At 40.1% G+C, this 229,653-nt stretch overlaps 3 protein-coding genes across 14 annotated transcripts; all 3 read left to right on the top strand.

Annotated features, from left to right (window-relative positions):
- Positions 1-18,968: 18,968 nt before the first annotated feature.
- On the top strand, positions 18,969-75,938 carry grap2.L (GRB2 related adaptor protein 2 L homeolog). The gene is made up of 8 exons (XM_018258842.2): positions 18,969-19,127; positions 48,078-48,158; positions 56,356-56,447; positions 56,974-57,093; positions 68,331-68,499; positions 74,720-74,851; positions 75,305-75,421; positions 75,509-75,938. Exons 2-8 carry the CDS (start codon positions 48,081-48,083, stop codon positions 75,704-75,706), a joined length of 906 nt encoding a protein of 301 aa, XP_018114331.1. The 5' UTR covers positions 18,969-19,127; positions 48,078-48,080; the 3' UTR covers positions 75,707-75,938.
- Positions 75,939-85,327: 9,389 nt separating this feature from the next.
- On the top strand, positions 85,328-106,516 carry fam83f.L (family with sequence similarity 83 member F L homeolog). Of its 2 annotated transcripts, XM_018258843.2 has the most exons (6): positions 85,328-85,597; positions 85,746-86,239; positions 99,323-99,490; positions 100,984-101,105; positions 101,738-102,339; positions 106,006-106,516. In XM_018258843.2, the coding sequence occupies exons 2-6, from the start codon at positions 85,763-85,765 to the stop codon at positions 106,065-106,067; spliced, it is 1,431 nt and encodes a 476-aa protein (XP_018114332.1). In that variant the 5' UTR covers positions 85,328-85,597; positions 85,746-85,762; the 3' UTR covers positions 106,068-106,516. The 2 variants fall into 2 exon arrangements, with proteins under 2 accessions (XP_018114332.1, XP_041446657.1); XM_041590723.1 differs by lacking the exon at positions 85,328-85,597 and having other exon boundaries at positions 85,618-86,239.
- A 7,195-nt stretch (positions 106,517-113,711) lies between these two features.
- tnrc6b.L (trinucleotide repeat containing 6B L homeolog) lies at positions 113,712-203,561 on the top strand. 11 transcript variants are annotated; one of them, XM_018258850.2, is made up of 25 exons: positions 113,712-113,830; positions 114,815-114,975; positions 121,088-121,182; positions 151,711-151,798; positions 155,508-155,529; positions 156,102-156,449; positions 160,548-162,950; positions 168,077-168,235; positions 168,898-169,076; positions 170,852-170,926; positions 172,918-172,960; positions 178,926-179,074; positions 181,717-181,887; positions 185,959-186,084; positions 187,449-187,580; positions 188,274-188,390; positions 188,862-189,045; positions 195,983-196,117; positions 196,553-196,729; positions 197,162-197,308; positions 197,391-197,474; positions 198,005-198,241; positions 198,475-198,545; positions 198,782-198,921; positions 199,397-203,561. In XM_018258850.2, exons 3-25 carry the CDS (start codon positions 121,148-121,150, stop codon positions 199,767-199,769), a joined length of 5,595 nt encoding a protein of 1,864 aa, XP_018114339.1. In that variant the 5' UTR covers positions 113,712-113,830; positions 114,815-114,975; positions 121,088-121,147; the 3' UTR covers positions 199,770-203,561. The 11 variants fall into 11 exon arrangements, with proteins under 11 accessions (XP_018114339.1, XP_018114338.1, XP_018114342.1 ...); XM_018258849.2 differs by having other exon boundaries at positions 114,815-114,971; XM_018258853.2 differs by lacking the exon at positions 121,088-121,182 and having other exon boundaries at positions 114,815-114,971.
- The last annotated feature ends 26,092 nt before the right edge of the window (positions 203,562-229,653 follow it).

The raw sequence follows: 229,653 nt of genomic DNA on the forward strand, positions 1-229,653 counted from the left end.
ACACTCCGAGATGCAGGTTGCACAATGTTTTAATTTTATATCATGTCCTTGGCTTGGATGCTTACAAATTTCTCCTTTGATGATCCCATTACAGTGGCCACAGTCATAGCATGGGAAAGTTCCCACCCTATTATACACTAGTTTTTGTATTGGTTTCCTTCTAAAATCCGTTTTTACTAGTCCATCTGCTATAGTCTTTCCTCTTCTATAGCTAAAGAGTGGTTTCTCTGTAAACAATTTGCCATAAATTTTATCTTTTTGTAAAATTGGCCAGTGTTGTGTTATTACTTTCCTAAGTAGGGTTGAATGGGGCCCATATGTCGTTACGCATACCACATTTTGCTTATTAGGGGTTTTATCCTTATCCCTTACTTTCAAGAGGTTGTCCCTATCCATATCTAGGACATCCTTTTTAACCCCTTGTAGATCGTGTTTATTATATCCCCGTTCATGAAATTTTCTCACCAGATCATCCGCTTGCTGTTCATATAGTTCATCTGAGGATGTAATACGTCGAGCCCTAATGAATTGGCTCTTGGGTAGTCCCCCAGTGACCCCCCTTGGGTGAAAACTGTTTTTATGCAATAAGTTATTCTTATCTGTGGGTTTTTTAAATAAATCAGTATGGAAACCCCCATCAGTCAACGTCACTTGTACATCCAAATAGTTTACTATCAACGGACCCTCACACATAGTGAATTTTATGGTAATGTGGACGGTATTCAGGTATGTGTAAAACTCGGACAGTAAAGCTGGTGAACCTGTCCATACCATGAAAATATCATCCACATACCTTTTCCACACTGCTATGTGGTGCTTGTAGACCGGATGACTCAGTACAAATAAATGCTCAAAGTTATGCATAAAAATATTTGCGTATGCCGGAGCCATATTAGCTCCCATACTGGTGCCCTGCACTTGTAAATAAAAATCTGAGTCAAACCGGAAGTAATTTCGCTTCAAAATAAAATCCAAGCACTCACAAAGAAAATTCACTTCATGTGATGGTACTTTATCCCTCAGAAGGTACTCCCTACAGCATTCTATTCCCTCATCATGTATTATTGAGGTGTACAAATCCTTCACATCAATTGTACACACAATAGGTGATGGTGGCAGTAACGGCGTTTCTCTAAGGGAGTTGAGAAATTGTGTGGTATCTTTCAGGCAAGTGTCCAATTTAGGTATAATCTCCTGCAGGAAGGTGTCTACATATATTGCCAATGGTTGTAAAAGGGAGTCTACCCCCGACACGATGGGTCTACCCGGTGGATTGATTAAGGTCTTGTGTACCTTGGGAAGGAGATAAAAGATCGGTACCCTAGGGTTTTCTTTCAATAACAGGGCTTCTATTTCTGGGGTAATGATCCCTGTCACACATGCATCATTTAAGAATATCTGTATATCTGTTTTCAACCTTGCAGTGGGATCATTACTTAGTTTAAGGTAGTGGTCCGAGTTTGAGAGCTGTCGTTCCACCTCCCCTAAGTAATCCTTAGTATTAAGGACCACTATCCCGCCCCCTTTATCCGCTTTTTTAACCGTAATCTCTTTATCCTCCTGTAGTCTGGATAGTGCCTCCCTTTCCTTTAATGATAAATTACTTATTTTAGGTGTCGAAAATTTCCTCAGGTTAGACTCTATGTCACTATAAACCAAGTTTGAAAATGTTTCTAGGGATGAATTAACCACCACTGGGTTATACGTACTGCGATTTTTCAATTTTCCATACAGTACTTCTTTTTTATTCTGGGACCGTATTCCCTTGTTTTTGTCCATAAAAAACATTTTCAATCTCAGTGACCTTAAAAATTTAAACATTTCAACCTGGACAATGAAAGGTTCACATTTAGTAGTGGGTACATATCCCAACCCCCTATTCAAGACAGTCACTTCCTCTTTAGTTAGAGTCTTTGAGGACAAGTTAATGACCAAGTTATTTACCTCTTCCTCCGTGTTGGATACTCCTTCTGCCCCTGATTCCTTATGGTGGTATTCTGGGGCTTTAATTGGCTGTCCCCTGGTGTTGGCGCCTGGCTTCCTTTTCCTTCCTCTCCTCGTGTGTCTGTGGCCATGCCTAAAAAAGAAGCCGACGGGGTAGAGGCAGGCGCGCTTTCTCCCCCCTCCTGGGAGTCGAATGTGCGCTCCTGTGAGCCTGAAGAGGAAGTGTCCCTCCGATCGCGATTCCTCCGTCGCTCAGATGACGTCATCCATCCACGCCGACCACGTGGTTGGTAGCGTCCCCGCTCCACACCGCGCCGTTCCTCTCCTCTTCCCTGCGCCCAGGTATAGACTTGTCCTTGTTGATAATCCTGTGTATCTCTCCTGAATTTCTTCAGTTTTTTCTGTAAAATGTGTTCTTTGAGACTCTCCAACTCTGTTTTCACACTGCTGACCACTTCAGTTAACCTCTCAGGGGTCATTAACCCCTTCAGCTCCATAGATAGTTTGTGCACCTCTTGTGCTGTCTCGCGTATCTCACCCTGTAGGGCTTGTATTGTCAACGTCATTAGATCCAGACTGCATCTGTCCAGAATCTGGTGCCATTTATTTCTAAACTCCAGGTTCTCTTTGCAGAGTATGGGTTCGAGGTGCACCCGCAATCCCCTTGGAATTCTAGACACCTTCACGTACTCAATGAGTGTGGAAAGATGTAAGTTGAGACTTAACTCTTTTTTACTTATAAATTCGTAATTTTTCAGCAGATTTTTTTCAGGCATTGAAGGGGTTAACACAGGTACATTATGTGCTGTGCCAAGGATTTCCTTCCTCTCCTCTTCAGTAAAGCCAAAAGGTGTCGCACATTTAGTGGTGATTTGATTAATGTCCTGGAACGACATTTCTAGGTGAGGTGCTGGTACTATACAGTTGCCAAAAATATATACAAAGTCCAGTGTTATATTTACCGCACCCTCTCCTTGTCCACTTTCCTGCACAAGTGGTGCTGGTTCACCGCAGGCCCGGCAAGGCCCCTCAACAAATTGCAGTATAATCACGGCTCCGCACACACTTCATAATCAGCAGGTTATTTATTATTATTATCACCACATCAACGTTTCGGCTTGTAACTGGGGCACCCGTGGTTGCTGGGCTTTCAACCTGATCACCCCTAGGCCTTTACTGTGAGATATAGGCATGACTTCATGTAGTTGAGCACAGGCAAACGTTTATTTGTAGCTTTTCACAGCTACAGGGGAATAACTACATAGGAAGCAGACCCTGCAGCTGTAGGGGGGCCCAGGAGGTATAGGGGCCCCATGAGGCCCTAATTCATATATAATTTCAATAAATATTGGTAAAACATGTCAACCTCTAGACAATTTGGGTGCCTGAAAAACAATTTGCTATTAGGCCCAGTAATATCTAGTTACGCCATCACATGGGCAGACTGGAGTCACAACTGACCAGTAACATATAGTTGACAAGTTACTCAAATACACTTCCAAGGAGATCCTCTCACCTCATCTCATCTATCTATGATCAGGTACCCACCTGGTCTGGCTCTGTAATGTATGCCTCTCCTGTGGATGTATTAGGCCAAACAGGAAGTTCTCCTGCAGCTCCTGTGAAGGAATTCCCCTGCAGGCCAACCTTATGGATTGGTGCCTTCTGCTGGCTGCTCTGCATATTGCCAAAACTATTTACATTTACAAAATAAAATCCATTTAATCTCCTTACAAGCTGGTAAAGTCACAGGGTAAAATTATTCCTTTAAAAACAGCTGCAGTCCTATGTTCCCAGTTGTTTTCTGGCGTCCAATCATTGTGTGGGGGCACAAGGAGGGGTATTGCAGATCTCAATGCTGCATTGGTTACAGCTTATTTTATGAACAATATGAGGACAGAGAGGTAAGAGGAAGATTTCATTGAATCTCTGGCACGGGCTTTTTAAACAGCAAGCAAGAGAAGTTTTGAAGGTGAAGTTCTAGGGTATGAAAGCCAGACTAATTTGCTAGATTGTAGAAATCTATTTTGTTGAAATTACTGCCTGCTTACTGATTAGCTGCGATCAGCTGGACATGGATAGGAACTCGTCAGGAGTGAGCATTTACATGAAGTGCTGATGGCACTGAGAGGAGGAACAGCGCTTTCTAAAAACACTTAGGAACTGTATAGATGAACAATGATTTCACATTAGAGCGCCTTACAAAACTCCATGCTTCCTTTGTAGCGAGGCTGAATTTAGGCTGGTCATTTAATGTTATTTCCAGCTGAATGCCTGTGGGCTGATCATGTAAAAAGTAATTGATTTAAAATCCTGACAAACTGGAGAAGGGGAGAAATCAATAAGTGCATTTGCCATCACCTATTTAAAAAACAAATTACTAATGGGTTGCCTATGTTTAAGGGGGTTATTTATTAGAGTTCAAATGCCAAAAACTCGAAAAATTCGATTTTTTTTTTTTTACTATAAAATCTGAATTATTTGTGAGAAAAAAAAACTAGTTTATTTTTTTTATTAATTTATTAAACCCTGAAGATGGAAAAAGTCAGAATCTGAAAATCTGGCATCTCAGACCTACGGACAAGTCAATAGGAGAGGTCCGTATCCTATTTGGAAGTTCCTGTGCTGGAATTAGCCCTAAAAGTTAACTATTTCTGACTTTGTGTGCAAAAATCCGAAAAATCGAGTTCGTCCCCAGTCCAATTAAATGGTGCTTTTTTTAAATTAATAAATAAGGTCCACTCATGGATTCTAGTTTGGTCAGACTTTTTTATTCGGATTTTGATAAATATGTCCCTAAATGTAAAATCCATTTCTTAAATTAGCACAAACAGACACAGAATATGTAGACTATAAAGAAAGACAGAAATCAAGATTTTCAATATTCTGCAATGGGTATCATGGATTTGGGCAAAAACATTTTCAAATTTAAAAACCTTTGTATAGTCCATTTTATGGCATACAGTAAGCTTCGGCAATTTCCATGACTTTCGCGCATGAAACAGAAAATTGCTCCAACTGCGCATGCGCTGATACTTACTTTCCGAAGATTCTGCTGGACAGAATCTGCACTGAGGGGTAGTAAAGAGTTAGGGGCATTTGCCCCAGGGTAGCAGCCAGGCTGGGGGGGGGAGGGAGGGGGGTCTATGTAGGGTATTGGGTGGGGTTTTTTTTTTTTTACTTTATGGTTGAATTCTCCTTTAAAGAGGTGAAATTACATCTGCTAAATAAAAAGCTAAATGACTCAAAAACCGTAAATAATAAAAAATAATTGCATATTATCTCAGAACATCACTCTCTAAATCATACTTAAAGTATCTTCAAAGGTGAACAGCCCCTTTAAGCAGGGATGGGCGAATTTGACCCGTTTCGCTTCGCCAAAAATTTCGCCGCCGGCGAAATGTCGCAGACGCCCATTAAAGTCTATGGGCGTCAAAAACTTTTTGTCGCGCGGCGAAACTGTTTTGACGCGCGTCTTTTTTTTTGACGCACGCTGCCATACGAGTCTATGGGCGTCATTTTTTCGGCGAAACGAGGCGAAAAAATTCGCCCATCCCTACCTTTAAGTACAGGTATGGGACTTGTTATCCAGAATGATTCTGTAGAGTTTGTAGGTCATGTATTCCACTTCCCCATAGCCCACCTACCACCACCACAAATACTCCAAAGTTTCTCAAATCTTTGGGGTGTCCGTCTGGCTAATAGTGTTAACTTAATGAGTGGGAGTGTCTGGTTCAATAATAATATCCATTGCTGTACAGTTGGAGGGGTAAGTCCCATCCAGGCTTTTCCAATGGCTTTGCTTGCATAAAACAATAGGGTCCCATAGGGTCGTGACTAGGTCATCAATTATACCAAATATACACACTTTGGATGTTGATACATTGTGAAGATCAAATTCTCCCATTAGTAGTGTGGTGACCCCTTTTAAGAGCTGTTCCACTGGTGAGCATTGCCAGGCCAAATGTAAGAAGCCCACTTTCTCTTTATTCAAATATTTTATTGGATTTTCACAATGGACAGCAAAAAAACAAAAAGACAGCTACTTTCCTGCAGTCTTGAAAACATATTTCAAGTAACACATAGGGTGCTAGTCCAAAATGAACAAGAACATAGCATAAGAAATATTCAGAAATATTCAGAAAATCAATACATTTTCAATCGGTTAACAACAAAAATTGCCACATCTGTGGCATCTAGTTTCAGGGTTGTGTCCAATGGATTTAAGTGTGATTTGTGTGATGTAGGATTGATGGAGCCACTTAAATTGGGTAAGTTTATATTTTAAACATATGATATAGAAATACACCCATGTAGTTGCCTCATCCTACTCCTTCTCAGACAGGTCTGGGAAGCATTGTTCCCATTTGTTGTATGCCTGCTGGAAAGGGAAAGCAGTTTGTACAGTGTTGACATTGGTTTGGTAAAAAGAGCCAACCATAGTGCTATCTCAAATCTGGGACGAGTCCATGTGTTCTCTAGTGAGCCAAATTGTGCCTTAGTTTTTTTCCTTTAAGATGTCATAGGTGTTGAACTTAGATTCAGTGAAAACATCCTCAAAATGTTTGCAGGGCCAATATAAAAAGTCTGCATAGTGATAAAAGTGAGTGAGCAAGGAATTTGCCCACAGGGACAAGTTGGGTGACATGCCTTGACTACACACAGGGCCACTGCTTGGGGCCAAGCTGCTAACAGGGTTAAGAATACAGGGTACGGAAGGTAGATCGGCTAATGCCCTATATGTTTAAGAGCCTCCAAAGATCCAACCAGCAAGGCTAATAGATGGGTCTGGTTTGAACCACCACCTGATGTAGTACAGTTGGGCAGCCAGGTAATACATATACTTGTCTGGGCGTCCTAAACCCCCCACTGCAGTGGGGGGAGTTAGTTTACACCAGGTCATTCTAGGTGCACGTCCTCTTCATTTAAATTGAATTAGCTGTTTGTGTAGTATTTGAAAGGGGCTTTAGGTATTTGTACTGGCGTATTATGATAGACGTACAAAAAAGTGGGGTAAATACATTGTCTTAAATATGTTGATTCTCCCCTACAATGTCAGAGAGTTTGAACCATATATGTAGGGTGGCATTTAGGAATCCATAATTGGGTCCAGATTTCTAGATAGTAATTGGGAGTCTAATGAGTGTTGCAAGGGGTTCTATAGCTAATGCGAATAGGCCCTAAGAAAGGGGAAAGGGGTTTGATAGCACTTTATTGGTCCTTACTCTTGCTCTTGGGACTAAATCCAACAATTTAATCCAGTTTAAAAAATTGGGTCTGAAGCCGAATTTGGACAGAACATTTCAAAGATATGAACATTCTACCAAGTCAAAAGCCCAAGCATAATCTAGGGAGACTATTATCCTAGAGCCAGCATTATCATGAGTAGTTTGTTAGTTAAGGAATAGTCTCCTCAGATTTACATCAGTCGTTTTTTTAGGCATGAATCCAGGTCTGGATGGATACGGTTTGGTAAGATTTGCATCATTCTGTTTGGGAACTTCACCGTTCTTGATTCTTCGCCAGCTTTAGGATGAGGACTATAATTGCCTCTAAGAAGGATGGGGGTAGAGAAAGGGTTTGGGTCGCTGTTTGTAAGGTGTTTAGTAATGGAGGCCAGGGGTCCTGGATCTTTCCCGAAGGGCTTATTTAATGTTTAAATTAATTGTAAGCAATGTATGGAGATCCAAATTACAGAAAATATATTTTATCTGGGGAATAGGTCCCATACCTCTAATATAAATATTTCCAGACACCTGAAATTATAAATAGCATATAAAGATTACATTATGTTACATGTAAAAAATGGTTTCTGGTGTCAGTATCTCTATAACAGTCCTTCCCCAGTGGAGCTTACAATCTAATGTACAATATGGTAAATCCCTCTTACGTCACATGCTGTAGGCTTGACTTCAGCATTTGTTTCCCAAAGGAAACATTTTTGAACTGTAATAGTTTCTTTGAGATTTGCTTGCCTGTAGGTTAATGCTGAACCATAACATATATAAAAGGAGTCGATATCTTGAAATGTATTGCTCGGTTTTTCTATTACAAGAATGTTTTTAAGCTGGAAGAGATCCACATATCCAGCAGGGAAACTGTTATATTTTGGACCTTTACCATTAGAATTGCTTTGCGGTTCTGTTACTCCATGTAATTTGTCAGTAATGGAAATGCCCCTTTATTATAACTTGCCCAGCTGTGCAGCCTTTTTAATGTGTTATTGGAGCTGAGTCTCATCCTCTTGAATAATGTGAGGCAGTGAGCTCTCTCAACCCCCCATGCATGGTTTAATATCTCCAAACCTCTAGCCTCCCTCTCCCCTAAAACAGCAGCACATCAGTAAGATATACTATAGCTTATCTCTCCAACACAGCCTGCAGCCAACATAAAGGGTCTGCCCAGTTCTCTATCATGGGACACAGTTAATAACTAATCTTGAAATCTATTCCTTAAACGCAGTTGATAATTCTTTTAAATCATTTCTTAGGATCTTACACTTTTTTTTTAATGATTCTTATTGCATTTTCCATAATATGACAAATATAAATTAACATACAGCTCAATTTTTGAATTGACATCATTATCACAATCTTCAAGTAAGCTCCAAATTATAATTACAAAAAAGGAAAATATCAATATCTGTACCATCCCTTAAGCATTGGATGTAGTTCCATCCAAGGGTGCCAAAACGTCACATTCATATTAACTGCCGCCAGTATTTTTTGGTAATGAAGATTTTATGACACTGATATTATTACTTTTGAAGAGATGGGAACTTATGGCATTTCCATTTTTGGGCTCTAGCTGCTGTCAATAAATGTATAATTGAGCAGTGAGCTTTACTTGATAACTTATCCATATATTTGGTACTAAATTCCCCTACCACCTATACAAAAGCTTCCTGGCACTTTCCAAATGGTTTATACATTTTGAGCATTTTTCTGTTACACACACGCACTTTGCCACTGTACAGTTGTATATATTACCCCAAAATCTCTCTTCCCATTTGTATAATTTTCTGAAATTCGCTCAGGTTAGTAAGCAAATTATACCATTTTTTGAAGCCCCTGGTGTAACCCAACATGCAACATCATGTACCATGATGGGTGCAGTTTCGCTGAAAAATTTGTGAATTTACAGCCAATTAACATCGAAATGCGAGAACGCCAAAAAATAATTTTGACGCATGGCAATTTTTATACGCGCAACTATTTGGTCCAAATGCATTTAAGTCAATGGGTGTCCAAATAATTTTGACCCTCAATAATTTTTATTTAATTTTTCGCGGGCGAATAGTCGCCGCAGTTTCGCGAATTAATGCACTTGCGGCGAAACATGGAAATTCACAGCAAATTTGTGTCTGGTGAATTTATTCGCCCATCACTACGGTGTACACTTATCCACACGACATGTCTTAAAGTAATGCATAATTCATACATATTTATAATGTTCATTCCTAGGGAGATTAAATTCACTTTGTAATTGAGAGGAGGACTTCAGTCCCCCTCACTTACACCTCCTTTAACTTGGCTTCAATAAGCCAAGTTACAAAGACAGTTGGGCCATTTATTGGACTCAATAATCAGCTTCATTGATATACCATGTGCCAAGCCCATCCAAGTAGAAAAAATATTCTTCTTCTTGTAGGTTTGGGACAACAGATAACCCTTTGCCTTTTCTGAGCTAACCCACTCTCTCCTGTATAAAAGCCTTTAGGGCTCATGTACATCCACAAGTGCAGTTAAGGTCTCCCTCACTTTCCTAGCAGTCAGTTGCATGTAACACTAATTTCATCAATTGTGCTCCTTGCACTTCTGTATAATTGCGCTAGGCACCAGTCAGTCCTTTCTGCCTTCTGTTCCAAAATGAGTGCTGCAGCACCTATTGATGCAGGGGGACCCTGGAGCTATACCACAAAAAGACCAGGCAGTAGCTCCAGGGTTCCCTCTGAACAATACCTCTGGCTTTGAAAATAAAACACATGTGCAGTTGCATATATTTTGGTGATTCAGTCACAATTGCAGTAGGCACAGAGCATCAAAAGCATCATGCCCAATGCAATTACCCCAGAATTCTGGGATAAAATGCTGAAAACATGCTGATTGCGCCCAAAATTACACTTTGCTCATTGCATTGCTGGTGTACATGTGCTCTTTTTTGTAGTAAGGCCATACATACACCCCTACATACTAGGCCATCAACACAGTCAATTAAAAGTCTTTTGGTTCAACTCCACTTTGAACTGTAATCCCCAGCCATGTTTCAACCAAGTTCATTTATAACTACTCTTTAATGAATACTACCACCATATAACTGCAGAGTGTTGAGGGTATATGGCAGCTTGAGTTCCGAGAGAGTCTTATAAGAAACAAAAACGTAACTGTATATTGGGTTCAGGTATAAAAGACAAAGGGTGGGATTTAGAAATTTAGTTATTGTGAATATATTTGTCTGGGATCCAATTCAGAGTTGCGAAAGGAAACCAGCGCTAATCCAGCACGAGGTGTAGACAACAAGAGAATGATTCTCATATAGTGTAGTATTTTTGTATAATTTAGTATTTTATAGTGTAGTATCATTCTCTTGTTGTCTACACCTCGTGCTGGATTAGCGCTGGTTTCCTTTCGCAACTCTGAATTGGATTCTATACAAGTCTGAGGGAGAACAGACCCCTTTGGGAACCGGCAGAGGGAGCGGACTACTAAAGCCTTTGATATCCTTTTACCACTGTGTGTATATATTTGTCTGGGATGCCTTGCCTGCCCTCATCTGTTTTTCTATCATGCAAAAATATTGCAATTATAGATCAGCCAAACCTGTATATGGCAAGGGTATATAGACTAGAAGAAAGGAACTTTCATTTGAAGCAACGTAGGTGGTTCTTCACAGTCAGGACAGTGAGGTTGTGGAATGCACTGCCGGGTGATGTTGTGATGCTGATTCTGTTAATGCCTTTAAGAATGGCTTGGATGATTTTTTGGACAGACATAATATCAAAGGCTATTGTGATACTAAACTCTATAGTTAGTATAGGTATGGGTATATAGAATTTAATTAAAAGTAGGGAAGGGTGTGTGTATGTTTGCTGGGTTTTGATTTGGAGGGGTTGAACTTGATGTACTTTGTCTTTTTTCAACCCAATTTAACTATGTAACCAGTGGCAGATTAAGTATATGTGAGGCCCCTAGGCTACACTTTCCCCAGGGCCCCCTTCTAGGGTAGGGTTTTATTTTGGTGCGGTACGCGCTACATTTTTTTTAAAAGCCGACCGCCGTGTAAATTATTTTACTGTCTGCAGAAATTATTTCACTGTCTGTAGAAATTATTTCACTTTCTGCAGGCTACAAAAATTATTTCACTGTCTGCAGAAATTATTTCACTGTTTACAGGCTACAAAAAATATTTTAATGTCTGCAGAAATTATTCTACAAAAATTATTTCACTGTCTGCAGAAATTATTTCACAGTCTATAGGCTACAAAAATTATTTTACTGTCTGTAGGCTACAATTATTTCACTGTCTGCAGAAATTATTGTACAAAAATGATTTCACTGTCTACAGGCTACAAAAAATATTTAACTGTCTGCAGAAATAATTCTACAAAAATTATTTCACTGTCTGCAGAAATTATTTTACAGTCCGCAGGCTACAAAAACTATTTTATGGTCTGCAGGGCTACAAAAAATATTTTACTGTCTGCAGGCTACAAATTTTCTCTGGCTGCACTGCAGGCTGTCAGCAAAAATTACAGACAGACGTAGGCTGGCTCTACAGCTGTTGCTGGGCCCGGAGGGTGGTGCCGCCTGCGCACTGCTGACTCCTGAGCCTGAGGTCTTTAATGAAAAAAAAAATTCTCTGCCCACTGACTGAAGGTGCTGCTACCAGTGGCTGGCCCTGTGGCCCCGCTCCCCTGTGGCCCAGTGGGGCTCACCTCCCTCCCCCCCTCGCCTTGCTTTCTAATTGGGACTGAGACAGACAGGCAGGATCGAATGAAGCTGCAGGCAAGATTAGTTAGCAGCTTAAACTTATTGGCAAGAAGAGTCACAACGTCGACGAAGAACAAGAAAGACAACTCAGACTGCGTGTCTGTGACTGTCACTGTGCAGTGTCGGACCGCGTATGTGCGAGAGCACACCGCGCTCAACTCTTTTAAAGCGTAGGTCAGTGACGTCACTGGTGTGCGCGACGGGCCAATGCCAATAGTCAGATCGGTTTAGAGAGATTAAGAGAGACGGCGCTGCTAGCCTATTCGTTAATCCGCCCCTATATGTAACTATGGGGTGGACATTTCCTGTGTTCCTTGCGTTATTTTTAAAAGTGTAAGTGGTTTGGGCCAAGCATTTCCTATCATCGTTGTGCCCCTGTAAACACTGAAGAGAAATGGTGTCACTTTTAAGAATCAATTATTAGTGCCGCCAATGTTCACTTATTTTAATATCATTTTTTTATTTTGGAGGAGCAAAGCTTTTCTAAGACTTTCTTCAGAAAGCTGTTGTGCTTTCTTTTTAGATGAAACCTTTAAGAGAGTGTCAATTCTTAATTTTCAGATATTTCTTTTGGAATCGCAGAATAGAAACTAGTGTATAATGGTAGCAGCTCAGTTTTATATGCATAGGAGCTCCGTTCAATTGCATAAATTAGGCGACAGATTACGGAGTTCATGGAGTGAACAGCAGGATTGCCTCACTGAAATAAATGGAATTTAGCATATTATTTTTGTGTATATGTTATTATCTGCTAATAATAGTTACACAAATAAACAGGAACACACTAAAGAGCTCATATTGTTGCAGATATAAATGCTCTGTACATACCTCCCAACTCTCCCTTTTTCGGAGGGACAGTCCCTCTTTTGACAGCTCAACCCGCAGTCCCTCATTTGTCCTGGAAAGTCCCTCTTTTCTCTGCACTGAACAGCCAGAAAAAGAAACAAAGTTTCTCACTTAATTGGCTTTTAGCAGAGAGCCCAGAACAGCTAACAGGTGCAAATAAGATACTTTGTAACAATTTTGAGACACAAAAACACAGTTTAGATAAGGAGAAATATTTTCAAACTTTTATAACCTGACAAATTTTGTAAAACAAACATGGTAATTAGTGGGTGTGGCCACAGAAAGGGGTGTGGTCCAAAAATTGCTGCGCTACATGCTGAAAAAATTTTTTTGTCCCTCTTTTTACTTCCAAAATGTTGGGAGGTATGTAAATACAGGGAATATATATATATATATATAAGCTTTGGTTCTCACAGCTGTATTTGTATTTTCTATGCAAAATCATCATATCTCGCCATTCTATTGGACATTTACATTTTTAGAGTTCTTTTCATCCCGAAAAGTTGGATAACATTAAAGGGCAGATTTATCCAAACTCAAGTTCGTGAAAACCCTGCAAAAAACTTGTGACTTTTTTTTTCATATGCCAGCTTACTTGAGAAGAAAACACTACAAAATATTCCTGCGTGCGATTTTGGTGCATTCAAGGGTGAAAATCTCTAAATTATCAATGAACAGGGAAATAAATATTAGGGACGCACCGAATCCACTATTTTGGATTCGGCCGAACCCCCTCCGGCCGAATGCAAATTAGGGGTGGGAAAGGGAAACATTTTTTACTTCCTTGTTTTGTGACAAAAAGTCACGTGATTTCCCTCTCCGCCCCTAATTTGCATATGCAAATTAGGATTTGGTTCAGCCGGGCAGAAGGATTCGGCCAAATCCGAATCCTGCTGAAAAAGGCTGAATCTCGAACCGAATCCTGGATTCGGTGCATCCCTAATATTGTTGTCAAAGAATACTCAAACTTGCTTCTATATAACCATTTTTTTCCTGGTGACTTTTTGTGTTTTTTATTTCTCTTGAATAAATTCCAACTATTTGTGGGGGGTTTTTAAGTCTGTGTTTTACTCCAATTAGGAAAAAAAGCCAACCCGATTTTTGATAAATCAGCCCCTAAATATGGAAAAACTACACTGCTTTGAATATTTTTGGAAACTGTCTGACATCTATAGGCAAGGAATGCATTGGAATGCATTTTAACGCATTAAGTACCTTTAATAAAAGTGGTTTTACACACAACTGACTGCAGGGAGATTGCAGGGACAGCAACTGCACTTGCGGGCATGCATGAGCACTAACATTCCATAACCTAGGACTAACATAAAAATAATAGGACAAAATAATGGAATTATGTTCCGGTTTGTCTTCATAAAAATAATTCTTGTTTGTAAGATTTTGCCTCGAAGAGTAACATCTTTCTTCCTGTGATTTTCTTTTGCTTATATACATTTTTTTAGTGCTATATTTATGCTATAACTCAATATTCTGTTTGTAGGTTTTGAAGAACGTCGGGTTGGAAATATTGATGTTCATTCGCCTTGGATATCTTGTGCCTAAAAAGAGGCATTGTCGTGAGGGGAGAGAGTGAGCCTGTGGGTGTATCCAATGACCTATGAGTGTTTTACAAAAGGACAAATTAAACTCCGTAAATATCAAGATGAATTCTTTGGATGTTTTAGAATGTCAGTTGGAACATTTGATGAGCTGCTGGAGCTGCAACCTCCTCATCTTCATAGGAGTGACACAACAGTCAATATCTCCTGAGCAGCATCTGTGTTCTTCCTTCATTATTAACAATTATTATTCAGTAAATTTATTTATAAATGACTTGACAATTTAGGTTATTATATTTTACATGCAGATTGTACAGAGCTATATACACAATGTAGACTGTTTATTAGGGATATGAGATCATTTACAAATCAGCTGTAAATATGAATGTATAAGCAATAATGACTTCATTGAACAGACACAGCATAAAGAGTTCCTCATTTTCTTCCTCTTTTCACTTGCTCTTCCCTCTAATACTTTCATTTCTGTTGTTCGATACTCAGCATTTAATCTACCGCATTCTCCTGACTTTCTCCTTCCTTTTTCAGCTGCTCTCTATTTCTTGGTTTTCTTCTGATTTTATATCTCACCATTTAGGCTCTTTCTTTCCTCTTTCTAGTAACTCAACCCAGCTTTATCTCTCTGCTTTTGATCAGGGCCTCTGTGTCCTTGGATCAGGGTCAAATTTCTAATGTGTGTGCCTATTGGCCAGCCACACCTGCCTGCCAAGCTGGCAACCCACGGCTTCCACCTGTAACATTCCGCCTGAAGTTGAGGTGTTTCCAGGCTGTCTGCATTATCTCTATTCTATGTGAGCAGACAGCTGAGGTCCTGGTTCACTGCTATTGCTTACCTTGTAATTGAAAGTAGGCATGACTTGTTTCACCTGTTGCTAATCTGGCCACAGATGATCAGTGTAAGCCATTAGTCTGGCTATAAAACCCCCTGCTTTGCACTGACTCATTGCCCAATGTAGGTCTATTCCTGATAGTTCCTGGGTGCGCTTCTTGTCTGTTCCAATGTTCCTTGAACCTTGAATGTCCTCAGGGTTGGACTGGGCTGGCGGGACACCGTGAAAAAACTCTTGCCCTGGCCCAGGCTGCCCAATAGACAACCACTTCTGTGCTACGGCAGTGATTGCAAATTCGCTCTGCATGTTGCTTGCATGTTTGTGCATGCTTGCGCTGCGCTAGGTTGGGAGGGGGCTCCCGGGGACTGCCAGGAGGGCCCTTCATTTTACAGCCATGGTGGGCCCCCAAGGATCCAGTTCGACCCTGCCTGTCCTATACCACTGCTGTATCTTCCTAGGGGGGAAGAAGGTTTGCAAGTTTAATAGTTTGCACCAGTGTGCAGTGAATGTAGTTGAAAAAGTTGCTATGTTTGCTCCAAAAGATTATGACACCTTCAAGCAATTCTTAAAAGTTAATATTCGCAATGAAATAACGGTCTGAGGAAGAATATTACATTATGAAATGCAATCTTTTATTCTAATTTGTGCAAATTGTTTTGCTCTTTGCGACTTTTATTAAATTCCCAACATGTGTGCTCTTGTGCTTGTTTTTCCTGCCAGAACACTGGGGACCGAAGCTTTAAATAATTAACATTTCATAGGCTAGGCGGAATACTTACCCCCAAAATTTTTACTGCCCTAGGTCCTGGCTTTTATGTCCTTCCTATCAACTTCCTCTCTGTAACTAGTAGTTACCTATCAACTTCCTCTCTGCAACCCTCTCTCCGCAACAGCTTCTGGATACCTATCAACTTCCTCTCTGTAACTAGTAGTTACCTATCAACTTCCTCTCTGTAACTAGTAGTTACCTATCAACTTCCTCTCTGCAACCCTCTCTCCGCAACAGCTTCTGGATACCTATCAACTTCCTCTCTGTAACTAGTAATTACCTATCAACTTCCTCTCTGCAACCCTCTCTCCGCAACAGCTTCTGGATAACTATCAACTTCCTCTCTGTAACTAGTAGTTACCGATCAACTTCCTCTCTGCAACCTTCTCTCCACAACAACTTCTGGATAACTATCAACTTCCTCTCTATAACTAGTAGTTACCTATCAACTTCCTCTCTGTAACTATTAGTTACCTATCAACTTCCTCTCTGTAACTAGTAGTTACCTATAAACTTCCTCTCTGCAACCTTCTCTCCACAACAACTTCTGGATAACTATCAACTTCCTCTCTATAACTAGTAGTTTATCAACTTGATAAATAATCCTTCCAGTGTTATGTTTAATTTATATTTCTCCCGGAGGGAATGCATGCAGAAATCATTGATAACAAAACATTTTATTTATTTTTTTTTAAAAAAAAAAAACCCTTATACAATTAAATACAAAAGCAGTCAGACAGAATAATGTTTATTTTATAACTTATCAATTATTTTCTACTGACTTAACCCTCCCCAGGAAACCTGCAGAACATATGAGGGAAGCTAAATGTGTAAGCATTGCCGTGAAGTCTGTGGCTTAGCCACTTAGGCAGAAAGCAAAAATGTATTACCATTTAAATGAAACATTAGCTAGTGTGATGGCTGATACTTAATTCTTGTTTATAAGGCTGCTAGCACCGATGCAGCTTTGATCTGTATTGTGTCAATGAACTCTGTTCTCTCAGCTATTTCTGCCTGTCTTATACACTATTTCTATACACAGTTTTACTATAAAAATGTAGTGAAACCTACTGCTAACATTTATTCTCCCAGGGAATTCATAAAAAAAATTCATAAAAATAAACATCACAACAATGCTGTAACGAAACAGGCGCCATCCGATGGAAAACTTGCTAAGTCCTACATTATATATATATATATATATATATATATATATATATATATATATATATATATATATATATATATAATAATCACATCTAAACAAGACATTAGATAAGAAGCAGAACTTAAAATAGCTTGCTTGTCCCTGAGTAGCTATTTAGCAATTAGTCTCATTTATTTAGTGGAAGGAAGATGCAGTCCAAAAAACCTGGCACAAAAATGTTGGTTTTATTTTGCAAGTCTGATGCAAGATACAAGTTGCCTCTGGTATTAAAAGGGGTGGTTCACCTTTAAGTTAACTTTTAGTATGTTCTAGAATGGCTAATTCTAAGCAACTTTTCAATTGGCCTTCATTTTTTCTTTGTTATGGTTTACGAATTATTTGCCTTCTTTTTCTAACTCTTTCAGCTTTCAAATGGGGGTCGCTGACCCTATCTAAAAAACAAATGTGCAAGTCTACAAATGTATTGTTATTAAAACTTTTTATTACTCATCTTTCTAATCAGGGCTTCTCGTATTCATATTCCAGTCTCTTTTTCAAATCAAAGCATGTTTATTAGGATAATTTGGACCCTAGCAACCAGATTGCTGAATTTGCAAACTGCTGAATAAAAAGGCACATAAGTCAAAAACCACAAATAATAAAAAATAAAAACCAGTTGCAAATTGTCTCAGAATATCACTCTCTACATCATAGTAAAAGTTAATTTAAAGGTGAACAACCCTTTTAAGGTCGTGCTTATGGGCTCCTATGCATCAATCATGACACTCGAGTAGGAGCACCTGAAGACACCTTTTCTGGACTCTACGACGGAGAGGGGAAGCCACATTGCTAGATCCAAATTTCCGGTTTTAGAAAATTGAATCAACTCTTAGGGCAGATTTATCAAGGGCCAAATTGAAAAATTGAATTCGAATTTTGAGTTTATTTAATGTAATTCGATTAGGGAATAGTCCAAATTTGATACGAGTTTTAAAAAAAAGCGAATTTTGAAATGTATGATGTGCATTCAAATTTGACTATTCATCATCTAAAACCTGCCTAATTGGTGTTTTAGCCTATGGGGGACCTCCTACAATCAATTTGAAGTTGTTTGGTGGACTTTTTGTAAATTATATTTAAAAAAAAAAAAAATCTCGACTCAAATTTGATCAAATTCGAATTTGATGTGAGTTTGCAGGTCTATCCTATTCACCCGAATTTAAAAAATTAGATTTTTTTATAAATGAATTTCGAGTTTATGGTACTTTATGGAAGTTTTTAGAAACTCCCACAAACTCGTAATTCCACCCTTGATAAATCTGCTCCTTAAAGTTACCAGTTACCTTTTAGACACCCTGTTCCGTGGCCTTTTCCAGTAACCACATCAGCCTATCAGTGATCCATATCTATTATAAAGATAAATAGTTTACACATTACCCCAGCACACCACTATATAGCTTTAATAGGAAACGATCATACAGATACATGAATGTATTTCATGGCAAGTGTGGCAGCAGGGCCCCAGGGTAAAATTCCTCTTTCTCATCCTCCAAAACCAGCCAATGTTTCCCCCAGCAATAAAAGATGCAGCGGGTAAAATCTAAAATCAGCATTGTTAGAGTGACTGCACACATCAACTCGTTTCCTATTAGCCCTGCAATGAAATTGAAACAGTTTAAAATAATAATTTTAGGACCAACTGCATTAACATTAAACATATTCTAAAAAAAATTGTTATCTTTTTTTTTAAGCTGAGGATTACAAAAGAGAAGAAAAAGTGCAAACTTTGATAATTCTTCCCCAGCCACCCAGTTCTATGTTCTGTATGAGACTTCCTGTGTGGTTTAACCGGCTTCTGATTGGGGCATCCAGGGCACAGATACTGAGAAGCTGCAACCAAGTAAGAGCGAGGGGTCCGTATTCTGTGCAGCCTCTCCCGTTCCCTGTTCCACTATGCCTCTGTGGCCCTAATTTGTATGGGAGTTTGGAAACGGTCCATGCAGAGGTTCTGAAGAGGCAACGTATGAGGTAGGCATAAGATTTCTCTCATTTATAGAAAGAGAAGTAAAAATATGATGTTACTTTGCAGAGGGATTGAGCCAAGCTAATGCAGGTTGCAACACTTTGCAGCAGAGCAGACACTGCCAAGCATAGTACAAGCAGTCACTGTATAAATCATAGTAGAAAACATATAACCATAATTTATTACTACGAACTGGTTAAATATCTTAAATATTAATGAACTTCTTATGTAGTTATTGCAGTTTAGCAATGTGGTGACCCCAAATGCACCCTGAATTGATTTTCTTCCCAGAGTCCGACTGATTTGCGCTACACCTCCCAGGCTTGGACTTTGGAGGGATGCTGAGAATTAATTAGGTCAAAATTTCTTTTTTTTTTCTATTTGTATTTTAATATCCCGCTGCTAAGTTTATACCATGCTGGAAATGTTAGGTCTTAGGAACAGGTGTTACTGTCCAAAAGAGCCGATATTTTGTGCTTAAAATGAACCTACAGCCTTGGAAAGTAAAGAAGGACTTGGTTGGTTAAGAGATATTAACGAATCCACAAGAGTAGAGAGAATTATTAGGAAGGTGCTACTTTGGTTTGCAAAATGTATTGTGTAACCCTAAGTAAAAGGAGTAGTGGGGCTCCTTGCAGGTTCGGTCTGGGAAAAAAATGCAGTGGGCCCCAGCCCAAACCTGCTCCCTGCCGCTGCTTCTGACCTCCCTACCTGGCCCCCATCATGGCTGCAAGAAGAATAAGGTACATGCAGGGGGCTGGAGGGGGGTTGCGGCTCAGGAAGGGAGCTAGATGGGGCAATTGCAGCTGTGGTGGGAGCCCCCCAGTCCGACACTTGCTCCTTGTATCTCTAGCACCCATAGTCAGAGATAGAGAGGCTGGTGCCAAAGTCAGTGATGGAAGGTTTGAGGCTTCAACTTGATTTTAAGAAATTTTTTAAATCAGGGGTGGTCAGCTGAAAACAATTCCCTGCACCCATGGCAGTGAGATGCTGAGATTTGTAGTTCACGACAGAAGGCCACAGTTTGGACAGACCTGACAAACATATTAAATAAAAATTGTACAGTGCAATAATGTTTCATTTGTCACTTTCAATCTGGTGCATTTTAATTTCAAATTAAAAAAAAAAACAACTTTCAAACATTAATCTTAGGCACATTAGGGAAAGCATCAATAGAGCTTGTGCTTTGAGCTTTTTTTTTTTTTTTTTAAACAATCGCTTGAGGTTTTTTACAAGTGTACGATATGAATTAACCATTTTTAACTGTATATGTATATATATATATATATATATATATATATATATATATATATATATATTTATATACATTTTATATATTTATAGCATGGAATATAACATTCAAACTGTTTATAAATATCAAGTTTACAAATATCAAATTAAAGTAGTATACTCCTGAAAAATTAAAATTATATTCATACATAAATATATGTTCCTAGAGCATGTTCTATTTTTGCTCAAATTAGAAAAAAATAACATGGCCCAGCAATAAAGTCTATATATTAAAGGGCTCCTATCGCATCAAAATTGATTTCCACACTGGAGGTGCAGGCTAACTAAGCTGCTGGAAAAACTGTATTGGGCAAAAAAAACAGCTCATCCTGAATATTATGTATTATATGCATTATATATATATATATATATATATATATATATATATAATGTACAGCATTCAGTATAGTATACCTATTTAAGAAATGTATTTAAATCTCTCAGGTGAGAGATGTTTTCCACTGTTTATTGTACATTTGGGGATCACTTAATGTTATTTTACCCCAAGAGTATACCCCCACCTATTCAGTTTTGGATTACTCCTATGAGAAAAGGTCTCTTCGTAGTGGGAGATGTTATTGCTTAATACTGGGAATAAGAGAACATATTGTTATGTGTTAGAATACAATGGAAATTCACATTGTCCTTTTCAGTGAGCAGGTTTATACCTTGCAGACAATGTTGCCTGGAGATAAAATTAACCAGTCAAAACTTTACTCAATATGTATAAATCACTCAATACCAAGGCCACCTCTCTCTCCTACACTGGAGCCAACACCAGGGGGCCGATTCACTAAGCTCGAGTGAAGGATTCGAATGAAAAAACTTCGAATTTCGAAGTATTTTTTGGGTACTTCGACCATCGAATTGGTTAAATTCGTTCGAATTCGAACGAAATCGAACGAATCGAACGAAAAATCGTTCGACTATTCGACCATTCGATAGTCGAAGTACTTCCCCTTTAAAAAAAACTTCGACCCCCTACTTCGGCAGCTAAAAGCTACCGAAGTCAATGTTAGCCTATGGGGAAAGTCCCCATAGGCTTGCCTGTGATTTTTTGATCGAAGGATTTTCCTTCGATCGTTGGATTAAAATCCTTCGAATCGTTCGATTCGAAGGATTTAATCGTTCGACCGAACGAAAAATCCTTCGATCGATCGATCGCAGGATTAGCGCTAAATCCTTCGACTTCGATATTCGAAGTCGAAGGATTTCAATTCGAGGGTCGAATTTCGAAGTAATTTTAACTTCGAAATTCGACCCTTAGTGAATCGGCCCCCAGGTGTCTAAATACCTATGACATCCCTAAAGGAGTTGCAAGTCTCAGGGTATAAGATTGGAGAGAATTCCAATCTTCCAGCTTACTTCAGAGTCTCCCATATATCTTGCTGCAACCTGCAGAATTGATGCCATGTTAGTTGTAGTTAACAGCGACTTTTTTGCCCACATCACAACTGTTGCCTCATTATTTCACCAGTTGCAACTTTATGGGAGAGTGACAAGATGCAGGGAACTATGGAAAGTGCCAAAACAGAGCACATTGTTGAATTTTTCATAAATGAGCTGAAACTCTTAGAGGCAGATTTATCAAGGGTCGAATTAAAAATCCCTCGAATTTCAACCCTTGAAGTAAAATCCTTAGAATATCAAATCAATCCTTAGAATCAATCGAACGATCGGATAAAAATCATTCGATCGAAAATCGTTCGGATGAAATCGATCGAAGGATTTTTATTCAGCCCAAAAAAACGTAGAAAAGTGCTGGGGAAGGTCCCCATAGGCTAACATTGGACTTCGGTAGGTTTAAAGTGGTGAAGTATGAAGTCGAAGTTTTTTTTAAAGAGACAGTACTTCGATTGTCGAATGATCGAACGTTTTTTATTTCGAATCATTCGATTCAATCGAATTTGACCAATTTGATGGTCGAAGTACCCAAAAAATTACTTCGAAATTAGAATATTTTTTTATTCGAATTATTCACTTGAGCTTAGTAAATCTGCCCCTTAATGTACAAGAAAAAGTATAAATGCACCAAAGTAAAAAGACACCAGATAATGACATAGCAATAAAACATCTTAGCTTTACAGAGTTATTAGGCCAATGGGCCCTTTTCATTCTTAGGATAAGTGTTTTCAACTGAAAATGGTTTCCACATTTTCCATTACTAATAATAATGCAGTTATATATGTCCATTTCCCAGCTATTCCATGCTATATGAGTATTGATCTTTATACCTGCTTGACACATTACTTGTGATATAAAGACTCTGGGGTAAATTTATCAAAGAGTGAAGTTCTGCCACTAGAGTGAAATTCCACAGCTCTCAATTCATTTCTATGGGATTCTGAAAGGCGTATTTATCAATGGGTGAAGTGAAAGTTCACTGTACAAACTCACGTGCACACTCAGGCCCTTTCTGCCACGATCCCGCTTGGTGCACAGCTCCTCAGGGAGACGGCCCTCCCAAAATTTACCGATAAAAAGCAATACAGGCTGGCACACAGACGAATGGGGAACGCCCCCGAAACGTTGTGACGCAATAAACTTACCAGGGGTTGCACTCCGGTTTGAATCGCTCTGTGTGCCAGCCTGTATTGCTTTTTGAAGTGAAAGTTCACCCTTTGATAAATACGCCTATAAAAATCCCATAGAAATGAATGGAGAGTGGCGGAATTTCACTATTAACTTCACTCTTTGATAAATATACCCCTCTGACTCTAGACACTAGTACAGTGTTTACACTGCCTCTCTGCTGTCTAGTCTTTAGTCCAAAAAGATAACAGCAGAGTAGCGATGTACTGATAAGAATAAATATATATAGTATAAACATAACATTCCTGCATGCCCTATAACCACAAAAAAATCCAATGAAATTGAAAACTGAAAAAGAAATAGGCCTATAGAAGGAAGAACCCTCCAAAAGATCAGGCTCAACAAAGCAGGAGTAAGCTTAAAATCACATTTTTACGATATGATCACATTAAACACACTAACTCAACTCATCAGAAAATGATATTGGTATCTGGGGATTTAATGCATTGGTTTACTCGTGACCTCAGACCACTGAGTGGTAATTCTCACAGAGAACCCAGAGCCTTTAGAGGAGAAGCTGACACTAGGAAGCAGCAGCCACTTCAAGATTCCATAATCCATTCTAGATGGTTCATTTCTGCCTTTACATTAAGGGACTCATAGGGGTGTTTTCAAGGTTTTTCTTATTACTTAACCACAGATTATATTGGTGGCTAGTCAAGAAGAAGTTTAGTAACCAAGAAGGCAAATCTGCAAATCTGCATGGTCTACTCACGTGTTTCCCAATTCATTTCTAAAAGTAATTTAACATATCTCCATAATGCAGTGGTTTTAACCTGTTTTTAGTATAATTGTTCTCCAAATTGCATCCAAATTGCCATTGTGCCTGAGGTGTCAGAATGGGACCAATTATGCTTGCAAGTTGCGTCAACATTCAAAACATTATTTGCACCCAATTCCCTGGGCAAAGGTCTTGGTACTTACTGATGCAACCCTTGAGCTACTGCGCAGTCCAGGGTAGGAGATCATATTCGCAGCATTCGTGTTCGTTCAGCAAGGTTCTGTAATAGCTTCATACCTCAAGCTGTGAGATTTTTAAATAAAAGATTGTTCTTTTAATTTTCAGGTCCCTATTAAAAATTCGAATTACAGTCCCTCTTATATTAGTTAAAGGAATGTGTAAGAAAGGAAAAAGTAAAGAAAAAGAGGGGAAAGAAAAGGTTAGGGGAAAAAAAAGAAAGACAACATGGAGATGGAAGGGAATTGTATATTGCACACATATTATGGGGCAAATTCACTAACCTGCAGAGTTGTGCTAGCGCAGGCTTCGGTGCATTTCGCCAGGGCGCCGCTAATTCACTAAAATCTGAAGTTGCGCTCAGGGAGGTGAACGGTAGCGAAGTTGCACTAGCGTTAATTCATCAAGCAAAGCGAAGTTACACTAGCGATGCCTAATTTGCATACGGCGCCAAGTTAAAAGTTGAATGGACGTATATGTAGCAGCAAATACATTACACTACACAAGGCTGGGAAAGCTTCATAAAATAAAATAGTTGTTATTTTGCCCTACACATGTGCCCACTGTATAGTTTAGGTGCCATATGTTAGGAAATGTAGGGGGGGGGAGGAGGGTGCCCCCAAAAAAATTTACGATCTTTTTCAGCCTATCACCCTTAAAAAAGGAAAAGACTCGTTTTTTTTTAAAACTTTTTTTGAAGCAATCCCTATCTACTCTATTGCACTTCACCAGGTCTGAGGTGGCAAAGGCAAGTCTGGCGCAAGAGGTAATGTTCAGTAAAATGCGCCAGTTAGTGAATTAGCGTAGTTACGTTGTCCCTTCGCCATAGCGCAACTTCGCCTGGCGTAAGGGTGCGAAGTAGCGCTAGTGTAGGTCCACTTCGCTAGCGAATTTACGCCAGCGCCTGTTAGTAAATTGTGGAAGTTGCGAAATGAGGTCACGCTGGCTACCATTAGGCGCTTTAGTGAATTTGCTCCTATGTTTTTTTGAGCACAGCACATGCACTTTATGATTGAGAGTTTAGGGATGGAGACTTGCACTATATATATATATATTTGTTTGTTTTTCCCTGAACACTTTTATTCTGGGCCGTATATATTATTGCAGTATATGCTTATATCCATGTCTGGGTTCAAAATATGTATTGATTGTTTGTATGGTTGGGGCATGTGGGGGAACTGTAACACTGTAATTTCGTCTCAATGTGTATGTTTTTGTATGCAGAAGAGATGAGAATAAATACATTGGAATTGGAATATTCATAACTGATCATATTCAAAGGTTTCAAAGAACAGAGGAGCATGTTTATTAACATTGGAGATAAATTTCATTGGTGATGTTTCCCATAGCAGATAGATCAGCAATGAGATTTAAACAGTCATCTACAAATTAGAAAACAAAAGCAAAAACCTGACTGGTGATATCTATCTCCAATATGCCCAATAATTTTTACAAGGATCACTTAAAGGAGAAAGAAACCCTTAATAAAAAAACCCTACCCTACATAGACCCCCCTCCCTCCTCCCCCCAGCCTAGCTTCCCCCCCGGGTAAATGCCCCTAAGTCTTTACATACCCCTCCGTGCAAATTCTGACCAACGGAGTTCACAGCTGCCATCTTCTTCTCTTCTGTAATCTTCGGAATGAGACCGGTAAAGCAGCGCATGCGCAGTTGGAGCATTTTTTTGTTTCGGGACAACTGCTCATGCGCTGAAACTCCCATGAACTCCACTGGACAGAATCTGCACTGAGGTGTAAGTAAAGAGCTAGGGGCATTTTGCCCCGGGGGGGGGGCAGCTAGGCTGGAGGGAGGGGGTCTATGTAGGGTAGGGGGGTAGGGTTTTTTTATTAAGGGTTTGTTTCTCCTTTAAAAAATAACAAAATCTTAACTAAAGAAATAGGCTAGAAATGTTGTACATTATATTTTGTGCTTCTGTACCAGCCCAAGGCAACCACAACCCTTAAGCAGTAAAGATCTGTGTCTCAAAAGATGCCCCAGTAGCTCCCCATCTTCTTTTCTGCTGATTCACTGCACATGCTCTGTGCTGCTTAGGGAACAACGCACAATATACTAAATATTCAGAATAGAAATGCCACACTATAAAGCTAATTAGTACTTAATACAAGTAAATACATCTTAGAAATCAGTGCAATTATCTTGAGAATTTAATAATCAGCCCTGCAGCATCAGCTTATATTACAGACCAACCTAATTTTCTGCATGTAAATTTGCAACGACCCCTAAGCATAGCTTCTCAACAGCTGCTCAGAGCCCACTGAGCATGTGAGTGTCACAGACACTTTCCAAGATGGTGACCCCCTGTGACAAGTTTGAAGTCCTGGATCATTGCTGCTATTTAGATGCTAAAACTTTGGCTGGTGCATTAAGTTCAGTATATAAAATATGGCATTTTAACCATATTCAGTTTTAGAGTTCAGTTCTCCTTTAAACATTATTGTTTAGATTAGCGCTGCAAAATATGTTTGCACTATATAAATATACATGTTAATAATTAAGGTCTTTTAGTTTTGTAAACACTAAGCGGCCAATTTACTAACATTCTGATTTCCTTTTTTTCACAAATCATATTTTTCTCTAAAGTTTTATTTCTCTAAAACTCGAAAAATTTGAAGTATAGAAACCACAAAAATCTCTTATACATAACTGTTCCAAGTAAATAGTAGTCAAGGTTCACAGAAGTCAATGGGAGCTCTGCTGATCTGATTTAAAGCCTACAGACTTTTAGGGGATTTCCAATTTATTTTTATTTTTCACTAGTAACTTTCCGAAAAACTTAAATTTTTAGAGGTTTTTGAGATATTCATTTGTTAGTGCAGTGTTCACAGCTTTTTTCTGTACTTTTTATATTCAGATCTTTTAATAACTTTCATAGGAATTTTTTTTTTAGTACTAAAAATCTTGACAAGATTGTTTTTAAAACACAAAATCCCCCAATTTATTAAGTGTAAAAACCCTAATGTAAAATCATACCATCTGAAAGTTGCCGAGGTCATGTAAAAGTAGATTGTTTTTTAAAATATTTAGTTCCTTCAAGGTTTTAGAATTTTTCAAAGTTTTTTTTTGTTTGTAAACACAAAAATTAAACAAGGAGTTTGAGGTTTTCATATTTTTGTTTGGATTCGTTCCATGTTTTTATTTCTTCATGCTGTTTATGTTCAGATCTTTTAATAAGTATATATTCGTGCTTTTTTTAATATGTGCGTTTAGGAGGAAAAAGACTACAAAAATGGACGTTTTGTAATAGGTCTCTAATTGTACGTCTATTGGAATAGTTGTTTTCTTTTAAAACTAGAGTTCATTCAATGATAGAGTCCATGTAAACAATTTTATATGGATTATATGGATTTTATTGTATGGCTTTCAGTAGGTTAAACTGCTGTTTGAAGGGAAGGAATTGTGCTTCTAAGAAAATTTTAGCAGAATACTCAATAAAAAGGACTCACATATGTGCAGAATTATGGACCCTATTTGTAAGGCATTCAAGTAGCAATGTTTCCAACGCATTTCGATTGCTTGTTTAGTAAGCTTCAAAAACTAATGTTTTCTTATTGTTATTACTATTTCCGTGAGAAGTTATTGGTGGGTTTGGAAGTTGACTTTTTCATATTCCAGTATTTTATTCAAATCAATGCATGGTTGCTTGGGTAATTTGAACCCTAGCAACCACATTGCTAAAAAATTACAAACTTGAAAGCTGCTGAATGAAAAATCATATAACTGAAAAACCACAAATAATAAAAAGAAAACCAATTGCAACTTCTCTCAGAATATCACTCTCTACATCATATTTAGGAGCAGATTTATCAAGGGTCGAATTTCGAAGTAAAAAATACTTTGAAATTCGACCATCGAATTGAAATACTTCGAATATCGGATTCAAACTTTTTTCATCGAATTTGGGTATTCTGCGGTCGAAGTAAAATCGTTCGATCGAACAATTAAATCCTTCGAATCGAACGATTTTATCGTACGATTTTACTTCAACTTCAAAAAACTGTAGAAGGTCCCCATAGGCTAACATAGCACTTCGGCAGGTTTATTGAAGTCGAAGTTTTTTTAAAGAGACAGTACTTCAATTATTGAATGGTCGAATATTCGAACTATTTTTACTTCAAATCGAAGTCGTTGTATCCTATTCGATGGTCGAAGTATACAAAAAATTACTTTGAATTTCACTTTTTTTTTTTTTACTTCAAAAATTCCCTCAAATTCACTTCGACCCTTGATAAATCTGCCCTGTAACATTAACTCAAAGGTGAACATCCCTTTTAATGTCCAATGTTAAAGTTCAGACTGAGTAAAAAAAATGTTTTACAATTTCTGTTGTCTATAAAAATGTTAGAAATAAACCTGGGACTGTACCATTATATCTTCAGGTTGCTTCGTGTCATATCCTGTCTGTGACGGGCGCAAAATAATTACTAGGTCTTTATGTTACTTTCATTCAGCATATGCCAGGAATTTATGCAAATGTTCCCTCTGTAATTTATATGCAAATTTGAAAGAGTTGAAGCTCGATTTCTAGTTTTAGAGATAAGGTTATAAGTGGCTTTCCAGAAAATTCACAGGAAATTAAAAATACTTATGAATTGCCAAAATATAAACATCCTGATTCTTTTCCAAAAGGAACACAGAATGAAATGAGGAACGAGGTTTGGTTATAATAATCATTTTAGAAATCACAACTGTTGGGAATTGTACAGATTTTAGATAAATTTTCAAGTGAATAAGATAAAAAGGGAATTTTTATCCAAAAGTGCAATAAGAGCTCACGACAGTCCTTCATAATAAAAAAAAACACCTTTCTATTGTGCATATTTCTGTTGAAGGTGAATGGGGGTTGCATCAAATGTTAGCAAACTGTTTTAGGTTCAGACGGTGGTTGAAGTTGTAATAATGGATATCAGTACCTGTATATAGTAACATAGTAAGTTAAGTTGAATACATGTCCATCAAGTTTAACCTTTTATGTATATATATATATAATCTGCCTAACTGCCAGTTGATCCAGAGGAAGGTGAAAAACCCTTCTAAAGCCTCTCCAATTTGCTCAGAGTGGAAAAATAATCCTTCCTGACTCCAAAATGGCAATCAGACCAGTCCCTGGATCAACTTGTACTATGAGCTATCTTCCATAACCCTGTATTCCCTCACTTGCTTAAAAGCCATCCAACCCCTTCTTAAAGCTATTTAATGTATCAGCCTGTACCACTGATTCAGGGAGAGAATTCCACATGTTCACAGCTCTCTGTAAAAAAAAAAAACCTTCCCGAATATTTAGGTGGAACCTCCTTTCTTCTAATCAGAATGGGTGTCAACTGGAAGAACCTACTGGTAAATAAAGCAATAGAGAGATTATTATATGATCCCCTTATATATTTATACATAGTTCTCATATCTCCCCTTAAGTGCCTCTTCTCTAGCGTCAACAACCCTAATTTGGCCAGTCTTTCCTCATAGCTGTGATTTTGTTCCCTACCTTTTACCAGCTTAGTTGCCCTTCTCTGTACCAATGATCTATGGACATATGGACCTATGATTTTAGCTAAGTAGGGAAAGACATACACTGGGACGTACGTATGTAAGAAGGGCACTGCAGGATTGTTTTTATGTTACATGAATCTAAATATTGTTAATGAAAGTTAATCTAAATCCCCTGGGAAGGTGCCATTCCCCACTTTTTATCTGGGGTTCCATGTGCCCCTCTCTCTCTCTCTCTCTCTCTCTCTCTGTTAGAACTGCGGATAAATCGTGGATACCTCCTGCCACTTATCCCTTCAATATATATGGAAGTTTTTATTTGTATGCTCTTGTAAATCAGTGTGAAAATCACTCAAGCACACAATTAACAGTGTGTCTATAAACAGCCTGTTTTCAGTTCGACTGTCAACTGCCTAGCCGGTAATTTAATGTTATTTCACAAGTCAACTTTTGGCTCTGCTGTAATCATCTTCTCTCTCCTCATCATTAATGTACTTAACACTGTCCACCATGCTGAAATGATATGCAGTGTTTAGGAATTATTGTATGAGCTGCTAGAACAGGTATGCTGTAGCCTTTACAATAATCCCTACACATCTTAAAAGAACCCTTTCCTTTTCCCTATGGTGGACACAGTGTAGGGGTGCCCAGTGTTAATAGTAAACTTACTCTAGGATTGGGGGGGATCAGCAAATCATTAATCTACTGAGATGTTTACAGCCTTTGTTTTCAAAATAGTTGGCACAGCCCCCCTATAGTGGGTTTACAGCGATATTCAATTTAAATATATATATATATATATTTCAGTACAGGTATAGGATCTGCTATCCAGAAACCTGTTATTCAGAAAGCTCCGAATTACGGGAAGGTCATCTCCCATAGACACCATTTTAATAAAATAATTCAGTACCATGTGCAAGATCCAAACTAAGATATAATCAATCCCTTATTTGAAACGAAATCAGCCTATTGGGTTTATTTAATTCTTATGTGATTCTCCAGTAGACGTAGGGGCAGATTTATCAAGGGTCGAATTTCGAAGTACAAAAAACTTTGAAATTTGACCATCGAATTAAAAAACTTCAAATTCGAATATCAAATTTGAAGTTTCTGCAAATTTGGCAATCCTTGCAACCGAATAAAAATTGTTCGATCAAAGGATTAAATCCTTCTAATCGAATGGTTTAATTTGGCGAAGTATTGAAGTCAACGTTTTTTTTAAAGAGACAGTGCTTTATGGAATGGTCGATATTCGAACGATTTTTACTTCGAATCAAAGTAAATTCGAATTCGTAGTATCCTATTCGATGGTCGAAGTATCCAAAAAAATATTTAGAATTTCAAATTTTTTTTACTTCGAAGATTCCCTCGAATTCACTTCGACCCTTGATAAATCTACCCCTTAAAGAATGAAGATCCAAATTACAGAAAAATCACTTATCCAGAAAACCCCAGGTCCTGCCCATTCTGGATAACAGGTCCCATACCTGTATTTTAATTGGACATTGGTTGATATACTAGGGAAGAGGCACGGATATTTAATTCAAGCAATATTTGATATTTTTATACACTTATGAGTAAATACTTATTTATATACATTCATGGGGTTAACGTTTGTATTTACTGCTTGTTGTTATTGGGCTATCCACATTTTATATAGTTACTTACATGGTAAAGTTAAGTGATTATATGTTATATGATTTCATGGTTTTATTTTTCAATTATTTCAAATCTTGTGCTATAAAAGTATTTACTATGTTTAATAGGGCTCACTGCTTTATAGGTCTTCCTTTTGGGTTATATGTTAGTGTTCCAGTGTAAAGAGTTGAATTTTACAAATGTGTTGTTAACACTTTTGTAAAATAATGAAATATTTTTCTAAACCGCTAAACGTTCACCCCTACACGCCATTCGCTTTGGAGATTATCAATTAAAATAGGTTTAAGTAAGCAATGCCACTGATTGAAAATGAATGAGTTTGGCAGCTAAAAGACATAGCAAAAAAGTTTATGTAAAATGACTCTACTTTTACAATTCACATTACACATTAATACTTTTTTTCTACTTTTCAAGGTTTAAGCAACTTTTACTCAGTAATAAATTCATTTCATCTGACTGGTTACCGTAGGAAGAAAATGAAAAAGCAAAATCTTGTGACGCTGCGCTGCTCAGAAAATTAAGTTGGTACAGAGCTGAAAAGAGTCATCAGATGTTGAATGAATGAGTTATATTACAGTCGGCCAAAATGACACCTGTCATTTCAGTCTGGAACTTCAAATTAGAAAATCTGCACAGAGTTTTACAATGAATGGTGTGTGTGTCAATCAGCCAATCTACAATTTCCATGTCATAACCCACTATATTCAGTCCCGCCCTCTGGCATCATCCACCCGCCCCCTGCCCAGTCTGCATCTTGACAGAAGGTGACAACCCTACGCCCTGGGCCATCTCTTACAGAGAAGGAAGGAAGCAAGTTATTTCCATTCACGAACTGAATTCTAACTAATGAGCACAGAGCTGTGTGCAGGGGCCTAACTACAGAGGAAGCAGACCCTACGGCTGCAGAGCCGCCCAGGAGGTATATGGGGCCCATGAGGCCCTAATTAATTCCTAATTTTAATATATATTGGTAAAACAGGACAACCTTTGGATATTTTAGGGGCCCAACAATTATTTTGTTGTTGGGCCCAGTGACATCTAGTACGTGCCATATATTATAGCTAATGTGATACTGTATGGGATCCATTATCCGGAAACCCATTATATAGAAGGCTCCGAATTATGGGAAGACTGTCTCCCATTGACTCTATTTTATCCAAATAATCTAAATTTTTAAAAATGATTTCCAAACTAAGATATAATTAATCCTTATTGGAGGCAAATCCAGCCTATTGGGGTTATTTAATGTTTACTTGATTTTCTAGTATACACAGGAGCCCATTTACTTAGTTCGAGTGAAGGAATAGAGGAAAAAAAGTTCGAATTTCGAATGGTCGAATATGGCTACTTCAACCATCGAATGGGCTACTTCGACTACGAACTTCGAATTGAATGATTCGAACTAAAAATAGTTTGACTATTCGACCATTCGATAGTCGAAGTACTGTCTCTTTAAAAAATTCTTCGACCCCCTAGTTCGCCACCTAAAATCTACTGATGCCAATGTTAGCCTATGGGGAAGGTCCCCATAGGCTTCCTAACAATTTCCTGATCGAAGGAATATCCTTCGATCGATGGATTAAAATCCTTCAAATCGTTCGATTTGAAGGATTTAATCGTTCGATCGAACGATTATTCCTTCGATCGTTCAATCGTAGGAATAGCGGTAAATCCTTCGACTTCGATATTTGAAGTCAAAGGATTTTACTTTGACGGTCGAATATCGAGGGTCAATTAACCCTCGATATTCGACCCTAGGTAAATGTGCCCCTTAAGGTTTGAAGATCCAAATTACGGAAAGATCCATTATTCCCAGGCCCTTAATCATTCAAATTAACAGGTCCCGTACCTCTATTGGCTACCTGATTAAACAGATTAACATCTACATCTAGGCAATATCATATCAGGCAATATAATAACTATAGCAGATGTAACATCAAATGCAAAGTATTTTAAGAATGAGACATGGCACTAATAAACCATTTGTACATATATTTGTACCTATATTAAACTTTAATTGATTTTTTTTTTTAATTCACTGTTTCTACCTCCAGCAACTACAGACTTACCCATGTGCCATCCTTAATATTTGGGACCATTCATTATTTAATAAGTGCAATCCTTAATAATGTGCAGCTAGTCAGAGAAAGCCAAAACACAGGACACTGGCCATACTCTCACAGGAAAATGGTATTTAAGAAATCCAAGCAACCTGAGTGACTGACAATTCTGCCAAATGTCTCTTTAATTTTCCACTTGCTGCACATGCACGGCTCCATTAGAGCATCTCGCTTCTAATCTGCAGAACAGGCTCTTTTTCTAGCGCCTGATACTCTCGGCTCTGTCACTACCCATCACCTTCTGTCACCATACACATTCAGCTTTGTCAGTGCAACACTTTAAAGCTGTACTTCTAAGTCAGCCAATGTACATAAACATACATCACAACTGTCAGGAATCCAGGACCCAGGAGATTTGATGGTTTAGAAATATAACAACAGCTTCTTTTATTTCCTCCTTGTGTCACTATCTTGAATACGATTGGGCCAATTATGGAGGGAATGAGCCAGGCTAAGAAAGGCTTATTACAGTATGAGGGAGACAGGACAAGCCAAAGCACATGCAGCTAAAACACAGCAACCTACACTTTCAGTTTAATAAAAAATTATTATTTTTTAATTTGATTGTTGAACAGTGTAGGACAGATTTATCAAAATTCAAAAATTCTTCTTGATTTTTCTCAGCATGTAAGAAATGGCATGGGGTCCATCTTGTATAAATATTTATTATATGTTGCTTGAATTTTCACCAGCATAGAAATGGGCATGAACAGTGTCGGACTGGGACACCAGGGGCCCACCTAAAAACCTTAGACCAGGGGCCCACCATAAAACCTTAGACCAGGGGCCCACTCTCAGTACTAATATTCTTCATCTCCTCAATCAACCTCTATTCTCCTAGTCTGTTTTTTTATACTATAATCAATTGTTCCATCTATCTAGCCTCTTTGTCCTCATAGAAATAGGGAATGGCCATAAAATAGATCAAAAGTTTAGCAGCATGAGAGCCCACTGACACCTGGGCCCACCGGGAGTTTTCCTGGTATCCCGGTGGGCCAGTCCGACACTGGGCATGAACATTTGCCTTGTGTTTTGCAATGTTCCCATAGACTGCAGCAGTAAAGCAATATAAGAATTCTCAGCAACTCGTTGGGAGTCCTTGAGTAATTGGAGCAATAGAAAGATTTCCATTCAAACACATGCTGATAGGCCTACTGGACCTTGCCATTTTTTCATGGCAAAAAAAGGGCAATGAGCAACAAAAATGTACAAAATTTTTATCTGCAGGAGAAATGATTTTTATTTTCATTTAGATTTATCTAATATGTAATCTCACCTGTCTATAAACTGACCCCTATCTGTTAATCTTTCTTTTAAACCTGTACAAAATAAATGTACTTTCTAAATGAAAACATAAGCCCTGTTATTTCTAGTAACTCCCTGGCCGGCAGACAGAATGGTGCAAAATTCTCTTGTGATGTGTTTTTCCCTCATCTGCTAATAAGTATTTTTTTAGGGTGATAGCCAGTAATTTGCTGTGGATTTTTGTTGATAACTCATGTATGTATATGTGTTTAGGATCAGTGTTGGACTGGGAGGTCTGGTCCCACCGGGGCTGCCTTATTAGGGGTAAAATATATCCGGGCAGATCTTCAGCATGTCCTTGGTGCCAATTTCCTTTAGCTGATTTGTTTCATATGTTGTGGACATGCCCAGAGATAGCTAAATTCTGGAAAAGAATTATGAAAACCTCGAATGACAATCTTGCACTCCCTTATATTGTTATACCAGAATTTGCCTGCTTGGCATCATGTAGGAAATTGTGCCTCAAAGTAATACTCATATATTGTGTAAAACATTATTATTATATGCTAAAAAGATTATTGTAATGAATTGGGTGGAATCTAACCCCCTACTGCTTCCCAATGGATGAATTTAGTAAAAAAGATATTACCAGTTATTAAATTTACTTATGAAGCCAGAGGAATACCACATACATTTGTTAGGATCTGGTGCACTTGGATGGATGCTAATCAGTAATATCAATATGTAAAGGGGGAGGGGAAAGGAAAAGTTAAATAACAGGCAGTACATCTTGGCTATTTTAACCTATCAAGGGTATCTGGTTGACATAATTTTGATATGTAAATTAGAGCTTGGCAACTCTATGTATTTGTTTTAATTGTTACTGTGATATGTTCTATATGTTTTTAAAAAAATAATAAGATAAATACAAAAAAAAAGAAAAAAACTTTTCACCAGTCATCCAACTGGCTTTCTCAAAAAAAGAATGACTGGTGAAATGTCTAAAAGGAAAAAAACACAGCAAGACCAGTTGGTTTATTGTTAATAATATGTAAACAGATAAAATTCATAATTGTAAAACGTTGATGAGGAGGGATGATTTATTACTTTTGGGGTTGACGTTTGTTTCATACTCGAAAAAATCTTGTTTAAATTTCGTAAATTTTTTTCTCACTAATTTTTTCCCCCCGATCACTACAATATTTTGAAAAAACTCATATTGGAAAAAATACCACAATGAAAATCACATTGTTCTATTACTTGTTAAAAATCTTTGTTTAATTTTCAATTTAAAAGTTTTTTCCACAACCATGATTTTTGTTCTCGATCACAAGCTTATATACAAAAAAACTCAAGTTGGCAAAAAAAAAGTTGCATTTTTACATAATTTTTTTTAAGAAAATCAACTGCTTAAAAAAAAAGTTGTAAAAGTTGCAATTGTAAGTTTTTTTACAGTACATTTTTTTCTCAATCAATTGCTAGCAAATTTACAAATTTTATATCTCTGAGTGCAATAATATATAGTAATATTGTTTGAATGCTGAAAAGACACCTCCTATTGACTTTTATGGAAGGTCGCCAGATTTTAGTTACCAGATTTTTAATTAGAATTTTTAAGATTTTTATTGGGGTTTTATACTATTATACTTTTTAGATTATGGCACTTCATGATTATTTTTCAGTTACCTATATTAATCCAGGTTTCTAGGAATGTTCCCATGAATTTCTTATGAGTGAGTGGAGGTGATTAGTTGAGCCACGTAATTAATATTCATTGCACTGTTGTTTCAAGACAGATGCCCTGCTGTAAAATCAATACTGACTGCCAACATGAGGTGGCGGTACATTAAGAGAAACCAATTTAAAAGGAAAGATCCGACAGATAATACTTAAACCATAAAAGAGAACTGTCGCGAATGCTACTATCTAAGAGGAGTTGGTGGTCAAAGGCTGCAAAGAGATCGAAAATAGATCTACAGAGCTCTAGAAGAAGGAAATAGTGCTATTTAGACTTTGCCAGCAGAAGATCATTGGCTATTTTTGTGAGTGCAGTTTCTGTTGAGGGTGTTGTGCATTATCTAGATTACAGGGAATAGAGCTGTGAGCAAAGTGCTGGGCCAGGCAGTTGTGCAGAAGCCTTTTCAACAGTTTGAAAATAAATAGAAGGAGGAAGTTAAATCTGGCTGTTGTGGTTTAGAGCTGTAATCCCAAACCAGTGGCTCGTGAGGGGCTACCAAATGGCCAATGACAGAATTTACCCAGGAACTATTTCATCCTTCATCCCTAACTCATTTCACATTTGCATGTGGCTCACGGGTATAAAATGTTGAGGATCCCAGGTTTAGAGGATAGCAAGAGGCATGAACTTGAAGTGGATGAAGTCATGATAAGTTTGTGACTCTCTCCACTGGCGTTCAGCTGGTCTACTACATCTTCTGAGGTACCTAGTTAAGTGTGCCACAGTTGTGGTTTAACACCCATGGGTGACTGTTATAGGTGGTAGACGGAGCAAGGGTGTCTAGAGTTGAAGAAAGTGCAACATTGTAGAGAGAAGCCACCATATTTGGACAGGAGAGGTTGTTCATATGAGAGATCGTATGTGCTGCTAGTGCCTCTCATTATTGAGGGTTAAATGCATTAAGATTTCTGTATGTGTTGGTGAAAAAAGACAGCATTGATAGAAAAAAAGAAAGAGTTATCTGAAAGGAAAGTAAGTGATTGCCAGATAGATGAAAAGGAGAGTTAGTGAAGTTAGAAGGGTTGCAGGAGTTGCAGAATACAAGATCAAGAGCAATGGAATGCCTGATCATGATCCATACTAATACATCTATGCCTTAAACAAGAGACATTGCAGGGGTCCCTAGCACCTTACCCTCCCACATTCCTGTCTTGCATGTTCTGCATGAAACTTGTCCTAGAAGCAGGGTAATGAATATAAAGCACTGGTATAATTACCCTTTAGCTGTATTCTTAAAGGTATCTTGAACCCCTGCTTCCATCCAAAGCGAAATCCAGTAATGCAGACAAGTTTGGGGAAAGAATACCAACAGGCGCAAAGCTGCTGCACAGGTGGCTTTATTCACACAATATGTTTCGAGCTAGCAGCTCTTTTTCAAGTGTCACTTGAAAAAGCACCTGTGCAGCAGCTTTGCGCCTGTTGGTATTCTTTCCCCAAACTTGTCTGCATTACTAGGAGCCCATGTTCCAGCACCTCTTGTGTGCAGTGGTAGCAAGCAAAGTCAGTGCCACATATAGAGCAAGTCACAGAGTTAATCATAGGTGCAACATGCATAAAACATGGTGCGTTTCCCCCATTCATAAATGAGCTCATATGTGTTAATTTTGGATATTTAAGGAGATCCTTGTACCCTAGTAATATGTCATGAATTGAGTGTATCTTTCCTTGTGTATTGGACAGATATTTTCCACTGCATTGGATCCTTGGTTCTTTAGCAAAAATGAATGAAGCTTGCAGACTTATTAAGCTGCTGAGCATTGATAAAATATAATGTCTCCAATAATAATTTCAGTTCAACAATAGCTTTAGGTTGTACATGGACCTCATTGTCTGTGTTAGCAGACAGTTCCATATCCAGGAGCAAAGGTTTTGTTCAGTGTTATACAAACCCGCCTCTTTTAATCATTTATTTTCAGCTTTCACACGCATTGAGGGATCGGTGAAGCATGAATACATCAGATTTTCTGTGCAAGCTGATCAGTGCTCGTTAAGGTGGGCTCATTAACTGTTCCTTTCTTAGCCTGTTCATCAAAGACAGGGGAAAGGATCTGGAGCCAAAATATATATCTGGAGAAGTCATGTTGTCAAATAAAGCAAGAAAGGTGAAAATAAAATACAGGAATTGGTAATAGTTGTTTAATCAAGTGGCAGACAGTGAGGTACATGACTGCTGGACCTCAAGGCTTGATTGAGATGCTCATGCTTTCATGAGAAAAGACAATGTGTGTTTAAATCATCTCTGGGCTAAAATGATACCTACTAATGAGCTGGAGAAAAACAAATTTGGTTTGAAGGGGTTGTTCACCTTCCAACACATTTTTCAGTTAAGTTGGTTTCGGTTTGTTCAGATTTATTCCAGTTATTTTCTATTTTCCCTGTGTGGCTGTTTTCTTATTATTAAAGTGTAAAGTTTCCTTTTTCACCTTTTTTTTTTTTTTTTTTAGCTCCGGAAGGGGTGTCTCTGACCCTGTAATTGTTCTAAATTGATACATTTAGTTGATAAATTTCTTATCTTTGTTCCTGCTGAGCAGAATCCCTGGGTGTCATTAAAAGCAGCTGTTAGACTTGATACAATAATATTCCACAGATGTTGCTGAGAAATGTCCCAACTAAGGGGCAGATTTATCAAAGGTCGAAGTTATGAGAATTTTTTTTACCTCTAATAAATTTGAAAGTACTCACAACTCGAATGGGAGGTTATTTATGAAAAAACTCAAACGTCTAATATTTAATCGAATATGAACAACCCGAAAATTCAAACTGAGTTTTCCTCAGGAAAATGTCAGCAAAAGCAATTAACAACTTCAAATGATGATTAAGTGTTTGTAACACGAAACGCGTAAGGCTGTGGCACAATAAACTTCTTTTTCACTTATTGCCTGGTGGAAGATTGCCTTTTTGAGTGCCTGCTCCAAAGAATTTTCGGTTTGTCTGCTCCCTATGCTGAGGGCTCAGGGCGGTGCACCTGGGCCACTTCCTCTGTATGGTGAGTAATCACTTACAAACTTGGAGACCCCTAGTCTTATATTTATTATAACATCTCAAATGGTTCAACGGACTTCTGCCGTTGACTTATACATGAACTCGGCAGGTTTAAGGTGGCGAATATTCAAATTAGAACTGTTGCCAGGGTCGAGCTGTGATAAATCTCACATTCTAATTCAAATTGTAGTTGGTGATTTAAAATTCTAATTTGTGAGTTTTGACCCCAAAAAATTTGAAAATTTGAATTCGAATTTACCATTCGAACCTTAATCAATCTGCCCCTAAATGTTGCAAAATTGTAACAGTTCCAATTCTGCACCTGGATTACTGAGTTGCCAGACTGAAACTCCAGAGACAGGAATGTTAAACTTTAAATTTAGATTTTGGAAAAACTGTAAAAAATAACAAATGGAAAGCAATTGAAGTCTTTATTTCTGGTGAAAGCAACTCAACTGAAAAAAGTGTTTGGAAAGTGAACAACCCCTTAAAATGACTTGATTACTGACAGTCCAGGCAAATAAAAATGAAAGCTTGTGGCCTATTGGAAACAATGACATGGTGATATAGGATACAGGAGATGTGCCCTGGCAGCTGAAGGTGGCCATACATGGATAGATCCGCTCGTTTGGCGATGTCGCCAAACGAGCGGATCTCCCTCCGATATGCCCACCTTGAGTTGGGCAATATCGGGCTGATCCGATCGTGGGCCCTAGGGCCCAACGATCGGATCCTAGCGTTCGCAAACGGGCGGTCGGATCGCGGGACCGCATCAACTAACAGATGCGGCCGCGATCCGACGGGATTTTTAATCCCATCCGATCGAGATCTGGCCGACTTTCGTGGGGCCCCCATACACGGGCCAATAAGCTGCCGACTCGGTCTGTCGGCAGCTTTTATCGGCCTGTGTATGGCCACCTATAGTCGGTTTCTGCATTACTGTCCAAGCATCTGTACATATATGGCAGCCTCAATGGGCATTTGTGCAAACCCACTGGTGTCTGTCTGAACTGAATGTTCTTTGTGTGATGCCCTTTTGCAGTGGGAGAAGCACCAAAGCATTGCAATCAAAATGTTGGGCAGCATTTAAAACCAATTGCATGGATGCAGAGAATGCTGGGAGTGAGGTAGAAGTAACACAAATTCATTATTTGGCTGATATGTCCTTGTGTGGGTTGCCTGGGTTATAAAGAATAACTGTCCCTTTCTTTTTTCCCTGTTTATTATGGTTAAATTGTTGGGATTAACACAATTCATTGATGGTGAGCTGCAATTTGTCTTGGCAGCTTGGAAAGCTTGATGCACTTTATTAAATTGGGCATTGCTGCACATCAATGCTGGGACAAACTTAAATGTTTCTGCCTTCCAGTTAAGGACACAGGAATAATAAGTCCTATTTTCACTGCAAGTTGAAACCTCAATAGATGTGTAACTGAACAGAGCAATAAGTGTTGCATTTTATGATGTGTTAGGAAGCGTTAGAAACCAAAAGGCGTTTTAAACAAAAAGGTGTTATACAAGGATGAAACTAAAACTTTTGTATTTCTGGTGCAACAGTAAGAAGCCAATATCTGGGAGAACATTAGTAGGCTTGTTGGTCCCCCTTACTGTATATCTTCTTGAATATATATATATATATATATATATATATATATATATATATATATATATATATATATATATATATATATATATATATATACAGTATATGCAGTCGTTAAATTGAGTTCTTTTTTGCATGAGATGGATGCGGCCCTTCATTTTGGAATCTGAGTTGCAGAGTATAAATGGGGAACATGCAGCACTGAGGGGGGAATGCAGACCTGGTGAAAAGAGTGCTCATTGATCGGCTGGTAGGGGCCAGTTGTGCTGGCAGTGGATAGGAAATAGGGTAATGGTGATGCAAAAAAGGAGCAAATATGGACCAGGTGGGCAGGGGAACTGCCAGTTTTCCTTTACAGATTTGTCATTTTGTGTGAAGATGTAGGGGAGAACAAGAATAAGTAATATCTGTTTATATAATAATAGCAATAAAATAAAAATATAACCGTATTAAAATATGCCCTCAAAATTTAGTTCCACAGCTTTCCTTCCCTTAAAGGGGAGAATCACCTTGAAGTTAATTTTCAGTATGTTATAGAGTGGCCAATTTCTAAGAAATTTATTTTAGAATTTTTTTTATAGTTTTTGACTTATTTGCCATCTTCTTCTGACTCTTTCCCGCTTTCAAATGGGGGTCACTGACCCCATCTAAAAAAAAATGTCCTGTAAGGCTACAAATTCATAATTATTGCTACTTTTTATAACTCATCTTTCTATTCAGGTTCCTCTCCTATTCATATTCCAGTCTCTTATTCAAATCAATGCATGGTTGCTAGGGTATTTTAAACCCTGACAACCAGGAAATAGCAAACTGGAGAGCTGCTGAATTAAAAGCTAAATAACTTAAAAACCACAAATTCAACAAAGAAAACAATTAAATCACTCTCTACTACAGCATGCTGTACCACAATCGAACTCCAAGGTGACCAACCTCTTTAAGTATAATGCCTTCCCAAGGCCATGGTATTTGAATGTATAAATGTTTAAGCTATATTTATCATTAAAGTTTTAACTAAAGCTGAGTGTCATGCACTTTTCACACAGTGCACCTTGCTATTGTTGAGCTGCACTTGCTGCTCATCTTACTGCATATCCTACCCAGACTTTCTCATTTAATGCAACATTTCAGTACTAACACTACAACCTTCATCAAGCTAAATTGTGGCACTGAATACAAGATAGGTAGCACTTGGGCAAATTCATGACTTGTAAATAATGAACCCCAAGAGGCACAAAGACCACTGTTATGGCAGACATTAAGCATTACGGGCGCCTTATACCCATTAGCACTCTGTGAGCGAATTAATTGAATCAGTTATTAGTACCTCTCTGTATTGGCTTTAAATGGAGACTGTCTGCCTATTGTAAATGAGCCCTTATATCTTAATTTAAAAGCAAAAGTCGTACAAGACAAAATGCTACATTCTGTACAGGTGAAAACTCCCAATTTGGCCCATCTGAACCAATTCAGCAGCTTATTGGCTTGTGTATCTGACGGGTGAAGATTGGGCAGATATCAATTGGAGAGGTTTGATTTTCCAGTCTGGGTAAGGACCCCATCAGCTTGTTGATTCAGTCCTGCATTTACCTTCACTATGATCTGATCGAAGGGATAGAGCTAAGAAAGCTCAGTTAAATGAAAAACAAATTGAAAAAAAATATATTCCTTAATTACATTTACATTTGATTGTAAAAGCATCCTCAGTAGTAATGGTATTCCTTTTTGCAAGTTCTACGTAATTATCAAATTGCAAAGATCACTGAGGATAAACTACAAACCAGAATGAATTCTACTAAACAAAAAAGCCAAGAGGCATAAATAGCTGATTCAAATTTACCATCATGACCAGGAGAACATGAGCCAAATCCAACTAACCAAAAACTGATTGTGTTGTATATCTAATAAATAATGCTTGAAAATAAACTGATAATTTAAATGATATTTTCAACAAAAGTTCTGCACTTATATACATGTAAATGCATATTGCACAAATTGTGGAGCTGAACTATACCCTATCCACCTCTATCTATCATGCTCCATCCATTAAACCAAATGCAACCATCAAGTGCTTGCTCTCTTCTTGTTCTACGCTTGTCTATACATCTTAGATAGGTCTAAATTTAGAAATGTATTTATTTGTTTTCACTTTTCTTATGTGTCTGAAATAGAATTGACATTTATGTAGTTAATATTGTGGAAATGTAGTATTTGTCTTAAACTATTTAATACAGCATTCACTTCATTATAGCAGTGAAAGTGAATTATTTGTATTTATATTGGTGGAAGTTAGATTAGATTTTATCTGCCATGTACATATTTAGCCTGTACAATTTACAAGAACGGAAATATTCTAGTTTTCTTTGTGCAAGCTAAAACAGCTTCACTGCAGAGGTGAAAAGACTAATTAAGGAAAACTGATTGATGTTATAATAAACTCTACATTGGTACAAACCTGAAATGTTTGATAACAATTAATAATAAATCAGGCAATTCCACACATGTTCATTTTATGAACTGAGATTATTTTAATAGCCTTTATGTAAATGTAACAAGTTACATAACACAGTCAATATATAGCAGGCAAAAATATCCTGATTTTAGCACTAGACTTGGGTTAAAGGGACAGTAACATCAAAAAATGGAAGTGTTTTAAAGTAATGAAAATATAATGCAGTGTTGCCCTGCACTGGTAAAACTGGTGCGTTTGCTTCAGAAACACTACTATAGTTTATATAAATAAGCTGCTGTTTAGCGATGGGGGCATCTTTTCAAAGGAGAAAAGCAGATAAGCTCTGTAGAACATAATGGTGTTATCTGTTATCCACTATTTATTCATATAGCCTTTTTTCAATTTCCACAATTGCTACACAGCAGCTTGTTTATATGAACTATAGTAGTGTTTCTGAAGCAACATCAGTTTAACCAGTGCAGGGCAACAATGCATTATATTTACACTTACATTTTTTGGTGTTTCTTTAATTGTGAAGTCTGCAAGCAGTTGCTAGGTAGGTGAGCTTATACATTTCCATCTCAAAGTTTACAATTGTAATCCCTTTAATGAATAGTAGTTTCAAAGGTTTAGTAGGGCCCATCCAGAGGTGAGCTACAAAAGCCATAGGGGCAAATTTACTTACCTCCGAATTTGCGCCAGCGTTACCTTCGCCTTCGATTTGCCAGGGCTGCGCAAATCCGAAATTGCGCACAAGTTACCGATCGTTTGCGAACTTGCGCTAGCGATGTTACAATCAGCAGTTCAAAGTTACGCTAGTAGAAATTTGCATACAGAGCAAAATAGAAGTTTGGATGGACTTGTATGCTGCAGCAAATAAATAACACTACACAAGCCCAGGGAAACTTAATGAGATGATATAGAGTTGTTCTAATGCCCTACACATGTGCCCACAGTATAGTTTAGGTGCCATATGTTATCAAATGTAGGGGGGAAGGTGGGCACCCTAAAAAAAAAAATTTTCAGCCTATCACCCGTAAAAAACGCCAGTGTGGGGATTAGAAAAATGTTCAACTTTTTTTTTCAAACTCCTATCTACTCTATTGCACTTTGCCTGGTCTGACCTGGCGAAGTAAACTCTGGTGAAAGAGGTAACGTTCAGGAAAAAAAACTTAGTCAATTTGCATAGTTTTGCCCCTTCGCCAGAGTGTAACTTTGCCAGGTATTAGGGTGCGAAGTTGCCCTAGTCTATCTACTTCGCTAGAGAATTTTTGGAAGGAACACTGTTAGTGAATTGGCGAAGTGGCAAAATGACATCACGCTGGTGAATTTTCGCTAGCGTTAGCCACTTCGCCCTTTAATAAATTTGCCCCTTTGACTCTTTTGGGCACCAGGTAATCAGCTGGGCCTAAAATGTGTGTCAGGGCTGCGGATCTGCTGAAACAATTTTGTTTGTCATAAACTGCACAACATGGGTTTACATATGGGAACTTCTAAAATGAAATGCAAATAAATTGCCCCTTCTTCTTGGACAATTGTAAGTTTTCCTTCTATCCATCTTAAACAGCCTCACAAGAGTGAAAAAGGTTTGATGTTGTCATGGAATTTCAGGGACTGGAGACCACTTGAGGTGAAAGACAAAGTTTGACAAGAGTTCCATGACATGAGAAATTACAGGAGTAAAAGGGAGTTAGATATATCTCTCACAGCACAGAAAAACAAAGAATTGCTCTTACAGCCAAGCAAGTGACTCTGTCCTCAAGACCAGGGTACTAGTGACCAAAGCTAGCTTGATAACACAATCCATCCAAGTCTGGGGGCTCCCAAAATTACTCTGAACTGTATTAGTTGTTTACCAGTAAACCCCCGATTCTCTAAAGAATCGTTAATGAAAGAATGGTAACAACAGTGAGGCAGCAAAATGCGATGGGTGCTGATTCACTCTGCATCCCCAGGCAGCAACTGGCGACGCTAATTTGTGGGGATGTAGAGTGAATCTGTGCCTATTGCTTGTTATTACCTATCTGCTATTAGAATTCTTAAATTTTGAGTTTATTGGTAGTAAAGTGTTACTGAAAAATTTCTTTATAAACAACATTTTTTGTGAAAATGTTCTCCTGTCCTTGAATGAGTTCTCCCTGGTGAGCTGTACTTAAAATCTTGACTTTAACATCAGATGAACGCTGCACTCTTGAAAATGCAACATAAAGTTGACCATGACCAAACACAGGCTCAGATAGGTAAATGCCGACTTTTCCAATGTTTGTCCTTGTGATTTGTTGATTGTCATGGCAAATGCAGCCTTAATGGGGAATTGTCGTCGTTTAAGTTTAAAAGGTAATTCCTGGTCAGAACTGGTAAGGTCAATTCTGGGAATCAAAACAGTATCACCGCTATGGGATCCTGTAAGCACTTCTGCCTTGATAACATTTTGTCTCATGCTCTTCACAACCAACCGTGTACCGTTACATAAACCTTGCTTAGTGTTAGGGTAGGGGCACACGGCGCGATTTCGCCGCGATTCTGCGCTGGGCGAGTTGTCGCTGCGTTTTTTAAGCCGAAATAGCTTTGCTAACTTTGGCGCTGGCGTCAATGCAAATCGCGGCGAAATCGCTGCGCTAATTCACACGCGGCGATTCTTTTTCTACTGTCGCCCGGAAACGCTCAGCGAGGCAACTTCGGACGACAATAGAAAACGAATCGCCGCGTGTGAATTAGCGCAGCGATTTCGCCGCGATTTGCATTGACGCCAGCGCCAAAGTTAGCAAAGCTATTTCGGCTTAAAAAACGCAGCGACAACTCGCTTAGCGCAGAATCGCGGCGAAATCGCGCCGTGTGCCCCTACCCTTAAGGTTTCTTAACAGCATGACTATTGTTCCTACTTTGAGTATAAGATTGTGTTGTGGTAATCCAGCATTGTTGATAGTGTTTAAATATTCTAATGGGAAGTTAAGTTTCTCACTTTCGTCTTCAGAATCAATACAGTCAGTACTCAGAAAGACACAGCTTTGTCCAGGAAGTAATGCAATCACTTGGTTGTTTATCATGTCAACATCAATATTTTTTGGAGATAATATAGCCCGTTTTGCTAAAAATGGCCACCCACGCAGGTACGCAACCGGTTCCCCTCCTAGAGTGACGCTAGCGCCGCCATTAGACAAACTTGCAAAGGAGTAGCAAGATGGCCGACGCTTATACAGACTTTAGTGGGCGGATGACAAACTCGCAGAGGAGTAGCAAGATGGCCGACGCTTATACAGACTTTAGTGGGCGGATTTGGCAGTGGGCGGATGACAAAGTCGCAGAGGAGTAGCAAGATGGCCGACGCTTATACAGACTTTCGTGCAGGTACGCAACCGGTTCCCCTCCTAGAGTGACGCTAGCGCCGCCATTAGACAAACTTGCAAAGGAGTAGCAAGATGGCCGATGCTTATACAGACTTTAGTGGGCGGATGACAAACTCGCAGAGGAGTAGCAAGATGGCCGACGCTTATACAGACTTTAGTGGGCGGATTTGGCAGTGGGCGGATGACAAAGTCGCAGAGGAGTAGCAAGATGGCCGACGCTTATACAGACTTTCGTGCAGGTACGCAACCGGTTCCCCTAGTGTGACGGTGAGCGCATCTGCCTCCCTAGATCCTAACCTTCCAGCGGTCGCCGCCTGAGTGAGCAGGAAAGGAGGCGGCGGGAGGCAGAAGGAGACGGTGAGCGCATCTGCCTCCCTAGATCCTAACCTTCCAGCGCATCTGCCTCCCCGATCCTAACCTGTTCTGATCCTAACCTTCCAGCACATCTGCTAATCGAAGGCCGCATCTATGTCTTTCGGCTGAAGTTGCGCGCGCATCTCATAGATCCTAACTGAAGTTGCGTGCGCATCTGCCTCCCCTCCACTCGGGACATAGATAGGCCTTCGGTTAGTATATAGGATACTAATATATGGGTATTATATGTTCTCTCCAAGTTCTTCCAAATCACTGGAGTCAGAAAGTACACCACCTTTAATTTACTTGCAAGGATCAGTCATCTGTCTAGAAAATTAGAAAACTGGAAACTTTGGATAGGAGTTTCCTATAAAGCTGTCCATAGACGCAAAGATCTGATTGTACAAATCGAGGATTTGTACGATTTTCAGACCGTGTGTGGAGAGTCCCGACATTTTTCATCCGGCGGAGATCGGGTTTTGGGCAGGTTAAAAGATTTCTGTCTGCTTCCGATAATATCTCTGCATGAATTGCTGATCGTACGATTTTCAGAGGGAGACTGTCACTAGCTTTGGTCAGACATAACTATCGTACGATTGCTGTCAGGGGCAGAACATCGGCTGATCTGTTCTTTTCTACTTTATTTGATCGGAATGGTTAGTGGCAGGTCGGGAGATGGGGAAGTCCGATCGTACGATGATTCGTACGATCGGATCTTTGCGTCTATGGCCAGCTTAAGTCCAGTTATACTCTCCAGTAGTGTGCAGAAACTGGAGAAATTGTGCAAAGTAATTGTGTGGGCTTGACTAGAGTAGCAGGTCAGATCAGTTTTCCTCCTGTCTACATTAATAAACCTAGCCCAAGCATCAAATCCATTGCAAGTTTTCTCAGGGTTTATTTCACCATGAGGACTGAGGGTCAATGTTTATTAAGTCGGTACTTAATCCACCATACAGTGGTTCTGACAATTTAAATTTTACCCTGAAATGTTCCCTACACTGCTAATTTTCCTGTATTCTCTGGATAATATCAGAACTTCACCTAGTTGGAAATGATGGGTATGTCAGTACAAATTGTGTAACTCTTGACAATCACCCCCTTATCTTTGTTGTTGCAGAGGATGGAAGCCCTGGGAATGTACGAGTTTAATGCTTCTGGGGAAGATGAGCTGAGCTTCAAAAAAGGGGACATACTAAAGGTATCTTTGTTTTTAATAAATTAATATTCAGATAAAAACAGGGGGGACCTGAAATGTAGGAGTTTTTAATTGCTCTATCCACACTATATCAAATAAAATAAAAACAGTATTTACAAATCTTTGTCGTCAAATTCTGGCCTTTCATGCACTGTAGCCTTGGGTCACAGAGTCACAGGCAGCTAATTGATTTGCATGATTTTTTGGCACTTTTGTTTGCTTGGTTGTACAGGGTTTGCTTTTTGTCTTTTGTATCTCTGTTGTGAGTATATTTTACACCAGCGCCCTTACCACAGTTTCAGCTTGTGAATTTGTATATTTCGATAGCAATCTGTGATCTCAATTCCTGTTCACATATACACATCACTGTGGTTGAATTTCCTTTGACTTCCTATCCAGCATTTGGCGGTAATTTGCACTGCATTCCAGATAGCATAATACCTGTTATTATATACCTCCCCATGGATCCATATACAGCAGCTATAAGGGCTTGAATAGGCATGCAATTTGCTCCAGATCATACTAGTTAAGTCAATGTGTTTTGGAGATTCTTTACAACAGAGTGATATCAGATACTGCATTATTATTATTATTATTAGTGTTATTATTATTATTATTATTATTATTATTATTATTATTATAAAGGGCACTCATGCATAAACACGTGTAATGCTACAATTGAGCAATCTTAGACTAATCCTAAAATCATATATTCTGCTTGGACTATATAAAGTCTGGGCTGTTTAGATGCTGGCACTATGACACACTGGCCCAGGCTTTTTTTCAGCAAATGTATTTCTTGCAGGTCTAATCAGGGAACCATCTGCAGAGTATGGGAGGGATTGCGGTTTTGTATACAAGTGTGTGGCTTTATTTTGGTCTGTGAGTAATGCAGCAGCTGTAGAATGACTAAGGCTCTGCACAGGATCAAAGACCAGCTCTGCTTCACTTGCAGGAAGCTACACAGATGCATCACGTATTATAACCATTGCAGAGGTAGCAGAAGGAGGGTGCATGTGTTAAAAGAGACAGAGGGGATCATTGCTTTTTTAGTCATTGACCTTCTAGTCACATGGGTCATTCTTCATTACAGACAGAATAGCACTTCAAACAGACTAAAGCACATTCAAGGGATATAAGTGATGTTTACTGTTAAGTGCATTGTTGGAGTAAGAGCAAGGGTGTTTATATATGAAACAAGGAGGCAGACATTTTTTTTAAAGATGAAAACTCAAGGGAGAGTTTTCATTGTATGGTAATATACATGCACAAATGCACAGGGCATAAATTCAGGCTTTCGTCTTGATAATCTTGGGTCCCATGCTTTGGCCAAATTGGATGTGAGCAATGTATATGACACAGCAGAATGGAAATACTTGCAGTCCATAAAAGAGATTATAATCGTCTGTCTATATTTAATGAAAATTATTATACTCTTATTTGCTACTGCACAAACCATCCTCTATGTTTAACCACCACTGCAAATCCGCTTATCCCATTGTACAAGGCTGGCATGCCCACTATCTCCCATCCTAACTGTAACTGTTGTAATGATGTAGTCTGTTTTAGTTTGCACTACTTCAAAATGTAAGATGGAGATTGTGCAATGTAGGAGTAAGAGTCTAGATGGATGCAGGTAACTCCATGATTTATCTTACCATCTTACACAAAAATCGAAAACCAAAGCACCAGAGCGGAGATCTCTCAGTTGCTTTTGACATTGTTGATCACCCTCTTCCCCTTCAGTCCCTCAATTTTGACCTTAGTGACACTGCCTTGTCCTGGGTCTAATTCTACCTCTCAAATTGCTCTTTCAGTGTCTCCTACAATGGAGTATTACTTTCTCACTTACATCTCTCTGTTTTAGTCTGACACGGCTACATCCTAGCTCTCTTATTTTTTCTTATTGGGGTAGGCAGAAGAGGAAAACACCAAGGACACAATGGCACAAGGTTGCTATTCACGTACCTCTTCTGTCTGCCTACCGCTAGTCCAGGTCATGCCCCCCCACTGCTGCTCATCGAGGCATGTAATCCCTTCCAAGGCATGCAATCCCTTCCAGTCCGGCGCTCTCCTCACTCCCACCCCCGTGCAGTGTCATTGCAAACGGGTTGTCTATGGTGTCTTGGTCAGGCTCTGGCATGCACTATATACTGATAAATGCATACTCAGTTCCACATCTCTCACCTTGCTGATCTTGCCCATCCCTACAGCTTGTACCTCAATTTATTCTTCTTTTAGGTAGTATTCTTAGGCTGGGCCCTCTTTTTAATTGTTTTAAATTTTGGTGTTTTTTGTATGTTCCCTTTATGTTTATACACCCATTTATTGTACAATGCTGCAGAATATGCTGGCGTTTTATAAATATGTGCTAATAATAAGCATTTTTAACATTATAAATGGCCTTATTTTAAGCAACTTTTCAATTGACATGTATGGAAACCAGCACAAGTCTAGAAAGTATGCATAGAAACCAAGCCCGCATACATCAAATGACCCAAGTATCTCATTCACTAACCAAGGGTATTAATATGAATTTGTTCTTCCCTTTGTTGCTGTATCAGCCTCTACTCTTCTAGGAAGGCTGTCCACTAAATGTTGAAACATTAATGGTAGGGATTTACTCCCGTTCAGTCACAAGTGAGATTGATAACAAAAAAAAAGAAAAGACGCAATATTGTATAGTTAGAACTTTTATTTATTAATATAAAAATGGTCGCCAATAAAATCATTTAAAAGTCTAGAATCCGACCACCTAGCATAGTGTTTATTGTCATTCTCTTGGAGCAAGATATTGGAGGTTTCCATTTCTACATCCCCATTTTCTCCCACACTTCCCGGGAAAAGGACAAAGTACTATATATTCAGATATAATTTTTTTCTATTGGAATCTTCCCTAAATAAAAGTGTCACCCTCCTCCACTGTACCGTTTATTCAGTTAAATAAAATACAGTGTATGGGTGGCACAGGAAGACTGGTGCAGCCCCTAGAATGATGCATCTCCATACACTGTACCAACAATTTCACCAAGCTGGGAATTCCCCCTGCTGCAGACAACCATCCAACACCTGACTAGATTCTCCCACTACCAGTAATCAGGGATTTTTGGGTCCATGCAGCCATATTTACATAGCCAGAAGGATTGACCAGGCAGTGTTAAGTGATTGAAGTACAGTCAAACACTCCCTGTTGGACATGGTGTCTATAAATAACTACATGACACAATAAATATTGAGTGGAGCCATAAATGTTTAAATTTGTTTTGTATAACTTTATTAGTTTGATATTTTATCACACAGCAGAGAAGTTAAAAGCAGGCAAAGTCACCCTTTAGGAAATGAAGATGCAGGCATAACGAATCCCCCCCCCTGCATTGTAGGTAGTGCAGGTGATCAAAAAGAGTCTGCTACATATAGAGAAGTTTTTACTGTTAACAGTTAGGGGCCGATTCACTAACTTCGAGTGAAGGATTCGAAGTAAAAAAACTTCGAATTTCAAAGTGTTTTTTGGGCTACTTCGACATCAAATGGGCTACTACGACCTTCGACTACGACTACGAATCGAATGATTCGAACTAAAAATCATTCGACCATTCGATAATCAAAGTACTGTCTCTTTAAAAAAAACTTTGACCCCCTAGTTCGATATTCGAAGTTGAAGGATTTTAATTCCCAGTCGAATATCGAGGGTTAATTAACCCTCAATATTCGACCCTTAGTGAATCGGCCCCTTAGTTATTTTTGGGCAGGTGCAGGCTGTGCTATAAGACCTGCTGAATAACTGAACAGTAATATTATCAGAAATGCCCGCTGCCATAACTGCTGTGCAGTCTCAGTTTTATGTGCTTGCTGGTCCAATGTGGGTGGGTCATGGGCATCCCCTTAAATGCAAGCTACTTGACTCCTGTTAAACTACTATCCCTTTGTTTTGACTTGCTGGATATATGGCTGCTGTCTAAATAAATATAAGGCACTTGCAATTCTGAAAGTGCAGTGAGCAAAGTGCAATTTTGAGCACAATCGACACAGCATTCTAGCGTCATTGTCACAAAGGGGACACTCTTAATACAGTTGCACCTTCTGCAGTTGTGTCCGGTTCGCCAAAATTAATGCAACTGCATGTGCACTCAGGGCCAGGCCAAGACAACTGGGCACCCTAGGCAACCCGGCCGGCCATCTCGCTCCCCCCACCCCCCATGTGTACGTATACATGCGCCATGACATCACATGGGGCTGTAGTGCCCGGGGGGGAGAGAAGATCGTCAGATGGGGGGAAGAAGGGAGGGGAGAGTAAACACAGACTGGAAGGCATGAAGGACTAAGCAGCACCAAGCACAACTGTACAGAAGGAACCTATTTTGGTGCAAGTCACTTAATAAAAGTGATGTTATGCAACTGACTGCAGGGAAAGTGCAACTGCACTTGCAGACATACAAAAGCCCTATATAGTGATTACCAACACCACAAAAATAGTGAACATCAAGTGCATGGAATATACTTGAGTATACCTATTTTTCCTTCATTAATTAATACAGTTTTAATTGAAATTGCAATCTTTTTCACCCCTTCATTACTATCCTAGAGTGTTTATTCATTAATATAGCAGCAAAATTGCTTGTGCAGAGGATACAGAGATACTGGCGTCACTAGAATTTGGGGATTTTCTGCTACAGGAAGATGTCTTAATAGGTTTTGTTTGTTCTTTTTTTTTATTTTATCTTACTGTTCAGGTGTTCTCAGCCCAGGGAGAAAAAACCTAGGAACATGGATCCGATAATAAAGTTGTATTCTCAGCGTTCAGAAATTTTGCAATAGAATAGAGGCAAGCACGCTGACATTTCAAAGGGAGAATTACATCCTTTCCATTATAATATCTATCTAGTAAGTTATACAGTGAAAATAGTGTGTGTCATGCATAATGTTTCTATGGGCAAATAATCAAACAGATATGCCCAGCAATTAATGACAAAATTGTGAAAACTAAACTCATATCATACCACATGGCAGCGTTTTCACCCTGTCCACACATCTCATGTCAGCCACTCCCTCCTGATGCATTTCGCACCATTGGGCGCTTCATCAGAGGAAGTGTGGCTGTTACAGGTCACATCCCTTATATATCTGCACAATTATTTTACACATATTCCACTGTTAGTGGTTCAATATATAGTAATATATCCATACTACAGGGCAAACTCTATACCTAAAATCTTGCTGTCTGAGACCTGGATAAACAAATTAACCATTTCTTACATGGCTATGGAATTAAGAGTATTTCTTTTAAATTGGGGGTCTGGGTTGTTTTTAAGTCTAATTAGGTATTTTTTAGCTGCACTTTTGCACTTTGATAAATTTATTTTTGAAACTAAGAAGTTTGAGAATACTGGATTTTTAAGCTATTATATTGCACTTTTACACTTATATGAGCATAAGAATTTTATTATGATGGGTCTGCATAATACTATATCACATTAAAGCACATAGGTCTTTGGTACATTTCTGGTGGTTTTAGGATTATGTTTTATGTGTTATAACAGTTTTGATAATGAAGGTGAATTGCCCTTTAAGCTGCAAGTCTCAGTTCTCCCAAGAGACCTGCTTATTGTATTAGCTACAACTGTATCTTTGCTTATCGTAAATAGTTACAAATGTATCTAAGTGTAGGTGCTGAGTATTCTGGGTTCTCTACCAAAAAGCCTCTTATTTAATTTAGTTGTATCTTTTTCTGGCTGTTCAGTGCAGGAGATCACAGAGAAATTCGGGACATTTCAGTAAGAAACCGGAACTGCGGTTGAGCTGTCAATGCCTGCTGCTTTGAACAGGAGAAAAACAGAGGACCCAAAAAGAAAGATAATTAATAACAATTAACAGTAGTAATAAAATTTTACCTTCACAGAGCAATAGATTTTTGGCTGCCAGGGCCAGTGACCGACATTTGAAAACTAGAAAGAATCAGAAAAGGAAAGCAAATAATTCAAAAACAATACAAAATAAATAATAAAAATCAGTTGCCAAGTTTCTAGAAATAGGCCATTCTATAACATACTAAAAGTTAACTTTAAGGTTAACTTAAAGGAGAAAAAAAGGGGTACCTCTAAGTACTACAGATACAGGTGATTAGAATGTACAGCATCTTTTTGTCCTAAATTAGCACTTTACTAGAGGTAAACAGAAAAATATCATATACTTCTGCCACATTTCTCCTGCCAGTCTATTTCAGATTGATGCCTTAAATTATATTCTAATTGTGGTTCTCTAATGGTCACGAGAGTTGGCCTTTCCTGCAATGCTATCACATCAGTCTATAAATAATTCATTCCCGCCTAGGACGCATCACACATTTTTGTCTTTTGTGAAGTTTTTATAGAGATTTCTTTGTAGCAGCGCAAAGATAATTGTCCAGACATTGTAGGCTTGAAGCTAATTACACAGAGTGTGAAAGTAGAATTGGAAACTACATGGACACCATTAAATGCACAAGTTCAGTTCTCACCATTGTGCTGTAGGTGGGAGCTCAGTGAGGAGGATGGGAGCTTTAGTTCTGCCTCAACTTTACTTCTAAAAGATATTTTAAAATAGAACTAGAGCAATGTCACTGAGGCAGTTAAATATTTTGGCTTTGTTGCATACAAGATGGGTGAAGCTAGATGATATGCTGATTCATACTCTAGTAACTGTTGTCTTCAGAATCTCACCTCAATTTTTTTTACCCGTAATTTGTAACGTAGGCTAACTCAGAGGTTCTAGTCTTAATGCACTCTTTCGCCTATTCGAGTGGAGCCCTCCACTACTCAGATGCTGCCAGGTCTTATTGTGGGAAACCAGGGAGAAAGTTTTGGGTGAGAACGAGAACTGAATGTGTACGATAGGGACGCGGGGCAGGCAATGAAGACAAGATACAGGCCGGGTCAAACCAATTGGGCAATTCAGTACCATAAAAGATATCAGGTAGCAGAAGCAAACTCGGGGTCACAGGCCAAGGTCAAAACACAGAGAAGTAGCGCAGCACCAAATCAGGATCCGAAAAATGTGTCAAACACAGGCAGGAGTCAATTCAGACAGCAGGATGGCAAAGTCACGGACAGGCAAGGATCAAAACCAGGGATCACAACTCAGAAAACGCACCCAGGAACTTAGGAAAGGACTTTTACGTTGGGCAAAGTGAAAAGGTACATGGTGCCTTTAAATATTAGAATTTCACGCCAACCACGATGACGTCAGACGCGACACTCTCATCAAACCCGGAAGCGTCGCGAGCGTGCATCATTCGCGATTGGAGGTGCAGGGAAAAGGATGCAGTGGGCGTCCCCATCGTGGGTGCAATGGGCATCCCAATTGCACCCCTTCTGGACCATCAGTTACTCAAATTTTTTGAGGTTTTAGAGATATTTGTATTTTTTTGGTTCGCTCTGCGTTTTTATCATGCAGCTTTATATATTTGGATTTTTTTTAACTTTTATGGCATTTGTGAATGTAATATTGGTCACTACCACAAAAATCGTTTGCAATTTGTTCGCAATGCAAATAAATGTTCACAAGGTGAACAATTTTGCTTTCGTCAATGCTTTGCCCCTCACATGACTGTAGGATAATGATTGTAAATTTTATAGTTTGCGCCTGTGTGCAGTGTATGTAATAAAACTTCCTACGGAAAAAGTTTGCTCCAAAAGTTTACGCCACCTTCAAGCAGGTGTTAAAGGTTCGAAATGCAATAAAAGTCTAATGAAGAATATAACATTGGGACGTGCAAATTTTTATTCGCAAATGTGTTCTCTTCGTGAATTATATTACATTTCCCCCATACAATTTAATTTTGGTTTCAAAAAGCTCTAATACCACTAAAATTTGACCTTTAATAAATCGGCTATTTGTCTAAATTCGAATCCTGCTGGAAAAGGCTGAATCTTGCCCGAATCTCTAACCAAATCCTGGATTCAATGCATCCCTAGTGGTAACACTAGGTGGAGTGCAGTGACCTTACAAAGTCACACGGGGCAGCCCTGCAAAAAATTCCGGAGGGGCCCGTCACACTGCAGCTCAGGCCCGGCATTACTTTCCTACACCCACAGTCTGTGTTCCCAGTGGTGAAGGGATATATTTGTTTTTATACTATGTGTTAAGGAATGTTTACCATCTCCTTTATACCCATCACTAATCACTGTCCTTTACCCTTGTTTGCTAATTGTTCTTTTGCCCTTAGATCTTAAGTTCTGACGATAACTGGTATAAATCTGAACTCCATGGATCTGAGGGCTATGTTCCCAAAAACTATGTGGAAGTGCATTTTCCCAGGTCAGTACTTACCAACAGTCGTGTATATTTAAGGTATTATCTAAGCCAGTGATCCCCCACCAGTATCTCGTGAGCAACATGTTGCTCTCCAACCCCTTGGATGTTGCTCCCAGTGGCCTCAAAGCAGGGGCTTATTTTTGAATTCCAGGCTTGGAGGTAAGTTTTAGTTTCATAAAAACCAGGTGCAGTGCCAAACAGAGCCTCAATGTAGGTTGACAATTCACATAGGGGTTACCAAATAGCCAATCAAAGCACTTATTTGGCACCCCAAGAAAATTTTTCATGCTTCCGTTGCTCCCCAACTCTTTTTGTTGCTCACAGGTTCAAAAGGTTTGGGATCCCTGATCTAAGCTGTGACTAATAATCATGTGTAAAGTTAAACCCTCACCAGACACTAACCGGCCCCCATTTGGCTGTTGTCATAACCCAAATTTGACCCAGTGTTGTCATCAAGGGGCCTTTGTATGCAAGTATTTTTATATAAATGAAACAAGTTTGTGTGACTGCTGTTGATTTCTCATGACAGGTGGTACTGTGAGAACATTTCCCGTGGAGAGGCTGAGAGTATACTCATAGGCAGATATGTGGGAGCATTCATCATACGTGCCAGCCAAACTTCCAAAGGGGAATTCTCTTTGTCAGTCAGGTACTGTATAAAACATTTGAGTGTAACTTGCTATCATAGTCTTATGGGCAAACCTCTATAGTAGAATCGTCCCTTCCCAGACTTTGCTCAGAAACATCCCCACATCGTCTCCATACTGGAGGAGCTGAAGTTTGGGAGTCAATGCCATAACATCACACTCTGTGAGGCTGCATTTTGTAGGTGGGCATGATTTGTGATGAGATTCCCTACTCAGTGTGAAGGTCATTTAAGGCAACATTTAGGATGGACGCTTATTTGCTGTTCCGCAGTTATATATTCTTGACTGTGTAGCACTGTTTTCATATGTCTGTAATCTTGTTATATGTTAAGGTACAGCAGACTTCTAGTATAGGACACACAATCGCTCAAAGATGAAGTTTAAAAAGCCTTAATTCACAACATATGGCTTTCGATCTGTGACAATTGCAATGTTTCTAGCCTGCTCCTGGCCGTTTATCAAGGGACAGCAGACAAAATGTTGGATAACAAAGAAGGGCTTGAAACAAGAGTCCAAAAACTTCAGCTTAATATGTTTGAGTAAGTGGGGCTGGGGGTTGCTGTTGCGTCTCCATGTTTCTATTTCTTTAACTTTCTTTAACTCTTCAGGGATAGCTCACTTTCAGGTTAACTTTTAGTATGTTACAGAAAGAGTAGTTCTAAGCCACTTTTCAGTTGGTCTTCGTTATTTCTTTTTTTTATAGTTTTTTAATTATTTGCCTGACCATTTCCAGCTTTCAAATGGAGGGTCACTGACCCTAGCTTGCAATTAAATAAATATATTCAGTTACTTAAGAATGGGGCGTTACTATAAAAAGGTTGGTTCACCTTCAATATGTTATAGAATTTCTAATTCTAAGTACCTATTCAATTGGACTTCTTTTTTTCCTGTTTTAGTTTGTTAATTATTTTACTTCTTTAGACTCTTTCCAGCATTCAAATGGGGGTCACCCCATCTAAACACAAATGCTCTGTAAGACTACACATTAAGAGGCACATTTACTAAGGGTCGAAGTGAATTTTCGAATTAAAAAACCTCGAATTTCGAAGTATTTTTTGGGTATTTCGACCATCGAATAGGCCAAATTCGACTCCGATTCGAATTGAAAATACTTTGAATATTCGACCATTCGAAAATCGGAGTACTGTCTCCTTAAAAAACTTCAACTTTGACACTTCGCCACCTTAAACCTACCGAATTGATATACCTATGGGGACCTCCTAGAACCTATAGCCAAAATTTGACTAAGTTTTAAAAAGTCGAAGAATTCTTTGATTCTAACTATTTCTACAATCAATCAAGTGATTTTAATTCAACCAATAACAGGCAAAAAAATTCAAAAAGAATAGTTTGATTGATTTAACTTCGAAATTCGACCCTTGATAAATATGCCCCGTATTGTTATTGCTACTTTTTATTACTCATCTTTCTATTCAGGCCTCTCCTATTCATATCCCAGTCTCTTGTTTTAATCAATGCATGGTTGCTAGGGTAATTTGGACCCTAGCAAACAGTTTGCTGAAATTGCAAACTCAAGAGCTGCTGGTAAAAAGCTAAAAAAAACAAATAATAAAAAAATAAAACCAATTTCAATTTGTCTACACATCATATTAAATGTCTGTTTAAACGTGAACAACCCCTTTAAGCTTGCAGGCATCCAGGTATTTAGGCTATATTTCATTTGTTAGGCCACAGTCAGGCTGGCAGCCAAGGTAGCAATACACCAGTCTTGCATGACACAGCCCTAAACAGGCATTTTAAACATCACTAAAACGTGATGCCTGAATTGAATTGAAATGCCACTGATCACTGATCAAAGTAAACCGATTCAAATGAGCTCAACTCTATTATCTTATGACCTATGCATCTAATGTGATGAAATGGTGGAAATAATAAAGATAGGTCTGTTCTATTTCCTTTCTGAATGTGTGTTATCATGAACTGTTAATTGAAACAGGAACACAATTTTGTGTCCTTAATAACTGTGTTATTCTTTGAAACAATACACCAAAATTCTGAAATTGTATGCCTAAAAGCACCACTAGTTATTTATATCTAGTATTGGGCTTAGACGAGAGGGTCCCTAGCAATGCAGGTAGGCTGGGCCCCCTATCTAAAGTGTGTGTGTGTGGGGGGGGAAATTGAATACATTAGGGAAGCTGCAGTTCTCTAATAGGGTGGCAGACTAGACAACCCTACCATATGCACTACAATTATCTAACCATTGTCACTCAATATAACTGGTCCTTTGTACTTGTATCCTTGCCTCTCTCACTGATACTGGCAGTGGTGTAACTAGATATCACTGGACCCCACAGCAAATCATTTTTCAGGCCCCCAAAATGTTTAGTGGATGATTGTTTTGCCAATATTTATTGAAACTGTATATGAATTAGGGCCTCATGGGCCCCTATACCTCCTGGGCCCCCTGCATTCACAGGGTCTGCTTCCTCTATAGTTATACCCCTGGTTGCTGGGGGTTCATTGCAATGCTGTACCATAAAGCTGGCCCTGCATGTACCTCCAAAAAAAAAGATAATTAAATTACAGGTTCTATTTTAAAATAACTATTCAATTTAAAGGCCCTGATGATCAAGTCTTGGTGCATGTAGTTAAAGGGGTAGTTGACCTTTAATTGAACTGTTAGTATGATGTAGAGAGTGATATTCTAAGACAATTTTCAATTGGTTTTCATTTTTTATTAATTTTGGTTTTCTAGTTATTTAGCTTTTTATTCAGCAGCTCTTCAATTTGCAATGTCAGCAGTCTGGTTGTTAAGCTCCAAATTACCCTAGTAACCACACATTGATTTGAATAAGAGACTGGTATATGAATAGGAGAGGGCCTGAATAGAAAGTTAAGTAATAAAAAATAGCAATAACAATACATTTGTAGCCTTACAGAGCATTTGTTTTTTTAGATGGGGTCAGTGACCCCCATTTGAAAGCTGGAAAGAGTCAGAAGAGTCAGAAGGCGAATAATGAAAAAACTCATATATAATAATAGAATATCATAATAAAATATATGATGAAGACCAATTGAAAAGTTGCTTAGGATTGGCCATTCTATAACAAAAGTTAACTGAAAGCAGAACAACACAATGATGTAGGGGCTGTAATGAGCTTCCTTGTACTGAGACCTTTCCATAAAGTCAGCAGTTCTTTGTGTGTGTTGTACTCATTTTATAGTTTTCAATGTAACCAGGTTTTATGGGTACCAAAGCACACACATTACACAATGAACATTATAATTGCCTTCTGCAGTGCCAGAGGCATGATACAGTCCCTGCTGTGAGTCTCTAATCTGCTTTATAACATAGGTACTTTTAATGGAGAATATATTCAGCTCTGCTGGCAGCTGAATGGTTAATCTCTTACCTTCCCTTCCACTCCAGTGGCAGTTTCTCTTCTCATTACAGGGAGATCTCCTTGTGATCTTTGCATTTTGAAAAGCGTGGGCAACTGTCAGACATAAGCCCCAGTAACAAAGTCAGAGGCGCTAGTGTGGGCCTGGGAGTGAGAGCCAGGATAATCATTTAAATTCATCCATCCTGGTCTCTACTTAAATCTTGTGGCAGAAAGAGGTTATGAATTCTAGCAGCCTAGTTATTTTTCTAATTCTGAGCCGTGAGACATCAAGGGTCAGTTTCTGACCTCTCAGATTCATTATTGGCACCCAGGCCTCTGCCTACCAACAGATCTGACCTGACATTAAATACAGAACTACAATACATCTGCTCTTCTGGGGTTTATACCAACAGTACACCCAGCATCCCTCTCTGAACAAAAACTGTACCATCATGTAAGGTAGGAGCAGACAATGTTAGTTTATTCCCAGTCAGGAGTCTGATACTGAGAAGAACCAAGAAATAGCCACACGCAGGAGTTCTGCAGACTCACTGCAGCTTGATGGGCACAGATGAGCGTAGCATGGGCACAACATGGGAGAAGAGAATGGCAGATGTTACTGAACTTATTCCTTTCCAAACTATACGTTTTTAGTTACCGTTGGTACTGCATACACAGGGAAAAGATAACATTTTTCAACTATTGATTTATAGAAAAATGTTTATGAAAATTGATTTGGTGCCATGCAGATTGAAATGATGTTGTTGCTGCATATGGGCATTTGCTTTGCCCCACTTGTGCTTACCTAATTGCAGCCCTCTAGTGCCACAGCTGCATTCTCTTTGCCCCAATATAGTTAGTGCTAAAGGGGTTGTGCAACGTTAACAATAACAATACATTTGTAGCCTTACAGAGAATTTATTTTCCAACAGGGTCAGTAGGCCTCATTTGGAAGCTGAAAACAGAAGAAATAGGCAAATCATTTTTAAAAATGATTTAAAAAAAATATATAATGAAGACCAATTGAAAAGTTACTGAGAAGCGTGCATGCTAGAACATCATAAACGTTAACGTAAAGCCAATCGCCAACCCCACCCATGTACAAACCAACCTCATTCATATTAATATACAACATAGTGGGAGATTTATGATGCAAATCAAAGGTGGAAGGGGAAATGACGAGCCACACACCTTAATGATTTGCCCAAAGTCAGTAATATATTCTGGGACCTTGAGGTATTTGTTTTTGTGTCACTGTCCTTAAAACAAGATGTCTTAAGCAAGACATAGATGTAACAATTATGATCTTTCCTGGAAAAGATCTTTCCAAGAAAGATCTTTCATTTCAATAAACACGTGTAGGGAATTAGTGCAAAGCCATTGCACTTATCTCTGTAAGAAATCAGGCATAGAGCCTGTGTCTGTGTTCTGTAAGCTGTTACCTAGCAACCAGCTGTTCAGTGATCTCAGTGCAGCAGGAAGTGACACAGCAGCTAGTGAGTGGCTGGCAGGAAAAGGGAGTCACAGATACTGGCACAAGAGAAAAGCCTGGCGAAAAAATCCACCCATCCCTACTGAGAAGTTTTACCAAAAGCAGACATTTGGATCATGCTGGCACAGGGAAGCCAGATACTCACGAGTGGCATCTTTCTCCTTCTGAGTCTCTAGCATCTTGGCAGGGAACAGATGGGCTCTCTCTGTATTTCCACAGATTCAACAGCTTGGACAGTTTCACGCACTTTTTAAACTCTGTCAGAGACCCTGTACAAAAGGCTCCAAAGTCAGACACATCCTCTCTCCCAAGGATGCACTGGGGTGCCCAGCCAATTGGATGGCTCTCCAGCCTGTAACTGGGCTGGATGATGTCACAGACAGAAAAACAGGAGAAGGATTTTTCTGATCCCCTACATTTTATTACTGTATTCCTAGTGGGGCCACCCGTAGGTGCATTCCTGGATCCCACTAGGTGGAGGCACTGTGCTAGTAGGTACCAGGTACCCAGTCTCTCCCAATACCACTGCTGAATGGCCCAGGTTTGTCCCATGCCATCAGGTAAGCATCACACGTGGAGTGTAACACCGACAAAGGGGTGTTGAAAGGGTTACACGAGCTAAATCATCAGATATACAGGGAGAAACAATAGAATTTTACCTGTATCTGAACATTCAGCACTAACAATGGCCGATGTTCGGGTGCCTTCAAAGGTGCCTGATCTAAATTTTCCAGCCAGCCTGATTAACGAGCCGACCAATATCCAAGTCTTCTGCCAATATCAGTCGGCTCGTTTACCACCATACACATGGCAAATATTGTATGGAAAATAGTTTTGCATGATATTATCGATCCGTCTTGGCCACCTTTTCCCCTTAGTGAATGAGCCATACATTTTGTGATAAAACTATACATGTATGTTGCGTAACAATAGGAATACAATTGCACCAGTACATCTGAGAAACAAATTTGATGGAATAGACACGGCAGTTCAGGAAAGTGTCAGTATAGAACAAGATGTCTGAAAATAACCTAGCAGTAAAGTGGAGGCAGTGAAAGCGAATGTTTAGTGGTAGAGAGGTGAAACGCTAATAAACAAGCAGTAGACAGAAATAACAGGCAGGAAAAATTCTGAGCCATCAGCACAATAATGATTTTGAAGGCTGGATAATTCAGAGTGAATTTGTGTCAAATACACTACTTAATCCCCTTCTGCTTAATGGGAACTCTTTTGCATGCTGGCTGTTACTAAGGTTAACACTGGTAGTATCAGTGACCAATGAACTATCATAGATTTAGGAACCTATGTCTGTGATCAAAAGCTAACATTCAACTAAGAATTTGTTTGTGTATTCCATCAGGTCTATGGCAGAGTGAGTTCTGGCTAAATGTTTTAGCACTGTGTGGGGTTATGTAATATAAGGAGCAAAAATTACCATAACCACCTGTTAAAAAGCAAATATCTGCTTGGTTGCTATGGGTTACTGCACCCGGGCAAACATTGTGCCTTTTATTATATAGGGGAGTATGTCTTATGCGAGGACACGTTAATATGCCAGCATTAAGCCTCCTTACTACTACAGTGCAAGAATGTAGTCACTGGTTGCTCTAATGGACATAAACAGTACAGTTGTTTTACATAATAATATACAGTATTCCCATGTTTAAATAGACTCACAAATCTCATCATTTATATATTTTGTATACTGTGTTCCATATTTATACCTCATTATCACTAATCATTTGATGTCAATTTGTTTCTTTATTCACCTTCCTGGAGCAAAAAACTCTTTTTCGTTCTCTCTCTCTCTCTCTCTCTCTCTCTTTTTTTTGCCCACTTTCTGTCTCCTTCCATTTCTCTAACCTCTACTTAACTTTCTGCTCTTCTGTCTCTTGCCTTTTTCTTTTGACTCTTTCCAGCTTTTAAATGAAATGAGGGGGTCACTGACTCCATCTTCTAAACAAATGCTATTCCAATCATTGCATGGTTGCTAGGGTAATTTGGGCCCTAGCAACCAGATTGCTGAAAATGTAGACTGGAGAGCTACTGAATAAAAAGTTAAATAATTCAACACAAACAATAAAAAATAAAAAGCAATTACAAAATTGTCGCAGAGTATCACTCTATATCATACGACGTTAACTCAAAAGGTGAGTCTGTCACCTATGCTGAGTAGAGCAGAGTAGCATTAAATGACAATAAGAGACAGATTTATCAATGGTCGAAGTGAAAATTTTTATGGCCAGAATTGTCAAATTCAACTAGGGAATTGTTAAAATTTGATTAGAGTTTTTTTAAAAAATTCTAATTAGATTTTCGAAATTTATCATACACTGGCCTTTAAGAACTGGGATTCGACTATTCTCCACCTTAAACCTGCCGAATTGCTGTTGTAGCCTATGGGGGACGTCCTGGGATCAAGTTGTTTGCTGCTTTCCTGACATTCAAGTTTTTTCCGGAGTTTGCGGGTCGATATCATTCACCCAAATTTCAAAAATTAAAATTTATATAAAAAAATTGCAATTGGTCGAGTTCATGGGAGTTTTAAATAACTCCTATGAACTCGTAATTCAACCCTTGATAAATCTGCTCCTAACAGTTGTAAATGTTTTTATGAATGAAAATCAATTGAGCTAGGAGTCTATTAATGTATTACCATATTATGCATTATTAGGTTATCTGCTGGATTATAATAAATAGGTTAATCTTCTCTGTGATATTAACTTTTTTGCAGAAGATAAGGAAGCAGGGCTGACCGGCACTCAAACGGATCCACAAGACCAGAGATATTCAGTTAAAAAAGAAATTTATTATTAGGCGTTTCACACCCCTCAGGGTGCTTAGTCATGGGTGCCCATGACTAAGCACCCTGAGGCGTGTGAAACGCGTAGGGTGGATGGAGATGAAGCTACATTTTTAATTTTTCTACTAATAAATACATTTTTTAACTGAATATCTCTGGTCTTGTGGATCCGTTTGAGTGCCAGTCTGCCCTGCTTCCTTATCTTCTGCTGTATCGCTCCCTAAAGCTGGGGGTCTGGGGCTGGTGCACCCGGACTACTTTCACTGTTTGGTGAGTTACTTTACCACTAATTCTGGAGCACCTTGTCCTTCTCTAACCATTTGAATTAACTTACTAATTTTTCTGCAGATGCCCATGAGTGTGCCCCCAAGTGTTCTAACTAGTAAAAGGCTTGCTCACATAGGAAAAAATCAGCCAACAATAAAACCACATACTGTACTTAGTAAATTTTAGTTTGCCTAACCTCCAGCAGTAAGAAAAATCTTCAGCCAAGTGAAAAAAATCCAAAAAGTGTATATAGCCCAAAACGTGTATATAAAGTACATTCTGACTTTCAATCTGACATCATTATTGACATATTTGCAAGCCTGGATTTGTGGAAAGGCCACCAAGGCCCGGGCCTAGGGTGGCAGAATTTAGGGGGGGCATGAACAAATGAAGGGGAGGGGAAAGGGATGACGAGTGGCATGTAAATCCGTCCCTGGAAAAGGAGGTTCATCTGTGATAAAAGCTGATGCTCCGGGACGATTATTAAGTTCTATTGCAAAAAGGATTGGTTTCTTGCTGCCGCACAATGTGAATATGAATTACTAATTTGACTAAGACTGGGAGCAGCCCAGAGCATATGCAGTGAATCAGCAGAAAAGAAGATGGGGAGCTACTGGGGCATCTTCAGAGGCACAGATCATTAATAAAGTGCTATGGTGCCCTTGGCTGCTACAGGTGCCAAAACATAGCATTTCTGGCCTATGTTTTAGTTCTCCTTTAAATGCACTCTTTCACAGACCCGGATTTGTGGAAAGGCCAACGGCCCGGGCCTAGGGCAGCAGGATTTCAGGGGCAGCGTGCTGCCCAACCACACCTAGACTGGTTCAGAAACACTGGGGATGTGCAGGAGATACAATAGTTTTTTAAATTTCCCATGCACCCATCCCCATTGCTCCGGTCCAGATGATGAAAATTTGCACGAATAAAGGTGAAGGGACAGGGGAGCCCGCTTTGTAAATCCGGCCCTGCATATTTGACATAAAGTCTGATATCTGTTGTCTCCAGCACTTTGGTGTTTCTTGGGTCTTCAGATCTGTGCCATAACTGAATGTAGAAGGAGTCATAGTTGAAGCAAGCTAACCCACCTTTGGCACCTGGTAGCAGCAGCACTGCATGAAGAACACTGACACTGTAGACTGTGTGAATGCCGCCAGCCACCAAAAGACATTTAAAAAATCAATTTGAAATCAAAAAGGTCAATGAGACCAGTGACAGAGCATGAGGCTTAGCATAACATGCCCCAGGGTAGAGCTACATGCCCTAAGAAATTACTCAGTGCAGTGAGCCATGACAAGTTGAATAGCAAAGCAATAGTATCCTGGGGTGAGAGCATGAGAATCTTTAATGGATAATCTGGCCGGCACAATAATATACTCTGCCAGTGGGGCCAGAAACATGCTGCTCGGCCAGTGAAGGAGTTAAAACCTCCTGCTTGGTCAGTTGTAGGATTTGGTGGAGAATTGGAACACATCATGCTGTGAAAGCCCTGTGGGAGCTAATGAGACTCATTCCGAGTTCCTAAGCTAGTGACCTTGCCAGATCAATCTTGGCTCCAGGTTTACAGAATGAGACAGGGTTACGATGTTTCATAGAGCCAAGCTGCATATACTATTAATATTACAATAACATTGGTACAAGTGTTTCCAGTCGTGCAGACTTATTAAAGGGTAAGGGAGACATCTGCTGTTTGCTGATGGATAAACACATTTTCAAGTAGGGATAAATACGTTATTTTTGTATGTATAAAACTTCAACATACTGTACATATCTATGCAATAAGAGTAAAGTGTATATAACAATATATAACTACAGTATAATGAGTGGATTAGGAAAGGATAATTATAAAGAATAGGAAATAGATGGGAATACATGTATGGGACCTGTTATCCAGAATGCTTGGGACCTGGGGTTTTCCGGATAACAGATCTTTCTATAATTTCATACCTTAAATCTAGTAGAAAATAATGGAAACATTAAATAAACCCAATAGACTGGTTTTGCTTTAAATAAGGATTAGTTATTTCTTAGTTTGGATCAAGTACAAGGTAATTATTATTAAAGAGAAAAGGGAAATAATTTTTAAAAATGTGGATTATTTGAACAAATAGAGTCTATGGGAGACGGGCATTCCTTAATTTGGAGCTTTCTGGATAATGGGTTTCCGGATAATGTACCCCATACCGTACAATGGCCTGCTTACTGTTTAACATATGTATCAGTACATTTAGTTTTAGAGATCATTTGTTGTCATAAATATGTGGTACTTGTGCCTGCAGCCTACAAAAATTACTACTGGATTAAATTCCAGTAGTAGAGCAGGTAAATACCACTAGGCTAGGATGAAGGTTTTCATTTATACAGGCTATGGAATATCTAGTAGAAGTACCCAAAATTCTACCCATGATTCATGAATGTCAACCTATTCCTACTCCAGGAAATAATCCTCACCCCATACAGCATTTTCCACAGAATGACAACCCCTTCCTGTTTCCCAGATTGTCAATGCCATCCTACTCCAGGAAATGTCAACCCCTTCCTGCTCCATAGAATGACAACTTCTTCTTACTTTCCTGGATGTCAACCCCTTCCTACTCCATAGAATATCAATTCCTTCCTACTCCAGGAAATGCCAACCCTTACTACTCCATAGAATGACAACCTCTTCTTGCTTCCCTGAATATCAAACCCTTCCTACACTATGTTAAAAAATGTCAAACCCTTCCTACTCCACAGAATAACAACCACTTGATATTACCCTGAATGTCAACCCCTTCCTGTTCCACTGAATGTCAACTCCTTCCTGCTCTGTCAATCAAACCCTTTTGATTGCCCTGTATGATAATCCCTTTCAGCTCCAACAATAAAAAATCGATTCAACTCCCTGGGCTGGAAATTGCATAAAAGATGTAGTATAGCTATCCCCAACCAGTAGTTTGTGAGCAACATGTTGCTCACCAACCCCTTGGATGTTGCTCTTGGTGGCCACAAAGCAGATTATTATTTTTGAATTCCTGGATTGGAAGCAAGTTTTAATTGCATAAAAACCAAATGTACTACAAAACAGAGCCTCATGTAGGCTGCCAGTCCACATAGGGGCTATCAAATGGCCAATCACAGCCCTAATTTGGCATCCCAGAAACTTTTTCACGCTTGGTTGCTCACCAACTCTTTTTAAATCTAATAGGGGTTCACAGGTAAAAACTGTTGAAGACCCTCTGATGTAGAATTTTAGTTCTTGGATTTGCCCAGCTCTAATAGAATATTATGTATGTTCCTTGCCAGCTTGTTCTGAATGCCCTATATGCCTCTGACAGAAGTCTTTTTATCCAGGGATGAAGATGATGTTCAGCATTTCAAGGTAATGAGAGACAACCGTGGCAACTATTTCTTGTGGACAGAGAAGTTCAAGTCCCTTAATAAGTTAGTGGATTACTATAAAGCTGCATCAATTTCACGACAGAAAGAGATCTTCTTACGGGAGGAAGGCTCAGAAGCACAGGTAGGAATTATACACACCATTATCCATTGTATATTCAAAAACACATATATTCATCTGAATACAGCCTATAGCAGCCTGAGCTCTAGGTAGAAGTGTTAAGGTTACCATTCCCCCAGTGCACAAAATGTTTTACTTACTCCATCCTTTACCTACATAAAAGGAATACTCCATCTCAAAATCCAGAGGGTGCAATGCTGGTGGCTTGTTCACTAATATTAGAATCAATGAAACTTGTAACACAAAGGAAAAGCATGCCAAGCACAAGGAGATAGCATGCAGGGATGGGAGCAAAAACAGAGAAGGTGTGGGGAAAAGAGAAAGTCAGAATGTGAAGGTGGGAAAGAGAGAGAGAAGAAAAAGGAGTAAAAGGTGAAAGAAGCCTGCAGTAAAAGGAGCGGCACCGTTACTCTAATTATGATCTTTACCCTGTGTGGAGGCAGGGTGTTGTACAACTGTAACTGTATGAGTGCACAATAATTGGGTGCTAGTGGTTCTTGCAACTTAACTGTAGAACGGATTTATAATAACAATCCACATGGCAACAACAATACAGAGACTAGTCATTGAGCAGTCAATACTCACAATAGTGACCAATAGCAGGGTCTTCCCTCTGTTAGTGCTTGAGAGGGGAATATCAGTCCACCCAGAGTTTCTCCTGTTTCCTCGGGGGACACCTTATGTGGAACCCAGGTGGGATCTATCTAAGTCCCTATATCCTGTCACTGGTTCCCTGACTTGGCAACAGTGCCAATCTAATCCGTTCCATTACTATTTGATGGAGCCAAAGCTGCTAAATACAGGTAGCCCTGATCTGGCTTTCTCTCCTAGAGAGACATGTGACAGGATTTAACTACCCCTTACTAGTCCTGACCTAAGTATGACTCCACTAGAACTCCAATGTCTCTGCCAAAGGCCTCTGGCAAAAAGCCCTGAGACTGCATGGCACATTCATTATATATTATTACACAGGGCCACCTAGTAGCCAAACTTGGGATAGCTAAGGGTCATGTTGTGACCCAGGAAATGGGGAATTGTTCCCTTCCTTCGACTAAGGCCCCCCTTTGTGACCAATCCTTTGGAAAATGCAAAGTAAATGGGGAATACACTTATCAGTCTCCTACAGAAGTATGAAGTGGTATAAAGTGCATTAACGTCAATGTGTGCTTTTTTCTCAAGTTTTTTCTCACTACAAATGCATTGAAGTGAATGGGCGTTTTTTCCTGCATTTTCTTCTCAGCAAAAATCTGCAAATGGTGAAAAGCAGGATTTCATCCCGAATTTATTTTTTATTCGCTCATCACTAAGAATAGTGGATTCGGCACATCCTTAGTTTAAGCAAAACATTAAAGGAGTGCATAAAAATGGTGGCATGGGCATATGGTTGGGCCTACAGTGTCTATGTTTAAAGGGGTTGTTCACCTTTAAGTTAGCTTTTAGTATGTTGTAGAATGACTAATTCTAAACAACTTTTTTATTGGGCTTCATTTTTTCTTTTTCATAGTTTTTGAATTATTTGCTTTCTTCTGACTCTTTCCAGCTTTCAAATGGGGTCACTGACCCCATCTAAAAAACAAATGCTCTGTAAGGCTACAGATGTATTGTTATTGCTACTTTTTATTATTCGTCTTTCTATTCAGGCCCTCTCCTATTCATATTCCAGTATCAAATCAATGCATGGTTGCTAGGGTAATTTGGACCCTAACAACCATATTGCTTAAACTTGCAAACTGGATTGCTGCTAAATAAAAAGCTAAAAAAAACTCAAAAACCATAATGTCCAGATGGCAACCTTGGGCAAAACACACCTGGAATATACCATATTGTGTGCTCAAACTCTAGCTGTTAAGTTAAAATAATACCACTAGGGGACACCAAAGACCATTTTTTTTAAACAGCCAGATGCATAACCTGTTAAGAATTGAAAAATGATTTACTTGCACAGAGCCTCACTTCAAAACATTTATTTGTGCAAATTCACCAAAAACAAATCAGCATACTTAAATATGCTCAATCAATATACAAGTGTTCATGCAAAGGCCCGGATTTGTGGCAAGGCGATATTTTAGGGGCGGCATACTGCCCAGCCATATCTTTAGAAGCACTGGGCACTTAACGATCCCTAGTGCTTCTGTGCCGGAGAGCGCCGCAGCCGGCACTTTGACCCTGCGGCCAAGGGGGGTGGAGGCCGCGCAAGAGGAAGCTGTGGCGCAGGCACCATGTGGCCTCGGGGCTCCACTTCGGCAAATCCGGCCCTGTTCATGCATAACATACCATGGCAGTGTCTCCCCCCTTTCTTCATACTTCGTGTCAGCCACTCCCTCCTGACACGTTCCGCACCATTGGGCACTTCATCAGAGGAGGACCTCTGATTAATACTTGTTGCCTATTAACACCAAGACTCACTGCTCGTAAAATTGTTTACCAACATTGGAGATGACATATCTGGAGTAATTTCTGGAGATGTTGCCCATGGCAACCAATCAGCAAATAGATTTAAACAGCCACCTATAACTTAGAAAACAAAAGCAAAGATCTGATCTCCAGAAATCTCTCCAGATATTTATTTCCAATGTTAGTAATGTCCTTAAAAATACATATAATTAAAAACTGCATACGGTCGACCGGTGGAGTTTATATTAGATATTTATAAATATTGTACCAATGCCAATACTATTTTATTACTATATTTATTTACTATTGCTATTCAAAACGGAGTAGCTGACAGTTAATGCCCAAACCTACGTAGGGAACCAGTGGGAGCTACTCTCGCCACAGTCCACCTATGCCGCCCTACACGTTTCACGGACTGCTCAGCTTCATCAGGAGCATAAGTAATGGGCGCAATGCTGTTTAACGTTTAAATACGCTCTGACTACTGTCTAGGGTTGCTACCTTTTCCCAAATGTAAAAACCTTTCCTTCATACGAAGATATACCAGCGCTGTAAGCTTAGGGATAGACACCAAGAAAACACAAAAATAAAATATAGTGTAGTATTTTCGAATAAGATTTGTACCTCTTTGTGCAACTGCTATATGGTGTGGTTTGGTATCTTCCACCAAGGGATTCAAGTGCCCTTTACCCGTGACTTTTTAGTGATAAACGTGGCCAAGGTAATGGGTACTTACAAACGTTTCGTTTTGCCACTAGCATATAATATGATTCTTTGTCCCAATCCTGGTTATCTTTAGGTCTATATGTGTGCTTAGAATAAGCATAAATACAGTTCGTCTTGGGGTTCTCCGGTCCTGCGTTCCACTCTAGATGTTTAATTGCCTGGCGTTGTTGGTAGGACACGCGCTCCTGGTCTCCCCCTGATGACGTCACTGCTCAGCCGACGCGTTTCGTCTGTGCGACTTCCTCCAATGTTTTACCAGCCGGTAGGGGGCGGGAACAAAAAGGGCCGATAGTGACGTCAAAAGGGGCGGGACCGTGGCACAAAAAGGGGCGTGGCTACAGCTACATTTACAGGGGATTGGGGGCAGGCCTAGGGGTCTTTTTGAAGGGTATTACAAATTTACCGGCAGCTACATTGCCGGTAAATTTGTAATACCGGCTCCGGGATTGGCAGGTGTTTTACCGGCTAGGCCGGTAAAATACCGGCCGGGTGGCAACCCTACCACTGCCTCAATTGTTTTTTATAATGTTTAATTATATGTATTTTTAAGGACAAGGTCCTGCACTGCCTTGAATTTTAAGAGCAGTGACCAGTGTGTCTTTGTGTTAATGGGCAACATGTATTAATGCAACAGTTATTAAAGGTTAAGTTTTAGCTACAGTGTAACAATCGTTATCTGAACTGGTTTGCTGGTAACAATATGGGTAAATGTGTCCAGTATACATTTTACTTCAGTTTGTTGCAATTTTAAGATAAGCAGTAGGAATATCTTGGCCTATCGATTGCAATCACAATACTAAATAAGACCCTTAAGCGTTTTCCTTTCCTGCAAACCCCCACTTCAAAATAACAGTAATAGCACAAAAAAGTCTTATATAGAGTACTGTTATAAATAGTCATATAAATAGGGCTACAGAATGCTTTACTGAGTACAATTCACTCTGGAAGGAAGTAGATTTTTAGCCTCTATAGTCAGTCAGCTGAAATGACCAGAAGGTGGAGCTGTTGTTTCAAATTCATTATATTAGCGGGTTAAAACTTGCTAAGGTTTTTAGAAGTATAAAAAGATAATGAATGTGAACTGCAATGGTGCTTAGAAGAGAGATCTGAGCAAATGTGCATGAATTCGTTTTGAGGTTTTACAATTCCTTTCACATGTGCCACAGAACGAAAACCCTTGGAGAAGTTACAACAAGAATGGGACAGACATCAGATATTTCCAAAGGCTACTGACTTATGTATAACAAACATACAGGTAGAGGTTTATTCAAATAAAAAACCTGAGAAAATACTATACAGTGGGAGAACAAATTTCTTTCCTCGCTCTCCAGAAAGAAGCACAAAGGCCTATGCTTTCCACATCAATACTGTGCTGTCTGCGTTCAGCAGTCTTGTATTCTTCAATTCTTCAAGGGTGGGTGGTGGGAGTCAAGTAAAGCCCCTTTTTTTGCACCCCTTACAGCTCAAGCACTTGCATCCAGCAGCATCAGTCTAGCACACTGGGGCCCACCAGGCTCCCACATAAAGGGCCACGCCTCAGGCGCAAACCCCCTCTGATACACCCCCCCCCACACACGTGCCACATACTCTCCTACAGGGCTGCGGGGGAGATCAGTAGGCAAGCAGGTCTCAGGCAGATAGTGGGTCTGGGTTGTGGGCTTTTTCCTGGTGTCCCACAAGCCCATTTCAACCCTGGCTTCCAGGTTCATGGTAAAGTGTGTGTATATAGTGAATAAAGTACCCCTTATTGTAAATTATAAGGATATTATAAGTTACCGAAGAGTTTCATGACATCAGAACTCACTATTTATAAGGATATAATTAACAAGATATTCATGGCTTTTGTGTATTATATAGTGAATAAAGTACCCCCTCTTGTAAAATATAAGGATATTATAAGTTACCGAGGAGTTTCATGACCATATAAAAACACGAGGCCGAAGGCCGAGTGCTTTTATACAGGTCATGGAACTCCGAGGTAACTTATAATATCCTTATATTTTGCAACTGGGGGTACTTTATTTATTATAATACACAAGTTTCAGTGAGTCATGTGACAGAAATGACATCAGAACTCAACGTTTATAACTGATGACATCAGAACTCACTGTTTATAAGGATATAATTTACAGGATATTCATGGCTTTTGTGTATTATAAGTTGATAATGAACTGTATTATACACCCTATCATACCCCTATGTGTTGGAGGCATAACCTACGAAATCTGTAGCCATATATGATGTATCTTTGCTTACCTCAAATGCTCCAGAAACAAATATAAGATTGTACAAAATGAACAATTCCAGCAATTAACAAATACTGAATCATTTGAAAGACTCAAAATATAAGGAAACAATCAAATGAATAGACTGTAAACCCCTACTCTGTTTTGGTTATTATATTTTTATAGTGGTTTTCTGGTTACCTACCATATCCTTTAATGACACTGCCAAACCTTTTCTGTCTTCAATAAAAGGTGCCATATAGAGCTGGCAGTTTCCAGGCAGCTTTTTAATGGCTAGTGAATAAGGGCCGCTATGACGTACATTAGTAAATTGTAGAGAGAAGTCACATATTCTGGATAGAATGATCAGTATTGTACTCTTTTATACACCAAACAAGTGGCGAGGTTCTCCTCAGAGAATGTGGGATGCGTCTCAGTTCTCCACTTATGGTATTCACTGGGCGGTTACTCCTGGCATGGTGGATTAACCCTTGCTCTATGCCAAATAGCTTCTACCTGCACCTGGAAGTGTAGGAGTACTGCACAATATGTTGGCACTCTAAAAATACATGTTAGTAATATGTGTGTGCGTCTGTTCCTGCCACATCACCTTTATCTGTCTGAAGCTACAGCAGGGTCAGACTGGGGTGTCTGGGGCCCACCAGGTGCCATTTCAGGGGCCCCCACACCCCCTCAGGGCCCCTGCCAAAGTTGTGAGCACCAGGAGCGGGTCTGGGTCAGCAGGGACCACAAGGGTTTTTCCCGGTGTCCCACCAGCCCATTCCGACCCTGGGCTACACTAGTAAACGTTACAAGACAAAACACACCGTACAGCTTGGTTATTAGATAAAGTAATCTGTTTCCTACTATATTTTTAGGTGAAACAAGTGGAAAAACAAGGAAGGGATCCCAGACCATCAGGAGGAGCGAATGCAGGGAAATTAATGCCAATGGGCTCACAGATGAACTACCCGGAGCCAGAACCCATCAGAACTAACATTGTTTCCTCAGTAAGTGGTCACTGTGTTGTCACAGAGCATAGAGTGACATTTTTGGATAATATCATAAAGGGCAATGATGTTGGAAATACAAGGTTTGGATTAAAGATGCAAAGATTCTTATCAAGGTCATGTTAAAGCGATCCATTCGTAGATGGGAACACATTTTGAAATAAAAGGCACTGAGTTTGCCCAGGAGCAGTAACCCATAGCAACCAATAGGCTCCTTGCTTTTGAACAGTAATATCTACCTTCTGATTGGTTGCTATGGGTTACTGTTCCTGGGCAAATTAGTGCCTTTTATTACACAACCCCCAAAGGGGCAAAATTAATTTATTTAATATAAAGATATAGCATATTTGGAACATAAAATGTACCTGTACATATATAAATATTGAGCTGGAATATGAAATACAGTATTACATTTCATAACATATTAAATTCACGGTCAATACTTTGTTTTAGAAACCAGCTTGTGTTCCCCCAGAGGTGAGTCACCAGAATCCTGTGGCACAGGCAAGTGGAGAATGCAGCAAAATCCCTTCTTCACTCAAGAGGCCAAGCAACCCTCAGCGGGCACAGGTACAGACTTTGTCTCTCTTGTTTCTTTTGGTATAGTTCTATCACATGCTTGTTTTACTTACTAGATTACTTTTCTAAATCTCTCAGGCCTCTTCCACCCCACAGCGAATACAGATGGTAAAGGCTCTCTATGATTTCCAGGCCATGGAGCCTGATGAACTTGGCTTTAAATATAGTGACGTCATCGAAGTACTGGACTGCTCTGATAGATCTTGGTGGATGGGACGGTTGGGAGAAAGGGTGGGCCTCTTCCCAACCAACTACGTGACCATCATTGACCGATGACAGCATTTGGATACACAGGCACAGACCAGTAAGGCACATCTTTAGAATAACAAGAAAATGAATACAAGGGTGGAGCACAAATAGGATGAGGAGTCAAGCCACTTGGGTACCACCAGTAACGAACTGTGTACTTTTCCGAACAAACTGGCATCTGTACATTTCCACACATATTTATATTCCTTGTTGTTTTTATACATTGTCAAGGCTCAAAAAATTAAAACAATTTTGGTTACTGCTTTGTTGTCGTTATTTCTAAAGAGATGTTATGACCCTATTATGAAAGCATGGCGTCTTCTTTCTCAAATTGCTTAAAAGAAAACTAAAGTCAAAAAAGGTATATGGATAGAAAAGCTGTATTGTATACAGGTGTTGGACCTGTTATCCATTTTGCTTGGGACCTGGGTTTTCCAGATAAGGCATATTTCTGTAATTTGGATCTCCATACCTTAAGTCTACTAAAAAAAGTCATTTAAACATTATTTAAACCCAATATGATTGTTTTGCCTCCAATAAGAATTTATTATATCTTAGATGAGATCAAGTACAAGGTAAAGCTGGCCATAGATGTTAATATTTTTAAAAGATCCAATCCTCATCGTGAGACCACGATTTTCTCGGAACAATCGTACGAATTGACCATCAACTAAAAAGACCAATTTGCCAGGAGCAACAAAGGGGAGCTGCCTGCTTGGCCCTGCAAACATAGATAGATTGCACTGGGACCGACAAAGATTTTTTAACCTGGCCGATCAATTCCCTGACAGATGTCGGCCGAAAAATCGTAAATGTACAATTGTTCAAATCCCACTAACCGCGCGATAATTTCGAAGGATTGGTCGGACTTCCCTAAAATGGGTCGTTCGGCAAGAAGAATCGGCGCGTCTATGGGGAGCTTAACATTTCATTTCTACTTAGAAAAAGTCTATGGGAGGTTTCCTTTCTGTAATTTGGAGCTTTCTGGAATACAGATCCTATAGTTTATGAATTTACCAGCCGAGAGGTTTAGCAGCCCTATTACATTAATGATCTAGGCCTTCCAATTGTCCAAATCATCTCCCAGTCTTGGAACTTGTTAGGCCGTCTTTTTCCTGCCAGTGGCACTGCACATGCTCAGTGTGCTCTGGGCAGCTGTTGAGAAGCTAAGCTCAGGGGTCTGCAAAAATAGTGAAGTGGAAAAGGAGGTCCATCTGTCATAAAAGCTGATGCTACCGGGATGGTTATTAAGTTCTATTGCAAAAAGGATTGGTTTCTTAGCTGCCATTTAATGTGAATATTACTAATCAGACTAGTACAGAGCATATGCAGTGAATCAGCAGAAAAGAAGATGGGGAGCTACTGGGGCATCTTCAGAGGCCCAAATTATTACTAAAGTGCTATGGTGCCCTTGGCTGGTACAGAAGCCCAGAAGCAAATTTACTAAAGGGCGAAGTGACTAATGCTGGCGACAATTTGCCAGCGTTACCTCTTTCAGGCACTTTGATGAACGGGAGCAGGCGTAACTTCACTAGCAAAAGAGACAGACGCTGGCGCTCATACGCACTCTATCGCCAGGTGCATTTCCACTCTGGCGAACGGACGTTACTCCGCAAATTCACTAAGATGCGGATTTTACTAAACGTTACCTCTTTTGCCAGACTTGCCTTCGCCAGCTCAGACCACGCGAAGTGCATTGGAGTGCATAGATCTTCCTTATTCTTCTGTTACTTACATCATATTTTTAGTTGAAAAAGTTTCTAAGTCCCAAACAATGCTGGCATCTTTTACTTTTTTCAGAGTGATAGCCTGCAAAAGTCCTTAAATTTCTTTTTGGGTAACCGGGTTCCCCCATACATTTTCTAACATATGGAACATTAACTATACAGTGGGCTCATGTTTAGGGCATTATAACAACTCTATTTTCTTTATTAAGGTTCCCTGGACTTGTGTAATGTAATGTATTTGCTGCAACATATACATCCATTCAACTTTATAAGTTCCCACCGTATGCAAAGAGTGAAGACCTCTAATGAAGTTTCACTAGGCATAATTGAATGCTAGCACATCTTCGCTTTGATTGCCGAAGCAATGCTAGCGAAAAATTTTTGCCTGGCGGAGTGTATCGATGGGTGCGAAGCCGTCGCTGGTGAAATTTCGCAGGTTAGTAAATTTCCCCCATAGTGTATAGCATTGGCCTATGTCTTTTAATGGTTTAGTTCTCCTTTTAATGCACTCTTTCACTGGGTTAAAATAAAGGCCTGTCGTTTCTGGTATACTGGTATACATGTCATTTAAAAATTATTTCAGATGATATAACTAACAAGCAGAGTTGCAGTTGATTAACTGCATTTCACCGCATTTGAACAATGCCTGAGGAATTTTTTCGTAGGGCTGAAACACAAAATCGCCAGTATCTGAAATGTTCTGCAGTTGCACTAAAGCTGATGTTACGCTTGTCCATGAACTAAGGCTAATGTTACATTTTCAAGGGAATGCCATGTCTGTTATTGCTGATTAAACAGGGTGCAGAGCAGAGCATGGGTGTCCACAGAAAATTTTCCAGGGTTGGGCCAATAAACTAATATCACATAAGGCAGCATTCCACTGAAGATTAACCTATTCATGACAATGCAGTAGATAACCTAATAAGTAATATTGGTAATAAATGAATACACTCCTAGCTAAATTAATTTTCATTTATGAAAACATTTATAACTTATTGTACTACTCTACTCAGCATAGAAGGCAGACCCAGTTTTAATGAAAACCTGCTTTTCACATGTTATCAGGAACACACTTCCACCACCCTAGTCTCCCCACTAATATGTTAAGAGCCAATGAACACTCCTTACTGCCTGCATGTTCCTAGCTCGACCAATCCCATGCAAATGCTACAGGTAAGCTGCTGCCTACCAATTAAATGTATTGCTGGCACTGCAGGTTTCCGTTCAAATCCTCCTTACTATTTTCCAACATCACTGTGTGAGCAGTGTCGGACTGGGACACCAGGGGCCCACCTAAAAACCTTAGACCAGGGGCCCACTCTCAGTACTAATATTCTTCATCTCCTCAATCAACCTCTATTCTCCTAGTCTGTTTTTTTATACTATAATCAATTGTTCCATCTATCTAGCCTCTTTGTCCTCATAGAAATAGGGAATGGCCATAAAATAGATCAAAAGTTTAGCAGCATGAGAGCCCACTGACACCTGGGCCCACCGGGAGTTTTCCTGGTATCCCGGTGGGCCAGTCCAACACTGTGTGTGAGTAAAAGATGATTAAGACTTGCCTTGGGGAGGGAAGTATAAAAAAAAAGGTTGTGTTGTTGGGAATCAAATTTCCAACAATTTCTTGGAATCAGCGGAAGGAGCCTTGGTGGGCCAATTTCCCCCGACTGCGGACACCCATGGAGCAGAGGGCTAGGCATTTTCTCCACCAGCACTTTTCCACCACCACATGTGACATTAGCTTAAAGGGATACAGTCAAAATGCATCAGTTAGTGCTGCACTGTAATTAATTTCTCAAACGAGCAAACAGATTTTTTTTATGTTTAATCTTGAAATCTGACATGGGGCTAGACATATGGTCAATTTCCCAGCTGCCCCTAGTCATGTAACATGTGCTCTGATAAACTTCAGTCACTCTTTACTGCTGTACTGGAAGTTGGAGTGATCAACCCCTCCCCAGCAGCCGAACAACAGAACAATGGGAAGGTAACCAGATAGCAGCTCCCCAACACAAGATAACAGCTGCCTGGTAGATCTAAGAACAACACTCAATAGTAAAATCCAGGTCCCACTGCGACACCTTCAGTTACATTGAGTAGGAGAAAAAATAGAGAACAACTCACCTTTTACAGCTGTGATCCGGTTGAGGGAATGTGTCAAAAGAAGGAGAGAGAGAAAGAACTGCTTGTGATGTTCTTTAGGAAAGAGATCAGAAACCTCACCTAAATGTTCTCATGTCTTTACTGAGCAGAGCAACATTAGAACAGTTCTCTGTTTTTCTTCTGACGTTCCCCATCCCCCACAGTCAAAAAACTGACCAGCCGGTGACAATATGATCAAATTCATTATATTATCAATATACATTTGTCTTCATATCTTGGTATTCTCAAATGAGATGAAGATTGCAAAAGTGCTTAGAACAGCTTTCTGATCAAATTCTACATTCATTTATATGAAAGGGGATGAAAATCCTAAAATACAATTTTGCCTAATAAAGGAAAACGTTCTAAGCAACTGTGCAACATACATTCTTTACATATTTTCAATAGTTGTAAAGTTATTTGTAACGGTCAATACTACTGAAAGCAGCATGTGTCTGCCCCTCTCTGTGTTCTGCCCTGGTGGCTCTGACATTTGACCACAGCTGGTGTAGAGAACTGTATTTGCTGAGAGCTGACGTGTGTGTTGCATTGTTTAAAATCAGAGGTAGGAGGAAAGAGAGGAATAAGGAAATAGTTCTGTCAACCGCAATTACATTTACAAAGAACTTTAACACCACTAAGCTTTTGTAAAATGTAAAGTTGCTTATTATTACCATTATATTTTCTTTTGTTATACAAATTTTAGGTTTACATTCCCTTTAAGGCTAAAGTCAAATAAGACTTTTGTTTTTGGCTGGAGGTGAAAAAAAACTAAATCACCCAAGCCACCTCCCATTTATTTTACTTTTCATTTGCCCCTTCTAAAAAAGGTCAACATAAAAAAATAAAAAATGAGATGAGGAATTCTCAATCATTCCTACTTTATGATTATGGCTTCATTGGTGCTACATGGTCCTCAAAGCTTTCCAGATCCATCAAGATGTGGTCACATGGTTAGCCAAACATGTCAGCAAAGCAGGTTCCCATGTTTCCATGAGTTGCCCATGATTTATAATGGGTTGTGACTTTCTGAGTATTTGGGTTGGTTGACCTGGTAGACCTGGTAGACCTGGTAGACGTTTAGTAGACGTTTAGAGAGCACCCTCTCTTGTTTGTATTTTACCAAATATATTGTACAGCTCTTTGGATAATATTCAAGTTATGATGCTGTTCTAGAGATCAGCATATGGGTAACCAACAGTTCATGCCTGAATCACAGACATGAGAAGGAACATACCTGGAGGATGGATGTTCCCATGGGTAAAAATAGTGGAAGTGCTCAAGGCAGCAAGTGATCAGCGCGTTTGGGTTTATTTTATGAGTCATAGACAAAATAAAGAGAAGTAGAGCAAAGGATGGAGAGGAAAGAAGGTGAACAACCATTTGGATTTAGAATTTAAGGACAAATTGAGAAAGTGGTTGACAATAAAACTATATTTCATGTGCTCTCTCTTACTGCTTGAATTTGGTACCATTGTGGACAGATTGGAGCAGAAATCCCATTATTGAGGCTGATAATTTTACTTTAAGGCAGTGGTTCCCAAAATGTGGGACTGGCCCCTGTGGTGGAGTAGTTGCTTGGAGCCATGTGCTAGGGAGTGGGATCAACCTGAAGGCCGGTTAGGGTCAGAATTAGGGAGCATGGCCATTTGCACTCCTAGATATACCTGGAAGCCCAGCTTGAATGTCAATTAAGGTGAGATCTGGGGTAAATGTATATTAACTGTAATAGATATTATTAAACCTATGACTGATAGACCAATATATCTGTCAAAAATTCTGACACATTGCTTTAAAGCAACAGTTCATTGTTATCATAAAATTGGGTAAATAGATAGACTGGAGTGACCCAACTTACTCTCTTGGAGTAAATAGTGTTCTGGCTATTTTGGTGTTACATATTACATGTTTTGTTAACTAACTATATTGAAAATATTTTTTTGTTTTTCACAGCCTAATTACCGAGTTTCTTTTTTACACTGAACTGTAAAAGTAAACCTTTTCAATAATTGAATGTAAAATTAATGAGAATGCTATTCAAATCACTTAAGCAATTTAAATGAATTTTTTTTATACCAAGATATTAAGGGATACAGGTACTGTTCAAATAATTCATTTTGTTACAACAGCACCACCCGCTGACCATTTCCGACCATTCTGACCACCAATGAGGAAAAACAATAGAAAACTTAGGTAACTTTTCTTTTCTGTTCTAACCAGAACATGATCAAACCAGACAACTTTCTTGACTACTTGGTGGTCCAAAGGTCAGAATACTCGGAAATTGACTAGGAAAGGCCTATATCACATGAGATTATCTCAGCGCATTCTGACCAAAGCAACATTTCTAAAAGAAAAAGAAGTTTTGTTGTTACTATGACTTTTCTTGAAGGAGCGATGGTTGCCAATCTGGGGGCGCATCTTGTGATTGTGTCCTAAAAGGAAAATTAGGGGCTCTAGGAATTTAAATAAGTGATATCAGGATCAGGAGGAAATGCTTGATATCACAGCCTTGCCCTACTTTTACATCCAAGCTCTCCTAAAGCATGCAAGCATCTTATTATTCAGATTTGAGGTGCTTTCCATATGCAGCAGACATTAAGCTGGGCTGAAGCCAGGTGACCTGTAATAATGAAAGTAAAATACTCACTAATGTTACTTTATTTCTTACAAATAGCAATTAAATGTGATATAATTATTGGGCGTATCTATTGTATAAATTGCAGAAATCAAGTGCTGGCCAACCAGTTTATTACCTTGTTTCTTACAAGAGTTTAAGAGGATGGGGATATTTATCAAAGCCAAGAAAAATCTGCCTTGCTTTTTTCTGTAGCTATACCTGTTGTGCCAATAATTCAGAGAAACTTCCAGGCTTTTCAGGGCTGCTTCTCCCCTGTGTACCTTTCCTATGCTCAGTAGAATAATGTAACTTCTGCTAATAAAGCTACCAGGGGTGGATTTTATCACATGTCAGAGGTACCCCTACCAAAACTGAAATTGGAGAACTAGATATTACTTGGCCCCGCAGCAAATAATTTTTTAGGCCCCCTAAATGTCTAGAAGTTGACCTGTTTTACCAATATTTATTGAAATTGTATATGAATTAGTGCCTCATGCGGCCCCTATACCTCCTGTGCCCTCTGCAGCTGCAGGGTCTGCTTCCTCTATAGTTACACCCCTGATTGGAGATATGTTTTTCATGTCCCTGTATGGCATTTCACCCATATCAGTGTTGATACTGGCACCAGCTTGTCCATGAACTATGGAGATGCATCGGCCAGTTTTTTAAATGAAACACAAATGGAAATTATATCTTAATTAAATGCTATGTTGGCAAACCTGTTTGTACGCTGCTAGCTAATTAAAATACAAGAATAAGGGCATGGTGAAACAGAAAGAGATTAGAATTTGCTAAAATAGACAGATGCAAATTAGCTTCCAGTTGTTATTGCAGCTCCATTGTATTGCACTTTGGTTATATTTTTTATATGTAATTATTTTGCAATCAGCTTTGTGTCCTGGTATATTAGCAAAGGCTAAGGGTCGAACGATCAGATTACCCCCGATATAGCCATGCCCGTTAGTGGCATATCGAGGAAAGATCGGCTGGTTTGGCGATGCCGCCAAACGAGTGGATCTTTGCATCTCTGGCCACCTTAAGTTTATTCAATAAAAAGATTTGTTGCTTGTGGTAGGGAAGATTTAATCTCTGGTGACAAATCTCACTGTGTGCCATGGCCCTGAAGCAGAAGACCTTTTTTTGCGTCCCAGACTGCAGACACTGTTAGTTACCTCCTATTAAGGTGGGTTTATTTATTATTTAGCCATTAACTTTTACACCATGAACACAATTATACCGGTGAACCCCTTTACCCTTACAACACCTTGCTTACATTCTCTATACCACAGTTGTAGCCACAAATACCATCCTGCATTGCTATGCACATAGTTCCACAGTTACATCCCCTTAAACAGTAATATCTTAAAATTAGTGTAAAGGAATGACAATAAAATGTACTGTTGCCCTGAACTGATCCAAATTATTTGTGTTTGCTTCAAAAATACTACTATAGTTTATATAAACAGTGTAGCCATGGGGGCAGCCATTCAAGCACAGGATCCACAGTAGATAACAGATACATTCTGTAGAATCCCACAGTATACTACAGAGCTTGTCTGTTATCTAGTGTGTATCTTGTGTTTTTTTCTCCTTTTTAATCTTTGAATGGCTGCGCCCATGGCGACACAGCAGCTTGTTTATATAAACTATAGTAGTGTTTCTGGAGCAAACACACCAGTTGTACCAGTCAGGGCAAAATTATATTATATTTTCATAGGGATGCACCGAATCCAGGATTCGGTTCGGGATTCGGCCAGGATTTGGCCATTTTCAGCAGGATTCGGATTCGGCCAAATCCTTCTGCCTGGCCGAACCAAATCCAAATCCTAATTTGCATATGTAGGGGCGGGTAGGGGAATCACATGACTTTTCGTCACAAAAGAAGATTTTTTCCACTTTTTCCTTTCATGGCCCTAATTTGAATATGCAAATTAGGATTTCGTTCGGTATTCGGCCAAATCTTTCACCAAGGATTCAGGGATTCAGCCGAATCCCAAATAGTGGATTCGGTGCATCCCTATATTTTCATTACTTTACAACACTTTAATTTTTGGTATTACTGTTCCTTTAACTTTTAATTTGCCATGCTATGTTTTCCATCCAACAGTTATACCCCTGGCACCATATTGCCTTACTACAAAACCAATTTGCAAATACTACCATGAAGCACAGTAACCCATGGACTCAATGGTGAATTAGGGCAGGAGTCCTAACTGCTGTTTATTATTGAACTAAAACTCTCAGAATTTCCCTCCAGTCTTTAGAGGGTGCTGAGAGTTGCATTCCCACAACAGCTGGAGAGCACAGGATTATAAAAATAAAGGAATGCGTCTTTTCTGCACCACACCAGCATAGTATGTGAGTTACAATGCACTTTCTTTACTTTCCTTAGCATGTGATTGATTCTATGCACTTTTTAAAAAGAGCCATGGGGCGGTTTTGTTCTCCTTTGTGATTATAATTGGCAGGACACTTCCCTTTACAAAAGGGGTCATAAAGACTTGCCACAAACAGTACGAGGACCCAGTTTCCCCCAGGATCTAAAACCAAAGGTTATTTTTATCAGGAGGTTAAGAATTTTGGATGTATCACACCGAAGGTTTTTCTATGCTTCCCAATTCCTGGGCCAGGCTGTATGGTGTGTGAGAAACTCTGCGTCTGTGTCCAGTGTGTGGGCATGTGCCAGATATGTGTGTAACAACACCACAGTACAGTATTTAGCACTAAACAGAGAGGAAAACATCATCAGTTACCCTTTAAAGGAACAGTAACTTCAAAAAATTAAAGTGTTTTAAAGTAATGAAAATATCATGTAGTGTTGCCCTGCACTGGTAAAACTGATGTGTTTGCTTCAGAAACACTACTATAGTTCATATAAACAAACTGCTGTGTAGCAATGGTGGAAATTTAAAAAAGGCTATATGGCACAGGATAAATAGTGGATAACAAATAACACCATTATGTTCTACAGACCTTATCTTAGTTTATAAGGAGTTTTACCAGTGCAGGGCAACACTGCATTATATTTATATTACTTAAAAACACTTTAATTTATTGGTGTTACTGTTCCTTTAACCAAGCCGATTATTTAAAGCAGGGACTGCAGTTCCAGTGAAAAACTGGTGGATTCATTGAATGTGTTTCAGTTAATGTGGGAGGGGCAAAATCGTTAATGAAAACCAGTTTTACAGCAGATAAAATCAGGGAAGAGTAAACAGACTTGATCTTTTTTTCCTCTCCTTCCATACAAACACTACTCTGAGGAATCCCCCCCCCAAGGGTTGGAGTGGCCAGTTTCTCCCCCTGAGATAGTTCCACCGACAGTTGCAGTGAGTCAATTCAAGCAGCCCTTGGCAATGTTGTGAATGAGCAGTGGCTCAGTACTACGTGTAACATATAACAGGGATAGGGGCTGGGCTAAGTAAGGTAGGTAAGCCTTCAGGTACAGTTCCTTCCTTGTTCTCCCTCCCCCGTATAAACACTAGGACAGTCCCACCCGCTCCCATATAACCTGTAAGTATATGACTCTGGGACAGTAGCACTTGCTCCCATAGAAAGTTTGTTTGTGTCTCAGAGACAGGAGGAGAAGCCATGGCCGATTCCCAGTTGGAGTGCCTGCGAGACGACCATGTTAATAAGAAGGAGACAGAGGACATGTGCCAATTCTACTACAGCGAGGAGCACCGGCGCTGCCTGGAGGTGCTTTCCCAACATGGAATCCAGGGTTACAGGGAGTACATCAAGGAGCTGAATATTAGGGGATTCCTATCCACCCGGGAATTAATTGACTTGAAGAATTGTTGGAAAAAATATGACATTGAGTCAGAGACCCCAAAAAAGTCAAAGTCAAAATCCAACAAACTGGAACCGGAGTCCAAAGAGAAAAAAGTCTCTCTTCAATACTGGCCTGATAAGTCTGATACTGAAATCCCACCCCTGGACCTTGGCTGGCCTGAGAATGGTTTCTATAGAGGGGTCTCCCAGATGCTGATTTATACCCACCCACCCAAGGAGAATGCTCCCACCATCAAGGCTGTAATTAGGGACCTCATCCAGAAAGCCAAAAAGGTTAGTTTGGACAGTGCTCTCATAACCTTTGTATACTGGTAGTTGGGGGCAATTCTGCCATACCCCTCAGGGCAGGTACTGGAAGTTGTGTACTTGAATAAGGATATGAGTGGGGCAATTAGATCATACCCCACAGGGAACATACTGGAATTTTTGCACTAATAAAGGGTGTTGGGCAATTAAACCATATACCGTGGGGGTAATATTGGCAGATGGGCACTAAGTTATGGCAATTATACTTAAATTTATACTTATCATTAGCCTCACCAGTTTTTATGTATGTGTGCAGAATGGAGAAAGATCAAGTCCACTCACTCTTCTGAATCTGCCTAATCTTACCTGCTATAAAACTTGTACTTATTAACTATTTAGCCTGTCCCACATTAACTGAAAATCCTTTCAACATATCCACCGGCTTTTCCCTGAAACAGCAGTATCTGACAGGCACCTGTCCTGTTTTACATAAAGGGAAACTGATGGTTTAAATGTTTTGTTTTTGTCTCTATTCAGTACTTAATACTAGGGAAGCACTGAATCCACTATTTTGGGATTTGGCCGAATCCTGAATCCGTCTTGAAAGATTCAGCCAAATCCCAAACCAAATGCGAACCATAATTTGTATATGCAAATTAGAACCAGAAAGGTTTAAAGAGAACTGGGCAGTTAAGTGTTTTTTTACTTCCTTGTTTGTGTGATGAAGAGTCGCATGATTTTAAGGAATCGGATTCAGTTCGGTCAGGCACTTGGATTCAGCTGAATCTGAATCCTGCTGAAAAAGGCAGACTCCTGGATTTGGTGCATCCATTCTAAATACTGTTACATAATTGTATATATGATTATTTATACTTCTTCATATTCATTTTGATCTTTGCATCAGACTGACACACCTGGAAAAGCCAATAATAGAATGCCTTTTAGCATACCTCCCAACATTTTGGAAGTAAAAAGAGGGACAAAAATTTTTTTCCCGCACGTAGAGCAGCAATTTTTTGACCACACCCCTTTCTGTGGCCACACCCCCTAATTACCATGTTTGTTTTACAAAATTTGGCAGGTTATGAAAGTTTGAAAATATTTCTCCTTATCTAAACTGTGTTTTTGTGCCTCAAAATTGTTACAAAGTATCTTATTTGCACCTGTTAGCTGTTCTGGGCTCTCTGCTAAAAGCCAATTAAGTGAGAAACTTTGTTTCTTTTTCTGGCTGTTCAGTGCATAGAAAGAGGGACTTTCCAGTACAAATGAGGGACTGCAGGTTGAGCTGTCAAAAGAGGGACTGTCCCTCTGAAAAAGAGACAGTTGGGAGGTATGCTTTTAGCAGGGTTATGGCTCAAGAAATCTGGCTAAGATAGAACATTGCAGCACTACATCTTGTTGCCATACACATATTTAGCACGTGCTCACACACATTGGGCACACCAGGAGGGGACTGAGATTTATGACACACTAAACAGCTTTACAAATAAATTGGGAAGCATAGAGAAACTTTTTGGGGTGATAAATTTTAAAGCAGCAATTCTTCTTGTTTTCTCGGTTTCTTAGGGATGCACTGAATCCACTATTTTGGATTCGGCCGAGCCCCCGAATCCTTCGCGAAAGATTCAGCCGAATACCTAACTGAATCTGAACCCTAATTTGCATATGCAAATTAGGGGTGGGAAGGGGAAAACATTTTTTACTTCCTTGTTTTGTGACAGAAAGTCACACGATTTCCCTTCCCGCCAGTAATTTGCAAATGCAAATTAGGATTCCGATTCTGTTCTGGCAGGCAGAAGGATTCAGCCGAATCCGAATCCTGCTGAAAAACGGCCGAAACCTGGCCGAATTCCGAACCGAATCCTGGATTCGGTGCATCCCTACTCGGGATACAAAACTGGATTCTCGTGCAGTAATGGTGTGTCTCCATGACTGCTTTAGCAAAGTGAAATGTTCTGCTGCAACAGTCGATAATAATTAAATAGGTACAAAATTAATTCTAAACCAATTGTAATGACCCCAAACACAATCTGGGCCCCTGTCTGGCCAATCGACTTCCCTTACCTAGCAGTGGCATAAATAGATGTTATTAGGTCCCACAGCAAATTATTTTTCAGGCCCCCAAAATGTCTAGAGGTTGTCCTGTTTTACCAACATTCATTGAAACTGTAAATGAATTAGAGCAGGAGTGCCCATATTTTACTAATGCGAGGTCTACTTTTAGTGATGTTGTCCCATTATGATCTACATCCATAAAAGTATTGCTAGCATTCTGTTCCATGGAAAATATTACTTAAATATTAATTTATAAGAAAGTGTATATTGTTATATTTACAAAAACTATTTCTTCTGTAACCTTAACATAATAAATATCTGAAGAGCATGAAATAGGAGGGTGATTTAGACAAGCTGTTTGTGGACAGTGTCTTCAGATCTACTGATCATCAGCTAAAGGTCTACTGGTAGATCCTGCTCTACCTTTTGGGCACCCCTGAATTAGAGCCTCGTGGGCCCTATTCCTCCTGGGCCCCCCTGCAGCCCAAGGGTCTGCTTCCTCTAGAGTTCTCCCCTGGTCCCTAGTTATCTGCTGGCAGTGATCACTTTAACACTTTTTGTTAAAGCTGCACTTTAACAAAAAAAGCCAGCTCTTTTGCTCTACTGCACGTGTCGGACCCTGGATTCTGAAGATAGAAGATGAAAGGTAGAGGATCGCTCTCTAGTGCCCTGGCCCTAGCATTTGGCACCCCTTCATCAAATCGGGGTGCAGCGCAGAGGCCTGTAACCATTCTTCAAATGCTCCACCTTGTAATCAATGTAATTCAAAATCAACTAGAATGAAAGTGAAAGAAGGAAGTATGATTAATGATCTCAGGGTGCAGCAACTGTCAGTAAGCAGTCTGGCATTTGCATTACAAGTAGGCTTATACATAATTCATGGCTTTTGGCAGGCCCGGATTTGTGGAAAGTCCACAATACAAGTCAGAACACAATGGTGAAAATTTGCTCATGTGCACAATTGAAAAAAAATTTCTCTGCAAAACTCTGGGACCTTATAGAAACATTGTAGAAATTCTCATGAGTCTTAAAGGAGAAAGAAAGCCCCAATTGATGGTGGGGTGCCAAATGTTAGGGCACTAGCGAGTGAGCTTTCCTCTTCCTTCTTTCTTCACGCAGGTGTGCATGCCAAGTAGCATTAAAAGCTGCACTCTAATAAAAAAAATGCCAGCTTTTTTGCTCTACTGCACGTGTCGGCCCCTGGATTCTGAAGATAGAAGATGAAAGGTAGAGGATCGCTCGCTAGTGCCCTAGCATTTGGCACCCCGTCATCAAATCGGGGTGCAGCGCAGAGGCCTGTAACCATTCTTCCAATGCCCCACCTTGTAATCAATGTAATTTAAAATCAACTAGAATGAAAGTGTAAGAAAGAAGTGAGATAATGATCTCAGGGTGCAGCAACTGTCAGTAAGCAGTCTGGCATTTGCATTACAAGTAGGCTTATACATAATTCATGGCTATTGGCAGGCCTGGATTTGTGGAAATTCCACAAAGGCGTGGACCTAGGGCGGCAGATTTTTGGGGGGGACAGAATGCAGCTCAACCACACCCTCATTGGTTCAGAAGCACTGGAGAATTGCAGGAGATACAATAGTTTTTAAAATCTCCTGTGCACCAATCCCCAGTACTGGCCGGTAAAAATGATGGTTGATCCCAATGTTCAATAGGGAACAAAGATAAATATATAGAAAGGCCGGTATTTTTTTCTGGAAAAGGAGGCAACCCTACCAGTACTCCGAACACAATGCTGAAAATTTGCTCATGTGCACAAATGAAGGAGAGGGGACGGGGTCGGGGATAATGAACGGCAAGGGGCCTAGGGGCATCTGCTATGTAAATCGGACCAGGCTATTAGTTTCTCTTTCTGCTCCCTATCACGTGAGCTAAATGGATGTGCCCTTTTCTCAGGCCAGTAAGAAAGCAGGATAGTGACCTCATATAATTTACCTAATGTGACTGGAAAGCACAGGTGGGTATTTATACAGTAATAGGTTTAATCACTTAAATATAGTTCATTGTGAAGATATCACACACATCATTCACAACTAATTGTTAGTTTTTGGACATTAATATATTGTATTAACATTTATTGGGTAGGGCTGCTGTACCTATTCCCACTACCAGCAGCCCTTTAACTTTGAGCCCTTTATACTTCCCAATCTGATATTTGGTGTAGCTCTTTCCCTGTTTGCCCTGAGTGAAGCACCTATGAACAGCTATACACCTATGTCACAGCTGTGCACTTTAACATCTGCCTTTAATCAGTTGGTAAGAGCAATGCTAGTGACCGGATTACACAGAAACAGCAAACACTAGCCCAATAGCCACAAAACATCAGCATAATAAAAAAAAATCTACCTTACAGAAATTTAAGTTAAAAAAGAAAAAAAAAGAGACACATCCATCAAGTTAAACATTTTGCTCTAATAAAACCTGCCTAAATGCTTGATGATCCACAGGAAGGCAAAAAAAAACATCTAAAGCCTCAACAATTTGCCCCAGAAGGGGAAACAATGCAAGATGCCAAGATGGCAGAACAGAACAGTCCCTGGATCAACTTTTAAAGCAAATTTCAGTAACCTCAACCAGTCAACCAAACCCTTCTTCATTTATCAAATTAATCTGCTTCCTGGAGGGAATTCCAAAACTTCATAGCTTTCACTGTGGATGCCCATGTGTTTGTTGGAAGGACCTAATGGTTAATAAAGCATCAGAGCGTTTGTATGGTCCCCTTGTATATTTTTACATAGATATCATATCTCCCTTTAAGCAAATCTTCTCCATTGCTTCTTCCCAGCTTAGCCAGATGTTTTCCATACCATTAACTCTCTCTAATTCAATAATATCCTATGTGAGCCCTGGAGATCATGTACAAACAACATTACTAATAGCAAGGGACCATCATTTAGGAAGGAGTCTTTTAATGCGGCACTGTATCAAACGTTTTACAAAATCAAAATAAACCACAGAAATTAAATGGTTTTCAACTAATCAAAGTTTATGAACATTTCTAGATGAAAAAAAAACAGTTGCGGGAATTGGGTCATTGCTTATATAGTTATAAAAAGTTAACCTTTCTTAAATCTGCCCCAGGATATTTACACAAACCAGTTCTGCATGCTGGCTGAACTAGAAACTTTGGTGTTTGGTGAATTTGTGCATATTACAGCACTGTGTGAGCACATTACACGACCCCCTAAATAGTTAACAAAGAATTGTAACATTATCATTTTGTGCTTACAAAAAAAGAAACAGCAGGGAGAGCCCCAAAAGAGAAAGGTGCCAAACATACCTTATCTTGAATCCTGTAACTGCATATTTTCCAGAACAACTTCAGTACAGTATTTAGTGTAGAAACAAAGCAAATAGTGTTATAGTAACTTCTTTGTTTCTGGCCTGTTTTTTATATTTCTGAAGGCTTATCATTTATTACACACATTATAATATGAACCCTGTATGTACTTCCACTTATCCTGTTAACCAACTGTGTCCTCTTTATTTTTGGACTAACCCAAACTGTGCACCTTAATTGATTATTACCAGTTATTGTTTGCATCCAAAGTCCTAAACTGTCCCAAACACCCAGAGCAGAGAGCACAGAAAGCAATAATTGTGCCAGAAGTACAGTAGGTACCCGAGCCATGTGCCTGGGGCAGGGATGGGCTATTTTCTCTACTACAGCCTATTGACAAGTGTATTGAAGGCTGGTACTGTTTTAATGTGTCTGCACCTTTAATTCGCTTTTAGACCAATAGCATTTAACTGGATTTTGCTGCTAAATGGCACTGGCTGATAGGAAGGTTTCCCTGGACATGTATAAAGTGGCTCAGTGGATAGGGTCCTGAGTTTGATTCTGGCTTGGAGGCCATATGCAATAAGGTTGTATGTCCTCCCTGTGTCTGTATGTGTTTCCTCTGTCCATGTACTCTGTATTCCTCCACATTAGATGGAGAGGGTACTATAACCCATGCATTGGCAGGGTATCCTCTGTCCCCCAAATCAGGACATCAGTTCTGAACAGAAAATCATAATTTTTCAAATCTACATATATGTCCAGGGGATAGTGTGGAAAATAGATGAAGATATGAAGATTCATTTTGCACTTGATGTCCTAATAATCCAACCGTGAAATGTAGAAATGACTACTTCAGTCCCAAAACCCTTACAGTGTACCTGCCTTATTCACACACTCAGGCATTCTGAAAGTTGTAGTTCTGCATCTACCAGAGAGGCACAAGGCAGATACCTGGTACTGTTTTTAGATTTTTTATATTTGTTACTAGAGATTTAAAAGCACTTTTTGTGTAGTCACTGTGCTACTTCCTCCAAATGTGTAAATTACAGAGAAGAAATGTACAATAATCTTAATAAATAACTGAAGTTAGTTGTTGTCGCAAGATCCAGCAGTAAAAGATTCCAGGCCCGGACTGGCAATCTGTGGGTTATGGCAAATGCCAGATGGGCTGCTGTAAGTTGTCATAGAGAGTCACTATTTATTGGGCTGGTGGGTGACTCTGTGGGCCTCTATGTGGGCTGTTTGGGCTTCTGTGTACCTGAAATGTCAGAGCCAATTTTGATTCTTAGTCCAGACATGAAACATTTCGTTTGTCAGAAATATTCAACAGCTTTATCAGGCCCTGATGTGAAAATGTCCAATGTGCAGCCCCCCAGCTGCTGCTGAAACCTGTTAGTGCATCGTATAATACATCCAGTGTCATGCCATTGATTTCTGTTTGGCACTGGTGCATGATGTTCTACCAAAGACACAGAATGGCATTTCTTTTAATTGAAACTTGGAGCCCAGAGCTATTCACAATTTTACTGGTGCTTCATTTGCTCAAAATGCATAGTCAAACTAGACTGGTTTGTATCGAGGGAACGATGGCACAGAATCATTTATTTATGAATGAAGCACATCCAGCAGCAGATGCTTTCTCTGCCCCAACCTATACATAAAGGGAACTGAAATATAATAGGCCCATCTGATCCTGCACAAAGGTGGCAAAGTCACTGCCTGATCAATATGCAAGTTTGATATTTAGAGAGTTATGTCATAGGAAGTTAGTATTCAAGGTGAAAAATGTAGCCCAAACCTGTAAAAAACTGCAACTACATTAACCTGTCACTGCAAGCCCATGTCATACCCCACCCAGTCTGTTGCTGGAAGCCCACGTCACACTCCACCCAGTCTGTTGCTGGAAGTCCACTAGTGATGTGCGGGCTGGCCCAAAGACAAAAGACCCGTAGATCAGACAGGTTCGGAAGCCTATGTCACACTCCACCCAGTCTGACACTGGAAGTCCACTAGTGATGTGCGGGCTGGCCCAAAGAGTAAAGTGGACGCTGGCGACTTTTTGCTGGTTAGTAAATCTGCCCCTTAGTGTACTGAATTTGAATGTATTTGAAATTAATGAATGGAAATACTGGGACAGATTGAAGGTTGTTGCCATTTTTTCTATTCATTTTTTTTTTCAAGCAATACACATCTCCGTCCCTGAATACAAGAAGAAATACTGGGAAGGGTCATTTCCTTCTGCTCTTCAAGAAACTAGAAATACAACAGAATACAGCCATCTGCCTTTAGTACACATAGCCATTATCTACCAAAAAACAAATATGGATATTAGGGGGATATAAAGCATTTTCTTTGCTTCAAATAAGTTTAAAAAATATATAAAGAGAGCTTTCTTCAACCCTCAAAGCTAGTTCCAGTATTGGGAAACAGAAAGCTTTCTTTGTTTGCTTTGCTAGGCAACAGCTGTAATGTGATACTGAAGTGGTTTTAATGGCTTGACGGTCTTTGGCATGTTAAGATGGCCTTTCACATGCCAATAAAAGCTGTCTACGGACCATGTTGGCAACTTATTGGCTTGCGTATGGAGCCTTCCAATGGGTTTACCAGACAGATATCTGGCTGAAAATTGTCCATTCACTATTTAATGCCGTCCTGCCCCCATGGCCTGTATCCCCACCATAGTGATCAGGTTGATTCAATTGATCCCCATCAATTGAATCAACCTGATATCGCCCACCTCATAGTGGACATTTCAGGGAAAGATATGCTAGTTTGGCAATAAGGCCCATGTGTGAATGCAGTGCAAGTATGGTGGCATTGTAACATTATAGTTAGTGGCTTACGCTAAAGCCATACCTCCCAACTGTCCTGTTTTTCATGGGACATTCCTGATTTTGACCCACAGTCCCGGATTGTTATTGAAATGTCCCTACTTTCTCTTTGATCTCCTGCATTGAATAGCCAGAAAAAGATACAAAGTTTCTAAAACTCAGTTGGCTTTTGGCAGAGAGCCCAGAATACGTGCACTTAGATGCATTTGTTACAATTTAAGATTAGCAAAGAAACAATTGTAACTACATAAGATAAGCAGTACATGATATTTTCATTACTGTTTTTACTGTTTTTATTTGTTGGGGTGACTGTTCCTTTAAGATAACAGAAAGAGGTCCAAGTTCATATAAATATTGCAAAAATCCTTTTTTTCAAAAAATTCTCATTGGCATATCTTCTTGGCTAAAGAGCTCAGTTACTCTTGCTTATGCAAACTTATTTACCATGAGGCTTTCCATAGATGGCAAAGGAATAGCCAGTGTGACTTACTGCATTGGAATTAACTGAAATAAACCACTGCCTTTTGTTGGAGCAAATTATCCACAAAAAATGTGATGCCGGAAATACCTTTAAAATATCTGATTGATGTATTTAACCCAACCTTCATTGTTCTGGGTGTGAAGGTACAATAGGGTATTTGCTACCAGCAGGTATCTGAATTACTGGAGACATATTGTCCTTTAGTTAAAACCGGACAACAGGGTATATATTTACACACCTTCTAACAAATGGACAGTGTGCAGTAATAACAGGCTGTGTAGAATACAGTATTCTAGTGTATCTAGTGGTCAGTAAAGATACAAACATATGATACAAGGATACAAACATCAAATGTAAACATATATATAAAATACACAAAAGCCATGAATATCCTGTAAATTATATACTTAGAAATGCCTCTTAGTGATGTCATCATTTATAAATGGAGCTTAGTGATGTCATTTTTGACTCACTACAACTTGTGTATTACAATAAATAAAGTACCCATTGTTGGAAAATATGAGGATATTAGAAGTAACCTCATAGTTCCATGACCTGTATAAAAGCATGAGGCCAAAGGCCTGTTATTTTACAATAGGGGGTACTTTATTCACAATATTTTTTCACTTGAAGGCATTTCAGGTTCTATTTCAGGTTCTATTATAAGAGGGAAATACCAGTATATCATGTACAGTGTCTAGCTATATATACATTCTGCTGCTTACATAAAACAAAGCAATAAATATTGAATGGATAAGTATAAAATAACTAGAACAGGTACACCCAACTGACCATCATTTAGCTGTTGTTGATCTGGGGCAATTCTGGAAACTATGTCACACAGAAGCAGCTGGAGGGCAGTAGTCTGTGTTTTCTTTCTTGAAATGAGAACTCCAAAACTACAGATTTTCATCAGTACAACCCGCCTAAACATCTAGTTTTGCCTCACTAAGATGCAAAGTCACAGTAACCTGACTTCCTAAGCTTTCTTAATAAGTCAGCCATGAATTTGAGCATTTTGAAACAAAAACTAGAAATCTGTGTTATAGGGGTGACCAGGTCTGGACTGAGAATTAAAATAGGTCCTGGCATTTCAGGTACACAGAGGCCCAACCAGCCCACATAGAGGCCCAAACAGCCCCCACCAGCCCACTAAATACTGACTTTCTATGGCACCTTATAACAGCCCCTCTGGCATTTGCCAGAACCCACAGATTGCCAGTCCGGGCCTGGGAGTGACATAATTTTTAAAATAGTGTCCATTTAATGACATGGGTGGGTCATTGGAGTTCTTTAGATGATATTAAATAAATATACAACTCCCATGATAACTTCAACAGGACAAATCAATGCGCTGGTTCTTTGACATGACAGAATGAGCTAAAATTGTTGTTAAAGGAACATGCATTCACAAGTTGATAGAAGAAAAAGTATTTTCACAAAATATAACACCTGTTTTAGGGGCAGATTTTTATTTGGCCTTAAAGGTTTAACCTGAAAGGGGAACTATGGCGAAAATGAAAATTTAATATGAGTGTCCTCATACTGAAGTAAGAAACTTTCTAAATACAATCAATTAAATATTCTGCATTGTGTCTGAAATAATCAAGTTTATATTCAGTATTCCTCTCTCAGCATCTGTTTCTCTTCATTCTCTCGTCATGCAGCAGTTGGGTGTCAGATTAATGATCCAATATATCTTATAGGGGGGGCTTCCTTTCCTAGCAGATGAATTAGAGCTCACTCGAATAACTGATTCCAGTACAAACAAAATCTAACAAAATAACTGCCCATTGCACAAATTCTGCAAGTAGAGAGACAGAATTTCTGGTGATTTTAATAGAGTAAGCTCTAATACATCTTCCTCCCCTATAAGATATATTGGATCTTTCATCTGATACCCAACTCCTGAATGAAGATAGAATGAGGAGATGTTGAGAGAGGGATAGTCGGTGTCAGACTGGCCCACCAGGATACCAGGAAAACTCCCAGTGGGCCCAGGTGTCAGGGGGCCTCTTGCTTCAAATCATTTGGTCTATTTCATGGTCATTCCCTATTTCTTTATGGGAACAAAGAGGCTTAATAATAGAAGGATAGAGTATAGGATGTAGAGAAATGAGAATAGGAGAATAAAGAGGTTGAGTGAGAAGAGGAGGAATAATAGTTTGGAATGTGGGTCCTCAAACTAAGCTTTTCTGGTGGGCCCCTGGCTTCCCAGTCCGACACTAGGGGTAGTGAAGATATGGTACATAATCTTTAATTGATTGTATTTCGAAAAAAATGATTTCAGTATGCAGAAGCTTATATTAAATTTTCATTTTTGCAATAGTTCCCATTTAAAATTAAAGAGGACTTTTCAGTGTTTGGCAGTGAGGGATATTCAAGGATTTTTTCAACTGGTCTCTAACTGATCATGTGATGGTATGTCACTTTTTATTTGGCATCCTTTCAGCCTGGGATTTAAAATGTTATGTAGGATTGCCACTTGGTCAGTTTATATGTTCCTGTGCTTGTGTAGGATCCCCTGGTTGTTTGTGATAGGGACCCTAGATTGTAAGCTCTACTGGGGCAGGAACTGGTGGAAATGATGTATAATCTCAATAAAGCATCAATGACACGTGCTGATTAGGGATGTAGCGAACTGCCGATTTGGTGTTCGCGAACGCCGTTCGCGAACACCGGCAAAAAATGCGAACCTTCGCGGACAGTTCGCGAACTTCGAACACCCGCTGAAATCGTTCGAATCGAACGATCGAAGGATTTTAATCGTTCGATCGAAGGATTTTCATTCGAATCGAACGATCGAAGCCATTCGATCGAAGGATTTTCATTCGATCGAATGCTTACAATCGTTCGAACGAATGGAAATCGTTCGATTTTTAGCGGTCGAAGGAATTCGAATGGTCGAATGGTCGAACGACTTGTATTCGAATCGAACGCGAACTCAAAATGCGAACGTTCCCAAACGTTCGCGAACATTCGGCGGACGCGAACGGTCGAAGTTCGCGCAAACTAGTTCGCGGGCGAACAGTTCGCTACATCCCTAGTGCTGATGTAAGCCAATTTTACCATGTTGTAAAATAAACCAGGTCCGGGCTGAGAATTAAATTAGGCCCTGGCATTTCAGGTACACAGAGGCCCACTCAGCCCACATAGAGGCCCAAACAGCCCCACCAGCCCAATAAATACTGACATTCAATGGGACCTTATAGCAGCCCCTCTGGCATTTGCCAGAACCCACAGATTGCCAGTCCGGGCCTGAAATAAACTATTGCAAACGTGACTTAAATCTACATGATAACAAAAGCATCATTCTAGTGAAACATCCTATTTTATGTAGTTTTATAGCCTTTTAGAAATATGACTGTTCTCATAGACTTCTGTTTTAAATTGTTGTTCACTTATTGGATTCTTTCATATGTATTTATCTTCAGTTGCTGTTATGTAGTTCATAGTCTACCTATCTGTGTTAAAAAACATGAGTAGGCTTTTATCAGCGGCACATTGCTGCAAGTCACATCAGTGCCACATTTAAAATGAACCCAACAACCACAGTCCCAGCAGAAAAAAATGTTTAAAGTTAAAAAAATGGAAATGGAAGCCATGCACATTATGCCCTATCAGTTTTTTTAACAGTTTTTCCCATAGGTCTGTCAGTTTGGTCATAATATCTGGTCTCTTCAGGCATGTGCTCACAGTTGTGATAGAAACTGTTGTTAGTGGGCAACTGGGCAACCTGTGACCCTTTGGGTAGTTTTCATCCTTCAGCTGTCAGGGGATGCCTGGAGGGTTGATAGTTCAACCTGAGAGCATTCTCTGATACATGCAAAAACACATTTGTATTCCAGTTTTACTCTACTCCTTTGCTGAATGTCCTTTCTGTATTCTATTTTCTTTATCAGTTCATGTTTGCCTCCAGACCCATTCTTATCTTTGCTTTATGTACCTCTGACAGGGTTTCTGTTTCAGTTCATTTATATTAACCAACAACACCCATAATCTAGCAAAGAATTCAAAGGTCAGATAATTGTCTGCAACCAGCAGTATAATTCTACATAAACATGTATACAGTACAGTATATTTAAATGGAATATGCTTAATTTACAATTAAAGTTTACTTTTCTTTTTTAATGTACATGTCTAGTTTGCCTATAATAATAAAAATAATATTAATAATAAATAGAGACTATTCAGAAGTCATCCTTCAGCTCTACCTTTAACCAAACTGGCTGGTTTTATCACAGAGGGTAGGTGACCTCCATTTAAATCACTGAGGGCGAAAGGACAATAGGATAAATGCTGAGGAGTCAGGGCCCACTAGCCATCCAAACCCAAGTTAGTAATCCCCTTTTGACCTGAACTCACCAACACCAAAGATCCCCGGCATCACTAATTCCAACCCTGGGATTAAGAAAGCGGTATCACAGTGTTCCTATTTTCTATTTCAGGTTATAGCCATTGTCATGGACTACTTTACAGACCGGGAACTTTTTAGAGATGTACTGGATGCTGCTGACAAGCGGAGAGTCCCTGTTTACATGATTCTAGGAGAAGAAGGAGTGAAACATTTCTTGGAGATGTGTGAAATGATGCAGCTATCGAACTTCATGCTTCGGGTATGTCAGGTGCAGAAAGCAATTCCAAACCAGAACCCATGGGCTTTGTCTCATAAAGAATGAAATCTCCTGACTGGGCATCTGACCTAAAGCCTTATTGGCAGCTCACAACTGCCACACCTTTTCTGTGGCTTCTCTTTTGAGATAAACTAAATTTTATATAAAGTCAGGATTTTTACCACATAATTTTATTACATATCTATTGCTACAAAACTGTCTGATCAACAATTTTATGCAGCTCTTTATGCAAGAAAAGGTTATACAAAGGCATCTTATCTTTAACATATGTTGGAAAACAACATCCTAACCATAAAACTCCCTGAAAATACTTTGCCCTAAAGGGGTGATTCACCTTTAAGGGTAGGACAACACGGATGTTTTTGTTGCGATCCAATGCGTTTCGACAAAACACCGGCAACAAATCGCATGCGACAGAAATAAGGTAAGTGAATGCATTGTCAAATGAAGTCGCAGAATTGATCTGACACGACTGTCGGATGCAGACGATGCACGCATGCGATTTGTCTCTGGCATTTTGTCGCGCTGAAAACAGAACAGAAATTATTTGCCTTTCTTTTTAGGCCCTCCCCTATTCATATTCCAGACTCTTATTCAAGTCAGTGCATGGTTACTAATGTAATTGGACCCTAGCAACCAAATTGCTGAAATTGCAAACTGGAGAGCTGCTGAATAAAAAGGTAAATAACTACAAACACAAATAATAATAAAATGAAAACCAATTGCAAATTGTCTCAGAATATCCATCTGTACATCATACTAAAAGTTAACTCAGAGGTAAACGACTCCTTTAACAAGCCCTCTACACTTTTTGTTTTCTGTTTATTTTACACTTGAAATGCAGGTTTGTGCACCTATAAGCACGAGAGATTCCATTTTATTCTGTTTTGCTGTACTAGACTATTTTGAGTGCTCTTTCAAATTATTATAATTTTTTATTTTTATGGGTTTGACTTATGTTTAAAATATATTATTGTAGAGAAATGCATGTTGAGCAAACTTAACCACAATAGCTTTTTAAAAAAACATAGAAAAACATAGAAATACAACATATACTGTATGCTTTTTCCAGCATGCATTTCAGCAGTCTTACATTTGAACACCCTAAAGCAGCCAGATCAGCAAAACAGTGCATGTCAAATAGTATTTATGTAGCCCGAAATAGCAATGATGTCTACAGTAGCACACCTCTTGTCCTCACACAAAGCATCATTTAATTAGAAACAGGGGAAAAGTGCAAGGGCACTAATGGGCACATAACAAATCGGGCACGGAGTGGGGAGTGCAGTGTTGGCGGTAAAAGGCCAGTCACTGGCAAAAAAAAATGGCAGATTGCAGCAAATTTTAGCATTTTGCCAAAAAATGGAGCATGGAGTAAAAAGCAGCAGATGATGTCATAACATACAACCTAAAGTGACAATGATGTTCCAGCTAATTACTAATGTAGAATTTATTTTGTCTCATTTTAAATGTAGAACGTACGAGTCAGATACGTTACAGGGGTGGGATTTTACCTGCCATATGGGAAGATTAGTGGCTCCCTGACACACAAGTATCTCATGGTGGATGGAGACAAAGTGGCCTCTGGCTCTTTCAGGTAGTATGAACATCGTTGAGTTTTAAGCTATATTATGACATTGCTATCAAAATGTATTATCTGTTGGATTGTTTGTTTATGATTTAAAAAAAAAGACATTTCTTCTCACAAATGCTAAACACTTCACACTTTAAGGCAGAGACACAAGTGGAGATTCGAGGAAACTTTGAGTGACTTCGAAACATGAAGTGCTCTGAGTGCCACCCAACCGGCGATTTAGATTGTAGCCGGCGGGAAGGCTTTTCAGGGAGATTAGTCGCCTGAAGAAGAGGCAATTTGTCGTCTGGCGCTTCGTTTTCCGAAGTTGTCCGAAGTTGCCTCACAAGGAAACTTTGGGCGACTTCAAAAAACAAATTGCTCAGAGTGCCATACCGCCAGCAATTTAAATTCTAGCCGGCAGGAAGGCTTTTCGGTGAGATTAGTCGCACAAAGAAGAGGCGATTTGTCAATGGCGACTAAATCTCCCCGAATCTTTGCGTTTGTCTCGGCCCTAAGAGCTATTAACTGCAAAGAACATAGAGATAGTTCTGCCTAGGCAATCAGACAGTGTTCTGCTTTGTGATTGCGTTTGCTGTATGACTGAAGGCCTCTTTGTCATTAGTCTATTTTCGTCTGCTTCCCTTGCTTGCCAGGTTTACATGGAGTTCTTTAAGGTTGGACCGGAGCATTATGTCACTCCTGTCTGGGAATTACACAGAACCATTTGACATTGAGTTCCGTGAGCTTTATACCATCTCAGAGGAAGTCAACCTATACAAAGAGTTAAGCCTCCAAGAATATCTGCCCAGCCCTATAGGGACCAGAGCACGTTCCTCCACTGTTGCTCGCAAGCTCATCAATCCCAAGTACTCTTTGGTGGTGGGACGGAGCCCAGCTCCTGGGGAGATGCTACGATTTGGTTCTCCAAACCCTACAGAAGAAGGAGAAGATGGAAAAAGTGAAGGGCAAAAGAGAATGGACAGATTCTTGGATGACTTAGTTTCCATAGAGCAGGAGTCACCAGAGATTGTGAATTTGGATGACCTTCCACAATCATTACCAAAGAAAGAAACAGGAAAATTCTCAGAAAAAGCTCTCTCTCCCAAACCAAGCAAAAACAGATTTTTTACTTTTAAGAAACGCCAAAACCCTCTTTCGGACAGAGTGGTAGAAGGGGACTTTGTTGTTTTGAATAAACCAAAATCTGAATCAGGCTACAGTAGAAGCCATAGTAATACAGATCTGATGAGTACAGGTAAGTCAATGAGGATAAGCTGACTGCAACTGATATACTGGGGTACCGATTAGCGATTTTTTTTTTTTAGCTTCTTGCAGGTAGATATTGGTTACTGCCTAGGATTATATTCTCACAGTGAGTCCTGCATTATTACACAGTAGTTGAAAATATTAAAGGCATATGAAGCGTCAGACTGGGGGTTCTGGGGCTTCCTTAGGGCCTCCCCACACCCCCGGCCCCCAGCCTCAGCCATGAGATCCACCCTGTGTAGTAAGCCTTCTCTACAGACAGCAGAATGAAATACATTTACCATTCTGACCTTTATTGAATACCAGAGTCACTGAGAAACACAACAAGCCACCAATCTGAAGTTCACTATGGTGAGTCCCGAACTTTATTTACTAAATGTATACTTCTGGGCTTATGCAGGCTTGTCCACAGTACTCAGCACCATCATACTGGCTCAGATGTTCTTAATATAATCCCCTGCATGTTATATCATTATATTCAGTTTGGTGGTGCAACTACCTGAGTTTGGGTGAGTTCTAGGGATGGGCGAATTTGACCCGTCTTTTTATTTTGACGCACAACGCCATACAAGTCTTTGGGGGGCATTTTTTCGGCAAAAAATTTGCCCATCCCTAGTGAGTTCCAAGGGCCAGCCTGCGTATCGACAAAGTATACAGTAGGCTTATGTATGCTGGTGTGGAGAAGGAGATGAGGAAATCTCTGATAACCCTGTCACAGGGACTAATGCAAAAATAAACCAAAGAAATAGAAAACCACCAAATTATATTTTGTAAATCATCCTGTAGGCAGATATTTAAAGGCATGAGTTTGCTTCCCTGTTTGCTGCAAAGACAGGCTGTTATATAGAGTGCAAGAGTACTGGCTAGTTGCTGTAGGAAGTTGCGGTAGGATGTAATGTGCTGCTTTCGTGGTTGGCCTTTGCATTTGATTCAGAATAAATCCGCATGCCATCAGAGAAGTTACCAATGCAGCAACAAATTGGGCCTCGGGCTCACTGAACACTTTAAACAGATTTAAGTCAAACCTTATGGTGGGATGAGTAAAACTGTACTCTGTGAACAGCTTCGGGCAGCTAGAGTGTCAGCACATGGCAACCTCTCCTAAGTCTCATGGCATAGAATAGGGATCCCCAAACTTTGAACCCGTGAGCAACATTCAGAAGTAAAAGGAGTTGGGGAGCAACACATGCATAAAAAATTATCTTGGGTTGCCAAATAAGTGCTATGATTGGCCATTTGGTAGCCCCTATGTGGATTGTCAACCTACATTGAGACTCTGTTTGGCAGTACATCTGTTTTTATGCAACCAAAACTTGTTTCTAAGCCTGGAATTCAAAACTAAGCACCTGCTTTGAGGCCACTGGGAGCAACATCCAAGCGGTTGGAGAGCAACATGTTACTGAGATACTGGTTGGGGATCACTGGCATAGAGTGTGCAGATCTATTAGATTCTTTCTTAACCATCTAGCTGGGCAGGAGGAAATCTGAGCATGATCGAGCTCCTGTTGATTTTGTACCAAACAGATATTTCTCTTTCTGTCTCCCCTTTGAATGGATATTACTATTTCAATATGCCACCCAAATAGATCCTCAATATATGAGGTCAGGGCTGAGTAGGGGATCTTACTTGGGAACTACACTGATTCCACGTGTGCTTGATTTTCCCATTGCCTCTTGTGTGTATGGAGCAGTATCAGTTAGGAGCACATCTTCCACACTATATTTTGTCTTATACAACTGCATGTTATTATAAACCTGAGCAGGAATGTTAAAAGAGGTTGTTTCAGGGGCGTAACAAGAGCATGCCAGGCAACCCACACCAGAAAAAGTTTTGGAGGGGCTGGCGTGCACAGCCGCTCCAGCCTGCAACCCACACCTCTGTTCACAACCCCTGACACAAGCTTGCACAGGCGTGTTCTCGTCAAGTAGAAGAATTAGAAAGAGAGCGGCATGGAGGGGAATTCAAATGCTATAGAGGAAGCAGACCCTGTGGTCTGGACCCCCTTTTCCCCAGCCCCCCACGGGGTCTGCTTCCTCTATAGTTACCCTACTGGGTTGTTTACTTTTATTTTAACTTTTAGTATGATGTAGAGATAATATTCTGAGACAATTTGCACTTGGTTTTCATTTTCTATTATTTGTGATGTTTGAGTTATTTAGCTTTTTATTCAGTAGATCTCCAGGCTTTAAAGCAATCTGGTTGCTAGGATCCAAATTACCCTGCATTGATTTACATAATAGACTGGCATATGAAAAGGAGAGGAAGTGAATAGAAAGATGAGCAATACAAAGTAGTAATAACAATAAATGTGTAGCCTTACAGGACATTTGTTTTATAGATGGGATCAGTGACCCCCATTTGAATGCTGGGAAGAATTAGAAGAAGTCAAAAAATGAAGGCCAATTGAAAAGTTGCTTAGAATTAGCCATGCTGTAGCATACAAAAGTTAACTTGAAGGTGAATAACCCCTTTAATAGAATAACACCCCTTTCTTAAGTAACTGGATAGATTTCTTTTATTTCAAGTTTTCAGAACCATTGTTGTATTAAATAAAAGACCCCTTCATTGGGCATGGATTTTATATAAAAGAGAAATGGCACATCTTTGTATACACATAAATAGGAAGGGGTTATTGTTATAGCACTTATGAGATATACATCATTGAACATAAAATACTGATCAGTGGATTTGCCATGTACTGAGAAATAGGTTGGGGTGTATACAGGACCGCCATCAGAAATCACAGGGCCTCATACGACAAAATTTCCTGGGCTGCACCCACCGCAAGCCCCACCTACAGGTCCGCCCTCCCCATCCCACAGGTCCGCCCCCCACCAAACAGTAAAAAAACAAAAAAAATATTGGTGGCTAGGGTTCCCACATGTTAATAAAAAATAAAAAGATATTGGTGGTCAGGGCTCCCCATAAAAAAACATTTGTGGCCAGGGCCCCCCCATTAAAAAATATTGGTGGCTAGGACCTCACATGAGAAAAAAAAATTGGTGGCCAGCCCTCCCCCCCCATTATAAGAAAATTGGTGGCCAGGGCCCCTTAAATGTCCATGCCTTCCCAAAGTCAGCAGCTCTCAGAAAGATGGGGGGCCTGGCTAATCAAGTAAGTGTGGCATGGCCGGGTCCCTCTTACCCTCGGGGGCCCCCTACAATTCTCCCCCCTGCATCCCCGATGGCTGCCCTGGGTGTACATGCTGGAAAACACACAACTGTGTCTCATCTCTGCAAAAAAATATTTTGCAGGGTTTACAAAGTGCACACCATAACCACTAGGGGGCACCAAATGGAGATTTTTCTTATAAACCAAATCAGGATTCAGATCAGTAATGGTGGCTTTGCTAATTTGTCAAGGTAACATAATGCAACATAATAGTGGTACAATGCAGCCTATGTATGAACAGAAATGCAGAGTATTACATGCTGAACATGGAGAACAGGAAATGCCTTTCACACAGTTATGCATAACGGGGAAAAGTAACCTTGCAATGTTAGGAAATGAAAGCAAGCACCTGATGGTTGCTATTTAGCACCTATGTTTGTAAATGGGCCCCATACACTTACAGATAAAATACATACCGTACTATTTGTGATGATTTTGTGACTTGTTATCTCATGGGGCATTTATTTATTTTTTTCTCCCCAGGCAAAACCAGCCCCACTAAGAATGAGAAGGTGAAGGCCACAGAAAAGTGCATCATTTCTTGAAGAGGAGTCTTCTAATGTTCTATGAACTTTGTACATATATTTATTTAAAAACATGCAGAAAAAAATATAAAATTTCAGGAAAGAAGAATGTGCCAGGGTGTACTAGGCCAATACAAAAAGGAAAGTCAAATAGAACGTATGGTTTAAAAGAGAACCAGATCATTTATATTGATCATTTCTAATACATGTGGTGCTGGAACTTATAGTCTGTGGAAATACCAACCCTGGAAAGTACCTTGGAAAACCAGGGAAATGCCATACTCTCATTTAAAATGTTATTCAGGTCACTCACTTACTATGATGTGTGATATCCAACAACGAATCTATATATAGGTATGGGACCTGTTATCCAGAATGCTTGGGGCCTGGGGTTTTCCATAAAAGGGATCTTTTTGTAAATTGGATCTCCATATTGTTTGTCTACTAAAGAATAATTTAAACATTAAATAACGCCAATAGGCTGGTTTTGCTTTCACTAAAGATTAATTATAATGTAGTTTGGATCAAGTACAAAGTACTGTTTTATTATTACAGGGAAAAAGGAAATCATTTTTAAAAATTAGAATTATTGTGGGATCGAGCCCCTCTGGAAAGTGTAGCCTAGGGGCCTCAGGTATTATTAATCCAACACAATATGAGAGATGCCTTTCTGTAATCTGGAGCATTCTGGATAATGGGTTTCCAGATAATGGATCCCATACCTTTTCCTTGAAAGAAATTCCCTGGAGCTTGGCTGTGTGCCCTGTCGGTCTGCAAGTGCACAATGGACATATAAATTTCATCAGATGCAAATGTGAAGTTGATCACTCATGGATCATTTTATCTCATTCAAAGGGGAGGGGCAAGGGTGGTGTCAGGTATTTCTCCACCAGCTGAGAAAACACCCCATGTGCTGCCACCCTTAGACTGAAAGAGAAGAAGATTTTGCACTAATATCAAGGCAATAAACAATGCAACTTATTGTGAGAGACAACATGGTACAGGTATGGGATCCGTTATCCGGAAACCCGTTATCCAGAAAGTTCCAAATTACGGAAAGGCCATGTCCCATAGAGTCCATTATAATCAAATAATCCAAATTTTTAAAAATGATTTCCTTTTTCTCTGTAATAATAAAACAGTCCCTTGTACTTGATCCCAACTAAGATATAATTAATCCTTATTGGAAGCAAAACCAGCCTATTGGGTTTATTTAATGTTTACATGATTTTCTAGTAGTCTTAGGGTGTGAAGATCCAAATTACAGAAGGACCCGGTATCCGGAAAGCCTGGGGTCCCGAGCAATCTGGATAATAGGTCCCATACCTGTATTTACAATTACATTGTCCCTAATGCCAATACAAAAAATGGTACATACCCAATTATTCATCTGGCAAATTAATGTTCTTTGCATAACTCTACGATAACTCCACATTTTTAAAAGTAATACATTTATCACAATGTATAACTCACACAGTAGATGAGGATTCATAAAGGCAGAGCTGTCCAACTATTTCCAACCAAGTGATTATGAAGTGGCGTAACTATATGTCACTGGGCCTCACAGCAGATTCAATCTAGGGCCCCAAAATATTGATAAGTTGGCCTGTTCTACCCAGACATATTAAAATTGGCTATTAATTAGGTCCTCACTGGGCCCCCTATTCTACTGGGCCCCCCTGCAAGTGCAGGGTCTGCTTCCTCTGTAGTTACGCCCCTGTGATTATGTGATCCATGGCTAAGGGAAATGACACATGGGAAATTTGTCACCTGTGTTAAAAATTTGCTACTCCAGGCATCAAATGTCCTTGAAAAATTGCCACCCCCTTTGGTAACATTTAATCGCCATAAATAGATAACATTTACTTACTGCAATTCAGCTTCATCTGGGGAAAGTGCGAAAGAAAGCATTTCTAGAAAATGCAATGTGAATAACAGAACAAAACTTGTTTTGTTAGGTTAAGTACTTTGCTCACCATGGGTTTACCAGAATTGCTTATACTGTATAGAATGTAGTACGATATGGGTGCTGCTAAGATATTAAGGTGCACTACAGTAATGCTGATATTTTGCTGCTTAGCAGCACAGATAGTCATATTAACAGGGATGGAACTGTGTCACTGTATTGTTTCCTGGCTGTGATGGAATAAACCATTCTTGTGTCTAAATAGACTGTATATTCAGAATGGACATGATGGACCAGCTGAGCTGTTACTTAACTGCATTTCCCAGCATCTAAGCCATTGTGTGTGTTTTTTTTAATAAAATATATATATCAAAGATGGGCAGCCTGTTGCCCTTCAAACTACAAAACCTCAACTCCTAGCATCCCCCAGGCAGCCTTTGGTGTGGGTGGTTATGTGTGATAGTGCCAGTAAATAATGTGTTCGTGTGCATTGCTAATCCCAATTACTTATTACATTTTGCAAGAGGTAATCCAAATAGAAGTCGATGTTGCTGAAAACAATTCTATTGTGTTGGAAAACTCATTAAATTAAACTTTTTTTTTTTTATTAACTTACAGGACAATTAACTTTATGTTTTTCTTTTACTATACTTTTTATTGTTAATATAGGTAATTGGCTTTAAATTATGACCGGGACCTAATTGCTGTTTTCCAATAACTGTATGCTACAACATCTGCTAAGGGCCACATACCATAGTGCCACATAGGTTTGCATTGCTGCCTTGCAGGGCTGGGATATTGGGATTTATTTCCAACTACAAGAGTCCTCTGCTCTCAACCCATTATCAATATATTTAAGACAGAGACATTTTGTGCATACTGCTACTAAAAAATGCCTTACCCTCTAAACAACACAGGGATTGTTGAAAATGAAAATTAAGCGTAGGACTGGCCAGATATGGGATGACTTTGACGTAGTTGGCCAGCTTAAATATATTGCAATATATGGACAAACAATCCCTGTGTTGTTTAAAGGGTAAGGCATTTTTTAGTAGCAGTATGCACAAAATGTCTCTGTCTTAAATATATTGATAATGGGTTGAGTGCAGAGGACTCTTGTAGTTGACTATATGTATTTTGTGGTCACAGCCTCATTGCACCCCCGCCTAATGGTTTTAAAAAATAGTAATGAGCACAACTTTCCCTTGTTTGTTATGGGATTTATTTCCAGCCATAAACAAAGACAGTGAGAAGGCACACATGAATATCCCACGGAGTCAGACATAAAAAAAATCTGAAGTTTATTAACTCATACGTAAGTGCCATGAAATCACAAAACGCATACGACTTTACTTATGTGTCAGTACTTTATTTCAATACTTCAATAATTTTTTTCTGCCTGACTCTATGGGATTTTCATGTGTGCCTGCTCTCTTTGCTTTTGTTCCTGGTGCACTTGGACCCCACATTAACTTTGGTGAGCTACCACCTTTTTCCCTCTGCTTTATGTTGATTCCATCTATGCCAATCTATGCATATGCATATATCTATGCCAATATATGCAAAGAGTTTGTATGTTATTACCATGCTTACATTGTTTTCCTCCAGTTACTTTGATTTTCTTCCACACTCCAAAACCATACAGGCAGGTTAACTGACCAGTGTGTGAATATGTTAGGAAAATTAGACTGTAAGCTCCACTGGGTTAGGGACTTATGTGAATGATATACAGTATCATCTCTGTAAAACATAGCACTATGTAAATAAAGGACAATAATATTTATTTTGTTTTTATTTTTTCTTCATGGAGATTTCATTGTTACTCGGAAAAACATATTTCCAGTCCAATTTACAGTTTAGAAGCACAAAAGGTGCTACTGCAGTTATAAGAATGTACACGTATCTTGATGTCATCATGCTAAGGAGAAGCCTCCAAAAGAAAGGCTGATGTATACTGAACTGTATTTTTTTTTTACAATAGAACAGAACCAGCTGATACAAACCAGGCATCTGCCATTGTCAAAAGATGCTGCATTCTAAAGTTTTTGCAGCTGTATGATAGGATCAATAATTTTGTCACTTGCTGTTACTTGCAGTGCCATTTCTCACCACTTTTCATTGGATGCAGATCTTATGGATCGGTTGCAATGGAACTGGGGCAAGACACACATTCTGTTTAAAATGGAATAACTTTCAAGAAACCCATCATTTTAATCAGTTGGATGTGTTCTACAACATTTTTTAGTTATAAAGGGGAGAAAACTGTATGCTGCTTGTGTTTTTTTTTTTATGCAAAGCTTTGTGGCACAAAAACCTGCCAAAACTCTGCACTAATAAAGAGATTATTATTTATAGGTGTAATAGTGCCCTTTCCTTGGGTAAAAAGTACATTGATTTATGTATAATATATAGATTATGTGTAAAATGAATGAGACAAATTAAAGAGTGTTTTATTAAACTGCTGACATGCAGGTGCACATGCAACTAGTTCTCCAGTTCAAGGAATGACATATATTTCTAGGATTACTATGAGCAGGCCCGGATTTTTGGAAAGGCCACCTAGGCCCGGGCCTAGGATGGCAGGATTTTAGGGGGGCGGCATGCTGCCCAACCACACCCACATTGGTTCATAAACACTGGGGAGATACAATCATTTTTTTAATTTCCCATGCGCCAATCCCCATTGCTCTGGTTCAGATGATGAAAATTTGCATGAATAAATGGGAGGGGACAGGGGCGATGAATGACAGTGGGCCTAGGGGCACCCACTATGTAAATCCGGCCCTGACTATGAGTGTATTGTACACATTAGGAACTGGGAATAACTTAACATTTTTAGGAGATTTTTTTGTCTTTCACTACATTTTCCATTGTATTTGTGAAAGGGGCAATGCCCCCCTCTGCTGCACAGGGATTTGGTGAGTGTGTGTGTGTATGGGGGGGGGTGGGGGTCAGTTTCCTCTTACATTTATCAGGGTCATATCAACTGTTTGTCCATACCCTAAATGGAGAGATGCTGTATAATTACACATATTACAGGTATGTGATCTGTTATCCAGAATGCTAGGAACCTGGGGTTTTCCAGATAATGGATCTTTCTGTAGTTTGGATCTTTATACCTTAAGTCTACTAGAACATCATGTATACAATAAATAAACCCAATAGGCTAGTTTTGCTTCCAATAAGGATTTATTATATCTTGGTTTGGGTCAAGTACAAGGTACTGTTTTATTATTACAGAGAAAAGGGAAATAATTTTTAAAGGGGAACTCCAGCTTCCAAACCAAAATTTGATAAAGAGGCCCACATAACACAGAAACCCCTAATATACCCATCACAGTTACCTGATTCTTCAAAAGGTATTAATAAATGCCATTTTCTATGCTGAAATCCAGCTGTGTAACAGTTCTTCTCTTTCTGTGTCATTTGAAATCCTGGCAGGGAAGGAGGGACTTAATACTTATGTTACAAATTGTAACAACTTTTCCACCGCTTACAGACAGCATGCAGGAACTACATAACCCACAATGCATTGCACTTTGATGTGTGTGCAGGGAATTGTGGGGTTTGGAGGATGCAGGCTAAGGACAGCTGGCTGCTGATAAAAAGTAACAGTAGTCAGCCAGCTTAGCAAAGTAGTCAGACATATCAGCAGGAGAGCAGGGGGCTAACCATTAAATATCATGAAAAGTCTGCATATTTTTTAATTGATGTATATTGCAAAGTTGATTGAAATTAAAATTACTTTTCAAAAAGCTTAAGTTATGTGTGTGGAGAGCCCCTTTATAAAAATTGGTTTATTCAATTATAATGGAGTCTATGGAAGACAGCCTTTCCATAATTCTGAACTTTCCCAAAAGTCACACAGTTTTCCAGGAGTGTTCAACATTCTAGTAAATTGCACTTAAAATACATTTTCACCTTATAGTATATAGTAGTGTCACTTCTATAGAATGGACATGTTTTCTAACAGATTGCATTACCTTCAAAGACAGCACTTATCATATATTCTAATAGGCCCTCATTGCTTTAGGGCAGCATAACTGATTTGTAAAATTCTGAGTGGCCCTCCACCCTCTGTCAAGTGTTTTTCTCTTACTGCCACCTAGTGGCACTTTTAGAGATACTTATAAACCCAATGTGGCTTCTATCCTGTGAATGCACATATCTAGTCAATGGGATCCAACACCCATGTGGCAAAACATAGACAGGCAAAACTATACTTGCCAGAGATTGGATTTAGGAACATAAAAAAGCGCTGCAGACCAACCAGTTACACAGCACTTAATGAATATGGCACACTGTGAGTCAATTGTGATTTCAGATAATTGATTCACTTGTATTCCCATCCATCTGGATGCCCAAAAAAAGTATGGTGGCTGGCACACTCACAGATTCCATTCCATTACCCTACGAGGACTAAATAAGCAATGGAGGGGTAACCAAACATATCAAGAGGGCAGGATTAAGCATTTAGAGTCAACATTTTATGTCCAAATGGCACTTAATCATAGGCAGATATGGGTATGAAATGTGTATGGCTGTGGGTCAGTACATTTTAATTATATTATAATAAAGATTTCCCAGCACCGTAGAGTTGATTTTACAGCACATATTATCCCTCAGCTTTTTGTAGAAGTTTGTGGATTTTAGTTGCCACGATAGACCAGAGCTTCTAAAGGGCCAATATGGTATTATTATTATACTATATTATGCATATTATTAAGGGAGTATTATGTATCTACCTGTCCCTACATATCAATTTATGCAATAGCTTCTTAGGCTTTTTTGTCTTCTTATTTTACCAGCAAACAAAATAATCAGGGCTCCACATTTAGGTCAAGGCACACGCTCAGATTCGAGGAGATTAGTCGCCCGGCGACAAATCTCTTCTTCGGGGTGACTAATCTCCCTGAACTGCCTCCCGCCGGCTAGAGTGTAAATTGCTGCCGAGATGGCACTCAGAGCTGTTCGTTTTCCGAAGTTGCCTCACGAGGAAACTTCAGGTGCCTTCGGAAAACGAAGCGCTCCGAGTGCCATCCCACCGGCAGTTTACATCCCCGCCAACTGGCGGGATGGCACTCTGAGCGCTTCGTTTTTCCGAAGTAGTCCGAAGTTTCCTCGTAAGGCAACTTTGCAAAATGAAGTGCTCCGAGTGTCATCCCGCCGGCAACTAATCTCCCTGAATCTGCACGTGTGCCCTGACTCTAAGTGGCCAAAATACCAGCCTTATCTTTTCCCCTATTAATAACAATGAAAAAAGATTCTTCAAGGCTAAGTGGCACTGGCAAACCATAGCTACTAGTCAGCTTGCTTCATATTCTGCAGAATTCCTGCCACAGCAGAATACGGAAATATCAGCCAGTTATTTAGGGCAATGAAACAGAGTCCAGCATACAGAATATACACGCATAGAACACCATTCGCTTGCTATCATTTAGATTTATTATTCACGCTACAAAATGTGAAATAAATTATAGAGTACATCAACAAAATGGCTGCAAAATGAATTCACTGTCGAAAGCTCCAGAGGAGAAAAACACTTGTAATGACATCATTGCCCCAGTAACACTTTCGAACGAGGCGTGGAACGCAGGCTCTGGTACGTCGCTTCCGATAGTTTCCAGACGAGAAAACGAGAAGGCTGCTTCTAGCCACTCAGGGTTAAGGCCAGACTGGTAGGCGGTCCTTGTTGAATGACAGCAGTTGTTAGCCAATCCACGCCGGACGATTTGGAGCTGCTGTCCAATCGGCACATTACGAGGGCGTAATCGGTGCGAGTCATGTTGTGGTGTTGCTACCAGAAGGAGGAGCTTGTTGTGGTGCAGTCAGCCTGGAGAGCGCGGTGCTGGCCGAGGTGGGAGTAACGGGGTAACCGGTGAGGTGGGGCAAATGAGGGCACCGTGAGAGGAATGTGGGCTGGGGAGCTTTATAGTGTTGGCCCTTAGTGCAAAATTGGGAGGCGGGTTGTAAAGCTGCTTATTGTGCGGCCTTCTAGAGCTGCTGGGCTGGAGGGCCTGTGAGATAGTCATAGAAATGGCGAGGTAAATAGCATTAGAGTGCGGCTAGGGGGTCATGTACATTATGCAAGCTTTACCTTACAACCATTTATGGGAGCACAGCCTGCGCTTTGCACATAGCGTCTGTGTGTTGCTTCAGTGCTTGTAATATTGGAATAGGCTCATTGCGAGAGCTGCATATGCTTATGGCTACGAGAGACATTCAATATGGCAGCCCACCCCTACCAGTAGGAAACTGCAGAGCACACATGCCATCCCTGCAACAACAAGCAGCACATTCAGTTGTATTTTATATCGCAATCAACTACAACAATACTTTCTGCACTTTACATTCATTGAAACTGCTGGGGGGGGGGGGGGGGTTCAAGGTATATAAAAATGCAAATGCAGCTGAAAACATCTGTTTGTCCTTTTCTGCAGCGCTGGTTCAGAATGTTAGCAACACTGTAGCAGAAGTCGGCTCTCCTTTATCCAAGACAAGTCAGTTGATCAGCTGGCTTCTGCTACATTGTTTCAATAGTCAGACCCCCCAGTGCAGAGAACAGAAAGGCATCGACAGTGTTCAAAAGCAAATACGTTTTTAGCTGCCACTGACAGTTGAACTATAACCCTCTACTTATTAGGAAGTCATATTGTTATCCCTTAGAGAAAAAAAAGTAGATATTTCTGCTTGATCACAATGTCCTGTTTAGGCAAATGATTGTTTCCAGACTATCCATGGCATTTCCTATTATTCTAGGTGTATTTAGTCATGCATCAGCAGCACATTTAATCACATTTTGCTGTAATGGTCGTCAGGTGCAGAATTTGTATGACTTAGTTCTTCATTCTGTTTCCTCTAGGGCTTTTGTCTGTTGCTCTGTACTTTGACAGTGCCCAGGAGTCTCCACCTTGCTGGCTGTAATTACTCTCTGACCAGGTAAAGGGATCACAATTTTGATTTTGATCACTCGACAAGGAAGAACATCGGAGAATCCACTGATATCTACATATTCACAAGTAGGTAATTTAGTGTTTTAATTGGCTTTCATGTCTCCGTGTTGGTGCTTTTTTTATTCCACTTTGTACTGTCAACGTTATCATAGTGTAAATGAAAAAAAAACAACTGGAAATGTAGAAGTGATAGTGCTTGCACTATGCAAATGACACACTAGGCAGTTTTTCTGCTGGCAGATATCCACCCGATGCTTCTCTGTGTGTGTAGTCGCTGACATCATCTGCCTGTCACAGCACATACAGGTTTAATTTCAGCTAGAAAATGCTTGTGTGCACTTACTGTTTAAAAAAAACTCCCTATGTACTCAGTGATAGGCAGATACCAGTCCTGTTAGTGACTGCACATGCAAGATGGTATAGGGCGGAATTGACGGTATTTAGCTAGCAGAGAGACTTAGCCTATGGTCTGTTTACACCAGATGTATAGATTCTGTAGTTCATGGCACTGAAAGAGTAGTTCATCTTCGTAAAACTTCAAATACTACGCAACAAATAATGTTAGATTTTAAATGCTTTCTCCTTTCTTTTTACCATTTTTCTACCATTTACATTTTAAAGGACATGGAAATAAGAATTCACTGGGGGGTCACCCCCATTAAATTCGTTACTTCCCCCCCTACATTGTTAATTTTTTTTAAAGGAAAAAATGCACTGGCCCAGGGATAAAGCAGCATAGTTCCTCTAACTCCCAGTCATCCCTTGGCAGACTTAACATATTGGCACAGCCAGTGAATTCATCCTTTAAAATCTTTCTTTCATGATTCCAAGCAGAACATAAAACTAGGTATCCAGTTCTCTTGCTGGGTTTTGTTAGTAGCAACTGATGTAGGTGATCATCAGGTGAACAGCCGTTTGGCTTTCCCTGTGGTTTTATTTGTATAGCTTTTAAGACTGAACAGCTGCATGTTAATGGCAGTTTTCTCATTATTGGGAGGGTCTGGTCTTCTGTACCCAAACTTGCTTTGCTGTATGACACTATTAGTTCACAAACTCTTGACATTTAAATAAACAAAATAAAGTTCTGCTGCTCTGCCTGTTGCCTTTTTTATATGCTTACCTGCAGCAGAACATATAATCTATGGCTATGACTGTCAGGGTAATATGTTTGGGTGTCCCTTCATATTTTACATCTGAAATATGTTTCTTAAAAGCTTAACACAAAGGAGAAAGCAGTACGTGATATAGTGAATAAAGTACCCCCTCTTGTTACCAAGGAATGCCTGAACAAACTGCATCAGTTTCAATTTTACGCAGTATACTAATTTGCTTTTGCAAGTTAGTGTGTAAATTAATTTGGGGTTCTGCAGAATCTAAGTGAATTCATTATAACATTTTGAATTCAATGTATCTCTTGGTATAGGTAATATTCTTGGATTACTGCTGTTTTTACATAGATTGATAAACTAAAGGAGATAAGGGGAAATGTGTTGTACTTTTGCTAGACCAGCAAAATGGAGTGGAGTCACTGAAAATATTACTGGTACCTCTCTGGAGTGAAGCTTGGTGTCCTGTGCTATCTTTTCGGCCCTAGATTGCTACATATGGATTCTCTGTGTGATTCAGTCATTCACCGGAGAACTAAATTTTTGGATCAGCTTGCTTTCGCCCACCTTTTGGGTGGCTTAGTCAGACAAAGATCTGCTCGATCGAAGGAAGCAATACTGCAGCTCAAGTCTAATTGTGGAAATACATGTTTGCAAGGCATAGATGTCATTTGCACGCAATAAACATTTCTCTAATTACTGCTCTCTGTTTATGGGAAAATAAACATAGGGTTATAGTTTTTCTTGCTAAGATGTATAACATCATACATAAGCGTTATATTGGTCTAAAGTAATTCTAGCAGACATACATATGAGGTCATGTACTGATGCCACAGCTTAGAGTCCTGCAGCAGGTCGGGTACCCGCAAAAAAAGCGTCCACCATGCGAATGAGGGGAGGATTTTCAGGTACGGGTATAGATGCGGGTCTCATCTAAATTTCTTATCTTATGTAATATTGTCTATATTTTACTCCTTTTAAAGTTTTACAAAATTTGTTTCTGTCCCTGCCCACTTTTGATGACATCATTTCTGGGTTGGCAGCACCATCACTGATGGTGGTTATTGGGTTGCGGATAAGGCAGTTGCAAGTCTGGGTCGGGTAGTGGATCAAAGTGGGTAAATATGCGTATTACGGGTCGGGTCCGGGTCTTAGAAATTGGTTCCGCCCAGGACTCTACCACAGCTGCAAGGGGACTAATGGGAGACCAATGTATTGAAAACTCTCACACTTATGTCAGTGGCTGTTGCATGCAGTGCCCTGCACCTTGCAGAAGATTAAAAATCCAGCACATGTTGCAGGGATGTAAATGCAGTTCTCCCAAACCATTGTGTTCCTGCCACGTACACTGTGGGGGATTCCAGGGAATGCCCATGTGCCAATTATCTATTTCCCCTTCTGAATGGAGAAAACCGTAGCGCTGTATTATTATGAGAGACAACTTTGTTCAAGAGTTACGTCTCCGGGTGCAATCTGTGGGTTGCCGCACAAAGGATGAGGTGCTTTGTCTATGCTTTAAGAAATGAGGACAATAATGTTGTATTTGAAAGAAAGCTGCTTCTGAGTTCTAAATGCTGTACTTGGTGACAAGTGCATTTTTGCAGCTACTCGGTGCAATCTATAGGTGATTGAAAGATCCCAGTTGTGTTGCTGTAATAACTGCAAAAAGAAAATCGCTAGAACTCTTCCATACTGATATTAATATAGAGGGTTTTATTGCTTTGTGTAAGCCCATTTTTTTGCATTTCAGATTTGATCCTAGTGTGATTTGGGAAGACCAGTTGTAAGATTGTTGTGTATTTAGCAGAAAGTAAAAACCTGGGAGCTTATGCACAGAACAATTGCTTGCAGTCTGATAGCTGATAGTGAATCATATACACATATGTATGTTAAAATCCCTTGATGGTGACTAATGTTAAGACTGATATTCTGAGCCTAGACTTTGCAGAATAACATCCTGCTTTATTTTGGTCCTTTTACATATAGCATTTGATTAGTTGCAACGGTCGCACATGGTCCAGGTGTCCTTGTATCAGGTGTATAAAGAAAGTTTGAGCAAGGATCAGTTTGTGAGGGTTTATCTCACAACCTTGAGTGGAGCTGGTGACACAGTGGGACTGAGTTAGAGTGGTGCTGAAATTCTGCACCAGAATTTAGGGGGATCAACAATGCACTATTGAAAGTTATCACAGTCTTGAATAACAAATGTAAAGGTAACAAATACTTTTCAGTGAACTGTAGTGCAAGCTATCATCCTTCACATGTATTTTTCATTGATGGAGGGAATACCAGAATCTGATCTGGTTCAACTGTTTGTCGAATGTAGACCAGGTATGAGCAACTTTCATCACTCTAGCAAAAGCCTTATCAGACATTCCAAAATGTAATGCTGTTGTTTTGCATATTTATTGTCAACATTTCCTATTCGTAGGATAATGTAACACTGTATTGAAGCATATCCACCTGTAACTGCTTACATGGGGCATAATTTGTCCTTAAATAACCAATTGAGCATTCTCTGTCTGGAACTCATACTATGTGTAGTGTAGTGTAGTGTGTAGTGACAGGCAGATGCCATTCATGTCTTTTATTACACATGGGGTTGCATCAGGTACGGTCAGAATTTTTCTAAAATTGCGTATCGTAAGATCAGCCATAATGTAGACAGACATATTAATTTAAAGAATAAGTAAACCTTTAAAATAAGTGATTGTAAAATGGATGAGTGTGCTATTTTAAGCACTTTTGTAATTTACATTCATTATGTATTTGTTAATTCCAAGATATTTAAGTATACATGTACTGTTAATATGAATGAATTTTGTTACAACAGCTCCACCTGCTGGTCAGTTTCCAACCAGTCTGACCACCAAGTAGTCACGGAATTGTCAGGAGAAAGAAAGAGGCTGCTCTGATGTTCTTCTACTTAAAATTAGAAACCTTTCTCACATCTTTCCTAAGCAGAAGAACAGAGCAGCCTCTTTCTTTCTCCTGACAACTTCCTTGACTACTTGGTGGTCAGACTGGTTGGAAACTGACCAGCAGGTGGCGTTGTTATAGAAAATTCATTCATATTAACAGTACATGTATCCTTTAATATATTGAAATAAAAACAAAATTAATAATGAATGTATATTGCAAACTATCTCAGAATAGCACCCTCATCCAATTTACATTCACTTATTTTAAAGGTTTACTTATCCTTTAACGGCAGAGGGATTTTTTTTATGAAACCCACTATCCAGAAAACCCACAAGGCTGCGTTGCACAGGTAAAGTGTCTGTTCCTAAATCTAAGTCTCTTAAGTCACTAGCATGATGTTGGTATGGGAAGGCTTCCATTACCTGTATGCTGTTGGAGGCTATTTTGTGAAGTCTGAGGTTGGAGCAGGCCAGCATGTCTTGTGTTCTCTTAAAGGAGAAGGAAAGCCCCAGGGCGCAAAACCCCTCCCCTGTGTTGCCCCCCCTCCCTCCTCCCCCCTGGCCTACCTGTCCCCCTGGGCAAATGCCCCTAACTTGTTACTCACCCCTCTGCGCAGGTTCTGTCCACAGAGTTCACAGTCGCCATCTTCTCCCACGTGCGTCTTCTTCCTGCTCTGACCGGCGTCTTCTGGCGCATGCGCAGTAGGAACAGGTACCGGTACAGCTCTACTGCGCATGCGCCGAATGTCACGAAGTTTTCCGATTTCACTTCGTGACATTCGGCGCATGCGCAATAGAGCTGTACCGGTACCTGTTCCTACTGCGCATGCGCTAGAAGACGCCGGTCAGAGCAGGAAAAAGACACGCGTGGGAGAAGATGGCGACTGTGAACTCCGTGGACAGAACCTGCGCAGAGGGGTGAGTAACAAGTTAGGGGCATTTGCCCAGGGGGACAGGTAGGCCAGGGGGGAGGAGGGAGTGGGGCAACACAGGGGAGGGGGGGAGGGGTTTTGCGCCCTGGGGCTTTCCTTCTCCTTTAAGTAAACTGATTGCTGTGTCCTCAGAGGGTGATGATTTGAGACCATCATCTACATAATATATGAATGCCATATCCCATTAGGAGAGGCAAAGGTAAATAATAGGTATTATGCCTAAGCACAGACTTCATGGTGCTCAGTATTAACAGCTAGGTTTTTCCCCACAGATTGCTCACAAAGCTCTGTACCAGCACACAACTAGTTTCTTGCTAGGAATAGTTACTGATATCCATTTTGGATTATTGTGACACCACTTCCCCCCGGCTTTACTGTGCACATATTCAATGTTTTGGGTTTTTTTTTCATCCTAGATGTATCAAACACTAGGGAATTTGGCACAGGCACTGGGTACATAAAACACCTCATCTGCACATGTGCTGGTCCCTAACAGGAACTACAATGATGTTTACTAAGGCTAACATTAGGAAAGCAGTAAAGTTAAACAGGTGCCATTCACATTGCCCTTTACTAAACTAAGTAAGGATGTTTTTTTACCTTTTCTTCTCCTTTAAGCAAACAATACTTATTTTAATGATTTCATTTTAAAATCCCCTGTCTCGAACATTCCTAATCATGAATTCCATACCTGTATGTGGTATTATGTAATGATAATGCACGTAGCATGCTGTTTGAGCTTATGGCAGTTGGTATCCATTGATTTTAACATTCAAGATCTGCATTTTTAGGGAATTATTGCTCATGTGTGCCACAATACCAAAAAAAATCCAATTATATTGTTCATACATGTTATCTTGGTTCCAAGATAGATACTTAGAGCAATTGTGTGATTATACTGAGTTCTATATCTGGATTGTGTGGTAAGAATAACCCAGTAAATTATTGCTATTATTATCAGTCAAGGCCAATGGCATATAAAACTGGTGTATGTTTATCATTTACTTATGTGCCTTTCGCTTAAACATGGGGCTAATTGTACACAGGCTGAGAATCAGCTGATCTGCTAGCCTCTGCTTGTTTAAGCCTGCAGATCGTCTGGCTCTCCGTCTGCATTTATACTCGGGCAGAGAATCTGCCTTGAGGCACTAACATAAAGTACTGGCCTTATCATACATTTTCATGTTTAACACGTTTATGAACTGGGTCCTCTTATCTTACAGGCAGTACCTGCGTGTGATTTTTGCACGGTTTTGCACACTTTTTCTTTTCCATGCAGACGAATGAGGGAGAAACACCTGAAGAAAGCTGTTCCCAGGTCAGTAGAAGAAAAGTGTTGGTTCTCTGAATCCTTGAATTCTTATCGACCTGTTTGCATCGAAGAAAACCCGCTCTTATTGAAGCAATACATTTATATAGCAGCAGTTTCTTCTATAAATGAAAGTAGGGTGCTTGTGAACATATTTGCCTGATTTCTCTGTACAGAACCTTTACATTGTGTAGCTTATCTATATCTTGCCTAGACAGAGGCATTTCATTTGACACTTAGAGCAACAAGCGGGTTAGTGCTGCTCTTTAGAAGCATTTAGTCAATGCTTTAATACTTTAGCCAATCATTATGGCAGCCCTGGTCTATTTATACAAATGCATGTAGTGAAGAGACCTGTAGTTTCCAACATATAGCAGCCCAATTCAGTTTCCAGCTCTTCCCTTCTGGGCTTGGCTGTCTGAAGCCCATATTTCTCTTATGCCCTTGGATGCTTAGTGTAAATATTGTTGCTATATGTAAGATAAAGTAGTTGATTGTTGAATGCAATGCCTTGGCTACATAAAATGCATATATTGCTGCAATATCGCACGCGAAGAGCTGTATATTTTGTCACCCAACCTTTTTCAAAGCATCTTATGTTCTACAATGCTAATGCGGAGCAAATTCCTTAAGATTCCTTAATAATTATGGAAGTTGTTAACACATTCTTGTCTATACATCTGAAAATAATTTTTATGAGTACTTTTTCAATGGAGAAAAAAGTATGCCGAAACATACAATAGATGGCAGATGTTATTCTTAAAGTTGTGGCATTCAACACTTATTTCTTGCTACTTGCAGTGGGAGGCACAGCAGAGAGCCTGCTTTAGAAAATTGTTACCTAAAACATGTACCCCTTGCTTAACTGTGGTGAAATCCCAAGCATTTAGTTGCTCTGATATTACTTTGTTGTTTTACAGAATCACAAGTGGCAGCATATTTGGGTACAATGCTGTTTACTACTGTGCACTTAACTGCAAGCAGTCCTATTAAATAAACAGTCTCCTTGAGCTCTATGGCTCTGTATCCATGGTAGAAAAAAAATTGATTTTTTGTAACCTGTGTTCTCCCTATGAATTGCTATGCTTTACATCCACTACAAAGCTGGCACGTGCCTGGGTCCAGTTCAACAGAAACAGTAATCCAATCTTCACAATACACCAGACTTGAAAGGCTTCTGGATGCTAATATTGAGAGGTTCACTAAGGAAATAGGACATGGGATGGCTCCAAGTATTTTGAGTGATTAGCAATGAGCAGGGATAGAATTCTCAAAATCACACGCCCCCATTCACATGTATGCTGCCTTCAATCTGTGTGCACTCGCTTGAATTCAGAGTCATTGAATTGTTATTCCTTTCCAGTTGACAGTTGTTTGACATCAGATTGCCATGCAGGTAACGGGGGGATGATTTTTAGCACTTTGTCCCTGCTCACCAAGATACTAATCAATGTATGGACAAATGTACTCAGAGTCTGGACCTGTGTGCCCTTGCCTTTGATTTTAGGCTTTCATTTCTTTTCTAATTGTGGATAATATTTATTTGTAGGTGTTCTGTGGCAAGAAAAAAAAAGGCATTGCTCTCATTCATATTTTCTAGAGAAGGGATTTTCTTTGGGCAGGCATTAAAGGAATAATAAGATGATCAATATACAGTATGGGACCTGTTATCCAGAGTGCTCAGGAACTGAGGTTTTTTCGGATAAGGGGTCTTTCTGGCAAGACCCCTCCGTGGATCTCCATACCTACATAAGGGATCTATTTGTCATGCTGTGTAAAAAATGGAGTGAAACATTACAAGTGTTGTTGCTCATAACAACCATTCAGATCTTTGAGTTTGTTTTCTAACTAATTGCTGATTGGTTGCTCTGGGCAACATCAGCGATAATTATTTACTCCACTTTTTACACAGTTTGATCAATAGGCCTGTTAGTCTACTAAACAATCATTTAAACATTAAACAAACCCACTAGGATTGTTTTGCCTCCAATAAGGATTAATAATATCTTAGTTAGGGTCTAGTGCAATGTACAGTTTAATTATTGTAGAGAAAAAGGGAATAATTTTTAAAAAGGTGAATTAGTTTAATATAATGGAGTCTATGGGAGCTGGCACCCCTTTAATCTGGAGCTTTCTGGATAACTGGTTTCCATACAACTGACTCTATACCTGTACTCGTATGCTATTAAATAAATAGATTTTGATGAAAGACGGAAATGCATAAACCCTTGTCTGAGAGTTTCTGCATGAAAAAAATATTTAATGGATACATTTAAGATGACATTCTAACATTGCTTATGTCAAATTGTTAGACTTTTACTAGAGCCTATATGTCTGTTAAATGATAACTGAAGTAAATATAAATATGGCTAGAAATGCTTTATTTTATATACAGAAATTACTTTACCAACAGAGAGTTTCAGTAGCCCTATAACAGTAGTAGTGCAGGCCTTCAAAGTTCTACCCAGTGTTTAGTCTGTCTTTTGAATGTCAGTGACACTGCACATTTGCTCTGGGCAGCTGAAAGCTAAGCTAAGGGTTCATCAGAAATCATCTGTACCATAAGGTTCGTCTGTCAAAGAAACATGTGTAAATTGTATTTTAATTATAGGGCTCTGTTGCAGATATACAGGAAAATCCATTATAAAGCAGTAAGTGCCACTCACCACATTTATCCTCACTCACGTCAACAGCTGTGGAAAACAAGTATGACTAAGCAGGCCAGTCTCGGCTTTCGACTGACAGTTTGAATAGGAGTGTTTGCTGTGGTTATTCTTTGTACAAGTATGGGACCTGTTATTCAGAATGCTTGGGACCTAGGGGTTTCCGAATAAGGAATCTTTTCATGATTTGGAAACCTTAAATCCTTAAATCAAGGGCAAGGTACTGTTTTATTATTACAGAGAACATTTTGAATTATTTGATTAAAATGGAGCCTATGGGAGATAGTCTTCCCATAATTTGGAGCTTTCTGTTTAATAGGTTTCCAGGTAACGGATCCTATACCTTTAGTTAAAAGCAAACTATACCCTATTTGAAAGTACAGTTTTACATCCACTCATTTGTACTTAATTTATAGCTTATTCCATTAACAGAACATTTTTTTCTCTGTATTAAATTTGTCCATATAGAAGTGAAGTTGAACTTCAGTAATACAACGAATTCCGTTTATGGCTGCTAGTTTTATTTTTTTCTTCTAAACTTGTATAGATCTGTCTGCCATGGTATTGCTAGCCCCATACATGCAATTATGCAGAGAAGAAATGGCTCAGGCCATCTGACTACGGTATTTATGCACCTTCTGTCTTATTGTTGTAAGGAAATACGTGCAGTAGAAATCTTATTGATCCTGTAGAACATTCCTCATCATCTACTGCTTTGTATACATGAGTACCTATACTGACATTGTTTTATGGTCTGGCTGTACAGGCTCATGAGCAAGGGTTTGTTCCAGCTAAAGCCATGCCTATTTTTCCATTGCTGGCCATTTTTGGGTGGCCACCACCCTCATCACACAGAAAGAATGTTCTCTCTCCCCTCATAAGGGATCTTTCCCTTCATATCCCTTCACAGCTACAGGACTTAGAAAAGAAAGGAGCTACAAAGATATACTGAATCCACACAAGCAAGAACCTTGTTTATTTGTACTCCATCCTATCAGTACGGTATATAAAATATACAAAAAACATGTAAAAAAAATCTCAATCTCATTGCCCGTGAACAGAGTTACCGTAGTTTGTGTTGATATAATGTATATATACATACAGCTAGGCCCATAAATCTTTGGACAGACAACTTTTTTCTCATTTTGGTTCTATAATGAATTTCAAATTAAACTCAGAGGCAGTTGAACTGCATGAAATGCAGCCCCTGAAATTAAGTGATTGTGTTAAAAAAAGGCTTTAGTTCCATTTTTATGCAATCGTTTTTTGTTCATGCCACTGAATTAAAGCTGAAAGTCTGCAGTTCAATTGCATCTGAGTTGTTTCATTTAAAATTCATTGTGGTAATTGTACAGAACCAAAATTAGAAAAAAGTTGTCTCTGTCCAAAAATGTATGGGCCTTACTGTATGTATATATCTATATCTATATCTATATATATATATACACACTCATTTCCAGATAATGGCTCTTTTTGGAGCTAATTTGGATCTTCATACCTTAAGTCTACTAGAAGATCATGTAAACATTAAATAAACCCATTAGACTGTTTTTTCTTCCAGTAAGGATCAATTATATCCTCGTTGGGATCAAATACAAGGTACTGGGTTTTTTTTTTCTATTACAACGACAAATTTGGATTAAGTGGAGTCTATGCGAGATGGCCTTTTTCGAAATTCAGAACTTTGAGAATAATGGGTTTTCCGGATACATGATCCCATTCCTGTTTATAAAATGGCCAACTTCTTGATTAGGTCTTTATTATATGCATTATGTGCACACTGCACCTTTATACTTAACATTTTTCCTTTAAATGCTTAGATTGGCCACTGCTCCTGTAAAGGCTGATATCAAAAGTTAAAGTATATGTGCAAGTAAGCTTTAGTCAAACATAATACAGTTACAGTGAGGGAGTGTTTTGTGTATACGGTATTGTACATATCCCAAACCTCTCACTGTACTCATGAAGAGGAACAGTAATGTGATCATCACTTATTTATAAATACAGGTAAGGGACCTGTTATCCAGAATGCTCAGGACCTGGAGTTTTCCATAATTTGGATCTTCATACCTTAAGTCTACTAGATAATCATTTAAACATGAAATAAACCCAATAGGCTGGTTTTGCTTCCGATAAGGATTAATTATATCTTAGTTGGGATCAAGTGCAAGGGACTGCTTTATTATTACAGAGAAAAAGGAAATAATTTTTTAAAATTTGAATATTTGGATAAAATGGAGTCTATGGGAGACGGCCTTCCCATAATTAGGAGCTTTCTGGATACTGGGTTTCTGAATAATGTATCCTATACATGTACTCCTCACATTCACACACTATTGTCTGTGTTATCAGGAACCAGTTGACCTGTGTTTGGAGTGTGGTGATGTATAAAGATATAAAGAAATGGAATTGTGTATAAGCAAAATAAGATCTACCTTTATAATCGCTGTTTAGGGGTAAGGCAGCTCCTACCCAATTATATAAATGCAGAAACAGTGCAGAATGCTGTGCTTAAGTAATTGGTTTAATCCTTTCCCATTGAGCATATGAATATCTTTTATTAATATAACTAACAGGTTACTTTGGGCAATCAGCCACTTCATCTAGGTTACCTGGGTAAACATGCATTTATAGATACAATTACATATTTTCTACTGATGCTCAAACTCTTGTACTGTCTGCCCTGTTAGCATATACAGTGCCTGTTGGTTGGGAACAACATGTTGTACTGATTAGTACAAGCTTCTGCCTCTTCCTGCTACAGGCACAATTACAGCCAAATCAATCATAATTAATACAAAGGGAAACCTAGGCTTGCATTGGTTTTCTTGTTGGGATTCGGTTTGTAAGTTTAAATGGACATCATTATAGAAATTGCTTTTCTAAAAATCTATTTAACTCTTAAAGTGCAATCTTATAAAAAAAAAAAACCAAACATAAAAAAACACCCCACAATTCTGTAAGCTGCAGCATGTGCTGTCTGAATGATCGCACGTGTGGTGTAAGCTCCATGCATGCTGTTGAGTCCTCTCTTTGAAGGGGGTCTATCATTCTGTGTATCTGTTACAGCCTTTCAGTGGATTAAAGTAATGCTGCTATTTCTTATAAAAAAAATTTTGTACAAATTATATATATATATATATATATATATATATATATATATATATATATATATATATATATATATATACACACACACACAATTTCTGCATAAAATAGAATAATATGCAACTGTCTGCAATATACAAATGTTCCAGTCCAGATTAATCTATAGGATGTTTAGCCCCTGAGTGTTGCAACAAACGCACTGCAGCACAAAAGGCACAATTAGTCTGTAAGTGACTACGGTAATGTTACTTTTGTGTTTGATTTGTCCTGAGAGCTTTCTCACAAAAAGCAAAGAATTGCTGCAAATCCCAGTCCATAACTAGGAATTGCCAGTGATCATGGCAGGCAGGAGGGATTAGCACCTGATTAGGATAATCTCTCCCATGTGCCCTTCTTACAGATAAATGTCATTCATTATTACAGGAAGCAACAGACAAATTGCACTATTTGAAATAACTGTAGAGGATCAGCTGCTACAGTATTAACCCCCACATGTAATAAAAGGCACTAAGTTTGGCCAGGAGCAGTAACTAGTAGCAACCAATAAGATGTTTGCTTTTAAACATGTGACCAGGCAATTCTACCTGCTGATTGGTTGCTATAGGTTACTGCCCCCGGGCAAACTTAGTGCCTTTAATTACATAACCCCTATAATGTTTTTGTCTTAATGTGATATTCTTGATTGATCTTGTTTTGGTTAGGGTTTTAGTCCATAAAATGGTATTGTATAATGAAAGTATTACCTGCTAACATCATTAGTGAATGTAACATGGATATGAATGAATATTCTGTGTACTATAATCTGTGCACTCATTTCTCACAAAGCTTGTGTTCAGGTAATGCTTTGTGTAATCAAATTGTTTCAAATGAATAGTTTGTGGGTAGCCATCTGCCAACCTTATGCATTCACACACTCATTCACACACAACCCAAATTTACATCTATCCTGCAACATATGTACATGCTTGTTTTGGACTTTCATCCAGCTGGTTGTCTTCTTGAAAGTTCTTTTCTGAAACTTAATCACAATTGGAGGCCACAAACCTTAAGGTGGCCATACAGGGGCAGATTTAAGCTGCCAATTCGGGTCCTTTATACCAATTTGCCATCTTATCTGCACTTGTATGGGGCCCTCCAACAGGCTTTCCTGATTGATATCTGGCCAAAAAACTGGCAATCTTGATTGAGGAGGCTTGATTTTCTGTCAGATTGAGGACCTCATCTGCCCATTGATGCAGTCCTCAATCCAACTTTTTGTATCCCCTTCATTGTAGTGCGAAGGGCCTCTTAAGGGAGAATTCAACCCCCCTACCCTACATAGTCCCACCTCCCTGCTCACCCCCCCCCGCACAGGTGTTAACACCTGTAAATTACCCTAATCCTGTAATTACCCCTCGTTGCAGAGTCAGCAGAGCTCACAGGCGCCATCTTCTCTTCTTTGGTCTTCTTCGAGAAGTGAGGGATGTATCGGGCCATGCGCAGTTAGAGCAGTCTTCGTGACAACTGTGCATGCGCCAAAAGTGCTGAAAATTGCAGAAGGGAAGGAAGAAAATCCGAAGATTACCGAAGCACCAGAAGATGGCAACCATGAGCTCTGCTGCGCTGACTCTGCAACACTTTTTTTCCCAGTTCATTTGGTTTCATATAATTCACCAGAAATAAAGACTTTTTCCAATTACTTTTTCTGTGTGTGACCGTTTTTCTCATATTGAAGTTTGTCTAATTTTCAACCTTTTAAAGCAGATCAGGGGCGGAGGGGTCGCCACACTTTAAAGGGCAACTGCGACTTCCAAACCAAAATTTGATAAAGAGGCCCACATAACACAGAAACCCCTAATATACCCATCACAGTAACCTGTTTCTTTCAAAAGTATGAATGAATGCCATTTTCTAATCCAGCTGGTGAACAGTTCTCTTTCTGCATCATTTGAAATCCTGGCAGGGAAGGAGGGACTAAACACTGATGTTACAAAAAGGTAACAACTTCTGCACAGCTTACAGACAGCATGCATGAACTACATAACCCACAATGCATTGCGCTGTGATGTTCCTTTCCTTATTGAAATCACATGTGCAGGGAATTGTGGGGTTTGGAGGACGGAGGCTAAGGACAGATTGCTGTTGATACAAAATAACAGTAGTCAGCCAACTCAGCAAAGTAGTCAGACAGATCAGCAGAATAGCAGGGGGCTAATCTTAGAACTGTCAGAAACCATTAAAAATCATAAAAAGTCTGCAAAGTTGCTTGAAATTATGTTTACTTTTCAAAAAGCTTAAGTTATGTTTTTGTGGCGTTCCCCTTTAACTGTTCTAAATTAATACATTTAGCTGATACATTTCTTATTTGTCCTGCTGAGCAGAATCTCTGGGTTTCATTGCAGGCAGCTGTTAGAACTGATACAATAGTTGCTTATACTACAGAGATGCTGCTGAGAAATGGATCAACTAAATGTTGCAAAATTGTAACAGTTCAGAATTGCGCCTGAATTACTGAGCTGCCAGAAACTCCAGAGACAGGAAACTTAGATTTTGGAAAACCGGTGTAATTGAAAAAATGCTTTATTTATTGAGAACAATCTGAAACCAACTTAACTGAAAAAGTGTTTGGAAGGTGAGCAACCCCTTTAATACTTTGCTTCATTTCTCCCTGTGCATAAAGGTGGTGTAGAATAGAACAGTTTATACCACATTATCAAATAGAAAACCAGAAGTGTGTTCACTGCTTGAGCAGGCTTCTACAATGAGGCATGTTTCTGTGCTTTATTATCCTGTGTTGGCCTCCTTGAAGTGTTTAGTTAAAGCTTCCCCAGCTGCTACAGGAAGAGGTTGTCTACTACACATTGTTACATTGAAAAGTACACTTAGGGCCTAATGCACTAACTGAGATAATAAATTGCGCCAGTGGAACTGTCAGAAGCAACCAATACAACCTTTGTTTTAATTTTCGTACTTGAATAGTACATCATCATATTTCCATGTTTGTCACATTATTTTTCGATTGTTCTATGTACTACTAAGTGGTAGTTCTTATGGCCATTTATCATTTATAAAATTATAAGCCTCATTTACATCCACAGTGCATTGTGCTAAGTGCTCTCAGTGGCTTCACATTGCTAGTGGGGCATTTTGCTCCCTTTTGCATCAAAATTGCTTCCACTCAGTTGTGTTCTCTGCAGTTGCTTTCAATGCATCAAAACAGATACTGTTGCATGTGATACTTGTGCAGATCGTTTGAGATTTGCATAACTGCTGGCATGCATTCAAAATTAATATGGCTAAAAATGCCATATTTTAATATACTGCTCTTATTGCACCAGCCTAAAGTTTCAGCTTGTCAATAGCAGCAATGGACTACAAACTTGTCACAGGGGGTCACCATCTTGGAAAGTGTCTGCGACACTCACATGCTCAGTGGGCTCTGAGCAGCTGTTGAGAAGCTAAACTTAGGGGTTGTAACTAATTATCAAGCAGAAAATGAGGTTGGCCTGTAATATAAGCTGATGCTACAGGACTGATTATTAAATTCTGATGCTAATTGCACTGGTTTCTGTGCAAATCCCCAGAATACAAGGGCTTTAGAGCTTTATAGTGATAGTGTTTGTAATGCAGGCAGACATACCGCTGGCACTGTGCTCCATCTGATGGAATTAAGTGAACATTATTATTATAGTGTCATTATAAAGTTACAGCAGATAACATCACTTAACAAGAATGAGTGACACATCCATGAGAATTGTTGGTAGTGTATTCAGGAGCCAAGCTATTGTATCCACTCACAGATGAGGTGTTCTTTAAAGGAAAACTATACGCCCAAAACGAATACTTAAGCAACAGTTTATATTAAACGAAGTGTCATATTAAAGAATCTTACCAAACTGGAATATATATTTAAGTAAATATTGCCCTTTTACATCTCTTGCCTTGAACCACCATTTTGTGATGGTCTGTGTGCTGCCTCAGAGATCACCTGACCAGAAATACTGCAGCTCTAACTGTAACAGGAAGAAGTGTGGAAGCAAAAGACATAAATCTGTCTGTTAATTGGTTCAAGTGACCTAACATGTATGGTTTGTTTGTGTGCACCGTTATTATGAAAATAGTTTATTTACATGAAGCAGGGTTTTACATATGAGCTGTTTTATGCAATATCTTTTTATAGTGACCTACATTGTTCACGGGGTATAGTTTTCCTTTAATAGCTGCTAAATTACAACAGCAGCCAATCTGCATTTAACTTTGTTTAGTCTACTAAAAATTAGAAAACAAAAGCAGCAATCTCATTTGGTTGCTTTTGTCGATGGCGCTGGTGTAGTTTAGCAAAAAACTTCAGGTAAATTAGACCCAAGGTTTTTCCAAACAGTCGCCAATTGTACACTAATAATAATAATAAATAGAAATACACCCACTCTGTATGGGTTTTCTTGCAGTGGCACTCCGTGAAAGCCATGTCTCTGGTTTAGCAAAAGGCACGCTCACAGACAGTCTTAACTCTGAGGTTCTACAATACCCTTCATCAGGTGGAGGAGGCAAATAGGGATGGTTTTGTTGATAGCAATTCTAGCTGTTCTAGATGCTCTAGGGACATATTAAACTCTTTAGGTTGTATTGGAAGAGATTCCTGGTACACAGGAGCCTTTTTATCTAACTGGTTGAATCTAATTGTAATTTAGGGGGGGATCTCTATTTAAAGGGCAAGTAAAATCTAAACTACTGATGCATATTGTTCATGTTATGGTACAAGTCTGTTGCATTACTTGTGGTTATTGTCTCAATTTCCCTTAAACCAGGGCTGGTGTGCAGCCTCCATTTTTCAGGATCCCTAGTTATGGCCTTCCATCTGTTTTTCTGTTGTGTAGCACATGCTGTATTGAGTAGTCTGCTGAATGCTGAGGCTGCAACTCTCACTTGTTCGAGCTTGTCAGTCAAAACATCTTCAGGGGTCATTTTGTGATCCCCTGATAAGCTGAGAGGCTTTTGGAAAGTAACTTAAAACTAGATACTGGCTAATTTTGTGATGTTAATGAGCCCCACAGACTTATATTTGCTGTAAAAAGTTACAGCATTGGACAACCTGGTCACTCGGGGTACTGAAAGCTAGAAGTCCAGTCTTGCTTTATGGCAGGAAGGCCATATCACTCTTGCAGGATAAGTTACCCTTTATCTCAGAAATATGAGAGCACTTATTTGTCATAGCCCCCAACGTTTGGTAACCATTGCCTAATCTGGAAGGCATTCAATACAATTAAATGTTCTGCTGCCTGAAGCCTTTATTTTGCTACAGCCAGAGCTTGAATCATTTGCACATATGTAAACCCATGAACTTATGCACATATACATAAAATATATGCATTCAATCCATTTATTATATGTTTCTACTTGTTTCTGATACTTTTTTTGTGAACTACCACTCCCAGCATCCTCTGTCTAGCTCTCATGTTGATACATGCTGGTTTAGAGCTATATCTGTGACCGCATTCTGTACCTTTGGACTTGTAAAGCCATTGTACTCGTTTTCTTTCTGGATTTCCAGGTTTTATGTGAAATAATTAGAGGGACGTTTGATGCTTGTTCTGACTAAGTCATTATAGGAATAATAATATACATGCAGGACACTTGAGAACAGGTTGCTATTATGTAAGAGGGTGTGTTGTCCTGCTCTCAGATGTATATTGTAAAGCTTCCATTAGAGAAGGCTGGCTGTGTTACTCTGACTGCAGAGAGAATTGGCTCTCTGAGAATGATATCTTGTATATTGCAGTCTATGCAGCTTCCCCAACACTGGATATTTTGCTGGGGAAAAAAGTAACTTAACTTCCACTGCTAAAATATGTCAATAGACATCACTGGATAATTCGTAATATGACTTAAAGACTTACTGTCCCTTTAAAAAACAAAACAAACACTCAGAGTGAGTACTGTGTGTGTCTCCCCCCCAGCAGTGACAGCTCTGGGACTAGCTCTTTAACTGCCTGGGCCCGCCCCTCCCTCTGGCATTTCTGATTGACAGATTGGGTTGGTCACATGATCTGCCTCTATTTGAAGGTCACAAAAAAAGCAGCTTCCTTCAGAGAGGGAGAGAGAGAGCGAGAGGGAGGAGAGAGCAGAGAGAACGTTCAATGCAAAATGGCTGCCAGTCTCTCGTTTATGCACATTTCCCTTTAGAGAGGAAAAAACAGAAATCTATAAAAAAGCGTGTGTGGAATTTATTATTGTGTATTGCATTTTTGCCTATTTTTATTTTGTGTACTTGCGTTCATTTTTTTTGTACTGGATTTACCTTGTATGCCTCAAATCGCTGGATTATAGCACAGTTGCACTTTATAAGGTCAGTACTGTTTTATTATTTGTGTCCCTTGCATCCTCAGCCGTTCTGTCTGTTAGAATCTGTAGCATGTGTGTCTCCCTGCATACAAACACTCTGTGTACATCTGATCTCTCTCTTTCTCTGCATTTCTCTATAGTTCTCATTTCTGTTTGCTTTCCTATCTACTCTGCTGTGTACATTTGTCACGGGCAACATATTCCCTTTATATTTGCTGCCAGTACACCTTAATGCAAAGGGGCAGTTTGTTTTACTACAGGGAATTATTCTTGGCCTCGCTTGTGGGGATATCTGTGTGTATAAATACATTTTTATTTTTTAATATATAAAAATGTTTTTTTTCTGAGTTGAGTAGCATATGCGATGCATAATTTACAATTCAAACAAACCAGCATTTACTCAAGACTTTTTCTATGCTATGATCTGCCAAAATATGCAGTGCGCGTTTTATAGAGATGATTTGATTTTATATAAAATATATACATCTTTTTCACTGCATCCACTGACCTCATTCTATTTGTTTATTTTTTTTTGTGCCTCGTGGATTTCACATGCAGCCTTTTTTTTGTTTTTAATTTTATTCTGGTGATTTATTTATTTATTTTAGTCTAAAATCCGCACTGGCGATTTTTGGATTTGCATTTTTAAAGCCACTAAGGCCTAACAGGAGGGGAGACAGAGAGAGAGAGAGAAGGAAGGAAGGGAGGGGGAGGAGGAGAAGGGAGGGCGAGTAGTGGGGGCTGGGGGTATGTTTTTTTTTTTCCCAAGGCTGAATGCGTATAATCTACTGTATATGTGCAAACTGCAGCCATCTGCAGTATTTGCTTTTACTCTGAAGTTTTGGTATTATATTTTATATTAGTAGTAAGATATATATATATATATATATATATATATATATATATATATATATATATATATATATATATATATATATATATTAAAAAGAGAGAAATATGTTTGCAGTAAAGGCCCATATGCTTTCTAAGCACGTATACAGCTTAAAGCTGTGTGTATATGTATGTATATAGATATATAGATAATTTCTTTTTCTGTCTATTTCTAAACATCATAAATAATCTATGGGTTCATATAAAGTATAAGGAAATTTTTAAAATTTTTTGTTTAGATTCTGCTGGTGTGACTGTGTGGATTGTGCTGCAGTCTGGTGGATTTGCTGTGTGCTTGTTGTTCATTTTCATTTTGCGTGCCAACAATGTGGCTCTTACCCTTGGACATTTGGTTGCCCATCTGTTTGAAAGTGCAGGATAATCTGGTCATGGATAAAGGTTGTGATGAGTAAGAATGCTTCTAGAACCACCACACGTTGTATTGGCACAACAATGAGGCGGCCTCATCACACAGACTCTGAGGGCAACCTTGTGTTTTGTTGCCTGCAAGTTGCCACCTCTATTTTGTATTTGTATGCGACTAAAGATCCACCCCCTAATTACCCTTCTATACAATTAGAAGAGGGTTGTAGGGGGGAGGATCAGGCAATCCTGTCCCTACCCATGCTATATTTGCCCTGTTTGGCAAGCAGTGTAAAGGAATATTTTATTAGGGTAAGGTCACACTGGGAGATTCGGGGAGATTTAGTCGCCTGGTGACTAATCGCCTCTTCTCTGGGGCAACTAAATCGCCAGCAGCATGGCACTCGCAGCGCTTCGTTTTCCAAAGTCGTCCGAAGTTTCCTCATGAGGCAACTTCGGGTGACTTCAGAAAACGAAGCGCTGTGAGTGCCATGCCGCACTTCGAAAGACTTCGGAAAACGAAGCGCCGCGAGTGCCATGCTGCTGGCGATTTTTCATTCTAGCAGGCGGAAGGCAGGGGAAAGCAGTTCGGGGAGATTTATTCGCCGGGCGACTAAATCTCCCCGAATCTCCCAGTGTGACCTTACTAGATGAAAAATCGCCAGCAGCATGGCACTCGCGGCGCTTCGTTTTCCGAAGTCGTCCGAAGTTTCCTCATGAGGCAACTTCGGGTGACTTCAGAAAACTAAGCGCCGCGAGTGCCATGCTGCTGGCGATTTTTCATTCTAGCAGGCGGAAGGCAGGGGAAAGCAGTTCAGGGAGATTTAGTCGCCGGGCAATTAAATCTCCCCGAATCTCCCAGTGTGACCTTACCCTTAAGGTCCAGAACACAGTTACTTGTATGTTTTATGGCCTGTGCTGAAGTTCTAGGTGAGTTTGAACATACAGTATATGTTTTATTGATTTTGTGCTGTGCTTTTATTTTTCTGAGCTTAGTGATCTGTTGTAGGAAAGTCACTCATGGCCTTCCAACTTGTTTGGACTACAATTCCCAGCATCCTTACACTTGCAGCTCTCCAACATTGCTGGAAACCATATGCTTGCCATCCATAATATATGCTGAGGCTGCATTTGTTTTCTTCTTATAAACACGTGTCTGTGTAAAGTGGTTTACGAATGCAGTTTATTAAACAGGCTGCGGCATACATGCTGTGGTGATGGTAGTGCCATGCTATTTTCATGACTGTACTTCTCAGGTTAATATATTGCTATGTGCATTTAACGGGCAGTTGCTTCACAACCATAAGTATTTGTTTGCATTTAAATATTTTATATATTCTATACAGGTAATAAGTCCTGAAAATGTTTATTTTTTTTTTTTTTAAGTGACTGGGATCAATCACATGGGGAAATACAAAGAGCTAAAAAAGCTTCCATGCTAACATATCCATAATATAATTTGTTTGTTTATGTTAATAAACTACTCTATAGCCATGGGGGCAGCCATTGAGGTTCCAGTAGGTGCCTAGACGAATGCTTTTTCTATTGACTCAACTAGAGGACTAGCACTGTACTAGACATAGTCAGTTTGTTCTTAGATTACAATATGGGGGTGCAGTGAAAACAGTTCTGTTTTACAGCATGGAAAACGTAGGTGCTCTATCTTAAAAACTCCTTATGGCAGCTGGTTATTGAGGAAACCTTTGAGTAATGCCAGATGAAAGTCATACTGAATAAAGGGTTTTTTTTGGTTTTTTTTTTACAGCAATGAGTTTTCTAAATGAATAAAGCATTTCTCATCCATCCATGCTTAGGGCCATGTTAAAAATAGGTGAAAAAACTTCTCTTACACAATTCTTTATAATCATATTCCAGATCACATTGTCTTGTATAGGCTTTTGCAGAATTATGTGGAGAGCGGTCTTTTTCAGCCTGAGGGCAACGGGGCCATGTATAAAATAGCATGGCATGGCCAGAGGAAGAAGAGGGTCAGAGGAGGAGGTGGGACATTCACTAGGTATGATCAAGCCCAGTACGGGGTCAATATCCAGAAACCTGTTATCTAGGGAGCTCTGAATTACAGAAAGGCCATCTCCCACAGACTCCATTTTATCAAAATAATCCAATTTTTAAAAAATTATTTCTTTTTTTTTTCTGTAATAATTAAACAATACCTTGAACTTGATCAAAGCTAATATAAAATGAATCCATATTGGAAGCAATTGGGTTTATTTAATGTATGAAGTACGACAATTCAAATTATGGGAAGATCCGTTATCCTGAAAAACTCTGGTCCCGAGCATTCCGGATAACAGGTCCTATACATGTAATAACCTTAGAAAGCAACATAAATACAAGTACATACATAGGAATTGTGGCACATCTGTACATCTGCACCTTGGCAGTAAACCATAGCAACCAATAAGTGATTAGCATTACTTAGACAGCAACAGGTAGAAAACATTTTGATTGTTTGCTGTGGTTTCTGCCCAGGATCAGATATGGCCTATGTTGATAAATGAGCCCCATTAAATTAAATGAGTGCTCATCTTCACCCGTTGACAAATAATTTATTTCCTGATGGTAGTAGAATCTTCCCAATTTATGTCAGTTTGTTACTATTATATATTGCTTCTGTTGCATAAAACAAATATAATATAGTCAAGTTTAATTATTATTGCAGAAAAAGCCTAATAAGTAGTAGATGTTAATCAGAACTACTTCCACCAGTCTCTACTCTTAATGCAGTGGATCTAGAAATTTTAGATTTCACATGTATTTATTAAAGGAAAAATGCATGTAGTGGATATTAAAGTAGGTGGGCTGGCAATGGGTTTGCATTGCCTTCTTGGGGTTTGAATGTTTAGAATTCTGCATGAAATAGAACACAAATCTAAGCTTTAGGCATCTTGTGCTTTGGCAGTTGGGATTTAAGCATTGCTTTAAAGGTCAGTAGGATGACTAATTCTGTCAGGTCCTCCATTGAGGATATCCTGCAGACTACAGAGTGGATGGGAGGAGGTCTGGAACCTACAGACTAAACTAAGAAGAAAATCAATTGCAGGATGCCAATTAGAGATAAAGTTATAAGTTAAGAGAAAGTTTCACCATATGGATTTTATTTAAAAAAAGTAAGAATTTTTTTTGCAAGGTTTTCACTAACTGCTGCTCATATTTGAACATAGAGCAGCTTACCCCTTGTCTCGGATATACCTATACACTTAAGTAGGTATTCATAAAGACAAAGTGGTTCTATATTAATAAATTAGTGTTATGTGGTGGACAAGAAAGGCAAAGCTGGAGGGTCTTGTCCTTTTTAATTTGGTCACACGGTTGCTCAGGGACTTCACTGATTTTGTGTAATAATATTTAATCTTTGTATAATCTGATCTCGCTCCTCAGTGTGTGGTATGTTGAATTCTTTGTCCACCCTTGCAAAAACAGCCCTGCCATACTTCACTACTAAACTTAAAGCTATGCCACATTATGGTAATAAGGTGAAACCTCTTTGTGATGAAGGCACTTGCAGTTGTCTACATCACAAATTTTGTGTGGTTTTGAACTGCTTGACTTCCTTTCTCAAATTTTAAAACGCTGTTTGCTTATCTGGCAACCAAAGACAAAACAAAGCTGATTATTTATGTGCCAAGTATATAATCGTTATTGCTCATTTATTACCTTTTTTTTATTCATGCACACTCATTTTAAATTTTCAGTGCCATTCAAACCACTAAATGTTTGCTGCACTAAGTGGCATCCAGTTAACCATTTAAATTCCAAACTGCTCCTATCAGAAAAAAAATGGCACCGGCTCAGGAGTTTTACTAGTGAGCACCATGGAGCGATCCTCTTCCAGCGTCTTCTTTCTTCAAATTTCCCAGGGCAAACGCATGTGCAGTTGAACGAAATAGCCAACTTTTTAGTTAAAGTTCTGCTTTTCATTCTACTGCGCATGCGCAGCCGCACGAAGAAAAGAGGAAGACGGAAGAGGATCGCTTCATGGTACTCCGTGGTATAACACCGGGCCGGTGCAGTTTTCTGCTGATAGGAGCACCGGCCCAGGGTTTCTGGTAAGTCAATATAATCACTAGGGGGTGCCTAACATTTGGCACCCCCAAGTGTACAAAGCCTTTACTTCTCCTTTAAGATCTTTCTGTTTTTCGGCAAAGTGTAAAAAAAAACGCTTCATTTCCTTCTGCGTTGTTCTAGTGGAACATGTATGCATTTTAAAGCATATTCTTTCTTGTACTCTTCAATAAGCCGTATAACACTTGAATAGTATTTAATGTTAAGGAAAAAGAAACAAATCCCTCAGGATCAGCATTTGCTGATCCATTTCATGAAAAACATGTTTCTAACACATACCCACTACCGTGTCTACCAAATGGGTAGGGGGGATAGTTCACTTTGGAACACCCATTTACATTTATATACAATTGCCAGTTCATATGGATATTCCTTGAAAGTCATAACCATTCTATTAACTTCCATGTCAATTTGCTTTATGCTTCAAAGAAATTGTGTTTTAAAATCCACGCCTGTAACACTGTGTATGCTGCTTTATCATAGACAAACCTGTCACAAAACAAGAAGAGCTGAAAAATATATGCATGAATATGAAAATGTGTATAATGTCGCTGGATATACAATTTATATGGTGGGTACCTTCATATTTATAGAGGGATCGAGTATGTGTCAGGGTCTTAATTAGCTCAAATGTGTTATTGGGTGCAAAATCAGGAGTCTAAATTATCTTGTTGCTGAGAGAATGGGTTTTCTTAGCCACAGGTTGATCTTCAATTGTAGGGTGCCGCACCAAGACTATAGTCATTTACCCAGATCCATGAGAAATATTGTGCTCTAGAAGTTTCCCTCTTGCAGGCAGATGTCTTACTCTGCCTGCAAGAGAATTAAACATGGAATGGTAAGCAGCCCAGTATAGGCCTCTGAATCATATGGCATGAGAGGCCTTTCCATTTAAAGAAGATGCTCTGCATATTCCATTCATACTGTTAGAAATTTAAAGGAACATCAACACCAAAAACTGAAAGTGTTTTATAATAATTGCTTCATAATGTAGTGTTGCCCTGCACTGGTATTTGCTTCAGAAACTCTACAATAGTTTAAATAAACAAGCTGCTGTGTAGACATGGGGGCAGCCATTCAAATGTGAAAAAAGGCACACGATACACAGCAGATAACAGATGTACCAGCTCTGTATTGGTACAGTGGGATTCTTCAGAACTATCTACCATGTCACCTGTGCTTGAATGGCTGCCCCCATGGCCACACAGCAGCTTGTTTATATAAACTATAGTAGTGTTTTCGAAGCAAACACATCAGTTTTACCATTGCAGGACAACAGTACATTTTGTTGTCATTCCTTTTAAACACTTTAATTTTTTGATGTTACTGTTCTTTTAAGTATAGACTTGCCATCACTACTTATAAGTGGCATCTTTTGCTGTTGGAGGTAGATCTGGATGCCAGCATATGAAATCTGCTTTAGGCCATGATGTGTAAGGTTTTAACCTACTTAAGAAATATTCTCTTCTCGGAGCAGCTGCAGTTATTTAATTTTAATGTTCTATTACCCTGCAGTGCAAATACAGATCTGTACCTGCACCTACACACAAGGGTGCCCACTTCTTGGGCTTTAGTCAGATATGTTTTGGAGAAAGAGTAGCCTAGGCACATTTTTTCCGTTCAATTGTTTTCAGATTGTTCACCAGAAATAGACTTTTTTCAATTACTTTCCATTTTTTATTTTTTACCGTTTTTCAAAGATTTAAGTTTAAAGTTGAATGTCCCTGTCTCTGGTGTTTGTCTGGCAACTCACTAACTCAGGTGCAGATTCTGTTAAAATTTTGCAACATTTAGTTGATACATTTCAGCAGCATCTCTGGAGTATTAGCAAATATTGTATCAATTCTATCAGCGGCCTTTAATGAAACTCAGGAATTCTGTATCAACTAAATGTATCAATTTAGTACAGTTTGCAGGGTCGGTGACACCCCCTCAAGGTGCTATAGAAGGTGAAAAATGAAACTTTACTCTTCAATATTAGAAAAAAAGTCACACATAGTAAATGAAAAGCATTTGGAAAAAGGTTTTTTTTCTGGTCAGCTATCTGAAATCAACTGAGCTGAAAAAGTGTTGGAAGGTGAACAACCCCTTTAATGCTGATTTGTGCTTTCCTCCCCTTTGTATCTAAATCGACAGAATATTCTTTTGTAAATGTAAATGTTTCTTTAGCACTTTTGTGAATATTGTGCTTAGTGACCTGGTGCCAAGTGCAGTGTCAGCTGACCTTATTAGTTAGGGTGACAGGGCACAATATCCCTGTAGGTATCTCATTTCTGCTGCATAAGCTGCTTACTTGTGAATCTCCATCATGATGAGACCTATCCAGCGACACTGAGTGGGGCCAAAATGATGGCCTTCCCAACCTCATAGTTAGATAATGACATTGGAGGCCGTGGATGAGGTCTTCCCCTTAGGGGTCAGCAAGGGCCCCATGTATGATGCATTTGTTGGCTTACGGGTTGAATTCTTTGATCAGAGAGAATCTTTCCATGTATGGGCAACTTTTTGGTTTAAATTTGGAAGGTTTGTAAAAATATGTGTCGTGTGGAATCTAGAAATGCTAGTTATTATGTTGATGGTGATGGTTTAAATGGGTAACAACTGGGGTGCTGACAATGATAGGCAGGCAGCCCACTGCTCTGAGGCTTAAGGTGGCCATAGATATTATGATTACGATCTTTCCAGGAAATATCTTTTGTTTCAATACACACATGTAGAGCTGAATCGTCAGATATATAGGTAGAAACAGTAGAATTCTACTTGTATCTGATGATTCAGCACTAACAGCGCGATTTCAGCCAGCGCTGACCGTTATCAAAGTCTTCTACCAATATCAGTCGGCTCATCTCCCACCATACACGCACCGAATATCTTAAGAAAATTCGTTTGTACAATATCAGTGCGTCTATGGCCACCTTTACTGTGCATGATAAACCCTAGCATCAGTTGGATGAGGCTTGCACTAGGTTCTCAGGTTGGGCCTCAGCCTTTTGTTGGTTGCCAGAGGAACATTCTGGTGTGGGACCTGTAATCCAGGATGCTTAGGACCTGGGGCTTTCCCGATAATGGATCTTCATGCTTTGTCTACTAGAAAATCATATAAACATTAAATAAACCCAATAGGTTGGTTTTACTTCCAATAAGGACTATTTATATCTTAGTTTGATCAGGTACAAGGTACTGTTTTATTATGACCGAGAAAAAGGAAATATTTTTTTAAAAGGTGGATTATTTTATTGTAATGCAGTCTATAGGAGACAGCTTTTCTGTAATTTGGAGTTTTTTGGGAAACGGGTTTCCAGGTAACGGACCCCATAACTGTACTTGGAAGCCTGGAGTCCCACAAACTGTACATTATTATTATGTATTTATAAAACATATTACACTGCCTTGTACAAGAAATGGGTCTTTACGTATACAGGAAAATATATAAAAAAAACACCAATAACCAAGTGGTAAGGCGGGCCTGTCAAAAGAGCTTACAGTCTAGAAATCTGTATTTTGTTTTTGCTTGTTTGGAAAACTCCCAGGTTAAATCAAGCTTGAGTGGCAACTAAAGGATTAAAAACCAATAACCAAGTGGTAAGGCGGGTCTGTCAAAAGAGCTTACAGTCTAGAAATCTGTATTTTGTTTTTGCTTGTTTGGAAAACTCCCAGGTTAAATCAAGCTTGAGTGGCAACTAAAGGATTAAAAGCCAAGAACAATGTTTTCCAGATAGCAACGGGATCGGAACGAAATTACACAGCTCATTAATTAAGTTAAAGAAGTGCAGGGTCTGGAAGGAGCAGTCCATTTTGAAATAAAAAGAAACCCTATGAAAAGGTTAAGTGATGATCGCAAACAGAGTGATTATGGAATCAAATCAGCGTAATGGCTAAATGTATTATCAATAAGTGATGGGCATCCTGGGATCTTCCAGATGTTTTAATCTACAGTTCCCCCGGCTTTGTAGTTCAGTATTCCGGAGGGATGCCGGTTTCCCCGTTACCATGCCTGATCTAAAGGCTTATGGGTGTGATGTCCCTTCCATATACCACTAGACATAGCAGTTACACTAGGGCCTCAACATTGGAAAGTTGAATAAGTGCATAAAGTCTCATTTATCTATGTATTTATTTATACAAAGAGTGAGGTGCTGTCATGCTTGTTATTCTGATAAGCAAGTCCCATACATAGATTGTAATAAATGAGTACTCCTTTGGCTAAATTGTCAATGTTATTGCAGTTTAATATGTAGTAAATAAAGTACTCCCTATTGTAAAATAAAAGGATATTTTAAGTTCCATGTCCATATGATTATATATATATATATATATATATATATATATATATATATATATATATATATATATATATTCTTATATAGGTCATGGAGCTCGAAGGTGACTTCTAATAGCCTCATATTTTGCAAGGGTGTATTTTATTATAATACACAAGTTTCCATGAGTCATATGACAGACATTTCATCACTAACCTCCGATTATAACTGTTGACATCACCAAGCACCATTTATAAGGTTATAATTTACAGGATATTCATGGTTCTTGTGGATTTTATAGTGAATAAAGTACCCCCTCTTGTAAATTATAAGGATATTATAAGTTACCAAGGTTTTTCATGACCATATAAAAACACAAGGCCGATGGCCGAGTGTTTTTATACGGGTCATGTAACTCCGAGGTAACTTCTAATATCCTCATATTTTGCAACTGGGGGTACTTTATTTATTTTTATAAGTATTAATTAAATTATAAAGCAGAAAATGAGGTTTGTCTGTAATATAAGCTGATGCTACAGGGCTGATTACTAAATTCTGATGCTAGTTGCACTCCTTTCTGGGCTACCATGTAGTAATTTTCTGTATTAATTACTAATCAGCCTTTTATTGTGACATTTATAATTATGAGTACTGTATATTGTGAGTTGGTCCCTAAGCAGAAAAGAAGATGGGGAGCTACTGGGGCATCTTTGTAGACACAGATCTTTGCTGCTAAAGGGCTGTGGTTGCCTTGGGCTGGTACAGAAGCCCAAAACATAATTCTTTAGTTAAGCTTTATTTCTCCTTTAAACCAACATTTTTACTTATGACTGACATTTTATTTAGCTACACCGCTCAGCTAAGGGCAGCTAGGGAAGTTTCAGTAGCTCCTGTGTTGCTTCAGTTTGCCCGTACTTATGGGTGCTCTTTATTGTGCTCTTTTTTTTTTTTTTTCATACTGTGAGCTGTGAAATGGCTGTTGTGTTTGACCTAGATGCACTCATTCTGCATTCCCAGTGCAATGCTGGTGCATAACGCCCACTCCTGCCCCCACAAACAAATACACTTGGGCACCTTCCTGTTCTCAGCAACACAACAGGTGCCAAATGCATGGATTTATCTGGAATTCTGCTAATAAAACTGACCCTGGCTGTGTAACTCTGTGTATTGAAAGAAACTGCGGTAGAAATGTATACTGCTGGCTATTAATACATGTGGAAGAAATTAGGCAAAGCTTGGCTTGTGTGATATTCCTACTACAGTATGTGTGCAGACAGAGCTCCACTCTGTGCCAGTAGCCTGCCTCCTACATTCTTGCCTGTCTGCTTCCATCACGATTGGTTAGTGTAACAGTATGACTGCTCCTTCCTCCCTCCCCCCCCCAGCATTGGCAGGCGTACATGCAATAAAGCATTTCTAAGGAAACCGAAACACAGAAATGTTTGCTCAGAATGTGCTTCTGTGATTTGACTGCTTTGTTTGCAGCCTACCAAGAACTTTGAAGGCTGGTTTGAGTCCTTTCCCCACATCCTTTCCCCTCCTTCTGCTGCTGCCGCATCCTTCAATAGCTTCCAGTAGCACCAGTACAAGCAGGGGACCTGATTTTAGCGGCACTACTCTGTTTAATCACTGGCAATTAGTATGTTTTTTATATTTTAGACGCATCTCTATTGCATATTATCACATTCACTTAAAGGAGAAGGAAAGATTAAGGGGCACATTTACGTAGCTCGAGTGAAGGAATAGAATAAAAAATACTTCGAATTTCGAAGTATTTTTTTGGCTACTTCAAATCGAACGATTCGAACTAAAAATCGTTCCGACTATTCAACCATTCAAAGTACTGTCTCTTTAAAAAAAAAACTTCGACCACCTAAAACCTACCGAGAATCAATGTTGGCCTATGGGGAAGGTCCCCATAGGCTTTCCTAGCTTTTTTTGATCGAAGGAAAAACATTCGATCGATGGATTAAAATCCTTTGATTTGAAGGATTTAATCGTTCGATCGTACGAACAAAGGAAATGCGGTAAATCCTTCGACTTCGATATTCGAAGTCGAAGGATTTTACTTCGGTTGAATATCGAGGGTTAATTAACCCTCTATATTCGACCCTAAGTAAATGTGCCCCTAAAAATAAGTACAATTTATCAGAAAGGTCTATATAAATACACCAGTAAACCCTCAAAGTAATGCTGCTCTGAGTCCTCTGTCAAAAGAAACCCCACATTTCTTTCCTTCTATTGTGGACTTTTGTATCAGACTTCCTGTTTTCAGCTTAAACCTCCAGGGCTAGGCTTGAACATGCTCAGTTTGCTCCTCTCTCTTTTCCCCCCTCCCTCCTCCCCTCCCTGCTGTAATCTGAGCCCAGAGCTATAAGTGAGCAGGGAGAGACTCTGGCAGGAAGTGATGTCACACCAAGCTAATATGGCAGCTGCTATCCTAAACATCTGCTTCTAGAGTGGATTACTCAGGTATGGTAAAGTTTACTGCAGAATAAATATAGTTTTATAGCTTGCACTATTGTGGCTAATCTATTGGCAATAAACTGCTTTGGTAGCTTTCCTTCTCCTTCAAAGGGGTGGCTCACCTTTAAAAGAGGATTTAACCCATTTGTAAAAAAAAAAACCCGTGCCCCCCCCCCAGGAAATGCCCCATACTTCATAATTAACCCTTCGGTGCAGATTCTGACCGCGTAGTTCCACGCATCCATCTTCCAGGTCCTCAGTAAGCTGACTGGGAGATCGGCAATTTCCGTGTAATTCCGTGCATGTGCTTTTGTCACAAACTGATTCAACTGCGCATGCTCAGAAATACCTATCTCCCAGTCGGCTTACAGAGGACCCGGAAGATGGACGCATGGAACTCCGCTGGCAGAATCTGGAGGTCTACCTGGGGTGGGGGGTACGGGTTTTTTTTACAAATGGGTTGAATTCTCCTTTAAGATAACTTTTAGTATGTTATAGAATCACCAATTATAAACAACTTTTCAATTGGTCTTCATTATTTATTTATTTTTACATTTTTTAATTATTTGCATTCTGTTTCTGTTTTTTTCCAACTTTCAAATGGGGGTCACTGACCCCCATCTAAAAAGAAATGCTCTATAAAGCTACATATTGTTAACTGCTACTTTTGACCATTCCTCTTTCTATTTAGGCCCTCTCCTATTCATATTCCAGTCTCTTATTCAAATGAATGCATGGTTGCTATTGTGTGTGTATATATTTATTACCACATCTGGGAATCTCCTAGGATCAAGATATCCATATCTGCAGTCATGTTAAGCAGAAACAGCATGTTGTCAGTGTCAGTATGCATTTACTTTTAGTAGCCTGTTATTCCTAGCATTCATCAATTGTATTAAAATACAAATTAATGCATCAAATTGTCCAGGCTAAGCAAAGCTTTAATTCTACATTTTTAGGGCTCCGCTATACAATTATTAGAGAAGATGTGTGTGCCACGTGCTTGCCATTCTTTCTAGCAAGCAGTCCCTTGAATTTTATATGAGAAAAGAGGGAGATGTTCGAGCTATCTGCCAGATACATTCCCACCCTCAAGCCATGTAAGTGTGTATGTAGGTGTGCTTTGTGTTAATGTGTGTAACGCTGTTGGAATGAACTGAACAGTGATCATGTTTCGGCAGTTGCTGGAGACTGCAGCAGTAACCATAAAACAATTCTATATATTTTTTGTTTTTTTTTTTCTTTCAAGAGGTGACACCAAACCCTATTTTCAACCACTTAAAGGTCAGGGCACACAGGCAGATTTGGGGAGATTAGTCGCCCGGCAACAAATCTCCTTCTTCGGGGTGACTAATGTCCCTGAACTGCCTTCCCACCAGCTATAATGTAAATCGCCGGCGGGATGGCACTCTGAGCGATTCATTTTCCGAAGTTTCCTTGCTCCGAGTGCTGTCCCGCCAGTGATTTACATTTTAGCTGGCGGGGAGGCAGTTTGGGGACATTAGTCGCCCCGAAGATGATGAGATTTGTTGCCGGGCGACTAATCTCCCCGAATCTGCCTGTGTGCCCTGACCCTTATTCAGAATTAATGTCTGGGTAGTGTATTACAGTATATTGCATGTAATGCATATTTGGTCAGTACAAAGTAGGAACTGCAGCCACTTTTTGCCATGTATCAATGCGCTTCATGATTAGACACAGACATACATGTTGGCCACACAAATCCGGTCAGTCCTAAGGTTAGCTATACACTGACCAGTTTCCAATGGGCCTGCAAGCAGAATAGCTGAATGCTTTATTAGCAGCCACACATGTTGCCACCTTCAACACCTCCAACAGGATTGCATGGACAGCTTCACTAAATGGCCCCTTGACCTGGCCACATACATGCCCAGATGGCCAGCCAGAGTGCCCAAGCAAATGTATGGGCAGCTTAAAATGTCACATGCAGCAGTTTCTCTACAAGCATCTGAGAAACCGCTGATATGGACCCTACTGCCCTTTGTATGTGTGGCTGTCGTTACAGAAATGCAACACGCGGCACAAAAGCAGCAGATTACAACCCTGCAACTAATTGTGTGCATTTTTGGAGCAAAGTCTGTCCCATCTAACTGATTAAATGAGTGGTGCTTATACTGGTATGATATCCATTATCTGGAAACCCATTCCCAATGATTCTGCATGAAATGTTCTCTTTATCAGTCTCAGACAAGTATGCCAGTGTCTGTGCACTATCTTTGTAAGATCTGTTGCATACAGCTAGCTCTGCACACTGACAGATAACATAAATTGGCTTCTAGCCAACTCATCTGCAACTTAAGGGCTTTTAAATTAAAAATTTCTATTACTAGCTCTGTGTGTCTTCATCCTTACTTTTTTCTCTTTTACACGCGGTCAGATTCGGGGAGATTAGTCGCTGGGCGACAAGTGTTTTACAGTGTTGTACAATGGAGCAATGTAGTCTGTACTTTCTTGAATAGATATATAAATGTTTCCTAGCAAGCATGCCAGCAATGTTTGGTCTTAAACAAACCTTTACCCCCTTGGTAATCAGGCAGAGCTGGAATGCTATATTATAATCCGGCTTTCATGGCAATCACCAGGCAAGGTTTGTGGCTAAATAAGCAAGCCAGATTTGCCTGTTTAAAAAATAACATGATTTGGAAAAAGGGAATAGCTGTTGGAATTTGTATTTTATTAGACTGACCGATTATGCCTGGGAACTATAGACTCTGGAGCATAGCATCTGTAGTGGCAGAATAAAGTGAGATATGGATAAACTACATGTGTGTACTTGCAACCTAAATGCAAGGTGTTTACCTTGTTTATTAAACAGAAATTCTAATACAAATGCCAAAATATTAAAACAAGTTTGATAGATTGCGCTGCAGTTTCTCCTTGCTTAACCAGGGTCATTCAGGCTCCCTCTGCATTTTAATCTTAATCTGATAAAGTACATTTCTTTGCAGTGGAGTCTGAAGAAATAATTCTGTCTGCACTTAAATGCCTCGCCAGGCTTTTTCAGGCGACTGTTGAAAAGCGCATCGCCTCGTGTGGTTAGCACAGGCGTTTTTACATAGGCGCCCATACAAAACTGTCGCCTGCGCCGGTCCCCGTGTGGACTAGCCCTAAAGAAAAACTAAATCTTAACTAAAGAAGTAGCTAGAAATTTTGTACATTATGTTTTGGACTTCTGTACCAGCCCAAAGCAACCACAGCCCTAGCAGCAGTAAAGATCTGTGTCTCCAAAGATGCCCCAGTAGCTCCCCATCTTCGTTTCTGCTGATTCACTGCCATGCTCTGTGCTGCTGTCACTTACTGAGCTTAGGGACCCACAATATACAGCACACATAAAATAGTAATTAATACATAACTACATGGCAGCTCAGAAACAATTGCAATTAGCATCAGAATTTAATAATCAGCCCTGTAGTATCAGCTTATATTACAGGTCAACCTCATTTTCTGCTTGATAATTAGCGACGACCCCTAAGCTCAGCTTCTCAACAGCTGCTCAGAGCCCACTGAGCATGCGAGTGTCACAGACACTTTCCAAGATGGTGACCCCCTGTGGCAAGTATGAAGTCCTGGATCATTGCTGCTATTGAGAATCTCAATAGCAGCAATAAAGGAGAAATAAAGGAGAAATAAACCCTAAAAATTAATATGGTTTAAAATGCCATATTTTACTTACTGAACTTATTGCACCAACCTAAAGTTTTAGCATCTCAATTTGAGATGCTAAAACTTTAGGTTGGTGCAATAAGTTCAGTAAGTAAAATATGGCATTTTAAACCATATTAATTTTTAGGGTTTATTTCTCCTTTAAAGGGGTTGTTCTCCTTTCAAACACTTTTTCAGCTCGGTTTTTTTTTCAGATTGTTTGCCAGAAATAGACTTTTTCAACAGTTTTTTTTTATTTTTGACCATTTTTCCAAAGTTGAAATGTGATGTTGCTTTCTGTGATGTCCCAGTCTGGCAACTTAATAAAACAGATGGAGATTCGAAACGGTTACAATTCGCTACATTTAGTGGCATAGCATCTATGGAATATTAGCAACTTTAATTTGCCTTAAATGAAATTCTGGGATTCTGCTCAGCCGGCCCAAAATTGTATCAAGTAATCAATTTAGAAGAGTTACAGTGTTGGCGACCCCCACCCAGAGCTGCTTTAGAAAGCCATATGAAGGTAAAAAATTAAAACTTGAAATATTTAATTAAAAAAAACAAAAGTTTTGATTTCTGGTGAACTATATGAAAACAACTGAAATAAACAAAAGTGTTGGAAGCTGAATAACCACTTTAAATGTAATTATAAATACAGTAAAAGCATATTGGTAAAATTCTATCTATCTACCTTTGGAAAAAAGGATTCCACATTTGAATCCGGAGCATGTGTCTGTCTCTTTATATTATTCCAGTAGGTGGACTCCACTTCAGTATCTGGACACAATTTTAACTGAATCATGGCTATTTTTTTTCTAGCCTTGCATCAGGCTTGTGCAAGGCTAGATAAACAATAGCCATGATTCAGATAAAATTGTGCACTCGCAGGATTTAACCATACAGAAGGATTTATTAGAACAATGTTTCCATAGGAATCCTAATGAAGGTTTGAGGGGCCCTTCACAGAAAAAAAGCTGAGTGTGGCATAATAAAAGAAAATGTAAATCTGACTCCTTAAAGAATGTGGCACAAGCAACTGATCAATTGACTTGCCATCTGCTACATTGTTTCAAGAGTCAAAGCCACAGGACAGAAGGAGAAACACTGCTTTCCGTTGCAATTACATTCATAACCTTAACTATAATTACATTTATAACCGTTGAAAATTTCAGTGAATGAACATTGGAAAGTTGCTTAGCACTACCTTTTCTTTCATGATGCAAAAACAGCTATTGGGTGGAGTCTGCTTTTAAGCAAACTGAAGCTTGTGTGTTTTTAATTCTATGGAATCTGTGTGTTTGTGTGTTGCTCTGCTTTAAACATGATTTGACCAAGAGGCTGACCTGTGGTTTCATTTGCAACCTGTGTTCTACCCAAACAGTAGCAATCAAGACCATAATGTGTGGTTAGAATTCCTGCCAGCTTTTTCTCTATTCACAGTGCTCAGTGAGCCGGAGCCATCCTTGTCAGTGTTGCTGTGTTCCAGCCGATGACAAATTGAATAGCCATTGTTTTTCATCGCTATTTCTTTATTACTTGTTACCGTTCGTAAGGCTAATGTCACACAAGGCTGCGCTTCGGCTTCTCTCCACCTGCTTTTTCTTTGCAGACAGAGATAAGCTGATGCTCTCTTATCGCCATCGTGTCTCTGCAATGACAGAAATGGTGGCCATATTGGGCACAGATTCACTCCTTGCCAAGTTATTAGATATGGATGTGTTTGACCAGTTTTAGTGTTGTATGGAGAGTGCACACATCTGCAAATGAAGTCCTCTTTCTGCCTGTGTGATGAAATAATTTTTAGGGGCAGATTTACTACGGGTCGAAGTGAAAATTTGAATTTTTGATATTATTTTTTTTTTGGTCAGAACTTTCAAATTAAAATTGTGAATTATCCAAACTCGATTCGAGGTTTAATTTGAATTCAAATTTTGAGATTTATCATAGTGTGACCCTTCAAGAACTCGAATACGACTATTCGCCACCTTAAACCTGCCGAATGCTGTATAAGTCAATGGAAGAGGTCCAGGGATCAATTTGGTGATGTTTTAAGTATTTTTCGGATGAAAAAACGCAAATCAAGTTTTTCGAATTTGAATAGATTTTATCTATTTCGAATCGAATTTAAAACGATTTTTTTCTATCGCGAATCTAATTCAAATCGAGTTTTTCGAATTTGAATCAAATTCAAATCAAGTTTTTCGAATTGCGTTTTCGGGCCGATTCAGTTTGAGCTGAGAAAATTCTATTTTATTTATACATTTCGAAAACTCGCATGAATTAGAAATTCGACCCTTGATAAATGTGCCTCCAAATGTTAAGAACAGCTTTATACCTTTAAATAAGTATTTATAAATATAATGTGTATATGTGGACTTTGGGGAGCTAAGAGGTAGATTGATACAGTAGTTATACAATTTTTACTGCTAAGGGGGGAAACTATTTAAAATGTTTACTTATTTGAAGTGAGGGGGAATGGAACAAAGCAAGAATATATAGAAACCCTAGCATTTTTCCAGACAGGTTTTAATCTGGTTTGTGTTTCTGTGCAGACTGAAAACTTCACTGCTCTATAAAATAAATAGGAAGCCTATAAAAAGCAAGATTAATGCAGCTGGAAGGAAAGGCTATGAATTGTTGACCATGAGATTAATAGCCTTGCAAAAAATTTTCTTGTTACTTAAATGTTAACGTAGTACTTTTTGCCATCTTAGAGAGAAGGAGCAAGAAAGGGAAGAACAGTTAATGGAAGACAAGAAAAGGAAGAAAGAGGATAAAAAGAAGAAAGAAGCTGCTCAGAAGGTAGGTTCCTCTGTCATTGCCTTTGATTCTTTCATAAATGAGGTTTGTGTGCCTATGGTAGACATGGTTCAGATAAATATTGAAAATGTAGTTGGCCTAACTATATTAACGGAAAAGTTCTGATAGTGTTTATGATCCTTTCTTGCAATAACCTAACTGAGTTCAGGTGAAACAGTAGGTATATTTTTCATCTAAGGCTGATGCCAGACAAATTAAGCACCCGCACAGTGAATATTATCATTTACCTGAGACCCTGACACTGTGCTCCTGTTCAGGAAAAACTGCACTGGACCTGGATAGTTCTGTAAGAGACACATAGTATGGTCGTCTCCTGCTTCCTTTGTCTTCTCTTTGGCCCCAGTCTGGGTTAACGTATGCATTAGAGTGAGCCAAACTTAGAGGTAAAAAGCAAGCTTTTCACTTTGCTGGGCAGTGTCAGAAGAGAATAGAAGCAGAAGACTGGCACAATGTGGCACTCCTACAGAAGTAGCCCAGGCGGATACAGTTTTCAGCAAACAGTAGCGCTGGTCCTGGACAAGCGATTATAATCACTGACTTGTGCCTTTCGGCAGCCTCCATTGTTTATCTAACATAACTAATTCTAAAACAATTGGACTTGCTGAGTAATCATTGAAGACGTTTCACTACTCATCCGAGCAGCTTCTTCAGTTCAACAGTTGAACTGAAGAAGCTGCTCGAGAATGATTCCCCAGTTTCAAGATGACTGCTTTGCCTTCAGCACAAGGGTCCTCTTAAAGGAATTCTGTCATGGTATATATGATGTCGTTTTTATTTCTAAATTAAACTGTTTAGACTGCAGATAATTCACTCTATAATCTAAAATTTCATTCCTGAATCAGCAAGTATATTTTTTAAGCTGTAATATTGGTGTGTAGGCGCCATCACGGGTCATTTTGCCTGGTCATGTGCTGTTGTTTCTCCAGCTCAATGTAACTGAATGTGTTGCAATGGGAGCTGGATTTTTACTATTGAGTGCTGTTCTTAGTTCTTACAGGAAGCTGCTATCTGGTTACCTTCCCATTCTTCTGTTGTTAGGCTGCTGGGGGGAAAAGGAAGGGTGTGATATCACTCCAGCTTGCAGTACAGCAGTAAAGAGTGACTGAAGTTTATCAGAGCACAAGTCACATGATTGGGGGCAGCTGGGAAACTGACAATATGTCTAGCCCCATGTCCAATTTCAAAATTAAATATGAAGAAATATGTTTTGTCTTTTGAGAAACTGTTTTCAGTGTAGAATTCTACTGGAGCAGCACTATTAACGGATGCATTTTGTAAAAAGAAATTCCCATGGCAGTATCCATTTTAATAACTCCGAAATGGTTGCTTATAGATTGCTAATAGTTACTTTCTGAATTGCGGTATTGTCACAGCATTTTTTCCCAGCACAAGGGTTCTGGACACAAAAGAAGAAACTGATACTGCTCATGACGAGGGGCTCAAATTGGCCTGAGGATTTCAGTAGGCTGATTTCAAACACCTCTGGCCCTAGACTTAAGGCTCGGGCCACACGGGAAGATTCAGGGAGATTGGTCGCCTGGCGACTAATCGCCGCGTCTTTGAGGCGACTAATCTCCCTGAATGGCTTGCTGGTATCTCGCACCCGCTAGCGCTAAAGTCGTCTGCGCCTATTCACACGTGGCGATACGTTTTTCAAAGTCGGTCGAAATTGCCTCATTTAGCGCTAGCGGGTTCGAGATACCAGCAAAGCCATTCAGGGAGATTAGACGCTGGCGATTTGTCGCCAGGCGACGAATCTCCCTGAAATCTTCCCGTGTGGCCTTGCCCTTAGAGATCACCAAATGCCTTGATCAAGCATAAAGTAAGGGCTGCAGAAACCACTGACAGGTACTCCTATTCTTTTGACTTCTAACAAACTAACCTAATACTCTATGCCTTTTGCTAGGAAAAGGTCATCACCAACCTGGCAACACAGTGAGTGACATGAGGGAGATTTTGTGTGGGATTATGTACAGGGAGTTTCAAGCCCAGCAACCGAATTTTCTTTTCCAAACCCCCACCTTTAAATAAGAGCAGGTCAGAGAAATTGTGCCCGCAGTGGACATCTATTCAGTTGAGTTACTAGAACTGCCTATCCAGCACTCTGCACTTACAACATAGAAAGCATTCAGTAGTGTTCTCCCATACTCTGCATACCTTTTGTTTTGCTTTCTTATAATGTAAGGTTACCAGATCATGTGGAAATTCGGAATGTTTCCAGAAAATTCAGCTAGAAGAGTCCTGATTTAACAGTGGAGACAGATTTATTAATGGCAGGAGAATATAGCTGACAGAATAGTGGGGCTGCTGTTCATTAAATTTTAGTGTGTTAATTATCTAGTTGTCTAGCGTGTCTAAGTTGGTGTTGACAGTAATATGGCAATATGGCAATGTTTCAGGCTATACCAGCCCTTTATCAAGGCTTGATAAAGGGATGGTATAGCCGAAACGTTGCCGTATTAGTTGCATGAATAAAAGTTTATTCAAAGATTGGGGTGCTGCTGCAGTTGTTAATTTCTAGTAGACCAAATTACATGAAGATCCAAATTACAGAAAGATCCGTTATCTGCTGGTTGATCTAGTCCTTGCCCTGACAGCCTGCATTTACCAATGTTGTGATCTGATCTCATGGCCTGAGGGACACACAATGTGATCAGCCCATTATCATCGGCTTCACGGTGGATATATCAGGGGAAAAATCCACTAGTTTGGTAACGTAATCTAACAAGCAAATCTTAAGGGGCAGATTTATAATGGGTCGAATTGAAAATTCTAATTTTCGATCTTTTTTTATGGTCAAAACTGTCAAATTCGACTAGGGAATTATCTGAACTTGATTCGAGTTTTTTTTTTTTTTTTAAATGTAATTTGATTTTCGAGCTTAATCATACTCTGGCCCTTTAAGACTATTAGCCACCTAAAACCTGCCAAATTACTGTATAAGTCAATGGGAGAGGTCCAGTGACCAATTTGGAAATGTTTGCAGTCTTCCTGACATTTAAGTTTTTTCGCAGATCGAATTTTCTCGAATTCAAATCGGATTTGATTTGAGTTTTCGGGTGGGTAAATTTCGTCCGAGTTTTAGATACTTCATTTTTTTCTTAAATATTCCCCCAGCGGAACCTCTCATTAATTTCGACCCTTGATAAATGTGCCTCTCCATGTATGGACAGCCTCACTATGGAATGCCATTTTGGCAACATCATATTGACTTTGGGTCAATTAGTTAATAATAAAAGGTTAATTAGCTTGTGGGTGTTGACTCATCCCTCTCTACAATACAATGGTCACTTTATAGTCCTATAAGTCTTGTTACTCCTCTGTACTTTGTAGGATATAAATATGGCCACGGGCTTAATGTTAATAAGTGACATGGGCCTGTAGCTTTTTGGGCCTTGAGCACCCATCCCCAGTTTGGGTAAGTGAGATGTGTGTTACTTGGATTCTGTCCCCAGTACAGAGTTCAATCAAAGCTCTATGTAAGGGGATTGTAAAGTTTAGATTAATTCATATTCTTTACCGATTTTCCCGAAAAGTGAGTTTTTATAATTCTTTTAGGGATACACATTTTTCAGCTTTTTTCCTTCCTGATGTCTTAATTTGATAATTTCACTTATTGTTTTATTTGATCAAATTAGAGGGTACCATGTACTGCTAATAATTCTCTTCTTTGTCTTCTTTCTGTAAACAGGTCACAGAACAAAAAACCAAAGGTAAGTGCCGGAACAACATATGTGTGCTACCTAATTTCCACATGTAAATGAGCAAAGTAGGACACAATTCAGAAAAAAGAGCTGCAACCTTTATTGCTTGGTTATATAAGTGAACCTTATTTGTCAAGTACATTCGGGCAGCCAGTAGAAATAATGTTTTTTGTAGCTGCCTCCTGAGGTTGCATTATTCATGCACCAACTTACTGCCTAGCAACAGAACATGTTTTTAATGTGCATCCTGTATCCCTTCCTATTTTATTATTGTGTATTCTGGTTACAAGCAAGCCACAACAATAGTTGTAATGTAAAGAGTTCTCAATGCAGGAAGCTCATACTGAACCACAAATGGTTTTATTTATATACACTACATAGGTTGTAATTATCTCCCTGCCCCTTCTATTGAATACTGAGGACCTTGAAAGCCACTTACACCAATGTACCGATGTAATGGCTTAATGATGACGAATCCCATTGTAGACTAGCACTATAGGTGAGCAGACCATGTGGAGGAGCAATTGCTGTCTTATCCTTTTTGCTGGAGCCTCATTTAATCCTTGTATTTTTATCTTTAGTGCCCGAAGTGACGAAACCAAGTTCAAGCCAAGCGACGGCCGCCAGCCTACCTGGCAGCTCCCCCTCGCCACCAGTCAATGGTGGCAACAATGCCAAAAGGGTGGCAGTGCCGAACGGACAACCGCCCAGCACCGCCCGCTATATGCCTCGGGAGGTGCCGCCGCGATTCCGCTGCCAGCAGGACCATAAAGTGTTACTGAAGCGTGGACAGCCTCCTCCAGCGTCCTGTATGCTGCCGGGGGGAGGAGCAGGGGCTCCCCCCTCAACCACTGCTCCAGGGGCCTGCCCCGGCAACGCACAGCCAGGGGCGGGGGCACTGCTGCCAGGGGAGAGCGGGCCTACAACAGGTTGGTATAGCTGCTGCTTGTTGCAGCCCTCCCTTCTGTGTCTGTGCTTGTTACAGCCCGCCTAGGGCTGGATTTTAATGGCAGGCACCCCTAGCCCTGCTGTCGTTCATCGCCCCCATCCCCTCCCGTTTATTCTCTGAAATTTTCATCATTGGGACTGCAGCAATGGGAATTGGCGCACGGGAAATTGAAAAATAAAAAAACTGAAATTGAAAATAAAAACTGATCATGTTTCTGAACCAATGTGGGTGTGGTTGGGCAGCATGGCGCCCCCTAAAATCCTGCCGCCCTTGGCCCGGGTGGCCTCTCCACAAATCCGGACCTGTTTACCCCTTCCAAAAAATGTTGTAGTGTAGTGATATGCCACCTGCAATTGGAGAAATCATCTGGTGTGAGCAACCATGTTTACTGAAATACACGTGCATTAATGAGCAAGCTGGGGAACGCATTTATTATGTGCATGACCCAGTGCAGGTGGCTTTACACTTGTGAGAGGCAATTTTTTTAAAAAAGCAAACCTGCTTGATGCGCTAGCAGCTTTTGATGTTAGGTTTCCTTTTCCATTATATAAATCAGTTTTTGTGATCTACTTTATTCTGATATTGCCCCACTTCTTTAAGTCATGGACTACTAGTTATAAATGGTAACCTTTTAACAACCACATAACAAAGGGAGTCGAGTGTAATAAATAGGCAAAAACAGGATACGGGCATTCAAAAACGCAAAAACAATCGGAGCAAGTGAGCGTTTTCCTCAAAACCCTCCATTAGAAGGCAGAGTTTCTTGAAGAAAAAATGTTATTGGAAATGCCTAGGGGGCAGCGGTTTCTGACCTTTATGCTTACATATTCCGGAATCATTTATAAGGGAGACCAGTGTCGGACTGGGATGCCAGGGGCCCACCAGAAAACCTTAGACCATGGGCCCACTTTCCAAACTATTATTCATCCTCTCCTCACTTAACCTCTTTATTCTCCTTGTATTTTATGTCTACTTACTATAATCTTCCATTATTAAGCCTCTTTTTTCCCATAAAGAATGACCATGAAATGGGCCAAATGGTTAGAAGCAAAAGGGCCCACCGGGAGTTTTCCTGGTTTCCCAGTGGACCAGTCCGACACTGAGGGAGATTGGCAAAAGCAATAAGTGATTGGTGCAGGACTGTATAAGGGGCAGACTAATTGGAATTGACCATTTACAGGGAGAACCATGGCAAAATATACATCTGGTTAGTATTTTAAACCTCTTTATCACAAACAATAACATTCATAGAGGAACAAAAACAGTTTTTGCGTGCATCAGGACAACATTTTGATGTAAAATCCAGGAAATGCACCCATTGAAATTCATTATAAATTGGTGGGACCACAAAAAATTTAAAGTTGCTGGAAAACTTAAAATCAGGCTACTTAAAATCGAGGTTTCACTGTATGTGACAATTCTGCTAATGGAAATGTATACTTTTTTAGTTGTTGCTGCATTTGGTAATGTTTCTGCCATTTGAACGCCCAGGATGACTAAAAGACTCTATTGCAACCTGATCTGTATAAAGCTTTGCTGCTTCTGAAGCACAGTGATTCCTTTCTGTGGTGACTTAGCAGTGTAAATGTTGTTCTGGAGTTGCTCTTTAGACATTAATCTCATTCACATCTTGAGGCCTCTTCAGGGGCATCTTGTAATATACCACCCTTTTGAATAGACATCGGTTAAGTCACAGACCTACAACGGGATCATTCAGAGAACATTACCAACTAAGAAATATTGGCTGCCCACTTCTACTCCCCTCACATTCCTTATTTTTTGTTTTCTCATACCTGTTTTTAGCATTAGTCTATATAACTACTAACTAACTCTACACTTACACAGGAGTGCCCATACTTTACTTAGACGAAGTCTACTTTTAGTGATGTTGTCCCATTATGATCTACATCCATAAAAGTAATGCTAGCATTCTGTTCCATGGAAAATGTGACTTAAATACCGATTTATGGAAAAATGTATATTGCTATATTTAACAAACCACTATTTCTTGGGTAACCTCAACATAATAATTATCTGAATGAAAAGCATGAAACAGGAGGGTGATTTAGACAAGCCATTTGTTGACAGTATCTTGAGATCTACTGATCACCAGCTAAAGGTCAACTGGTAGATCCCGATCTACCTTTTGGGTGCTTGGTCTGGACCATATCTGGGAACAAGACTGATAACCGGGATGCTTTATCATTTTCTAGTATTTTTATTATCTAAGCTGGCAGGACCTTGTGGATCCCTGTTCTCTCTATGGGGATTTAGACTACAACAAAAAGAAGAGCCCTGTAAGGCTATGGGCACACAGGCTGAAGTCTCCAACTGCTCTGTCTGCATATTTTTGCAGGCTGAGAGAAGCCGATCTGCTCCCTGCCCCATTGATTTGAATCCAATCAGCCTGTGTGTGCACACAAACAGCAAAGAGAAGCAGAGGTCAGTCCAGAGATGCCTCCTTTTGCATATTTAGGCTGACTTCTGCTGTGTTTGCATACACAGGCTGCTTAGATTCAAACCAATGGGGCAGGGAACAGATCTGCTTCTCTGCAAAAATACATAGGCTGAATGCAGCTGGAGTCTTCGGTCTGTGTGCCCACAGCCTAATTGTTACTGAGCAGCAAAAGAATTGCAGATGTGAAGGGTTGAAGTCACATTAAGATTAGAAACATGGGGGCAAATTCACTAAAGGACGAAGCGCCTAATGCTAGCGTTAATTCGCTAGCGTAGCGCATTTTTGTTAATTCGTTGATTCACTAATGGACGCTGGCGTAAATTCGCTGGTGTTACTTCGCCTGGTGAATTTGCGCAACGGACGTAACTACGCAAATTCACTGACGTGCAAATTTTTCTGAACGCTACCTTTTACGCCAGACTTTCTTCGCCACCTCAGACCAGGCGAAGTGCAATAGAGTAGATAGGGATTGCTTCAAAAAAAGTTTAAAAAAAAAGTCCCAAAAAACGCTGGCGTTTTTTCTTTTTTATGGGTGATAGGCTGAAAAAGATCGAAATTTTATTTGGGGCTACCCTCCTTCCCCCCTACATTTCCTAACTCATGGCACCTTAACTATACAGTGGGCAAAATAAAGATTTTATTTGTTGTTTTGAAGGTTTCCCAGGCTTGTGTAGTGATGCTACATATACCTCCATTGTAACTTCGATTTGGCGCCGTATGCAAATTAAGCATCGCTAGCTTAACTTTGCTTTGCTTGGCGAATTAACGCTAGCGAAACTTCGCAACCTTACGCTTCCCCTGAGCGCAACTTCGGATTTTAGTGAATTTGCGTAGCGCTGGCAAAAATACGCCTGGCGAAGTGCGGCGAAGCGGACGCTGGAGCAAATACGAATCTTGGTGAATTTGCCCCATGGTGTCTTGAGAACAGTGCCTGACTCCACTAGGGCATCTCAAAGCAGCCAAGTGAGAGGTGTTGCAACCTGATCATTTTTGATCACATTTGATGATTAAGGAGAATTTCTATATGTACTCCTAGATAATCCTGGTATTCTTTAAATGTTAACTTTGGAGACATTTGGCGAACTTTTTTTTTAAAATCTATGGCTATTTATGAAAACAATTTTAATATATCCTCATTATGAGCAAAGAGTCCTCCAACCCCAAAAGTTTAACCTCGAAATACTGTTTGAACCAACAAAAACGTAAAAACCCCCTACCTTAGAAGTTTGCTCTCCAGTACACTCCAAAACTGTATCTTTTGTCTTGGGCTGTAAGCACTGGTAAAGGATTACAATATTTTATTAAGAAATTATACTCTTAGGACATTTTAATAATTGGGGCTTCTTTTCGTTAATATTTTCGTTCAATTTATTTTTGTAGACTTCATAATCAGAACAGATTCCTTCATCGTACAAATTGTTTAAGAGAAGAATTAATCCAGACGGGAAATGTGTGTTAATGTATCCGTAATACCAGACTCCGTATTCAAGTTTTGCTCGTTTACAACTCACAGTATCCTCATCCATTCATACCTAGCAACTACCTAGCTACTGATCTTTCTTACATTATTATTTTTAATACATTATTTTAAGACTAATGTTCTCTTTCTTCAAATTGCAGAATCATCATCGGGGGCAGCTGCTAATTCAAATTATGCAAATTCCACTTGGGGCTCAGGAGGCCCCACCAGCAGCGGCCCCACCGCAAACCCTCCCCATGCCTGGGACAAAGTGATTGTAGACGGGTCGGACATGGAAGAGTGGCCTTGCATAGCCAGCGTGGACGCAGAGCCCCCTTCCGACAACGCCACAGACAACAACAGTGCCTCGAACTCAGCCTCGGAGAAGGGACCCCCACAAGGAAGCACCACTAGCCACAAAGGGCGGGGGGGCCAGCAGCAGCAGCCTGGTAGTGAATGTATCCAGGGCGTCTGGAAATCTGACCCCAAGGCTAAGCCTGTCCCGTCTTCCAACCCTGCTGCAGAGGGTGTAAATAGACTGGGAAACTGGAGAAATGGGGGTGGGTCAGAGAGAACAGGTTCTGCCTCTGGTTTCAGCAACTTTAATCCAAATACCAACCCAACTGCTTGGCCTGCCCTTGTTCTGGAAGGCAACAGGAAAGGGAACCCAGAGTCAGACAGCAGCTTTTCTGGCACACAACTCGGCCCAGTGGGTTTGACCTCTCGGGAGCAGCAGTCAAAGATGGAAAACGTGGGTTCCAGCTTTGCAGGATCGGGCAGGGAACCTGCCACAACCCATCACACTGACGGACCAAAAAATGGAAACACTAACTCTACGAACTCAAATACTTCGAACCCCCCTGATAACAAGGGAACAGCTTTTGGGGTGGGCTCATTGGATTCCTGCCGGGGTTCAGACTCCCCTTCTCAAAGCACTGGAGAAAGAAAGAATGGGGGGGTGGTCTCTTGGGGAGCAGGAAGGGGTCAGTCTGCCACAGGAGATGCTAATTGTGGACACAGCAACTCCGGGAGCAATGGACGAGAGAGGGAGGACGCAAGGAAAGCGCCTTCATCTCATAGGCCCAATGGGTCAAGGGGGGAATCTTGGGAAAGCAAAAGTGGGAATGGTTCTTGGGGTTACAGCCAGCAGGCAGACCCCAATGAAGTGAAATGGGGTGAAGGGAACAAATTGGGGGCTGGAGGGGCGTCTCAGGGAGAATGGAAGCAGCCAGCCGGGCATGAGGACTTAAAGGTGGGAGAGTGGGGAGGCTTGAACCAAGGAAATTCTAGCACTGGAGCATGGGACAATCAGAAGGGCCACTCTCTATCGGATAACCAGGGCAACACGTCATCGGCAGCCTGCTGGGGGCGAGCCTCCAGCTCTGCAGGAAGTGAAGCAGGGGGGCAAAGCACTGGAAGCAACCCTAAGGCAGGTGGCAGTGGGGGAAGTGGAGACAGCCTGAACTCCAGCAATCGACGTTCAAATAGGCCTGCCCTCCCAGACAGCCAGGCTGCTCTTCAGACTTTACTGAGCCGCACTGACTTGGATCCCCGAGTGCTGTCCAACTCTGGCTGGGGCCAAACCCAGATCAAGCAAGATGCAGCATGGGAGGGTGAGCAAGTACCCGCTCGACCTGAAGGCAAATCAGACCGTGGGACTGATGGTTGGGAGAACGTGTCCCAAGCCAAAACCTCAGGGGGTTGGGGGGATGCTCCCAGCCAAAGCAATCAAAACAAGTCAGGCTGGGGGGAGCCCCCTGTCCCTACACCTTCAACCCAAGAATGGAAGGACACCAAAGCAACTGGCTGGAATGACTATAAAAACAGCCCAACTGGTTGGGTTGGTGGAGGAGGTGGGGGGATTGGAACACGACCAGAGGACAAGGCAGTTCCAGGATGGAACAATGAAAGTGCCGGGGCTACAGAGCCTGGGTGGGGTACGCGCCAGTCTAATCCTGGAGGTGGCTGGTCAGCAGGAAAAAATGGTTGGGGGGGAAGCAGCAGTGAGGACATAGAGACTCCTAAGGGCCCTGGGGGCTGGGAAGGCTCAGGAAGTAAATCCTCCTCTGGCTGGGGTGAAGTTGGACAAAATGATGTTGGTTCTTGGGGTAATGGGGCAAACTCAAATACAGCTCCACGAACTGGTTGGGAGGAGACTAAGAGGCCCCAGGGAGGAGGAAACTGGGGTGAGGCAGCTAGGCCCCAACTACCCTGGAACAAACAGCAGGAAGCAACGCCAGCTTCAGCAAATCCTGGCTCCTGGGGAGGCTCTCAGGCTCCCCCTCCACCTGGAAATGGGAGGTCACAGCCAAGTTCAGGGTGGAAGGGTGGCCCTCAGCCAACTGTTTCGAAGGAGGAAGAGTCAAGCGGCTGGGAGGAACCAGCACCACAATCCATTGCTCATAAAATGGACATTGACGATGGAACAGCAGCTTGGGGAGATCCTGGCAGTTACAACTACAAAAATGTCAGCCTGTGGGACAAGAATGCTCAAGCAGGCCCTGGGCAGATGACTCGGGAGCAAGGAATACCCGGGTCAATAACAAACAAGGCAGCTCCCTCAGGTATGTTCTACAGAGAAATTATATTCTTTATATTGAAACCGCCGATATTAAAATTTGTCCATTATACATTGTTTCCAAGTAAGGGTCAGTCTGTTTCAGTAAAATTCACATTATGCCTAAAAGGAACTGTTACAAGAAACTTGGAAATTCTGAACTGTATTTACAGTGTTTACTTCTGAGCAAGTTGTGCTCCATTCTTAACCATATGACCCAAAACTAATTGCTTACCTCCTTTAAAGGAGAACTAAAGCTTAACTAAAGAAGTAGGCTAGAAATGTTGTACATTGTGTTTTGAGCTTCTTTCCCAGCCCATGGCAACCACAGTCCTTTAGCAGTAAAGATCTGTGCCTCTAAAGATGCTCCAGTAACTCCCCATCTTCGTTTCTGCTGATTCACTGCACATACTCTGTGCTGTTGTGACATACTGAGCTTAGGGATCCACTTAAAATACACAGTACACATAAAATATAAATGTCACAATATAAAGCTGATTAGTAATTAATACAGATAGTTCCTACATGGCAGCCCAGAAACCAGTGCAATTAGCATCAGAATTTAATAATCGGCCCTGTAGCATCATCTTATGTTACATACAAACCTCATTTTCTGCTTGATAATGTCTGACGACCCCTAAGCTTAGCTTCTCAACAGCTGCTCAGACCCCACTGAGCATGTGAGTGTCGCAGACACTTTCCAAGATGGTGACCCCCTGTGACAAGTTCTGGATCATTGCTACTATTGAGAAGCTGAAACTTTAAGGTGGTGCAATAAGTTCTTTATATAAAATATGGCATTTTAGCCATATTCATTTTTAGGGTTTTAGTTCTCCTTTAATTACTGTGTTTTGCAGAATTTAACTTCACTGCACTAAAGGGGATCAAGTGGGCCCAGTTTTGTATATGGCATGAGTTGCACTGCTGAAGTTGGCAGCAGGTTTTATTAGGGTGTGAGCAGAAGCTTCGAGAAAGTTTATTGCACTTGATGTCTGAGCTGGATCATAGTGTTTGGTGCTGTCATGTGAATTACAAGAGGGCACTGTAAAATTGACCTGTGCACTATAGAGACAACGTTTGTGTGGCCAACAAGCATCTCACAGTCTTGACACATTGTCAGTCCCACTAAAAGGGGTGATCCCCTTTTGCATTGTGGAAAGAAACGTACAGCAACTTTCCAATTTGTGTTAATTGCAAAATGTCAATGTCTTTACAGTTATATGTAATTGCTGTTCAAAGCAGTATCTGTTTGATTGTTTACATGTGTTGTAAACTCTTGAAACTGTGTTGCAAGCCAGCTGATTAAAAGACCTAGACGAGACCTAACTCACATTAAATTATTTTAATCATCCGGCCCAAAGAACATTTTTTTCATTGATGTATATTGGAAAGTAGTTTAGAATTCAATTTTCTTTTACTATCGAAAACGGTAGTTCAATGTGTCAAGACGGTCACACTTGTGAGCCACTCAGAAGTTGCCTTAGCAGCCTCTATATAGCGAAGTTGCACTTACAGCACAACAGTGAATAGGGATATCAGTAAGGCATACTCCAGTTCCACACTTAAAGCGATACCGACACGTTCCTTTAAAAATCACAAGCACGTGTCCATATCTAGGAGCTGCTGCACGCCGAATATTTTCAACTAAAAGCCACCCCCAGCCCCGCGAACCTTCATTAGCCCAACCCTCCGACACTGCTAAATGATCTTCTGTGCTGTTTCAGTGACACTGGGCTGGGGGCAGCGCGATCCTTCCATAGGCTAATTACAAATGAAAACAGGACTGCAGCCTATGGAAGGATTGCTCCGCCCCCAGCCCAGCGTCACTGAAGCAATGCGGAAGATCCGTTTGCAGTGTCAGAGGGTCGGGTTAATGATGAAGGTTCGCGGGGCTAGGGGGGGCTTTTAGTGCAGCAGCTCCTAGTTATAGACATGTTCCCATGATTTTTATAGGAACATGTCGGTATCGCTTTAAAAACCAGGTGTTTGTCCCAACAAAGCACTTACTAAGTACTATCCACAAAGGTAATTTTGTCCATATGTGCCCCCTTGAACTGAAAACAATGGCGCACACTGATGCAAGGGAAGCCTTGAATTACTGTCAGCCTGGACCTGGCGCTAATTCCAAGCTTCACTTTTCAGGTTGCATCAATAGCTACAGATGAATTGCACCAAGCAAATCAGGAAGGTATGCTGTTGTTGATGCTGCACCAACACAAACATGCAGTAACTTGCTCCTCAGTTACTTACCGGTGTCCACTATTGCGCTGGAATTGCAGGGCATGGGGGTGGGGAAACTGCAGTTTGTGGCTAAGTTTTGCACTTTACGCATTCCACTGCATTTTTGCATGAACCCTCTTATGTGTTGGGAAAAACAATTGAAAAGGGAACCAAAAAATAAAAGAACTGCTGGATATTTTATTGATACAGCCTTGTCTTTTATAAGGCCCTGTACAGACAAAGGCGCATCCCCATGCCAAACGCAAAAAAAAAAATATATATTTTCTTTTGTTAGTTGTTGAGTTGATTAGAAATCATCATTCCCAATCATCATCTTCCATGTTCATCCATCAGCTTGCAATTTTACACCATTAATCTTTAAGTGGTAGTTACATGGTGGACTTTAAATATTATATTTCATTTTTTCACTCACTGCTGTTGTTTATATGCTACAAAGCATTGTACCCCTTGTACAGAGTTTATGTACAATGCAAAGTAAAAACTGCCTTACTGCTCCTCACTTGCTACCTTCTTTTAGCTGCATCTAAATCCTGCAAAAAGAACCTGCTAGTCCAAATCCAGTGCCCCATTATTGGTCAATAAGGCTAATAAAATACAGTTATGTACAAATAATTGAATGATGACAATCTTTTATCTGAACAATATGTATTTAATTACTGAAGACTTTGTATTTATAAAGCACCTACATATTCCACAACGCTGTACAATTGAAGGGTATATAAAATGTTCAACTGTATAAAATGCTATTAAATATTGTTTTATATATTATCCTAGTTTTCTACATTTAGCTCACCTTTCATACTGGATTGTAATTTGTTCCTAGTTTGTGACAAGTTCAGTTATATCTTGATGTTACTGAGCTCAGACAATGATCTTAAAATCATCTTTATTAAAACCCCAAGGGAACATTTGGGAAATGCAGTAATTAGTTGATCCTAAACATATAAGAAGCAGGGATAAGTTGCTCATGTTGCATGTGATAATGCTGGAAAAGAAGGCTTAATTTGTCTCAGGGGCAGGTTTGAGAAATGCTTCTTTCAGTTTACCTTGAAGAAAATCTTCCATTTTACAGGTGTTGTCACAAATTAATTGTTGATGTCTAGATTAAAGAAACCGTAACACCAAAAAAGTGGTTTAAAATAATGAAAATATAATTTATTGCTGATCTGCTCTGGTAAAACTAGAGAGTTTGCGTCAGTAACTCCACTGTAGTTTATATTATCAAGCTGCTGTGTAGCCATGGGGGCAGCCATTCAAAGATGAAAAAAAAGAGAAAAGGCACTGGGTACATAGCAGACAACCCTTAAAGTAGGGATGCACCGATTCCACTATTTTGGATTCGGCCGAACCCCCGAATCCTTTGCGAAAGATTTGGCTGAACCGAATCAGAACCCTAATTCGCATATGCAAATTAGGGGTGGGAAGGGGAAACATTTTTTACTTCCTTGTTTTCTGACAAAAAGTCACACAATTTCTCTCCCCACCCCTAATTTGCATATGCAAATTAGGATTCGGATTCGATTCGGACGAATCCGGCTGAAAAAGGCGGAATCCCAAACCGACTCCTGGATTCGGTGCATCCCTACCTTAAAGTGGACCTGTCACCCAAACATAAAAAGCTGTATAATAAGTTCTTTTCAAATTAAACATGAAATCCAATTACTATATTTTATTTAAGTATTCATAGCTGTTGTAAGCTCTTTTAAAAATCTCAGCTGTCAATCAAATATTGTCTGCCCCTCCTCTATGCCTTAGCCATAGAGGCGGGGCAGACAATTACTTTTGCTTTCCATTCAGCACTCCCTACATGACACTGCTCTCCCCACATTCCTCCGTTCTCTTCAGAATTTAATTGTGTAGCAAGGGCATGGGAATGGACATCAGGTCCCCCATTCTGGTGCACAAACAAGATTGTGAGATGATGCAAGGCTTGCCTTAAAGGAATTGTTCAGTATAAAAATAAAAACTGGGTAAATAGACAGGCTGTGCAAAATAAAAAATGTTTCGTATATAGTTAGTTAGCCAAAAATGTAATGTATAAAGACTGGAGTGATTCGATGTATAACAAGTCAGTCACAACTCTACTTCCTGCTTTTCAGCTCTCTTGGTTTACATTGACTGGTTACCCTGGCTACCAGGCAGTAACCAATCAGAGACTTGAGGGGGGGCCACATGGGTCATATCTGTTGCTTTTGAATCTGAGCTGAATGCTGAGGATCAATTACAAACTCACTGAACAGAAATGTACCATGTGGCCCCCCTTCAAGTCGCTGACTAACTCAGAGTTATAGAGCTGAAAAGCAGGAAGTTGGATTCTGGCTGTTTTATTAGACATCTGTTCACTCCAGTCTTTATACATTACATTTTTGGCTAACTAACTATATTAGAAACATTGTTTATTTTGCACAGCCTATCTATTTACACAGTTTTTAGTTTCACACTGAACTATTCCTTTAATAACAGTGATCACAAAATGGCTCCTGCCTGCTTGCTATATTATGAGTTCCCAGACTGAAGAAAACAAGATTCAAATAATGTATATAGTGTAATTAAAGTTAATTTTTCTTGACAAATGTGATAAAATAGGATTTATAATAATTATTTTTGGTGACAGGACCCCTTTGGTTCTGTAGTATGCAATGAAATTCTTCAGAACTTATCTGCTATCCAGTGTGTATCCTGTGCTTGAATGGCTGCCCCCATGGCTACCCATCAGCTTGTTTATATAAACTATAGTGGAGTTACCGAGCCAAACACACTACTTTTACCAGAGAGGTGCAGCAGTAAATTATATTTTCATTATTTTAAAACACTTTAAATTTTTTTGGGTGTTACTGTCCCTTAAAAGGTATTGATCTTTTTAAGAGTTTTTTAAAAAAAAAATCTTTTTAGTGTGGAGTAAAAACAAAGGACCGCCAGCTGACAATGGGACATCAGCCTGGGGTGAGCCAACTGAGCCTGCTTCAGGTTGGGGAGAAGGTGAGGAGTCAGGTCCACCAACTCCAGGATGGGGAAATGCACCCCAAGTAACTCCCAGTGCCATGAAATCTGGTAAGTTTGCTAGGCAACTGTAGCAAACATTATATCTATCATCCGAGTAAGCAAAATGTAGCTTCATCTCCATGGGTTGCATGCTATGTACTACTATAGAAAGTTTGCTGCCCATTACCTTATGGTGTTCCCTAACCAATGGCAGTCATGAAAATGTCTGGATAGAATATTGTTGCGTGTTAAAGGAGTAGTAACATTTCTGTTTTCTGAGAGATATGTCTTTGGTCCTGTTGAAAACTGTGCATGACCATGACGTCTGTTTATCCTCCTGTGTAAGAAAAAAAACCATTGTATTCTACTCTGCTTATGTTATATAAGCCTGTGCCTTTCCCTGGTTAGCTAGAATGGCTGCCCCCATGGCTACACGACGGCTTATTTGTATAAACTACAGCAGTGTTTGTAAAGGAAATACAACTTTTTTACCAGTGCATGGTAACCGCATATTATATGTAAATGCATATAAAACAATTGAATTTTTTCCCATTAACTGGTCCAGGGGAACAACTAGAGTGCATTACCTTACATTATTATACTGATATGATGTTTGGGTATGGAGAAGTACCATACCCAAACTGAAATAATGGTGTCTCACTTCAAAAGCAATTTTGATTGTGTAATTGTCATTCAGAGAACTATGTCTAGCTCTTCTTTGGCTATTGCAGGTACAAAATCTATGCAAGACGGCTGGGGTGAGAGTGATGGGCCAGTGACAGGAACACGTCACAGCAGCTGGGATGAAGAAGAGGAGGGTGGAGTCTGGAACAGTGCAGGATCTCAGGGAAGTGGCTCCTCCCACAACTCAGCAGGTTGGGGACAAGGAGGAAAGAAACCACAAATCAAGGTTGGTTCAGTTTTATTTATTTGCATTGTTTGATGTAATGCATTGAAAGGTCTGACGTGTTTGCTGTAAAATATGTCTAACATATTACTGGTTAAATTATTTTACATTCTCTGGGATTGCTTTTCAGAAGAGACTGCTGTGGGTATTTCTCAATGTTTATGCAATTGTGCTTTTATGTGCATATTTTACACCATAAGGCTCATTAACACAAAGGATTTCAAGTTTTTTTTATCCAATTTCTTTTCTTACTTTAAGCAGTTGCCGGTTGTGTTTGTTTTGCCAAATAAGGGGCAAATTACAGTACACAATGGGGCATGGGGCCTTGGAATTAACAATGTTATGTTCACGACTCCCTTTAAATGTTGTGCCTGCACATATCACTGACTTGCTCTGAATTAATCACGCACTAATGCCATTTCCAGTGCCAGAAGCATCACCGCTCTAACGTAATTCATTTCTTACCCCCACAAATCTTGGACCCAGCTTGTACATAATTTACCACCCTGAGTAAAAATTTACATTTGCGTTGGTAAATTCTTAGTAGATCCACTTTAAATTGACTTCTAGTATGTTGAAGCTAGTGACAATTTGCCATTGGTTGTCAATTTTTATTTGGTGGGTTTTTTTGTTTGTTAATCAGCTCTCCAGTGTAGCATTTTGGCAGCTATCTGGTCTCTGGGGTTCAATTTACCCTAGCAACCAAGCAGTAATTTCAACAAGAGACTGGAAGGTGAATAAGAAAAACTAGAAAGAGACAGAAGAGGAAGACAAATCATGTTTTATTGTTTTTGCGTTAAGACCAGTTACGAGTGGGATATGCTCTGAAATACAAAATGTTAACCTAAAGGTGAACCACCCTTAGCACATGCTACTTTCCAGGCATCCATAACTACATTGAAATACAGAGGGATTGGGATAGCGAAGTCCTTGTACTTCCTTGCCTAGTGGTTTGTAAAAATCTTTTCAGGTGATGCCCCATTCATGACATTTTTTCTTCTTTGGAAGAATTGCTCCCCAAACATTGCACTTGGTCATACTGCCTGTCCTCTCCTCTATTGCATTTTGAGGGGCTAAAGCTCTCCCACATCCATTTATTCTGTTAAAGGGAAACCATACCCCTGACTATTGCAGGTTTCTAAAAAAAGATTGCATAAAACTACCAAAATGTAATTTTATTTAAAAAAAAAAAAAAAATCTGGTAGTATGTGCCACTGGATAATCCTAAATAGAAATTTGCAGTTTTTACTAGTAAAGGACTTGCTTCGATGATTACATACATGCAAGGAGAAGCTAATACATGAACAGAGCTCTGCCTTATACTCATTCACTTCTTCCTGTTACAACTAGAGCTGCATTGATCTCCTAGTGGAGCCCACAGACCATCATAAAATGGTGGCTCAACACACAAGATATTAAAGGGAAATATTTACTGATCTATATGTGCCATTGTAAGATCCTTCCTTTAATTTGTCACTTACTGTATTATATACATTTTCTGGTTGTTATCTTTCTGAAAGTTTTTCTTTAAAGGTAAAAGACCCACAATACATTTAAAGAGGACAGTGTGGATGTCACTACAATATGGAAGTTGTGCAACAGAATCCAGGAGTATATCCTGTGTTTTAGTCACATATTACTAAAGTGGCCTTGCCAAAACATTGTATCAAATTTACAGATGCCATTTCAGTTGTTCTCATTGCTGCAGTCTTTAGCTCCTTTATGTCCTGAATCTGCCCTATTATTTATTGTCACAATATGAAACAATCTTATTTCAGGGTCCCTTAAAAGGAGGGAGCAATGATTCCTGGATGAACACCTTGCCCAAACAGTTCTCCAACATGGGATTGTTGGTGAGTTTTCTCTCTTAACTCTTTTCTAACTTTTAAGGTACTGACAGTCGGGACGATTTGTCGCCCCTCTCCATGAGAGGAAACTTCAAGTGACTTTGCAAAATGAAGTGCCACATATCATCATCATCATCATCATCATCATTTATTTATATAGCGCTGTCAAGATACGCAGTGCTTACATATGTTTTCCCACCTGCGAAGCATCTTGGGGAGACTAGTTGCGACAGTAGCACAGATTTACTGGGGTGTCAACTCTCACTTAGAAGAGAGATGCTGAATGACAAACTATAAAATAATTCTAATCCTGTTTATTATTCAGCTAAAGAGAGAAAATGCAACTTTTTTGAGCTTGAAAATAGCCTGTCTTCATCAGGAACATCCATGTTGGCCTAATGGAAGGTGGTTTGTGCCAAACCCATAATATTGTGTTTCTGTAAATCTCTGCATAACAAATGGGATGGATCCATTTTTAAGACAATTGAGTTGATTGGCTTTTTCTTCATGCTGAGTTGCTTTATAGATATTGCTGGGGCCCCCAGTCGAACTCCTGGGGAAGAGTATGGTGAGTGGCAGGTGTATAGACTTCTATTTCTGTTCCCCCTTTCACCAAATGCTCTCATTTGGTGGGTCTGACATAAGAAAGAGAATCATTATTAGATCACCATACATTCCCAGAATTTGTTGTTCTGAATTCAGCTGTACTGCCCAAACATTTGGACTTGAGTCCGTATACGACATAGTATATTTACATGCTAAAATAAGGCAATTGATTAACATATTTTGCTTGGTTAATCTGTGCCTAGTCACGGATTCTGCCATTTAAGTCTGTGCTCCAGCTGCCAAATTTGCTTCTAAGCTACTGCTAAAACAGCATAGTTTATTTGGGGTGGGGGGAGGGTAGAGGACTTTGCAAGGTACCATCTTGTAACTGCAGGCATGCAGAGCAAATGAAGCAGAAAACAAAGGGATTGTTAAAGACATTCTGTGAAATTAATTGGTTGTAGACTTTATTTCTGCACATCTAGGTAGTTACAAGGAAGAATGAAGTGCTAGAATAGAATGTCACTTGGGAGTGAAAGAGCAGATGGCAATTCTCTCCTGAAAAACGCCCATTAACTCAACCTGGGATTCCAGCTAAATCTGTTTCACTTCTGTTACTGGCAGATACCTGACCACATTCACCCACTGAAATATTTATGTCAATCTTCTTTTAGAGCATTATCATTTGTATTAATTACAAGTGTGCAAAGTAAATACTGCTTGATATACAAAGTCATTTGATATCACTCAACTTAAATGTATTCAATTCTAATTATACATTTTTTAAGCGCTGAGGTACTTTTACAATGTGTGGGTAGCAGCAAAAAATACCATCATCTTAAGGAGTATACATATGTATATATTTATATTATTCACGCTCACCCTGTTTTTCCGGTGACCTGGGTGTATATACCCCAGGTCTTGCACTTCTAGGTTTGTAGACTTTAATAATCACAGATCAAAAGGAAGGAGTCACACTCACTGAGTTAGACGAGTGGTCCGGGTGCGTCGCCCCAAACCCGTAGCTTAGGGGGAAATCCTTGAAGTGCAAAATGAAAGTCAGTAAGCACTCCGGACACTGCTCGTGAAGATAAAATGTTGAAGTTTATTTTAGTAAGTTAAAATCATCAGAATCCTGACTGTTTCGTATCACAGATACATAATCAAAGGCATGCCTATCTGTGATACGAAACGCGTCAGGATGCTGATAATTTTTACTTACTGAAATAAAATGCTGCTTGATCACTAGTTACTATGGTCTAAAATAACTGAAACTTGTATTGAATTAATAAATGATCCCATATAAAGGTCTTTATTATCTGTCTGTGTCTTTATTGTAATGAAAACCTTTGTCCATTTTGAAGCTCTTTGGAAATTTTATGACATTTATGTGCATTGTTCTGCTGTGAGATTAAATATGTTAAATACGTTGTTTTTTTCTCTGTGTGCAGAGCCAAGTTGATGATCCCTCTGCAATTAAGATGGACCATCCTGGTAAGTTTTTGCTGTATCCATCAGAGAGCCCAACCCCTATAAGGGGGTTTTGTACTCACCGGAAAACCCTTTTCTAGTAGGCCCGAACTGTCAGTGCAGACGTATGGGTTATGTCTTGATCATCTCTGGAGGCAGGACAAAGATTGATGACTCATGACCCCTCCTTCCTCATATATGTGCTGGCTCCACCTCACTTCCTCAGTTCGTTTGTAAAGCTCAGACAGTGGAGACAGAGAGGTTAGAAAGAAGCCAAGAGACAACAGATAGAAAGGAAAGGATAGCGACAAAGAGGTCCCTGTACCCATACTAAAATCAGCCTGGGTGGGACTTACTGCACTGACAGTTCGGGCCTACTAGAAAAGGGTTTTCCGGTGAGTACAAAACCCCCTTTTCTCTAGTCGGCCCTCCTGTCAGTGCAGACGTATGGGACGTCCAAAAGCTGTCCCTCAAATGGGTGGGTAGTGCTGAATTTGCCAGTCCATAGAGCAGAGATCACCATGGAGTCGTAGTTGCGACAGCTTGTAGAACTTTCCGGCCAAACGCGGCCGTCTGAGAAGCGAAAACATTTAACTTGTAAAACTGAACAAAAGTGTTTGGAGATGCCCATGTGGCAGCTGTGCATATCTGCTCTGGTGTTGCCATGTTCTGCAGAGCCCATGAGGTACTTTGAGCTCTGGTAGAGTGGGCCTTTACCGAAAACGGTCTGGTCTTCTGCTTGGAATCATAAGACGTATTGATGGTGTCCACCAGCCACCTAGCAATGGTCCTCTTAGAGACCGACTGTCCTTTAGTCTTCCCAGAATATGAAATAAGCAGGCTGTCAGAACGTCGAATTGACTGCGATCGTTTCAAGTAGATACGAATGGCTCTCACAACATCCAGACGGTGGAGACGACTCTCCTTATGGTTCGCTGGCCGTGGACAAAAGGATGGAAGTATGATGTCATTATTCAAATGAAATTGAGAGACCACCTTGGGCAAAAAGTCTGGTAAAGTCCGAAGGACAACCTTGTCTGCATGGAGAACCAACCAAGGCTCCTTACAAGATAGTGCTGCTATCTCAGACACCCTCTTAGCAGAGGTAATAGCTATGAGAAAGGCTACCTTGAGGGAGAGCCACTTGAGATCACACGTAGACAGCGGTTCAAATGGTGGATCTAGCAATGCAGATAACACCAGAGGGAGATCCCACGAAGGTGTTGGGTCTTTAATGGGAGGCCGAACCCTGATAACCCCCCTGAAGAATTGGATCACCGTGCTGTCATCAGCCCAGCGAGTATGAGTAAGTGCAGACAAAGCTGAAACTTGAGTTTTGAGTGTCCGGAGAGCGAGCCCCTTGTGGAACCCGTCAGTAAGAAAGTCAATGATCGCCCGTGTGGGCACTTGATCCCATTGAAGGTGACGTTGGTTGCACCAAGTCATGAAAATCTTCCAAACCCGGTGGTAGATTTTGGAGGTAGACGGTCGGCGTGCTCTGAGAAGTATGTCAATTGCCTCCCGTGAGAATCCATGTTGTGTCCACCATTGGGTTTCAACAGCCAAGCCGTTAAATGGAGCATTGCAACGTTGGGATGAGATATAGGCCCCTGCGTGAGCAAGTCTGGGAGTAGAGGCAGTCGCCATGGTCTTGCCGCTGACAATTGTACAAGATCTGAGTACCACACTCTGTTGGGCCAATCTGGAGCAATTAGGATCACTGTTGCCTTGCTGTGTTTGATCTTCCGTAAGATTCGTGGCAGCAGAGGAAGTGGGGGGAAGGCATAGATGAGTTTGAATCCCCAAGTCGTCACTAGAGCATCCACAAAGGTTGCCCCTGGGTCCCATGTTCTGGCACAGTACGTTGGGACTTTGTGATTGTGTTTTGAGGCTAACATGTCCACCTCTGGAGTTCCCCATCTTAGAGTGAGAGAGCGGAAGATCTCGTTGTTGAGAGACCACTCCCCCTGATCGATTGTTGTTCTGCTCAGGTAGTCTGCTTCCCAATTTTGAACTCCCGGAATGAAAACTGCCGAAATTGTTGGTACAGTGTTCTCTGCCCAAGTGAGAATGCGGGACACCTCCCTCATCGCTAACTTGCTGCGTGTGCCTCCCTGTTTGTTGACATACGCCACCGCCGTGGCGTTGTCGGATTGAATCCGGACTGGTAGGGAATGAAGGAGTGAAGTCCATCCTTCCAGTGCTAGCACGATAGCCCGCAGTTCGAGCACATTGATGGGGAGGCAACTCTCTTGAGGGGACCAAGTCCCTTGAAGGGTGTGTGACTTGTACACTGCTCCCCAACCCCTGAGACTCGCGTCGGTCGTTATGATCTCCCACTGGGGTAAGGACCAGTCCCGGCCCTTTGAGAGGTTCAGTGGATGGGTCCACCAGACCAAACTGTCCCTGGTTGCGACCTCCAGCGATATGGTTTGTTGAAGATCCCTGTGGTTCTTGTTCCAGTAGGAGAGGAAGTTGTGTTGTAGAGGTCTCATGTGAAACCTGGCAAAGGGGATGGCTTCCAAGGACGAAACCATAAGCCCTAGAAGGTGTAGGTATGCCCCTGCTGAGATTGTTGTCATTGTGAGAAATGACTGTGTCGCGGATATCAATTTGTTGATCTTCTCCTGGGGTAAATATACTTTCTTGGTGACTGAATTGAAAAGAAGTCCCAGGAACAGAATTGTCTGGCTGGGTATGAGACTGCTCTTGTGTGTGTTGATAATCCAACCATGCTGTTTCAGTACTTGTATGCAGGTGGTCGTGGCTTTGGTTGCCTGGCCCTCTGAGGGGGCGGTAATGAGTAGATCGTCTAAGTAGGGTATTACCCGGATTCCTAGAGACCTGAGGTAGGCCACTACTGGGGTGAGAACCTTGGTAAAAATGCGTGGCGCAGTACAAAGTCCAAAGGGCAATGCCACAAACTGGTAATGCTTGTCTTGAATTGCAAATCGAAGATAGCATTGGGACATTGGGTGTATGGGTATATGCAGGTAGGCATCCTGCAAGTCTATGGAAGTCATGTATGCATTGGGTTCCATGGCTGCTATGACAGATCTTACTGATTCCATCTTGAACCTTTTGTTGGGTACCATGAGATTCAATGGTTTTAGATTGAGAACGGGTCTGAATGTTCCTTCTTTCTTTTTGACCAGGAAAAGGTTCGAGTAAAAACCCTTGAACTTGTGGTAAGATGGAACTTCTACGATGACCTCCATGCTGAGTAATTGGTGAACTGCTTCTTGCAGATGTAGTTGTCTGTGTGGGGCTGGTGTGGTAGGTATGAACCTGTGAGAAGGTAGGCGGGAGGAAAAAGGTATTCTGTAACCTTGCTGAATGATGGTGAGCACCCAATCGTCCGTTACATGCGTCTCCCATTCGCCCAAATATCTTTGTAGCCTGCCCCCCACAGCTTGTATTGTCTGCCTGGAGTCAGGCAGAGCCAGGCTTGGATGTAGCTGGTTTCTTTGAGTTTCGGTTCTGCTGGTGCCAGATGGGCCTGCTGTGTTTGTTACTCTGGTCATTCGGGAATGACCTGTAGCTGGAGCGAAAGGGACGAAAAGGTCTGGATTGCTGGTTCCAACCTCTCTTGCCGGAGAATCTGTTGGGATTCTCAAATCTGTCTTTTTCCCGTTGGTAAGAAAGTACTCTTGCCCCCTGTCACTTCTGCTATGATTTGTTTTAAATCAGGGCCGAATAAGGACTCGCCTGTATATCTAAGAGACAATAGCCGAAGTTTTGAGGCTGTGTCACCGGTCCAGTGACGAAGCCATAGAGCACGTCGTGCAACTATAGCATTGGTAGTTGCCTTTGCCGCCAGTTTAACCATTTCAATAGAAGCTTCTGCTAGAAAACCTAATGCCATAGCCAATCTATCCACCTCTGACTGGAGCTGTTGTTGTGAGGAAGGTGGTTGGCGAGCCAATTCGAGGGCCCAATGTCTAGCCGTGCGGGCTAGTCCTGCTGATGCCACTGCTGGCCGTAATGCAGCTGCTGCCTGTACATACGCTCTCTTCAGTGTTGACTCCATGCGGCGGTCTAGTGGGTCCTTAAAAGCGGCCTCTTCCGCTGGTAAGGCTGTGTGTTTAGAAAGGCGAGCTACTGCGGAATCAACCTTAGGAGGTTTATCCCACTTCTTTTCATGTTCCTCTGGAACTGGGAAAGTTTTAAAAAATCTCTGAGTGAGTGCAATGCGTCTTTCCGGCTGGTTCCACTCTGCTTCAATCGCTTGAGTAGCTGATTTAAATACTGGAAAGGCTAACTTACTTTTCCTATGACCCCCTAGAAGCCTATCTGCCTTTGATAGAGGAATGGATTCATCCTTAATTTCTGTAACATTTGACGTAGCAACTTTTTAGACATGTCTGGGTCTAGCAAGGATTGCTTCTCTTCCTCAGAGTCAGTATCTGATTTGGCCTCTGAATGGTCAGATCTATCAGATGTGAACTCAGGGTGTTTTTCCTCATCCGAGTCAGAAACTAACCCTTCCTCAGATTCAGAAGAGTCTGAAATGTGTACTGGATTTTTGCGTCTTTTGCGGTCACTTGATGTGGTTGGTTGTGGTGGTTGCACTGAGTGCATAATCCATTGGAGAAATTCTCCAAATTGTTGTGGCGCTGGGGGTTGTGGTTGAGGTGCTGGGGTTTGAGCCCATGGCATAGACACCCCACCCTGTGTGGTGGCTGGCATTGCCTGCGATGTAGATGGGGTAGCTAATGTAATTGGGGTACCCATTATTGGTGGTACAGAGTCAGTGGAAATATGTCCAGTAGGAGAAGTATTTGGAATCAACAGTTCCTCCTCTGACTGTTGGTTTGGTCTGGGAGATAAGACTGGTGGCTCCAGTGAGTCTGTGGCCTTATAGGGTTTACAGTCAGTACAATAAGTCTTTTCCGTTTTTCTGAGGGAATGTTTGCATGTTCTACATTTAGGCAATCTTTCTGCCTTTTTGCCCTTCTTCACTGACTGTATCTCCGCTCTCAATTCTGTGAGTGAATCTGCCCTCTCCATTATTCGTATAATTACTGTGTACAATGATGTACCTGTGCTTTCCTTAGCTGTGGTAAAGCGTGTGAAGGAATCCGCTGGATGTAACCTGTATGCGCAGCTTGTGATGTGTACATGAAGCTGTTCGCGCTCTGCACCTGTGTCGCGCTAATGACGTCAGTGCGCACCCACGCTGTGCCTTTAGTACTGTGCGTGTCTAGTTTGGCGCGAAGTGTACAGTAGGCGTGCCGACCGCGCACACTGATGACGTCGGTCCGCCGCGCCCTGTGAGATACACGCGGCGTGGCCTGGTAATGGAGAGGAACTGGTAGCGTTAGCACTACCACTACTTGCCATGACATGCGTCTCCCGTTCCATCTATACACGGTACGCAGCAGCTCTATGTTCTCAGTAGAGTTAACAATTGAGCAGCTCTGTGTGTCCCATAGTGTTGTGCACCATTAGCTGTGTAATGAACAGCTCTATCTGTCCTATAGCTCTGCCCCATGAACAGCTCTGCGTGTTCGGCAGCGATATGTTTCTCAAGGTATATTCTGGATAGCTCAGCGTATCCATTAGCCTTTTAGTAGGTATAGCCCTGGACAGCTCCTCGTGCCCATTAGCAATGTATGCCAAGTATAGCCTAGACAGCTCAGCGTGCCTATTAGCTAGTTTGCAGCCTAGAGTGCTCTCCAGTAATCCGGGTAGCTCTGCGTACCCTCAGTGCTGCATTGAAAGAAATAATAATGATAAAAGAATAAAATAAATAAAAAAAAATAAAATGAAATAAATAATATCTGTCCTTCACCTCCGAGGCAGGACAAAAGAACTGAGGAAGTGAGGTGGAGCCAGCACATATATGAGGAAGGAGGGGTCATGAGTCATCAATCTTTGTCCTGCCTCCAGAGATGATCAAGACATAACCCATACGTCTGCACTGACAGGAGGGCCGACTAGAGAAATAAAAACTGTAGAAACTGATCCAATGTTTTTATCTATACAGGAGGGCTTCCAGATAAGAAGTTTGAGACAGACAAGCGAGGCGTGAATCTCGGGGATTTCAATGACATGATGCGGAAGGACCGGTCTGGCTTCCGTCTGAACAATTCCAAAGAGATGGGAGCTGCAGACAGTGGGCCTTATTTTGAGAAGGTAATTGTAAAGAACACTTCATCTGCAACCTCACATAGGACAACCTATTCAGTTATGTTGTGAGCAAAGCACCAAAATGAAACCATGTGTTATAGAATGCAGAGATGCAAATATGCAGATGAGAAATGTTCTGTGCATTAAATAACCTATTCTCTTAGCGGGAAACAAACTTAAAAATCCAATACAGCTTTTCTTCAGTGTGTTTAAAGGGGTGGTTCACCTTTAAGGTAACTTTTATTGTGTTATAGAATGGTCAGTTCTCAGCAACTTTTCAATTGGTTTTCTTTATTTATAGTTATTTGCCTTTGCAGCTTCCAAATGGGCGTCGCTGACTCCCTTCTAAAAATCAAATGCTCTGTAAGGCTACAAATGTATTGTTATTGTTACATTTTATTAGTGACCCTTCTATTCAGGCCTCTCCTATTCATATACAAATCAATGCATGGTTGCTAGGGTAATTTGGACCCCAGTTACCAGATTGCTTAAGATGCAAATTGAAGAGCTGCTGAATAAAAAGCTAAATAACTCAAAAACCTTCAATAATTAAAAATGAAAACCAATTGCAAATATCCCTCTCTACATCATACTAAAAGTTATTTTGAAGGTGAACAACCCCTTTAAGTAGGAAATTCTGGGAATTATTGTAGTTAGCGGATTTATGCTATCCGTGAAACCAGTCTGTCTTTTCCTAGGTAAAATTGTTATTGCTTTCATCTCCTCCGTTTGTGGTTCTTGTCTGACCCTAGAGAAGTTCAGTGTTTTAGATCTGACATTAGGACGGGACTGTTTGGCGATTACAGTGCAATCTGTTCTCTCCCATATATCAGGGTAGTGATATTTTGCATTTGCTGTGCTGGTCCATTTCCTACTTACTTACTTCAAAGTTGTTCTTCCAAAAGCGACGACTTGTTAGAAGAGTTGAATATAGGTAAAAAAATTAAACAACAGTAAATAAGCCGTCATTTGCAGTGCTTAAGGTATATAATATCCTCCCTGTAATAGAACAATAAAAGTATTTTTGGGTATGGTGAATATGCTTCTTTACTTAAAGGGATACTGTCATGGGAAAAAAAATTTTTTTCAAAACACACCAGTTAATAGTGCTACTCCAGCAGAATTCTGCACTGAAATCCATTTCTCAAAAGAGCAAACAGATTTTTTTATATTCAATTTTGAAATCTGACATGGGGCTAGACATTTGTCAATTTCCCAGCTGCCCCTGGTCATGTGACTTGTGCCTGCACTTTAGGAGAGAAATGCTTTCTGGCAGGCTGCTGTTTTGTCTTCTCAATGTAACTGAAGGATGGGTTTTTACTATTGAGTGTTGTTCTTATCTTGTGTTAGGGAGCTGTTATCTGGTTACCTTCCCATTGTTCTTTTGTTTGGCTGCTGGGGGGGGGAGGGACGGGGGTGATATCACTCCAACTTGCAGTACAGCAGTAAAGAGTGATTGAAGTTTATCAGAGCACAAGTCACAAGACTTGGGGCATCTGGGAAATTGACAATATGTCTAGCCCCATGTCAGATTTCACAATTGAATATAAAAAAATCTGTTTGCTCTTTTGAGAAATGGATTTCAGTGAAGAATTTTGCTGGATCAGCACTATTAACTGATTCATTTAGAAAAAAAAAAATTCCCATGACAGTGTCCCTTTAAAAAAGTTGTTGCTAAATTTAAACATGTTGGTTTTTCAAATAGTCTGCAAATAGTTACATTATCTGGGTGTAAGAAGGGCTACTCTTAAACCTTGTTCAATCCACCTAGAATGCAACACAAATCGAACATTTAATGCTATAGAAAAAAATGTTACCATGTAACAACATACATAGGTGGGCTATATTGTTTTATCTATGTTTACCTACAGGCTGCTATATTAAGAATAGGGAAACAGACTTCCTTTATGGCGATGTTCCATCAATGGAGATGTGCAGATGTGCAAATTCATATTTTACTTTGGTCTCATGAACATCAAACTTGACATCTGTAATACTTAGAAAGTAACTAAAGGAATTAAGTACTATATAAATAGTGCAATAAATAATGACATGGCAGTGTTGTTTTTTGCTTGTATGGCATTTGCGCTATACCTTCTGTGTAGGAGCATTATATAGTGAATAAAGTACCCCCTCTTGTAAAATATAAGGATATTATAAGTTACCGAGGCCGAAGGCCGAGTGTTTTTATACAGGTCATGGAACTCCGAGGTAACTTCTAATATCCTCATATTTTACAACTGGGGGTACTTTATTTATTATAATACACAAGTTTCAGTGAGTCATGTGACAGAAATGACATCAGAACTCACCGTTTATAAGGATATAATTTACAGGATATTCATGGCTTTTGTGTATTATATATATATATATATATATATATATATATATATATATATATATATGCGTGTGTGTGTGTGTGTATATATATATATATATATATATATATATATATATATATATATATATATATATATATATATATATATATATATATATATATATATATATATGTGTGTATTTCTGAGCCAGATGTAACAGAGATTATGCTACTTGCACTCAATAGAATTTCTCTCTTTCTGTCTGTTTCTCCTTTTCCCTCTTGCGTTTTGCTGTTTCACTAACAAACACCCGCTGGCTGGCTTTAGCTGACTTTGCCTTTCTCCAATCAAGACGGGTGCCTTGGGGATGAGGCTCCCTGTTCCCCCTTTTCTCCCTCCCCTAGCTACAAGCTATCTCCCTCCGGCTCCTCGCTCCCTTCCATGGGCCTGGGGGCTATCGGTTCTGGTCTCAACCCCCAAAACTTCGCTGCTAGACAAGTAAGATTCCTCTGGTCCTCCAATTTCTTGGTTAGGGAATTCATTGTGTATCTGGGGGTTAAATAGTGAATAAAGTACCCCCCTCTTCTAAATTATAAGGATATTATAAGTTACCGAGGAGTTTCATGACCATATTAAAACACGAGTCCGAAGGCCTGTTTTGCAACAGGGGGTACTTTATTTATTATAATACACAAGTTTCAGTGAGTCATGTGACAGAAATGACATCACTACTCACCGTTTATAACTGATGACATCAGTACTTACCGTTTATATAGTGAATAAGGTACCCCCTCTTGTAAAATATAAGGATATTATAAGTTACCGAGGAGTTTCATGACCATATAAAAACACAAGGCCGAGTGTTTTTATACAGGTCATAGAACTCCGAAAGGTAACTTCTAATATCCTCATATTTTGCAAGTGTTGGTACATTATTTATTATAATACACAAGTTTCAGTGAGTCATGTGACAGAAATGACATCAGAACTCACCGTTTATAACTGATGACATCAGAACTCACCGTTTATAAGGATATTTGTGTATTATAACAATATAATTTACAGGATATTCATGGCTTTTGTGTATTATATGGGCTTATTAGGGAACTACAAATGTTTAAGGCCTTGTATACTGTATTCGATTGTTGTCCGTTGAGCAGGATACAGTCATTCTCTCCTTTGTCTTCAAAATGTAATGGATATAACATGACAGCAATCGCTTGTCTATTCATAATGCCAACATTGTCTCATTTGTGCATGATATCGTTAGCCCTACATGTTTATTTATAGGATGTAATCAAATTGCATGATCCCTAGATTACTTTACTCCGCTGGTTTGAAACAAGATAGGAAGCTGGCTGCACACCTAGAGACGTGTTTGTGTCAGTCGTGGGTAATGCAAGTTGGCTACTTCAGCCAAACAAATACTTTTTCTAATCTTATTAATATCAATGGTGAAACTAAGATGATTCTGTTTCCTTTTGTTTTTTTGAATGCCCTCACTGTCAATGGGCTGCTAGGTTTTAGCCTAGTTGTGTAGGGAGCTAGTGAGCCATTTTATTTAAATTCAGGCTATTGTTATTCTTCATTAACCAGAACTGAAAATCCACTGTCTGCCTTTAACAAAAGCTAAAAATATTGAAACTTTTAGACTAATGCATCATTGCCAAACTCCACTCCATATGCCTTCACACAGACTGATGCAGTGGATCCAGGAGCACACACATGAGGGGTTGATTCTAAACCCTTAGTATGTTCTATATGAATCTATTTATAAGCATTTTTCAGTTGGTTGTCATTATTTATGTACTTTTTTAATTTGTTTTTTAAACGAATAGTTCAGTGTAAAAATAAAAACTGGGTAAATAAATAAAAAAATGTTTCTAATATTGTTAGTTAGCCAAAAATGTCATGTATAAAGGCTGGAGTGACTGGATGTCTAACAGAACACAACTTCCTGCTTTTCAGCTCTCTAACTCTGAGTTAGTCAGTGACTTGAAGGGGGACCACATGAGACATAACTGTTCAGTGAGTTTGCAATTGATCCTTAGCATGCAGCTCACATTCAAAAGACCCATGTGACCCCCCCTCCCCCGAAGTCACTGATTGGTTACCGTCTGAGAACAAATCAGTGGAAACCAAGAGAGCTGCAAAGCAGGAAGTAGTGTTCTGGCTATTATGTTAGACATCCAGTCACTCCAGCCTTTATACATTACATTTTTTGCTAACTAACTATATTAGAAACCTCTTTTATTTTGCACGGGCTATCTATTTACCCAGTTTTTTTTTCATACTGAGCAATTCACAATTAACTGTACTGGCCTCACTATTCTTTCTTTTTGCAGGCTGCAAATGCTATCTGGTTGTCAGAGTCAATCACCCAGACAACCTAATTACATATTAACTTTAAGGTTTCAGCTTTATTTCTACTTTTACTCCCTTTTTTTTTTTCATTCCTTCTAATGTTTGTTTTCCACTTGCTTTCAAAACTGTTCTGTGGTCACTAGGGGTGATTAATACATAGCATCTAGATAATAGTTTAAATTCCAGGCCTGTGAACAGTAGAACAAAAATATAAATAATTTTTAAAAAAAATAAGACCAATAGTAAATTGTATTAGATTTCTGTTGCCTCTACCATGCTAAGTTCGTTTTAAGGTGAACAAACCCTTTTAGAGGAACTACGCTTTTGAGTTCACTGGTAATTGTCATCTCTCCTGTCTAGTGAAGACATGCTTATATTTACCCTCCTCTGAGTATGTTAAATATGCTGGGAGAACTGTATTTAAAATGGTATTTAATTATCCGAGCAGTAATGAAAATCTTCTGCCTTCTGCTAGATAATAAACAAGTAAGCCTTCAGCTGTGCGAAATAAAATGTGCCTCACCCCTTTAACAGGCAATGATATACAGTCATATGAAAAAGTTTGTGAACCCCTCTCAGCCTGCATAATAATTTGCTCCACTTTCAACAAAAAAAAAGCAAAAAGCTCGTTAAGCCTTGAACTTCATAGGCAGGCAATCATGAGAAAAGTTGAATTCAAGAGAATTTAAAGTGGCCAATTGCAAGCTGTGCTTCTGTTTGACTCTCCTCTGAAGAGTGACAACATGGGATCCTCAAAGTAACTCTCAAAAGATCTGAAAACAAAAAGATTGTTCAGTATCATGGTTTAGGGGAAAGCTACAAAAAGCTATCTCAGAGGTTTAAACTGTAAGTTTCAACTGTAAGGAATGTAATCAGTAAATGGAAGGCCACAGGCACAGTTGCTGTAAAATCCAGGTCTGGCAGGCCAAGAAAAATACAGGAGTGGCATATGAGAAGGATTGTGAGAAGGGTTACAGACAACCCAAAGATCACCTCCAAAGACCTGCAAGAACATCTTGCTGCAGATGGTGTATCTGTACATTGTTCTACATTTCAGCACAATTTGCACAAAGAACATCTGTATGGCAGGCTGATGAGAAAGAAGCCTATTCTGCACTCACGCCACAAATAGAGTCGCTTGTTGTATGCAAAAGCTCATTTAGACAAGCCACGGTCATTTTGGAACAAAGTGCTTTGGACTGATGAGACAAAAATTGAGTTATTTGGTCATAACAAAAAGCACTTTGCATGGCGGAAGAAGAACACCACATTCCAAAAAACAAAAAAAAAACACCTGCTACCTACTGTCAAATTTGGTGCAGGTTCCATCATTCTGTGGGTCTGTGTGGCTAGTTCAGGGACTGGGGTCAGATGAATTCAACACAATATCAACAAATTCTTCAGGATAATGTTCAAGCATCGGTCACAAAGTTGAAGTTACGCAGGGGTTGGATATTCAAACAAGACAATGACCCTAAACACACATCGAAATCTACAAAGTCATTTATGCAGAGGGAGAAGTACAATATTCTGGAATGGCCGTCACAGTCCCCCGACTGGAATATCATGGAAAATCTATGGGATGATTTGAAGCAGGCTGTCCATGCTCGGCAGCCATCAAATTTAACTGAACTGGAGAGATTTTGTATGGACGCAAGGTCAAAAATACCATCATCCAAAATCCAGACACTCATCAAAAGCTATAGGAGGCATCTAGAGGCTGTTACATTTGCAAAAGGAGGCTCAACTAAGTATTGATGTAATATCTCTGTTGGGGTTCCCAAATTAATGCACCTGTCTAATTTTGTTATGATGCATATTTTCTGTTAATCCAATACACTTTGTCACTGCTGAAATACTACTGTTTCCATAAGGCATGTTGTATATTAAAAGGAAGTTGCTACTTTGAAAACTCAGCAAAACTTCAAAGAATTAAGAGGGGTTCCCAAACTTTTAAATATGACTGTATACCTTTATATCTAGCTAGTTGTTAAGGTTTTTGATTCCTTTCACTCCAACAAGAGTCTTGGTGCTTATTTAGTGTACTTGTTTGTAGTATAATTCCAATGAAAGGATTCAGTTTTTCTTAACGTATTGTATATAATACTGTATCCATATGGCACAAAAAAATTCAGATTTTATCTATAACTGTGTCACATTTGTTACTGTTTTACTCCGTTCTCATGTTTAAATTTGGTTTTCTAGGGTGGCAATCACGGACTATTTGGAAACAGCGGTGCACAATCGCGAGGCATGCACAACCCTGTGCCATCGCTCAATTCCTCTCCCAACCTCCGGGCACAAGTGCCTCCCCAGTTCCTCTCTCCCCAGGTAATCATTTTTTTTTTCAGCTTTAGGCATTTGCATTTCCACTGTACTAAAAAAGTACACACTATAGCATCAAATGTTTAATTATACGTAGTTCAGGAGAATATCATAGCTTACATAGTTTTATGGCAGTCCTTAGGGATCAGGAACCTTGGCTCTCCAGCTGTTAAGGAACTACAAGTCCCACAATGCATTTGTCTGCTCTGGATACTTACATTTATAACTAGCCAAATGATCACAGGTCCTGCACCCCTTGGCTACATCATCTACAATGTTCATAATTCAGTATTAGGGCTAAGAGTAGTGAGACTGATAGTGGTGAGATTGTAGCCAAAAAAGTACTGGCCCAGGGTACTTTTGTGCCGGGTGTAAAGTCACCATCTTCTTCTATTCTCACAGGTATCCGTACACTTCCCGAGTGAGTGCATGTACACTTAATGAGCACTTGCTCATTAATGCACATACGTGTGCCCCAATATGACGGGTCATAGCAGTTGCAAGGTGGTGGGGGTGTTCTTGAAATAGTATTGTTTCCCCTAACTGAAGTGCATGTGTTGTTAGCACTCCAGTTGGAGAAAGAGAGACACAAGGAAAACCCACAAGCATGTTTCTCTTTATGTTTGTGTTTTTTTCCTTATCATCTTAGTTAAAGGACCAGTAACATCAATTTTTTTTTAAAAAAAAATTTTGTTTGTATAGAATAAAAACAAACAAACCACCAAGCCATATATAACTTTAAAATCACAAAGTCTTTATTAAAAAAAATAACTTACCGAAACTCTGCTTGCGCTCCTCTTCAGAAAAGGCGACACAGCGATGATCCATCATACGGGGCTCAATTTCTCCTCCCAGCCTTCTATAGGAGATAGCCAGGAGGAGAAATCGAGCGTCGTATGATGGATCATCGCCCTGTCTGCTTTTCTGAAGAGTAGCACAAGCGGAGTTTCAGTAAGTTATTTTTTAATTAAAACTTTGCGATTTTAAAGTTACATATTTTAACTTTTTTAAATTTATGTTATTGGTCCTTTAACTCATGCAGTATAGCCTTTACACCACTTTTGATATGCTTTATATCAAATTTTTACCCTAGTAACCCTTAGCTACCAGGCAGATGTTTGCTTTCAAACAGACGATCATTGTTTATATAGATTGAAATCCAGGTTTTTGAGCATAGTAAATAGATGTATAATATCAATTTAGGAGGTAAATCTCAAACACCGATTAAATCATTAAAATAAATCTAAGTTTAGAGAATTTGGATATACACTGAGCACCACCCCAATTATACAAAATAATGCACAGTTTCTGAAGATAAAAAACGTGTCCATATTTTCTGTTGCTAACATCATTACGTTTTCTTCCTTAAGGTCTCGGCCTCCATGCTGAAACAGTTCCCTAACAGTAACATGAATCCAGGACTCTTCAATATGGGGCCGCAGCTATCCCCTCAGCAGATTGCAATGCTGAGCCAGCTTCCTCAAATTCAGCAGTTCCAGCTGGTAAGTATAGTGTATGCAGTGTCACCTTAAAGCAGAGGTCCCCAACCTTTTTTACCCGTATACCACATTCAAAAATAAAAAGAATTGGAGAGCAACACAGGCACGTAAAAAATTCCTGGGGTGCCAAATAAGGGCTGTGATTGGCTATTTGGTGGCCCCTATGTGGACTGGCAGACTACAGGAGACTCTATATAGCAGTGCACCTGGTTTTCATGCAAGCAAAACTTGCCTTCAAGCCTGGAATTCCAAACTAGGCAGCTGCTTTGAGGACACTGAGAGCAACATCCAAGGCGTTGGAGAGCAACATGTTGCTCGCGAGCTACTGGTTGGGGATCACTGCCTTAAAGTATTCTCCTGTAAACTGTCATTGCATTATTGTGTCTGCCTCACTCTGACATTCAGGGTGTCTGAAGTCATTCCTTTAAGACCTTTATACCAACCTGAACCTAGCGTCAATTCAGTTAGGGCCGTTCTATTTACAAACATTACATTACAAATATTGTTATGGCATTATTTTTTTAAGCAGGTTAGTCTTTGCTACCTTATTCTATTTGCTCTATGAGAGAAAACTGGTAATTTGATTAGAACCTCTTGCTTTATACAGCGTGAGTTGTTACAGATGTTACATGTTGTATTGCATATCTTTAATGCTGTAAGATTGTGCCCTTGTAATCTTATGTTTAATGTTTGTAGGCATGTCAGCTCCTCTTGCAGCAACAACAACAACAACAGCAACAGCAACAGCAGCAGCAGCTTCTTCAGAATCAGAGGAAAATCTCACAAGCAGTCAGACAGCAGCAGGAACAGCAGGTATGAGGCAGCACTACATTTACACCTACCATTCCCCAATATTTGATAGCATTTGGCCCATCATGTCAGCCTATAATTCTGACAATTCTTAAAGCTTAATATGTTTTATGTGTTAGTATTCCGTGTGTAAATTATTTTGTTCCCAACACGTCTTGTGGAAGGCTATTATTATATGTATTTATCACCATCGTTCTTTTTATATTCTGCTACCAGTTCTCTCCTGAACTAGTTGGTTCCTTTTTACTCATTTCCACCTTACTTCCTTTTAGCGGTATATTTTTTGCTTTTAATTTATGTTGTCATAGCACTTTTTTGGAATTCAGCTTTTAAGGAAGATTGAAATGTACAATCTAGGTTCTATAAAATTCTTTAGATGCCTAAGTCTTAAAAAATGTAATATTTTATTCCTGAAATTTGCTTGGCATGTTAAGCAGTACTGGTGATTTACCGGTTATGTGTTCTATTCCTCAGCAGATAGCACGTATGGTGAGTGCCCTCCAACAGCAGCAGCAGCAGCAACAACAACAACAGCAGCAGCAACAGAGGCAGCCAGGAATGAAGCACTCTCCCTCTCATCCTGCTGGACCCAAAGCTCATTTAGACACTGTTGGCCTCTCAGACATGCAAGCTAAAGGGCACATGCCGTATGGCTCTGGTAAGCTCTTGATCATGTGATTAGTCTGTTGCATTCAGAGATATATCGAATTTGAAAACTGCTAATCATATTTTGATCTTGGTAATATAAAATGAAGGGTTATCTGTTTAACATCATTTATTACTTTGTTTTAGTCTCAGGTATCTGCAGTCACATAACAGTAATGAAGCCATCCCTCAGAAATCTCCTTACAAACAGTATCTCTGTGTATTAGCCTAGGGTGGTTCTTTTATTATGAAGGTGCCTTGCAACTGTGGAGAGTGCTCTGTACAGCACTTCTACCAGCTTGGCGCTCACCAAAAAAAATACTTGGCTGCCAACAAAGGTGAGGGTTCTGGCTACAGCAGATGAGTAAATGGTACACAGTTGAAGGCACAGGATGCAGCAGCCCTCTGACTTGGGTTAAAAGTCTGGATACATTTTAGTTTACAGTTTTATTTGTACTTTACTGTTAAAATAAAGACCACAGGCAGGGTTTCGTCTCTAATATAGTCTCTAATAGTATATTATAAGTGCACATCTTACTGTATGCACAGGACAGTAATTCTCTGTATGTTCATACCTAAGTCAAGTTGCTAGTTTGCTTGTCTCAACAGAGGCATTTTTCAGAACCGATTACTGTAATCTAGTGGTCAGATATGGATTGTGCTAGTGATAGATAGTTTAGTGGTAGATATTATAGAAGCTTTCACACTGTTATAAATGCAAATATGCAGAAAGGGAATGTTTTGAGCACACTAGAGCTGTGCGCTCACATTTGTCAATTTAAATTATGTAAGAAGAATAACATTTGTTAATGTCATTGAATTCTGGTAAGGCATTTGATTAATGTCCTGTGAACAGTATGTCAGTGATATACTTACTTTTTTTATACATGGTTTTTTTTTTTTGTTAAATTCGGGTATACAAAAAAATATACAAAAGAACTGTCAGAAAAACATGTTACGTTTCACATGGTCAGTAACAGTAAGGCATTTTATATACGTTTATTAAAGCATAGGGGTATGTCCTGCTACAATAGTATACCTTAGTAAGCCTGGGGTGTCCCACCTAACTTTTTTTCTCTAGGTTTGCTTGGGGGACACAGGGACAGTGGGGTATAGCTGGAACCACTAGGAGGCAGGACACAATAAAAAAAAATAGAAACTTGTTCCCTCCTCCTCCTGCTATACCCCTCCTCTGTAGGCAGAGACACCCAGTTTCGTTGTGTCCTCAGGAGGTTAGGACCGCCTCCTGCATTCAGGAGTATTTTACTATTTATTTTGCTCTTTTTTTTTTATTTCATTACAATTCCTTCACATTATATGGAACTGGACAGCTACACTGAGTAGTCTGATCCATTACTTCAGGATGTCACCGAGGTCTCTTGTGCTCGGCAATGACCATCCAGCATTGATTCCCTCCCTCTGTCGTCCAGAGTGAGGATGCACTGGCCGGGACACAGGGCTGAGGTATAGCCAGGTTCATCCTGTTGCTCAATCCTCCTTATATGCCTCCAGGATCCCTACACTACAGTCTGGGAACTCCTGCCGTGGCTCATTTAAGGTAAGCATATATCCTTAATAGCCAGCCTATTCACTCTCTGGGTACCCTCCCCCTCTTCACAATCCATCTGCCTTTATAGCACAGCAGTATAGGAGACTTTGTTGCAACCTGCAAATCACTAGTTCAGAACCAGGCAGTATGTTAAACAGCCTCCACCAAACACACAGGCAGCAATGGGAATGACACTTATGTTTCCTACTGTCCTCACTGTCAGCAGCGCAAGAGAGTTATTGTGGGCGTAGCACCGGTTGCATACCACTATTTTACGAGCAACTTCACCGGGGCTGTCTTTCACTCTACCTGGGGAGGCAACGGCTAGGCCAGATTTTGCGCTTACTGTACGCGCACCCAGAGCGCGCTGGGGCCTTAGGTGCCATTTTTCTAAGGCGCGCTTCGGCACCATACGTCACTGCTAGGGGAGGGGCCATTCTTCGCGCTCTTCATTGTGCACCCAGGCAGCTACTCCCCAATGGTTCTGGAGGAGGTTCCTCTTACGGCGACGCTCCAGTCTCCATTACTAGCAGACTCACCACGCTGGGCAGAGCTCTTCCCCCAGCTTCTCTGCAGCGCAGCCCCCACTCCCCGTGTTTTTTCTTAGAACACAACAGGGCAGTACTTCTGACACAGTGTTTTGTTTTTTTTAGCTATTGCCACAGGGCAGCAGTCTTTGTTATTACTGCCTTATCAGGCGTCTACTCTCCTCCAAGGCTTTGCACTCAGCAGTACCCTGGAGAGGCATCTTCAGTTTACTACATTATATATATTGTTAACTTAATTCCTCTCTTACAGGAACAGCTTGTGTACACCATGTCTGAAGGTACACGTGATAACCTTTTTTCCAGGCCAGCAACTATTTCATCGGTTAAGTATTTAACTTGTGCCAAATGCCGCAAACGCCTGCCATCTGGTCACCAGGACCCTCTGTGTTCCACGTGTAAGCCACCTGAGGCAATTTCGGAAACTTCAGAACTCAGGTAAGCCAAGCCTCCCATGGGGACCCATCCGGCCAGCTCCGGGACTCCACCCCCCTGGACCCCCAGCCTCCCCCAGAATGGGCATCTCAGCTTGCCGCCAGCATTCCTAAATTGGCTCTTTCCCTCTGCTAGCGTGGAGTCCATTACTTCTTCTCCCCTGCTGCCCTGTCTGATGGTGAACTATCTCACAGTTCCGACCAAGAGGAAAAGGACTCCCCCAAACTCTCCTCCGAGGCCATTGATTCCCTCATCTCCTCAGTATTAGAGGCCCTTCACTTGCAGGAGCCTGAACCTAGTTCCAGTACTTCCACCTCCTTGTTTAAGCGCCGCAGCAGGTCCTCACCTTCCTTTCCCTCTCATGCTCAACTCGAGCAAATTATCCAACAGGAATGGGACAAGCCAGAGAGACGTTTCTAGGCTAACCGCTGCTTTCTCAAACTATATCCTTTTCCACAGGATCTAAAGGAAAAGTGGACCTCCCCACCTTCAGTGGATGCGCCTGTCTCTCGACTATCCAAGGACACTGCCTTACCAGTTCCTGATGCAGCCTCCTTCAAGGACTCCATGGACAAGAAGCTTGAGGGCATTCTAAGTTCCCACTTCTCTGCTTTAGGTACCTTCCTCCGGCCGGTTCTAGACTCGGCTTGGGTAAGTAGAGCCATCCAATCTTGGTCAGACTCCTTATGCCGAGCGATTGCTACAGGAGTCCCCTGTGACGAACTCGGCTCATTTGGCCTCGCAAATCAAGGAGGCTAATGACTACCTATGTGAAGCCTCCCTCAATGCGCTACAGGTGATTAGCAGAACTTTAGCTGACTTCACTTGTCGGTAGCAGCTCACAGATCTCTCTGGATGAAGCTGTGGACGGCGGACTTGTCTTCAAAAAAGTCTCTCGCCTCAATTCCATTCAAGGGAAAACTCCTCTTCGGTCCCGACCTGGACAAAATCATCAACCAGGCCACCAGGGGTAAGAGTACTCTACTCCCACAACCAAAATCTCGGCCCTCCTTTCATCTGAACCGTTTTTTTTGCGGCTCCCAGCACAAGGGCGTGAGATTGTCTCCTCCCCGACACTCCACCACCGGCAAAGGATGCTTCAGTGGAAAGTCCAGGCCATCCTGGCAGTCCCGCAAGCCCACGTCTCCATGACTCACCCCGTCTTCCCTCCGGTGACTCAGCCTTAGGGGGAAACTTCGCAGGTTTGCAGACTTCTGGAAGAATCTGACTCAAGACGCCTGGTTACACGAGGTCGTGAGTCAGGGCGACCACCTAGAATTCACTTCTCTCCCGCCCCGCCGGTTCTTCATGTCAGATATCCTCAGTGGCATCAAAAGGCTCAGGCACTGCACGACGCGATTGACAAGCTTATCCGTTCAGAGGTCATCATCCCTGTTCCGACCGAGGAGAGATTCTGAGGCTATTACCCGAACTTGTTTATAGTTCCCAAGAAGGATGGATCTGTTCGGCCAATACTGGACCTCAAGGAACTCAATACATTCATTCGACCGCGAAGGTTCAAGATGGAATCCCTCAGGTCTGTCATCGCAGCCATGTCCCCAGGCCAATTCCTGGTTTCTGTGGACGTAAAGGACACCTACCTTCATGTCCCAATTTTACATCCCCACCAGAGATTCTTGTGATTTTCCTTCCAAAATCACCACTTCCAATTCATGGCCCTTCCCATTGGCCTGACTTCTGCCCCTCGCGTCTTTACCAAGATCATGTCGGTTTCCACTGCTCTAATCCGCACCAGGGGGATCTCCATAACTCCTTATGTGGACAATCTCCTGATCAAGGCACCTTCCTTCGCAGAGTCCCAGCAGGCGTTGCACTTCACCATGGTTCGGTTACAAGAGTTGGGTTGGTTCATCAACCTGGACAAGTCCTTGCTAACCCTGAGCCAATCCATGGTCTTCCTCGGGATGCAGTTCAACACCCAGACATAAACTGTGCCAGTGACAAGGTCCAGCATTAACGGATCCTTGTGCGGTCTCTCCTCTCGAAGTCCCACACCGCGAGATTCTACATGAAGGTGTTGGGAGTCATAGAAGCAGTTCCCTTCGCCCAGCATCACCTCAGGGAGCTTCAGTGGAATATTCTTGCGGCCTGGAGGCACAAATCCCTTCTCCTGGAATTTCGTCTTTCCCGCAGGATTCGAGTCTCCTCTGGTGGATGCAGACCAGTTACCTGACCAGGGGCAGACCCCTAGGGGATCAACAATGGCGACTGTTCACCACAGATGCAAGCCTCTCCGGTTGGGGAGCAGTGCTGGAGGGTCGGTCAGTGCAGGGTCGCTGGTATCTATCGAAACAACGTCTTCACATCAACCTTCTTGAGATACGGGCAATCCAACTCGCCTGTCAGCCATCTTCATTCCAGGTCTCTTAAACTGGGAAGCAGATTATCTCAGCAGACAATCCCTATATCCCGACGAGTGGTCTCTAAAGGACAACATCTTCCACAAGATCACTCAAAGATGGGTGACGCCAGAGGTCAATCATGTCACAATTGAAAAGTTCCTCTCTTCTTTGCAAGGTCCAGGGACCCTCTGGCGCTGGCAGCAGACGCCCTCACCTCTGCCTGGGACTTCCATCTCGCGTTCATTCCAAGAACAATCAAGAAGCTTCAGAGAGAGCACACTACTATCCTCCTCATAGGTCCAAGATGGCCCGGTCGATCCTGGGTCTCGGATCTAGTACATCTCTAAGGAGAGGAACCTTGGACTCTGCCTCTCATCCCGGACCTTCTCTCTCAGGGTCCAATCCTTCACCCTTGTCCTGCCAACCTCAATTTGGTGGCGTGGCTACTGAAACCGCGATCCGGAGACAGAAGGGGTTCTCTGATGCTGTTATTCTACCATGCGTGCAGCCCACAAACCGTTCTCCACCAAGACATACCATCAGGTCTGGTCCACTTACCATTGGCGGTGCCAACTTAATGGTTTCAATTCACTGAAGTTTTCCACTCCACACCTTCTGGCCTTTATACAGGAGGGACTGTCCCTGGACATGTCCCTCGTGTCGCTGAAATCTCAGTTTTCAGCACTTTCCATCCTGTTCCAAAGACGTCTCGCCTTGCTCTCCGATAAGATTTTTCTTCAGGAAGTGGCCCACATAAAGCCCCCGGTACGTTCACCGGTGCCCATTTGGGACTTAACCCTAGTCCTACGTGCCCTGCAATGCGCTCCCTCTGAGCCCATTGATTCTATTCCACTTCAGTAGCTCACATGGAAAACCAGTTTTCTGCTGGCTATTGCCTCAGCACGGAGAGTATCTGAGATCTCTGCCCTCTCCTGTAGGTCTCCTCTGTTGACCTTCCACAACGACAGGTCAGTACTTCATACTTCACCCTCTTTTCTTCCCAAGGGGGTTTCCACTTTCCACCTCAACCAGGAAATTACGATTCCTACCTTCTGCACATCCCTTTCCAATGCGAAGGAAGCGGTACTGCACACCCTCGACCCTGTTAGGGCCCTCAAGTTTTACCTGCACCGGGTCGAGGACCGCCGTCAATCGGACTCCTTGTTCATCCTTCCCTCAGGCCCTCTCAGGGGCACACCAGCTACTAAGTCTACCATATCCCGCTGGATAAAACAAGCCATCCAGAGATCCTATTCATCACAGGGTCAGGTTCCCCCAGACTCAATCAGGGCACATTCCACCAAAGGAATGCGTGTGTCCTGGGCTTTTCGAGACCAAGCCTCAGCGGAACAATTGTGCAAGGCTGCAACGTGGACTTCAATCCATACTTTTGCCAAATTTTACCAGTTTGGCACCTTTGCAGCATCTGACACCCGCTGCGACAGGAAGGTACTTCAGGCTGCAGTGGCTGGTTCCACGTAGGCCTCTACTTCCTGCCCTTGATTCAGGGGACAGCTTTGGTACGTCCCCACTGTCCCTGTGTCCTCCAAGCAGACCTAGAGAAAAGGTGATTTTGTGTACTCACCGTTAAATCTCTTTCTCTTCAGTTGCTTGGGGGACACAGGGCTTCCCTCCCTGGATAGAGGCCTTCTCTTGGCTTCAGACTTGGTTGACTCAACCATCTGTTCTTGTAATTAGTTATCCGTTTTTCTGTTGATTATTAATAACCTCCTGTTTCTCCTTTAGTATGAACTGAGTGTCTCTTCCTACAGAGGAGGGGTATAGCAGGAGGAGGAGGAGGGATCAAGTTTCTATTTTTTTTATTGTGTCCCTGTGTCCCCCAAGCGACTGAAGAGAAAGAGATTTAACGGCGAGTACACAACATCTCCTTTTCCCTTCTATACACTCTTGTCTGGATCTGCTGTGGGTTGTTATGGGTGGAGGGGGTAAATATCCATCCAGGAGCCCGGCAAGCATGTTTTTAACTACAAAATATTGTTGGGATACAATAGAAATGGTGTAATCTGGTAGATACTATGTGTTTCTTCTGGGTTATAGGTTTTGGCTCAAGTGGAATGGAATATGGTACAGTAGGTAAGGAGACTGGAGCAGAGTCTCGATTTAAACAGTGGACATCCATGATGGAGGGGCTACCGTCCACTGTTTCTCAAGATGCCAGCCTACATAAGAATGGTGAGTGACCAAACAACTGTGCACTTGTCTCTTACCAACCTATAATAAACATACTCTTTGAAAATGCTAATAATAATGAAGTGGATGGGCACCACAGCACCCAGTAGTTCTCGATGTCTGTACCTGGTTAACAAAAAAAACTCTCTCTTATTAAACTTCTTATAAAAGCAGGGGTTGTCTTTCTGAATTTGGCAAAATATGACACTCCTGGCTGAAATGTAATCCAGAAGTGGAGGTTTAACTGTTAGCCGATAACTGCATTTTGTTTTGTTATATTCCTGTAATAGTGACTTGTGTTATAGGATGCACAATAATATTTAATACTTGTATTGCTTGATAACTCAATGTACCTCACAGAAATTGGGTAATATTTAAAGCAATAAATAAAACCTTCGCACTTTCTCTGTTTCACACGTTATTTTGTCTTGTTGCCAGGCTCCATTGCACCCCCATTAAAAAATCGTGGAGGTTCCCCCTACCACCAATTTGACATGATGTCTACAGATGTTTTGGGAGGGCATGGGGGGCCAACAGCTGAGAGCTGGTTACCTGCCAAATCACCCCCTTCAAACAAAATTGGAAACAAGTCAATCAATGCCAGCTGGCCCCCAGGTGAGTCATGAACTCACATGTACATTTATTATGTTTTTCTTTCCATATTATGACTGCTACATACCATACATTCCATACATATAAAAAACTCTACTGGTTTTCTTAGTTTACATTTTAATGGAGTGTTTTCCTTACTTTAGTATGTTTGTATGTAGCCTTGCTGCCTTTGAGTACACATGTAGAGCAAATACAATGACAAATTAAGCTCCTGTTTTGAATAAAATTGTTGGGTCCAAATGTACAAACCAGTGAAGGGTTCCACTCTAGACACAGGGCCACAGTGCCAAGCACAATAAAAACAAGAATTTGATATTTAGCAACTATATGAACTGACTCTTATGTAAAAGTGATCATTTTAGTGGTTTTTGGTGATTTGAGCCAAAGATGCCTGTCGTGGCTTCAGTTTTGACAATGTGTCTCTTTTCCTATTAGAGTTTCAGCCAGGAGTGCCATGGAAAGGGATCCAAAATATTGATCCAGAATCCGATCCTTATGTTACCCCTGGAAGTGTGCTGGGGGGTCCAGCCCCATCTCCCATTGTAGATACTGACCACCAGCTACTGCAGGACACCCCCACAGGTAAAATGATATATTTGGTATTTCACTTCCTGCAATATTTGTGTAAATCTGTGCACATTCACATTCTAATGCTGTCTTTTAGGGTCCAATTCTTCCCTCAACACCTCGCTGCCTTCACCTGGTGCCTGGCCCTTCAGTGCCTCTGAGAATATCCATAGCACTTCAGGTAAAAGGCTGTATGAATAAAAAAAAAAAAAAACAGATAAGCAATCTTCACTAGTGACAGGCAGCCTGTTACCCATCAGTTGTTTAACAACTCCTATTGCCTCCTAATCATCTATAGCTGTCAGTGGAGTGCTGTGAGTTTTAGTTGAATAAGATGTGGAGGGCTAAAGGTTGGACTTCTGTGCTCTACATACTAGTTTATAACCCTGTATAGTTCTTTAGTATTACAAAAAAAAGTGGGAGAATACTAAATGAATATGCCCTCTTGGGAAACAGTGCTTTACTGCTTTTATGAATTTATATTAAAATTCCTTTTAGCTATTGATACCTAGGTTCAGACACTTATGAGTGCAGGCACATCATTGGTAAAATGTTTTGTTGTGATGTAACTTTAGTAAAATATACCAGCTTCTCATAGCCTTACAACTATGATGATGCTTTGGGCTGTTTGACAAAATTATTTGGTCAAGTTAAGGCAACCAAAGAGTTCATCTATAATATATATATGTCCTACGTTTTGCCCTCTCTTAGCACTCTCTGCAAAGTTTGGGGACTACAAATCAACCTGGTCACCAGACCCCATAGGACATAACCCATCACATCACTCGAACAAGATGTGGAAAAACCAGATGTCCAGGAACAGCCCTGGACTGCCTCGCCCACCTCCAGGGCTCACAAACAACCCCAAATCCACCAACTCTCCCTGGAATAGCACAGCACCTCGCTCTGTTAGGGGCTGGGGAGGACAGGACTCCAGAATGGCTTCCGGTAATAAAGTCCTAAAGACAATTTATGAAAAGACATAAGAATTGTATTTTCTTTTGTTGCTCTTTGAGGTCAGGTGTTTATATGATGGTTAATGTAAAAACTAATGTAAAAAACTGGTTGGGAAAGAATGAGCAGAAATATATAGATACTGAGTAAAGGGCTCTCAGATAAAGAACTGGCCTTGTATATGTATTTAGTCTTCTTCACCAGAACATGTCTTTCTCTGTTTGCAGCATCAGCTTGGAGTGATGGTGGATCTGTGCGCCCCAGCTACTGGCTGATCCTTCTCAATCTCACACCACAGGTAACTTCAGATATTCCCTTTCTTGGGTTAGGCAATTGATTTTCCATCAAATAACTGAAAATTGCAAGTTTGTGCTACCTTGAATTTAATTAATTGACTCTGTAGATTTTTTTGTAATGGGCAAAGAACAGTTTCTCAGGAAAAGGATTTTTGAATCACTCCACAGAACATTTGTTCCTGTGTTTTTAACATTCTTGTTTTTGGTTTTCCCTTCTAAACTATCTTTATTTTAATAGATCGATGGTTCCACCCTGCGAACAATCTGCATGCAGCATGGCCCCCTGCTGACATTCCATCTCAACCTTACCCAGGGCACAGCTCTAATCCGATACAGCACCAAACAGGAGGCAGCCAAGGCCCAAAGTGCCCTCCATATGTAAGTTGCTGTACTGGTGTTAATAAATACCAGTGTCTAAATCCATGTCTTTATCTCGGGTGAACTTCCCACACCCCAATCATACATTTCTCTGTATTGCAAGTTCTTATGAGTAGCTTCCCACTACAGTGAAAAATTATTCTACTTTTCCAAAGAGAAATTCTAGTTACAGTTCATGTTGCTCTTTTTCTGGGCCTAGGTTTAAATAAAAATTATGCACATTATTGAAATACTGTAGCAACAAAAGCAGTAGTTTATGCTGAAGGAATTCACAACGGAATGCCTGACATTGCTTGGCCCCTTGACTTTGACTTTGTTTTGAATGTTTAATTTTTCATTACTCATAAGGGGGGTTCTGTTTCTCACCAGTTTTAATCCATTTTTGTAACTTGCCAACATTTGTCTTCATAGCATTATCAATGTCAATGTGCCAACTAGCTATTGATAGTTGCTTTTTATCTCTGCCACAACCTAGGTGTGTTCTGGGTAATACAACTATCCTGGCGGAGTTTGCAACGGATGAGGAGGTGAGCCGGTATCTTGCACAAGCTCAGCCACCAGCTCCCTCTGCTCCAGGAGCAGGCTGGCAGCCTTTGGAAGTGGGACCGAACCACCCAGCTGAACCAGTAGGACCAGCCCTGAACCTTTTTGGAGGAGCCACAGGGCTAGGGCAATGGAGCAGTGGAGGTGGTGGTAGTGACCTGTCAGGAGTTTCCCTCTGGGGTACACCTAGCAGCTACACATCCAGTCTGTGGGGTGTACCGAGCACAGAGGACGCCCACAGGATGGGCAGCCCTGCCCCATTACTACCCGGTGACCTTCTGGGAGGAGGGACTGACTCGATATGAACTTTGAACTTTCAACTCTGACCTCGTGACCTTTCAGAGCAGCAGCACTAACTTGACCTTTTTGTGTTTTTTTTTTTTTTTTTTCAAACTTGCAATAAAAACTTTTTTTTTTTAACAAAAAAATTGGGGGAAAAAAAGAAACCGGATACAGATAGAGATATCAGGTGGGTGCAAACTAAGACTCCTGATCGCCAACGTTGCAAAAACTTGCGGTCACTTTTATAAGTGGTTGGTTTAACTTTTTTGTGCTTGCGAATTACTTCCTCCCCCACTGGATATCTGAAGAAAGTGGGAGGAGGAATAAAGAAAAAAAAAAAGTCTGAAACAGATGGGGGGGGAAATGTAGAAAATGGAAAAAAGGACAAAAAAAACATATCTGTCTCGAAATACTTGAATACCGAAAGCCAATGTTGAAAGACAATGTGAATTCATAAAATCTACCCTATTAGTACCTTGTGTGCCGGATAGGTCTATAATATGTCATAAGGACCTTTCTGACATCCACGGAGTTAAATCCTGTTCTGGGGAGGGTGGGCAGAGCTGAGTGTTTATCTAGAACTATTACATGGCATTTTCTGAAAGCTGGATGAAAAGAAGGCAACAATGCAGACAAAAAGGTAATTTAAATAATAAACCCTTTTGTGCCAGAGGGGTGCATTATGCTGCAAAAGAACATGCTGATATTTCCAGGGCCTGAGCTAGTGAAGGGTGCAAAAAGGGCAATGCAGAAAAGCTTATACATGAGAACTGCTTATATCAGGGATTTCCATCCTCTAGGCCTCCCCCTGCTGTTGGCTGCTTGGAGGTTTCTTGGGAGTCATGGTTAAACAGTAGCAAAAGCAACACAAGGCTGATATTCTGTTCTTACACAATATGTTAACTTAGAGTTTTAGCAAGAGGCACCAAATGTTCCTGGGAGCCTAGCAAAATCTACACTTTTAATGCCCGCCCTGTGCTAAACTGGCCCTGGATATGAATTCTTCTGCCTTTTACTAATAAAGGTTAATGGAAGTAGATTCATCTCCACCATACTATTACCAAACATTTCATAGTAAGGCAGAAGGAAAGCTGGCAATTACCTTTATTTATTTGTGTTACGCAGGGATGTACAGATAGGTTTAGCCCAACTTCCTCAGACTAATCCTGTAGCCATGTTACAGCGTCAGTCCCTACACTTTATTTTAGTTGGCTGAATTAATCATCAGTGTGTTTTTAACCATCCACAGACAATGCTGCAGAAAACCTACGTCAGGGTAAAGATGTGGTCTGGGCAGCCTTGTATGAAAGCGAAGCCCACCTTCTGGGCCCTACTTACAGAATTCAACTGTTCCTTCACAATTTCTTTCCGTCACAGGATAAAGATAACCTTGTGCACTATATCAGTGGGGAGAAGATTCTCCTTTAAACCTTTTTATTATCAGCAAGACTTACATCCTTGCATTAAGCTCATCTGGCTATAAAATGAATTAGTTGCTTTTTTTTTTTTTTTTTTTTTTTTTTTTATTATAAATGGAAAAAAAAAAAAACCCAAGCTTTCACTCCATCTCTGTTGTGGCACTTTAAAGATGAGAACCTCATTCTTGCAAAAGACTTTGTATTACCTGTAAAAGATGAACATGTTGACAGCAGTTGGCTTATTTGGAAAATGCATCCCCAACTCGGGGGGGGGGGGGGTTTACAGCATTTGATAAGGAATTCCTATTTCAGTGTTTTCATTGCCGTAGCATTCTATCAGCAGAAGGCTTTCCTTGATTATTCATTAACGCAGCTCTTAATACTAATGAAGGGACATCTCTTTATCCATGTAACCACCAACTAGAAGTTTTCCAATCTGTGTTCTATATTTTACAAACAAGCTAAATTTAAAGGCACATTTGTGGATCTTGAAAGGTATCATTGCCATGAAACTGCTTATTAACCAAAAGCAAACTACCCTGCAGTTGTACAAAGCCTGATAATGGGGGACAAAGGAGTCTTAAAGCCCTATATTTTTATATGTAACCATTTTTTGCACCAAGACTGTCTGAGTTAACGCTTTACTTTTGGCTGCTTAAGACCCAGAGTTGGTGGATACATTAGCACTTCTGAGCAGAGGGAATCATTTTTGTGAGGTTAGCGAGTGAAGTTGTTAGAATTACTGATGCCACTTTAAAAAGGAAAAAAAAAAAAAGAAGCAAATGACAAGCTAAACCATTTCATTGGCATAGGCCAAAGACTAATAGTACACACGCTTCCACTCTGCATCTTAAGAATGATTGGGAAAGTTCAGCAGAGAGATCACTGATATTGCTAGGACAGAGCAAGATAACAACTGAATAATGAGAGCACGCATTTCAAGGGTTGTGCATTTTATTATATAAATGTTTGGGTGTTAATGTTAAAAACAAATACAATGCAAAGTGCATACATGTCAATCAATGGCATGCACTCACATTTGTATTTTGATTAGCATAGCAAGGGCTCCTTCAATCCCAAATCATTGGTTTGCAGCTAAATATGTGGTTTATTATGCTCACGGTGGTTAATCACAAGGTCCTAACGTGAATTACTACACTAAGAATAATAAGGCCTATTTCTAGCTGCTACAATGTGTGATCAAGCCCTTAAGCTTGGGAGAAGCCAACTTATTTGTTAAGGAAGAGTAATAAAGTTGAATATGTCTTGCAAGAAGTGCTGATGACCTTAATTTAGTGTATTTAGTTTTGGGTGCAAATGAATTTGATGCCGAGGTACTTTACTTGTTGCAATTCCTTCCTTTGGTCTCTGTTCCCCCTCTGAGATTGCTGCCTTTCCTGTGTTGCTGCCTGTAACGCATAACTCATTTATAACACAAATGATAGGGTACAATCCCTAATCTTATTTCCTGATGTCCTCACTAGATAATACCTGGAGCAGATACCTATGAACTGTAGGTTTGTTAGTGCTACCTCCACCAAGTAGGCAATCCTGCTTATTCTTGTTTAATCTTCTCCCTGAACTGAGTTACTGATGCATAAATGCCTTTTCCCTCTCTTCTGTGCCTACCGAATGCTTGATCAAGCCAGATAATTGTCCTTTGATATCACAATCATTCAGGTGGCTTTTTATGTAGGCTCAGTTAGAAAATAAATGTAGGGAACACTCCAGGTTTATCATTTATGGTGAAACGAAGGGCAGTTTTTAAACTGGCATCAAAGAAGTGGCAAAAGGTGCTTTATGACTGAAACTGGAAAATTCCTCTACCTTCGTTGTTTACCAAAGCCTATGCTTATTGGACAAAGAACAGGGATTTCTTCTGGCCATTCATAAATGAATGGAATGCTTATGGTGATCACGCGGTCACCCCCTCGCCGCCCATTCATTCACATTGTTGACTCGTCCATCCCATATCTCACTGCTTTTTTAACATGATATTTACCACCTTCAGCACTGAAGGGGAAATAGACTGGGGCCTGCTATCTACTCAACTAAACAGTCTTCTTCCATGAGACAAATTTTGTTTCTGTTAGGCACCTTATAGCCAAATATATAGAAGGTACTTGATAACATGGCGGGAAACTGCTTAGTTAGTATAGGCCTATAACTATGCATTATTGTGGGCTGCTTAGAAATCTGCAGTGGTCGCTATGGAGCAGCGGCTCGGCGTACAGTGACCATTTTAATAACTAAACTGTGAGACAGTGTCTGTGTGTTTGTGTGCGTGTGTATGTTTGACATGGGTTAATGTATTTTGAAAGTTGTCCCAATTTCTGGATTCTTATCTTGTTACCGCATTGCGTTTTATTTTTTTTTTATTAAACTGCCTTTATCATGGGTGAACTCTGAAATGACCTCTTCCATTTTCCTAAATATGTCTTCTTTATGCTCTTCGACGTGTAGCTATTTGTGGCTATCCCTTCCCAAATCCATAACTTATTTTGAAGGACAGTGGACTGGATAAGTGTTTTTTCAGGTGCAGCTTTCTGTCTTAAATAGATTTGGTCACCATAATGATATATTTGATTCCATTGTAGAATAGAGTTGCTTAAGGGATACAGAGTTGGACGTGATTGGGACTTGTGTGCTTTACTGTACAGGCAGTGGCAAAAGAGCGTTTTCTCATTGAGTGCACCCTGGCCCAAGGTGGTGTCTATAATGGGATTCTACAAGCCATTATGTCATTAAAGGTTAATACAAATGTTCCGTAAAGTTGGTAGACTCTTGCTCTGGCTAATCATGCGTTTGTAGCCCAAATGACAAGACACCCAACTGGGTTAAGGTGGCCATAGACGCACAGTTAATATCGTACGATATTCGGTGCGTGTATGGTGGGAAAAGAGCCGACCGATATCGGCAGAAGACTTGAATATCGGTTGGCTCGTTGATCGGGCTGGACAGAAAATTTTGATTGGGTGCCTTTGAAGTCCCCCAAACATCAGCCATTGTTAGTGCTAAATCGTCAGTTACAGCTAGAATTCTATTGTTTCTACCTGTATATCTGACAATTCAGCTATACACGTGTGTATTGAAACGAACAATCATTTTTGGAAATTGTTGCGTCTATGGCCACCTTTACATCCATCAATAGAAATAGATAAAATCTGATAGACAAGGGCCACTTGCTATCATAGCTATCCTGTTCCCACCTGCACAGGGCTTTACATGATTTGAATTTTATCCATGGAGCCAATGATCAACCATATTTGGCTACATCATCATCAAATGTGTCAGTCTTCCTATTTACGGCCAGTTTTATATTATTATGCAAAGGAAAGTATAGGAGTGTCACATCAGCGTCAGGTATCAGGTAAAAAAGTAATTTAGTGTTGGTTTTGGTGATATATCAGTCTGGGACCCTGGCCAGCCAAACATAAGTGCCCTGCATTAAAAATCTATCCAATAAAGTAGCTAAAATGATTTCATATACATAGAATTACTTACTTTACCACTTCAGCTTCAATAACGTAATTGGCACTGACTGCAGTCCCTGTATTTACACTGAATTCCACTTATATGGTAAAATATATTGCAGGGCAGGAATGGGCAGCCTATGAGCAGATGCTTCAATTTCCAGCATCTAACTGGGAGTTCTGTTTGAAAACATCTTTGTATTAATTCAACTTATTCTTTATTTTCCGTAAAGTACCTTGTTTCCTGGCTGTATTTAAGAATATCAAACCACATCATCACATCATGGGAATAGACAACTGGCTCTCCACCTATTGTGGGATGCCGGGACTTGGTCAGCCACAGTCTACAGACATATTTCTAGAGAAAACCTTTCATTCCAAGCACAATTCTAAGACTTCTAAGTAGTATTCCAGTCTGACTTAAACACAAATATTTCTTCTGTTGCTGATTGCAGGTCCTACGGTTTATAAAGAGGTTTTTTTTTCTTACTGTTTTATCCAAGAGCTAGCTGGATGTTACTTTCAATGCAGAGTGGAAACTACACTAGATTCCCTAGTCTACATTTAATGACCGGGTAAATTATGGGTAAGTGATATGGACTCTTCCAAACTACTGGCAGTGTGGCCGCACTCATGTCTGTTTAAACCCATTAGTGTCTCCTGTTTGCTGGCCTTGAGCACTGATCCCCTGATCACACATCAGAGGGCCTCACCCTGGGGTGTCAATGCGCCAAAAAAACCTGATGCTTGCACTTTATAACTGCCATTATTTAAGAAGAGTCCATATCATTTTAAAAACGGAATGGGCAGTAACAGTATGCTGGTACAAGTAGGTTAGTGAGTGGAACTAATGCAGGTTCATACATGCAAATGTCATCATTTCAGTCATTCTTTAAACAATCATTTTGAGAGCAGTTTTAATGGCAATAGCAGTTCACAAAGAACCTATTTTTTGCCTCTTATTCTAGTACCACAACTCTGGAACCTGCCCATCTGTAGTTATATCAGGTGTACATCTATTGCTGCTTTTATTCTCTGCACCCTTAAATCACATTCTTCCACCCTGGAATTTTCCCTTTAACCATGCCTGTGCCATAGTATTCAGTAGAAAAAAGTACACCATACCTAAACAGAGAAATATCTAAACAGATACTGTAGGAAGTGAAATTGACCATTTTGAGGAAACTCGGGGGGGGGGGCATAAGGGGACTGTGGTTGTTTGGAAGGAGGGAATTATATCAGTCTGATTTATACAGTTATCTGCAGTTAGGGTTGCCACCTTTCTGTAAAAAAAAATACCGGCTTTCCTATATATTTATCTTTTTTCCCTATCAATAACATTGGGATCAACCATCATTTTTACCAGCCAGGTGGCAATCCTATTTGCAGTCTGTCTCAGATTCAATCAGTCGCAGAAATAACCCTGGAGTGGTATGTAACGTAAAATAAAATTACATAATGGGCAGCACATTTGAAGGGGAGTACAACAGCCTCAAACTATATGGCATATATCTTGTAAATGCATATGTGTAAGCTCATTAATTGGTTTAATTCTGTAGTAATATACTAGCCATCTTTTATAAAATTGGATTTATTAGTAAAATTAATGTGCAACCACCTTAAAAAATGTCTGCAATGCACTTCTGGATGCACCCAAAGCAACAAATGCTGTAGAATTAAAAAAAAAAAAAGTTTATTTCTGCTTGTTGTTATATTCAGAAACACCCAAATTTGCTTAAATCAAAGATCAGGAATGAAGTGAGGGCAAAATAAGGTCCAATGCAGGAAGTTAACATTCATTTGGAATGTCCAATCTGCTGACCCTCCAATTGCTAGACAGTGTCTTACAGTTGCTACACACGTCTTTTGTGCTTGTATCAGATTTCCCTCTCATGGGGCCCTGCCCTAACACTGCACTTAGAGTAGGGGAGTCAAAATTATATTGGCAGTGAAGGCCATGGTACACTAGGCAATTTGAAGAGCAAACCTGAAGAATCATGGTGCTTAGTCACTCGCTGATTACAGTGGGACATGTTGCCAGTAACCCTGCATCTGTGATTATCACCAAATATTTGCTTTGTGTTGGTGGTCACAATGCCTAGTGTACCATTGCTGTAAGCATCCCGCTGCCGGAGAATGATGGCAGTTGTCATTCACAATAGCTGTAAGTAAGAGGCAAGTGCTACTACTAACTAACAACCTACCCATTTTGCATGGGAAAGTTCTACATTACATGCAGCTTGCTGGAAAGTCAACATATCCCTTGTCTCTTGCACCAATGTATTTTGAAGTATAATTCCAATTTCATTCTTGAACCCTTTCCTGTATGTTGCAGCTCCCTATACCCTGAGCAACAAAGGGGCTTAAAGCTGTTGTATTTCAGAAGCACTTAAATCTGCAGCACAGAACTTGCCTACTGTAATAAATCAGTATTATCCATGCTAGGTGTATTTTGTGCTTTTCAGCAGTTGGGGCATCAGCAGTGTGACTATCAAATGAAAGTTTTTCCCTTTGTCCTACACCGCTATAGGGCATTTTCTAAAGGTTCGGCTGGCCTGTTAGTCCCAGTTTGTAGAAGATGGGCTTGAGGGTGCTGTGTATACTGGGGGTTGTCCACACACTAGATGACTACTCCTGATTTATTTCTGGCATATGGATTTTATAAACATTTCTATCATTTGGTAGGGGGTTCATATCTGCCTCTGGCCAAGGTTTGTGAAGTGAATGGCAATGAATGGAAATGAGTAACATGCTTTTTTTTTCCTACAAATTTCTTTGTGACAGGGACAATATACAAATATATATATATAAACGCAGGTGACGCATAATTTATCTAGGAACCTGTGTCAGTTTACAATATAGTGTGCAACGAGTGTGTTTGCAGACCTGTTTGTGTGTTTCAGGTGGGACATCCTACCACAATCTGTTTGGTATACTTTTTTTTGTTTTGTTGTATGTAGTATAAAAATTTCAGTAAAAGATGACAGTATTTCTGTTTTATTCCTATGTCTGGGATCTGTTTTTCTCTTTTGTTTGTCATCTGCACTCCATCCCTCTGGTGTATTGCCAAGCCTTAACTTTGGTTTTTGTTTTTGGAAAGGTAAATATACAACATAAAAAGTCAACATTAAAAGTCTTGACTTCTTTCAAAAAGACTAAGCTATCTGTATTGTGTTTTGCTTATAAAAAATCTTTTCCACGCAGTAAATTATTCACTTAACACTTAAAAACAACTTCACGTGTTGCTTTTGTTTTGTCTCTGAAGGGAATATGAGGGAGAGGTTCTCATCTGACCTATTCTGACACGTCTAGCAATGAAGGAAGGATAACGGCTGAGCGTTAAGGTGGCCATAGACGCACCAATAATATCGTACAAAACTAATTTTTGTACAATATTCGTTCTTGTGTATGTCAGGAGACGAGTCGACAGATATCGTCAGAAGACTTGAGATATCAGCTCGTTGATCGAAATGTAAAATGCCGACGGGATGGCAATCGGATCGCTTTGTTTTCGAGGTCGCCGGAAGTTGCCTCACGAGGAAACTTCAGGCGACTTCAGTAAAACGAAGCGCTCCAAGTGCCACCCCGCCGGCGATTTAGATTCTAGCTGTCAGAAGATTAGTCGCCCCGGAGAAGAGGCGATTTATCGCTAGGCAACTAATCTACCCGAATCTGAGCGTGTGTCTCTGCCCTTAAGGTATCCAAAAGGTGACTGTGCTACATTTCAGACACTCGTTTACAGTACAGTTCCTCATATTATACTGGTCTATAGTGCTCGCCCAGTTCTTTATTTGTCCTGATGCTGTCAGGTAGATCGGCAATTGAAACGATAGCCATCATCAACCAGAGCTGCTGTTTACATTTGCCATTTTTAAAGGGTATGAAATGCCCAGTGCTGCTGCTTTTTACTTTTCATGTTGCTCTAGAAAACCTGTCTCTGCCACGACCGCAAAAAGGGAAAATCAACCCCAGTTCATTACTGCATAAGAGCCTCTTTGAGTTGTATACTAAATGCATTGTTATATTGTCTTCTACTGTAGGTTCCGGCTGCCCTTTCTCTATCTTGTGATTTTCTGCCTTTTCATATAATGAAGACATATGCAACATGCTTCCATGTGCTAACTAGAACTGCTAAGAGCAGACATGTGAACACCGCATATTATAACATTTAAGGGCAGATTTATTCAGCGTCGAATAGTAAATAGAGGAAAATAATCCTCCAATTCGAATGTAAATTTGAATGTGAGATTTATCACATCTTGACCATGGAAACAGTCCTGACAAGTTTTTTGCATGCAAAACTCGATTCCAATTTTCGCGTCGGGACTATTCGATGGAGTATTAGACGTTTACATTTTTCTCTCATTCGAGTTGAGTAAATTCTAATTTATTAAAGGTAAAAAAAATTGACCTTTGATAAATCTGCCCATAAATGTAGCCTTTACTCTTCATTAACACAAATTTCATTATGTTTTAAGTATGGACTCCTTCCATAAGAAAGATGAATGGTGCTTGCCCCCCACCCCCCCCTGAAATGTTTGTGGCCTAGCAGTGTTTTTCAAACTAGTTCTGGATTTGTTTCCTTAACAAAAGCCCATTAAAATGTATTTGTGTGTAAGATACAAGGTCTGGAATATTTGGTCATTTATAAAAGTATGTAGATCTTGAAGTAGATGAAGCTAAGCCTTTAAAGAGGGCCTTTGAGCAGTGGAGCCCTATATTAAAGTTATTTTCGGGTACGTCTTTAAGAAGAATAACCCTATTTAGCATTGCCTGGAACATAGCTTGTGTTTTGTTCAGTGTAGACTTCATCATATCATTTGCTTTATGACCTTACAAAAGGCATTCAGAACATCATGATTCTTTATTCCCTCTGCTGTTATGTGGATTTTACTCTGTGGCCAAATATGTTTTGACCTCACGCTGGTCCACCGTCTCATTTCTCGAACACAAAGTATTAACATGAAGTTGGCCCTTGCTTTCTGCTATAACGGCCTTAACTCTTCTTGGAATGTTTTTCTCATGATGCTGAACATTGTTGATCTGATTTTGTTCAGCCACAACAACATTAGTTTGGGCATCGAGTCTTTTGTTCCAATACATCAGGATCTTCCATCTCTCCAAACCAATTCTGTACAGATTTCTTTGTGTATGGGGACATTATCCAAACTGTTGCCATGAAGTAGGAAGCATGGAATTGGCATGAATGGCATTGTAGACAATGGGCGCGACTTAGATCTTCATTTATTTTTATAAATAAAGTAGTAGGATTAGAGGGTCCTACTAATCTAGCCAGTTCCAGACATACTGTCTACAAGGATACTCTCTAAACCAAGTTTAGAGTAAAGTATAACGTTCATTTATGTACTTATATGTTAAAGTGCTGTATGTATTAGACATGTTTGTTGGGTTTTGCATGAGCAGATGGCAGGGATATCTAACGGGCCATTCATCTCACCCAACATCCCTTAGGCCCATAGTGTCAACCCCTCAATCATCTTGTTCCTTTGTGAAATGATGGATTGGATTTGAAGTCCCCCTCTTTTGCACCACTACTATAGAATGACAGGGAATTCAAATCCCAGAATTAATTTGCAGTGGAACAAAGTGATGGAGAGGTTCCATTACACTGTGAGCCTAAGGGATGTTGAGAAATGGTTAGTCGGACTATAGTGGTGTTCTTTCAATCGGTGGAATCGCATATGTCAAACTCAATTATAAACCTGCCTGATAGATATGAGACTTATACTTTGCCAAATATTGGTTAGGCTGCTTGTACATTTGGCCCCACATATGGTTCAATCTGCTACAATTAGACAGCGTAGCGTCACTTTTACAGCGTGGCATTTTATACGCTGTCAGGTCGAAAAGTCTTAGTGCAGGTTGTCTGCATGCCATGCTCGGGGAGAATCTAGGGGAATTGTATTTGTCTAAAACAAGGTAGCGGTTATTTTTAGACCAAAGTCTCTTGTGTTTTCCCAAAATAGTATATTTCTGTGTGCAGAAGCAGTTTAAACAGATTCTTATGTGTAGAAGGATGAGCAATTGCCAAATTACTGGGCCAGCTGGAGTTCGTTATGCAGTAAGCACCCGGAAAGTGCAGTGTTTTCTAAGACATGGCAACTTTAATCCGACAGTGCAGATGTTAAAAAAAAAATTCTGTACACACTGTAAGATATACCCTTTTATCTGAACGAGATTAATTTCAAAATAATCAGTTGGGAAAGAATTCCCTAAATAGCCAGTCAGGTAAGTGTAATGACTAATTAGCGACCATCGAGTAGCCTGTTTGGCGGCACAATGAGTCTGATAGACTTGTTTTTTTTAAGCAACGTGTTCCTAAAGCAACACTTGTTGTTGTAGAACGAAACATTTGTGACCCAATGGGTTTCATAAATTGCCTTGCTTTCAAAAACAAGCCGTGAATAAAACCTTTAAAATGAGCGTGTCAATGTTTTCCTTTGATTTACGCTTTAAATTATGTCAAAAGAAATGGCAAATCATGTACTGGACGTGGCATTCGGTTCAAATTCAGGTAGAGCCCTCAGATCTTCTGCCCTTGTAACTAAAAGCAACACCATTTTGAGATTTTGTTTTCCTGCCTGTGTCAGAAAGCTTACAATGGCCTTGGAACATAGATGGATACGGTGGGACAGTTTTGATCAAGTTGACCTTGAATTGCCTCGCCTGTGGTGTGAAAGAACATTCTGTGTATGTACGTTCAGGATATTCTGGGTGGGACAGGACTACTGTTCCTCTTCTGTATTTACCCACCGACAATATTCATAACATTTATTTCAGTCCACAAATGACTTTATTTTTAGGAATAACACAGTATGCCAGTTCCTTTCGCTGTAGTTGTGTGCCCGCTTACAATGCTGCTTGGCTGATTCTGAGCATTTTGTGGATATTTCTCCCCCCAAATTAAATTTCCATTCTTTACCTTCTTGGATCCATCCATGTGCAAGCCGATAGCCGTCTGTTAGGGTGTGTTTATAGAGAAAATGCAAGGAAAGCGAGCAATTTTAGATTTAAGCTTCATTTATTTATTGATCCCAGTTGCAGTTCACATTCATATACACATTTTAAAAAATGGGCAGAATCTTTGGTTAAAACAAGAATCCAAGAAAAAGAGTTTGTATTGTTACAATAGTTAGGGTGTAGTTACTGTACCTTAAATCACTTACATTATTAAATCACGTTCCCGCATCCTTCACCAGCAGTTGGCTACCCACATCTAAATCTGCTCCCTCCGAGCCAATCCATGCACTGCTTTTCATGCTGACCGCTCCAGTTTAAAACAGTGCCTAATTTAGAGAAGTTCTGGAGAATGTGTTTTGAAAAAGATTTTGTACAAGATTTCGTTTAAAAAAAAAAAAATTGGAAAATGAAAAAAGGTTTAAAATGGTCAGAATACTGTGAATTATTGACCTAAAATTTCATACTAATAAATGCGATCATCGTTTAAAACTAAAAACAATCGCCATTTTCTAGGTTTGGATCTAAAAGTACATTTCCCTAGCAATGTAGATCGTTTTTGTGATGTTTTTATTAAGACTAATTGTGTGATCCGGCGGCACCCTTTCATTGAATCTGCCTGTGGATGGGTCGGAAGTATAAACCCCTGATTTACGCTTTTCGACGCATTTACAAGGAATGTAAAAATGCACTATGATTATTGCTAGATTGAAAGCAGGTTTTTTGCTTTTTTTGGGGGGGGGGATAAAATTTCAAGCTGACAAGGAAGGGTAGAAAATTCAGGGCCCTCCGCATTCTTTTGAAGTATACAATGTCTTAATATGTGTGCTTGTGTTACTTGGATTCTGTGTTTCCTCAACTAACCAAAACAAGCAAAAAGATTTATATAGAAAAGAAATATATATACATATGTTGTTACTGTACGGCGCTTACGTTTTTTAATGTTAATTTATCAGGCCTGGTTTAAGCGTTTCCTTTATTCCTGCTGCTTTCTGTACATTAATGGTCAGTGCTTTTAAGGAAAGATTTGGTTTTATGTTCACAAAAGTACCTACATGGAACGCAGAGGCGGTTTCTGAAAAGGTGGTTACGCCAGAGAGCCCATCGGGTTGAGCACTTGGATTTAAGCACAGTCCGTTTCAATGAAGATTGTTTTTGTTCATAAACCTCTCTGCAACCGGAAATGCCTGCAGTGTTTAGGGGGCTGGGATTCACTTCAGAGACCATAACAGGCCCAGGGTTTGGACTAACTGCCCATTGTTTACAATCCACTGATGCGCTTTAGGTCTTTAACACCGAAATCTACTTCCTACATAGTGTATTGTGTGCTTGATGTATTCCTTTGAACACCATCAGTCGTCTGCAACTGCTGCCAAAGGAATGAAATTCTAATGCAAAGATTGACTTACACTGAATTTAAAAAAAAAAGAACAGCGTTTTTTTTTTTGTTTTTTTTTCCAAGCGGACTCTGGACCAAACCTTAAATTCGATTCTGGGACACTCAGAGTAAAGCAAGAGACAATGAACTTTACGTTGCTTTCCATTTATCTTACCAACATCTCGGAAGTCTTAAGCAGAGTCTGCCGTTGTTGTTCTGGAGTCACTGAAATGTGGGAGGCGTTTTTCTGTTTCAGCCTGTTTTAGTTGTGACATTCATTTATGCAAGTAAAAAATGTCATTTTGTTGGGAGTCTACCTTCATCTGTCTGTGATGTTGTTCTGGTGAGGATATTTATATCTCGGGGGGCCATGTTTGAACTGCTCTTTCCATCCCCGATCATACCACACCTTTAGGTGCCAAAAGATTGGCCGCTATTAAGATCTTCACTGCCAGACAAACTAATGCACGTTTGACTTCTCAGTCCTGAATGAGGTTACAGTTCTGTGCAAGCATGAGGAACACCCCTTTAAATCTATCCCAACCTTTCCCAAACATTGTCGTCTCTTCTAAACAATACTTGAATTTGCTCTGCTTCTGTTGAATCTTGTGAAGCCTTGTGGTTCCTGTTGGCATTAAACCTAGAGCCTCTTAATTCTTAGCCATTTCAGCCAGGGCCTCCTAGAGCAATTCTTTGCAAACACACGTCTTTCATTTACTTCCAAACTGGGAAAGTAGGAGCCATGTAGTGCACTGGTCAGAGATTCTGGTCTTTGTGCTTTTTGTCAACTTCTAAACAGACACTGATCCTCATTCAAGGGCATATGGTAGAGTGTTGCTAATCTTTATTTGCTTCCCAGAAGAGGCACACAGAATTTGGTTTATCAGCTGGAAATATTGCCAGAAACACAGTCGTGGGTGATATTAACAATTACATTCCTCGTTGCCTTATCATTGTGGCTTTTGCAAAATCTGATCAGACAAACACTGTACAAAATCAGGTTTTCCCAATGTTACACCCCAAACCACCACTTGATATATGCTCAAATGTTGTATTGTAGCTGTATCCTGCCATTGTATTACATGCTGTCTCTTTTTGATCTACACACCAACAGGCACATTTCAATTATCCATCCACCACAGTACTCTCTCCTGCCCCCTTTATTTTCTGCCGCCGTGTTGGAAATCTACATAGTATTGTGGTACTTACAAGAAGGAGAATGCTATTTTGCTGTTTCACGCATACTAAGATGTTTAAACTCTATAAGTTGTGTATAAGCTGAGACCATAGTTTTTGTTTTGTTTTTGTTTTACAATGATTTGTGTTTTCTAGCAGCTGGTACTGTATCTTTACATGACTCAGAGGCAAAGACCCAGTCTAACGGGAAGGTCAGTTCAGGATGAGGGCCAGGACTTGGTTTCAAACAATGTCTCCTTAGCTTCTCAAGAATATGCCAGATTTTCTAGGAATCCATTTTCTACCAGAAAGGCCTGAAATTGCTGGATTCTCAGGTAGAGAGAGGATTTACCTTGTTGAGTCTTCTGAAACTGAGTTTATTTTATTATTTTGTGTTGTTGTTATTGTTCAGGGGAAGAGGGTGGGAGCTTTTAACAAGCTTTTTTTTTTTTTCTTGTTTTAGAAAACATTTGATTGTATTATGTGCAACTCTGTTGCTTCATATTATATAACTACAACAAAATATTTTTGGAGGGGAGGTTCTTGGAATACAAAGTCTATTAAAATGTGTTTGGCTGCTAAAGCATTTATTTGTCTGTGTCCTGTCTCTTTGTATAACGGGGGTAACTTTACAAAGGCGTGTTGGTCATAAATATATTTTCATCGTAATTTGGAGGAGGCTTTGACCTGGTATCAGCACAAGACACAACATGATGCACATCTATCTGTCCAACATCTCATTCCCAAACCAAGGATATTAATATGAAGCTGCTATAAAAACTGCTACTCTTCTGACAAGGTTTCCACTCAATTATGGATCATTGGTGGTGGGATTTGCTCCCATTTAGAAGTTGGGCAATCAGGGCTGGCTCCATGCCTGGAATTGTGGAAAGGCAACTAAGGCCCGGGCCTAGGGCGGCAGGATTTTAGGGGCGGTATGCTGCTCAACCACACCCACATTGTTTTAGAAACACTAAGGATGCACATGAGAAGTGTGCAAATACTTATTCCCGATGAGAATTTGTTTGAATAAAGGGGAGGGGACAGGGGCAACGAACGGCAGCAGAGAGGCACCTAGAGGCGTCTGCTATAAAAATCAGGCCCTGACTCACTCCACAGGTGTCTGGTTGGGTTGAAGTCATGGGCAGGCCAGTCACGTTCTTCCACTCCTTTATAAGTAAACCCATTCTGTATGGACATGACCTTGTGGATGATTAGTGTTGAGAGAGAGGAAAGGATCTTCCCCAAATTGTTGCCACAAAGTAGGAAGGACAGTATAATCTAGGTCATCCTTTCTTTTTTCTGTGCTTAATTGTGTTTAAAGAGAAGTGAAATTTATTTTATACAAGAGGGCCCATGGACAGGCCAACCACCCCTTCAAAAGCATTCTCACCAGACAAATGAAATTAGTTGCACAAGAGCACTATGCTCATTTGTATCATATCCTTATAGACCCCAATGTGCTGATCACAGACCAGGAGCATACACACTGAAAAATGACTTGGTGCTGGTCCTCAGTGCCTACTATTGCCTTGATTGCAGATACTTCTTGTACTGGCTTTGTTCAGTGGATATGCTACTGAAAAGCTTCTCAACTACAGAACCAATGACAACACGTGACATGTCTAAACGTAGCACCAGTCAACCCAAATATTCATCTCTGTATTTCAGACCGAGGAGCAGTGGGTTCTCTTTCAAGGGGAGCTTGGCCTCCTTGTATAAAACATGTGTATACTTCTCCTACTTTCATACTCGTAGCATTTAAACACTGGCTTTGCCCAAGATTTGACCAGTTTGGTGGCAAATCATACAGCCGTATCATGTAATACACACATATAGGAACAGTGCTAACCTGCTCACTGTAAAAACCCTACTGTACATGTAAAAACCTGGACCAAAATTGTTGCCTATAAATAAAAAGTTATTATTTCCTGGCATTTATATAGCACAGACACATTTCCTCAGCACTTGGAGATTATATATCATTTACATCAATCCCTCTGCCAGTGGAGCTTACAGTCTAAGGTTCATATAATATTCACAAACACACTAGGAGCGTGTCTGTATGTATATGGAGTGTGGGAGGAAAGTGAAGTGCCCAGATGAAACCCATGGCTTGTTGCTATGGTCACTGGCCTTAGATACAGGCAGATTCGCTAAAAGACTCCATGCTGAGGTGAGTAACTTTTTACTCACTTTTTCCTTTTTTTTAATGAATAATTATAAGCAGAAGCCAAACCTAAACTCAGGGCCGGATTACCCGCTAAACGCCCTAGGCACCTGCTTAGGGACGTCCTAGCTCTAGGGGCCTGGCCTGGATAACAGGAAAAAAAATCACTTACTGAATGTTCTGGGCCCTCCTAACGTCGCAGCACGGTGATGTTGTGGCGCGCTGATGTCACCGCGTGCGACGCCATTGCATCACATGGGGGATGATCGCCAAAGCCGGCCTTAAAAGCCTGGGTGTGCGCAGGGAGAGCTGCAGTTGGCTCCCAAATTTCATCTTGTTATGAACTCTCAGTTCTCTCTGAACCTGTGTTTTGTCTTGCGGCCTATTTAGTGGTGGGACTGTCTGTCGGGCTTGTGAGGGGGAGGAGGGGGCAGTCAGGCCAGGCTGTGCTGCAGCCATTTCAAAGTGATCTGGGGGTAAAATTGAAAAGGGGCTGTGGGGCAGTGGCTGTGGGACTGTTCAACTGCAGGGAGTGAGGGAGGGGGCAGACAGAACTGAGGAAAAAAAAACTACAAAGTCATTTGTAAACGGTCTCTGGGAGCGGGACTGTAAAAAACTGTAATAACCGAAAAAAAACTCAGAAATATGTTCAAACTTTCATAACCTGCCAAATTTTGTAAAATGAACATGGTAATTAGGGGGTGTGGCTAGTGATGGGGCAAATTTAATGCGAAAAATCATGAAATCGGAAAGTTCATGAAATAAACAAGCAATTCGAACGTTTTCACGAAAAAAACTAGCAATTCGAAAGATTTCACTATAAAATCAAGCAATTCGAATGTTTTCACTAAAATCTAGGAATTCAAACGTTTTCACTAAAAAATCGAGCAATTTAAATGTTTTCACTACAAAATCGAGCAATTCGAACGTTTTCACTACAAAATCAAGCAATTAGAACGTTTTCACGAAAAAATTGGAAATTGACGGAAACGCGGAAATTCACCACTAATTCGTGCCAGGCGAATGTATTCACCCGTCACTAGGTGAAACTTTTGTTTCCAGAATGTTGGGAGGTATGTGCTAGCATAGCCGTGCTTCTTTTACAACTGTAACTTTAGGTGGCTCGAGGTACCTTGCCTAGGGCCCTGTTAAGTCTTAATCCGGCTCTGCCTAAACTCCATTTGGAAAAAATGACAAAAATAGCCAAAAAAAACAAAAGCGCATTTAGAAAGATTACATTTGTGACTTTTGTAAATTAGTTAAAGACAGCTACATGCAGCAATAGAACTATAAATAATAACTATCAATACCTAACATACTACCATGCTTAGTTTTTCTTTTTGCAACTGAACACAATGGAAGATGCTGCCACTAGATGGGGCCCCTTGCTTCCCCATTCAGAACGCTTTCAGTGAAACAACCTCAGAACAAGAAGTTCCTAACTAACTTTAGAAAAGATAAAAATACAAAAAAAATAATTACAGACAACCAGCTTTGGAGAAAACAGTTAATGAATATGTGCTCCAAGATACAGCTGTATCTATAATAAGAAAACTGCACGTGTCAGTTCCTGGGCCACAGTCCTCATTCTTTTACTTTCTCAATAATGAAGCCTGCAGTATCCATAGAAACCAGATTCAAAACTGGGCCAAATTCCTAAAAAAAGGAATTTTCTCAACACAAGACGTCCACCCCCCACAGAGCAATTTATGTAGGATCACCTTTTGATTTTGCCTATTAAATCAAGTTTTACATAACACAAAAATTTGTTTGCCAGGGGTCTACGGACCAATTTTTTTTAACTGAACATTTTTGTAGATTTTTGGTGCATCGGTTTAACTTAGAATATGGCATGCAGGGACCCCAATATATACTTTGTGCATACCAATTTCATGGCTTTCATTTCAGCTAATTCAAAAACACTGACTTTCATGTAGGATATAACCTGCAAAAGTATGTGCTGACTCTGTAAAGCTTTTATTTTTGCAAGTAGACATTCTGACATATCCAAAATGGGTAAAAGCAGGGTTGGACTTGTGGGTGCAGGGCCCACGCCTTCACACTTTCTACAGGAACCTTCGCCACCTGCCCCTCCCCCAAGAATGCGTAAATTAAACTTACTTCAACTCGTTGGGGGGAAGGAGATCGGCAGCCTGGGGGAGTGCTGGCGGGGTTCAGGTCCAGTCCGACCATGGGTAAAAATGTCTTTCTACTCCAAAGCTTTGTTACATTTAGTTAAGGTGACCAGATTTTGTAGAGAAATCCGGGGACAGAATAAAGTAGGCAGTGTGCTGTGGCACACCCACTTTTAAAGCCACACCCCCACAAACCACTTCCATTTTCCAGTACACGCCCTCTAAATTCTTGCATGCTTCAGCACAAAAAATAAAAATGTCTTACCTGTCGCCCATAATAGGTCTGTAAGTTTCAGAATGGCTAAGGCAGATAAACTGAAAATTGGAAAAGAAGTCAGCTGGGCTACATCAATATATATGAAGTAACAGTCCATTCAAATAATGCCTTTTCAGATGTTTATTAACTCACTTTTGGTAACATAGTAAGTAAGGTTGAAAAAAGACACACGTCCATCAAGTTCAACCTTTACGGGTTTTTTTATTTTTTAATCTGCCTAACTGCCAGTTGATCCAGAGGAAGGCAAAAAAAACCCCATCTGAAGCCTCTCCAATTTGCCTCAGAGGGGGAAAAACTTCCTTCCTGACTCCAAAATGGCAATCGGACCAGTCCCTGGATCAACTTGTACTATGAGCTATCTTCCATAACCCTGTATTCCTTTACTTGCTAAACACCATCCAACCCCTCCACTGATTCAGGGAGAGAATTCCACATCTTCACAGTCTCACTACAAAAAACCTCTTCTGAATATTTAGGCGGAACCTCTTTTCTTCTAATCGGAATGGGTGACCTCGTGTCAGCTGGAAAGACCTACTGGTAAATAAAGCATTAGAGAGATTATTATATGATCCCCTTATATATTTATACATCATATCACCCCTTAAGCGCCTCTTCTCCAGTGTGAACATCCCCAATTTGGCCAGTCTTTCCTCATAGCTAAGATTTTCCATTCCTTTTACCAGCTTAATTGCCCTTCTCGGTACCCTTTCTTTTTTTTTTTTAACAATTATTTTTATTGTGATTTTCTTGTGCACATACAGCAGTATTCAAGTTCAATAAACATCCATATAATAATAACAAGTGTCAGTCAATGATTTAACATCCACTATACAAGTTTTCAAGCAAGACATGAGTACACCTTAAGCTGGCCATAGATGCAAAGATCCGATTGTACGAATCATCGTACGATCGGACTTTCCCATCTCCTGACCCGCCACTAACCATTCAGATCAAAGTCTTACCAGTCAGATTAGTTAAAGAACAGATCAGCAATGTTCTGCCCCTGACAGCAATCGTACGATACTTATGTCTGACAACACTAGTGACAGTCTCCCACTGAAAATCGTACGATCGGCAATACACGCAGAGATATTATCGGCAGCCGACAGAAATTTTCTAACCTGTCCGATCGACCAAACGACCGATCTCCGCCAGACGAAAAATGTCGGGACTCTCCACACACGGTTCGAAAATCGTACGAATCCTCGATTTGTACGATCAGATCTTTGCGTCTATGGCCAGCTTAAAGAAGGAACCAGAAATATCCTGCCATTGCTTATTCGAAGTTTCGCAAACTACCTTCAAACATACATACAATGTTTATTCATCTAGACATGCACTTATCACTCCCCACATATTTAACCCAAAACTAATCCTAACTAAATTACTAAACATAAATTGAACCGAGACATATTCTACTAGCATTACCTAGGGAAGTCTCGAACAAAGGACTACCACCCTGTTCTTTGCTCTAGGGTTGCACCGATTTAAATTTACTCATCCCTTTGCGTCGAAGGGAGATGTTTGTCTACCCAGACATTCCAGATTGCATCAAATTTAGCCGGGCAGCCCCTTTTTAAGTACGCTAGTTTATATAAGGGTATATTATTGTTTACCATAGTGATCCATTGCATCTTAGTGGGTGCTACAGTGGACTTCCAGCTAATGGCTATCAGTTTTTTAGCATATATAAATAATGCCGAGATGAGACTTCTAATTTTACGTGCAGGGGTTATACTTTCCACATAGTTAAGCAGGATAGATATAGGGTCCAAAAGTACAGGGGTAAAGGAAACCTCCATGCATTCCTCTATAGCAGTGATCCGCAACCAGTAGCTCGTGAGCAACATGTTGCTCCCCAACCCCTTGGATGTTGCTCTCAGTGGCCACAGAGCAGGTGCTTATTTTTGAATTCCAGGCTTGGAGGCAAATTTTGGTTGCATAAAAAACAGGTGTTCTACCAAACAGAGGCTCCTGTAGGCAGCCAGTCCACATAGGAGCTACCAATAGTCAATCACAACCCTTACTTGGCACTAACTAGGAACATTTTTCATGCTTGTGTTGCTCCCCAACTCTTTTTACATCTGAATGTTGCTCACGGGTGGAAAAAGGTTGGGGACCCCTGCTCTATAGTCTCTTTCCAAAATGTGTGGAGCTTACGACAGGACCAGACCATGTGCATAAAATTTGCTGGCGTATGATGACATTTAGGGCACTCATCAGGAATAGTGTTAGTTATTTGGAATAGTCTATGTAGAGTGAAATAAGTCCTGTGTAGATATCTAAATTGTACCATTTCATCCTTGACACTTATAAGTGAATCATATACAGGCCTCCAAGACTTCTTCCCATACATCTGGAGTCAAGGTTGGGATATCAATATTCCATTTTGCATATAGTTTAGGGAGTACTTGTGGTGTGGGTAGACTGATTTGTTTATACAGTTGGGACATAGGCTTTCGCAATCCCGGGGTATGAATTTATTCCTCTAATTTGGTGGGACTTGTCCCAATATTATACGGGAATTGAGCCTGAATGGCATGACACAGTAGAAAATACCTGAAAAACATTTGGTTCGGAAGATTAAATTTAATTTTAAGGTTATCAAAAGTTTGTAATTTGCCTTGTTCAATCTCTCCTATGTATTTTATTTGATGTTTTGCCCATAGTTGAGGGTTGGGAATAGCTAAAAGGTGTGGCAGATTCGGGTTGAACCAAAAGGGAGAAAATTGTTAACAATACGTTTTATCGCTGTGAAAATATATTTGAGTTAATTTCCAATCAGCCAAAGTGGCTTTCATTAATTATGTAACTCCTTTGTTTATCCCCAACCCTCTATATAGCAGATTTTTTAAAGCTTCAGAAGACCCAAGTACATGAGTTTCCAATATGGTAGCTGCATTGGAGCCAGACGGAGATACCCACCACCATGCCGTCACCATTTTAGAGGACAAATAGTAGGAACACATATTAGGGGCAGCTAGGCCACCAGTCTCTATAGCTAATTGGAGGGTGATCAGAGAGACTCTAGGATGAGTGTTTGCCCAATATTATGTTGTAAGAAGGGAATCTAGCTTTTTAAACAACGAATTCGGGATAGAAATCATTTTAAATGAACATTTTAAATAAATGTATTTTACCTAAGACGGTTAATGGTATTTGGGACCACTCTTTAATTTAATTTCCACTTCCAACAGTGATAAAATGGGTTCAGATTTAACTCTATGAATTTATGCAAGTCTTTGTTAATCCATATACCTAAATATTTAAAATTATCTACCCACTCCATATCTGTTTGCATAAGGGATTGATCCGGGTGAAACTGATCTATTGGAAAAATTGTAGACTTAGACCAATTGATCTTAAGACCAGAAAATGCTGTGTGAGCATTGATTAAATCCAGGGCTTTCATAAGCGGTAGGTAGGGGTTTTTAAGAAACAATAAGGTATCATCTGCAAACATCGCAATTTTTTCAAGATGTAGGCAAACTCTTAGACCTGCCATATCCACATCCTCTTTTACAAGCACAGCAAGCAGCTCCATTGCTAGAGCAAACAGCAAGGGCGAGAGCGGGCAACCCTACCGAGTTCCCCTGGCCACATCCAGGGCCGCCATTAGAAATCACGGGGCCCCGTACAACAAAATTTTTGGGGCCCCCTGGGCCCCGCCCACACTGACGACCAAGCTCCGCCCCATATCCCGCCCACATCGCAGTTAAAAGACCACACAGACATCAGCGCTAAAAAAGTAACCCCCCCCCACACAAGTTGTAAAAAGCTATTGATGGTCAGGGCCCCCTTATAAAAAAAATTGGGGCCCCAAAAAAAAAAAATTTACATTTTTTTTTTTTAAAAACATTGGTGGCAGGGGCCCCCTGTTAAAAAAAACTTGGGGCCCCAACAAAAAAAAATGTAAAAAAAACTAAAAAATAAACAAACATTGGTGGCAGGGGCCCCCTTCTAAGTTAAAAACAAATTGGGGCCCCAAAAAAAAATTTGAAAAAAAATTAATTTTTTTTTGAAAAAAAAAAAAAAAAACATTGGCGGCAGGGGCCCCCTTATAAGTTAAAAACAAATTGGGGCCCCAAAAAAAAATTTGAAAAAAAATTAATTTTTTTTTTTAAAAAAAAAAAAAAACATTGGCGGCAGGGGCCCCCTTATAAGTTAAAAACAAATTGGGGCCCCAAAAAAAAAATTTGGAGAAAAAAAAATTTGGAGAAAAAAAAATTTTTTTGAAAAAAAAAAAAATGGTGGCAGGGGCCCCCTTACAAGTTAAAAACAAATTGGGGCCCCAAAAAAAATTTAAAAAAAAATAATTTTTTTTTGAAAAAAAAAAAAAACTGGTGGCAGGGGCCCCCTTACAAGTTAAAAAAATTTGGGGCCACCAAAAAGAAAATTAATTTTTTTTTAAAAAAAAAACCCAAAAAAAAACAATGGTGGCAAGGGGCCCCTTACGAGTTAAAAAACAATTTGGGGCCCCAAAAACAAAAGTTTTAAAAAAAAGATTGGTGGCAGGGGCCTATAGAATATTAAAATAATACATTGGTGGCCAGGGGATTAAAAAAAAAAAAAAACACAAACTGGTGTTCAGTAGAATTGAACTCATGGCTTCAGTACTTCAACTTCGCCTCCTTTCGTGACTTCGGGTCTTTTCACCGCTTCAGGACTTCGGCTTCGGCTGTTTTCGTGACTTCGGGTCTTTGCGCTGCTTCAGGACTTCGGCTTCGGCTGTTTTCGTGACTTCGGGTCTTTTCGGCGCTTCGTGACTTCGGGACTTCGGCTTTTTCCGTGACTTCGGGTCTTTTCGTCGCATCGGCTTCGGCTTTTCGGCACTTCCGCATTCGGCACTGAAGAGGCAAGACGTACGGCTCGGGCGCTCGTAAGGGGGGCCCGGATCTTCAAAAAAATGCAGCGCTGCCGGGCCCCCCTTCATGCCCGGGCCCGGTACGCTTGTCCCCCCTGTCCCCCCCTGTCCCCCCCTGATGGCGGCCCTGGCCACATCAAACAACTCCAAAATATTTTGATTAGTTCTCACCTTGGCCCTGGACTTATAATAGAGAGCCTGTACCCACTTTAATTGGACTTTAATACTACCCATAAATAATTCCATTCCACAGAATCAAACGCTTTTCATCATCCAGCGCAACTATTACCCTACGCCCTGGGTTATCATGGTTCACTGCAATATTAGTATATAAGCATCTTAAATTAATATCTGTGGAACGGCCGGTTATAAATCCTGTTTGATCGGGTGAAATTACAGAGTGTATAACTTGGTTAAGGCTCTGTACCCTCTCTAATACAATAATCTCCTGTTTGAGTGATGGAGACCAAAACTGTACGGCATATTCTAGATGGGGCCTTACCAGTGCTCTATACAGTGGAAGAATGACCCCCTCCTCCCTTGACTCTATGCCCCTTTTAATACAGCTCAAGACCTTATTTGCCCTTGATGCTGCTGAGTGGCATTGCTTGCTACAGCCAAGTTTATCATCTACAAGGACTCCAAGGTCCTTTTCCATTATGGATTTGCCTAGTGCAGTCCCATTAAGGGTATAAGTGGCTTGGATATTTTTACATCCCAGGTACATGACTTTACATTTATCAACATTGAATCTCATTTGCCACTTAGCTGCCCAGATTGCCAGTTTGTTAAGATTGTGTTACAAGGATGCCACATCCTGGATGGAATTAATTGGGCTGGATAGTTTTGTATTATCTGCAAACACTGATACATTACTTACAATACCCTCCCCTAAGTCATTAATGAACAAGTTAAATAAAAGTGGACCCAATACCGAGCCCTGAGGGACCCCACTAAGAACCTTACTCCAAGTAGAGAATGTCCCATTAACAACCACACTCTGTACCTGTTTCCTATTCATCTGCAAACGACTTCATTAAGCCCAACAGACCTTAGTTTAGAAAGCAGTCGTTTGTGGGGAACAGTATCAAACGCTTTTGCAAAATCCAAATAGATCACATCTACTGCCCCCCCCACTGTCCAGCATCTTACTTACATCATCATAAAAATCAATCAAATTTGTCTGACATGACCTATCCTTCATAAAGCCATGCTGATTGCTGATCATAATGCCATTCACTAGGACAACATTTTTGAATGTGATCACTTAACAAGCCTTCAAATAATTTGCCCACCACAGATGTCAAGTTTACTGGCCTATAATTGCCAGGCTGAGATCGTAATCCCTTTTTAAAGCGGACCAGTCACCCAGACACAAAAAGCTGTATAATAAAAGTCCTTTTCAAATTAAACATGAAATCCAATTTCTGTTTTTTATTAAAGCATTCATAGCTGTTGTGACCTCATTTAAAAATCTCAGCTGTCAATCAAATATTGTCTGCCCCTCCTCTATGCCATGGGCATAGAGGCGGGGCAGACAATTACTTTCACTTTCCATTCAGCACTTCCTAGATGTCACTGCTCTCAACAAATTCCCCCGTTCTCTTAACCATTTAAATGTGTAGCCAGGGCATGGGAATGGACATCGGGTCCCCCATTCTGGTGCACAAACAAGATTCTGAGATGATACAAGGCTTTCCTTAAAAACAGTGTCCACAAAATGGCTGCTGCCTGCTTGCTATCATTTTGAATTCCCAGACTGAAGGAAACAAGATTCAAATAATTTATACAGTGTAATTAAAGTTCATTATGCTTGACTAATGTGATAAAATAGGATTTTGAATAATTGTTTTGGGTGACGGGTCCCCTTTAAATATTGGAATAACATCAGCTTTTCTCCAATCCATAGGCACCATACCAGATGAAAGTGAATCTGAGAAAATCAGTAATAGGGGCTGGTCTAAAACTGAACTAAGCTCTCTTAGAACCCGGGGGTGTATGCCATCAGGCCCTGGAGCCTTGTTTACATTAATTTTTATTAAAGCTTTATGAATAATATCCTGAGTCAGCCGGTAGCAGCATCTGCAACTGCAACACTTAAAGCATGTAAAATCAGGGCCTTTGTCATTTGTCTTTATACAAACAATTCACATTACAATTTAAATACACATGTTTTGCTGCTCCTGCCTGCCTGGGCATAGCCCTGGTAACCTGGATAAAATTTCAAATTCTTAAAGAACTGAAGTTACTTAGAAAACAGTTTAAATACAGTTTAAATACACGTCTAGCTGCTGCCTGGGCATAGCCCTGGAACCTGGACACATGTTCAAATTCTTAAAGAACTGAAGTTACTTAGAAAACATTTTAAATACAGTTTAAATACACATGTTTTGCTGCTGCCTGGACATAGCCCTGGCCTGGAACCTGGATACAACTTCACAGTTCAAATACTTAAAGAACTGAAGATGCTTAGAAAATGGTTTAAATGCACTTGGGTATGGCCCTGGAACCTGACTTAAAGAAGATGGTCCTGTTGCCTGGAAACAACTTCACAGTTCAAAATATTTAAAGATAAAGATACTTACAAAATAGTTTAAATGCACCTGGGCATGGCCCTGGATTGAAATCTGTCTTGAAGAAGTGGCCCTGCTGCTTGGACAGGGCTCTGGAACCTGGATACACAGTTCAAATGCAAAGATAATTAGAATTAGAAAACAGTTTAAATGCTGCTGCTGGCATTTGAGTTAGGCCAAACAAGTCATAATATCTAACACTTATATTTCTCAGAACATTGTATCTTCAAGAATGTCTTTTCTACTTGCTAATTCAGCAGCAAATTCCTGGCATGTCATATTGGAAAGTTGACCAATACTGTAAGCATAGAATTAACAGACTGTACACTTAAACGTGATCGATTGGAGGTCCACATCATGTTCATAGCTGAAAAAACTCTCTCCACAGGTGCATTGCTTCCAGGCAAAGTGTTATCTCTAACAATTTTTGTAACTCAAGACAAGGAAACATTTCTTCAAAATGGGAAAAAATCTGATTCCATCTCTCACAAATTGACAGTTCCATTCCTGCAATTTTGTATCTGTTGTAAAACATTTTAAACAGCTAATTTCATCAAACAAGTCATCCTCCTTTATATCTAATAGATCTGACTTACTCAAAGGACTGCCTATCAGGTAAATTTTTTAGTAAAACACACTCAGTTTTATCAATGTGATAAAAATGAGCACACCAAGCATTCGAGTAATCTACGCCTGTATTATAAAACTCATTAGAAACATGAAGGTAATCTGCTTTGGTATACAAGCCATCTTCTTCAAAACAAGTCAGTGTGGCTTTTGCCACAGATGGGATCAAATTCTCATCTCTTCATGCAGTCATCCTTCAAACTAATTCACTTACAATCAATGAAAACTCAACAGCAGTTCCTTATTATGTTTAAACCTTCTTAATAGTGTCATGAAAAAGACGTAGGGTTGCATTACAAAACTATAGCCAAAGCTCAGTGCAAGGATCATCTCTTGCCATCTCTTTAAGACAATTGGACATTTGTCTTCAGATAAGAAAAATTATTTTAATGCTTGGTAAAGGTCAAGAATTCTGCAGAAACGGAACTAGAGGGGGCGGGCCCTGGCGCAGGACGCGCAGGACGCGCAGCCGGGCCCCCCGCTGTAAACCCGGAACTGGCCGGGATATGCACAGCGCGCGGATTGCCGGGGGGCCCTGAGGGGGGGTGGGCCCTGGCCCGCTCGCACCCCCTGCTCCCCCCGGTAGTTCCGCCCCTGGAATTCTGGTAACAAAGATAACCACCTGACGTTGCTAGAGCTAAGAACTTCCTTCCACTCTTGCCCAACAAGATCAAAAATTCTTTGAGGCGTTCAACTCTAACTGTGAAGATATGAAAATATCCAAAAATCTTTGACACTATACCATGAATATCTAGAGGGATCATACCAAAACTGGCGTGTGCAGAGTTATGCACAATGTGTTCCACACAGCCTAACGCCACAACATGTGTGTTAAGAGATTCTCTGACTTTAGTAATAACATTACTGCCCCTTTTTCTTTTCAATCCACCAAAATTAGTGTTAGTGTTATCAGCAGATATGCCAACTACTCTGTTTTCTATATGCAACCTACTAATAACCTGGAGCGTTTTCTTCGACAAAATGTCAGCAGTTTCTCCTTCAAGCTCAAAAAAGTCAACCAATTTAGTGTGTATCTGCACTTGACCACTACCCTGTGACTCATTACCAACAAATACATATCTCAACAGTATAGGAAAAAGTTTTATATGGCTATGGTTTGAAGCATCGATCAGTAAGGTAACAAATTAAGTTCTCTCTAAATCTTGAGTAACCATTTCAGTTGCCCACCTAATCGTCACATTAGTTACAATAAGTTCACATTTTGTTCTAGAACAACTAAATTTGCTCTCATAGAATTCCTTAATTAAATGTGAAGAACAGTCCATTGACCTAAAACTATGATGATGCTTTATTGTATCATCTGTTCCTTCTTGATGTGCAAGTGTAACTCACTTTTACCAGGTAACAATTTTTAAAAAAATGTGTTTAGTTTTGAAGTACCAGCTTGGGACAGCTGTGCCCTTTTATGTGTTTTAGAAGCTATAGGGTCTGTTACAGATGCTCGCCCACCACTTGCTATAGTAAAAGAAATCTTACACATTGAACAGAAAGCAGAGTTTTAATTTTCTCCTGGCCTGAGAAATGGAAATTCTTTTCCAATAGAGTCAGTCAATACACACTTGCGCTTTCTTAGTTGTTTTCAGCATCCTCTTGGTCTTCCAAGAACTTAGCTGTAAAAAAATCCTACAACAAAGAAAAAGCTTGTTAGAATCAAACACATTGCTGAATTTGCAACCACTCTCCTATTAGTTACTTACCAACAGGGCCCAGGGTCGGACTGGGGGGCCCGGGGCCCACCGGGACTGCTGGTCCAGGGCCCCCGCCCCCTACTGCGCCGCACCAAATTCGGCCACTGGAACGCCGCCATGCGCATGCGCGATCGGCGCTTCTTGTGCGCATGCGCGAGCGGCGCTTCTTGTGCGCATGCGCGAGCGGCGATGCGCATCGGCGAAAACTTTTTTTTTCCGAAAATTTCTATATGTACGGGGGTCTGGCCCGGCGGGGGCCCACGAGGTTCGGGGCCCACCGGGTTTTTTCCCGGTGTCCCGCCGGGCCAGTCCGACACTGACAGGGCCGCCATCAGAAATCACGGGGTCCCGTACAGCAAAGTTTTCTGGATCCCCTGGCCCCGCCCACCCCAGATCCCGGCAATCCCACACCACAGTAAAAAGTCCACACAGACACCAGCGCTAAAAACCGTAAACCGCTAAATCACAAGTTTTTAAAAAAACATTGGTGCCAGGGCCCCTATTAAAATTAAAAAAAAACATTGTTGGCCAGGGGTTCAATAAAATAAAACATTGGTGTTCACTGGAACTTAAGACAGTAATATGAAGGCAGCGCACTCCTGGGTATCAAAAATAATAGCTTATCTCCAGATCAATAGTAAAATCATGCACTTTATTTCGACATAGTATTAATCTAATAAACATAGCATCTGAGGTCTGACGCGTTTCGTGATACAACATTTCCTCAGAGACCTGTTCAGTGGAACTTATCCTAGGTTCTTCTTCAGCTCCTTCAGTTTAATTTCGTAACTTCGGGTCTTTTTGTGGCTTCAGGACTTCAACTTCGAGTATTTTCGTGCTCTCCTGCGCTGCTTTGGGTCTTCAGCAAAGACAATATTATGATTGATGTAAAAGAAGGTTACATTTCTGGTGTTAGTTTCTCTTTAAGGTCCATCTTTTGGAAAGGGCCCCCCTGGAAGGTCCAAACTTTGGAATTACATCAGTAATTCTGTCACTCTAAATATCTAGGGCAGCAAATATATATTTCCCCCTTTCTTACCTTAAAGGGGTGGTTCACCTTTAGGTTAAATTTCAGTATGTTATAGAATGGCCAGTTCTAAGCAACTTTTCAACTGGGTCACTGATCTCA

The sequence above is a fragment of the Xenopus laevis genome, chromosome 4L, assembly GCF_017654675.1.
Source record: "Xenopus laevis strain J_2021 chromosome 4L, Xenopus_laevis_v10.1, whole genome shotgun sequence".
Lineage (NCBI taxonomy): Eukaryota > Metazoa > Chordata > Amphibia > Anura > Pipidae > Xenopus > Xenopus laevis.

Excerpts from the sequence above, each read along its gene's own strand:
- tnrc6b.L (XM_018258844.2), top strand. The coding sequence starts at position 133,061 with ATGCAAAATGGCTGCCAGTCTCTCGTTTATGCACATTTCCCTTTAGAG. Across the intron at positions 151,799-155,507 it reads AGAAAGAAGCTGCTCAGAAG|GTCACAGAACAAAAAACCAA; the intron begins GTAGGTTCCTCT and ends TTCTGTAAACAG. Across the intron at positions 179,075-181,716 it reads GTGGGCCTTATTTTGAGAAG|CTGACTTTGCCTTTCTCCAA; the intron begins GTAATTGTAAAG and ends GGCTGGCTTTAG.
- grap2.L (XM_018258842.2), top strand. The coding sequence starts at position 48,081 with ATGGAAGCCCTGGGAATGTACGAGTTTAATGCTTCTGGGGAAGATGAG. Across the intron at positions 56,448-56,973 it reads GTGGAAGTGCATTTTCCCAG|GTGGTACTGTGAGAACATTT; the intron begins GTCAGTACTTAC and ends TTCTCATGACAG. Across the intron at positions 75,422-75,508 it reads GCAACCCTCAGCGGGCACAG|GCCTCTTCCACCCCACAGCG; the intron begins GTACAGACTTTG and ends TAAATCTCTCAG.
- fam83f.L (XM_018258843.2), top strand. The coding sequence starts at position 85,763 with ATGGCCGATTCCCAGTTGGAGTGCCTGCGAGACGACCATGTTAATAAG. Across the intron at positions 101,106-101,737 it reads GTGGCCTCTGGCTCTTTCAG|GTTTACATGGAGTTCTTTAA; the intron begins GTAGTATGAACA and ends CTTGCTTGCCAG. Across the intron at positions 102,340-106,005 it reads TACAGATCTGATGAGTACAG|GCAAAACCAGCCCCACTAAG; the intron begins GTAAGTCAATGA and ends TTTTCTCCCCAG.